We start from the raw sequence: 255,039 nt of genomic DNA on the forward strand, positions 1-255,039 counted from the left end.
TTTGTCCCCAGTGTCTGTGAACCCCACAGCTCTGATGCTTGGCCCCCTTGGTGGGGTCTCCGTGAAACTGTCATTTGATAGGCGAGAACACTGAAGTTCTGAGAAGAGATGGAGGCCACACAGCTGGGATGTGGCTGGGCCAGACTCTAAATCACCATCCTTCTGAGACAGAAACCCAGCCCTTGCTGCTCAACCGGCATTCTCTGACACATCTCGCTTTATTGTCTCATGGCTTCTTGGGACATTCCCATGGCTCAGCGCTCTGTATGCGTCTCTGACATGCATGTGTGGTTTAAAAATTCTCCTCATGGCTAGAATGGCCGTTTCCTGGGTTCCTGCTCCCAGGGGCCAGAGAGCAGCCAGAGTCACCTGGCTCCAGGCTCCAGGCTCCTAGGAGAGACAGGAAGGAATCTGGTTAGCTGCATATTCACATTCCAGGGCATAGGACACTAACTCCACTTTTCTCTGAGGATCTAGGCTTAAGGCAGGTTAATCTCTGAGCATATCTTCCTCTAATGACACTTGTGGCTTCTGCATAGCAGAGGGCCTACATGTCCCTGGGAAGGGTGAGGCAGGAGGATGTGGGCTGTGGCATCTGCTTATGAACTCTGTAACCTCTTCTTTCTGTGTCCAGAGCTATAATAAGCCTATGATTCACCAGGTGAACTTCTGCTCAGGCAGCTACTGTGCATTCCCCAACTGAGCCCTTGGTGCTCACCCACTGATCACTAGGCGGGAGGACCCTGTCTCACTTTACCTACCTCTCCAGACCCGTTCTAGCTGCATACTCTTCTTGGGGAGCCCTTAGAGGCTGGTACGGATAACCTGTTCATTTCTAAACCCAAGCCAAATCACATGTTGGGCCATTCGAGAAGGACAAGTGGAAGGTGGTACCTAGTTTGAGAAAGTGATGGAAGTCTCTTTCCGTGAACTCTTGGGGGACAAGACACTCTCATGGCAGTTTATTGTCAGCCATCCTATGGTACTTGATGCCAGTTTGACCTACCACACTGAACTATTTGAAATGCCAATGAAATTAGGACTCTCTAATGAAATGCTGGAGACTCCTACTGAGTCTTTACTACTGGTGGGTTCTGTTGTCTGGGTTGGAATGCTGGCCCCCTGGTAGGTCATTGTCCACTTATATTTGATGTAGGCCCTAGGATGCTGGGGTTACCATAGTTTCTACTATTTATAGGGAGCTTACTGTGTGCCTAGGTACAGAGCCAAACTCTGCTTCTGTTCATACCCCATCTCCCAAGAGCTCTTTACATTTGAATACCCCTGTTCTGTAATATTTCCAACTCTTAGCACTTGTCATTTTTACCCATTCTATCATCCACCGTGTAGTTAAATTCTGTTGTACTGTCATGTGGTGCTTCTTGCCTTTATAACGCCAGTGGGCCCTTTAGTAAGCTTCTCATATGTATTTGTTGAAATTGTCCATTAAAGAGTCTCCAAAGAGAGCTTGTTTTACTGGTAAAGGAATTAAGATGAGGGAGTCAGAATGGCTCTGTCCCACCTCCTCTGAGCCTGAAGGCAGCCCTGCCTGCCAGATCTCTCTGCAAAGCTGAAACCTCTGGCACTGTCCCTGTTATCAAGTAATTCTTTCAAAAATAGTGGCCTCCCCTGCATGCATCAGACTCTGCTAGAGTCTCAGGCAGAGTGACAACTCGTCATATAGTTGCTAGTTTGAGCACGACGCAAAGAAAAGAATCTTTCTGTGTTTGTTAGAAAATCTCCAGCCTAACTACTACTAGCTCCAGTTTACAGGAGCCTCCCAGGCCTTCCCAACCTGATTTCCCCCTCCTGCCGCCTTCCCTTTTGTGAGCGTTTCTTCCCCTTTTTGCTTGCAGCTAGTTCAGCTCTCCTGTAGGCTACAATGTGTCAGTTGTTATAAAATCCGGGAGGCGGAGTCTAGTGACGAGGGCGGTGGGGGAGAGCTCAGCCAGCCCTGCAGGGTGAGCAGTCCAGCCCTGGGTCCAGCAGAGCTAAAACGCTACAGCCGGGAAAACTTCCACCTCCCTCTCCTGGTTTTGATCCTCACCGTCCAGCAGACCCGAGGCGCCGATCGACCGGAGGGAGGATGAGAGATGACCGGTCCTTTGGCAACCTGACCATTTCCTTAGCAGAGCCTTCCAAAGCGAACCGGAGACTGGCCACACGACCCAGGAGGCGCCGCGCCTCTTGTGGATGTGTGTGTATGAGTGAGCAAGCGGGTGTGTGTGTGTGAGTGAGGGTGTGTGTGTGTATGCGTGTGTGTGTGCGCGCGTGTGTGTATGCGCGCGCTTGTGGTGTGGATGGGTGTGTGCACAGCACAATTGCGTGGAAGCGTGTCTGGGTGAGCGTGTGTGTGCACTCGTGAATGTGTTTGTGTGTGTGTGTGTGTACGTGTGTGTGTGTTTGTGTGTGCTCTTGGCTGCTATTATTATTATTTTGGAAGAAAAATCCTGGAAATCTGGGGCAGGTTATGGTACTCCCAGGGTGACTTCTTTTGCGAGAGGAGCTGACCAGAGCAAGCCACTAGAGCCATTTCCCTGCCAGCAGAGAGCATTTTCCTCCCAGAAGAAGGATTTCAACCCCGGGGCTTTGCAGCCAAGTAAAAGAGATTAGCCCTGAAACCTGTGAAATCGACCATTGCTGTGTGATTACCCAGGCTTGGGAGAGGACTTGGAGAGAGAAGGAGAAATAGATCAAACAGCCTGTCAGTTCTCTTTGCCACGTCGGAAGATGTCATCTCAAACTAAGTTCAAGAAAGACAAAGAGATCATTGCTGAATATGAAGCCCAAATAAAAGGTGAGCGGTGGGGCCGAGGGACTTTGCCTTCTCTCCGTCCCCTTGTCTCTCCCTCTGCTGTCTCTTCCTTCGCCTCCCTGCCTTCTTGAGAAGTTGCTATGCAGCAATAATCTTACTGTAAGGAGGAAGGACCGGGTGCTGGCTGCACAAGTCCAGACTGGCTCCCACTGCAGATAGTGCCTGGGCTGGGAGCGTGAATTACAGAAAGGGCAGAAATCTCTGCATTGCAGGTGTGTGAGGAAGGGACTTTAGGAGTGTCGCTGGTACTCCATCATCTTGGCAGTGATATGTCACTCTAGGGCCATTTTGACAGTCAAGGCCTCCTCCCCCTCACTCCCACTGTGAAAGCCCTTTGCTATTTATGTATATATTTTTTTATCTGCTCTCCCCATCCCTTCTTTTGGCTTTTGTAGGTGGTTGTTTTTGCCTCTGCTGCCTTCTCTGGGCTGAAATTCAAATGCATGAGTATGGGCTGCGGGGGGTGGGGGTGGGGTGTGGGGTGTGGGGTGTGTGTGTGGGGTGCATCGAATCCTTAAGTAGCCCTTCTTTGTCAGCATTTCTTGCCTGGTCTGAGTTGCCATGGATTAACTGTTATGGGACATATTGATCCAGACTAATGCAGGCATTTAAGCATAAAGAGAGAGTTCTGTGCCGAAAATGTATTATCTTCTAGCGTGCAGCCTGGTCTTTCTGTGCACCGGTGTTTCGGGTCATCAGCTTTGGTTAAAAGCCAACACCTCAGTGTATGATTTGGACTGGTAGGTGCTGTTTGGCTCCCGTGGTTCTGGGGAAAGTCTGCCTGCTAGGAGAGTGAGATGACCTTTGGGTGCTGGTTCCAGCTATGCTACCAAGCATAGAACCCACACTTCTTGCAGAAGCTGCTCCCTAAATTCTTGCTAGCTGAGAGGAAGAGAAGGGCCGCAGTTGCACAGCTAAAAGAAGGCAAGCAGCCTCTGCCCTGCCAGACGGTGGGCTTCCTGCACCTCGGGCTGTCTAAGCACAGCGTCAGCAGGGAGAGCTGAAGGCTCCCTGCCCTGCTTTTCCTTTGCGGAGCCTGTGGGGGAGAGAAGCAGCTGGGACTCTGAGCACCCATTTTCTTTCCAGTCCTTGGTTCTCCTTGCTGCGACACAGGGCGTGTTGTGGTCTCACATGGAGTGGGCACACTGCATCTTCAGTGGGTGTGGAGAGGCCTGGTTTGGAGGCTGTTGAGCAGGGTGCTGCTTTGAGGTTCTGGTGACCAGAGGATGCCACGCCTGTTTCTGTGCTGCCTGAGGGCTCCACACCGCAGGAAGTCAGTAGCCTCAGGCTGTCTGCCTGTCCTGTCTGTGCTGCTTTCAACCTTCTGATTTGGGGGGGAAGCTTTGGAGAACAAGCATGAGGTGGGGGTAGGGGCTTTGTGTTTTCCTTGTCTTTGGTTGTGGGCCCAGCCAGGATGTTAACCATCCCTGGGAAGATCCCAGGGATTAAAGAGAGATCTCTCCTATTCCCTGGGCCTCCTCCTTAGTTTTCAGTTCAATGTCAGAAACAGTGACTTAAATGTATCAGCCTTGCTGTCAATTGAGAAACAAGCCCTTTAGCTGTCAGAGACTGGGATTCATCCTGCCGGTCAGAACAAAAACCAATTTTCAATTTTGTATGTCTACTTTTTAGGGAGTGAATTTACACACACACACACACACACACACACACACACACACACACATTCTCAATATATATATTCTCAAAACACATACACACATCACATATGTGTTTGTATGTGTGTGTGTTGAGATTATCTTGACTACTTTTTAAAAAAAATGGATATTCCCATAAAAAATGTTATGACAGACAAGAGAATGGGATATTGGGACAGTGTGTGTGTCTTGGTAGGAAATCTGCTTATCTCCTTTTTAAAAGGCTTGCACCAGGCAGCCAACCTTTCCTTAGGACCCACAAAGCATCACTTGTTCCTTTCATCTCTCACCTTTAACGTAACGACTGACTAGCACATACAAGGCGGTGATGGCAAGGGATTTATTTCTTCAGGAAATTTGCCCAAAAGATCTGGTCTCTTCTAGCTTCTGGATGTCTTTACACTCTGGTTGAGTTTGTTTGTTTGTTTGTTTGTTTTCACTTGCAGTAGGCATCCATAAAGGAGATCACAGGACTGTTGCACCCGAGGCCCTTTGAAATCTTCTCCTCCCAAAGTGTTATTTGTTGGCCTGGCCTGGCATGTAGCTCAGTGGTAGAGCACTTGCCTGGCGTGCTCCAGGCCCTGGCTTCCATCCACAACCTTGCTTGTTAATTACTCTGGTAAGGATTGATGTATCCAGGCACCTCCTGTTTCTGGGACTCTGTTCTTGGCCCACATGGTGTACAAAAGGCTTACTATGAGCCCAGGTTCAGAGATAAGGAACTGAGGCCTGGCAGTGTTCAATGACTTACCCAAGGTCGCAAGGCCGGTATCTTCCCAGGCCTGGTGTCCCTGGTACATTGTCTGGCTGACACAGCCCCTTGAAGGATTGATGTCAGTAGCAGATGGCAGTGTTGTGCCGGGCACTGGTGGCCTCTTGATGGCGTCCCATTGTTCCTTTCTTACTTTCTTCCCTCGGCCTTTGTGGCTTGTCTCTGAGGAATGTTTGATCCATGAGCAAAAAATAATGCTTTGTGCCAGTTACCGTCTTCCTGGCGATTGGCCAGGTTGGTGCAAACAGTCTACTTCGTCAGACAAATCTCATAGAGGGAAACTTCTGATTTTTTGAAATGATGTTGAGTTTATCTGACTTAACAAAGGATGGATACTTTCGAATAGCATTTCCACTGTAGACATGTTTACATTCAAGCCTTCTGCCTCCTAGATACCTGCATCTGACTGTCTACCTGTGCTAATGTGCTCCAGGGATGGAAGCCTCAGCATCCTCTCGGCTCACAGACTATGTTTCGCTAGCTGTGGTTCATGGATTTTTTTTTTCTCTTAGACAATATCACCTAATGGTTCTATAGGTTTTTCTTTTTGGAGACTTCTTAGAATAGGATAGACACGTTTCTGTGACTGCCCATTCCTTGGGGGTTGGGAGCCTCCAGTTGTGCCCCTGACTGTACTTCACCTTAGTTGTGTTGGTAACACGAGCCACCACTGTTTGCTATCTTCATTGTTTCACTTGTGTATTTGGGAGCTGTATGTGTGAGTGTCTCACGGAGCCCTGGATAGCCTTGTACTGTCTTACCAAGGGTGATTTTGAACTCCTGACCCTCTTGCCTGCACCCACCTCCTGAGTACTGGGTTTACAGCAAATCCATGCTGGGGATTGAACTCAGGGCTTCCTGCATGGTGAGTGATCCACTCTACCAACCAGTGAAGCTACAGCCCAGTCCTTCCTTCACCTTAGCTCTGCCGCTTCCTGGATTGCAAATCCCAGTGTGTTTGTTGGGTGTTTGTAGGATAGAAGGGAGATGATTCGTGGCAGATGGTACACCTTACTGAAGGGGTAGTGACAGTTATGATAGACCTGAGGGCACACGTCCTGTCCGAATGCACAGTCATACCTGAGTGCAAGTATTTGTTGCTACTTCTAAGCTTGTCCACGTTTTCAATCTTCCCGCAGGTGCCAGAAACTTGCAAGGGAGCTTCACGTTTTTAAAGAGGTTTTCCAAAAGGATGCCCCAAAGATTTAACTCTTGATACTTTGTCAATATGGTGGAAGAAAAAATAACAGCTGTCCGCCTTTTATGCTGCCTATAGTACTTCTACCCGTATACCCCAGGTGTTACCTTAGCCCTTGGCTCTGCTCACTGCTTTTGCCACGCATGTCCGCTGTGCATCTCTGATCTCCCAGGCTAGGGGTCGGGATGGATTTGAGCTGGCTCATTCTCAGTTCCCTGACACGGGCTCCAAACAGACATCACTTCCTATCTTAGGTGCTCCTAAGTGTCCGTTTACAATCTGTTCAAGAACCTTGCTTGAGAGTGACATTACAGTCTCTAGCCAGAAACTGGCAGGCTGTCACCCGTTCCCATTTTGAAAATCGGAACATTTGCCAGTCTCCAGTTTCTTGGCATCCCCACTGTCCTCCACAGTTCCCTTGGAGATCACTGATAGCATTTGGGGATCTTATCTGCTGAGTTTTCTGAGCTCTAAGTGCTCTCGCTGCCAGACATAATGGTCACGTTCACTCACCGTGTTCCTGTTTCCATTTCAGCCCAACAGAGAATTGAAACAGGAGTGTGGTGATTGACTTTAGGAACATTCATATTTATCGCAGACCAACTTTTTAATAGTAAAAGTGAAAAAAACAAAAACAAAAAATGGGTGTTTTAGTTGAAGTTTTACTGCTGTGAATAGACACCATGACCATGGCAAGTCTTATAAAGGACAACATTGGGCTGGTGAGATGGCTCAGTGGGTAAGAGCACCCGACTGCTCTTCTGAAGGTCCAGAGTTCAAATCCCAGCAACCACATGGTGGCTCACAACCATCTGTAATGAGACCTGATGCCCTCTTCCGGTGTGTCTGAAGACAGCTACAGTGTACTTACTTATAATAATAAATACATCTTTAAAAAAAAAAAAGGACAACATTTAATTGGGGCTGGCTTACAGGTTCAGAGGTTCAGTCCATTATCATCAAGGCAAAAGCATGGCAGCATCCAGCCAGGCATGGTGCAGGCAGAGCTGAAAGTTTATCATCTTCATCTGAAGGCTGCTAGGAGAAGTTTGACTTCTAGACAACTAGGGTAACAGTCTCAAAGCCCACGCCCACAGTGACACACCTACTCCAACAAGGCTACACCAAATAGTGCCACTCCCTGGCCCAAGCATATACAAACCATCACAATGGGGGAAAGAAGAATTAGCATTCAGGTATGGAGAATAAGCATTCAGAAATATACATTACTCAGTTGTTCACATACTCATTCAACCAACATCAAGCATCGACCTTGTCCTCAAGCCTTGTGTGGCGTTTTGTGAGAGATAAAAAAGTATAGGATACATTATTTACCTTCTAAGATCTCCCTTAGAAAATGACAGTAACATAAAAAAAAAAGATTAAGAAAACCCACAATACAACTGTCAGAATGAGCTCAAGTCTTGCAGAGGGCTTCTTCCATGTGCCGTGGGATAACTGGAGAGCCTCCTTAGGTTCTCCAAGCATTTCAACAGGATAAAAGAAGGGAAGCATGCTGGATGGGGAGAACTGTCTGGAGTGGTGGGGGCTGTGGCCAACAGGGCAGCTTTAGAGGCACAAGTGCTGTCATTGCCTGGCTGGGATGTGAGCCCTGGGCGGGCAATTCTCCCACTGTTGGGAGGAAGGCTGAACTGAAACAAAATCTCTTGGTTGTTTAAATGATGGCCCAACTTTTAAAAATTCTACCCTCTCTAACCAAACACGTGGGTGAAATAGGGCCGAGGCAGCCCATTTGGCCACCAACTCACAACCCGTGGCCTTTACGTTGAAGTCTGTACAAATCCTGGGAGTGGAGCCTCAGCCACCTTCTTAAACTTTGACATTTTTTCTAAGGAAAGACCCGCGGCCTTACCACTATAGTAGAAGTCTCCTCTTCCCCCTGCCCAAATGCTCCACACACCTCCTCTACCACCAACTGTTCCCTGTCCATGCCTTTGCTCTCCTTCCAATGTCTCTCCAACCTGTTTGTTCAACCCCCATTTACCCTTCAAAGGCTGCCCGGATGGTTTTCCTCTTCACATGATGCTTGGCAGAACGAACAGTTCCTTCCCTCTGCCTCTCTACCCTAAACATTACTACTCTTCATCAAAATCTAGAGATCAGACCCTCATCCATGAACTCCCAAGGGCGAAAAAGCACAGAGCCATCTGTGTTTCTTCGGGCTGAGAGTGGTTGAAAAGTGTCACCTCCCTTAGCCTGGACTGCCGCAGCAAGACGCACTGGCTGCATGGCTTTTACCGCTTTCTCCCAGTTCAGGAGGCTAGGCTGGCAATTCCAAGATCAAGGTGCCAGCAAATTAAGTTTCTGGTGAGAGACTGCTTCCTGTCTTGTAGACAGCTCCATCCTATTGTCTGCTCATCTGGCTTTTCTTCAGAGCATGCTCACAGAGATGAAGCATGCAACATCTGGAACAACCCACAGACCTATACCTCATCTCTCAGTACCATTATATTGTGGGTGGGGTGGGCTCACATATGTGTTTTGGAGGATACAAACACTTGGTCAAGGATATCATACTTCCTGTTCTATCGAGAGGAGGTGCTTTACTGGGCAAAGAAATCCTCTTGGTTTGCTGCACTTCCTGCTTTGTCTCTGGTGTCTGTTAGCAGAGATTTGTTGGGGATGTGTTGGGAGCTAGTAGGTCTTGCCTAAGTCTTAATGGGGTGTGGCTTTCCTTCCAGCCGCCCCATCAGTAGATCTAAGGGTCCATATCGTCCATTTCTTGAGGGTTTTTTCTCTTCCATTAATTCCTTTAGTCATCCACTGGGTAGGTACTGTTACTGGCCATGCATTGGTCTATATAGCTTTAGTTCGTGGAGGAAGGCAATTGCATCTTCCTCTTGTTTTGTGACCCCTCTACCTCTGCAAGAGACCCACCAGTTCTCTAGTTGAAGAGGTGAAGTTTAGAGAAATAAAATCAATTGCATCAGACTCCTCAGGGAACCCTGGTAAAGCTAGGTTCAAAAAAGAATCCACTTTCCAATTTCCACTGGCAGGGGAAGATAAGATGCTAGTGGGGGCAACATGGCGTGTTGGGTGAAAGAAAATAGTTGTGTGTCCCAATAGGTCTTGAAAATTCTAAGATAAACCAGAGGAAATTGGCTTGTTTCCCCTCAGGGCTCCTGACACCCTTGGCAGTGTTGGGGTGAGCTTCTGAGTCGGGTGAGTCTCCCCAAACTTTGTCCACCCTGAAAGCCTCTTTCTCTAACTGGTTTGGGCGATTCTTCCTTGGTTCATGGTTTGAAACATGTCAGCCTGTACAACTCATGAATTATCCGAGTCTTCTTGTTGTCTGTTACCCCATTCCCAGTGTCCTCCAGTGCCTTTCCCAGGAGGCAGCTTGAAGAGGGGCTGAGGGGAACAAATGCATGCCAGGCTCTGCTAAGTAGTGTCAGCGCGGTGCTTTGTGGTCACTTGCACCATGTGAGCTTTGGCATTTTCAACTGCAGAGTGCTCAGCTACTGATTGAAATGGCAATGTGGAAGCAGCTGTGTCCTGATCAGCACGTGCTGCCTGTAGGCTGTGTGTGGGTGTGTTTGTGTGTGTGTGTGACAGTGCAGTGCGTATGATGGCAAGGGATGCTCCGGGTGCCTTGAATGGACTTTGTACTGCCCCTGGAATTCTGTGGTCTGTGCTCAGTGACAACGGTACAGATAAAAACTGGGGAGCCCATGACTCCCGCAGCTCTGAAAAAGTCAACCTTGGCCACAACTCAGAGGCCTAAGAAGTACCCTCTCTTTTCTTTCTTCTGTCCCTTGGTTTCTATGTCATGTCTCTGTTTTGCTGGATGGTGACAGAGATACATCTGGGCCAATTTGGGGCCTCTCTACTGATTTCTCTAGGATCATGGCCTAAGATCCAGAGCGATGTGGACCATAGGTTATAATGTACTGTCAGTCCGAGTTTGTCAACTACAGAGCTAGGATGTCATCTCACTTATTGAGTCTTATTGAAGCATGCTAGTAATCATTCTTTGTCCTTTGGATGCCTCTTTCCTCATTTCTTGTATGTAATATGTAGAGATGGAGGGGCATCATGTCATTCACATGCATATGGAGTCTGGGCAATTATCCTTGGTCCATCTTGGGTGTCCCTGTGAGCCTTGATCTCTGCTCTAACAAAGGTTCTGTTTCTTTTCAGCTCACATGAATCTGTTTGCTAACTACTACACCTTCCTTCCCTTGTGGTGGGTGGAACAGAGAACAAAATTTTTTCTTATAGATCCATGACTTCTACATTCACATTATTTTACCAACCCTCATCTCTGGCATAGGAAGTGTTTATCTGCATACTTGTACATGCATGTCTATATGCATGAGTGTAGATGGCATAAAAGGAGAGGGAAGGTAATAATATCCTCATGCTGAGAGCTCAGGCTGTCTTTTTAAAAGGTGTGTGTGTGTGTGTGTGTGTGTGTGTGTGTGTGTGTGTGTGTGAGTGAAGGTGCCTAAGGACTCCAGAAGAGGGCATCAGATCCCCTGCAGTTTGAGTTATAGGCAGTTGTGAGCCTCCTGATATTAGTGTTGGGAACTACTTGGCTCCTGTGCAAGAGTAATCGCTTTTAACCTCTTAGTCTTGAGGTCATCTACATTCACTTTTCTTGGAGTTTTATTTGTTTTATTTTAAGCAGGGACTCATGTATTCCAGGCCTTGTTGAACCCAGGGCCTTTTGTATGGTAGGCAAACACTGTACTAACTTAGCCACATCTCTGGCCAATCCACATCCTTTCTCTTCTTCCCAAGGTCTAAACATTTGAAAGACCAAAGACCAGAATTGACTCTTTCTCCATATTATCCCTGAGCCAATAGAAAATGCAATGTGCTCTGTATTGAAAAGGGACAGGAGTGTCCTTAGGAAATGTGTAGGAAACCTTACCTTTGACTATTTCTGCATGTGGAGACTTTCTTTCCTTCTTCTGTATGGCCACAGTATGACATTGATCAGCTCTTGGTGGGATCGATGTGACCTGGGTCTTTCTTGGTTGAGAGAATGTAGTTGTATAATGTGAACTCTGCAGTTTGAGTTATAGGCAGTTGGTCACTAAATAGCAGTGACCAACCTGCCCCAATTTGTGACAACCAAGCATCTCTCCAGATACTACCAAATGACTCCCAGGAGGCAGACTCATCCACATTGACAGCCATAATTCTAATTGGTCTCCCTCTATTCTTTTGTCCTCATGGTCTGTCCTCCAACCCCAGGGTATCTAGCAGATGTCCTTACAGTGAAGGCTGATATTCTCTGTTTAAAGTCCCTCAGGAGTGTCTGTTGGAGTCTCTCATCAAGAACCCTAGACTGGATTTACAAAGCCATGGTCTTCCCTTGCCTGTCTTCTCTCTCCAGTCTTTACTTCCTGGTCTGTTGATCTCTGCTGATTTGTTAGCATCTCCAATTTCCCCCCTTTCCAGAATGCTCTTCTTTTGAATAGACACTTGCTTGGCTCTTTGGTACTCAACTTAACTCTCTGGCTACCTGATACCTCCAAGAGCCATACAGTAGTCCTTCATCTGTCAACTGACCGGAGTTCTCTAGAACTCGGGCTACATGGTGATTTCCCTCCTGTGTTTATCTATTCTTTTCTCTAGAGCTAACAGTGCTGCCTGTAGTAGCTCACGCTTGTATTTCCAGCTTCAAAAGCCTGAGTCAGGGGGATGGCAAATTGGAGGCAAGACAAAACAAAAAATCAGAACGTCTGTGTCTCTTGTTTGAGTTTTTCTGGCATGCAGAGCTTCTCCTGGTGTCTAATGGGTGCCCACAGTAGGCAAACTAATTGGGTGCTCACAGTAGGCGAGCTTGTTTGAATGTGATGGACTTGGTGATTGCACAGATGTTGTCCCCAGAATAAAACAGATCCAGGCTTCCACCAGCATAGCTGAGAAAGGATGAAGGGTCTGGAGATGGGACTCTTGCATCCATGGTGGTTACTGCTGGGAATGCTGGAGGAACCGGATTCAGTCTATTAGTTGACTTCCTAATACGTGTGGGATGGAAAGAGGGAAAGTGTTCCTCGAGCCCCTCTTCCCCACTCATAGTTCTCTAGGAAGACGGTTATAAAAATGGACTAAGCAGCGATATATACTGTGCTAAGAGTGTTGGGGCCTTGTACTGTGGAAATTCAGGTAAGAAGTTGAGTTGTTGCCTTGGAGACCTGGAGAACTTATTATAGGAGCAAGACGTTTCTGGGTAGGTTTTTTGAAGGGTCATAGAAACTTCTCTGGATAGTGGAAAGCATTTCATAAAAAGAATAAAATGGACTCAAGGCTTAGAGGTCACCAAGGGGCCTGGTACTTGGGAAATACTGACGCGTTTGACATGTGGAAACGGAAATCTATGCCGGAGAGACAGACGCCCGTTTCAACCAGCAGGTCCCATGAGTCTTTGACCATGGACAGGGTGCGATGAAAGATGGGCTCAACTCGTTTTCCTCAGCGTGGAAACACGTATCTGTGTTGTAACGTTTGTCAGAATTTTCTTAGTATAAAATTTTTATTTGAAAATTATAAGTTACATGTATGTATGTATCTATGTATGAATGAATGAATGAATGAATGAAAGTATGTATATGGACTAGGGGCATGTGTGCACCATGTGTGCAAGTGGAGGTCAGAGGACGAGTGTGAGTCCATTCTCTCCTTCCATTGTATGGGTTCTTGGTGGCAAGCACCTTTACCTGCTGAGGTGTGTCTCGGACCCTGACTGCTCCTACTTAAAATGGCTGGTTTATCATATCATCATACGGGCAGAAGACATTTTATTGACCTGTTTGTCAGTGGACACCGGAGTTGTTCTGTGTTTTGGATACTATAAATAATGCTGATACAAACAAACTGACCACAAAAGTCACAATTTTTTAAAGTAAGTCCATTTTTTGACTATGCATGTTTTACACATTCATTGTTTCAAAAGCTTTGGAAATAAAAATATAGAAAGAAGGAGAAAAGTCTAGAAGCCACTCTTGAGGTAACTGCTGCAAGCACTCAGTGTACTTCTTTCCAGACCCCACATGCCTGTCCTCTATGAAATCTGTTTTATATCTGTATGTAGCCAAAAGAGAGATCACAGCTCAGGGATACAGGCCTAGGGCTTAAAACAGAGCAGGACTTAACAGTGCCCAGTCGCCCAGGGCCTTGTGTGTTCGAAGAGACTGTAGAAGGGATGCTGAAACCCGTTCTGTTGTGGTGCATGGCTTGTCTCGACATTTTCTGAATCAGCTCTTTGCAGATTTAAAAAAAATGTATATAACTGAGCGTTCTCATTAAGAACTGCTTCCACCTATAGGGTTGCAGACCCCTTTAGCTCCTTGGGTACTTTCTCTACCTTCTCCATTGGGGGCCCTGTGATTCATCCAATAGCTGACTGTGAGCATCCACTTCTGTGTTTGCTAGGCCCCGGCATAGTCTCACAAGAGACAGCTATATCAGAGTCCTTTCAGCAAAATCTTGCTGGTGTATGCAATGGTGTCAGCATTTGGAGGCTGATTATGGGATGGATCCCCGGGAATGGCAGTCTCTAGATGGTCCATCCTTTCATCTCAGCTCCAAACTTTGTCTCTGTAACTCCTTCCACGGGTGTTTTGTTCCCAATTCTAAGAAGGGGCAAAGTGTCCATACTTTAACCAGTACCCCTGGAGCTTGTGTCTCTAGCTGCATGTGTATCAGAAGATGACCTAGTCAGCCATCATTGAGAAGAGAGGCCCCTTGGTCTTGCAAACTTTATATGCCTCAGTACGGGGGGAATGCCAGGCCCAAGAAGTGGGAGTGGGTGGGTAGGGGAGTCGGGGGTGAGAGGGTCTGGGGGACTTTTGGGATAGCATTTGAAATGTAAACGAAGAAAATACCTAATTTAAAAATTATAAAAAACCAAACCAACCAACCAAACAAACAAACAAGAACTGCTTCCAAACCCACAACCATTCCCGACCCTTTCACTTTGAAGGTCCTCCTTCCTAGTTCCTGTTCCTCTCATCTCCCTCCTGGTCCCCAGTAGACAGCTCCTTGTAGGTAAATTTGTGTGGGCATTTCCTTGATTAATGGTTGATGTGGTTGGTGGTCTTGGGAGACAAAAGAAAGCAAGCTGGCAAGACAGTGAGCAGCCCTCCTCCACGGCATGCCTCTGCCTTAGTCTCTGGCTTCAGGTTCCTGTCTTTAGTTCCTACTAGGATGCGCCTTCAGGATGGAGTCTAAGCTATAAACTGAAATAAACCCTTTCTTTCACAAGTTGCTTTTGGTCATGATGCTTATCTAGGACTGAGTTTGTAATGATGAGTGGCAAGAGAAAGCATTAAGAGGTTGCAGCCTAGTACCCTCTTCCTTCCCACTGTTGATGGCAGCATTTTCAGTCTATGGTTTATTGCAAACCAGTTCATTTTCCAGCCATCTGTCTAATTCAAAAAGCCTAGATTTTTTTTCCAGGTGATCAGATTCTCACATGGATATGAGCATAGCAGGATACAATAGCTCCTAAGGTGGAAAACTCCCTCTATTACATAGAGTGCCTTCAAAGGAATGAGAGAGAGAGAGAGACAGACACACAGAGAGAGACAGACACAGAGAGAGAGAGACAGAGACAGAGACAGAGAGACAGAGAGAGAGACAGAGAGAGAGAGAGAACTTTAGTTTCTCTTGTGGACAGGTAAGTGTAGGTGTCATTTCTAGGAATGAGTTTGTAATGATGAGTGGCACTTAGCTGGATGACATGGCTGCTCTTGAACCCTTGTGTCATCGGGACATTTTCAGGCAGGAGTTAGTGTTATAGCTTGAATGTGTCAAGTACCCCCAACAGCCCATGTCAACAAGCTTGCTTGCTCCCTACTTGGAGATGCTGTTTTGAAGACTGTGGAGCCTTGCAGAAGGTCAGGTCCAATTGGTGGAAGCAGTTGCTAGGGGCAGACCTTTGAAGGTTAGGTCTGCCTCTGGTACAGGCTACTCTGTCTGCTTCCTGTCTACCATGAGAATAACTGCCACCCACACTCTTGCTGGCCTGTCTTCCTGGCTACGATGGTCTGAAATCTCTCAGTCAAAACGAACCCTCTTTCTATCAGGGTTAGGTGTTTTGGTCAGAGGTGCAGCCATTAATACTGTTGGCCAATTGCATTGTCTTTGCTTTGATGAGTGGCTTTTTAAAAAACTGTTTGTTTGTTTGTTTGTTTGTTTGTTTGTTTAATGCAAGTACATGGTCACTCTCTTCAGATACATCAGAAGAGAGCATTGGATCCCATTACAGAGGGTTGTGAGCCACCAAGTGATTGCTGGGAATTGAACGCAGGACCTCTGGAAGAGCAATTGAACTTGGCTTCTTTAGACAGGATGTTTCAGCTTTTTTATGATGTGTTTACTTGGGGGAAACTGAGGCAGGAAACAGTCCTGGACCCCAAGTATCTGATAAAGGGTTGCTAGTTTGCCCTCACCATCCTTGAACTCTCACGTGGCCTTTGTTCCTTACCGTGCTCTGGGGCTCTGCCCTTGCCTGGCCCCTAGTTCAGGCCTTACGCTGAGCATCTCTGTGTCTTTGGCTCCTACTTGGCACACTATCACCACTCAAACTCAAACTCAAACTCAAACTACACTCACACTCAAACTCTGCTTCAGAAGTGGCGGAGGCCTGAGTACTGCCTGCCAGAGACACAGAATTGTGTTACTGGGGTTAGTGTGAGAGAAATGCTGAGACTGTGGTGGCCCACCTCAGTTGATTTAGTTTAACAAGTATTTATTGAGTGCCTGCTGTGTTTGCTGTGTTTGTAGACTTTATCATTCTATGGGGAATACACCTTGTAACTTGTAATTACTAAAGTGCTGAATGTTATATAAGGGGCTGTGCAGAATACAGGGAGAACCCATAACAGACAGATCTAAATGGTTGGAAGTGCTCCTGGCGATTTTCTGATATTGATCTGTAAGGCTGGATCAGACTGGCCAAGCTTATATATCATAGCCATTATTTCCAGAGCTCTTTAGGACCCAGACAGAATCATCCTTCCATTTAAACAGGGTCAGACATCACCCAAATATTTAAGGGATCAGCAGGTATAATAAGTGCTGCTAAGGGGAAAAACACAACTGCAGGTGTGAATGATCGGAAGAGTTCCTGGAAGAGGACGATGGACTAGATGTTCTCAGGACAGTGAACACAGTCACACAATAGGTGTTTCTAGGGCGAAATTAAAGTGTGGATTAACCAGAGAGATAAAAAGCACCGAGGCTGTGTATAGAATCAGGTGAAAGTCACACTAGATGCATGAGGGATTTGAAAGGGGAAGGGGGGGTGTTAACAATGCAGGCACAGTGCACTGTACAGATGTGAATCATAGCTCGTGCATGGCCAGTCAGACCGAGGATAAGCTCATGGCAGAGGAAAGGCATTAGGTTTTCTTTGCTCTGCTCTTTTTGTTCCTTTTGAGAAAGGGTCACACTACCTCACAGTGTGTGTGTGTGTTAAAATGGCACGTCAGAATTGCTAGCACAATCCTTGGCACACAATGGCATTTGAAAAAAAAACGTGAAAATATTAACTAAACCAAGTGGGAGGCCATCATTTACCACCCGGGGCTGTGAACCTGAGCTTCCAGAGAAGCTGTTGTAAAGGAGATTAAAAATGATCACAGGTTCCCCAGCAGGACTGCTGGGGAAGAGAGTTCTAAGCGGTGGGCAGCATACTGTTTGCTTTGCCTTCTCCTGCAAAGTCTCTGGAACAACTGGGAGGCGCATGTGACAAATTCAGGTCTGAATTCTTGCCCCACAGGAGCATCCTGGAACCTCGGGTGGTGGGTCACAGAAACTTGCTTCTCATACTTCCCAGGTTGCTTAGTCCGGAACAGAATAGCCGCACTCTGCAAACCGAGTTGGGGTGGTCACGCCCATTTGTCTGTCTTCACACTGGCAGGTGGGGGCTTTTACTATGGTGCCTTTTCGGGAGCCTGGGCGCCACTGGGAACCAAACCTGCAGCCTCGGCCTTGGTTTGAGCCTTGCAGCCCTTGGCCATGCAGCCACAAATCTCCTTCCGAAGCTTGGGGTGGTGATAGCGGCAAATTGGTGGACCCTGTGATTGAGATTCTTTGGTATCTGGGGCTGAGCCTCCTTAGGCTTCCCTGGGGCCCTGATGGCCTCTTGGCATTCAGTGCCTTCACGTTGTTTGCTAGCATGTTCTTCAGGCCCTTCTCGTGTTTCTGGGCAAAATTCATGTTCCTTGGGAACTTGGGTCCTCCACCTTAACAGTTCATAACTGTTGTATAGAGGTTTCTTGGTGCCATTTTAGGGACTAGTTGTGTGCAGTGTGGTTCTTGCACTTGACCAAGTCTGCATGGTAACCTTTAGCTCCTAAAGTGCCTGGGGCGGAAAGGCGCCTCCCACCCCTTGCTGGGACTGGAACTCAGAGCTTCACAGATCCGGCTCTACCACTGAGCTACACCCTCAGCCCTGTGTGCTTTTTGAAAATAGGAATTTAATAATTAAATAGACTATTAAGTTATGAGGAAGGAAAAACACCTGTAGCATGTATATTACTAATAATTCTTTTAAAAATAAAAAATATGTCTGTCTAGTTGGGTGTGTATGTAAAGGACCTGATGACTCTTTCTGATTGATAGGAGGCTTACCCTGGTGATGCCATGGGGGGAGCCGGACATGATATCAGTGACAGGACATAGTAGGAAAGGGGACTTGAAAAGAAACCTTCATAATCTTCAATTTTGATGGACTTCCAAAAGGGCATATTATTTTTTAAAACAGAAGCTTCACAGAATAAGGACTTTAATATCTATTTGTAACCTATTACTTATTTATTATGAACCACAGGGGATTAAACCTAGGAGTGAGTGCATGCTAAATGTGGGCTTTAACATCGAGTTCTTCTCCCAGCATCAAGACATCGAGTGAAAAAAACTGCCCAAAAGAAAGCTCAACCTTCATGTGAACTGTGAAGGGAAAGAAAGGACGCTCTGCCAGAGTTATTATCATCTTACTGAGTGCTTCATTATATACTGTAAAAACGAAGGCAGAGATTAATCATATTTCTCTGTTATTTCCCCACATAGCGAGACTATTCCCTCCCTTCCACACACTTTTTCAGAATTCTATAAGATAGGTATAGGAATGGAAAGCCCACACCAGATCTTTTAACTCTGGATTAAGACAGGGACTATGTAAGTGCTGTGGGCCAGAGCCAGGGACTAGCAGTCTATTCCTGGTCTGTGACGAGCCACATCTCCGTTCTCCATCGGGCACCACTGGCTGTGAACAAAGGCCTGTCTGCCCTACATCGTAGTTGTTGTGAGGCTCAGATGATGTGGTTGTGAGAAGTGAATTCTACCAGAGTACACGATGCTCATTATTTCTGTTTTTTTTTGGTCTGGTTCCTCCCCGGGACACGTTGCTGCTACAGTGGCCTTGTTTATGTGTCTGTCTCCCTGTGAGCTCACTGAACACAGGAGCCTGGCTTTATTCATTCTTGAATCCTTGTATCTAGAGCTGCCAAACAGGAGGCATTCAAAATAAGGTCTGGACTAGCTATCAAAGGTAAATAAAACTCTAAAGGAAGCACAAAGAATTCTGTGCAATCCTATGAAATGTTAAGATTGTTTTCTAGAAAACATAACCTTGTATTTCTTTAAAAGGATTTAAAAGATCAGTCTGAGTCCTCAGCAGAAATGACATTGCAGGGACTGAAGAAGGAACTTCAGGATGGAAAATGTAATTGGCCAGTTTTGTTAGGAGATAGTGACACTCTCCCTCTCTAACCAATCATATGCCTGTGCAGTTTCCAGGAAGGAGAGAGCAGATGAGAAGAGCTCCTGAAAGGCAGATCCTGGTCCCTCTGGAGAGAGATCTCCCAAGAGACAGGAATGCCCCCCCTCCCCACACTACCCAGTTTCAATCTTTGTCTGTCAGAGGGCTGGACAAAGCCTTCCCAGGGCTCCTCAGACAAAAGCCTTCCTCAGCCTTTCACTCCAGACTTTGGTAGTAAAAACATGTCTCCCACAAGTGGGACAAATTCCATTTGCCTGACAAAGTTGGAAGCCTTGTCTGTGGCCTAGTGAGGGGCTCTATTGTCTTCAAGACCCTGGTGATTGTCGTCCTGAAGGGCAATTGGGCCACTAGAGCAAATTCAGTGGAGTCCCTGGGGTAGGTCTGCTGTTAGTAGGAAAGAGGCTCAAGCTCCGTTTTGAAATACTCATCCTCATTCTTGTGACGCCACAAACCTGCAGTTTTTCTTATCTCTCCCTTACCAGTTGCTTACGCCCCATTAGACAGGTTCACAATTGCTTAGACACATGCTGATTATTATCTTTTTAGTTTTTTGAGACAGGGTTTCTCTGTGTAGCCTGGCTATCCTGGACCTCTCTCTCTGTAGATCAGGCGAGTCTTAAACCCGAGGTATGCACCACCACTGTCTGGCAGTGCAGATTCTTGGATGCATTATACTTTACCTAAGTGAAGCCTCTAGTAGCCTGCCAAAGAGCTTTTGTTGCTTGGGATTTTAATTGGATGCTTGGGTAAGGATGTGAGCATGCCTATCTAGTGTGAGTGGCAAGATGCCAACGAAGGCAGGCTTGGCACTGAGGCTCAGTGTCTTGATAAACTCATGATAAGTTAAAAAATATGTTAAGTTAAACCAACCAACATTGCAGCCATGACCCGCCTACTTTAAATGTGTTCTGAACACCTACGGCGGCCTACAGTTGGTCAAAATTATCTAGCACAAAGCCTGTGTTGTAACAGAATGCTTAGTGCCTCATAGAATTTACTGAATGCTGGTATGTAGAAGACTCTGCACTGCAGAATGTTGGTTTCCTCTAGTGATCACAGGGAGCCATGACTTTGCTGCCAGTGTCAAGCATTGAAAAACAGTATTGCCATACGACACATCACTAGCCTTGGGAAAGATCAAAATTCAAAATTACATGTAGGGCTTCCTGCTGAGTGTCAGTTGTATTCATACCATGGTAACAAATCATCCCAGTCTGGGACACGATTGCTGATAGTGACATGAAGACAGTTGGTTATGGGCCAGATCTGCTAGTTTCTAACTATGTGGCTTGGGGAGTCTTGCTACCCCTTGGATCCTCCATATCCCCATCTCTTAGATGAAGACAATAATCTGTCTAGATGAAATGATGTAATGCATAAAATCTCTAGCGCAGTGCTCTGCACACAGTAAGGACTTAAACGATGTGACCTGTTTTTTATTAATAATCACAAAAAAATGCAGGCTCTGCAGTCTAAGAGATCTGGACTCAAGTTCCAGTTCTACCATTTATTAATTATGGGAAAGTTTGTCCTCTCTGGTGTTAAGTTTCTTGCTTTGAAGAGGTACAGAGATGCAGATACACGGGGATATCGATGTAGAACAACAGGCCAGAACAGACATATGGTAGATGCTCAATACCACCATATCCTGTGGTACCCAAACCAGAAGAAAGGATGGGGAGAGGGACCCCAGTGAGCTGCTCTTCACATGGAGAACTCGTTTGGCTGTAGGTAGGGTGGAAACCCAACCCCCAACCCCTAACTCCAAACAAGGCTGAATCATGGCTCTATTATTCTAGGGTAACTAGTCCGCAGTCCCACTGTAGAGCTGGAGCACCAGATCTTTTCCTGTAGCAACCAGCCTAGACTTCTGCTCCTCTTTCTAAAACCCTACCAGGCCAATCAGCTGCAGAGAGAAGGACGGAAGGTCTGAACCATCCAGATATAACTTCTGACCCCTTGTAAGCACATGCTCCAGGATTTAGGTTCATAAAGCTATCTTGCAAACCAGCTGTTGCATAGATCTAATCTTTCCTTCCAATGGGTAGATTTTTTTCCTTCCTTCCCTCCCTCCCTCCTTCCCACCCTTTCTCCCTCCTTCTCTTCCCCTCCCCTCCCCTCCCCTCCCCTCCCCTCCCCTCCCCTCCCCTCCCCTCCCCTCCCCTCCCCTCCCCTCCCCTCCCCTCCCCTCCCCTCCCCTCCCCTCCCCTCCCCTCCCCTCCCCTCCCCTCCCCTCCCCTCCCCTCCCCTTCCTTCCTTCCTTCCTTCCTTCCTTCCTTCCTTCCTTCCTTCCTTCCTTCTGGCAGAGTCTTAATATGTAAACCAGGAAGGCTTGTCATGATCTCCCAGCTTCTGCTTCTGTCTCCTGAGTGCTGTATTTACAGACGTGTGCCACCCATATCTAACTCAGTGAATAGCTTTCTGTGACTTTCATTATGACCTTAATCTGGGGAGGAGCGAATAGATTTGGCCTTGAGGTCACTGGAGTTCAGCACCCTCTGCCCCCTCTGCTCCAACCTCACTGATCTTTTACTGTCCTGAACATTTCACAGCTTAGTCTAGAACCAGCTCAGGCTGAGCCCTCAGGAAGAAATAGACAGAGAACCAGTTGAGGTCTGGTCTGCATCTCTAGCCTGTAGGGCACCTGCCTTGAAGCCAGCAGATGGATCATGTAGCCCTTAAAGATAAAACAGTGCCTCTTGGACGTCTCTGTCTCTCTTCATGGTCTTAAAATTGTGTATGACCCACTGGCATAATGGTTCTCAACTTGTAGGTCAAGGTTCCTTTGGGGGTCGAACAACCCATTCACAGAGGTCACCTGGGACCATCAGAAAACAGAGGTATTTATGTTACAATTCATAACAGTAGCAAAATTACAGTTAGGAAGTAGCAACAAAATAATTTTATGGTTGTAGGTCAGCATAATATGGGAGCCGTATTAAAGGGTCACAGCACCAGGGAGGTTGAGAACCACTGTGCTAGGAGAAAAAAAAAAAAGAACAGATACCATCCCCACCCCACTCCTGCCTCAGACTTACACCAAGCACTGGGCAAGAGATGGTCTGTGGGCCAATGACTTGTTGTTGTTGAAGAACAGAGGTGTCAACTTCATATACATGTTGCACGTTCCTGACCCTTTCAGATTGGTGACCAGCTACCACCAGTTCACGGGATGCTGTCATTGACCAGGGGCCTTTCAGTCCCTTGTATTAGTTATGGTTTCATTGCTTTGACAGAAGCAGTTTAAGGAGGAGCTGACTTTGACTCATGGTTATGAGTTCATCGTGGTGAGCCTGGGGCTGCCCATGGTCAAGACACCCATTGAGAGCTCAGTGCCAGGGATCAGCTCTAGTCCTCTGTCTCACCAGTGTAGGGTCCCAGCAATAGACAGGTGCTGACCACAGTTAGCGTGGGTCTTCCCTCCTCAGTTAAGTCCTTTGGAAATGCCCACATATACTCTTCGGTGTGTTTCCATGGTTACCCCCATTGAGTCTTGCTGCCAATCAAGATTAGCCATCTCAGTGCGCACAATCCCTTCTACCGCACCTGCTGCTTCATCCATTTGCTCAAGCTGCCTAATTTCTCTAGGCTTCTGGATTTCTTATTCTGCATCCGCCTAAGGTGTTCTATTTTATTTTCTATCTCAAACAGGGCTCTCCAGGTTGGCTTGCATGACGAGCATAGCATGCCATTGCAGCACACACTTCGATGTCTTTTGTAAGGAAATGCCTCTAAGTTGCTGTCATCTGGAAATTTCACAATGGAAATGCCGTCATTATTGTCACATGTAAAAAACAAAGTGTTAGTCAACAACAGACCACATATGTAACCCTGTCCCATGCAATACCAACTGGAGTGTACACTCTGATGTTTGTACAGTGAGATTGTCCAGTGGGTGTTCATTTCTCCACATGTCTCCTCCTCACCAATAGCACGCCATTGGATTTATCTTTGAGGATGAGTTTGAAGCTGGAGTCAAGGGCAGTATAGTGTTGGTCAAGGACTGTTAGCCAATGATTTATCATTGAGGAGGTTTGGGGATGTGCCTGAAGCTGCTGGAGGCCACTGAGGACCTAAGGATATGGTGGATGTGTCCTTAATCATAATATAGTTTTATTTGTGTGTGTGGGTGGGGTGGGGGGAGGCGCTTGAGTTTGAGGTAGATATCTTTAATTACTTGGGTGCTCTCTACCTAATTTTTTAGACATAGTCTCTCACTGAATCTAGAGCTCGCCGTTTTGGTTAGATGCCTATCCAGTAAGCCCTGGAGCGCCTCCTGTTTTTGCTTCCCCTCCAGGAAGATTACAGCTCTATGTTGCCATGCTTAGCTTACAGAGGTGCTGAGAAGTGAACTCATGCTTTCACGACAAGCACTATATTGACTGAGCTATCTTTCCAGCTCCTGTGATATGTCTATGATAATTAAAATTCCTTCAGCGTAAGGTGACAATTGCTTATCATTGAACTAGAAACAGAACAATTCGGCACAGCCTGGTCCAAGAACTCTGCAATGGACTCTCAAATCAGAGAGACCTAAGACTGAATCCCAGATCCGCCAACTAGTTCTTTCTTGACCTTAGTCAAGTCCATTTTCTCTCTCTGCCTCAGTGTCTCCCCCCTTTCCATGGTTACCTCAGTGGACTTTTGTGAGGATTAGATAATACGGTCCAGGTTTAGTTCTTATCTAGTGTCTGCAGCACAGGTCACACTAGCTGAGAATACTCTGTTATTGTTCATACCCAGATTTTCAGGGCTTGATCGGATCCAAGAATAAAATTTAGAACAGTTACAGCAGCCGTGGCAGATTGCAGGCAAGTTAGACTCACCAGCATATTTTCTTTGGCTTTGTAGCACTTACAGAAACTGATTCATTTCCAACCTTTAAAAACCAAGAGGGATTCTTTAAAAAGAGAGAGAGAGAGAAAAAAAAAAGAAGCGCAGACTTTTGGCATTTCACACAAAGCAGGAATATCATTCTTCGAGGGAAGAATAGTGGCCGTCCCCTTCCCAGGCACTGGAAAGTGTCCACTGACCTGTCTCACTCCTTGCTGTCTGCTTAGCTCTTTGGGATATCTGAGGTCTTTGATCTTGGAGGAATGGATCAACCTGGAGTCAACACTCCATAAATATGATCTCCTGCAGAGGGCTTGGGAGAAGTAGAGGGAAGGTTGTGTTTACTGGCAGGGGTCCACCGTACCATCTGTGTTATCAATTAGAAATATCACAAATGCAGAGCCCTCGTCCTCAAGAATCTGCAGGGTGGTGACAGGGGCTTGGTCCTCTTAAAATGTGCTCCGCTTATACCTGTGAGCAAGAGGGCCTCCTCATTGCAGCATGTAGGTGGGCTGAAATTTAATAAGGAAAAAGTGGAAAAGTCTTTCCCTGTGTCTGAAAAATCCCTCTGGTCCAGTGCAAGCCATAGAGCGTGGAGCGATGGGCTCAGCGACAGTCCTTGTGCAAAAGACTTAAGGTTCGACTTGACTGTGACTTTCAGTATGAGTCACGAGGAGCAGCTGCCAGCAAACCCAATCTGATCTGGGGCTGTGTTTATAGAAGTCTTGTGTCTGCAAGATCTTTCTAACAGTTAGAGCTGTTTTGAAGAGACAGGCAGGCGGCCTCAGGAAGCCTTGATCTCTCCTGGGTAGGAGGTGTTTGAGACTCAGTGAGATGCCCCTGCCCAAGATTGTCACAGTGGGGGACTGAGGCTTCAGAGGGGTATTTGTTCTAGGTGACATGGAAGGTTGCTGTCAAACCTGAGCAGCTCAGCAGAGGCAAGCCCTTCCTATAGCAAGCCTGTGAGTCTTGCTCTCAGTGGGAGAAGAAGCAGGATGAGTTGAAGAGGCTGACTGGAAGCAGCTCTGTGTGGTCAAAATGGGAACACAAACGACTGTTTCTCACCAAGTAATTTAGACAATGGCAGTCACTGTCCTCTCTCCACCCCTACCTGACTTCTGGATGCTTGTCAGTCTTCCCGGAGATGCAGAGGACAGGAGCTGTTTTATACATTACTGGTAATTTTTACAAACCGGACTCCTAGGCGAGCTTTGAGTCAGACAGCACGTGGGCCAAGTGCAGACTCAGATGTTTTATTTGGCCTAGGCTGTGTCTTTTAAAAATGCGAATTTGATGCCAACATGTAAAACTGAGAAGATTTCACATAAAATCTGGCCTTCCGGCACCTTTGTAAAGAGTCAGGGGTCTGGCAGCACTGGCCTGGCACTGCTGCGTGGCAGCTTCAGCCAGGGTTGGGTGCCACATGACTTGAGCTCTCGTTTGGCTGTCGTTCTCTACCCACTTATGTGACCTGTTGTACCTGTTGGACTCTACATGGTAGCCACTGTACGGCATCAGGTTTGGGGAGTGTGCGACCCATTTAGGGAGCCATCCTTAACTGTAGTGGCTTGTCTGCTCAATGGTGTGGGCAGCAGGGAGTTCATTGGGGAGGGGTGCCTGTCTAGCTGCTCCTGAATCAACCCAGTGGCTTCTATACAACCAATTCCTAGTGATTTCATCTCAGGATAATAATCCCATGTATTCTTGGAGTGGCTCCAAAGCACTCAGTATTTATTCCTAGATTGACCCAACTCTTCATTCTTAGGACTTCTGTGCAGTGGGGCTGGTCTGGAGATGTGCAGAACTGGCATCCTCTTTGGCAACAAATCCCTCTAGCCATTTGTACATAGATGGTAGTCTTCCATTTAGCAGGGCTGGCAGACTGTCCTTGCTCTGAGAGTCTGTAGCTAGTAGGGGCTAGGATACTGGGACTAGAGAGCCTTGGTGTAGTTGCTCTCAAGCAGATACTGGGCTGGCAGGGGTGGGGAGTGGGGGTGTGTGTGTAGCTTCTGCTTAGAGGTCCCAGATTTCACACAAAGTACTGTGATAATGAGATGTATATATTTGGCCTTTTGTCTCTTTCCTGGCTTACAACTTCTAAAATCCTTGGAATTTTCAAAGGATTTTTTTGTATGCTAATGAGTGGTCTGATGTCTGGGCCTTTTGGTAGGTCTAGGCTGGCTGCTGGCTCAGAAAGGAGTCTTGCATAGACATCTTAACCCAGGCCAGGTTAGAGGGTTAAGACTTTTAGTTCCATCCTTTTTAAACCTTCTAGAGAGAAAGAGGAGTGGAATTGTTCACCATTGGCCAGCGATATAATCAGCAATGCCTACATCATGAGGTGTATAAGACACCTCTCCCCACGTCTGGTGTCTCAAGTGCGACATGAGAATGAGAAGAACTGAGATAGGGTGTTTCTGCTCAAGTGCCACCCCCTCTAAGAGCCATCCAGTCTGGCTTCGGAGCTTGTCTTAAAGCTGCCGGGATCTGGGAGTGGCTAAGGAAGAGTTGGCTTGAGTTGGGAAAGTTTGGAATTTGGTGGCAGCCATCACAGGAACTTAATCCAGAGCAGGAGTCCAGCAGGGGTGAGGCCTACCTCAGTCTTGTTAGTCAGCCTTTCTGCTCCATGATGGAATGGAATGGACTTCTGTCTCTGTCTATATCTTGAATTTTCAGACCGAAATTGTTCAACTTAGGATTTTGAAGTTCTTGGGGCACCTTCTAACACTGCCTGGTATAGCCAGTTCTTGCTGGGTTCTCAGGCTTGTCATTAAAGAAGTGGTCTGATTGTTTCAAATATAGACATAGGTCAACTTGTCTGACTGTCCACAGGGTAGCTGTCTGGTAGCCATTTTGGATTTTGTGTGTGTGAATCATTATTTGAGTCTGATTTCTCATTTTGCTTTTCTTGACCTTTAAAAAGTTTATTTATTTATTTTATGGGCAGTTTGCACACCACATGCATGCACCACCCTTAGAAGCCAGAAGAGGGCATTGGATCCTCTGGAACCAGAGCACCAGATGGTTGTGAGTCGCCATGTGGGCGCTGGGGACTCAGTCCTGGTCCTCTACAAGGGCAGCCAGTGCTTTTAACCACTGAGCCATCCCTCCAGTCCCAGCCTAACCTTTGTGTTAGGAGTGGAGCATCAGAGGGTCCTTCTTCCATGGGCATGAAGATTTTGTGAACTGCAGCAGTTGTCAGGAGTAACCAGGCACCCATAAGCACTTGGCATGTGGAAGATATTGGGGTCTTAGGGGAGGGATGGTACAAATGAGCAGGTACCACCACCCAGCCTGCTTGGATAGATCTTACTTAGTTGACTGGGTTGTGGTAGAGTGGATTGTGATCTCCTCTGTGTCTACCTTCCTCCTGCTTCTCTCTGCCCCAGTTCCCACAGGTCTCCAGATTTATTAGAAGAACTAGCTGAGGGCAGTCTGGAGTGATAAGCCCTTTCACTTGTAAATTACATCCTAACACTAACATCCTGCTTCTTAAGAGTTCTGACCTTTTCTCTCTGACCAGCTCAGTCTTCCCTAGGCATGTCCATGGGTCTCAGTCAGAAAGTAGAGACATCTTGCGTCTAAGTGAATGTTCTATGAATTGGGTTGGGTGATACTTGGTGACAACACCCACATCTTTGCTGCAGATATTATGTGGAAGGGCTAAAGATATGAAGTTGACCGTGAGAGCACCGAGAGGGGTCTGTTGTGGGGTGGTTGAGGAAGCTGTCAGAAGCACCTGGCCCCTTCGGAGCGGCATAGCTTATGAAATGATTTTGCACGAGGAAACTTCTGGAGCCCATTTCATTCCTGGGCAGCCTGAGGGGATAGTCAAACCTGGGGAAGACATCCCAGTCTGCCATTCAGGTGTTCCATAAAGGCACACTGATATGTTTTTTCATGGAAAGGGATGAAATCACAGCACAGACTGCCTGCAAGCTAACCCTCCATCATGCACTTTTCTATGAAGGCCAAGGGGCATGTCACAACCAGCAGGTTCTTGGAGACAGGCAGATGACTCCTTGAAGCCTGTGTCTGTTTTCAGCGGCTGCTGGTGAATGGAGATGGTCTGTCTTTGAGGCAGGCAATGCAGCTGCCACATGGCCTGTGGACCGCACAGCACATCCCTCTCTGTGTGCTTGACTTCTCAGCAGCATCTCAGGGTTATTTTGGTCTTGGGCTGACAGATGAGGACCTCCTTAGACTTTGGGTCACTGGCCCTTTAAGAGGTCACTGAGTCAAGGGCTCTCTGGATCAGATGAGTGTAGGTAACACTCTAGTGAGTTTCCTCTTGAGAGATTCCTTTTATTTATCTCTTAATGGTGCTGGCAAGTCCTAGAGGATAGGAAGCTCGGGCCAGTAGAGTAGCTCAGGCCAGTGGAGTAGCTCGTAAGCAAAGTTGCTTGCTTATGTCTTGGCTTTGACACCTAGGACCCACATGGAGGGAGAACAGAGTTGTCCTCAAGCCTGCCTGTCTGCACACACACACACACACACACACACACACACACACACTATGTAAATGTATAATATATATGTAAAATATTAAAATGAAATCTACTTAATTGATTGTTTTCTGAACTTGCTAACTTATATACTCGTTTTGTCCTTATTGTATGCCTGTTAGTATCCTCTAGACACACAGGCTTCTGAAAAGTGCCAGACAGTAAATATTTGAGGTTGTGTGGACCATATAGTCCTACGAAATCGTCCATAGCCAGTAGAGAAAATGAGTGAATGATGCTGTGTACTGTAAAACTTTATTTATAAAACAAGCTGGGGACCAAAGCTGACTTGTGAGCTGGGTTTGCCATCCCCACAGCCATTCTAGAACAAACATTCTGCAGAACACTGCTGCGGTTCGAAATGGCAGAGGCCTAGATGGGGACTCCATGCTCTGCCCTCACATCCGTTGGTCTGGGTGGCAGTGTCTTTACTGGATGAATGTGTCAGAGGTTGAGTGCCTCGTTCAGGGTATGTGACTACCTAATGCTGTCACAGAGATGTCTTTGGGCTCATGACTATGAATCATATTTCTTTTTCATTATTTGTAGCTCCTTTGGAGCAGAAGATGGGGGTGGGGTGAGAGTTAGCTGCCCACAGTGCTTGCTGCACAACGTCCTGATATGTGCATAGGTGCATGAAGGTGTTGTATGGAAGCTGGCATCTGGGTGACTGGTATTTGTGTTATTAAGCGTGAAGGTGCTTAGTGGAAGAAAGCAGCCAGAAGACTCCCTGGAGCTTTTGGAATCTCGGCCTGTGGCGATGAATCAGGAATATAGTCACCGAGTGTCCGGGAGTTCACAGAACACCTAGTGTGTGCCTTTGCTTTAGACAGAAGTTAGACTATCTGCAGCAGAATTAGCAGGAGCTGTTGGCAGTGCAAGGAGAATTTACTCCATGGCTGTGTGCTGCCCTGCGAAATGCAGGGAATAAAATGCACATGGCCCCAGGACAGCCTAGCACCAGGAACTGGGGTGCTAGGAATTCCTGTTTTGCTCCTAGTAACAGGACCATGCTTGTCCTCGTTGTTTTCATCTCTCCTCACATCTGCTTCATTCTTCTTTCTTAGGAAAACATCTGGCTTTATATTTAAATCCCACAAATGGTAGACAGTGTTTGCCCACTGCCGCTAAGACCTCCGCTTCGACCTCTCTTTCCTGCGCCCTAACTTTCCCTCTCCTCTAGTGAAGGGAATCTCATTGGCTCAGCTTAGGTAAACCCTGATCCCATTGCTATACCACTGATCTGTATTAATGACAGAAGTACATCAGCCAGACTCCTACCCTGCTGGTGGGACAGGCAGTTTAGAGGAAGCCCCACAGAGTAGATGCAAAGTCAAGTGGAATTCTTCTATTGCTTCCATGTTTACAGACTAATGGGAAATAAAGCAAACACTTAGGAGTAAGGACATTGGTGGGCGTTCTAGATTGCTTCATCAGACAGCAGAGACGATGGTAATGGAGGTGAGGAACTAATTTCTGAAGACACTGAGTGTACTCAAGAGGTTGTGTTGAGGAACATCATTTAAAAACACTTTTATGTTTTTTTTATTGGATATTTCCTTTATTTACATTTCAAATGTTATCCCCTTTGCCGGTTTCCCCCCTCGCGGAAACACCCTATCCCATTCCCCCCACCCCCCACGCTTCTATGACGGTGTTCCCCCACTCACCCACCCACTCCCACCTCCCTGCCCTTGATTCCCCTACACTGGGACATCTATCGAGCCTTCATAGGACCAAGGACCTCTCCTCCCTTTGATGCCTGAAACTTTTATGTTTTTAATTTCACCTTTGGGTTACCCATGATAATCATGAGGTGTGGTGTCTCAGAACATGCATGTAGTGTGTTGCAGTTCACCAGGATACCTGGCCACTCTAGGTGTACCTGTCACTTTAACTATCATTCCTGTGTGATGAGAACATTCAACATGTGGTCAAGTAGAGGCTTTAGAACAACTGCTGATGTTTAGTCCTCCTGCTGTGTAGACGAACACAAAGACATGTCGCTTTTATCTAACTGTGACTTTACCAATCTCCCTTTATCCTCTATTTAGTCTCCCTCTCCAGCCTCTGGTAACTATGTTTTCTTTCTCGGAGAATGATATTCTCAAATTCCACAAAAGAATGAGAACATGCCATATTCGTCTTTCTTTGCCTAGCATATTTCACTCAGCACAATACCCACCAGATCTGTCCATCTTGTTGTAAACGACAGGCCTGCAGTATTTTTTTTATTGTGATATGGTTTTCTAATGCGAATATGAACCACCCAATTTTCCTTATTTCCTTGTCTCTTGATGGCAATTAGAGGATTTATCTTCACTGGTGTGAATGGTTCTGGTATGTCTTTAGCACTAGGAGTTCGCGTCTTTTTGATGTTGTTGCTAAACTTCTTTCCCTGGGAGAGACTTAAGCAGTGTCTACCCCTCTTCCTAAGGCGCAAGTAAACCAAAGCTCACCTGAGGGAATGAACGAATTCATTAGGCCTTGTTACAGAGCAGTGAGTGATGAGTTAGAGTCAGGGACACAGGTGACCTTGAAGTAGCTACACTGGAAGATCTGCATCCCACAGGCATGATGGCTTCCCCAGGGCTGCATAGATGGAGCCCCATTACCTCGTCCTTCCATATCTATATCCTCTGGCTCTTGCCCAAAGATCATGTGCAATTAGGGCAGAATTGCACACAAGTGCTTGAGAGGTGTGTTTAGATACTTACCTGAGGGCTCCCTGAGTCTCTATACCCCCTCCTTCTATGAGGGACAGCAAACAGCCAATACGCCCAATATGGTGATCTTTTGACAGAAGACCCAGCAGAGCTACCAAAAATGGTGGAAGTGTGGGTCTTAGGATAGTCCTGTACTACTGATGTGCGCCCAAGGAAGGCTTTCTGCAGCAAGTATCCATTCCAAAGGCTCCGGGAAACAGAGTTTTGACGAGGGAGACTGGAAGGGTAAATCTCTAATTGTACCTATAAGCAGACTCTAGACAGAAGGCTTAAATTGGAAGGGCCATTGGCCAGAGCTAGGCATTGTTAACTAACTCTAGAAGGCAATGAGAAATGCACTCAGGAAAAGCAGGCACCATGGCAAGAGGCCCACTCTACAGTGATCATGTTAACAGGGTCTTCTAGACAGAGTGACTGCTACATGCAAGACAAAGTCCAGTCTGGCAGCTGCATTGCCTGGCCATGGGGCTGGGGAATTTCAGGGACAAGACTCAGACACTGGGGACAAAAGGACATGCATTGCCATCAGAGTGGTGCTAGGTGGAGTTTGAAGGCATGGGACCACAGAGTAAGATAGAACACCTGGAAATGAGCAGTGGACTGGGGTGGGGGTGGGGGTGGGGGCAGCAGCAGGTTGACAAGGAACTGTGACCACTGTCTTTCCCCTTTCTTCCAGCCAACTTCTCTTGAGAACCTTCCTGTTGTCTTCTCAGTGGCTTAGGACTCCAGCCCAGCTAAATGATTAGCTGATCGTCTCAAGAGTCTGTGACGGATGTGGCTTGAGATTTGGTACCAATTTAGTGACCTTTGCCTTGGCACAGATGCCTGGAATGCCTTGACACACAAGGACAGCGCTTGGGATTTTAGGATACAGACACTAAGCCCAGTGTCAAGGGTAGTATCTGTGTCCGTGTGGAGTCAGCTCTTGTTTGGGGATGTAGTGATCAAGTTAGATGCCTGCTGACCGTGGTGAGGGAGGTGAGCCCTGCCCACGATGCATTTAAAACAGCAGCTGTTGGGGCATGGCCTCACAATCTGGGCAGCACCTTCAATGGTGAAAGAACAGTCAATATAGGCTCCTTTGAGGATGGTTAGCTTCTGGGGGTTGGGAGGGGCATCTTTGATGTCTGTAGCTTCTCATAGAGACAGACAAAAAGGGTGAAGGTCCTGGAGCTGTGGGGTTAGTTCACTCACCCCAACCCCATCTGTGAATGCAAACAACAATCCCTACCACAGTAACCCACTGGCTGGCCCCTGGAGTCAGGACATCTCCTGCAGAGGCCATGGAGGAGTGCTGCCTACAGTCCAGTAGGCACAGTACACTACACTACACTACACTACACTACACTACAGCAGGCTGGCTTGCTTCCCATGGCTTGCTCAGCCTACCTTCTTATAGAACCCAGGATTACCAGCCCAGAGATGGCATCACCCACAATGAGCAGAGCCCTCTCTCACCAATCACTAACTAAGAAAATGGCCTACAGTTTTGTCTACAGCCAGATCTTATGGAGGCATTTTCTCATTTGAGGTTCCTTCCTCTCTGATGACCCTAGCTTGTGTCAAATTGACATAAAACCAGCCAGTACATGTTCCCATGAGCCCATGGGAGCCATTTCACATTCAAACCATTAGTGTGGCCTCTTCCACCTAGTTCATTTCTAGGTTGGTTGTGACCAGTCTAACTCTCTGGACTGTAGGCTGTTACTGAGCAGTGTTTTCTAGAAATCGTCTTTTAGAGAAGGGAACCATTCTGGGCTCTTGGGTACACTGATAAACCTCTTACAGGACTGACATCCCTCATAACATCTGAAGTCCAAGCTATGCTCTGAGCTACTCTAAATCCCATGGAAACCAATGAAATGGGCAATGCAGTGGAACCCAGGCCCTAGGAACAAGCTGAGAAGCCACACTAGCTTGGCCTCCTGCCCCAAAGGTGAGAGCCACATAGTGTTCTCTCACAGATGTGAGGGTGTATCCTGCCACCACTGGGCCAACTCCCCTCTCCTCTTCTCCCAGGGGCATTGACACAGTGGCTGGCTTGATTCATGGGAAAGAACTTCAGGTGCGGGTGAGGAGCACTCGCCACCGTTGTCATTTCTTCTCCCATCCCAGTCTGGTCTCTGTGACCCTCTTGCCTATTTGGCTTCAAGTTGGGAAGTTGGTAGGAGGAGGGGGCATGGGTGGCTCTAGCACAGTGAAGTCTCTTTCTGTCATGGTGAGGTTGCTAATTTAGAATTCTTCCTTTTGCATTCATTAGCATGTATAACTGTCCTTCCTTAAACATATGAGGTATTACCCTTCAGTGCTCTTCAAGGTTAGCTGCCCTTTGAAGATCTCCTATGTCAGTCACCTTTCCATGTGACAAGACAGTCAATGTAAAGGTAGAAAAGGTGAAGAAAGCTGCAAACCCAGGGTTGGCCTTGGGGTTAGGTCACGGGCATTTGGGCGGTTCTAAGTCACCCAGCAGGTCTGTTGTGCTGCAGACCAGATCAGTGCGCCCAGGCCTCTCAGAGAAGTTTCTTTGTGCAGGGGATAGTGGTTAATACAGAAACTCACAGATGGTCCAAGAAGAGAGAATTAAATGTCTGTGGGATGCTCAGCCACATATGTGACATCTGTGTCACACTCCCTCCCCAAGGCTCAGAGGCCATAAAGGAAGAGGGACTGGGAAGAGTGTAAAAGCCAGAGGGTCTGGGGTACAAGATCAAAATCAGTGGTTCTCAGGCTGTGGGGTTACATATGAGATATCCTGCATAGCAGACATTCACATTATAATTCATAACAGCAGCAAAAATCACAGCTAAGAAGTAGCAATGGAAATAATTTATGGTTGGGGGTCACCACACCATGAGGAACTGTAGCGAAGTGTTGCAGTGTTAGGAAGGTTGAGAACCGCAGCTCTAAAGAGTTTCATCTGGACATGACAGGGCGTATGCACTCACAGCAGCTGTGGCTGCCTGTAAGGACCTGCACAGGTCAAGCTAGTCAACATTCTTGAATGGAGCAGGAAGGAGTTCATGAGCCCCACCTCGAACTGAGGAGCAATGGATAGTTGACAGTTTCTGGGGGATAGAGAATTGGATTTTTTTAAGGGTACGGATCTTGGCAGGCTGACCCTGCTCCAGTGGCTGGTCCCCACCCCACACCCAGGAATATATATATATATATATATATATATATATATATATATATATACACACACACACACATATATACACACACACATATATTACACATATATACATATACATACATATATGCATATATATACATATATACACACATATAATACATATACACACATACATATATACCTACATATATATATGAGCAGCACAAAAGTATGGACTTGACGGGTTATTGAATAGTAGTTAAAATAATGAAAAATAAAAATACTTATGGAAGGTGGGAAGGCAGGGCAGACGTGAGAGTTAGGGGGAGGTGTTGAGGGTGATGAATATGATAAAAAGACACTGTATGAAAATTTTAAAAAAAATCAATAAATATATAAAAAAGGAGAAAAGGATTATTTTGGTTCACAGGCTTGGGTTGGTTTGTGTTCCTGGCTTTTTTGACCTGTGAGAAAGTAGCAGATCATGGCAAGGACATGTAATAGACCAAGCTGTTCCCCTCAAGGCAGGGCTAAATGCCCCATGATCTCCTGGCTTCCTGGGCCTCTTAAAGGCAGCATGGCCTCCCAATTGCATGAAGCTGGGCAACAAGCCTTTAACACACGGGACTCTGAGGACACTCCAGGTCCACACTGTGGTACCCCATCTCCCGTTTTAGAGAAACTGAAATTTTATTGAACAGTAAAACCTGGCTTGAAACCCACAGTCTTGTTCCCAGTGAGAGAATGCTATCCCAGGCCATGAGAATGCTATCTGCCTCCTGCAAAGGCCTCCAAGAAGCACTCTTGGGGCCAGTGAGATGGTTCAGTGGAGACAGGTGTTTGCCACCAAACCCGATGACCAGAGTTCAATCCTTGGGACCCACATGGTGAAAGAAAACCAGTTTCGGCACATTGTCCTCTGGCTGCCACACACATGCATGTCACTCATACACAAATAAATAAAGATGTTAGTTGTTAAAAAAAAAGCAACAAACTTGAATTTTGACGTGATTCTGAGGTATACCACAGGGCCATGGTAACTTTTGTTATATCAGATTTCTTTCAGTTTGATTTATTTTGGGGCAGCAATGTCTTCATTTGGTCCTAGATCTGGGATATTGTTTTAAGAAATCTGGATTTTTCATTTGGGAGAATTGTATAACAATTGCCAGCCTTATCAAAATCTTTATAGTGGTAAAATACACAGAACATAAAATTTACCATCTTCACCCTTTTCCATGTTTTATGTCGGTATTAAATACATGCATAACATTGGCCAGCCACGATCACCATCTCCACGGCTGTTAGAGCTCCCAACATTGAAACCCTACCCCCATCAAAGTGTAGTTCTTTGCCTTCCCCACTGCCCAGATCTCTGTGAGTCTGATGATTCCAGACACAGCTCAGGAGTAGAATCACTGGGGGATCTGGTCTCTTGTAACTGGTGGGTCTCACTTGGTAGCTCTTCAAGATTCATCTCTCTGGTAGTGTGTGTTGAAATCCCTTCCTCGACAAGGCTGAATACTATTCCATTGCGTGGAAATACCACACTTCAAGTGTTCATTTGTGTGTCAGTAAGTGCTCGAGTCACTCTCCCAGGTAGGCTCTTGTGAACAACCATGTGGCTTTGATGAGTGTCTGGCTTCTCTGTACCTTCATTTAGTTATCCATCAGACCAGAAAGCATGCTTTTCCCAGGATGGCTGCTAGAATTGTTGTGGAGTGTCAGACCTCCATTGGATTCTGCTTGTTAGCGTCATATACCCGGAATGCACTCAGATACTGCCCATCAGGCATCTGCTCCAAATGTTCTCAGCTTTGCCAGCCTGTGGCATGGGAAGCAGGTGGGAGAGGATTCTGAGAAGCCATAGAGAAATGAGGAGGGAGTTGGCCCTGATTGCATAGAGACTCTGGGGCAGTGTGAGCCTTCACTTTGGGCGAATGGAGATATTTAGTATCCTTGCTTCTCTCTGGTCATTGTTACAGCTTCACACATACCCCATCCAGTCTTGTTCTCTTGGGGCTTGGGCTGGCCCAGCAGAAGCTCTCTGGTTCTGTGGTTGGAGGCAGTAAGTAGATATGGCAAGGAAAAGAAAAGGTAGCTGAGAACAGATGCTTCTAAAACAGTGGTTCTCAACACATGGATTGAGACCTCCTCTGAGGTCACATATTAGCTATCCAGTGTGATGGCTTGTATATGCTTGGGCTAGGAAGTGGCACTATTTGGAGGCGTGGCCTTGTTGGAGTAGGTGTGGCACTGTGGGCGTGGATTCAATACCCTAGTCCTAGCTGCCTGGAAGTAAGTCTTCTTTTAGAGGCTTGCAGATGATGTTGTAGATCTCTCAGCTTTTCCTGCATCATGTCTGCCTGGATGCTGCTATGTTCCTGCCTTGCTGATAATGGACTGAACCTTGGAAATTAATGTTCCAAGCACCAATTAAATGTTGTTCTTATAAGAGTTGCCTTGGTCATGATGTCTGTTCACAGCAGTAAAAACCTAACTAAGACATTCAACTTATCAGATATTTATATTATGATTCATAACCATAGCAAAATTACAGTTATAGAGTAGTGATGAAATAATTTTATGGTTGGGGATCACCGCATCACAAGGAACTGTATTAAAGGGTCCCAGCATTAGGAAGGTTGAGAACTGCTGCTCTAAAACATACTTATTAGTTGGTGTTCAGGCCACCTGAGTAAGGGTGTTGGGCAATGTTCTCTGGGTAGACCGAACAAGTAGACACACATTCTAGGAAGGATTCACTTGGGGAATGTGAAAGTAGAGGCAGAAAAATCCCAGGCTAGGCTGTGTGCAAGTTGGAGAAGTTGCCAGTAAGACTCAATGCAAGCCTGAAGGACCCAAAAGCAGAGAAACCTTTGTGAGGTAATTCTCAGTCCAAGACCTGAGATCCCAGGAGAATGCTGCCCAGCCAAGCAGCTCTGACACTTGCTTTGCACGCAAGTCTGGGTTTTCTGTCTCAGGACCCAGAGTTTTTTCCTTCGGTTGACTGCTAACATCTGACCATGTTTCTTCTTCATCCAGCAAAACCCCCCTAATACTGAGAAACAGCAGTGTCTTACAGAATTGTGTTCATTTCCAAAGCAAAAGGAAACTTGCAACTTTGAGACCAGCTTGGTAGTTACCAAACCCATAAATAAGTCCCTCTGCTGGGCATGCAGAGATAGTATCTCTATTTCATCGGCGCTTGTGGAATCTCCTTATTCCAGAGAAGGCCAGAGAACTCAGGGCAGAGGCTGAAGAGACTTAGAAATGGACTGTGTCTCCTGCCACAAGGGGCAGAAAAAAAGCTGTGGCGAATGAGAGATCATTGTAGGAAACTTGCCACATACTGTAAGAGGATTGGATTTCTCATCATTCACTCCGCAAGTTATTGACACACACATGCACATGTGTGCACACGTACACACACACACACACACACACACACACACACACACACACACAAAAAAAAAAAACACGACATGTTTAAAACTGTTCCCTTAGTCCTGGTTCAAAGAAAATGAGAATCTAATATTTCTGAAGGGATGAACTGGAGATCTGGGTGGTTGGAAGGCAGACTCACTCCCTTTCTAGTTCTAATACGTTATATATGTTTTCAGTGCTATCCTGTGTGCCTATTTTGCATCTAAACCAACAATCAAAATAAAGAGACCTGGAGTAAAGGGGCAGGTTGGCATTTCCAGCTCCAGCTTCCCTATTAGATTTCATCTTTTCCAATCCTAACCCAGGAGGAGGGAGGCAGCCTCTCTTCTTTGGTCTCAGGGAAATCTAAGCTACTGTGCCTTTAAACCCTGGATCCACCCACCTTCTCCATGGTCTTCTTGTGACCCATGAGGCCCAGAGAAAGGAACAGATTTTTCCTAAGTCAGTGACAAACAGGGGGGTTGGATGAAGGTCTTACTGTGCGTGTGTGTATGTGTGTGTGTGTGTGTGTGACCAGATTACGGATAGACAGCCGTTGAGATTTTGAATAGAGAGGCGACATGATCAGATTCCGGCTTTGGGAGGATTCCGTCTAGGATGTAGATACAGGTTGTTGGTAGGTGAGTGGGTGAAGACAGACCAGTCAGCAGTTGTTGAAGGGGACAGAAGAGCAGAGAGGCAATGTTCTCAGTGTATCTGGGTGTGGAACCTATAGAAGGGTTTTTGTTTGAGAAACACAGTGTCCTGAGGTGAAGGACGATGGTCCTCATTTTCCTTCTGCCCCCTTGATTTTTCTCTTGGGGTATGTGTGGGGAGCTTATAAAGTGAGCAGAGGTGGACTCTATGTTTCCTTTCAGAGGCATAGAAATTGGGGCTTTTGGATTTTAGTCATCCATTGGCAAGTGTCTGTTGACTGTGAGGATCTCTCTCCAGGGCTTTGGGTTTTTATTTCTGGCCAACCTTTCCTGTAGACAAACTGAGCCAGAAGCCTGACAAGGAGAGTGGGCCTTTCCAATGACCTCAAAGTGAAGCTGTGGCATAACACAGGACTGGTGTTGGCTGTGCAGGCTATCCTTTATGCAAGGGCACCAGGTTGGAAAGTGAGTCTCCAATCCCCCATAGATGCATCTTGGCCTGGGATGCAGTTGCATGACCACAGACAGTGAGTGTCTTTCTATTGCCCTCAAGGTCCCTTTGAGCGAACACCCACCCTGGAATTTCTGCCTTGTAGACTGGTTCTCTAGGATGCTCTTGCCTTCACCTTTCCTCTTCCAGCCCATCAACATTTATTTTAGAAGATGTTTATCAGGTGTCTGCTATTCACTAGACACTGGGATCATGTCAGTAAAAGGCAAAAATCAAACAAAACAAAATCCAAACCATATTTCTTGCCCTTATGGACTTATAGACAAATGGAGATCGCTCTATCTCTCTTTAGTACCGATGGTGATCTTCCAGGGAGGGTAATCTGGGCTGATCTCAGCCCCTGTTTCCTGAGATGAGGTGGTGCCATCTTATGCTGGAGCATCTCTTGGGATTGGGCACAATGGCCACTACTTGTACTTCCTTGTCTAGACCTTAAGGGGAATGAGACCACTGTGGCTTTATAGATCATTGTAGCCTGCCTGGAAGAAGAAAAGCAATGCATTGTAAAGGAGCAGGATTTGTCTTTGTGACTCAGGAGTCTTTATAAAAATATCACATAGAGTATATCTCCTCTCCTGCAAGTCTGTTTATACTTCAATAAGAAGTTAGAACTACAACAACAGAACAAACAAGCAAAAAAAACCCATAGCTTAAATTTGCAGATCTTCCAGAGTCTGAGCTCAGAGAAATCCAGAGAAATGGCTTGCCCATATCCATCAGGACTTCTTGATATCCTGTATCTTGGCTGGGAATAATCAGATTATTTTATCAGTCTTGAAGACTCTGCAAGCTGTTGCTTTGTAAACCGTAGTATCCCAAGATGGTATGTACAGGTTCTAAGGCAGTGGTTCTCAACCTGTGGATCGTGACCCCTTTGGAGGGATGTTGAATGACCCTTTCATGAGGGTTGCTTAAGACCATCCGAAATACAGATAATGATATTATGATTCATAACAGTAGCAAAATTACAGTTATGAAGTAACAACAAAAATCATTATATGGTTGGGTTACCACAACATGAGGATATTAAAGGGTTGTGGCATTATGAAGGTTGAGGACAACTGCCCTAAGGGCTTGCTCATTCTCCTTAGCTGCAAGGTGACTGGGAAGCAGAATTAGTCATACTTTTCCTGGGGATCTTGGGATGAGCGAAAGACAGAGCTGGGTGGTTGGGTGGTTTGCAGACTTTTTTTTCCAGGCTGTGGTGGAGTCTGAAGAATTAGGGATTCCATACAGCTTGTGACCAGATGTGCTATCTTTAGCTGAGACCAGGCACTATTAGAGCAGTCAGCTTTCAGCAACCCCTTTTTATTTAGCTATTTACTGCAGTGTGTGTCTCTCTATGTGTGTGTGTGTATCTGTGTGTGTCTCTGTGTGTATCTGTGTGTGTTCAAATTTAGCCCTGTGTACATGCTAAGAATAATGCAATAGCTCTGAGCTGCACTTCCAGCACCTGGGTGTTCATTTTTAGATCATACACCTAATACTCTTCTCACAACGTTTTATTGACGAAATGCTCCAACATACAGCTTATAAATCAGCTGAGCCTGATGGATCAGGTGCGCAATCCCAGCTATCCGTGAGGCCATGTTTGGGCTGGAGAGTAAGTTCAAGGCCAGTCTTGGTAGCCCTTTCTCAAATTTAAACAAACAAACAAAAAGGCAAAAAGAAGGCAGGGTCATAGCTCAGCTGTAGAATGCTTGCCTGGCACACCTGGGACTCTAGGTTTCAATTCCCAGCATGCAAAACACAACAACAAACATAAAATAAGGACTAGTCCAAGACCATAAAGAGGGTAAAATGGAGGTGAGTCGTGCGGGCACATGCTAGTGATCCCAGTGCGAAGGAAGTGAGACAAGTGGGTTGTAGGTTTGACCTCAGTTTTAGAAAGCAAAGATGGGGGAGAGGAGGCTATGAAGGAAGACAGGAAGAGAGGAGTCCATCACTGGCTCAGCATTAAGAATGCTTGTTGCTTTATCAGAGGACCCACGTTCAGTTCCCAACACCAGCCTTGGGTGGCCTACAATTGTCTATAACTCCAGCTCTAGGGGATCTCATGCCCTGTTCTGGCTCCAGAGGCACTGAGTGCACTCATGAATATGGACACACGTAAACATAAATAACAAAGAAACGAGCCTTTAAAAATAGAACAGAATGATAAAATAAATGAAGGCAGGAAGTGATCAGTTGGCCCATGCCCTATCCCCTTAGAGGGCATCAGTGCCACCACTGTCCAGTAGACTCTTCCGGAATTGTTCTCTAAGTGTGTACCAATGTATCTTGCCATCGCTTTAAAAAGACTTAACAATTTGTCTGGAATTCTTAGCACATGGAAATTTATTGAGCTCCCTCCCTGTTTTATTTTCAAAAACAGGTTAATTGAGGTTTTACAAACCATGCCCCATAAAATGCACTTGTTTTAAGTCTATAGCCCTTTGACTTTCTAGCTTTGTTTTGTTTGAGACAGGGTCTCTCACTGTAGCTCAGGCTGTCTTCAGATTCCTAGTGATCCCCCTGCTTTAGCCCCCTGGGATTATAGGTGTGAGCAGTTGACTGATGCTTTTGGTAAAATTCCAGAACTGTGCAGCTAACACCATAGTGTAAGAATATTGGATGTTCCCTAAAATATCCCTTGAGCTCATCTGCAGTCACCTCGAGTTACCTCTTTCTAGTCAGTCAGGAATCTCTTTGCTGCCTCCGTAGACTGACTCCGTGTGGGCCTCACACATAGAGAAATGTCAACATATCTGTTCTTTTCTGTGTAGTTTTTTTCCCTGAGCATAATGTTTTTGAAGTCCACTCAAGGTTAACCTGTGTTACAGCACATGTAAGTTTTTCACTGGTGAATAACATTCCAATTTAGGGTCTACCTAATTTTATTTGTTATCTGTGTACTTGTGTGGGGACATCTGGAGTGTTTCCAGCCTGGGTCTGTTAGAGTGATTCTACTACAAGGAGTTGCTTACTTATCTCTAGGTGGACATATATTTCAGCATCCAAGAGTGCTATATACATTGTGTTATTTTGGACAAATTTGTTTGCATCTATTGGATAGTGGTTTTGAAGGCTTTTATAGATCAACAGATAGAAAGCTTTGAAATTCCAGTAGCTGCTACCCCTGGCACAACTCTGACTGTCCACAGACTTGTCCAGTGTGGCGCTGGGAAGAAGGTTCAAAGCTTCTCAGCCTCGTAGGTGACAGTCTTGGTGGCACCTGCACCCCTTTCATCCTCTGGCAGGCACTGTGCCTTCATTTTCCATGGGGCTTGTTTAGCCTTTGTTTTGCTTTTGAAAGAAAAGATGTGTTCTGAGAAGTTGGTTCTAACCATAGAGGACCCACTGTAAGATTCCAACTTTAGTCTACAGCATATCCACCCCCAAGCCTGTTCACCATAGTTACGCCGTGCAGATATTCTGCTGGACATCTTTAAAGTCCTCAGTTCCATCAGGAAAAGAACCCTGGTCATATCTTACAGTATCACTTAGCAATGTGCAGTATCCCCAGGGGAGCTGAGAAGGTGAAAGAATGATGAGGAAAAAGCTGAGGAATGCCATATGGCTCCAGCCAACACGCATCTGGGTGACAGGGACACCTTTGCCAACTTTTTTTTTCTTTCCCCTTTTAGTTGCTTTGGTGTCACATAAACACAGTGGAATTAGAGAATGGTATCTGTGTATTTGTTGCCTCCCTGCTCCTTGCTGGTAACAGCACTGACAGTCAACACAAACTGAAGGCATTCTGTGTGCTATTTGAAGGCACACTGTGTGCTGTTTGTTCAGCTAATCCTCAAGGTGGCTGTGGGCAAGGTACACTTACTTTCTCACAGAACAGATATAAGTACCTTGCTGTAAGCTTTACAGTAAACATTGAGCTGAAACTGGGTCAGATTTGCCCAACAGCACACCTGTTTTCCCATCATCCTCCTCGCCAAAAAGCATTGGGTGAACTGCCAATATTCTCCAACATCAGGGCTTAGGAGAAGGTCCAATATCCTCAGGAAGGTTCTTCAGTGAGAAGGTTGGCTTGAGCCTGACTGGCAGATCTCTGATTTCTAGTCTTAGCTCCGCCTCCTCTCTCTGTGAGATTGTAGCATAGTTGTCTGTGGTCACAGGAGAAGAGACAAGTCCTTTAGACACTTTTGGGTTTTCTGTTTGTCTTATGGCAGGAATTAGTTGTCTGTAGGCAATAGGAGTTTGTCCCTGGCCTGTGGAGAGAGGACTTAGTAGCAGAAGAACGGAGGTGTGTGTGTGTGCATCAAGCCCAGCCACAAAGCCTAGTGGTTTCTAGGTGAGCATTGCTTTGCCTGGGTGCAGTCTGGCCACAGGTTGTGCTGTGGGTGTGGATGTTAAGCTGAGAAGCAGTGGTGATGTGGAGGGCCTAGGAAGACCATGGTCAAGTCCACAGGAATCTCCGAGAGCTGAGAAAGGAGAGCAGTTCATTTGGGAACTGCCCTGGAAGCCAAGTGTACTGTGTGCGTTTATAGGAGGGGTGAGAAATGAATCAGATATGGAAACTGTGCTATGTGTTAAGAAGACGGGGTCCATTCAGAAGCTGCTGCACTGAAGGCAGAGATGACAGGGACAAGACAAAGAAAGGGATGGGGTAGGGCAGAGGGAGCCCAAGGTGCTATTGCTGAGACTTCGAAGTGAAGTTCTGTCATGACTTTATTGGTTGGGCTCTTTCTGTCTGTGCTTCTTGTAACAGATGTGGGCAAGTGTGATGGTGCACACATGTAATCTCAGCCATTGGGGGGTCTGTTGCTCTAACAAAATACCTGAGATGGCTGATTTATACAAATAAAATGTTTCTTTGGGCTCAAGCTGTGGTTACCTTGGGCTTGAGGCCTGACAGTATATTATGTCTAAAATGCATGGTAGAGTAAAACTGCCCATTTCCTAGGAGAGGAGAGATAGATAGTTAGATAGATAGACAGACAGATAGATAGATAATCTTATCTGTTGACCTGATAAGACCTAGGCTTGCCTTGGAGACAGGCCTCTGGACATGTATGTGGGAGATCATCTTGATTAGGTTAACAGAGGGAAGACAACCTACCCACTGTGAGTGGAACCATTCCCTGCGCTTAGACTCCAGACTCTAGAAAAAGAAAGTGAGCGGAGGACCCGCACTCCCCTCTCTCTGCTTCTTGACTGCTCAGTGACTAGCCGCCTCTACATCCTGCTGCTGTGACTTCCCCACCATGGTGGACTGTAACCTGGAATGGCCACAAGTAGCCCTTTCTCCTTGGGGTGTTTTATCATAACAACATGAAGAGTTACTCAGACAGAGAGGACGCTTCCCTAATCTCTTTCTAGGGCATGCCCCTCTTGGTCCTGTTCCACTCAGCCTGATTGCTTAAAGACTTCATTGCCTCTGGTTTCTCATTCCCAGGGACCAAGCCAGAGCCCATGAGTGATGTTCAAGATCTAAACTCTAATATTCCTTCAAGGCTGAAGATTTTCCTTGGGTCTTGGGACACTGCTGTCTGCCCACTGAGGAAAATGTCCTCGTAGATGAAAACAGAAGAATGAATGCATTCCTTCTCCCCAGCCTGGACCAACTGTGCAGTGCCACCCCAGAACCTGGCATCCCTTGGGAGCCTCACTGGGACTGTTCCATAGTCAGTCTGGGCACATGTAAACATTTATCTGTGTATAGACACACACAGGGGGACCTGTAGAAATGGAGGTCCTGCATTTGCCACAACACAAAAGGACCCAGGAACATCATGTTGAGTGAAATGAGATAGATACAGAAAGAAAAATATAAAAAAATAAAAGTATATGAAATAAAAGAATAAAAAATACAGAGAAAGAGCCTACAAATCACTTGTGAAATTCTTTAAAAGCCAGCGGTGCAAAAGTAGAGACTGAGACACCGGTGACCAGGAAGTGGGTAGGCGTGGTCATCGGGCAGAGAACAGAAAATAACAGACGTGAAGGGCAGACAAGGCTGAGGTTTGCTCTAAAACCGGGGCATGGTAATTAGCAGGAGGGTGCCCAATAAGGAGCTCCTCACCAAAAAGGAATTCTATTAAGAATTTTGGTTAAATGAATAAATTTTAGCTGCTCTTATCACAAAAAAACAAATATTCAAGTGACAGGGATGTTAATTTGTCTCATGATAGTAGCCTCCGAGCGGTGGTGGCGCACACCTTTAATCCCAGCACTCAGGAGGCAGAGGCAGGCGGATTTCTGAGTTCGAGGCCAGCCTGGTCTACAAAGTGAGTTCCAGGACAACCAGGGCTACACAGAGAAACCCTGTCTCGAAAACAAAACAAAACAAAACAAAACAAAACAAAACAAAACAAAACAAAACAAGCTGCACTTCACAGAAGCAGCAGCTCAATGCGAAGCGCTGCAAACTCCTGCCTAGAACCAAGCCCAGCGCCACAGAAAAGGACCCAGGCAGACGCCACTTGGTGAATGAGAGGAAGTCCTAGTTGGTATCCCTGGGCTTAGGAGGAAGTCAGCATTTGAGCCAAAGTTATATGAAACAGTAACAAACATGAAAAATGAGGGGTTTAGATTATTGGAAGGGAACTCGGAGTTGGCTCGGTCAGAGTCCTCTGTCTCCCAGTCTCTGGGTCTGAGATTTTATCTGGTAAAACATGTCTGATGGTAGCTAATGCAGATAGATGCCTTGAGGACAGATTACCAGCTTGTCCTGGTCTACCTGGAACTTACCCAGTTCCTGTACCCAAAGTCTCCCATTCCAGAGCCCCACTCAGTCCCTAGAGAACAGGCCCAGGGTTCCCTGTGCAAGGGTTAGCTACAGCACTCACTGGATCCTTCATCCCATCCATTCACTCAGCAAATATAGTTGAGGACTGACTGTGCTCCCAGTGCCAGCCTAGGGTCTAGGACTGTAGTAACCAACACAGATTCCCTGCTTTTTAAAAATTATTATTTAGTTTTTTTAATTGGATATTTTCTTTATTTACATTTCAAATGTTATCCCCTTTCCCAGTTTCCCTCCCTCCCAGAAACCCCCTATCACATCCTCCCTCCCCCTGCTTCTATGAGGGTGCTCCACCCACCCACCTACTCTCACGTCCCTGCCCTCGATTCCCTTACACTGGGATATCCATTGAGCCTTCATAGGATCAAGGACTTCTTCTCCCATTGATGCATGACAAGGCCATCCTCTGCTACATATGCAGCTGGAGCCATGTGTACTCTTTGGTTGGTGGTTTAGTCCCTGGGAGTTTTGGGGGGCTCTGGTTGGTTGATATTGTTGTTCTTCCTGTGGGGTTGCAAACCCCTTCAGCTCCTTCAGTCCTTTCTCTAACTCCATGCTCAGTGCAATGGTTGGCTGCGAACATTCACCTCTGTATTTGTAAGGCCCTGGCAGGGCCTCTCAGGAGACAGCCATATAAGGATCCTTTCAGCATGTTGGAAAGATTCCCTGTTTCTTGAAGATAACTTTTAGCAGGGGGAGGAAGAGGGTCATGAAGTCGGGAAGCAAGGCATCCTGTATTGTCAAGCAATGGTAGGTGTTGTGGTGTGAGTTTGTAATCCCATTGTTGGGGGGTGGGGCGGGGGGCAGAGGCAGGTGGATCTCTGAGGTTCACTGGCCAAGTAGCCTAGCCTAGTATCAGCAAGCTCCAGGTCAGTGGGAGATTCTGTCTCAAAAAGCAAGGTGGACTGTCTGAAGTATGACACTGGAGGCTGACCTCTGGCTTACACACACACACACACACACACACACAGAGTGAGGAACACTTGTATACACACAGTGAGGAATGTAAAATGTTTTATTAATAATTCTTTATACTTATTACAGATGTAGGTAATAACGGTTTGAATATTCAGGGTAAAGAAAACATAGCATTAGCACGAGTCTCACCTTTTCTTTGTGACTACTGGAGCATCTGAACTGAAATGACATGTAGGGCTTTGTGTATTGATTGGATTGTCAGGAGAGCTCCATGCACATTTTTGGATGAGATTCAGCCACACTCCGGATGTTCCTTCCCCACTCTGGGGTCTGAAAGGAGAGTCTTTTCCAGCTGTTCAGTCCCACACGTCGTTTGCACTGCTAAGTCCCTACATCCTACATGGGGATCAATATTTATGGCTGATGGAAGCTTAAACAAGTCACAAATAGGCCGGGCAAGGCTCCGTCTGAAGCTTGTACCGCACGGCTCTTGGCTGCTTGCACAAAGGGAGGTTCCCAGCATCCCCACTCTGCTGGGATTTGTGAGTTAGCTTCCCGGGGACAAAAGATTTCTTCATTTCAAAGCCTCACTCCTATGGCTGCTGAGGCTGGGGGCGGGGAGGACCAGCCTTTCCCAGCTTTAGGTCTCTGTGTATCACTAATTGTATTATCACAGTTTCTTTAGGGGAATAAAAAAAATCACGCATTCGATTAGCACTTAAAAAAAAAAAGAACCTTAGCGAGGTTAAATCTGCTTGGTACCGCATTTGGGTGTAGAATTGTCTCCTATCCCCCCACCCCCATGGGGCAGAAGAGAGAAGATTTTGTATTTTGAAGCTGGAAAAGGGCTTTTGTGTGTCCCCCCCCCCCGCCCTGTTTTATCTCTGACTGATAGGGTATTCAGGGAGTGGAGACAGCCAGTGTTCAACACAGAAACAGAGATAAGTTCAGAGCCGAAGACACCAGATGACCAAACACATCTAGTTAAAACCCAGGCATGATGGGAGGCGTGCGTTTATAAATTGGGGGAAAGGAGAGCTCCCCTCCCCCAGTGCTGTGGAGGCTGCCTATTAATGCTCAACTCAGTGCCCTGCCTGTGAAAGCCCCAGGATTTTGTGCCTCTGGCTTTTTCATTACACTTTCTGCCTCTTCCAGATTTGTTGAATATCACAGAACCCTGTTGACTGGAATTTTGACTCATGAAGTCTTCGGACTTAAGGTTTAAGTGCCTTTCAACTTCCAGTTCTCCTATTTATTTCCTGCACCACTCACGCATCTTGATCTGCAAATGAGGCAGTCACAAAAACAGGAGAGGGCCAGGTGGTAGTGGGGACAAACTTTGTCTCATCCTCTTCTCTGGTGGTTTGGTGGGAGGTGGGGGAAGGGAAGGAAACCCTGTGTATATCTGGCTGCATCCGAATATGCTCTTTGCATCTTTATCTGCAGGAAGGAGTACAAGGTTGCCATGAAAATCAAAGAGTCTTGAGCTGTGGAACCATTTGTAAAGGGCTGTCTATTCCAGGGTTCTCTAACTTCATTACTTAATAAACCCTTTAAAAAATACACACACACACACACACACACACACACACACACACACACACGTCTCTCTGTGTGATGTGTATGCATGTTTGTGTATGTGGGTACATATGCTCATATGTGTGTCCTGGCAGCTCACAGCAACCAAGGCTGACATCAAGACATTTCCTCAGTCCCCCTCCACCATGCTTACTGAGGTCTCTCAATTGAACCCAGAGCTTATCGATATGAGTAGTCGAGTTAGCCAGCTTGCTCTCTGGATCCATCGTTTCTGTCTTGAGTGCCAGAATAACATGCCTCCCTATCCACCAGGCATGTACATGGGTGCTGAGGGTGTGCATTCCAGTCCTCGTGCCTGTGAGTCAAGGACTTTGTCTGCCTGCTGAGCCTTCTCTCCAGACCCTTCAGATATTTTTGAAGTACCAGCATGTGTCAGGCTTTGAGCTTGGCACAGAGGGACACCAAGTGAGCAGCCACATTCCCTCCTGAAGCTCCATGGCAAAAATCAGGCTGTTAAAATGTAGCGAGCAAGAGCTATGGCGAGGTATGGGCTGGCACTGCAGGAATGCAAAATGAAGTTTATCTGTTCTAGGTTTCGGGCTGCTGAGGGCTCCTGGGAGGCAGTCACGGCTAGGCTGGAGTGCAAGGTTTTAGTAAATGGTAAATGAGTAATATAATTTAAGTTGCTGTGAGCTGCCAGGATAAGCATTCCAGCACACAGTGATCAATTTATAGCTAAGAAACTGGTTCACACAGGTTAAGTAAATGTTCTAGCATGTATGTGGCACAATTAGTATTACAATCCAGTTCAGTGCTTAGACTAACATTCCCGAGCCTGGGAGTATAGGTGGTTATTTTGGTTATAGGGGGAGACATGGGTAAAAAGAACTTGGGCTCTGGAACCCTCCAATTTAATGAAGACATTATCTTTGTTGCACCGAGTTCTCTGGGAACCAGCCTGTGAGTTGGAGACTTCTGGAAAAGTCCACTGCAGATGTCTCTCATAATGAAAATCTGCACAAGAAAGAAGGAGGCAAGACTGGACAAGGGAAGAGGCTGGACTCTGATAGTTCCCTGGAAGCCTCACTGAATTCTCAGGACAGCTGAGACGGGTATGGCTGTCAGAGTTGATCTGCATCAATAGATGTGGCTCAGCTCTGTACCTTCCAGTCAACATGTCTCCAGAAAGGTGCCCTTTCTGCCCAGGACAGCAATACTCTGGAGAAAGGCTCAGCTGAGAGCCATCGAGTATTCTCCACCATGGAAGCATAATACTCCTGTCCTGAGTTGGGATGAGCTCTCACCAGAAAAATCAGCAAAGGCCAGGTTGTGAGGGGCCACGTGCATGGGCTGTAGGCTCCATGGTGATCTGGGCCCAGTGTTACCTTGAGATGTTCTTAGAAATGATGTTTCCAGGGGTTAGGGACAGCTGGGTTAGAATGCAGGGTGAGGCATATGGGTGAGGTACAAGGAGACTAGAGTTTGGGGTACTGGGGAGAGCCTCGCTCCAGAAGAGAGGTCATTATTAGGGCCTGATCCTGCTAGAGCAGGGCAGACTAGAGAAACATTATCCTGGGACTACCCCACGGGCTTTTTGGGCTCCCCAGAATTGGGGGTCTTGGAGGGAGATAAATGCTTGGCACCAGAAATTCTGGTGTCTGTACTGGCTGATGCCTTCATAGGGGACTGAGCCTTCAAGGGGCTCCGCTGTGGGGACAGGGAAGGCTGAGACTAGCAATAAGGTGGGAGCCGCCACCAGTCTCTTGTCAAGAAAGTTTGCAGGGTTCTCATCTAAACCGCCTCAGGGGTGAACTGATTTGGCTGCAGTGGCTAACCATGGCTGTTTCCATGGATACATTTCAAGCCTCCGTCTGGCCATCTTGAAAAGCATCAAAAGCATTGAGCCTCATCCATGCATAATCTTTTGTCAGAGTCCCACAAATAGCTTTTGTTGTGCCTGTTCCGCCCACCCTTCCCACCCATCCTCCAAAACCAAAGACAGTGGCTTTGGTGGCACAAACACCAGGGAAGGAAGCCAGCTGCTTTTTCTGGAAGTTGGAAGATCTGAGTTTGAAACCCTGCTCTGTCATTTGTAGAAGGCAAGTAGCAATCTCTAGGACATAGACTTGGGAAGATAAAAGGACAGATTCCTTTGGAAATAGCCTATTTCATTGTCTGGTCCATGGGAAATTCAAGACGTGACTTTGTCAGGTGGGCCACTTAAGGAGTCACTTTGCCCCAACATCACCCCTCATTGTCATTTTGTCTCCTAGAGTGTCACATGAACTTGATATGGAATAAGGGCTTGCTTCATAGAAAACATCATGTTCTGTGATGGCATCTCTGTGAGATGTCTCCTGACCATGGCCTTGGCAGCTCCCAACCTTGGAAGGAGTCAGAGAGCTTAGAAAGCAAATGGAATTGTTCTCTTTCTGTTTCTGCTCAAGGCCAGGCCTTTTCTGGGAGCTTACAGAGATACCCGGGGTGGGGAAGTCTTTGCCTCTGGAGTCTGTTCCAGCAGATGGCTCTGCTGTAGCTCTGCTTAGGAGGTTAATGAACAGCAGATGTATTAGTGGGCAAGCTTTCATTTTCTCCTACAACTGCTTCATTTGGTTGAACATCTGTCTTAGCTTCGAGGTTTTACTGTCACCTGAGCATCAACATGGGCTCCATCATCTGTAGGTTCAGAGGAGCCCACACCACCCTTTGTGTGCTCAGAATCTTGGGGGTCTGTCAGCGTGTAGGGGTGGTCTGTGAGGGGTAGAGTCAGTGGTTGAAAGAGGGCAAGAGTGGGGCACAGTTGGCTTCTGTCAGTGTCCTTCCTGCTGCTCTGATGTTATCGAGCCTTCCTGTTAGAAATTTTGTTTTCAGACATCAAAAATGGTGTGTGCCAGATTAGGGAATCTATCCATCTGGACAAGCATTGGCTGTCTATCAAGGGAAGAGGATGGGGGTCTTGGAACTTGGCTTATAGGGGGCACCACCAGGCTCACATTGGACCTACTTCATGGCCTGCTCTGTATTTTGCCAAATCACCTATATAGCCAGTGAGCTCAGGCTACAGGCTTGGCCTGGGCTGCATTAGGGAAGTACCACACCATTACTGGTATTGACGGGTTTCAAACTTCAGCATGTGTGACGTTGACCCTAGTATGCTGTTGTTTGCTGGACCTACATGATATTCAGCTAGTTCAGAGTTGAATCTTGGGGCCCGCAGAAGATCTGTAATAGGTGCCAATCATTCATGGACTGAACAGAAGGATCCTTGACAATGTCCTCTCATGTAACATAACGTATATAGGGTCTTTATAAAGTCTGTTCAAATAAGGCAAATCTCCTTTCTGTGATGTAGCTTATTTATCTTAAAAAAACCCACCACGATGTTTATATTTAAAGGGCACACAGATTTTTCTTCCCACAGCTAATGACCATAGCTGTGTGGGATGTAATTTCACTTCTTCCTGACAGTTGATCTCCCACCCCTGAGCACACACACCACATGTGTAACCTTTCTAATGTCAGATTGCTTTTAAGTTGCTTTTCAAAATTATTACTAGCCAATCAACAGCATGATATTGTACCGTATGATTCATAAAGCTGCCTTGAAAACTCTGCTTGTTTCCTGAGGACATTTAGCATGGTACTGTTTTTTTTTTTTTTTTTTTTTTTTTTTTTTTTTTTTTTGTCTTTAGCTTTCTGTTTAATAGCTGTGGTGATGTCGAGGTTTCAGTGGTCAGGAACAACTGTTTGGAATTCCTTTAGGACAGGGTCCAGTGGACCAGGAAACAACAAGTATGTGTTTTCATAATCCATAAGGAACTTCCTGCCCTCTGTGCTGTGAGCTGGAGAATACTGTTGCTTCTCCTTAAGGTCTCACAAGTCAGTAAGACACAAAGCCAAGATTTGAACCCTAAGCTCTCAAAAGCGATAATTAATGCCTGAAAATCTAAAACCGGTTCTTTGTCAAGCAGGGTAATTATATTGAATGATAACACACTATACATTTCAGAAACACTAGATGAAAAGATTTAGATGCTCTCACCACAAAGAAATGACAAATGTTTGAGACAGACAAGCTTATCCTAAAGTGAATGTTACATTGTACCTAGGTATCAAGATATCACGTGGTTGCCCATAAACATATACTGCTTAAAAAATGTATTCTCAAGGAAACTACATTTTTAATGTATGGAAAAATCAGTGCCACCTAGGACCAAGGAGTCACCCGATCAGGTGACAGGTCAGCCAGTGTCTGAGGAAGGGGCTGCAAGGTGACAGATCCCAGAGTTAGGTAACTCTAGAGACACTGCTGAGAAGCTGGGGTCCCACACTAGTACTGCAGGTGAGAAAGAACACACAATAAATTCCATAACTGCAGATGGTGTCTAGGCCAGATCCATGCAGTAAGTGGTTACTGCCAAATGGCAGTCGTGTTGACCTACTAAGGCTCGTCCCCGCATAGCTGTCCAGCTGCTATGGGCCAGCACGTGCGAGGGACTCATTTACTGTGTGCAATGGCAGGTAAAGGCACAGATGCAGGGCCAGCATCCCGAGCAGCAGCCACAGCCGAGCTGTGCCACATAGGCATAGGCGTATGACCTCTAGGAAAACCTTTCCTGAGTTCCCAGTGCCATCCCAGCTGACAGCATTTACATGGTGAAGGCCACGTAGGGCACTGAGGTCTCGCTGTGAGGCAAAGGCATATCACAACCACACTTCCAAGTTCTGATGAGTTCAGGGGTGACTGGTAGCCCCAGCTCGTTGGCTATGACCATGAACACAGTGAAACAATGCTTGAGTTTATTCACAGTTGCAAACTGATGCCACTCCCTGTGCACTGTGTCCTTTCTATGGCATATAATTTAGCTGTCATAGGCCTTAGCCATGCTGGCCATTGGTTCCCCAGACAAGTGGTTGACACGGATGGCTCCTGGGACTGGGTATCTACCTGGCTGGTTAGAATAGCCACCACTGTGTCACTGAAGAATGGAGAAGGATCTAAAGCTGTGTGGGTCCTGTGCTTGGGACCATGGGGTCTGGAGAGTGATAGGCCATAGTTGAAGAGTTTGCTATCCCTAAGCTCCCGCTGCACTACCTCAAAGGTACACGCAGTCCCAGAACAGCTCCTTTCCTCACTGGGCATTGACTGAAGTTATCTGACAGCCTGACACATGCCAGGACTGGAAATTGTGGGTGTTATGTTCACTAATATATGCATATTCTATGTGTCCCTTAAAAAAAGCAAAGAGAAACAGAGTGTACTCAGTGATGCCCAGCTGAGGAGACTAGTCACATGTTGGATGGTTGCAGCCATTTGGGGGACTATGGTAAAGCCATTAGAAGTGAGGCTTGTGAAGGTGATGTGGCAGTTCGGAGGAGAACGGTTATAATCATGACACAAAACAAAGAAAGAAAGAAACACGGGCCATTGAAAATCGTTTGATTGACAGTGGAGGAATGAAATGTCATGACATTTAAAAAACCCAGTCAGTTGTCTGGAACCTTAGTGTTATTGACAAACAAGACAAAATTGTATCTGCCTCCAGCCTTGCCGGGCTGCATTTGCGCTGATGAGTGAGTGAGGGGCTGCTGAAGTGGTAGCCACTCTGGCTCGGCTCCTTTAAGCTGAGTGTGAGTGGCTGAGTCATGGGAGTGTGGTCTGATGCAGATGATTAAGCCCGTAGCAAATGCAGAATTAAGCAGCCCTGATAACAGGGCCCTTGAGCATCCTTCTTGGAGATTAAACCTTTCAGGCTTTTAGCAGATGAGAGGTGCTGGGGACGGGAGATAGCTGGCTTAGGAAGGGAAGGGGAGGGGCAGATATTGGATGGGGACAGCAAGGAAACTGTATCAGATTCCAGTTAAGGTTCTTTGCTGAAATTGACTGTTGCCTGGAGAAGAACCAGAAAATGTCCCATTATGAATGAAGAGGACAGCGCACCTGCCTGCTTCCTGCCTCTTTTGTTTACCTTTCTACAGGCTGGGTTTTTATTTGTTTTTGTTTTGTTTTGTTTTTGTTTTTGAGACAGGGTTTCTCTGTGTAGCCCTGGCTGTCCTGGAACTCACTCTGTAGACCAGGCTGGCCTCGAACTCATAAATCTGCCTGCCTCTGCCTCCCAAGATTAAAGGCATGTGCCACCACTGCCTGACCAGGCTGGGTTTTTAAATGTGTTAGCTCTGGTCTGTTTCTCTGGCCCCATGCGTGAGTGTTTATCCTTGCTTGGTGACATATACATGTTCTTCAGAACAAAAAGAAAAGCCCCAGCCTTTTGCTTTGTGGCCTTTGCTTGTATGGGTGGATTCTGTCTGTACACAGTTTGCACTTTCTCGGGCTAGAGACAACATTGGGATAGACTGATCTTCCCTGGAGCTCACCATTAGCCACATTGAATCCAGCTACATGACATGCCTGGCTCAGTACAGAGTGAGAAACTGCACAGCTCCCTGTTCACAAGCGGAGTTCTAAGACAGAACTGGGGGCTTGGTGGCTGCCCACGTGTCACATGCCCTGGAAACGGGTCCTGCGGTTCCTTAGGGGAATCTTGTGTAAAGAGAGGGAGAGAGCTACTCTCTGCTTCTTACTTCCATCCTCCTTTATGCTGTGTGTAGGGATCAGAAGAACAGACCACAGATGAAAAGGAAGATCACTAAACATTGATTGACAGATACAGTGAAGGCCATGAAGACTTTTACAGTAGCTTAACTATTGAAAGCACCAGTGCATGGTGAACAGTGATGATGAGAGGTAGTGCCATGCAAAGTTTTGCTCCTGGAGCAAGTGCAGTGATGAGTCTAATGCTCACAGGCCTGAAAGACGGAGTGGGGTTGGTCCCCAGCTTCTGTAGAGCAATGGACAACTCCACAGAAAGCAGTGATGAGACCAGGGTCTCCAGGGCAGGGAGTTTCATGTCTGCAATGCTCTCTAATTCTCCACTGAAGAGTCAGATTCTCTCTCTGTTGGCTGATTTCACAGGCTAGTTTTAGAACGGGCTCACATTCATATCCTATGCATACAAGCTCCCTCTTAGAGCTCACCTGAAGGGTTCCGCATAAGTAAGGAAGCCCCTTTCAGCTTTTAAACCACTCTGTGGTTTAATTCTAAAAAGCAATAGTAATTCCTTCTCTTTATACATTATGTATGTACAGTGTGTGTGTGTGTGTGTGTGTGTGGCCTAGCCCGAGAATCAAACTATTGCTATACACAGTATTTGGTGATTATGGAAATATTGAAACTACTGGGAACTGTTGTCTCTATTTGAAAGTGGGTATACAGAGGCCTTGAGAGTCTAAGAAGGATGTCTGGGATCCCATAGCCACCTAGCATCCAAGCCACTCTCCTGGTTTATAATCTCAGCATGATGATAAGGTCCAAGGTGCTCTCACGAGTTCTAAACCGATTCTGCTGTAGACCCTTGCTTGGAAAACAGGCCACTCCTTTGACAAGACCCGTGCAATAGCTAGAGGCTGATGCTGGCATCAAAATGCCAACTCCCCTTTCCTTCCTGGCACTGATAAGTGATGTTAACAGGATGATGAGTTCAGGAGTGACAGATTTCTGCAGGATTTGTGGCCTCTCCAGGACAGCACTCTCTGACATCTGAATCCTCCCTTTCTGGAGAGTGTCTCTGAGGTTGATGGAAAAGGAAAGGCAGCCTTTTCCAAACACAGTGAAAAAGGAGCCTGGTGGGGTCTCTGCTGTGTGTCTTTCAGAGAGGGCAAGCAGCATCTTGGAGAGGAACACTGTTTCTCCTCCTCCCTTAAGGAGGAAGCAAGGCAAGAGTGGAAAAGTATGGCCAGGAATGGCAGGACCCGAGTTCTAATCTCATTTCTGTAATTGGTACATGGCCTTCCGTGGCTCTCTCTTCCTCTGGGCTGTGTGTCCATCTTATGACTGAGAGTTTAGTGCTAGCTTTCAAAACTAAAGCTTTCTGTGTCTTTCCTTTGAACTTTCACGAGTCTGTACCACTGCGTTCTCTCCTGACTGCTAGTCTTTAAATGGACGCCCCTCGACCTATCATTTTAGAAGACTATATAGACTTTATGCTGTAGTTTAAGGCCTCTGGAAAAGTGCCAAAGAAAGGATTGTTCCTGATGTATATTTTCTGCAAGTAGAAAATTTAAAACCAGCCAATCAACCAGCCAACCAGCCAACCAGCCAACCAGCCAGTCAGATAACCAGCCAACCAGATAACCAGCCAACCAGCCAACCAGCCAGTCAGATAACCAGCCAACCAAAAAGAGTAAAACCAAAGGCAGCACAGTTAGAAAATAAATCATATCAACCCCCTCTCTACCTCAAAAACTCACATCTATCATTGCTCTAGAAAATCTAGAAAGGACCTTTGAGCCCCAGGGCGTTGGATATAGATGATGCTTCAGCTACAAATGACCTTGTCAATGAAACAAAACAACAACAACAACAAAAAACATGTCTTTTTTTTTTTTTAAACCAACCTTTTTTTGTTTGTTTGTTTCTCTGTGTAGCCCTGGCTGACCTGGAACTCACTCTGTAGACCAGGCTGGCCTCGAACTCAGAAATCCGCCTGCCTCTGCCTCCCGAGGGCTGGGATTAAAGGCGTGCCCCACCACCGCCCAGCTTTTTTCTTCTTTTTAAGGAGCTGGTCATGGTAGTAGTTACAGCATTTGGGAGAAGAAGGCAGGGGAAGCAAAAGTTCAAGTCCAACTTTGGCTACATACTGAGTTCCTGACTAGCCCAGGTTACTTGACACCTTGTGAAAAACAAAACAAAAAAACAAAACAAAACCAGGGCAGAAGAAATGACTATGGGTCCTTGCTGCTTTTAAAGAAGACCAGGGTTTAGTTCCCAAGCATCTACATGGTAGTTCACAGTCATCTTGTTCCAGGTGATCCAGAGTTCTCTTCCAGCCTTTATGGGCACCAGACATATACAGTGTACACATTCATTCACATAGGCAAAACAACTACACACACAAAGTAAATCTAAAACAAAAACAAAATCTCAAACAATAAATAAGAACGTCTTTTTGAGAAGGTGTCTTATTATGTAGCCCAGGCTGGCCAGAGTGTTTTTATGTATCCCAGGCTGTCTTGGACCTCTACTTGCTAAGTGCTAGTATTTGAAGGTATATATATATCATCTTCCCCAGGGTGCCACACATCTTGATAGACCATCATCTACTTTTCTTGTCTCAGTGTAGAGGGAAGTCCTCTCTTCTGACTTTGGTGATACCCTCATGGTTAGTTCATGGCCCCTGTCTTGTTTCTAGGAGGTCCTGTCTTGTATGGTAGATGGATCCATCATGTGCACCGTTGTTGGTTTGACTTGGATTAATCTGCTTCCATCCTCCTGGATTATCCTCTTGTTTTCTTTTCCAGTCCTAAGCCCACTCAGTCTTGAGAGACCGCCCCCTTGAGAAGCATCCCATCATCCATACAAAGCCACAGTGGTCTTTTCTGCCGTCTCTCTGAAAATCATTCTGCCCAAGTATTTCAGGATGGGGTTCTTAAAGGTAGAGCCTGATATGGGTCCTCAGTACGTGTCTTCTATTGAAGAGCATCCTTGCAGAAGATCCTGGAGGACTGAGATGTAGATGTAGTTCTCAGGTCATCCAGCCAAGCAATGACCAAGTCCAGACCAGAATCCCGGGCTAAGGGGTTTTATTCCATTATCTTGGTTTTTTTTTTTTCCCATGGAAATTCATTAAAACAAAAAGAATGGGGTACCTCAAAACAGAATGTGAACAAAATGGCACATGGTGGTTGTAGAGGGAAGTGTTGCACCTCTGTCCAAATCCCTCTTTCCAGGCTGTGAACCCACACTTCAAGAGTGGGGATCATAGAACTTCTCTAGAGTTCCCCAGCTGTGCTTGGCTCAGACTATGTGTTCTTAAGCGTTCAGCATGAGTGAGGGATACCTGCACAGAGGATGCCTCCCTGTGGGACCTGTAGACCTTGAAGCTCAGAGGTCTCGTCTCAGATCTCCAGCTTTAGTGAGCTAACAGTAAAAGTGGACAGTATTTACTGAGCCCATGGTGCTTTAGCCTTCAGCTCCTTAGATCCATGCATCTATTCAAGGAGCAGGCTTTGCTCCATGTACAGATGAGAAATCTGAGACTCAGAAATACATAGTGGTTTGCCTGGCCCTGCAGCTACATTGCCTGTTTGGATCCCAGGCCTTGTCTCCATTTTTGAGCCTCTGTTTTCAACCATCTACCCTACTGTCCTTAGAAAAAGACACGCTGGGCGTGGTGGTGCACACCTTTAATCCCAGCACTTGGGAGGCAGAGGCAGGTGGATTTTGAGTTCGAGGCCAGCCTGGTCTACAAAGTGAGTTCCAGGACAGCCAGGGCTACACAGAGAAACCCTGTCTCCAAAAACCTAAAAAAAAAAAAAAAAAAAAAAAAGGCACAGAGGCTCTTTTCTCATTAAGGTTTACACTTGAGATCCAGAGGCTGGTGGGTCCCACTCTGCCTTTTTCCTTCTTGACCTTTGGGAAGACTAGGGTGTCATTTCCTTTGTAGCTTTGCCATTGTAGAGTAAGCAAAGAAAAGAGGAAGGCCTGGAGAACCAAAGCTATGCATTTAGTGTGTTGTTTGTGGTGCAGATGGGATGGGACAGAGACACAAACAAGGCCAGAAATGAATAGTCCCTAGGGTTGCCCCTTACAGACCTCAGCGCTGCTTGTGGGGACTGTTGGAGCCATCCAGCAATGGCAGGAACATGGGACTCATCTTTGGGCTTGCTGACAAGTTGGAGCAACTTAATCCAGAAAGTGTGGCACTCTGTGACGTCTTGAGGGACCACAGCTCACATTGAGTCCCTGCTGGGCATTCAGAGGGTGCCACTAAGTCCTAGGTAAGTGGACAGTTTCTACACAGACTAGAGAGTCCTTCTTTGCCACTATTTAGTGTAGATACTTCAAGATCCCTGGGATCACAGTGACCCCTGCCTGGTGCCACACCCAGGTCCCCATCTTGATGTCTGAATCTGCTTATATGTCTGTAGTTTCTTTCACCTTTATCACTGCACCCAGCCACATCCTCACTCCTCCACCCCACCCCCTCTCCCATTTCACAAAGCTACTAATGTCTTTCTTGTGAGTCTGCCAGCAAGGAAATCAAGGTCAGGGAGACTGGCCAAGTGCTCCTTTTCTGAGAGGCTTTTAAGGGAAAGCGAATGATGTTGGTGACCACCAAGGGCAGAGGACTGGAGAGATGGCTTCCAGGAGAGAAAAAAAGAATGAAGTACCCTGCTGGGCTATGGGGTGCAGAATGAATACAGTGAAAGACATCAGGCTGGACTTGGGAGGTAGGACACCCCACCCCCACCTCCCCAGCCTCAGCTTCACTTCAGGACTTGGTCCACTATCCATCAGTTGTCTTGGCCAGAAATCTGTGAGTCATCCTGGCTTGGTGTCACTCCTCACAGAGTGACTGGTCATTTCCTGGTAGCATGTTTTGCTATTTCTTGAGCTCGGCTCTCTTCTGTAGCTCCTGCCTGTATGAAGGCAGCTCTCACCTGGACTGACTCTTCAATCTCCTTGTCTTGTACTCCCTGCTCCCTGCTTTACTCCTCCCCTTCCCATTCACTCATTTCTACTGTAGCCTGAAGAATCTTCCAAAACTGTGCATTTGACTTGGACACGACAGCCCTGGGCTAGGCCCCTTCAGTTCATTCATTCACCTACTAACTGTAGAGTGAATTCATCTAGTTCCATGCTGACTAACTGTAGGGCAAATTCAGACTCATTAACCTTTTAGGCAAAGCATCTCTCCCGCTGTCTCTGACTGATCCTCCAGAGTGGGGACCTCTAAGATTCCTCCTTGTGTTTGATGATTATCTAGGACCCACAGAGCTCAGAAAAGGCTGTTCTAGTGTTGTGGTTTATTGCAGGAGAAAGAGAAGTATTGAAGTCAGACAAGGACAACAGCCAGACATCGCTCGAAGTCTTAGAGTGATGAAGTTTTGAATGTTTCCTGTGTGTGGTCCCACACATGGTGTGACCCAGCAACAATATGGGATGTCCCCTGAAATGTGTTTCAGCTTTAGAAACACCCATTCGCCTCAGCATCCACGGTTTCTCTTTTGAGATAGATAGCCCCAGAGGTGTGTGCGACTCATGTCACTGACCTCAGCTTCCTCATCATGGCATAGGTCCAGGAACCCAGGCAAACAAAAAGCTGGCCTTTCCCATGAAGCACAGAGTTAGCACAAACTGGCTGGTATGACCCACACCCAGGTGATGGAGACACTCAGGCAGGCTGAGTCTTCCAAGGGCTCAGAAGTGCCTCCCAGGTTCAGGTTCAGGTTCAGGTACAGGTCCAGATCCATTTCCTTCTTTGGAATGTGCCGAGTTTGAGGGCCCCACCCCCTCAGGCCTGTGGGTTGACTCCTCCTTCCATGCTTGCCAACCAGTAGTCTCTCAGACATCTGGCTCTCTAGCTATATCATTTAGCTTATATTCTAACAGACTTCTTTCACCTTACCCTGGTAGTCTAGAGAAGAATTTTCATTCATCCCTAGGTCCCCAGGGAAGCAACGCCCAGTTGTGAAGCCTTTCCTGACCCTTGCAGGCATATTTCTTCACTTCCTGTGTGCTCAAAGCTCTCTGTCAACGCCCCTTGCCTCAGCAGGTCATTTTGTGTTCTGTGAGTAGGTTGCGGTAGAATACATCATGGACTTGTTCAATTCGGGGAACGTGTGGTCTGTTAGAAAAGTTTGTTTTTGTACTTATAAAAGTAGTGTCTGCTCATGGTGGAGGAATGTGGACAGCACATTCAATCAACTTCAAGCTATTTCCCCAGTGCTAATCATTATAGTTGCGGTGACTATGGGGTGTGGTCCTGCCTCTGCCTCCATGTCCTGCCTGATGGCACCTAAATCTCTCTGAGGCTGGGAACCAGGGCAGCTACACACCTGTGTCACTTCTGTCTGCCAGGGATATGTGGAGGAGGCTGGGGCATGAAGACCAGAATGTGGCAGAAGTAATAAACCCACCGTATCTCCCCAAATATGCTGAGTCTTGGGCTAGATCTTGAAGGAATTTAGAATTTTGTTCAAGGACTAAACAACAGCGTTCTAGACTAAGGTTGTAGAGTAGAAGGATGGCTAGTGGAATTTGAAGTGGTGTGTTCCCCTGTCCCCAAGACCCTAACTTCCAAATGTGACATGTTTCAGGACTTCCCTTTGGTTCCAGATTGGGGCTAGCCTTGCTGAACCTCTAGTCTCAAGTTCTGTTTTGGTCTTGAGGCATCTTTGAGATTCTTGGTCATTTTGGCTCTGGATATGTGAGAAACTCTAATTGAGGTTCCAAATAGCAGGCTGATTAAAGCCGAATGGAACAAACCAAAACACGGGGAAATGTGTGCTAACGCAGATGTCAAGTGACCCCAGGTGGCTTTGGTTTGTGCCAACCCGAGGCCTATAAATACACGGATGGGCTCCCATCTCTCTCCTGAAGCAGCAAGCCCTGGGGCCAGGAGCCAGCCTGTGATATTCCATAATGTCCTAGTTGTCCTTCTAGGGCATCACTTGAGCAAATGTGACCTGTGGAGACCAACTTGTCTCAGCTGACATCATAGTGAAGCCTGCACCCACTTCCTGCCCAATGATCTGTTTGATTTCCCAGTCTGTCCTCCCCTCAGTGCTACTTCCTGTTACAGGTGACCAGGACATTTTATTCCTTATTCTGCAGCCTTCAGTGGTGTTGAGGAAATCACCAAGCCCCATAGGGCATTTTGTTCAATATGACTTTGTATTGGCAAAATTTCCAGATTCTTTTATTAGTTTAGGATGCTTCCAAATCTAGTTCTGTTATCTATCTATCTATCTATCTATCTATCTATCTATCTATCTATCTATCTATCTATCTATCTATCTATCTGGAGTGAGGGTGGTGTGGTGTTTCAAGACAGGGTTTCTCTGTGTAGCCCTGACTGCCCAGGAACTTGCTCTGTAGACCTGGCCTCTGTCTCCCAGAGATCCACCTTCCTCTGTCTCCTGAATGCTGGGACTAAAGGTGTGCACTTTAGTGACATGTAAACATTTAGAAATGGCTATGGGGATTATGATTGTTCTGTTGGACCTAGCTCCTGTCTTGAACTCTAGACTGCAGAAGTGTGTGGGGGTGCTGGGGGAACTGGATATGAACCCTAGGTTTTCCAGAAATGTATCTGGGATAAGTCAGCTTCTCTCCTTTCACCTTGCTTGGTCAGAGTAAACTGATAGTGTGGATAGATCAGAGATGGATAGGTCTGAGAGAGATGGGCAGCTGATGGAGTGGGTAGATCTGAGATGAGGAGCAGTGAAGGAGGTTACCTATCTAGAGCTTGTCACTCATGCCCTACTGACCCAGATACACTTCTCTCCAGGAAGACACTGAAAGTTGAAACAAACTCGGTATGGTGATATATGCTTGTAATCCCAGCACTCAGGAGGTACAGGCAGGAGGAGCAGAAGTTCAAGACCAGCCTCTAGTACAGAGAGTTTGAGACATGGTCTCCTGTAATCTGGGCCAGCCTCAACATACCAACATACCTGGCTCTCCTCCACTTCTTCCTCCTCTTTCTCTTCCTCCTCTTCGTCTAAGCTTTTATTTTTAGTTTAAATTTTGCCTCTAGCAGATATATAACGAATCAATCATATCAGTCTTTGTTGATAGCTCAGTTGCTACCTAACAATCCCCAACATGGCAGCTATTGCTATAAATCAAGATTGACAGATGAAACCAAATCTGTGTCCTGTCATGTATTAATATATGCAAAATATATGCTATAACAAGTCAATATGAAAATCTTGATAAATAAACAACAAAAAGTTTATTGCAAACTCATTTTTTAAGTGGTGGTGGGGACTGGGAGAGGGGGGGAATTAGTTCCATATTTTAGCGACCTAGGCTTCTTCCAGTTTGTGGCTGGAGTGTACTTCAAAGCTGGAGGAATTTCCATTCAGCTGTGGATGGAAAAGAGAGAGAATAACATCTTCCTATGTGTGCTAGGCCTAGAAGGGACACTCTCTACTGTGTTAAGTGTCATTAGTCAGGACTCAGGCACTTGACCACATCTGGCTTTAAAGAAGGCGGTTTAAGAAGATGCAAACAGCGGCGGGCTCTAGCAATTTCTGTTACTCACACTGACATAGCAGGAGACTCCCCTGGAGGGTTGAGGTATTGAGAAGACTTTCAAGAGGCTTCAGAAAGTCATGGAAGAGGTATAGGGTTTGATCAGGCCAGATGGAGAGAAGGGAGGTACTCCAGACAAAGGAGGATCAGGTAGGTCTGTTCTAGTCTGTTTTCTGTTGCCATGACAAAAAATGTTACCAGGCTGGGTACCTACACGCACAAAAGGGTATCTCAAGGTCACAGCTCTATAGGATCAGTTTGGCTTTGGTGATATCTTCATGGTGAATGGCACCACAGTGACAGGAGTGGGTATGGGAGGCGGGGTCACATTACCACACAGAACACCAGAGTAAAGAAATAGGTCTTTTCTCTCCTCTCCTCTCCTCTCCTCTCCTCTCCTCTCCTCTCCTCTCCTCTCCTCTCCTCTCCTCTCCTCTCCTCTCCTCTCCTCTCCTCTCCTCTCCTCTCCTCTCCTCTCCTCTCCCCTCCTCTCCTCTCCCCTCCCCTCCCCTCCCCTCCCCTCCCCTCCCCTCCCCTCCCCTCCCCTCCCCTCCCCTCCCCTCCCCTCCCCTCCCCTCCCCTCCCCTCCCCTCCCCTCCCCTCCCCTCCCCTCCCCCCCTCTCCCCTCCCCCCCTCTCCCCTCCTCTCCTCTCCCCTCCTCTCCTCTCCTCTCCTCTCCTCCCCTCCCCTCCCCTCCCCTCCCCTCCCCTCCCCTCCCCCTCCTTAGACCCTACCTCCCAAAGCTCCCAAATCTCTGGCACAGTGAGGGCAAGCTTTGAAACACTTGAACCTTTTGTGATATAAGAGATGAGACACAGGCTCAAACCTCCAAGGTCCAAGAAGAGAAACTCGACAAGATTGGCAGACCTAAGGTTGATAGGGAAAAATCCTGGGCAAGTGGGACAAACTTATAGTGGGTCCTTTAATGTGACAATATTTTCTTTAAGTGGCACACATCTAGACAAGTAGTAGCTGTGTTGCTGTGACAGAATACCCGAGAAAAGCAAGGAAGGAAGGGAAGGAGACGGGGAGGGAGGGTACGATTATTCCCGCACCAGTGCCAGGGTGCAGACCATCACGGTCGGTTGGAAAGCACGGCATCAGGACTGAAAGGCATATTGCCTCTACAGTCCCGAATCAGAGAGATGAATGCAGGTGTTCAGCCCGTTTCCTCCTTTTTATTCATTCTGGGAACCCAACCCAATGGATGGTGGCTCATCTTCACAGACACACCCACAATGTGTTTCCATGGTGACTCTAAATCCTGTCAAGTTGACAGAGCCGATTAACCATCACAACCTCGTAGCAGCCACTTGAATCTCTGTCAGCGTCTGGCTTCCCTTCTCCTGGCATACTTCGGAGGTGCAGAGAGAATCCCCCAGTGAGAAGATGGAGGCCCAGGATAAGAAAGTTCTAGCTTTGAGGCCATTTTTGCATCTTTCTCTATTTGCCTTTATTATCATGCACTAATGATTCACAGAGAGCCTTGCCCTTTGTGGGCTCCCAGTGTGGGCTCGCATTAATTTACATTGCTTTTGAAAAGCAATCAAGGAGGAATTAAGTGATCATCCATCAAAGGGAGGAAAATGTGCTGTGCTGTAACTGGCCCTGGTAGGCTACCCAGGAACCAGGGGAAGATGCCTGAGCTCCTGCAGCCCCTGCAGCCTCAGTCATCTCGGCTTTTGTCCACACTGGAGTGCAGGAAAAGGTAGAGAGGGAGGGACAGAGGATGCTGGGCTGAGCCAGGCTCTTTCTCTGAGTTTCCTCCTTTGGTTAAGGACAAGGTAGCTCAGACTATCTTTTATACCCCTCCCTCTGGGCCTTCCACTCTGCCAGGCTTTCTGAAGACGCATGATTGTATATCATCACAAATGGAGACAGACAATTACCTGCTCATAATCCAGACAGTTCCCCTGTGCAGGCTTCCCTGGGATGTTATTAGGACCAGAAAAGTGAATTAACATTTTTATTTCTCTGCTCTGCTACAGTTGTTTAGTGCTGTTAATCCAAGCTGTGTGTGCTTTGTCATTATTGTTGAGGTATAACACACACGTAGGAAACTGTATACATTCGCAGGCTGATGCTTGCTGTCTTTTGTTTTGTTTTTGAAAACGCCTCGTGAATCCTGGTTGGTTATGTTCCGAGCATGACCTTGAATTCCTATTCTGCTTCCACCTCCCCTGTTACCTGGATCACAGGTGTGTGCCGTGACACTCAGCTCATGTTTGTTGTAAGCAGTTATGCTCATGTATAGGATACCTTCTTTCCTTTCTCTACCTCCTTCTGATGTGGGATGGCTACAGGAAGAAACTCAGGCCAGAGTTCCAGCTCTGTTGCCTCTGTGGCTTCTGGAAGTGGGTTGGGTGCTGGGTGAGTGTGAGGTTTGGCTGTGGATCTGAGTTCTGTTTCTGTATTTGATGGCCTTTGAGATACGAAGGTGCTCCGAGGAGGCGTTGATCATATAGGACACATCTTATAGGAAGTCGCCTGAGGAGCACATAACTAGGAGACAAGAGGAAGCTCAAGAGAGGGCCTAATAGATCAAAGTGACTGCAGCGAAGAAAGCGACAGGGAATATACTCCATCAACAAAGAGGAAGGGCAGCAGTTTAGTATATGCAGGCCAAGAGGGTTGAGGGCAGGGACTGAGAGATGGTGGTTTCAAAAGAGATGCTGGAGGTGCTGCGGAGAGGGAGGAGGAGCAGGTGGGGAGAGCCACTGTGTTAGTGATGAGGAGGGTGGTAGAGGCTGCCCTGGCTCCAAAGAATGACGGGAGGGTGACACACAGAGAGGATGAACACCAGGCACTTAGCACAGGGTTTGGTGCCTGTGTTAGTGTGGTTCCCCCTTAATTACTGTTCATCTACCCTCAATTATGGAAACTAACGGTGATTAAATCCTCCCCTAACCCTTTCCTCAGCTAACCTGCCCACCTCCCTGATCAGGAAGATGGCTGTGAGAACTGTTGCCAAAGGAAAAATAAGATATGGGGAGAATGTAGTGTTTGTTGGCTATGGGAAAGGCTAATTGACCTTGCCCTGGGGTTGTCCAGATATCAAGCCGCTCCTCTGTAGAACACACTGCCCCCAGTGTTTTTATTCAAATGGAGCTTATTGATTGGGCTGACCCAAATTGAGTAGATTTCAATAACTGCAAATAAAACATCGATCCAGGCCACCCAAGGGTGCGCAGTGATTATTCTCTGGGCCAGATGGGCATATGTGGGTTTGAGTTTGACTTGCTTTGTTCTTTCGTCTCCCTTTTTGGTGAGCTTGTATCTGTAAAATGGGGGGAGTAATCTTGGTTGGTGACTTATATGAGGCCTAAGTGTGGTTTTATATCTCAGGTACTTAGTGTTGTTGCCAAAATTCCTACCCTGGGAGAGATGTAATGGCATCTACCCCCTTCTCCTAAGGTCCTACCAGAAAACCAAAGTACAGTTCCACCACAGGTGGCTCCGAGGAGCCAGTGAGTTTATTAGGTTCACTTACAGAGAAGAAGATGAACAGAAGGTTATGTCAGGAGCGTAGCTGACCCCAGAGCAGCTGCATAGGTGATGGCTTCCACATTGTCACACAGATGCAACCTTCCCCAGCCTATATCCTCTAGCACCTTCCCAAGGCTACGTGAAAGTAGCACAAAGTTGCAGGCAGCTCATTGGAAAAAGCAGTTGGGATAGCGGGTGAGGGTCCAGTGGCCCTCCCCAGCCCTCCTCCTCTGAGGGAATGCCAACAGTCCACAGGGCAGATGCTGATGGACTCTAACCCATAGGCACAGATGACCTCATGAAAATGGTACCAGTTTAGCTTGGAGGATAGCTCCGCCCAAGAGGTACATTTAGCATAAGGTGGTGTTTGGAATATGGCCAGCAAGTACTTATGGAGAGTCCCCAGTGCTGTTACAGCAGGAATGGCACAGCGTCTCTGCTGTAGGCATTGCTGACTTCGCAAAGAAGACACATTCTTCTTGCAGTTGGCCCTCCCCTAGACACACGTGTGTTTTTGCACTTACAGATTCAACTACCTTCATTCAAAAATATTTGGAAACGAAACAAAACAAAACAAAACAAAACAAAACAAAACCAACTGTCCATGCTGGACAAAGACAGACTGATTTCCTTTTCAGCATCTCCTAAACAGAACACTACAGTGACTGTTGGCTTCCTACTTACATGTATTTGATGTAAATAATCTAGAGAAGACTGGAAGTCGGTAGTAGGGTTAAGTATATAGTTTTTATGAAAATATGTATCATTTCCTATTAGGAACTTGCATAATCATGGATTTTGTGTTCTTTCCATCTTCCCCCTCCTCTCCCTCCTTTTCCTCTGTCTATACATGTGTGTGTGTGTGTCTGTGTGTGTGTGTGTGTGTGTGTGTGTGTAGTATGGTAAAGGTAAAAGAGGAGGACTTAGGGCACTGAGACCACAGGTGAGGAAAGAAGACAGACTCTCTGGGAGAGGTAGGCAAGGCTCCCTTGGAGGAACCTTTTAAACTAGGCTTTGCAGGCAAGAAGAATGGAGCAAGGATGGGAAACTCCAAGTCCAGAGGCCATGGTTTTGAGAGTTTGGTATTCTCTGAGGTAGAGGACATACTGGGTCAAGTGGGAACTGGTGATGATCTGTACCTGGCCCAGAGTTTGAAAAGGGCAATGAGGTTGGGGATGCTCAACTGACTGTTTTGACAGTCGGTGGAGACTAGGGGTACCGGTCAACAAGGCACAGTACCATCTGCTTACTGCCTTCCCCTCTATCCAGTCCTTCTGGGGAGCCTTTTGGAAGAGATCAAACTTAAAACCCAGGCTCTTTTCCCCCTCCCAGAAGGTGTGTGTATCAGAAGACAACTTTGGGAGTTGGTTCTTTCCTTCTACCATGAGTATCCCAGGGACTGAACTCAGGTCATTGAGTTTGGTTGTGCCTTGCCCACTGAGCTGTCTTGCCAGCCCATATTCAGGCTCTTTGCAGCCTGTTTCTTTGCTTCTTTTTAAGCTTGCTTATTTACTTATTTTATTTGTATCTATGTTTTGTCTACACATATGTCTGTATATCATGTCAATGCCTGGTGCCTTCAGAGGCCAGAAAAGGGTATCAGATCCCTTGAGATTGGAGTTACAGATGGTTGTGAGCTGCCACATGGATTCTGGGAATTGGGCTTGGGTCCTCTGCAAGAGCAGCCAGTGCTCTAAGCTGCTGAGGCATCTCTCCAGGCCCCATTTCTATTATTTACTCTTATCTCATGCATCAAAAACTTCTCAACTCTTGCCCTTCAAAGTCCTTATAGGTGGGGACCCACTGATGCACCAGCCTCTCCTGCAGTCGGATGACTCCTTCCTCTGAGCACTCTGTCCTCCATTCTCTCTTTCCTTTTCTGGAGCACCAGAGTGTCTAATGACTCTATGGCTGGAAAAGGCATAGACCAAGGAGATGGGGGACGAAGCTCAACTTGATGGAAACGCTGTATGGGTCTCAAGGATGCTCAACCTGAGAGGAGCTGGATGCAGGCAAGTGAGGGGTCAGCAGTGCTGGTGAAGGCACCTATATCTAGCAGGTGGACAGAATGCAGCACAGGGGAGGTGGGGCCAGGGATTCCCAGGGGGGAGAGACCACTCTGGGGAGGAGGAACAAGAACAAGGGACACAAGGGTGATGGCAACTTACATGTGCAGCCAGCAGACCGGGACTTCAGGACAAGCAAGGCCCTGACTGTTTGCTGTGGAAGATGCTGGTGGGGCTGGGACTCATTTAGACCTCTTGCTTATGGGCAGGTTTTGGAGGTGGGGAAGAGGCTCCTGGGAAGAGGGGTGGCATCATGAGGAGCTGGGCTGGTTGGATCACCTCTTCTAACCTTTCCTATTAAGCTGTAAGCGATCTCTTAATCATCGACTGGATCTTAGCTTCCACATAATGCCTTTTACACAGAGACTCTGCCCGTCTCCCATTCCAGACCATAACTGCTCTCAGGGTAGGCTCTGTGGCAGTGTATCTGATGACAATGATGACATTCCTGAGAGCAGCAAGCACCTGCTAAACACAGTCACCTTAAGCCTCACACTGAACCCGAACTCTGCCTTTTCCAGTTGTAAGAAACAGAGGATCTCAAAACGTAAAACCTGAGGCAGAAGGACCTACAGCCAGCATCCACTGTCGCTCAGATATGTATCAAGGCAGATGCAAAGCCCATTTATATCGTTCTGATGTCTTGAGACAGAATCTCTTGTAGCCTAGGCAGGCCTTGTGCTACCAAACTTCCTCCCTCTATTTCCCAAGTGCTAGGGTTGAAGACACACATCACCTGCTACAAGTCTGCCTCTTTTAGCCCTGTGCTTTTGCTGTGAAACAAAATCGTTTTAAACTCTGGAACTCATATTAAAGGCCTTGACTGAGAGAGAGGAGGTGCACTGCCAGGCATCTCCTCACCGTGGCTGCTGGCACCACCTTGTTCCATCCCTCTGCAGATGGATGAATTGATGCCTCGAGTTTGGGAGGAGGCAGGAGATTCAGGCAGAATGGTGCAGAGCGGTGGAGGGGTTAGGGACCCTGGTGAAGTTCTTTTTCTTCCTTCAGCCTCTATGGAGCGGAGCCTCCTGAGAGCAGATGGAAATGTCTGCAGAGAGTGTTTTTTCAGACTGCCCCAGAAAGCATTCTGCCTGGCAACAAAGAGCCTTTCAGGAGCTTGCAAGCTGAGAACCGAGAGGAGCTGGAGTGGTTACTGCATCTGGTTGCACAAAAGAGGCAAAGCCATAGAGGATTGAGTTTCAGCTCTGGGCACAGCTGGAGGGGCTGTGGGGGCTGTGCTGGGGGGGGTGGGTGGGAGTTAGGGCTGATGCTGATGAGGAGGTCTTTAGGCAAATGTTAGGCAGTGTGCATCTGTGATAGCAAATTTGTGTTTTAACATGATGGCATAAGCATGTGGGTGTGGAAGGACATGCTCAACTGGTTCCCTGGGGGAGGTGTGTGCTTAAATTAAGAATAGTTTAAGATTGAAAAAGCATTACGTGCTGGCTATAAATGTTCAGATATTTCAGAGGCGTTGAAATTGAAAGGCCCTGTTACCTGTCACAGGTACTCTGTTAGCATCTTAGAATGTGCTCTCTCAGGCTTGGGTTTGTGCACATTTGTATATAATATTTTACATGTAGTGGCTCTTTCTATGGAAATATACTAATCCCATTTCTGGTACTATAACAGATGCCCTGGATGGTTAATTTATAGAGAGAAAAGGTTTATTTATTACAACTCACAGTTTCTGAGGTTTTAACACCTGGTGAGTTGACCTCATTGCTTTCCAGTCTGTGGTAAGAAGGCACATCATGACAGGAGCTCTCAGTAGAGACCAGTCACCCCCACACCCAGAAAGCAAAAGAGAGACAGAGGAAGGTTCTACAGTCCCATAGTCCTGTTCCTATGTGTCTGAAATGACTTGAGGACCTCCTGAAGGTCCCACCACTTCCTGGTAGTGTCACCCTGGGGATCAAACCATAAACACACAGCTCATGGGGGATGGTTAAAATCCAATGAGAGCAGGTGAGCTGTTGCAGAAGGCTCCTGCTGCAGTGTGGCATCCAGACTGCTTGGCTTAAGACCAACAGAAATGCCTTGCCTCTCTTTTTTGCAGACTGGAAGTCTGGAAGCAGGCACCTGCAGATGTCCTTGCTGACAGCTCTGGGAGAGAATCCTTCCTTGCTTCTTCCGGCTTTGGGCACGTGCCAGCAATCCTTAGAGTTGCTGGCTTGCAGCTGCCTCCTTCCAGTTCATGGCCACCTTCTCCCTGTGACATCATGTTATCCTTCTGTGGTGCCCGAGAGTATCCACCATATTGGGTCACAATCTGCCCTGGTGGCCTCCTTTTATTTTGGTCACCTCTGTAAGACATTGTGATTAATGGCCACATTCAGAGACCGTGGGGATCAGAACTGCAGTCTATTTTGGGGGAGGATGACTCAGTGCACCCTAAAACAATCTTAAACTATGAAGATCATGTTGGATCACTTCCTGGGGTCATGAAATAGGCATATGAGGTCTTGAAAGTGGAGAACTTTCTCTGGATAGAAGCAAAGAAGGGAACTAGTTGGGTGTGGAGGTCCACACTTGTATCAGGACTCAGGAGGCTGAGGCAGGAGGATTTTGAGTTGGGGGCCAACGTAGACTTTATAATAGGGCCACCTTAATAAACCAAACCAAACCAGACCAGACAGACCAGACCAGACCAGACCAGACCAGACCAGACCAGACCAGACCAGACCAGACTAGACCAAACCAAACCAACTGAGAGAAGGAGAAGGAGGAAGAGAGTCTTCTAGAATCTTCCAAGAAGAGTTTCATTCTGACAGCTTGATTTCAGCCTTGTATGACCTTACTGAAAACCCAGATCCATCCATCTGGACTAATGTCCTATGGAGCTGTGAGACAATACATTTGGATTCTATTAAGTTTTGCTGGCAACTTCATTCCAGAAGGAACAGAAAATGAACATAGTTACTTTCCCCTTTAGTTGGCCTTTCTATCCCTTAAGACAAGGAATGATCAACAGTAGGAACTTCTTAGAGCCTCATGTCTATTGTCCTTAGTCTTTGAATAATGTCACTCACCCCAAAACAGCTGACACTTTCTGCTACAGAACCCATTAGAGAGTGTACTTGGGACACTGAGAAAAGCCCTTCTACCCAGGGAAACTGGATGTTGTCAGGTACCCCTTGATGCCTGTTCTGTCTGATGCAGCTCAGGACCTGAAAAGGGTAGGAAGAGATCCTTGGTGCTTTCTCAGACAGGGACATTTCTCTGGGAGCTGCATGGACTAAGGACAGTCAGAGAGTAGCCTGGACCCAGGAACCCAGCAAGGCTCTGAAGAACTGATTGGACTTCGGGAAGCTTGCTGGCTTTGGGTTTCTGGTGTGATTGCAGGGTATGTTTTTTTGCCCACCTTTTCTGACTCTACTCCCTTTGTGATCCTTGTTCATACTAAGTGGGTCAGATGTGATGTTTGTATACCCCACAGTGTCTGGGCCTGTCCTGACACCCTTCATCTAGGTCCTTTCTGGTGATGAGGGTATATGGTATAGCTGCCAGCTTATCTCATCCTTAACTTTCATTAACTCTTGTGGGGAGCCTGTGTTTTGAAAGACAGAGTTATGCTATTAAAGGTTTCCTAGTAGGTGTCACTTGTATGTGGGTATCCCTTCCTCTCTCTTTTTCCCTATGGACTGACCACTTGTCTTCTTCAAGATACCCTCTCCTGTGATTATCAAGGTCAGTAGAGAAGACCTCATTGCCATTGTCTCTCTCTGTCTATCTCCATCTCCCTCTGTCTCTCTCTTTCAGATTTTATTTAGTTCAGGTTGACTTCAAATTCACTCTGCACCTTGATCTTCCTGCTTCTACCTCACAGGTTCTGGGATTATAGGATATACCACCACACTTAATTTATGAGGTTCTAGGGAACCAATTCTGTGCTTCATGGATGCTAGACAGCACTCTACCAACTCAGCTACACCCCCAGCACCCTCACACATGTCCTGAAGCGTTGTTCTCCTTGTCTTTCTGACTTGTCAAACATCACTTTACTGTACCAAGGAATGGGACAGACACTCGGAAATGTTGGCCCAGTAGCCCTCACCGTTGGGCAGCATGGCTTGTAGAGAGATCTGAAGTATTTATTGGCCTTGTGTCCCTGGACTGGACTTACTAATCACTTATGAGTTGTGTGTCCCTGGGCCCTTCACTTCACCAGTGTGTCTTCCTAGCCTTGTCTTACGAGGACATGGTGGCACTGCGGAGTGTGCTGTGACCTGCCTACAGGGGTGGTGTTAGCCACTGTTCTCTCATTGGACATCTTCCCTGGCCTATGAGACACACATCAGGGTCAAAGGCCCATTGTACATGTGGAAAAGTGAAGATACCAGGAGTATAGGAACTCAATGTCTAGCTTCTTTGTAGACTTGTTTTGGTTGTTTTATGCTGCGGCCATCAGAAGCCCATTGGTGCCAACCTTAGGTGGCATCTTTAACAACAGCATCAATAATGAACAGGGAGCCTTTTAGTGCCTTTGATTGCTCTCACTTCCCAGATGTTGAACTAGAGACTTGGCTGGGATGAATAACTTCCCCCAGGCCACTTCTCTAGGGCTCAAACTGAGGTATGTCTGACGCCAGAGTGTTGACAGGAGCAGTCACCTCTGTGCTACTTGCTTGTGTTATTAGGCAGTCTGGCCTTCCTACCTAAGATAGGCAGAAAAGCATACAGCTGTGGGGAAGTCAAGGAATCTAGCAGTGGTTAGGCTTCGGCCTCCTTCAAGAGGTGTGGCTAGGTAGCTGAGACCTTAGTAATAGGAAGAGGTGACTTCCTTGTTAAGTGAGATAGAAGAACTTGGGTTCAAACCAGGCAGGGACTTGCTCAGCCCAGTAAAGTTAGGGAATTATTTTGGGGCCAATGAGAAGATGTGAAATGTTTGCAGAGTTCATTTGAGTTCTGAGATCAGTTTAACCGATTGTGGAGAGTGGATTTTAGGGGCCCATGTTAAACCTTGGGCAATGGACTGTTAGTCAATGGATTGCTTAGATAAGTGAAAGGCTATAAGAAAGAGAAAGGTCGAGGCTGGAGTGAGCAAGGACCTGATCTGAGGGGAGAGAGGCAGAGACTGACAAGAGTCCTGAGAGGGGATGGGCAGTGCCCTGGGGACTGAAACTGCAGCAAAGGAGCTGAAGTTGGTTCAAACAGCCATTTCAGCTGTGGCCTGAGGGTTTGCCAGGCTGTTCTTGTCCCAGCCACAAAGAAGCTCGTCTCTGGGGTCATCTCTAGATCTATCCCAGGAACAAACATCATACCCCACTTGTTTCTCTCTCTGGGTCTTTGAGGTTAGAAAAAGAAGAGGCAAAATCCTGCTTCATCCTGAGGTCTGTGGGGAAGGAGGGCAACAGAACAGAGAGACAGCAAAGGAGCTGGCAGCTGATGGGCTTTTGTCAAGCCTGGCCCGAGACTCAAGAGGCCCCAGTGCTATGCATCCATGTAGCCATACATTTCACTATCCATTTATTTAAAACTTGAGATGTATCCATAAGAACCACTGGCTTCAGAAATGCAATGCAGAAGTGCTGGAAAGAGGCACGTTTTGGCTTGTGTGATTGACAGGGGAGAGCTCTGATTATGGGCCGTCTGGATCTGATGTTGTCAAGGGAGGGAGGGTTCCTTCCAGGTTTGCAGACTACTGTTACAGGCAGGCTTCATCCTTGGAGCTCTTGGGATGACTTATAGCTGCCCCAGGTTTGATGTCTACTGACCGCCATACATGGGAGAGCTCAGGCTAGGCGTTGAATCCATGTTCAAAGTTGAAAATGTGTAATTTAATGCCTCCTTCTCATAGAATTACTGCTTATGTTAATAACCACATGTATTTACAATATTTATTCAGGGCTTTATATCCTGGGTACCTGTGTTTTCTGTCATCGTAACAAGTCCCCATGATAAAGCAACTTAGAAGGAGGGAAGATTTCAGTCAACAAGTGTTTGATTGTTTTGCTTTGGGCTCCAGCGGTCCTGGCACTGACGACATCCATTGATCCTGCTCTGCCACAGGCCCAGCTCAGAGTAGGGTTGCATTTCTCTTATGGCCGGCTTAGGGCCACATGATCTCTTCTGCAGTTAAACGTAGTGTTAGCTCCCCAGCGACAAGGTGTAAGTATGGGATGGAAGTAAGAAAAGGGACATGGATATTTGTCAAATAAAAACTACAGATGATCTCAGTGTCCAAGTTCATGGTCTGACAGTCCATGGAAGAAGCCAGTGACACCTACACTGGGACCCTGACAATGGGATCTTTGAATCTAAGCCAGGGTCATGGAACTCTTAAGAATACAATGGAAGGCTCTTCCTAGAAATACACACACATTAGACACCTAAGCATGGCCTCTAAGGTCCCAGACTGCCACGGCCTCATGGTTACTTGAATTTACTCTGCTGCTTCCTCCTTAAACCCCTGGGAGGACCTCAAACTTTATGTTCCCTCTGACCTATTTAATGCCTTCCATTTGTGTGTTCTCAGGGCTCTTTGAACCTTTCCCCAAACCTATTTCAACTGCAAGTTTAAATTTTAATATATGCATAATCTAGTATATATTTTATGAATCATGAGAGGAGAGTGGCTGAAAGGCTCCAAATAAATGGTGATGATAAAGAAATGGACATGTCAATCACTGATGTCAATCACCTGATTTGACCATTCCACGTTGTCTCAATGTATTAAATCATCACACCCCCCCTCATAAATACATACAACTTCTGTGTATTATCAAAAATGTTAAAAATGTTTAGGAAGTTGAGGATGCTCTTTCCCCTGACATGTTCATTACACACTGACTACATAGATTATTATACTATATCTCATGAATTTATATAAAAAGCTATGAGTTTAAATATTATTTTTTATATGACTGTTGGGTTGGTGTCATTATCTCCTACTTAGTGGAGATGCCATAAAGTGAAGGCTTGGTTTGCCTTTGGTATGCATAGCACTCGCAGAGTGTCTGGAAGTCAGACCACTGCCTAAGGAGAGAGGGACATATATGCTCTTGGTTTCCCTGGATTTTCGTGGCATGGCTCTCTGGAGTCAGTCTCAGCATATGGACTGGAGTATAGCTTAATGGTACTGCCCTTGCATAGCACTTGACAGCCCTGGGGCTTGATCTCCAGCATGTAAAGAAAAGATTAGAATAGAGACTTTAGAAAGAGCACGTAGGGTGGTTAATCTCCACTGTTGACCTGGCAGGATTTTGAACTGCCATACTTCTGTGTCTATCTCTGCTTCTTGATTGTGGATACCATGTGACCAGCTATCCTTCCCTGGCATGAATACACCCTCAAACTTTGAGCCCAAGTAAACTGTTTTGTCATAGCGATGAGAAAGTAACTACCACAACAAAGTGTTAGTAGACAACTCATAAAGCAGGACTAGGAAACAAGAACCTTCCAGACATAGGCCAAGAGCCACCAACTCATACCGATGTGTCCTCAGAGAAGACTCATAGGGGACTGGTTGTGGGTGAGAATCCATGTTCAAAGTTGAAAATGTGTAATTTAATGCCTCCTTCTCATAGAATTACTGCTTATGTTAATAACCACATGTATTTACAATATTTATTCAGGGCTTTATATCCTGGGTACCTGTGTTTTCTGTCATCGTAACAAGTCCCCATGATAAAGCAACTTAGAAGGAGGGAAGATTTCAGTCAACAAGTGTTTGATTGTTTTGCTTTGGGCTGTGGCAGCAGAGAGCAGAGGGCATGAGGGGGTGGAGTCTCTCACTGCCCCAGGAAGCAGTCAGAAAGAATAAGGAAAGTTCCTTAATCCACATTTGGGGGCATATCGCTAATGACTTAAGGCATCCCTCTAGGAGTCCCCACCTTATAAATATGCGACCACCTTCTAAGAATGCCAAGCAAGGGTCCCAGCTTTTAACACATTGATTCTTGGGTAGTGTTCCAGTTTTAAACTAAAGTCACTTCTTATTGTCCTGGGTCATTCCATAATAACCTTGTACAACAAACACCAGGTGAAGAGAGATAATCCCTGGAGGGTTATGAATGTTCATCTATTGTGTAGGCAGCAGTAGGTCTGGTACGTGTCCAGACTCTTTAATCACTGAAAATGTGACTCATTCTAACTTGGGACCAGCTGGCCTCTGTTTAACTTATCTGTGTCTCTCGCCAAACGTAGAGGGCATCTTAAGGGTCACACCTAGTTTGGGACTTACTGGCAAAATGCTGGTTTATACTGACCAGGACTGGCATCAGAAGAATGTAGGCCCGGCATAGTCCCAATTCCACAAATATTTCCTGAGCACCTCCTGTACCAGGCATGGCACTTGGAGTGCCGCAGTCATGGGCACGAAGCCACATCTCACTGTCCAGCCTGGACTGCCCCACCCATCCATTTCACAGGTTCTTCTCAAGATCATCCAGCTGTGTATTCGCTCTGGGAGTGCTGCTCCGTGTCCCTTTCAGAAGTTAGTTCACCATGAAACACAGACTCATTTTGTAAATGTTTATGAGGGACTTTTGGTGGCCTCTGGCCCTGGGCTATGAATTGAGGATAGAAAAGCAAAGAACAACTATGACCTCTTTTTCTGCTGTTCCTGTCACCTGATTAGGGAGACAGGACAATGCGTGTGAAGCCATAATAAAACAAAACAGAAGGAGGACCGTGGTGTGCCCTCATTAGAGAGATAAACCATTGTGCTATGGAGGCCAGAGAGGGGACTGATTTTCTCTTTCTTTAACTAGCAAAATTGATTTTGGTTTGTTTTTTAAGCTTGTGCCTAAATGTTGCAAGAGCATCTCATCTGGATAAGGGGCCAGCCATTTGCCAGCCTCCTGGATGTCTGGCTGACAGGGTAAGGGATAGTTGAGTGTTCCTAAGCACCCCAGGGAATTATGGGGTTCTGTGGGGTTGGGGGGCTGACTCAGAGGGCACCCTTGGCCTGTAGCAGCCAGTTAGACAATGACCAAATGCCCTCATCCCTTCATACCACCCACTCTGCCCATAGGACTCCTTCCTTAGGTCTTGGGCTTACAGGGGAGTCTTGGGGACTGCCCTAGTGTCCTCTTCTTTCAAGTGGGATCATGATCACTCTTCCTAAGGCAGGTGGGAGGGTCAAATGAGATGCAGGGGCCTTCGCGGATATCCTGACTGTTCTCCTTTTGCCTGGGACCCGGTGGAGTTCTTCTGGAGCAGTAGAAGATGATGGCCTCCTTGGACTCCATGTTGTCCTGGCACACACAAGCAAATTCAGGCCAGGAGGGCTTCTTTCTTGGTTACTGATACTTTCTGTGGCTCTTGTTCCCAGGCCTTTGCTGGCTTACTCAGTGGCATGCTCAGCACGATGGCTAACATCAGTGATCAACTTGATTAGATCTGGAATCAACTAAGATGGTCCTCCCAGCATTCCTAGGGGGATTATCTTAATTGGGTTAATTGAGTTGGGAAGACCCACCAATGGTAGGTGGCTGGTATCATTTCCTAGGTTGGAATCCTTGACTGTATAAAGAGGAAAAAGTAAGTTGAGCACATGGCTCTCTGTCTCTGTTGTCTCTCTCTCCTTAACTGTGGATGTAAAGTGACCACCTGCTGCTGTGACTTCTCCACCATGATAGATTGTACTGCACACTGGGGGCCTTTCTCTCTTGAGTTGCTTTTGTCAAAGTATTTCATAACAGCAACAGAAAAAGTAGCTAAGACATACAACATGAAGATGTTTGCTGCAAAATCAAGTGATGGGTAACCCTGTCTGCAACCTCCCCTCACGACTTCCTACTTTCTTTACCTTGTTTCCTCTCCCCCCCACCTTGAAATTCTTACTTCCTTATTTAATCATTTGATAAACACTAGCCTCATTTAAAAACAATCTTAACTGTGGTTCACCGCACACAATGTAAAGTTATATCCAAGCTTCTCTTATGTGCACGGGGCATCCCGCTCACCTGTGCTGCGGTGTTAGCATCACCACTTCCCATCTCCAGGAACGTTTCATCTTGCAAACTGAGCAGAGGTTTGTGCCCTCACAAACCTCTAATTCCGCTTCCCTCCTCTGCCAGCCTTTAGCAGTCCTGTTAGAGTCTCTCCCTGTTTTTGTGAATTGGACTCATTTATGACCCTCACAAAGGTATAATTAGTCAGCGTTTTGTGACTGGCTTTCTTTAACTAGCAAAATGTCCTCAGTGTTCACCCATGGTGTGGTATGGGTCAGGACTTCCTCTCCTTCCAGGGCTGAATAGTGTTCGGCTCTACTGGGTAGATGACATTTTGTTTTTCCATTCATCCAGAGCTTGAGATTGGTATCTATTCTGTGAAGGCAAAGAACAGGTAGGTTCCAGTCGGAAGGATTGAGAGAAGAGGCATGGTGGGGAGGGGTCAGGCAGGAGCCAAGGAGCCAGGTACAAGGAGTCACGTGCTCCAAGCTACTGTGAGTTGGAGGGACTGAGTGAAGCTGGGTCCGTCCACAGGCGGCCATTTTGTTGTGAACTCCTGCAGGGATCCTCTTGCTATTGGCATCCCAGGGTCTGCTTTTGCCCCATCTGCCCTTTGCCTTGGCTTCTGTTTCTGTCAGTGCACTGAGCTGCCAGAGTATGGGAGCTGTTGCATTTTCATTTCTCCTCACCCTCGCATAAGTGTCCTTCACACTGAAGCTGACACCTGCTAAAGGGGGTCAGCTTTTTCATTGGCAGTGCCAAGGCCATTAAAATGAAGAACAGGGAGTCTCTGGCATCTGGGGACTGCCAGGTCAGTGCACAGAACCAGCACAAGCACTTTCACTTGGTCACAGAACCACACCCTCTGTGTGATACCAGCAGTGCACAGTCACACGTGACCTGAGTGTGCCATGCTGACTGCTTGGTTGGCTGAAGCGTCCTTGTTCCACAGGAGCGTGGAAAGCACTCCTGGCTCAGAGGTGGGCTACATGTGCCCAAGCCTCCAGCATTAACCCTCCCACCCACACTCCAGCAGAGCTGACTGGTCTTTCAGCTCAGCACTCTGGAGGTTGTGGTTGGGAGCCACGCTCTGCCACCCCTCTGGTTGGCCTTGACAACTTCCAAGCCGCCTCTATTCACTCTTCCCTCTGGTCTCTCTGCTCATGGAGTCACCATGCCATCTTAAGTCTATTCTGCATTGGACTCAAACTCTGCAAGGAACCCTTCCTGGGGTTCTTCCAGAGTGTTGCCAGTCCTGGGGGAAGCCCTTCTACTCTGCATGTGTAACGCCCACTCCCAGCCGCTATGTGAGTGGGAAGTCTGAGTTATCTGCAGGTTTTCTACCAAGTGTCAAGAAAGGATCTTATTAGGGTCAGAGATCAGAAGGTCTTGAAGTTATGGGACTAACACTGTATAGTTACAACCCAGATCTTGACTGGAAACAGATGAGCTAGTCAGAGAGGTAGAGAGGTGGATGTGAGCTGGAGATACAGGTCTGGAGAATCAAGGGAAGATGTCTGCTGTGGGCTGTTGCACTGTAAGCCACCTAAAGATTTTTTTCAAGTCCTCTGACCAGTAGCTGTGAATATGACCTTATTTGGATATAGCATCTTACACAGGCAAAGGATAATGATCTCATTAGAGTGTGCTCTGCTGCAAGTTCTGAGACGGGAAAGTTGAGTCAGAGTGACCAACAGGTCTACGGGAAGACCTTGGAGTCAGGGATGAAGGCGGCACTGCAAAGGTCAGGAAATGTTCTCAGTGCTGATAAGCCCACAGGGATCCAGGAGAAAGGTCTCGAACAGGCTTTCCCTCACATACCTGGAAGGAGTCAACCCTGCCCCTGTCATCATCTCAGACATGCAGCTCCCAGAATGAAGACTCTACATCTCTGGTACTGAGGTCACATGGCCCACAGTGGCTTGGTGGGGCGGTAGAGGAAGTGAGTATAGCATTGGGGCACCCGGCCTTCGGATTGTGGGTCAACACACTTTGGCCACTATGTCTCTATATGGTATGTTGAGTTGTGACATAGGGACTGTTTTAAAGCATCTAAGCATGTATTCTGATGTTGTTGTTGATGGTGGTGGTGATGATAGCCCTTTTAGAAGAGAAATAGAGTTTTATTAAGTGTCTGACAAAAGCGTTTCTCTAGCCTTCCAGGTCAGTAATGAGAACCTTAGCCATGTCATATATGCTATTAGAAGGTGTTTCATTTCACACTCTCAAAAACCTTCCTTCATTACCCTGTGCAATGTGAGGGGAGCCCTGTCAAGTATTCACTGCACATGGTCCCATTGCAGAGAGGCCAGAACTTCAGCTCCTATCTAGATGCTCTGAAATTGCATGATGTGGTGGTGGTAGGTCTACAGGCTTGTATTACTCAGCCTTATGTCCTGACCATAAGCTCACAGATGGCCTTTAACTTGGAGCAGATCCAATGATATAATAGTTACTGAATCTTTGTCTGGAGGCTGAAGAGAGACATTCCCTTGATCCTTTTGTGGGAGTAAGGGGATATCTGTTTGTCAGGACCTATCTGTTAGAATGTCCCACCATATCCTGCTGTAGGACTTTGGGATTAATGACACAGGAAGTAGGAGCTGGCTGCTCAGGGGTGAGATTGGCATCTTCAGGCTTGTGAGCTGTCTCCTCCTGAGGGATAGAACAGAACTGGCTCTCAGGATAACAGTGTATTGTCCAGAGGCCTTCACAATGCCCCTTGGAGCTGCAAAAACCTCATTCCTTTCTAGCAAATGAAAGGCCGAGGGAGACAGACACCTGAGTGGGATAGTCCAAGGCCTGGTTTGAGGCTGTTCAGTGTGTAACTTGGGCTAGTCCCTCCACCTCCCCGAGGCTCAGGCCCTCCACCTATGAAAATGATGTTATAAGAGCATCTGCTTGGCTGCACAGAGTTTGGAGAAAGGACACAACAGGGGCATTTTGTAATGGTCCCTCTCTATGCTATAACAACGATAAAAACAGGGACTGTCCATGTGATTTTGGGGAGAGGGGTCCTATGAGGAAAGCCATGACACCTTCTCCCTGAATGAAGACCCAGGATCCGGCTCTTTGGGATATCCTCCAGAGGTGTCCAGCCCTGTGCTCACCTCTGTTGGTTGTGTCAGGGTATGACACTTTCTCTTGTTCTTTCTGTCCTCTCAGAATACGCTCTTCATTTCATATCAACAGCTTCTTTGCCCTCAGTGCCTCCTATCTTTTCCTACCATAGCTGCCCAGGCTCTTCACACAAATGTTCTTGTGGCACAAAGAAAATCCACTTTAAGAGAAAATCCACAGGCACCAAACAGAAAGATCATATTGTGGAGTCTGAAGCCCGTGAGTTTATTGAGTTGCCTGAGCATTTGCAGGCTTGGAAGCTTTCCGTGTGTCCAAAACATTGGGTTTGTAGATATAAAGGCTGTGGGCCAATGGGGACCCACATTCTGCTGAAGGCCACTGACACCTCCCGCCTTCAGCCTACTATCTAAATGGCACCAATCCAAATTTCAATGTGTTCTTTCATCAGGTCCTTTCTGTCGGTTATATCTTCTTCACAAATGTCAAACAGAGCTAGGATGATTTTAAAGTCCAGACCCCACACAGCCATGGTGCACCATCTCCCATCGTAGAGAAATCTTAGTCCAGCCTCTTCTTGTAGCTGAGGCTCAGGAAGGGATGGTGACTGCTCTAAATGGTTGCATGAAACCCAAGTGTCCTAAGGCTCCTACCCCCCTGATCTTGTCTTGCAAGGAGTACTGCACCATTGCAAAGAGCTGCCCACTTAATACCAGAGGCATCTCTAATTGAGAGCCACTCCAGCAGGCATGTGGAAGTCAGGGGACCACTTTGTAGAGACAGTTCTTTGTTTCTGCCTCCTTGTGGGTACCAGGAGTTGGAACTCAGCTCACCATGTGTGTGTTGTCAGCATCCCCGGCCATGGTGCTGTCTCACCTCCCTGTGTTGAGTTTGAGTGAAGTGTAAGGACTCATGAGTTTGGACCCCAGAGGGAGTTACTTGTTCATGTATTGTACAGAGCAGCTCAGCAGGAATGTATAATCGGCAGTTAGAACTGCAAAACTACCCTCTTGTTGGAGGAATAAGCAATGGCACGTGGCACCTCCTTATACATGTTGTCCATGTACCCTTGCATGTCTTCCCTAGCCCACTTCCTCTTGCTATCCAATTCCCATCTATCTTCCAAGCACAGTTTCCTGGGGCTGGGGAGGTGACTCAGTGGTTAAGAGTACTGGCCACTCTTACAGAGGATCCAGGTTCGATTCTTAGCACCCACGTGGTGGCTCACAGCTATAATGTTCTAGATTTCACATCCTTTTCTATCTTCTAAAACTTCTGCATACATACATACATTCAGAGAAGACACTTATACACACTGTGATGGTTTGTATATGCTTGGCCCAGGGAGTGGCACTGTTGGAAGGTATGGCCTTGTTGGAGTAGGTGTGTCATTGTAGGTGTAGGCTTTAAGACCGTCATCCTAGCTGCCTGGAAGTTAGCTTTATGCTAGCAGCTTTCAGATGAAGATGTAGAACTCTCAGCTCCTCCTGCACCGTGCCTGCCTGGATGCAGCTATGTTCCTGCCTTGATGATAATGGACTGAATCTCTGAACCTGCCAGCCCTGATTAAATGTTGTCCTTATGAGTTGTCTTGCTTGTTGTGTCTCTTCACAGCAATAAAACCCTAACTAAGACACACACATACAATAAAAATAAATCTTACAAATAAGTTTTAAAAAAAAAGCAGTTTCTTTGAGGCATGCCCTGTCACATCTGCCTACAACTTTGGTCATAAGCATATGTAATATTACAACATGTCCTTCCAACTAGACTGCAGATTCCCCGAGGGCAGGAGTTGTGTCTTATGTGGGACGCTAGAATAGTTGTGTTAGTGCCTCCCTTAGGACACCTTCAGTCTGGACTGGACTGTGGAGTACAGTGTACCTGCCTGTCACTTCTAGCACAGAAGTCAATGACTTACCTGAGCTACTCAGTCCTTTCTTATGAAGCAGGCTCTGCATCAGATGGCTTTGCTCCAGTGGGGGTTAATGCTACTGCACTGTGTATCTCTATCACAGGCTGGCCTAATCGGTGTTGTGTGGGTTAGGTGTGAAGCGAATTTGTGACATATCCTAGTTTCCATTCACACTGGACTTTCGGGAGCTCACCCTGTCACAAGCTGGGGAACACCTGCACTGGCCTCGGTGCTAGTCACTTCCTATGATGTATTTAATTTCATCCTCCGTGACATTCAAAGATGCTTACTGTCATTGTCCTCAGTTTCTAGCTGGGCATGGAACTCACAGAAAGGCATAGATTTGCCTGGGCTTGTGTAACAGGAGGTAGAGACTGGATTGAAGCCCTGTATGGAAGTCCGGCTGTGACTGCACAGGGTGCACGAAGTGGGAAGGGCCAGCTGAGGCTGAACTTGTCACCTTGCTGTAGAACTGTGAACATACATTCTTTTTTTCTGCCTCATACACAGTCAGGGAGAGTTGATGCCAGGGTGCCTGCTCCGAACCATGCAACACAGCAGAATAGAAATGTGCATATTTGTATCACCAGTGTCTAGCACAGGGCAGGAATCCCCAAACATGAATGAATAGAGGATGATAAGCCAATAGCCACCCTCCTTTTCTTCCTCCAGTCTTTAGGCATGTGGGCAGCGGTAACTGGTCACTTCACAAGTCACTTGGTATAAGAAGCACTTCTTATAGCTGGTGGCCTTGTAGCAGGTACGTGGAAACAAAGAAGCAGCTGAAAACCCAGAACCATCTCTGATCTCTTTGTATGACATTCTAAGAGTTACTTGGTATCTGTTATATCCAGCGATTCCTCCCCTGTCACCTCCAGACCTTGGGAAGCTGTCGGAGGAGTGTTCAGAGGCTTGGCTGGCCCGGAACAAGAAGTTCATTTTGTAATCAGCTTTGAGAACTGTGCCTCCTGGGTCATGTGCTCACACTAGCTCAGGTTCTGTGTGAGCTCTGGGTTCTCCAACTGGGTTCCTCCCATCAAAGCCAGAGTTGGGGTGAGTGGCTGCTGGCCAGCCACAGTCACTGTCTTCTCCTTACTCAGAGCAGCTGGGTGATAGTCGATTTTGGGGTACAGGCAACAATGGGGCTTTGAGGTGAAATGACTGAGTCTGTGTGGTTCTGAGCAAAGCGCTGGAGAGGTCTGGTCCCAGTTCTCACTGGTTCTCTGAGGAGGGAGGAGTGCATTTTGGTGTCCACTTTTGACTTTCTGTTGCAACCTCAGATGGGTCTCTTTACCCCTCTGGGCTTCTGTTCAGTTCCCCCTCACCCCCCACACAGAAGGGAAAGAATGTCGCTGACTATCTAGGCCTAGATGTTTGTGAAGAAAGCATACTCACTGCCCACGCTGTAACTGTCATGATTTGTCATTAGGATGTTCTTGGTCATCCCTGGAGGCATTTTGCTCTATGCTGCATCTGCTGAGCATGCCTGGGGGCGTCGGGGGTGGGGTATGAAGGGAGGAGAAGGGAGGAACAAGGCAGGAGGTGGGGGCAGGGGGCCCAGGCAGGCAGGCCGAGGGCTGGAAGATGGCTGAGCTGTGCTCCTATTGGCAAGTGGAAGGAGGTTTGCAGCTGTCTCCTCTTTCCCTGAGCAACATCCTTCATGTCTGAGGGTGTGTTTCTCAAAATCAGCACTTTCCAAGGACACGGACAACCCATAGCTAAGGACTTGGCAGAGGATATGGGTCCAGCTTCCCACTCCTTCTGGGCTGGTCTTGGCAGGCTGCCAGCTGCACCCCCCCTCCCTTGCACACTCACTCCATCTAGGACACACTGCCTGTGATGCCCAAGTCAAGTCTAGCTAGAGAATGCCCATTGTTTGGAGAACAGCAGAGGGGGTTTGCTTGAATGTATTTCAGGATATCTGGTAGCTATCATGGAGACCGTGAGGGGCGGGAATCCAGATCTTAGAACTAAGGAGCAAGGATCCGAGATGGAAGTTGGAGAACCCATCCAGCAAACATGACTGAGCACTGTGTGTTAGATTCCTGGATTATAGGAGACAGACATTATGCTCATGGCTGGACAGTGGGGAGGGCCAGCTGAGTACCACAGTCATCATGAAAGGCTGTAACTTTAACTCTGAGAACAGAGACTGACACTGTCACAGATAAGGGAGGTATTGCATGGTAGACTTGGGTTCACACAGTAGCAACAAGACTAACTCATTGACTTGTGTATTCAACAAGCATTTGTGGATTGGGGTAATCTGGACTAGGTTAAAGCAGTGTCCTTTCTCATAAGGTTTTCTCTCTAATTGGGCTTTCTTCTTGTCAATCAGATACTCACAAATACGTCATGTGTAATTTACAATCAGATGCAAGGTTTTGAAAGGGTGGCATCTGACCCACACTGAGGGTTTGGAGAATGACAAATTGGAATCTGTGAAGACAAACAGGAACCAGCCTAGTGGTTACAAGTCAGGGACTCAGGAAGTAGAGGCAGGTGGATTGTGAGTTCAAGATCAGCCAGAGCTTCATAGTGATTTTCCAGGTCATCCAGGACTGCATAGTGAGTCTCTTTCTCAAACAGCAGAAGAGAAGGAGGAGGAGTAGAAGGAAGAAGGAGGGAGAAGAGGGAAGGCATCAGAGAGATTTTGGGGCAGCTTGATGTGGAATTGAGGTGGTGGTGTCAGGACTTATTAGCATTAGTGCTGACACAGGATACTGGATAAAAACAACCTAAGGGATGAGGGGTGTATTTTGACTTTAGTTTCCTGGTGAGAAAGACATGGCGGTGAGCAGTGAGGGGACATTAGGGAGCACGAGGCAGGAAGTTATATCATCATAAGGGCAATCTAGGAGGCGGAGAGACGTTTAGCCAAACCCGAGCCAAATCACAACCCATAGGCCCGTCTTGTAGCCATCCACTTCTTCCAGCTGGACCCAACTCCTTAAGGGTTTCCCAGCCTCCCACAACAATGCCATCAGATGGAAGCCAAGTGTTCAAACACATGAGCCTGGGAGAACATTTCATGTTCAATCCATAGAAAAATTTAGTCAGAGCAAGTATATATAGAGGTTTAATGGCTCTGTTAAAGATTTGGGCCTTTATCTTAAGAGCCAGGGCAAGAGGGCTGGAGAGATGGCTCAGTGGGTAAGAAGTACTTGTCTCCAAGGCTAATGACTTTAGTTCCATCTCCTGGGCCCACTTCGTGGAAGGAGACTCCCGCAAGTTCTCCTTTGTCTTCACATGTGAGCCATGGCATTCGCCTCCAAACCAACGAACCAACCAAATGAATAAATGTGATTAAAAAAAGAAAGAGCCAGCCATAGATGGGCTTATGGAAGAGAAGCCATGTGATCAGGACTCTGGGAAGGGCAATGTCTAAGAGGCAAACAGAAGACAGAAGGGGGTCAGAAAGGGCACAGGCTGTGGGGACCAGAAAGATGGAGTGACTCACTGGGTGGCCTTTGTAGCTCACAGGGATGCTGAGGGAGGGAGTGTGTGAGGAGTAGAGATGGGTTGGAGAAGGGCTCACTCCCCCTGGTGTCCATGGAGCTGGGCAGGGCTCTGCGGCTGCCTGTTCTAATGGCTATCATGGTGGGTTCCCACAATGGCCTGGAAGTGTCTCCTACAGTCCCATGTATCACACACAGGCTTATAGAGCTATTGGGAGATGTTGGAGCCTTCAGACGTGGGGCTTGATGGGAAGTCTTCAGGTCACTGGGGGAATGCTCATGAATAGCAGATTGGTATCTGGACCCTTCTGTCCTTGCGTTTGCTTCTTGATTACAATATGTTGAACAAATTTCCTTTACCACCACATGCTCCTATCATGATGTCTTGCCACCTCTAAAGCCCTGAACTAGAGCCAAGTGACCATGCACTGAAACTGTGAGCCCAAATAACCTTCCTTTTATTAAGTTGACTCTCTCTGATATTTTATTATAGTAATGGAAAACTGACTGACAACAGTGTCTTACCAAGCATGGGTATTTTCTCAAAGTCAGATAGTGTGACCTTCTCTTCCCAAGAGGAGGCCCTTCTGTCCCTCTGAACATAGTGCTAAGTACTGCCAGAGGACTCGGGGACTCAGAATCCTCCCCACCCAAGGTTTGGGCTTCCATAATACAAATGCCAGCTTGTCTGTGAATTTCCAGTGGGAAATAATAGGTGTTGCTGGCTCAAGAACCAGTGAGTTTGTGAAACTTCACTTGCCTGGAGGCCAGGCCAGCACGGGCACAGAGACAGGGAAAGGGAGAGTTTCTGTAAGGATGCCACGTGTAAAGTGCGTAGCCAGCACCTGGAATAGCAGGTGTGCATTCAGTGGGAATCGTGGCTGTGCAAATTCCTCATACATCAGATGGGGCTGGACCCTGCCTCTGTTTTCCTGACTGCAGAAACAAGCTTTTTCTGTGTGTAGGGGTGAGGGTCAAGTAGTGTGACAGCCTGGAAGTTGAGGGTCCAAGCTTAGCTGCAACAGCAGTTGCTGGGTGACCAGTTGTCCCTAATGTATGTGGTCGATTACAGTGACTAAATGTACAAGGTCCTTTAAAAGGCCTGCTAGGTTTCAAACCCTGTTGGGTTATTTACTAACCATGTGGCCTGTGATGGTAAAACAGAAATACTCGCAGCTTCTGGGAAAGTTGGAGACATCACTTGGAAGGCGCCATGATGGTACATTGTAAAGTGCCTTGAATAATGGGTGTGTGTGTGGGGAGGTGGTCAGTGGAAACATAACTGTCAACCCCAACTTCCTCATATGCAAAGACGTGAGCTGAGTCTATCCTTGTGGTGATAGCGACAAAGATTTCCACGGTGAGAGTCAGTGTCTCCGACTGGTGTTTCTCACTGGTGCTATTCTAGGGTCTTTGACTCACCCAGTCCTCAGTGCACAGGCCTCTGTTAAACCACCTGTGGCAGGCAGGGCCACCAAGGGGCGACTACTGTATAGGTCAGGCCAGGCTGATGGCCAGGATCATTACGTCTGAAAGGTCTTCAGGGTCTACATCCCTGTTCCTATGGGCCCACCTGACCTCCCCACTCTTCCTCTGATAATGGCAGCCACCCAGCTGAGCCTGGCAGCTGAGTGGCCTAAATTTAGCCCTCTGGCTTTAGTGGTGAGCCACAGGAAAAGACCAAGGGGAAAACCAACGGGCTCTACATTTTCAAAATACCTACCCTGCAGACCATAAGTGCAGCAAATGTTAGGCCAGCAGAGGGGCCTACGCCCTCTGCTTGTTTTTGAGGGAGGCCTGGCAAACAATCTTATTTCCTTCTCCTTCATCTTCCCCGGTTGAGCTGCCCTGGAGAATGGCCAGTCGGAAGTGGTCTCTCCCCTGGGAGAGGGTGCTGGGAGGTGGGAGTACCTCCGTGACCGCTGATTGGTTTGGCTGGGTCTGCCCTGGGTTTGGCTCACACAGTTGGGCCCCTGGCATGAGAGCTCTGGCCAGCTTGTCTCAACAGGGTGTCTGCTTTAGGGAGCCTGGTCAGATGGAGGCTTGGGGCAGATGATGCCCACAGAGCTGTCTGTGTTACTGAACCCTTGAGCAGCCTTATCTATATAGATGCACTTAATCTTAACCACCTAAGGAGAGAAGGAAGTCTCCATCTTCCTTTTATGTGGAAAATGAAGCCCAGGCAGGATGGGCCCCATTTCCAAAATCACACAGTGGCTCATAAAATATGTATCTGGGGGGTGAAACTCAGCCTGCTCGTGTAGCTTGTCCACCCACCACTGCGGGGACTGCGTGTTATAATAGTGTTCAGACATTTTTACACACACCTTTCATCTGAAGCCTCAGTATATTAGGAGGTAGAAACTCTGATTGATCTCACTGTATAGCTTTAGAACTAAGGCTCATAGGGCCTTTCTCCTCACCCAGGGTCTTGACAGGACCTTGTGGAATGATGAGGACAGCCATATTGATTTTGGGGCTGTGGGGCTCCTGCTCCTTTGCTGTGTCCAAAGCCAGTGCGCCACATGTGTGACCTGCTGTTAGCTGTTTTCAGGCCACCTACCCGGCCTGGAAGCATTGTCCTCACTGGTTTATCCTGGGTGCTTTATCACAATGGCTTGCAAGTGAAAGGGAGGGCACAGGGGTTTCTCCAGATTTAAAATTGTGTCAGCAGCCTCCACAGACAGACATGGGTCCCAGGTTCCCAAACACTGGGCCCAAATTGGTCCATAAGACCTTCAGCAATGAAGAGTCTTTGCAGTCATCCTGGTGAAAATTAAAGGACATTTTAATATTCCATTTCCCCCTTTTGCACCATCTTAGCATATTTAATGGGTTTCGTTGTAGGGATAAATATCTGTTTGTTTACTGTGCATGCTGGATGTGTATGTGTGAGTGCAGGCGTGCATGTGTTATGGTGTGCATATGGAGGTTGGAAGACAGTTTTCAGGAGTCCATTTTCTCTTCCACCCCGCAGAGTGCGAGTCGCTCTTACTGTTTCTGCTGTGCTGTGTAGTGCAGGCTAGCTAGCCTGAGAGCTTCAGGGAGATGCTCCTGCCTTCCCATGCTGTATAGTGCAGGCTAGCTAGCCTGAGAGCTTCAGGGAGATGCTCCTGCCTTCCCATGCTGTGTAGTGCAGGCTAGCTAGCCTGAGAGCTTCAGGGAGATGCTCCTGTCTTCCCATGCTGTGTAGTGCAGGCTAGCTAGCCTGAGAGCTTCAGGGAGATGCTCCTGTCTTCCCATGCTGTGTAGTGCAGGCTAGCTAGCCTGAGAGCTTCAGGGAGATGCTCCTGTCTTCCCATGCTGTGTAGTGCAGGCTAGCTAGCCTGAGATGCTCTGCCTTCTTTTTTCTCTTCGGTGCATGAGTGCCGTGGTTTCAGATGTGTGCCAGACTGTTTCTTCTAGGTTCTAGGAATCATGTTCTGATCATTAGGCTTCTGTGGTAAGTTCACATCTATCTATCTATCTATCTATCTATCTATCTATCTATCTATCTATCTATCTATCTATCTATAATCAATCTACCATATCTATCTATCTATCTATCTATCTATCTATCTATCTATCTATCTATCTATCTAATCTAATCTATCATCAATCTATCATATCTAATCATCTATCAACAATCTATCATGTCTATCTAATCATCTATCATCTATTTAATGTATGTTATATATATATATATATACACACATATAGAGTTAAAATATATAATCATTAAATTTGACATCTCAGTCATTCTAAGTGTTTTATGTCTTAGTAGCATTGAATATGTGCCCACGATGATACAGCCGTCACTATTACCATCCCTGCCCAGAATTTTTACATCTTCCCAAACAGAAACCCTGTCTCCATTGAACCCACTGACTTCCCTTTGTCTTCTCTTCCCAGCTTTGGCAAGCACATTGCACTTTTTTTTCTGTCTGTGAACCTGAGCACTTCAAGGACTTCATCTGAGTGTCCTTTCTTGCTGGATGATTTTTCCTAGGGGTTATCCACATGCCCTCTGGTGTTAGAATGTCCTTCCTTGCTGTCTCAGGTGATATTCTGTGTGTCTGGGTGGACCCAGGGCTGCTCCTAGACAAAGTACTGAGGATAAAGAAGTGAACAGCACAGACTCCCGCCCATGTGGTTCTTCTCAGCGAGTGCTAGAGGAGCAGATTTACCCTCTCTCTGGTGATACTGACACTTATTAAGATAGATTCTTCCAGGTTTACACATTGTAAAGTCAACTAGCCAGTATTCTATTCTTGTTCATTAATTACTATTTAATAAGCATTTGTGTGTGTGTGTGTGTAAATGCCTTGAGAACATTCTCTTCTGGGTCAAATTTTCACTCTCTAATTTGGTGCTGTGTCCAGCTATAATTCTGTTATTCTATCATCCTTCAGCGGTTTTTGGTGTGTGACTGTGTGCATGGATATGCATGATCACATGTGAGTGGACACACATGTGCCACGACATGTATGCATATGTCAGAATAGCTTCAGGTGTTGGTGCTTGCTTCCTGCTCTGTTTGAGGCAGGGCATCTCTTTTGTTGTTCCCTGCTGTGATTGCCAGGCTGGTCTGGTCAGCCCACAGGCTTCTGGCCATTCTCCTGTCTCTGCCTCCCAGCTTGCTGTAGGAGCGCTGGGATTATGGATGCATGGTACCACTCCCTGCTACTTTTAACATGCACTCCAGGCATTCAAAGTCTGCTTTCCATACATGTGCAGCATGCGCTTTACCCACGGGCCCATCTCTTCGGCCCTCGTCTACATTTTCAAATAGGGGATTCTATCCAGTGTGACTTTAATGTGAAGTAACCTAGTATTTTCTCTGTTCACTCTTGACTTACACCACTGTTTCACAGAGGAAACAGTTCTTTATTGTTGCAAGGTTCTAACAACACATAGTAGGTCAAAACCATGAACACTATGCCACACATCTCTGGCCAGGACTCAAGAACGGCTTCTCTGAGTGTTTCTGGCTCAGGTCTCTCAGCTTATGTTTCTGACCTGGCTGGGCTGCAATCAGCTGAGAGTAGTTGGGAAGACACGATTTGGGCTAACCTGTTGTCAAGGGGTATTCAGCATTAACTACCTGGGTAAAATTTCAGACCTTAGCTAGGCTGTAGTAGTGCATACCTTTAATCCCAGTACTTGGGAGGCAGAGGCAGGTGGATTTCTGAGTTCGAGGCCAGCCTGGTCTACAGAGTGAGTTCCAGGACAGCCAGGGCTACACAGAGAAACCCTGTTTTGGAAAACCAAAAAGGAAGGAAAAAAAGAAAAGAAAAATCCATCTATCTATCAAGCAATAAACCCAGACCTTGCCTGCCAAAAAGACACAATGATTGAAGCCAGTCTAGATTTTACCTCCTCAGCTAACATGTGGAGGAGCTCAAACTTCTCTACAGATGTAGTTCAAGTTAGTGACCTGATCTCTTGCTTTGCTGCTTCGTGCTTGTGGGACCGTAGGCAGATGACATGGAATAATTCCCTGTCTGGGACATGGGGATAATTAATACCCACCTCCTGGGCTTTTGAGGTGATCGTTTCAATCACACATGTGAATCTAATTGTTCAAACAGCCAAGTGCTATGGGACCCCCAGGGAATGTGTCTGCAAGACAGACTTTACCCAGCAAGAGCTGAAAGATGTCAACAGCCAGAGGATGCCTCTTTACACCACGACCTTTGTAAGTCACACTGACAGGAGAGCTGGATAAATGACAGGCTTCTCTGTCCTGTATGGCTTTTGAGTAAAACCTCAGGGAAAACCTGCTTAGTTTGGCTACAGTCCCTCCCCACCCCCAACTCTTTATAAAGGGCCCGGTGTCATCTATGAAAGCATTGTACAGAGCTTTCAGAGGCTGGGATAGATGTGAGTGCCTGAGGAAACTGCGGGTTAGCCACGTGGTTCCATCCCAGCCAGGAATGGGCTTTGTTCTTGCCGCTTTCACTAGAGCCTTGAGTTGCCCTTGGGAGCCCAGCCTCACTGCTACCACAACAGATAATGCCCAACAGGGTTGCGTCTTACACACACATATGCTTAATTAAGTGTGTGTGTGTGAGTGTGAAGTATGTATGAGTGAGCGAGTTTGAGTGTGTATCTATGAGAGTATGTGTGAGTGTGAGTGTGTGTATGCATGTATGTACATGTGCACATTATTTGAATCAAATAGAGGACCCGGCTCTTGCTAGGGACACACAAGCCACATCCCCAGCCCTGACAGTCATTGGTTGGACTTATATAGAGACAGAGTAAAGAGTAGGTGCAAGTAACACTAGTTATTATTCATTGGCTAGCAAGAAACAGCCTGTGAGTCTGAGTTTCCCCTTAAAGAACCTTCCCTCAAGTGGAAAAAAATATATTCACTTCCCTGGGTAACTTCCTTTGTTACATGCTCAGTGCCCCCACCCTACCCCTGCCTGAGGTAGTTTATGCTTTATCTGTGTGGTTCTCACCTATATGTGCATCAGAGGTGTATAGGTTGTCCTTAATCCCTTGGCCTGGGTTTCATTGGCTTCTTAGGATTCTCTTATTTTAATTTTACTGTCTGTTAATGTGATTTAGAGAGCTCAGCCTTGCAGAGTCTACCAACTGGGGGAGCCCTGGGTTAGACTCGGCCATTATTGGTGCTATACCTTAGGCAAGCTTCTGTTGCCTTCTGTGAAATGAGGAGGATAACCAGTACCTGCCTCATAAGCCTGTTTTGAGGCTCAGAGCTGCTATTCTGTGCAACAAGTTTAGATAGTTCTAAAGTTCAAAGCATGGTGACACTCAAGAAACACCACTTACATTGTTCAAGTGGCAGTTATGAAATTTAATGCCACAACCAAAATTTATTCCCTATCCCAAAACATCTGAAAAGTTCAAATATGCCCATGGATCCTGTCTTAGTCCATTTTCTGTTGCTCAATACACTACCTGAAGCTTGACAATTTATAAGGAAATAAGCCTATTTGTACTCATAGTTTTGAAGACTGAGAAGCCTATGGGCATGATGCCACTTCTGCCTCACGCTGCTTTAGTTCATGGGACACCATGGAGGACCACACAGGCACTGCCACTCAGAGGACAAGGGACACAGGAAATCTTGCTTTAGAACAACCTGCTCTAACTGGTAACTAACCCAGTCTCAAGAGACCAAGAACTCCCTTGTTAGAAAGGCATGGATCCATTTATAAGGGGTCACTTCCATGGTCCCATCACATGATGCTTGCACACTGATGAATTAGGGTGCCTGTGCTTAAAGTTTTGAAGGATACACCCAAACTTAGCAGATCATGTTTGAGTTTAAAAAAAAAAACAAAGTAGGATGTTAATATGTTTATCTACTTGGAAATGAAGGGGGCAGGGGCACCTCTGAGGGCCAGGTCTGTCTTTGCTCACTTGCATATATTGTTTGAAATATTCTCAGAGGCATTTCCCCCGGTGCTTTGACTTTCCAGAAATAACACAAATCCCTTGCAAAATATGTTCTCTGATCTTACCCCCTGATCAGGGCAAGTGTTCTTCACTCCAAGCTGCAGACTCAGTGCTTTGATGATTAGACCAAAGTTAAACCTGTTTGCAATGCATCATGCCGAGGAAACAGGTCTCAGAGTACCCCGTGAGAGGCAGAACACAACAGCCAGGCTTATTGTTTGGAATATGATTGAAGTGGGAATCTCAACTTTCTGTTGACTGATCTTTAAGGCTTTGGCAAATTCAAGTGTGTCCTTGTGGATAGTCCTTGGCCAAGCCACTCAGCAAACCTCCTACTCATCAGAGCCATCCAGCTCAAAACAACTTGTGAAGGAAGCTATTACTAAGGAGAATGACGGACTAGCCAGAATGATCAACAATAGGCAGACGGAGTCACCTTAGGCTAAAAGAAACAAGCAAAAGAAAATTATAACCTCAAAAGTGAGCATGCCGAAAATCCCGAAAGAGCTAAAGGAAAGAATAGCATCTATTAAAAAGTTACGAAGTGATGAAATAGAGAATAAGTAAAGATGAAATGAGAACATAGGATGCAAAAAGAACCAATTAGAAACCAGCAAGTGTAGAATGTCATTTTGGGTTCATTAATAAAACCTCAGTATTGACTTAATCTGACATAACTGAAGAAAAAAGTAGTGAATTGGAAGTCAGTTCTGAGGGACACAACCCAGAGGGACAGCATAGAAGAGTAAAAGAACAGTTAGGAGACATGGAGAGTCTCAGCAAGGCTCAGAGGTCTTCAGTGGGGATGGCGAGGGAATGCATCAGAAGCAGGATTTGATAAGATACCAAAGACTAATTTTCTCATAATTGAGGAAAACAGTCCTGGAATTGAAAAAGCACCATGCATGATATATAACAATGAATCCTCGTAGGCAGAGGTGTGATGGTGCATGCCTTTAATCCTTGTGCTGGAGAGTCTGAGGCGTTGGATCTGTATGAGTCCCAGGCCAGCTTGGTCTACATAGTGAGACCTTATTTTTAAAAATCCACATATCAGCATGTCATAGTGGCTCTTCAGAACCTCAAAAACACAGCTCTTAGTAGCTGCAGAGAGGGTAGACAGATTTTCTCCAAAGAAAGATAACTAGACCGTCAGTAACAGCCACTGCCAGAGATCTCAGAGGAGAACCTTGGAAGCTGGTGCAGAGGGAGCTCAGGTGTCAGCCCGGGCATCCATGCTCAGTTCTGCTGGCACACAGCAGCAGGGATGGAGGAAAAGCATGTTCAGTTATACGAAAGGAAGATGTTTACTATGCACTGACACTCACCGAGAGAAACTCTACAGGAAGGCTGTGGTTGGCTGTGGGTTTTGAGTGTGTCCTCATGGGTCATCACGAGGAAGCTTGGTCCCCAGAGTTGGGATAGAGGGGGTCCTTTCAGAGAAAGGCCTAGTAGAAGAGGCTATCGTCAAAAAAGGACCAGAGTTGGTGCCTAAGGAGCGAGTTGGGCCTGAATCCCTCTCTTCCTATCTTGTGTGGTTTCTTCCTCTTGGACAAAGCCATCACCAGCACTGTGGTGCAGCCCAGCTTTCCTCTCTGGTGTCTGAACACAGGAGGCTCCCTGATCTTGTACTGCCTCTTAGTAGATGCTTGGTCTCGAGTGCTTTGTTAAGCAACAGAGCAAGGACTTATAACAAAATACCTAGTTACAGAATATTAAGTCCAAAAGGATGGACTTCAAGTGAAACTAACCAAGGGCTGGTGATGTTACTTAGCAGGCGGGAAGCTCTGGGTTCTTTCCATAGTCTGCACAAACCCTTGTCTATAATCCCAGCAGGAGGACTGCAAGTCTAAGGCTATCCTCAGGAGCATCGTGAGTTCAGGGGCAGCCTGAATTACATGAGACCGTTCTTAAAAAAACCAAACCAAACCAAACCAAACCAAACCAAACCAAACCAAACCAAACCAAACCAAACCAAACCAAACCAACTAACCAACCAACCAACCAACCAACCAATCAATCAATTTATAAAAATCAGTCAATCAATCATCAAACCTTGATTCTAGATACTGGTGAAATAAACTTACATGACTACTGGCTCTCTAAAAGAAGAAAGACAGAAAAACCAAACCAAACCAAACCAAACAGAAAGGTTCTAGAAAGAGGCAGTGTCCTTTCCATCTGATTTTTGCCATGCAGGAAGGAAACCCGGTGTTTCCAGATCTCTGTTTTTTCAAGTCAACTCATAAAAGCCAGAACTTTTATGTGAAATGTCCTGACTTTTGAGAACTTGTGACAAAAATATTTAACACATCAAGGTCTTCAGTACGTTGTAAAGGTTAAATAAAAGGCCAGTCCACTGTTTGTCCTGCAGAAAGCGAACCTTAGTTTTGCCTCAGCTCTTCAGCGTCTGTCCCATGAGCAGGAAACTTCAGAGAGGAGGTGGTGTTTATGCCGTGAAGGCATTTAAGCAGACCTGTAGGTAGGAACAGCCCAGGGGCCTCTTGGGAGGATAACATGTCTGATGGGAGTGAGATTGACTGGGGCTGCAGATATTTGAATATTGTCATTTTCTCATGCCCTTTCTCCTTAAGAGCTGTGTTCCAGATAAACCCTGCCTTAGTGTCTGTCTCTGAGACTGAAGGCAGGTTGATGGATCTGAATTACACAGAATGTAATTTATTGAGAGACTTACTGGAGGAAGGGTGGAGAATGGTCCAGCATGGCAGCAAGGCCAGTTGGCTCTCGGTAATTTGGGGTGGAGGGGGGGGGGGGACAAAGGAGACTTAATGCAAATTGGGAAGTGCCTGGTGTTTCTAACACATTCTTTACAGGAGGGGGTCTAGCTGGAAGGCTCCACACATCAGTCTGGCTGTAGTTGGCCAAGAAATTGCAGGAAAACCCAGCACTCATAGCCTTTAGGACTCAAGATGGCCTCAGTCATGTCAAACTGAATACTCATAAGCTGGAAGCTGGGCCCTTCTGAGTTGTGCAGTTTGGCTTCTTTGTCTTTGCTCTTTTCTCTGGGGCGAGGGGTGGGGAAGGAATGAACACCGTCTGGTGACAAAGGTGAGGATGCCAGTGAGAAAGGGGAGGAGGAGCTGGCCGGGGACACTCAGGAGATCCTGTGGGCCGCTTCCCAAGGCACAATGTCCTGTGTTCAGTCCTTTAATTGGAAACAGTGCTGTCCACAGTGTGGTGACAGTGTGGTAATTCACAGGAATTTCTCAAAAGCTCAAGCCTCTGGCTCTGAAGTTTTCTAACCAGCGGGGCGGCTGTGCTCAAAACGGGTTCAGTTTCTTTGACATCACAGCGGATGGGATGTGGGTAGTTCAGGGAAGCTGGAGGGTAAATAAAGTGCCTCGGGTTGTCGCCCTGCTCTTGCTATAGGCTTCCCCAGGGGCAGGAGCTGCCTCTTGGGACCTGCCTCGTGGGAAAGTTAGAGTCCAAAGTCAGCATGTCAGCCCCAGTCTCAGAAACGGCCTTCAAAACTTGTCGCTCCTGATTTAGTGTGGGCAAAGCTGCGTAGTATCATGGACTGTGTATACATCCCCACAGTGCCTGCAGTGTTCTTTCATGTATCCATTTGTTTGTTTTTAATCACGTGTATATTTTGATCGCATATAATCTAAACGTCACATTTATGTTGCAACTTCATTTTATGATCTTGAGCATTTTTTTAAAAAAGGTCATTTTTTGAAGCACAAAAGTAAAATAAAATGACATTAGGAATTGATTGGCACCCATCAATCCAGGGTCATTGAATCTCTGTCATCGTCACAAGAGGCAAGGTGGATTTTGGTAAGGACACAGGTTTTGTGTTGGCTAGGTTCAGTTTTCATTTTGACCTTGCTCGTGTGTGACCAGGTGACTCTGACTAAGTGGACTTTTTTTTTTTTGCAGGGATTGGGGGAGGATGATAGCATCTGCCTTACGGAGGGGCTGTGAGGATAAAAGAATAATACCTTGTATATAAAATTTGCTCAGTAAATGTTACAAATTATTACTGGTTTTGTTACTATTGGACAAGCACGGGAGCAGGCATCCTTGGGGCTATAAAAGAAGGCTTCAAGGTCGAGGATAGAGCTTATCCTATCCCTGGGACTGAACTAGAAGGTTAGGAAGGGAAGCTCTAACCTTCATGTCTCAGGGCCAGTGCACATTTGTCTCTGTTTCTTTCTGCCCATTTTTCTGGCCTCCATCTCTGCACAGGCTCTTTCCACCTGCGTTTTTGGTTTGTGGCCACCAGCCCAGGCCTTCAGTGCCCATCACAACTGACAGAAACACATGTTTTAATGGAGATGTCAGGGAGGGAGAAAGCAGGCTGTGAATATTACATCTCTAATTTGAATTGTAACCCACCACCTATCTATTCCAGGCCTAGTGACTGGAGGCCTAGGGACTGTAATGTACTGTACCAGGATGGCAGGGGGATACACATAACCTCCCTTTTCCAGGGGTTGCCAGTTTCTGTACTGTAAAACAAGGATGTATTAAGTGCTTATGATGTGCTAGAGAATCAAACAGGTGATAAACCCTGCCCTCGGGAACTGTTCTCCATAGGACACCATCAAGCAGGAGAGTTATCCTCAGAACCTGGCCTCTCATGGCCTCTTCTCTCTTTGTGGCTTCTATAATATCCTTCCTCTTGCATTCATCCAGTCCTTCCCTCTGCAGTCTCTGGCCCTGCCCTGAGGTCTCCTGTCTCTCAAGAACAGCAATTCCCTTCCTTATCTCTGCTCTGCCTTTAGCAGCCTTCTGGTTGTCTCCTGGACAGTCCTGCCATGTCTGACAGCATCCTGTCCTTCCTCCAGCATCTCCCTCCCAGTTTCCTGTTACCGTGAGCTTCACAGCCGTCCTCATAGGCACCGAGCCTTGGGGTGCTTGGCTCTGTTTTCCCATCCTGCCAGCTGTCCACTTGTGTGAATCTGTTTCTGTCTGCTCACATCTGTCTGCTTCTCAGTCCTGGCATGGTTCCTCCTGGCTTTAGTTTCGCCTTTCCAACCTATCTTATTAGTCAGCCAGATTAATATTCCTGAAATGCACCCTGGTGCTCTCCTCTTCTTCAATCGTATCTTCTGGGCAGAATGCACCCTCCTCCCGGCATCTCACAACTTCTCTGATCTGGCTCCACCTTTACTCTCTAGCTGTGTTTCCATAGTTTCCGAATTCTTTTAATTAAAAAGAATATGATTATGGGTATTTTGTTTGCATGTATGTTTGTGCACCACTAATGTGTCTGGGACCCTTGGAAGACAGAAGTGGACTTCCCTGGATCTTCCCTGGACTGGAGTTTCAGAAGGTTGTGGTCTGCCACATGGGTACCAGAGAGTGAACGAGGATCCACTGCAAGAATAGCCAGTGTTCCTAACCACTGAGCTAAGTCGCTCAGCTCAGCTTTCCATATCCCTGATGGCTGCGCTAACAGATTCAGAATGAGTCGTGACTTCCAGGCTTCATGCCTTTGGGTGTCTATCCACCATCACATCCCATTTTCCTTCTTCCATTCTCCCCAGGACTTGGCTCATCTTTCTGATTGGCTCAGCCAGGCATGGCCCATTTTGCCTTACATCCTCTCTACTGCTTACCATTTGTTAGCTACTCTGTAGAGAACCTATAGGGGGGCTTGGAGTTCACCCCCCGGTAAATACAAAAGCTAGGCAAAGCTAGAACCTCCCTGTTCTCAACTGGCTTCGAGGTAACACCCCCAGTATCTGCTTCAAACAAGTGCCACCCGTGCTCTGCCTGCACCAAGCATCTGGACTTGCCTTGGCTCCTTGGAAGTGGGAGGCCCAGTCATCTTTAAGTCCTTTCTTCATAGCATACAATTGAAGGCCTGCAAAACTATGGCCAGATAGAGACTGCTTTGGAGCCAGATGTATGACTGGCTGGATAAGTGGATGATGAATGCCAGTGTAGTTTCCCTTGAGAGTCTCTTTGTCCCCACTTTCTCCATGAAGGTGAAATACAGCTTTTCCTTCTCCATGACTGGCTGCTTTAGAACAGTGTTGAGGATTCCAGCACTCCTTCATTTCCTATTTCAGGACCCTATGAGAAATGTGCAGATCTGCAGTGCCCCTAAGTCTGGACCACTGACATGAGTTGAAGTGTACACTTCACAAGGCTGCCCATGTCAGAGCTCAGTATCTGCCAGGGACTGCTTCTCAGACCCACTACCCCTTGCTGTGGATGCTCAAGCCATGCTATATCAAGCATGAGGTAGGATGTACAGACAACATAGGTTCATCTTCTAATATAGTGTAGGTCATCTCTAGGTAACATGCACTACCCAACACAATACAGTAATTGTGTCAATAGCAGCTGCATTATGGGAAATGATAATAATGGATACATTCAGTATAGATGCAGCTAGCACTGGCCTATGTGCATCTTTGGTCTGCAGTTAGCTGAATTCAGGCATGTGGGACCTGTATATAGAAAGGGCTACTGTGAACATTTCAGTGGTACCTGGGATGCCAGTCTGTGTCTTTTGCTGGAGTATTATCTCCATCACCTTCCTGCAAGTATCACTTCTCTTTGCCTGGCCAGGTCCTCTTGGGACTTTGGACTTCGGATTAGCTGTCATGGCTTTCAGGAACCTCTCCTGACCTCATTTGATTAGGCTTCCCTTCCCAGAGCCACGGTGACACTGTGCTTGCTCTGTCCCCAGGTTTTCTCTCCCTGTGTGGGAATTGTACTATCTCCCCAATGCCTGCACCATGCTGGTAGACACAGGGTAGACACCTAATACACACACACATTCAAAGAACGCATGAGGTGTGGGTGGTGCAGGAACAGGTGGCTGGTGGGCGAAGCAGGTGCTAAGTGGTATGTATGGGTCAGCACCTGTCACAGAACTGTCTTTGACAGCTGCAGAGCCCCAGTGGCATTCAGTCTCAGGTGCTTCTTGCTTGTTCTTCTGGCATTCTTTGGGAGCTGGCTAGGCAGCTCTGTTGATCTGGATTGGGCTGGCTTGCATGCTGAGCTCGGCTCCTTTTGCTAAGGTGAGCAGAGCAATGTAGCTCCACAGCTTATGCTGAGAAAGCCTCTAGTGATGATGGCTCGGGTCCAAGGATGTGTGGACACCTGGCTTCCGGCAGGACCAGGTGGCCATAGGCACACCACACTCTATTAAGCAAAGGCCAGCTCCTATCCAAGAGCAGGGGGTGGATCTCACATGGCAAACCTTGGGGTACAAGGAGGGACTGAAGGAATAAGCCTTTCTTGGAAGCACCCCTTCACTCAAAGCATTGATCGGAAGGCCTGGGCTGAAGCTCACAACTCCCGGAACCTTGTGAAATTACAGCTGTCTCCTGTGTGTCATTCACTTTATCATTTCATGAAGTGGATTCTGTTTACCCTTTCTCCAGCATCCTCTCAAACTGGGGAATGGTTACACACTGTAAAGGGTTATGACAGGAATAGCTAGCTAGATTGTTCTCCTGAAGTCACTTGACCAACAGTACTGGCAGGGATGTGGGCAATAGAGAGAGGGTGTGTGGTAAAGACATGGCCACTGGCCTGGCATCCCAGGCTCCCAACAGCTTAGGTTCCCTGGTACCGGAAGCTCTTTGGGCTCTCATAAATAACGGGCATAATGAGTTTCAAAAAGCACCACACATCATGTGATTGTAGGCTATGATCACGAATGGCTACCACCTTGGCCAGAGTGGCTATTTGACAAGTCTTGTTGCACCAGATGTCCCTTCCTTTCTCCAGATGGTAAGTCTGGGGACAAAGTGGCCTGAAAAGATAATCCTGTGGTCCAAGAAAAGGATAGGGAAGATACCCGGAGTGTTCTGCTTCTGAATAAACCCTGGAGGGCGGGGGGTCTACCTGCATAACTGCTGTGACTGTACCCCATGTTCTTCCAGGCTCATCTACCCAGTGGATGGAAATGCGCTTGATCATCTTTCAGGAGTAGTTTCTCCTTCCAGGGATGCTGGCGAGACAGGCATTACTTCCCTCCTGAAAGTTTATGGTCCTTGGTGATTAGCAATGACTTCTCTGCAGTGGAAACAGGGCATTCAGTTGGGCACTGGGGTTAAGCTGGACCCACAAGCCTTTCTCCCACTGGTCTTGGAGGATAATAACTAATAATGCTGCAGACCAGCCCTGGCTCTGGAGAACGCCTGGGAATGGGAGGCAGGGCTTGAGGCCATTCCCCCCAGACACAGGGAAGGCAGGTTTTGGTCCGTTTGTTTGTTTGTTTTGTTTTTGAAAGATCCGTTGGGATGGGAGGCAGAACCCTAGTGTAGTGGGTTATGGGTTCTCAGGGTCTGGGCCACTGTTCAGTGCAGAGGCCTCTGGATGGACCCATGTCATCTGAGGCTGCATTCCTTTCTCCACAAACCATCACAGATCTCCAGAGGCTGGCCCTTGGATGGCCTCGTGGAAACACCTGGGCCCAAATGTGGCCAGTTCCCACAGCGCCAGAGGAAGCGCCTGAATGCTTCTTACTGAGAGCACATTATTATTTTTCTCTTCTCTCTTGCATGAATCATTTTGCCTGGAATCTTCCCAGTGAGGGTTCAACTGGCTAATTGACACTGTCCCTGAAATCGGGGAATCTGCCTCACCCACCAAAGTAGCTGAGACTTAAAGGAATAGGGACGTGTTGTTCTGGGCTCACCCAGTACCGAGCTCACAGTATGAGTATAGCATTTTAGAATTTCAGAGCCCAGTGGCCTTGGGGAAGTCATGATAGAACTTCCCACTGAGTGTAGCCATACGCTCCGTAGGGTTTGTGGTCAGCTTTTAAGATGTGATGTGTATGAACTTTCCAGAAGATGGGCCTGGGAGTGGACTGGCCATTAGCCTTTATGACTCTCCACCCTAGTTCCTGATGGCTACCCTGACCCCACCGTCTTTCTCTTGACTTCTCTGGAAGAGGAAGTCAGACAGACAGTAGGGTCCAGCTTCTAGAAAGGTGGTTTTGTTGTTGTGTTTGACTGAGTTTTACTGGGGTCCCTCCAATTCTCAGTGTAAACCAGGCGGGTCTCAAACTCACAGAGATCTGCTTGCCTCTGCCTCTGGAGTCCTGGGATTAAAGGTGTGTGCCTCCACATCTGGCCTGGGTGTTTTACTTAAATTAAACTGATTAATTAATTGTGTATATTTATATCTGATTAGCGATTGTGTGGGTGGAGAGCAAATGTGAGGGTATGTATGTCCTTTCTAAGCTATCTCTGAACTTAAGCTTTGTCTTGCAAATGGAAGTTTAATTTCCCGTGTGGTGGGGAAACTTATAACAACATAATCGGGGCTGGCAAAGACTTGATACTTTATAAGTAGCCTGTGGGTATAAAGGCCTCCTAGGGAATTGAGGTGCCTTTTCCTCAGCCAGGGAGTGAGTGTGGGGGTGCAGAAGAACTATTCCCTCCCCGTTTCCCTCTCCCTTCCTTTCAGCCCTCCCATCCTCTTCCCTCCATATACAGAGTCTCTCTAGGTAGCACAGGTTGGCTTAGAACTTGTGATCCTTCTGCCTTCTTAGTGCCGGGATGGCAGTCATGTACCATCACAGCCAGGCTAGTATGACCCAAACTGGATCACCTTTCTTCATATCAGATGCTTGTCTAGGCACTGGGTACCCTTCTTCTGGGAGAAAGGTAGGCTCAGAGCCCTATAACGATCAGGGTTTCACTCTGTGCCCCCTTGACCTTTCCAACAGACTACAGCAAGTAGTGGGTGTCACCGGCTTTTGTGCCTTAGCTATATCCCTTGCTAACTATATATTCCCTACCCTGAAGTCTTTTTAGACTCCAAAGTCTTCAGTGGCATATCATCCATTCATTCCCCAATGAATGCCAGCCCCCAGCAGTATCTTCATTCAGAAGGGCAAATGTAAGACAATCAGACAGAACAGAACAGGCAGTACAGAGGAAGTTAGGATCTGTTGTCACTGTGTTCTTGCTAGAGCAGACTGTACTGGGCAACCCCCACTGGTGCTGGGGAGAAACGAGGAGAGGCCAGGGAAGAGGGAGGGGAGGCCCGGGAGGTGGGAGCTAATGGTCACATATTCAGTGCTGGTGGCAGGCTTCGTAGCTGGAGGTGATTCTGGTAAGCTGCTGAGCATCTAACCCGATTGAGGCCAAAATGCAGCACGGAGGTATGTGGAGGCACTGTCCATTTGGCTAACATACAGTAGGTTTTTAATGGCAGGATGGACTTCTCCACTTTCTATGGAATCTAAGGCCCACAGCTTGGGGGCCAGAAAAGCAACCCCTTGGCCCACTGACCTAGAACAGTAAAGCCATCTGCCTGAAGTCTTAGGAAGAGTTGCCATCCAAGCAGGAAGCACGGAGACCTTTGCACCCTGAGGCCAAGTGGCAGGGCTAACACTCGGGAGGGTTTTTTTCCACTTCAGTTTAAGACCTAAGAGCTGAAATATGAGCTCGGCAAGGAATTCCGTATGCGTGTAGAGGACAAATGGATTTATGTTGGGGTGTTGAGTGTGTACCCCGAGTGCCACTGGGAATGACTGGGTTCCAGCCTGAGACTTCTAATTCACTAGAGCATTGGAGAAATGTCTGGAGGAGAGGAGCCACACACATTTCTTCCTTGATTGATCTTGGGTGACAGTTACAGTTACTGAGCAGGCAAACATACTTTGTACTCTTTGAAGGCGCCATGCTTTTGGTTTGTTTAGAGACGAGGTCTCGGGTGGCTTGTACTGGCCTCACATTTGTTATGTAGTTGAGGTTGAGTATGATGTTGAACTCCTGATCCCCTGCCAGGCTCCCAAAGCCCTGGGATTACAGGTATGCACTGCCACACCCCCAGATGGAGGGGCTTCTAATAAAGAAATAACACCGCTAAAATGACTCACTGGGAGAGATAAACAAAGTTGACCCCTCCTTCAGTGGTCCCAACAACAAACAAGGTCGGCTTCCACCAGCGTTTACTCTGGGGATGTGGTAGGCTTCCTACAGAGCAATGGGTGAAGGCTAATGGGAAGGCACATGGGTGGCCTTGAAACAGTCTCACTGGAAGGTTTGCACCCAGCCTGGATGGCTCCCCGATGGCTGTGTAGATGGAGACCCTTTCCCTAGTCCTCCTCAGCCTAAATACTCTACCTCAGCGGTTCTCACCCTTCCTAGGGTTGTGACCCTTGAATGCATTTCCTCATGTTGTTGACCTCTGAGCATAAAAGGATTTTGTTGTTACTCCATAACTATAATTGTGCTACTTTTATGAACCATAATGTAAATATCTGATATGCAGGATATCTGATTTGTGACCCCCCTTTTGGGGGTGACTTCTCAAAAGGGGTTGCCACCCATAGATTGAGAACCGCTGCTCTAGCCTCTCCCAGAGGCCATATGCAACTAGGGCAAAATTGCTTATAACTGGTTGAGAGGAATGGCTGGATACTCAGGAGAGGGTCTCACAACCCCACCCTCTCCCCCACAAGAGACCATCAATGGTCAACAAACCCATTGGGATGATCTTTTGCAAGTGTGCCCAGCTAAACCCGGGAAATGGTGACACTGGTTTAAACTCTAATCCTGCACAACAATAATAAACATACCAAAAGGATTAAACCCATGTGTATATCTTTTGCTATTTAGGGAACTCTTTCTTTCTTTCTTTTTTTGAGACAGGGTTTTTCTGTGTAGCCCTGGCTGTCCTGGAACTCACTCTGTAGACCAGGCTGGGCTCGAACTCAGAAATCTGCCTGCCTCTGCCTCCCAAGTGCTGGGATTAAAGGTGTATGCCACCATGCCCTAGGGAACTCTTTCTTATATATGTAGGTACATATGTATATGTGTATATCCCATGCTCATATACATAGAAAACACAGTTTAAAACTTTATCACAGATCTTAGGTAGGTGTCATTAAGCCCAGTTTACAAGTGAGAGTGGTATCTTGCAGTACGGTGGGAACAAACAGAACTCTTTTTTTTTTTTTTTTGGTTTGGTTTTTTTCCGAGACAGAGTTTCTCTGTATAGCCCTGGCTGTCCTGGAACTCACTTTGTAGACCAGGCCTTGAACTCAGAAATCTGCCTGCCTCTGCCTCCCAAGTGCTGGGATTAAAGGCGTGCGCCACCACACCCGGTTTATGGGTTGAGTATGAGTGGGTCTGCTGTCAGATATATTTTGAATGTTCCCCTAAAGGTCCATGTGTTAAAATCATGGTCGGTCACTAGCCTGCAGCACTGTTGGAAAGTGGTAGAACCTTTACGGAGCAGGGCTTATGAAAGGAAAGTGTGTGTCCGACAATGGTATCAGGCCGCTGGACATTCCTGGTTCTCTTTTTCCTTCTTGATGCCATGTAGTTTGGAGAAGTTTCCTGTCTGGCACATCCCCTGCCACCACTGTATGCTTCCTTGCCCCTGATGACCCAAAGCTGCAGGCCAAGTGGTCATATACTGAGACCTTTTAATCCAGTGCTGGAGTAAACCTTTCCTCTTTTTAAATTGATTTGCCTCGGATATTTGTTACAATAACAGAAAGCCATGCAAGAGCAAGCCTTACCCGACTGTGGTACCCATGGATATTCCGGCCTCAGCGCTGAGGCTTTTAACCCATCAGCAAGCTGCTAGGCAGCTCGAATGGTTTGATGATGTTTTCCCAAGGCTTATCCTCAACGTTGCTCAGTTGGACTTTGAGGACGTGCTTAGCTGGAGCTCTTTTATTACGTCTTCACTCCGTCTAATCCCAGGGACAGAGAGAGTCCCCCGAAGGGTTTATTTTGAGGGTTCACTGATGGGCAGTAAGATTTGGTAATGGTGGGTGAGTGAGCTTGATTTATGGGAACTGTAGGTGATAATAATCAGGCACCACGTGCTCACCTCAGAAATCTAACCTGCATTCCTGTTGTGGAATGAATTTGGGGTTCCCTTTGAGGATCACCGCAGACTTTTACAGTGCTAAAAAGAAAACACAACATACACACTACACACCCCCACACACAGACGCACAGACATAAAAACACAGACAGAGAGACAGTGGGACACACACACACACACAGTGTGGGGAGAGAGAGAAAGAGAGAGAGAGAAAGACAGAGAGAGAGAGACAGAGAGAGAGTGAGAGAGACAGAGAGACAGAGAGAGACAGAGAGACAGAGAGACAGAGAGAGACAGAGAGAGACAGAGAGACAGAGAGAAGAAACCAGATCTTTTTTGTTTCTCCTTCTTTCCTTTCTGAAAACCAATCGGGAAGAAAGTGCGAAAGTGCACAGATGCCAGAACGAGAGAATGAGGTCATGGCTCATAATTCATGTGGCCTCCAGGAACATAAATCATGCAGCCTGCTGTAACCATTCCATGGGAAGTCTCTGGGAACAGTGGCCACAATATCCATAAAGTATTTGAGCTCCAGCATGAGCCTGGATAGCCTTCCAAGTGGCATCCTCATCAGAAGGTCAAGGAAAGGTATCCTTCGTCCTGTTACTGCCAGGTGAATGCACACGGGCTGGAGGCAGTGGGGAGCCACTCTGCTTCGGCTTCCTAGCCTTGTACGTGAAGGCCCCTGCACATTAAGCACATTTGAACTTGTGCTGTCAGATTGTGTTCTCTCACACTATTTTACCCCTAGAGGAGGCAACCACCCTACAGTGCTCAGCCATGCCTTTCCCAGGGCCCATTGATAGTTTGCAAAAGTTGATACGTCTCCTTATGTTAGAGGCATAATGTCTGTTGGGAAGAAGCTTTGGAAATTATAAACAAAACAAAACAAAACAAAAGCAAACAAACAAAGCAGAAAATGGAACATGAGTTTGCATGCTTCCTCCCTCAACCCAAATCTGACTAGGTGCCCATTTTTGTAAATAAAGTTCTATTGAAACAACTATGTACATTCATGTTTTTAGTTGTCTGTGGCTACTGTTGTCCTGTCTACTCCACTCTCCTCTTAGACTGTGTGCTGACTATTTACAGAGGTTCTCAGAATGGTGCAATGTCTATTGTATTTGTTTCCAAGGCTGCTGTGGCTACTTAAAACACACGTTTATTTTCTTTTGGATCTGGAAGCCAGGAATTCAAAATCTAATGCACTAGTGCAAATCTGAGTGTCAGCAGAGCTTGCTCCTATTAGAAGCTCAGGATGAGACTCTCTTCCTTGTCTCTTCTCGCTGGCGACTGGCATCCCTTGGTTTAAAGCCTCACCAGGAGTCTGTTTCATGGCTGCATTGCCTTCTCTTCTGTGCCCAAACTCCTTCTTCCTCTGTCCAGTAAAGACTGTACCACATGTATACCCAGGCCTTTGTGCTGCCTTAAGTGAGAGCGTGTGTTTGCCTTCCCTGTTGTGAACTAATGGTGCAGCCAATCACTGTTAACCCGGGTGACGGACAGGTATCCAGGGTGGCATTTTGTAGGATGATCTTAGGCGGCCCACAGGGACACAGCAGCCTCAGTGGCTCCCACAAAGGGACAGTTCTTCCCTTTTCAGCTTTCCCTCTACCTCTCTGATTACCTAACATAGTCTCTGCTTGCTTCCAGCATGTCTTCAACACTTCTCATCCCTGCCAACCCTCTTCTATCAAAAAAGAAAGCAGGTCTCGGGCTATAGAATCCTAGAGAACTCACTAGCCTTATATCGGCTGCATTTATTTTTATAGCCACCCCCTTTTCTACCAGTGGAAATACTAGAGAGCATCCCATAGAAATGAAAACGAGCTGGAGATGCAACTCAGAGGTAGAATATTCCCCCCAGCATCTGCGAACTCCTAGGTTCCATTCCTAGTACTGAAAAATAAGTTGAAAAAGCAACGATTTCAAGCCCGGCATGGTGGCGCACGCCTTTAATCCCAGCACTGGGGAGGCAGAGGCAGACGGATTTCTGAGTTTGAGGCCAGCCTGGTCTACAAAGTGAGTTCCAGGACAGCCAGGGCTATACAGAAAAACCCTGTCTTAAAAAGCCAAAAAACAAAACAAAACAAAACAACAAAACAAAACAAAACAAAACAAACAAAAAAAAAAGAGCCACAATTTAAAAATGTGAATTAAACCAGGTGTAGTGATGCACACCTTTCACCCCAGGAGACAGGCAAGCGAAGCTCTGTGAGTTCAAGGCCTGCCTGATTTACACAGTGAGTTCTAGGACAGCCAGAGCTATACAGTGAGAGACTCTGTCTCGAAACCCCCTCCTACAAATGAAACCAACCAACCAACCCATGAATTAAGTACGTATAGGGCAAGTCTTTCTTAGAGAGATCACCTGATGACAGCTGTGAGGTCTGTGACCGATCAGAAGCCTCCAGGCTGGCCGTCCCCTCTCTGCTTCCCACACAAAGTGAGGCATCCTGAATCCCAGGCCACAGCTGGATGCTCTCAGCGTTAACGACATCTCATTTTTTTCTCATTTCAATGCATCTGATCCTTTAGGGACCACTGGGCATCAGAGTCCTGAATATTAATCTCCTGTTGAGATTGATCACAGCCACTTTAACTCAGGGACTTGGGCAGGAGGAAGCCTGGCTTCTCCCTGCTTGTCCTTTGCCTTTCATTGAATATCTGGAAGTCAGGGAAATCTGATAGGGACTGGCTATTATTTGGACACAGCACAGGTGTTAGGGGAAACATTCTCTCCCACCTCATCAGATTTTGATGGCGTCTCTTTTGCTGACTGTTCCTTGCTTGCAGGAACTGCAGAACTGGATCTCCCTGCTTTGATGGATGTAGGGAGTGGGGATCTCTTATTCCTTATCTCCACAGATTTATATGAAATGCTAATTCTTGAGTGTGGGGGACTATGAGGGCCATATCACTTTCTTTTACATGGGGACGATCTTTATCATCAGTACAAAATAACCGTTATTATTTTATAATGCTAGCCCACAGAGCATGCCTCCTTTTGGGGTGGAGGTGAGGAGTGGAGCAGTAGTGTGGACTGTATTACTCAGTGCCTTCCCAGCTTATGTGTACCCCACTCCTCAGAAAGCTGCAAGTAGATGGGATTTGTTTCAACAAAGCCTCTGTAGTTTGTAGGCCTACATCATCTACTTCTCTAAAGGAATGGTGGAGGTAAGACTAGACTGATGGGTAGCATGTCTGACAGGTATTTGGGAAGCCTCTCTGGCACACGATATAAGACAGGTAGCCCAAAGATTCAAGTGTTAGGTGAAGCTAGGCAAGCTACCTCATGCCTATGCCTCTTTCTCCTCCGCGAAACGGAAAGCTGTCTCCCAAGGCTGTAGCATAGATTCATGGAAAACACTGAACTCCACAAATGCCTGCTTTTAATTCCCTCCAGTTTGCAAATGGGAAAACCACAGGCCAGAGATGAACTGGCTTGCTCGAGGTCACAGGACTTGACAGTGTCCAGGCCAAGCTCTGACTGAGTGCAGCCAAGTTTAACGTCAGACTCAGCTTTGGCTACGGTAGCACCCAGTGTCTCATTTATTCCAGATAGAGAAACAGCTTCATCTTGGAGCTGATTTCCTTCGAAGATTTGGGAGTCTGGCTAAACCCTTGCAGTACCTGGCAGAGCCTGTAAATTCCTTGCTCTTTTTCGGACCTCAGTTTTTTCACCAATGAAATGGTGCAATAACTATCTCTTCTTCCATGGTCAGAGTGGCAGTGCTGTTAACCTACCTGGCTTGGTAAAGACTAATGAAGGAAGATAGAGATCCTTGTTCAGAGGAAGGAGGGAGAGGAGATGATACAAAGTGCTAGGAGCCAGCTAGCCCGGACAGGGACAGAGATTCTGAAGGGACCAGCTCACAGAGAGGGTACTTTCCTGGTCTCTTGGGCTGCTCCCTGCTGCTCAAAGACAAAGCAGATGCATCTGGGCCTGGGCCTAGGTTGCCAGGGTAACTGCCTCAGCAGCTGCCTGGGACCTTGCAGCTGAGTCCCTTGATTGCCAGGGAGGCCACAGAGCTGGAGGGAATGGTCAGGGGGCTGCCAAAGGAAAGCTGCATCTCTGTGTAAGGGAGGCTGGAGAAAGGGTAGTCGTGGGATCATAGAACCCTCCAGTGGGGCTGTGGACAACTGACATGGAAGGGGACCCTGGGGAATTGCTTTGTGACCAGAGCCTTTGGTGCTCATTGTACATATGATGTTTCCTTCACTGCATCCCTACTATGTGCCAGGTCCTTTATGAAATGCTTTATGCACGTATCAACTCTCACCATTGACAGGCAGGTTTAGAAGCCAGCCAGGCTGGCTGTCCCCAGAGCCTCTGAGCATCTCCCCTTTTTACTATGTCAGGACACAGTCCCCTCCTAAGTGTCTGGCATGTTATTCTTAGTTTATTACTGGCAGCAACTCTGCGGGACAGGTAGAGTTACCTGTCCTCTACAGTGACTGGACACCCAAGATTTATAGTGTACCCCTGGTAAGGATAAGTAATTTTCAGTGACATTGGCTAGATGAATTGGCTGGCCACACCATTTCCTCTGGGGTTGGTAGGAGAGGACGAGGGACCTTGTCAGGATGCCTGGCTGTGGGCTGGGCAGTGAGGGTCTTCGTTAGCCTGTTTTTCCAGGAGTTTTCAGAACCCACTATCTGCTCCTGTCAGAGCACATGTGCACACATGGGAGCCATGGGAGCCAGTATGTCCTGCCCTTTCTGGGCTTCTGTTTCTATTCAGGGAAGTGGGTGTAATGAGTAAATTCTATTGAATCTTAAATGAGTGCTCTCCTAGTGATGAAATAGTCTACACTGTGCTTGCCGCAAGGCACACGTGAGTCTGAGAGCTCGGGAGACATGCGTGTGCTGGAGGAATGGACTGAATTTTAACAAAATTTAGGGCTAGGGGATGAGCCACCAGGTAAAGTGCTTGCTGTGCAAACATGAGGCTCAGGCAGCTTGCTAGAAGGGATGTAAAAGCCAGCAAGCTGCCTACCACTTCACTGCGCAGGAGGTGGAGAAGGGGCATCCCTGGAGGAAGTTAGCTGAGCATACTGGCTGAAATGGGGTGCTCTGGGTGCAGTGAGGCATCCTGACTCAATAAATAAGGTAAACCACAGTCCAGGAATACATCACACTTGGGTTTTCACATGTACCTCATATGTGTGTGAACATGTACACAGACATCATACATACATATGTGCAAAAACAACATAAAATTTAAATAGCCACCCATAGCTAGTCCCGACTGAGTTGGATGGTGTGGTGCTAACAGATGCCTAGCAGGGATCCAGGAGACTTCTCTGAGGTGTTTTTTTTTTTTTTTTCCAACAATACAGGGCTGTATGATCTCCATTTCACAAAGGAAACCTGTTCCAGCTCGAAGCTGACTAAGTGAACAGGTGATCCCCAAAGCCTGCTTTGCTGTCCCTCAAAGCCCAGGACCTCAAGAGGGCCTGTCCTCGAAGTCGGAATGCATTGTGATGGACAGGCCCAGGCATACCTCAGTGACAGCGGAGTGTAGGGTGGAGACAGGAAGCGCGGCATGGTCTCTGGAAGGGAAAGCAGTAAGGACTCCCCTGGGGGACACACCCTGATCCTATCTGTCCCTTAATCCCTGTGAGTTCTGGTTCTGGCCAAATCTCTTCTCCCAAGTCTTAGCTGATTCATCCACAGAACAGGGTGATAATACAAGCAGCCATTATCATGACGACCAGGAGAGATGCACACGGAGGTGAGACCCCCACCAGCTTGCCATCCTGACTAGCTCTGGGGAACTGAGATCGGGTACAGGGCATACAATCTTGCTGTTTGGGATGTTCAAACCATGAGAGGCCTTTTGGTGCCAGGGGTTTCAGGATGACCTCTTCATTCTCAAGACTAGGGGAGATCAGTTGGGAGCTGGGAGGTGCATTTAAAACTGCCTTTTTAGCTGGTATTCTGGTACCTGTTCATGACTCAAGGGATATCTGCAGGCTCGGGGCTGAGGCCTGCAGGCAAGCTGGCAGGCTTCCCCCTGCTAGACCTGTTCACCAGAGCTCAGCTTAGCATCAAGTTCTGGGTAGGGCTACTGTTTTCTTCTTTTTTCTTATGGAAAATGTCAACCAATAACAAGAGTGAGTAAGTAAAGCTAGCACTATCACACGCCCACCCTCCCCCACATCAGCCACAACAGCGAAGCTTCTAGCATTAACTCAGTCAGGGTCAGCTCTGCTTGACTTAAAACTTCCATCCTCTGTCACCCAGCTCAGGGTTAGGATGAAGCAAATCTAAGCAGCTGTGTGTGTGTGTGTGTGTGTGTGTGTGTGTGTGTGTGTGTGTGTGTGGTGTAAGTACCTTGCAGGTTACTTCTCTCCTGTCACCACGTGGGTTCCAAGGATTGATCTCAGGCTGTCAGGCTTGGTGGCAAGCCCCTATGCCTGCTGAGCCCTCTTCTCTCATCAGCCTGGCTCAGTAGTTTTGTACTAGGGTTTATGGGACTGAGCATGGATCCAGCTGGAGACGACCAGGTTAAACATTCATAAATTTGCCTTTTCTTTTTCTACGGAATGATACAGTCCTTTGGGGCGTTAGAGGTGGCTCAGTGGTTCAGAGCACTTGCTGCTCTTGCAGAGGACCGGGGTTCTGCTGCCAGCACCGTATGGGGGCTCACAACCACCTGTAGCTCTAGTTCCCAGGCGTCCATTGCTTTCTTCTGACCTCTGTGGGCAGGCAGCAGGCATGCACACGGTACACATATATAAATGCAGGCAAAACACTCATACAGATGAAAGAAATTAACTCAAAAATGTGAGAAAAGTGAGATTCCTGTTTTTTTTCCTCCTTATAAACCTAAAAAATTCTCCAAAAAAAATGATCTTTTTTTTTTTCTTTTTCTGCTTTTTGGGTGTTTTCGTTTTGTTTTGTTTTGTTTTGAGGCAGAGTTTCATTGTGTAGCCCTGATTGGTTGAAACTTGCTACATAGGTCAATCTGGCTTTAAACTCATAGAGGTAAGCCTGCCTTTGTATGCTTAGTGCTAGGATTAGAGGTGTGCACCATCACGAATTGCTTTTTTTTTTTTTTTGAAAAGATATTTTACCCAGATGAATTGAAGATGTGTGTTTATTCAGACACTTTCCTTCAGAGGTTTGTGACGGCTCTCTCATAGTTGCCCACACTAGGAAGCCCTCAACGAGGCCTTCAGTCGATAAGCAAATAAATGAAACCTGTACATTGGAATCCTATTCTATGGTAAAAGAACTGAACTGTCAAGTTAGAAAATGATATGGGAACATTGTAAATGTGTTGCAGAGAGGTGGAGCTGTTCAGGAGGGCTGCCTGCTGAAAGGGTCCAGCTCTAGACGGGTGGGGGGGGTGGGGGAGGAGGAGGCAGGAAAACTTACAGGGGGCGCTGAGAGGACAGGATGGGCACAGGAAGACGGGCAGAAAGGGTGATGACTAGGCAAACAAACCACAGGGGACTCTGAGGGCCACGAAACTGTGCTGCGTGGAGCGATAATGGTGACCCTGTCAATTACAGCCTTGTCTGAACCTTCAGAAGACAGAACACCAAGAGAGAACCTCAAAGTAAAATATGGGCTCAAAGCGAGAGTATATCTGGACTAGTTCTTCTGTGGTAACAAGTATAGTGGGCCAGTATAAATATCATCGAGAAGAGAAACGGTGCAGGGGCTGGGGGGTGGGAGGGAAGGGCGCTCTCTGTGCCTTCTGTTCAGGCTTTGGGCAAACCTGAATTTACTCCAGTGTTGTTTATTCATTAAGAAAAACTAGAATTCCTAATCCCGTGGATCTTCTTCTGCTTAGGAGGCTGTGGCTATGACATGGTGCGTGGGCCTGGTTATTGCTGTGGGTGGCAGCTTTGGTGAGACTCTGGCCTGGAGCGTGAGCTGGAACATGACTAGGTAGGGAGGCTGTGGATTCTTAGGCTCCGAATGCCAGAGACATAGGGTCTTTACCCTGTAAGCAGTGGGGGCTACTGAGAAGTGTATCAGGAGGGTCCGGAGATGAATGCTTCCTGGGCTGTAGGATTAGTCTCGCCTCTTCTCTGAGCTCCACATCCTTGAGTGTAGAGCCAGAAGGCAGCACTGAGTGGTCAGGGGCATTGTCTCCAGCCTAGCGGGTCTGAGGTCAAAGCCGGTCCCAACTTCCCAAGCCCTCCCTCCCTCTCCCTGCCTCACCCCCTTTGTTTTTCTGTCTCACTGTACCATGCTTTGGTTGGATACCTTCCCTCAGCGGGTGTGGGGGGGACATCTACTGCACAAGGCTGTGCCTGGGGAGCCGCTCCATTTGAATTAATTGGATTTTTTTTCCCTCTTTGAAATCTTCAAGAAGAAAAGCTCCTAGCAGCCCTGTGAAGGGGACACAGAACTCAGGAGACTGGGAACCAACTCCCCCGGGGGGGGGGGTCCTGAGCAGGGACAGGCTGCAGGGGGGAATGGAAGGGTGGTCTCTGATTACTACTAGACACCTTGACTTCCAGTTAGCCAGACTCAGAAGGTTCCCTGTGTGCCGCGATTTGGAGGCTCCAGCTGGCTGTGTGCATTGGGGGAGGTGTCTCTGCCCCTTCCAGACTGTCTCCTGTCATTACAGGATGATTTATGAGCTTTTCCGCTAAAACATGAGAACACTGGCAAGCCGACTCTGCCCTGCAGCCGTTCTAATAAGGGGCATCGTGTTATGCAGAGGACGCTGGGAAGGAAGATGGAGGACTTAGAAGCGGGTTGCCCTTTGTTTTGTTTTAACATGAAAAACACCGAGCTCTTAGTGGATTCCAGTCTATTGTGGTGTGTGGTGTCCAAAGCTGTATTGTCACTTTCTGAGGGATGTGAGTTTGATTCCTAGCTTGGCTTTGCTTTTAGGACCATAGCCTGATAGTGTCCTCTGAGCCACCACTCCCTCACTTACAGGGGTGAAGCTGGGGATACCAGCAGTTATTCTCCTTCTAGGGATGCTCTGTGGCTGACACGAGAGAAGCACCTGCAGACCATGAGCCCATGAAACGATAGCATCATCGAGATGATTCTAACAGGGGAGGGTCTGGATGATGGTAGGGGAATATGCAAAAGAGATTGTCCTGGCGATGTGTGTAATGACATTTCATCCATTTACACACACAGGCCTATGCACATGCCTGTGCGGCTGATGACAGTTCATAGAGTATAATGTGACCTTCACCAAGCCTCTGAGCTTACTTTACATGAAGCCTCTGTGCATCCTCTGTAGAAACTGATGGTGTGCAAGAGTATGTGTGTACATGTGTGTACAGTCTATGTGTATGTGTGTAAAACCTGATAGTGAGAGCCACACCAAGTGTGCATGGTGAGCATATACACGTGTATATGTGTATGTATATGTGGGGCATGTGAATATATGTGTACATGTGGTATGTGTATGCATGTGGTATATGTGTGTACATGTATTTATGTATGTGTACCACGTGTATGCATGTGGTATGAGCATGTATGTAAATGTGACATGTGTGTGTGTATGTGTGTGTGTGCATGCATGGCATGTGTAGCCATGTGACTTTTGCCTAAATGTATCTGGGATGTGAGGTTGGTAAAGAGTGTGTGGTTATCTAACCGCCATGTGACATGTTGCATATGTGGCATGCACTGTGGTCCTGTGTGTGAACTTTGTGTTCTTCTGTGTTTATATGTGTGCCTGTGTGTCACATGAGATCCTCATGTTCAGAGGCTTTGTGGGCTGCTGGATAGGTTCTGCTCTCCTGAGGGACCTGTTTTGTGCTGAGAGCCCACACTCAGAGCTTGGATTTCATTTGTAGGGGCCTCCGATAGGGCTTGCAAGAATGGTAACAACCGTCATCCAAAACCAGTTCTGGCAGTCTGTGAATCCAGGAGTCCCATGGTGCACTGGGGATGGTGGTGGAGCCAGTGGGTCCTCCAGGCCTCGCTGGAAGGAGACCCTCCTGCCAGGGCTACAGAGCAGCAGTGTGGGCCTTCTGCTGTCTACCCTCAGGATGAACCCAAAAGGCTCTGCTGTTCTACAGTTTGAGTTGACATATAAAGTGTTTCTGTCTAAGTGGAAGTAGTTAACAGAGGATGTATTTCTGCCATGTTTAAAAAATTAACATTTTAGAATAACATTACACCATTCTCTTCAAAGCAGAGCAAACCAAAGCTCAGTAACATTGCAATTAAAAAAGTTGTCTTTCCATGAACGCTTACGTCATCTAGAAGAATGCACAGAGGGGGTGCAGCTCCATTCATCGGACCCATGTACTGCTCGGATCAGGGTGTGTGGGCATGCTCAGACCCCAGAAGACAACCTTGAGTTCCTCTGGGTCCGCATCCCTCCAAAGATGACGACTTCTCTCTCTAACGCTGTAGACCACCTTTCCTGGTCTCATTTTTCTCGACTGATTCAGTAAACACAAGGTCCTTGCCTTTCACGACGATGCTGTATGCAGCCCTACTTTCTCACCGTGTAGCATTCCTCTCAACAATCTCACTTGAGAACACCACTTCTATTCTTATTGGACTTTTGGAGTTACTTCTAATGCTTCATTATTGACACTGACATTTTGGGGTATTTATCACGGAGTGGAATTGCCAGGACATAGGGAGACTTCTACAGTATGTCAGTAGTCTCAATTGTCCATTGGAGAGAACCTAAAACTCTTCATATCATTTTATCTTTCTGAATCCACAATTCCCTTCAATTTCCTTCACAGAATTTTTTCTTAATATTGTTTTATACTGAAAACTTATAAATTGATTATATTTCCTTTTAACCTATATATAAATTGAAATAGACATTTAGACTTTTGAAGTTATATTTTATTTATTTACTTACTATCTATTTATTTGAATTGTAGAGGGGTTGTAGTCCTTTGAATCTAGGAACTCTCTGTCTCTGTCTCTGTCTCTGTCTCTCTCTCTCTCCAACCTTCCTCTGTGTAGCCCTAGTTGTCCTGGAACTTGCTTTGTAGACCAGGCTGGACTTGAACTCACAGAGATCCATCTGCCTCTGCCTTCCAAATACTGGGATTAAAGGCATGAGCCACCAGGCCTGGTTCAAGGAAGGATTTCTTTCTTTTTTTTTTCTTCTTTTTTTATTAGATATTTTCTTTATATACATTTCAAATGCTATCCCGAAATTTCCCTATACCCTCCCTCTGCCCTGCTCCCCTACCCACCCACTCCCACTTCTTGGCCCTGGCATTCCCCTGTACAGGGACATAAAAAGTTTGCAATACCAATGGGCCTCTCTTCCCAATGATGGCCGACTGGGCCATCTTCTGCTACATATGCAGCTAGAGATATGAGCTCTGGGGGTACTGGTTAGTTCATATTGTTGTTCCTCCTATAGGGTTGCAGACCCCTTTAGCTCCTTGGGTACTTTCTCTAGCTTCTCCATTGGGGGCCCTGTGTTCCATCTTATAGATGACTGTGAGCATCCACTTCTGTATTTGCCAGGCACTGGCATGGCCTCATACGAGACAGCTATACCAGGGTCCCTTCATTCTAACATCAGTATTTGAAATTGTTCTTTTTGGGACACCCAGACATTTTGGCCATTTTGGGTACTTCCATCATAGTCTCTGAATGAATGCATCCTTAATTTTTCTTCAGGAAATAGAGAACAGGACCATTGAAAGGAGTGAGGTGGGAAAGGTGTGGCATTGTCTGGCAGAACTGGGGAGCGTATGGGGTGGACATAAGGTGCTCATGTGGACTCTCTCACACTTTGGTCTGCAGATCCCTTGAGAAGTCTTGTTGTATTCCCAGGTGGGTCTGTGCCAGTTTGCAGATACCCCTTTGATGGTGATGATGATGATGATGATGATGATGGGAAGGGGATGTTGAGCCATTCAAGGATGAGCTTGAGTGAAATGCAAAATTTGTGGAGTGTGGAAGGGGAATCCTGAACATCAGATCCATGCTAAAGATCTTTCTTTCTTTCTTTAGCTGGATGTAACCCATAGGCAGAGGGGAGCCTGGGGTATTTTTGAGAAGTACAAGTTGGGTGTCTTGCAGAGCTGGATCTGTTGAGGACCCAGGAAGGGGTTGTTGCACCTGAATGGTGGCAGTGATAATATTAGGACTTGACAAAACAATGGGCCATGACCTGTAGGATATCAGGTCACATTAAGATTGTCAGGGGTTGTAAGGACTCCAGTGAGATTTTTTTTTCCAGCTTGACTCCCAGCTTTTGAATGGTCCTCTGGGTGCCCAGACCCAGTGGGATCCATCAACACTTCCCCAAGTGTGGATGAGGCTCTTTCAGTGCTCCGTGAGATGTTTATACATGGAGCTTAGGGTGATAGAAAGCAGATCAGACATGACCCTGAGGACTGCTGGAACTCCAGATGCATTCTGATGCCCTCTGGGTCCTGCCTGCACTAGATGAGAAAAATCCAAACCCCTCTCCCTGAGCCACTTCCTTTTGGTTGACAAAGAACAAGTCTCTTGGGCGAGGCCTCTGGCCTTTTGGCAACCCCTAGTTGTAATATGTACATAGGATTTAAAAACTGTTGTTTTCATAGAACGTATTTCTGATATCCCAGGCTGTAAGGACCTCTCTCCCATTTCTGGAGCTTACTATATAGTGTTTTTGTCTAAGCAAACCGATTACACTGAGGAAAGTTAGTCAGTCCTCCAGTCATGTGGAGTAACAATGTAGCCAGTGGCCTGAGCAGTAGTCAGAAACATCAGCACGTCTTGGGGTGATTGGAATCTGGGAAACAGTAGGTTAGACTGTCTAGCAGAAAGTCCATGCCAAATCTCAGCATAGCAAAACTGGGGCTCTGGCTGGGCTCTGGGGAGGGTATGGGTCCACTGCTGTCTCCCACCATTTCCTGATGTTCGGTGCCTTGCCTCCCACAGAGATCCGCACGCAGCTGGTGGAGCAGTTCAAATGCCTGGAGCAGCAGTCCGAGTCGAGGCTGCAGCTGCTGCAAGACTTGCAGGAGTTCTTCCGCAGGAAAGCTGAGATCGAGCTGGAGTATTCCCGCAGCCTGGAGAAGCTGGCTGAGCGCTTCTCCTCCAAGATTCGCAGCTCCCGGGAGCACCAGTTCAAGTGAGAAGTTGGCTGCGGGTCCTGGGATGGAAAGGCAGAGCTGGGCAGGAGGGTTGTTGGGAGACGCAATTGGCGAAGGAGGTCAAAACTGGAGGAGGAAGTCAGGACTGGACCTTGACCTGCAAGGTTCTGCTAAGTCCCGCCAGGGTGCTGCAGCTTTCTCTTGACTCCAGGAGCTAGATGTTCTTCTGTATCAAGTAAAGGTAGAGATGGCTTCCATGCCGAAGGATGTTGTAGACCCGAGATGAGTGACTTGGGGCTGCATTTGTTTATGCCCAGCCGAGACTCAGCACCTCCTTTCAGCACATCCTGGCTTTATCTAGTTGGATTTTACTTGGGTACCAGCTCGCCCACCATGTCCTTAGAATGTCTTCTCATGGACTGGGTCCACAGACATCCCTCTTCCTTGCTGTGCTGGAGGACCTCAGTACTTAAACACTTTCCTACCTTATTATTTAAAACACAGAGTCCCCCCTACCCTAACTGGTCACACCCTGAGCTCTGGGTCCCAAGGCTTTCTTTCTGACCTGGCAGGTTTGAAGACCTCTCCTTATTCTCTGAGTTGTTGCTGGAGCTGTCCACCGGGGGTGTACACAGTGGGTCTCATCACTTGCCTTCACTTCCTCTTGATTTGGAAGCAGCTCCCCTCACATCCTAAGTGTGAGCATTGGGGAGAGGGAAGAGGGCAGGCCTCGGGGACACAGGGATCCCTTATTCCCTCACCTTGTCTATAATGAGCCCTACTAGCTCCTCAAGGGTTCATTAACTCAGCCACCAGATGGATGGGAGCCTCAGCTGGCAATCAGGCCAAGTGGGCTGTTCGCCACAGTATGAAAGTCTAATTAGGGGGTCACCCAGGCCAGTGCAGCTGGGGTAGACCCTCTACATGATGCTAATGTGATGGTCCAGCCCTGATGGCCTTTGGAAGTTGAGTTTTCTGGACAGGCTGACACACCTTGGACCCTGGGGTACAGCTTCTATTCATGGGGTCTGTACCATGTTCTGATCCTTCAGCCTGGATGTCCCGAGAAATCAGGCTGTCGCAGAGATTCTTCACTTAAGGGTGCCCAAGTTGCTAGGTTACCTCTCAAGGCTGAAGGAGAGTCCTGGGGCTTGTTTGACTGTCATTTGCAGGAAGACTAGCTGAGGGAAGAGATTGGATATTGTGAACGGGACTGAGGAAAGAGACGGGAGGAGGGAAAGGGAAAAAAAGGGAGGATGGAAGAGTGGAATTATTAATTCTTGGTCTGCGCAGTTCACCTGTAGCACAACAGGTTAGGGACAGACCTGGGACAGGACCTCATGTCCTCCAGCACTAGGTCAGGGGTTACCTTTTGTGCTATGGTCCACTTCTTCCTACGACCCAGGCTTTCCCCAATCTCCCTGGGCTTTGGGGATGTTTACAGCTGTGGAAGGTGCTACATTTAGGGCCAGACTTAGCCGGGGTGAGTTCCATGTGGCACTCGATTTAAAGAAAGGCCTAAGGGCTGTCGTGGTGGCCTAACAGGCTAAGGGGCTTGCTGCCAAGCCTGACAACTTGACTTTGATTCCCAGAGCCCATATGGTAGAAGGAGAGAGCTAACCTCTCACAAGTCGTTCTCTGACCTTCACAGAGCCTGATGCTGGCTCTCAGGTCTCCGCTGGGGATGGTTGAACATTTGTAGAGCAGGAGTGGTTCCAGATTGCCGTCCTTCTCTGACCTGAGATGGGAGGGATGTGTAATGGGAACAACGCAGAGCTAGTATGCTGGGCCGAGGCCTTAGTCTATCCCTTGTGGATGTGCACTGGGTTTCAAAGACTGAAATGACAGAGAGGGTGACTGGTGAATGAGGTTTCTACTACCTAGTGGAAGGTTTGACCCATGGTTGGTACAAATGTTGACTGAATAAATGTCCAGTGGTAGTTAGAGTTGCCATAGAGGGAAGACTGCCTCAGACTCATGAAATCATTTGGTGTTGCACTGCTGTGAAGACAATGTGAACTTGACTTCTATCTGGAGAATGGGGACCACCAAAGGGATAGTGTATAAGGCGTGGCCACATAGAGGCTTATCCAAAATGCAGAGTCTGAAGGCTCACCCAACCTCTGCATCAGTAGCACTGGAGCTCTGGGGGTTCTAGTGACCAACCACTTTGATGGTTTTCTAGATGACAAATAGTTCTCAGTCTTCTCATAGGCTGTGCTGGCCTTCCTTGTCACCAGCATACAAGTCACAGTCTTGTCCTTTCTGGAGCAGGCCTGGAGGAGCCTGTCTTCTCCTTCTGATGGCCTGGAGCCAGGATCATTTCCTGAAGAGGAAGATGCTATGGAGGGCAGCATATAGGGCCTGATCCTGCTTCTCAGGTAGATGAGTGGTCTGGCCCAAACAAGTTGGCTAGGTCTGGAGAGAGAATTTCTGTGACCAATTCTGTATTGGGGAATCACTGACTATTCTGGAACTCACTATGTAGACAAGGCTGGCCTTGAACTCAGAGATTCACATACTTCTGACTCTTGGGGGCTGGTAGTAAAGGTGTATACCACCATACACCTCAGTGTGCCAGCACAGTGTGGAAGACTGAGAGAGAGGTTTGTGCTAAGTAAGCCTGTTGTCTTCCATCTGGAAGCTCTCTGGCTATAGACTTGCCCCTCCCCAAGATAAGTAGTTACACTTTACAAACTAGCTCTCCCCAGCATCCCAGTTGCAAAGCTCTGCTGTGCACAAACTCCAGAGTGTAATGACATTCTTCTCAAATAGTGCTCTGTCCTTGGGGCCCCTTTTAGTCCTAGTCCTTTGGTTTGGGGTAGTTCTTGCCTTTCGGGGGAGAGGGGGATATGCCTCATGACAGACCTCTGTCCAGGGTTAAGTGATGCTGCAGACCATAAAGAAAAGCAGCAGGGAATTCTGTTCAAACACACTAGAAATATTTGGGGGAAAAGCCAGAGTTTGGGGCGAGCTGGGCAGTGCTTGGCTAGATACCGCATAGTAGCCTATGGAGATCCTCAGTGCCAGAAGAGTTGGGAGTGTCTTCCAGCTTCACAAAGCAGTTGAGAGAGAGAGGGTCCCAGAGAACAACTGGCTTCATTTCCAAGAAAGTGCTTTTTATTGGGGAAAAAGTGCCATGGTTTTCACAGCTGCATTGTGTCTCTAAAATGATAGAATAGTTGAGATTTAGCCTTCCGGGTTATTGCTGGACAGAGAAACATTTTTTTGCAACATGTAATTTGAGACTGGTGTGTAGAGGATCCAGGGTGAAGAGGTCTGGGCAGAAGGGATGAGGAAGCCCTCAGGTTGGGCTTGTGTCTCTATTGATCGTTATGACTACTTGATATCACAGCAATAGCTGTTCCAGGTTCCCTCACGCCTACCATACCTTGTGTTAAGTGCTCTCCCAGGTAAATAGCAGCCATCTTATGCCATCTACATGGCAGATGTTGTGACATGCAGGACAGATAATTCTATATTTTCCTAGTTGACACTAATAAGGTTTCGAGAAATTAGTTTGCCTAGGACACAGCTATAGTTTCAGGTAGTTCAGGCAGGATTCGAATCCTGGTTTACCTGACTCCCGATGCAACAGCGCCTCTGGCTGGGCTGCCATATGGCAGATCCGTCTCTCAGCTCTCTGCCTGGGTTAGTGCTTGCTGGAGTCCCTATCTAACCAGACCTGTGTGGGCATCAGATCAGCGTCTGTGAAAGGCTCTGTGAAAAGCCTCTGGTCTGGCTTGGCTAGTTGTGGGTCTCACAGAGCTCAGGTCAGGTTTGTTAGGAGCCATACAGTTTATAGATTTGGTCTGCCACCTTCATCCCGCTAGGTCCTTGAAAGCAAGGAGGCCATTTCTTATCTCTCTGTCTCTTTGTGGTTATCTCTACCTCTGTGCCTCGCTGTTTCTTCTCTGTCATATACAATGCAAAATGGAAGGCTCACTGGCTCTCCCTGAACCATAACTTAAATTCTCTTCAGCCTTGTGAAGAAAGCCTCCTTGATGCTCCTGCACTAGTAACACCTCTCTAATCTTCCAGCAAACCTCAGGCTTCAGCTCGGGCCTAAGGATACATAATGCTGTTTGTTTCCCTTATAACCACCTTTCTCGGTTACCTTCTATTTATGGCAAGCATTTACAGAAAGACAACCATGACTAGGGAAAGTTCCTTATAAAATATCTTCAGAAAAAGACGGCAGTCTGGGGAGACGACTCTGTGGATAAGAACATTCACTGTTCCAGCATGAAGACCTGAGCTCAAATTCACAAAACCCACATAGAGACCAGGTGCGGTTGCACATGCCTATAACAGAGCTTCAGAGAGGGCGGAGGCAGGAGGATCACTGAGACTGTTTGCCAACCTAGATCAAGGTTCAGTGAGAGACCTTGTCTCAGGGGAATAAAGTGTAGAGAGAAAGAGTAGGGGTCCTGCTGTTCTGCACATACACACACATGCAAGCACACACACACTCAAGCATACCCATACCCCCCCCAACACCACACACTTAAGCACACACACTTAAGCACACACATGCATGCACGTGCATGCATACACATACTTAAAACGAAAGGCAGACACTGAGCCTGGGTCTGGGGATGCTGTAATCCTGATGTCAGCACCAACTCACGCCAGGGTCCGTTTCTCATTCCCTATAGAAGGTTAGTGTCTTCCCTCACCTTTACCTCCCACCACCAGCTTCTGTCAGCTCCAGTGGCTATCACATTTACTTCATATTGTTCTTGTCCACCTCCCATCATCTCAGACATCTCTCTTACTTCCCTGCACCTCTATCTTCACTGTGTCACCCCCTTCCATTCTCCACCCTTCATCGTCTCCACTGTTCCTACTTTCAACCACCATCTTCTTTTCTGTACACCATCTTCCACCTTCTCTTGGCCCATCCATCCCCTCATCGCCTGTATCTCCTGCCATCTGTTTTCCAGCACATTCCACAACTTTGCATTACGTCTAGTTTCTGGCTTCCACCTTCCATCCTCCACCCCCATTATCTTCTTCTTCTTCTTCTCTAACATCCACTTTCCCTTGTTCATCATCCACTGCCTTCCACCTTCTGTATCCTCCACTCTCCACCTTTCATCACCACCTCATTCTTTTCTCTTCCATGGCAGGTTTCTTGAGGCTCTTTGTGATGGCTACAGCTCCTTCTCCTCTTCTTAGCTTTCCTTATGGTTCTCCTGGCTCCCACACACATTCCCTGGAATCACCAGAGATCATAATCATCAAACTATTTACCAGGTCGTGAGTTTGTGTGTGTGTGTGTGTGTGTGTGTGTGTGTGTGTGTGTGTGTATGTGCATATATTTCATCTATGTGCCAATAGCACTTTTTCTGAATTAAGGATGATGGGTAGCTTTAACGAGTGATATTTATATAGGAGTTTAGTTCTGTCTCCATCCACTTAGGTAGGTAGAATAGGCAGGTGGACTTTAAGGATGATATAGGACCTTATACTTTGCAAATTCATCCATCAGCCTTTAGCTCACGCATCTGAGAATTCTGGTGGGACATGGGAAGTCAGGGCATGTGTCATAGTCTCCAAAGGACAGAGAAGGGGCTTGAAGGGCAGACACCGTGGGGTTCTCAGGACCCACAGTTGAAGGGTGAAAAAGCTGGCCAGAGAGCCTTCAGTAGGTCCTTCTTTTGCTTGGTTCTGTATATACCACATGTCATGTCCATTTTCTTGCTAGTTAAACCAAGGCACAGAGGTCCTTATGGGAGGAGAGTGAGGCTGCCCAGGTGTTTCCTAATGGGACAGGGGTTTTCATTTCAGGACTTGACTGAAGATGGGAATCAGGTGCCTGAAGAGGGTCTCAGGTGCGGGGGTTTATGCTCTCCAGATCCTAAGATCCCAGGACACTGGGTTTAGATCCACATGCCTCCTGGGTTCTGCAGGCTTGGATCTGGGTTTTGTTTGCTAAGCGGAATTTTCCAGCCCCCAGCCGGGAAGCTGGCAGAGCTAGCTTGCTGCTAATTTCATTTTCCTAACTCACCAGCTTGGCAAGGCTTGGCCTCTCCAGCTTCAGTCTCTTGGAACCTCATTCCCACCTTTCTTAGCCAAAGAAAGCTAGCAAGCTGTGACTCACCAGAAATGCTCACTGCTAGTTTCTAGCCATAAAGAAGAAAATATATACATCTGCGGTAGTTCTGCCCTTATGTCCTAGCTCAGCAGCTTCTGCCTGCCGGGGAGAGGCTTCGAGGCAAGATGAGAAAAGCAAAAGAGTTAGTGTGCCGGAGATGAGGGAAGGCTGGCTCACTTCGTTTTAATGTCTTCTAAAATGGGGACTGCAGCAGGGAACAGTAGCAGAGTGAGCTAGAGATCAGCCCTGGGTGCCATTTTGAAAAAAGAACGTGTGGTCCCAGGAAAAGGAGAGCGGACGCACAGGTTCCTGGTACTCCACCCTCATCTGTCACCTGCACTCTGCATATTGATTTCTGCAGTCCCCATAATGCGGATGGTACATGGGATGAGGTAGCAGGCACCCCAGGACCCAGCTGCCCTGCAGATCCTACAGCCTCACTATCCACCACTTTCACCACTACGTATCTTGCTTCCTCTACTTCGCTTATCTTTACTGAGTCCCTTAAATGTATGTGCCCAACTCCTTGCCCCCCAGGAAGGCCACTCTTCTAGTACTTTCCCTTTGCCACCTCTAATTCTTCTTAGAAGCCTACCTTACCTCTGTCCTCATAGACACTTGGAGTGAACCTCAAAGTCAGGTCTCAAGACCCCTGCTCTGAGCCCCTATGGCACGTCATGCCCCTTCATTCTAGCACTTTCTGACCATCTAGTTCTACACTCACCCGGGACATGTCCAGTGACTGTCTTTCCTCAGCACACTGTCAACTGTGTGGAGAACACACACGCTCAAGGCTCTCTTGAGCCTGGCCCTACAGATTGCCCATCATAAAGGCGTTGCGCAGACGAGCCACTGAATAACAACCAGAAAGCTCTTTTCTTGTGTTTAGTGACATGGTTTGAATAGCTAGGCCACAAGCATAGGCGACCTTTACATGGCTACATCCATAGGAGGTAGGCATAGGAGAGGACTCCTCCCAGGGCCAGGTGTCTTTTTGTTTCCCCTTGGTGACTCTTATTGGTGGCCCACTGAGGTGGTGGTGAGGGTCTGGTATCCTTCTACAGCATGACTAGCTCCAACTCTAATCCTGGCTGTGGACAGCTCACCTGGTGTAGTCATTGCTTTTGGTTGCTGTGATTAAACCATGATTAAAAGAGACTTAGGGAAGAAAAGGTTCATTTTGTTGGCTTAGGGTTCCAGAGGGGAGTCCATAATGACTGAGGAGCCATGGCAGCAGACAACCATAGCAGGAAGCTGGCAGGTCATGTCTTCAATCACAAACACCAAGCGAAGAGTGAGAGCTGGAAGTGGGGTGGGACTACACCCCCAAAGCCTGTGCCCAGTGATGCTTCCTCACTAGCTAGGATGCACCTCCCCAGACAGCACTTAACCAGGGACCAAGGGTCCAGATAGAGGAACCTACCGAGGACATTTCTCATTCAAGCCACTGTGCCCAGCATTGAGTTGGCCTGAGCGGGGCCCCACATATTTGTGTAGCTAAAGGACAGGGAAGAGATGGGAAGGCAGAGCTAGCTGTTTCCCATGCTTGGTGAAACTTCAGAGTGGGCATGCTGCTTAGAAGGCAGATAGCTTCACTCCCCCTGCCTGTCCCTTCCTTGTTCCTTGTCATGGGAGTGGGGAGAGTTGCCTCATTGACTGCAGCCTTGTCAGACTCTGGGGGAGGGGGCTGTCTCCCTTCCCAGCCAAAACTCTAACCCTTTCTTCATTCCCCAAAGGCTCTTTCTAGTTCCCAGGGTGCCTAGCCAGAAAACGGGTGTCATGCTGGATTCTTCCTCCTCTGCTCCCACCCTAAACCTGTCCAGTTTGCCTCCTAAGTTCAGTCAATACCCAGGCCCTGAATCCCTCAACTTCTCCTTGGCTCTGGATGTCACTCCCTGTCCTCTCAGGGTCCCACTATGGACAGTTCATACCTTTACTTTTTTTTTTTTAACATTAGATCCTTCTATGGCTCCCTGATGACTTCAGGATGAAGCTTAGACTCTCTAATGATGCTTAAAGGTCTTTTGCTGTTGGTCTCTGCCTTATTCACCAGATTCACCAGGCACGATTTGTCACCCTGGGTCTCACACCAGAGCATCATGTAGGATCCCTCAGCTGCCTGTCAGCTAACCAGCATGCCCTTCTCTTCTTTTGGCTGGCCCTTTGGTCTTATTTCTCTACCCAGAAGGCTCTGCCTTGGGAATGTCCGCTCTAGCCTTTGATCCCCCGTCTAGAAAGTGCTTTCTGAAAGAAGAGAGCAATGAGCAATGACTTCTGGATCTGGTATGGGGAGGCTCTGCAGCCTCTTTCCCATGCATACATTAATGAGGCTGCAGCAGCATCTCCTGTCTATGGTGTATTTTTCTTACTGAGTGGAAGGCTCAGACAGAGGCTCACGAGAGAATTTGAGTTTTTACACACACAGCGCCTGGATGAGCTGGTACATGTGAACATGTGCAAATGCATGCACTCACATGTGAACACATATAAATGCATGGACCCACAAGTTAGCTGCTCCTGCTGCTGCATCTCACCTCCTCTTCCTGCCCCTCCCCCTCCTCCCTCCTACACTCTTCCACAACCCGATCTTGGGCTGTGCAACCTCCTGGCCCCACAGGTTCTGTTCTTTCTGCCTGTCTTCTGCCATTTCGTTCTGGCCAGGCAACCTAATTAAAGGCCATCATTAAAGTCAATCTTGCACTTCCGAGTTCTTTCATAATCACTCGCCTTTTTGCTTTCCTCTGAAACGTCCATAATTTTTACACATTTAATTCCCCAGATGCTGTTCAGTTCTTGCATCCCAGATTGAGCTAAGCCCCTGAAGCAATTTCAGTAACAGCTCAATTATGGCATCTCTCCTTTAATCCTTTCATTTCTATCACCACCCAGGAAGCAGTAGGAAGCGAGATGGGATGTCTTCTCTGCCCAAACCTGCTTCCTTCTCTGCAGTGCTCCATAGTCTGTGTCATTGGCTTCCTCCCAGTTGCCTGAAAGCCAAATCTCAGAGCCACCATTCTCTCTTACTCCCACTCCCGTTTCCAGTAGCTCTTCAGGATGAAACAGTCCCTGCTGAGGAGTGTTTGTTTGGACCTCAGTGCTCCCAGTGCCACCACCCAGCATTCACCTTCTCCCTCTACTGGACTAGGATTCCTTCATGAGTGGTGCTCCTGTCTGTTTATGTCCATACTTACCCACCTGCTCATCCATCTATCCACTCATCATCTGTATCTTCTATCCTTCCACTTACTTATCCATCCACTCACCCACCCCTCCATCCATGTATCTACTCCCTCCAGCCACCTACCTACATATCTACCCCACTCATCCGTCTATCCATCCATCTAACCATTATGTCCCTACACACCATCCAATTTTCTCTCAGTGATTTTTTTTCCCAAAACACACATTGGTTATACTTATAAATAACCTCTGTGACTTCCTATGTCCTGGAACAGGAATTCTCAACTCTGACTACAGAGTAAAATGGAGAACATTTTAGAACACCAACATCAAGCTGCATCCTAGAGCACTGAATTCGCTTTGCCCTGGTACTTTCATACGTTCCTGAGGCTATTCTAGTGTGTAACATGGGCTCAAACCTCTGTGTCCTGGGTGGCAGGGCTCCAACTGCTTTGACCTGACACTCCACATCTGCTGCAATCAGGCCTCTAGCTTGTCTTTCCAGCCTTACTGTCAATGATCCTCTAGTAGCATTCTCAGAATTTGGGGCTTCCTGAGAGAATTTATTATTCTCTCTAATTGTCTGTCTGTCTGTCTGCCTGCCTGTTTTTTTTCTGTTTCTGTCTCTCTCTCTTGCTCTCTTTCTCTCTTTCTCTCTCTGTGTCTCTGTCTCTCTCTGTCTCTCTGTCTCTCTCTCTCTGTCTCTGTCTCTCTCTGTCTCTCTGTCTCTCTGTCTCTCTGTCTGTCTCTCTCTCTCTCTCTCTCTCTCTCTCTCTCTCTCTCTCTCTCTCTCTCACACACACACACACACACACACTTCTGATTGGAAACTCCATACTTGACCTTCAATGACCCAGTATAAGCGAGAACTTTTCTCAAGGGTCATCTTCTGCAGCATGTGTTCTGTGGTAACCAGTACCTTGCTGGGCCCTGAGCGCAGTGAGTACAATGGAAACATTGCCTGTGCTCTGAGAGCTCTCAGAAAGGTGAGGGGTGGGACATGGAACTAAAGGCAGCATGGATCAGGCAGCCTCCTGGAACTATAAGACATTCCAGGAGATAATTTATGAAGAGAAGAGTTATCTCTTGACTAACAGTCTTGTAGTATTCAGTTTGTAATTAGGCTTTCAGGTCTCCTGTGTGTGTGTGTGTGTGTGTGTGTGTGTGTGTGTGTGTGTGTGTGTAGGGCACAGCATATCATGGTGTGAATTCATGGCACAGCAGAGCTGATAGCCCCATGCCTGGGAAGTGTAGAAGAGGAAGAACTGGGGTCTCATGAGACTGTGCTTTCAGTAAATTAAAGGCCCTCCACCTCTTATAGATGATCCCATCTTCTGACAGCACCACTTTGGGAACCAAGTGTTTAATGCATGGCCCCATGGGAGACACTTAGGTCCAAACTTTAACATAGAACTTCTCAAACATGCGTCCGAGTCCCCAGGAGGGCTTGTGAAGCAGCGGTGCCAGGCCAAACCCCAGGGTTTCTGACTAAAGCTCCTGACAGTTTGTACTTCCACCAAGCTGCAGCGCAACGCCAGGATTGCGGGCCAGAGAGGACACTTGAAATCTGCCATGCTCAGCCATGGTCAGGGGACTGCTCTCTGAGGAGGAAATGTCATTTGAGTTCTACTTAACAGGAAGTAGAGGAGGCAGTCAGGGAAGAAGGAGGTGCAAAGTATGGTCCAGGTAGCGAGAAGGGCACGTGTGCGTGTCCCAGCAGGAAGAACCTGGCATGCAAGCAGAAGAGACTGGCGTACAAGCGCATAGGAGGAGCGTTCCTGGGCTTTTTGCAACTCCAGCAGGGTGGAGTTACTCTGGAGACTGCTCTGGGTGTGTCTGCATCACTAACCTACACAGCCCCCCCCATCAATTCTTCTTTCTTTCCTTCCTTAGATCTATCTATCTATCTATCATCTATCTATCTATCTATCTATCTATCTATCTATCTATCTATCTATCTATTGTCTCAGCCTCTTGACAAGGAGCCCCTGGTCTGTTGATAAACACAGCTCACCCAGGAGCCGCTGTGGAGTTAATACGCTGGGATCCTAGCTGGCACTGTATTTTAACAGATTTTTCCAGTGACCAGCAAAGGACAAATCTTTAGTATTCTATCTTCTTCATGTTTCCTCAGATAGTCAAGTATCCTCCCTGACAATGTGTCTTTCCCATTATTCCTAGGTCAAGCTAGAGTTGCTGCTCTGACCACTGCCTCTATCTCTTCTTCCAAATGTTTGCTGCATAGATTTTCAGCCCGTTTGGTGATAGAAGGGAAAAAAAAATAACCCTGAAGTTAAATGGTTTTCTTGCCTTCTAAACTTCCAGGAGCTGGGGAGCTGGTGAGGGAGGAACCCCCTGGGGCAGTTCTTTACAACACCTCTGGGGGGCGCCCTGGTGAGGAGGTGCAGTCACCGTGGGAGTTGCCTACCTCAGTAGCTTTGGCCACAGTGACTGCAGGGGCAGAACAAGGCAGGGTTAGGGGCCTTTGGAGCTAGCAGAGGGCCTTAGCCTTTCCACACTAGAAAGCACAGCAAGAAAAAGATTCAGGCTTGGAGAACACGAACTCCCCACCTAGGGTTAAGATGATGTCATTGACTGCAGTTGAGTTTAGCCTTTTGCCTTTCTCCTTACAGAAGAGTGTATGTGCCTTCTCAGCCCTGCAGAGGAATCTGAGAAGGTTGAGACAGAGGGATTCTCTGTTCTTTCATTAGCTCGGGAAGAGGCTACTCCATAGCCAAAGCTTCTCAGACTCCAGCTCACACTAGAGTGCCCGGGAGGCCTTCTTAAAACCCAGATCACCAGGCCCAAGGCTGGAGAATGAACTTCTGATCTGTTTCCAGGGGATCACAGTGTGACACCCCATTTTAGCATAATGTCCAGCCAGAGTCAGTCTGAGCATCCATCAGCCACTATAGGACAAAAGCTTATTTGTCCCATAGGTACCCGTGTCTTCCTTTGCTCCTCTTACCACGCCCAGAGCCCAAGCCCTTAGGGCCAACTCACACAAGGTTGTCATTGTCACACTGGTTTCTAGGAGGTCAGGAGCTCTTTAGGGAAGGACAAAAGTGTCAAGAGCCCAGGGGACTCTCAGGGTTAGTGTAGACAGGTTAGAGGAGAGAAAATGTCTTTTTGTGTTTTCCACTGCACAGACCTAGAGACCATAAAATAGTCAGAGATATTCTTCCCAGGGTGCATGGCAGATGCCATCTTCAGAGAAAGTATAGGTAGCTCAGGGCATAGACAGAGTCAGAGACCCAAGGCCAGCACGCTCTATAACCGTGGAATATCACCTTCGTTCTCTGGCCTGTTTCCGTAGTTCTATTCTGTAGGTGTAATAAGATTGACTTTGACGGTGACTATGAGACTCAAGAGTGAGTGACCAGGTGAACTGATGTGAAGCCAACCTGAGCTGTCTTGGTTCCCACAGGAAGGATCAATACCTCCTCTCGCCTGTGAACTGTTGGTATCTAGTACTGCATCAGACTCGGCGGGAGAGCCGAGACCATGCCACCCTCAACGACATCTTCATGAACAATGTCATCGTCCGCCTCTCCCAGATCAGTGAAGATGTCATCAGACTCTTCAAAAAGGTGAGCTGCCCTATCTGCCCTGGGTCTCTTTCCCAGACCAGCCATGATAGTAGTCTACTGTCATGGTGAGATGTAGTTTGGGCATTAAGGGACCAGGAAGGCTTGTGTTGAATAATACAGAGGGCAAGGGCTACACTGTGCTGTCCTGGCTCAGATGTGACCTCTGCATTTGCCTTTGAAAGACTGTGTGTACTCAGCCACCTTAGCACCTGTAGCCACAGGAGTAAAAACCTTTAGGTGCCTAGGTGTGCAGTATACATGTATTATGGGCAATCTGGGAAAATGGAGGTAGATGTGAGCCCCAAAATGGAAACGAGCAGAAATGTTATCAGTCAATCACTTAGAGATTTTAAGAGATTATGTATACCTATACAAATTCTTTTCCTTGCATGTTTATAATTTGTGTACTTTCTAGAATGCATACACATTTCCCCCTGTGTAAGATCATACCACATATTTGATATTGCTGCCTACTTATATCACCTACCAGACTTATATAATGTTCTCTGTCAAAAATTTTCCCACGCTGAAAACGTTCACTTGTGTTTTGAAAGATTGCATAGCACTTTGTTATACTGACTTACCCAGGCCTACGCACCTGATCTCTTCCCGTTGAACATTTTGGTTAATGCCATTATTCTGCTGTTACAAAAAGCCCCACTGTGAGCTTTTTCCCATATCCCTAGTCACTTAGGATCGGTTTCCACAATGAGAATGATAGGAATGCTGATTTACATTTTTGAAGACTTTGGTGGAACACCGCATTGGTAAAAGAAAGGTTTTACCCAGGGAACTATGCAGGAGCCAAAGGTAAAGAGAATGGTCCCTTTTTATGTCCCCTGAAGCCTTTGTCCGGAGCTTCTGACACAATGTCTGGCACAATGGAGGCTCTGTAAATGTGTGAAGAACTGGATTTTCTGTAAAATGGGTGTGTCATGTTGCCTTGTCCTCTCAGTCTGTTGAGTGAGGCTGAAATCAGGTGCTCCTTGGGGCCCATGTGAAGTTCAAACATGCTCTCCTGTGTGGAAGGACCTCAGTAGGAAGGTAGATTCCTTAACATTTAAGAAAGAAAACAAACTTGGTAGCATCCTTTAAAAACCCTGCGTGTCCTGTGTATCTTCAGCTTGTAACTTAAGCCTGTGCCCTGATTTCCAACTTGTGTTGGCTGTCTCAGCTGGTGTTAGATGGAATAAGTCGCTTTCCTGTGACCTATGCATTCTTAAGCTTATGACTTAAGTTGCCTGTGCTTCAGTTTCTCACTTGTAAAATGGCTTGGAAACACCCTGGAGGGGTTTGGCAGTACAGGCTGCTCTGGCCTTGCTCAGAGCTGACTGTGAGCCCAGGCCAGCAGCGATTGTAACACATTGTAGCTCAGTTCGTCTTCCCAGGTACCAATTTAGTGATCTGGTGGCCCAGCATTGCTGGACACACGGGGGGACAAGCTGCTGACTTGCGGGACAATCGCCTCTCTAAGGTCTGAGCTTGGATCGTCCGTCTTGAGGATGATACCCACAGAACTGTAGCCGCTGGCTCGTGTCCTCCCAACGCACAATATGCTACTCACCTCCTCTTGATGCTGTGTTTAGGAAATGTGGTCTGAATTTAATATTTGCATAAGCAAACATAATTAGAAAGGTAAATACAGTGTCAAGAAAAAAAAATCCCACAGTGCTTCACAGAGGCCAGCTGAAAAGCTTTAGCTGTCTGCTGCTTTGGAGTCCTAATCCCGGTCTGGTTCCTGCCTGCTGCTGCTGCTGTCAGAGCCTTTTCCTAGGTGTGGATGACTTAGAGAGAAAGGGTCGTCAAGGCCTTTAGGAAATGAAGGCTCTTTTTTCCTGAGCTGAGCCGGGGGACAAGTGAGATAGATCTTTGCAGTTCTCATTTAGTCTGACAGCAGCCTGACTTGTGATGGAGGTTAACAGGGTGGAAAATAATGAAAAATGTCCACAGCTGAGCTCCTGGCTGCCTTGTTACCAGGCCAGTCCTGTAGAACAAAGGAAGTAACCTGGCCCCTGTGGGCTGGGAGAGTGTCAGGGACAAGTGTGCCTGGCTGATTTAGTCCACCAAGGCCCCATTGTTTTGACCACATTATATATAACTTAGAACTAAGCCCTGTGCTCCTTATAAAGGAAGAGTTCCTGCACTTACCTCAACCACTTCTGGACTAAGTTTTGGACAAATGGTGGGAAGCTGCATTCCATTTTATGTAGGTGGGCCAAAGTCTTGAGCCATTTCAAGGAAAGGCCAAATGTGGCTTTAACCCCTTATCATTAATGTGACAGAACTTTAGTCTGTCTCTGCACTGTCTCACTGACAACTCTAGTCAGTTTCTTTAAGTCTCAGTTTTCTCATCTGGAAAGTGGGTCTGGTACAATGACTACAGAGGGGACCACTTGAAAGAGCCGAGGCAGGTCAAATGCCAACATAAGATATGATGCTGAGACCCCACTCAAGAATGGAAGCCTGTTAGTGGTTCCTAATATGGTGGCATGCGACCACTCGGGGGCCCTAGTGCTTGGTGGGGGTTTCCTGACCACCCACCCAGTCTTACTGTGGCAGTGGAGCCGCAGGAGATCAGGAGTGGTTCCCGTGGACCTGAAATTGTTGTCCTATCTGCTGTCTTCACATAGAACAGTTCACTGTTTAACTTGAGTCTCATTCTCCCATCATTCTCTGCACTTCCTTTCATAGAGAGTCTGGGAGTTTTGTTGTTGGTTGTTCATTCATGTTGTTTTTATTTGGTTATTTTTAAACTTTTTGTTTTATGTACACAAGTGTTTAGCCTACATGTGTATATGTGTACCATGTGCACGCAGTGCCTGCGGAGGCAGAGGAGGGAATTAGATTCTTTGGAACGGGTTTAACAGACAGTTGTGAGCAATCATGTGGGTGCTGGGAACTGAACCTGTATCCTCTGCAAGAGATGAAAGTGCTCTTAAGCACTGAGCCATACTCCCTAGCCTTGGGGACTCCTGCCTAAGAAATGGCAGCACTGCAAATTCCAGAAACCCATGTCACCTTCTGGTGCAGATCTGTCATCTAGCAGCTCCGGAGGCTGAGCCATCATGAGTTCAAGTTCAAGGCCAGCTCCTGCCACAGAGTGAATACAAGGCTAACCCAGTCAACTTAGTGAGACCCTGTCTCAAAAACCGAAAGGAGTATACGTGGCTTGTCAGACTAAACATGTTCCAAAGAGATACTTGTGTCTGTCGATTATCAGACCAATGAAACAATGAACCCCACAGAGACAGGGATTTCTCCAGGAATCTCATGTTAGCAGAAGGGAAAGGTGTGTGTGTGTGTGTGTGTGTGTGTGTGTGTGTGTGTGTGTGTGCACGTGCGCGTGCATGAGTGCGCGTCTGGCTCTCTGCACATTTGTCTTCTTGAAAGAGATTTCATCACAATTTCATAACAACTTGAATCCCAGACAAAGATGGGTCAGTGGTGTGACTACACCTTAACTAGGACAGCATAGCCTCCGCTCTCTGTTTAAATTTCCATCTCACTTCAGGGACCCCAGGGTTCTTCTGGATCTCTTTGTCCCTCTTCTCAAAGTGGCCAGCATTGAATAAATCTCCTCTTTCTGCTTCCCACTTTTTTTGTTTGTTTGTTTTTCGAGACAGGGTTTCTCTATGTAGCCCTGGCTGTCCTGGAACTCACTCTGTAGACCAGGCTGACCTCAAACTCAGAAATCTGCCTGCCTCTGCCTCCCAAGTGCTGGGATTAAAGGCATGCGCCACCACTGCCCGGCTTCTGCTTTCCACTGTTAATTTGGATCTTTTTATTGCTTTGTTGAGGGCAGGTTGCTGGGCCTGACAGCACAGATTGTGACTCCCACACCACTCCTACCTCAGTTCAGTATCAGAAGGGCTTGGGAGGTGGCCCAGAGACTGAACTCTTGACTAGCATACATAATTAGCACTGTGCTCAGTCCCCAGCACCGGGGAAAGTCATTTAGAAGTTCATGGTGGTGGGCTGGCTTTACGGGCAGGGATCTGGCTCAGTCAAAGCCAAGTGGGACTGGAGGAGATCCTAGAGGCAATCTGAAATGATCAGGACCATGGCTGTGGACAATAGAAACACGATTCACCCTGCTTCAAGGGAAAAAAAAAGGGTTTTCAGCATTTCCAGGGTGACCTTGGCTTCAGGCGTGGGGGCCTTTTGGAACACAAAGATTATTATCAGAAAATAGTCTCTTTGATTCTACTATGTGGCTCTGGTATCTGTTTCCCATTTTTCCAGAAGATTGACACTTTTTTGTTGTTGTTAGTTTGTCCCATTCTCATGACCAGGTGGCTCCCAGCAGCTCCAGGCTTATATCTTGTCTATTTTAAGTCCCTTTATCTAGCATTAGATCTTCTAAGGGCTGATTGGCCCAGCACAGTCATGTGATGATCCGTGACCTCCTGTCTGTGGTCAAGAAGCTACCTTCCTTGACTAAGTGTAGGTAGATGCCCTCTGGAGCAAGAGGTGCTCAGTTCTGCTGATCTACAGAGCTAAGGATAGGTGAGGGTGGCTCCTCAAGAAAAGCTCCAGTGTCCTTATGAGTAACAAGAGACAATAGATGACCACTGGCCTCTCTATTCCAGTCCTTCTATCATACTTAACTAGATGTCCCTCAACAAAGGATGCATCTTACCTCTCAGGATTGCTCAGTCTATCTGGGGACAGCTGTGATCAATAGACAGTCCTTTGATGCAGAAACTCAATATTACAAGTTTTGTTCTGGCGGCACCCTTGAGGGCTACAAATATCCAATAAATGCAGAAACCTGTTCATTGCTTGGGGACAGAAATCAAAAGAATCCATCCAGGTCTTTGCTTCTTGGAGACAAATATTTCTGTTCACTATAATCTTCTCTATTGTTTGCTTGTGGTCTCCCCTGAGGCTTCTCACTATGGGCTGTGTTGAGTTCCTCTGACCTGTAGTAGTTCATGGGGAGAAGCATTCAGGAGAAAGCACTGACCAGCCTGGAGTGGAGCGGGCTGTCTCAACACTTCAACTCACTGATCATGTCTCACCTCAAACCTCTAGATTTTTTTGCATCAATTTCTTTGACTCTGGCCTGTATTCTGTACCTCTTCACCTCTCCCCCCCCCCACACACACACATTTGTTCCCTTTAAACTTCATCTAATTAGATTCTGGCCAAATGACTTAAGGGACTTTTCAGACAGTGAGAAGGTAGCTTTTTCAGAAGGCATAAACTCCTCCTCTGTTGGAAAGGCTCATATCATAACTTTTTCATGTCGTCTTTGCCTGTGTTACCTTCTTGGGTGATTTGAATGAGATGTCTCCTATAAGTCTTGAGCCCCAGTCCCCAGTTGGCTGCTGTTTGGAAAGGATTAGGAAGCGTGGCCTTACTGAAGGAGGTGTGTGACTGGGTCCAGGCTTGGAGGTTTCAAAAGGCTCCTCCTCTCTGTCTCCTGCTGTGGTTCAAGAAGTGATTTCTCAGCTGTTTCTGCCTCTATGCCTTCACTCCACCATCGCACACTCCAATCTGCTGGAACCATAAGCCCAGTTAAATACTTGTTTATTCCATAAAGTTGTTTGGTCATGGTGGTTTATCACAACAATAGAAAAGTAGCCTATATACCTTCTCATGACAACTGATTGGCTCTGTGTTTGAGTCTTTTCCTTTAGGACGTAGAAAGTGGGGCTCATTTGAGAATGAGTTAAACATGAGGGCGACTGGCAGGGGTGGGGGAGGGAGGTTGGTGTTGAAGGGTAAATGTGAGTCTCCCAATTGGGAAAGGGAGTTGGAATCTCGGAAGCAAAGCAAGAGCTCAGTAGACAGGATAGATCATGGCGGAGGTCAGAGATAACATCAGGACTGAGGTTACAAACAGCAGTCGAAGCCAAATTCAGCTCTTAAGCATCATCTGTTTGGCTCGCAGTACATTAAGACAGTGGTACTCAACCTTTGTAATGCTGCGACCCTTTAATATAGTTCCTCATGTTGTGCTGACCCTCCAATCATACAATTATTTTTGTTGCTACTTCATAACTTCTACTGTTATGCTACTTCATAATTGCTACTGTTATGAATCATAATGTGTACATCTGTGTTTTATGGTGGTCTCCCCAAATGGCTCTCAACTCACAGGTTAGAAACCACTGCATTTTAAAACTTGGAGATTTCAAGCTGGGTAGGTTGGCAGGCACACACATATAATCTTAGCACTTGGGAGATGGAGGCAAGAAAATCAGGAGTTCAAGGCCAGCCTCAGCTATACACAGTGAGCTTTAGACAAGCCAGGGCTACTTTAGACAAGCCAGGGCTACAGTCTCACAAAGTCCAAACCCAAATCAAACAAAACAGTGTTTTTCACTGCCCAACCTCCCTAATGTTGTCCAATATGTTGTGTTGACTTCTTTATCATCCTGGCTGTTCCTGCCTTTGAGTTTGAGGTCTTACCCTTAAACATAGCCTGCCAGTGAGTGTCCTAGTCTAGCCTGTGTTAGAGTCCCCTGAAGGTGTGCTAGGTGCACATTGCTGGGCTCCACCATCACAGTTGTGAATTTAGTAGGTCTGGGGATCTGCGTTTCTAACCAGTTCTCAGCCAAATGTGGAAACGCGCCAGGGAAGGACTTCCAGTGCAGCCTCCTTGTTAAACAGAAACTGAGGCCCATGTCTGCTAAGGGCATATTCTTCTCCCAAACTTCGGTATTTGACCCAGCTCTGAGTCTACCCCTTCATGGTACAGCAGTTGGGAGGGTCACTGTGTGTCACACTCTTTCCTTCTACCCCTGTCTGTTGCTGAGACTAGGTATTGAAGCCCATCCCATCCGCAGCCTCAATCTGTTTTCTTCAGTTTCCTTAACAATAGCCGTCCATTATTCTGCACTCCGATGCCTGTAGAATTTAATTACGTGCCCTGGCCGTGATGTGAATTTGATTGTTGGAAGCTGCAGCATTCTGGAAGAAGCACTAATGAGGAGAGACTCTTAGCAGAGCCGAGAGGGCGTTTGGGGGGGCCAGTGTTTGAAAGCAGCCATTCACTGTGTGGCAACAAGGACTTGCTCTTGAGTGAGTTTTCTCGTCCCCGCCTCGAAGATGTCCATCGAATTTCATAAATAAATCAAGGCTTTTGTGTCCGATAATTGCTTTGCTTTGTAACAGAGATCAAAAGCAGCCATGGCCTTGGATTCAAAGCCAAGTTTATTTTTCATTTTTTTCTCCCTTGCAGGAGAGAGTGAGGGTTTGCAAGCTGGAGGGTCCAGCAGTGAGGTCTGCATTGGGGCGGGGAGAACAAAGAGATGAGAGACCTCAGCCTGCCTCCTCTGTCTCCTAGGGAGACAGCCTGTGAGGCAGGCCTCAGCAGGCTTTTCCAATCGTTCAGTACTCATAGGCTAGTGCTATTATGACAGCAGATAAGGAATTGTAGCAAAGAAAGGATTAATGATTGCTTAGTCTATACAAGACCCTAAGCGGTCTATGTGCTCTGAATTCTTTACATCCGATAGGAACATAGTGTCATCACCCCATTTTACAGAATAGGAAATTCAACAAGGTGGAAGCTTCAGTTTTATATCCAACTCAGAGACAGGTGATGAACAAGACCGGAAATAGTCCAAACACAATGGCCTCTCTTGGGGGCTCCCAGAGTAGTATAGAAGTTGCAGTAGATACAAAGAAATGGGTTCGTTTGGATGCAGGGGTGAGGGGTGGTCAGCCCGACCCAAGTTCTCTCAGAGGGAGGTTCAAGAAGGTAGGAGATTGGGGATTCAGTGCTGCAGTAAACCTGGTTAACATTCATCACCGCTTGGCTTCTGCAGGAAGCTGGCTCTCAGACAGAGGCACAGAGCAGAATAGGTCGGGTCCTCACCTGGAGAAAGGTATTGGGAGCAGGGCGTTCAGGGACAAAGAGTGTGGCAGTCATAGGGAAGCTGAGACCCCTGCCTTGTGCTTAGAGGTTGGCCCTTCCGCCCTTCTACTGACTATTCATTGCTTGGTGCTTGTCTCTAGAAGTGTGGGCTGGGAGGCAGGGGTGCCTGCTTAGGCAGATGGCTCCTTCAGCCAAGGGTAGCATTTCCTAGGAGGAAGTTCTCAGTCCTGAAGGGGAGCTTGAGCGTTACATGCCTTAGCAAATCCACGGAGCTTTGGGAAAACGAGAGAAGCAGAGATCAGAGGGAGAGGCAGAGCAGTACCACAGCTGAGCCCCGTCTCGGTCTCTTTCAGCCACGTGGGCGAAGCTTGATGCCTTCCACTCTGCTTTCTCATTTTCAAAGTGGAGCTAATGGACATCTCCTTCCCATGGCCGGTCCAAGGTTAAGAGACGAGAAGAAATGCCCACCTAGTACACAGGGAGCAGTCAACGCATGCTAGTGATTCCTAGGATTGGTTGTTGGCCTTTGAGAAGGAATGACGTGAGGGAAGATTGGGGACAGGATGCTAGGAAGGTTTTCTTCAGGGGGCACAGGTTAAAAAAAAATCCTAGGAAGAAACTCACCAGGCTTTGTCTTCTTTTTTATTTTTTATAACCTCATCTTCCTTCCTTCCTCCCTCCCTCCCTCCCTTCCTCCCTTCCTCCCTTCCTCCCTTCCTCCCTTCCTCCCTTCCTCCCTCCCTCCCTCCCTCCCTTCCTTTATCTTATGACTTTGACTAGGACCTCTAGCCTGTACAACATAGAGGAAAGAGGTACCCTTGACTTCTAACTTCTTACCATTTAAGAAAAAAAATGAAGAAATTGGGACCACTAAAGACCCCCACAGCCCGATGAAGACGGTTCACCAGCCCCGCTAGCAAATCCTGCTTCCTGCTTCATGGCTGCTCATAAGATTAATATGCCCATGTTAAGAATGTTCCTGTGTGCCAAGCTGATTCAGTTAGGAAGTGTCATTAAGATGCATATGTGAGGAGAGAGGAGTGAGTGCAGATTAATGTCCTTGAAGCACAAATTAGCCACATCCCGGGAGTGTTGGTAATGGTCTGTCATTGCCGTTCAGATATACATATTTCATAGTTCCCATTGTAATTCCTTCATTTCTCATAATAATCAAATTCATGGGTTTCTTCCTCTTGTTTAAAATATTTTTGTTTTGCTTTTGAGGCAGGGTCTCATCTCAGCATGTATCCTTGGCTGGCCTGGAGCTTGCAACACAGAGTGGGTCAGCCTTGAACTCACAGAAATCTGCTTGCCTCTGCCTCCCAAGGCTGGGATTAAAGGTATAAACTACCATGCCTAGTCATTTCAAATATTTTTTATAGCTTTTTATTATTTTAGATTTCTAACTTTGTTGTGGTTTAGGCTGGCAATATCTAGATCTATATCATCTAGATATAGATCCAACAACAAACCCTACAAAAACAAACAAATTAATAGATTGATAGACAAAATACATTTGAGATAAGGAGAAGATATTTGGTCTTCACAGAATTAATAAAATTTTAATACCCAGAAAATAAAATCAACTTTTACAAATCCATAAGGAAGGAGTAAGAATCAGCCCAATAGGAACATGGGTAAGAGATACAACTGCCCAATAGGAACATGGGTAAGAGATACAACTGCCCAATAGGAACATGGGTAAGAGATACAACTGCCCAATAGGAATATGGGTAAGAGATACAACTGCCCAATAGGAACATGGGTAAGAGATACAACTGCCCAATAGGAACATGGGTAAGAGATACAACTGCCCAATAGGAACATGGGTAAGAGATACAACTGCCCAATAGGAACATGGGTAAGAGATACAACTGCCCAATAGGAACATGGGTAAGAGATACAACTGCCCAACAGGAACATGGGTAAGAGATACGACTGCCCAATAGGAACATGGGTAAGAGATACAACTGCTCAGGTCACAAACAGTGTAACCGCAGTACTAACAATTGAGAAAGGTTACTCATACTGATAATCAGAAGATGCTTGGAACACAACTTGATGCCGGGTGGATTGACAAAGTCCCTGGAGGAGACCAGTTTATAGCACATCAGGGATTGCCATAAGAATACAAATTGTCCAGTATCCTTGGAGGAAGTAAATCGTCTAGTATTAATAGAAGAAGAATTACAGACGACAACCTAGCAATTCCACTTTTAAGAATAACCTGAAGATGTCCTAAGCCATTTGCACACATACTCCTTTGTATGGAGATTTGCTTTTTAATAAACAGTTTAATATTTGGCACACAGTTGTAGGCAACAGTTTGTTGCTTCAGGGAAATCAAGGCAGAAACCCCTAGCCACATTACAGTAAAGAGCAGAGAGAAGATGGGGGATCCCTGCTGCCAGCCTATTTATCCTGGTTTGACTTCTTTTGCTCTTACATAGTTCAGGTCCCTCCTAGGGAATGTGCTGCCCACAGGGGGCTGGAGTAATGAAAGATTAAGACAATGCCCCGCAGACTTGTCCACTGTTCACCCAGATGTAGATAATTTTTTGAAGCACCTGCTCTGTGGGCTGGAGAGATTCTAAGATTAAGAGTACTGGCTGCTTTTGCAGAGCACCTGGGTTTGGTTCTCAGCACCCACGTGGTAGCTCATAACCCTTTCTAACTCCAGCTCCAGGAGATCTGACACCCATTGAGCGAATGGTTAATTACATAGCTATGGCAGTCACATTCTAGAACAGTACTAATAATCACGATCAAGGTTCTACATCTGTTAGCATCAATCTGTGTAAAATTTGCAAATGTGATGGTGAGTCAGAGGAGGAGGGTTGGGGAGGTGCAGGTCTATGGTCTGAGTACTCGAGAGGACTGAACAGGAGGAATTGTAAGTTTGAGGCCACCATGAGTTAGAGAAAGCCAGTCTCAACAGTCTCTCCCTCAAATGCAGATCAGCATTTTAGTAAGATGTAGGCCCCCTCCCACCCCGTGAAAAATGTATATTGCTCATGGTTTTTTAGGTCCCTGTCTAGAATGAATGAATCTAGGTGGCTATGGGCCTGTGAGAACACACACCAGCTATAGAACAGTCATTGGGGAATGAGCAGGGAGGAAGGATGCAAGAACAGTTGTCTAACATTTCACTTTCTAAAATAGTTTCAAAGGAAAAAAAAGTGGCTCCAAATCTTAATAATTATTAAACTTAAGCAATGTGTTCTTTGCGTTTTTCTGTTTTAAAAATTGGAGAGTTTAAAGTGAGGGTGAAAGTCAGTTGAGGCAAGCTGGGTCAGAAAGGCGCCTCAGTGTCAGACAGAGAGGTTGGGCTGTGTTTTCTACACACCGAAGACCCACTGAACATTCTTGACTGAGCTTCATTCATTCAAGGAGACTGTCAATCTCGCCAGTGCAGTGCTCAGAGGCATGATGAAAGGTGACTAATTTTACACATGCATTTGCTATCTTTGAAAGCAGAAATGCTGAACCAAGGTGGGGAAGCTACACGCCGTTACACACATTTTCTTTTCTCTCTTTTTCTTTTATTAGATATTTTCTTTACTTACATTCCCCTTTCCTAGTTTCCCCTCCGAAAACCCCTATCCCCCTCCCCCTTTCCCTGCTCCCCAACCTACCCACTCCCACTTCCTGGCCCTGGCATTCCCGTATACTGGGGCATAGAACCTTCACAGGACCAAGGGCCTCTCCTCCCATTGATGATCGACTAGGCCATTCTCTGCTACGTATGCAGCTAGAGCCATGAGTCCCACCATGTGTTTTCTTTGGTTGGTGCTTTAGTCCCAGGAAGCTCTGGGGGTACTGGTTAGTTCATATTGTTGTTCCTTCTATGGGGCCGCAAACCCCTTCAGTTCCTTGGGTACTTTCTCTCGTTCCTTCATTGGGGACCCTGTGCTCTGTCCAATGGATGGTAATGAGCATCCACTTCTGTATTTGCCAGGCACTGACAGAGCCTCTCAGGAGACAGCTATATCAGGCTCCTGTCAGCAAGCTCTTGTTGTCATCCACAATACTGTCTGGGTTTGATGGTACACACATTTTCTTAAATGCACAGTAGTGATAGAGTATTCTCAGGGGTGGATTAGGGAAGGTGGTATGAAAATGGAAAGGAAAGGGAGGAAGGATGAGTAGATGGGAGGTTGAATGAGTAGCTGAATAAATGAGTGGATGTGTAGGTGAGCAGAAGGACCGATGAATGGGTAATTGGGAGACTGGAAGTGTAGGTGGGTAGGTAGATGGATGTCTAGGTCAGTGGGTACATAGATGGATAGGCGAGTGAATGAGTAGATGTGTAGATAAGTGGGAAGATGGATGGATGGATGGATGGATGGATGGATGGATGGATGGATAGGTGTATAGGTGAATGGATGAATGAATGGATGGACAGATGGGCAGACAAATGGACTGGTGGATTAATGGATGCATAGGTGGCTGGGTGGGTAGATGGATGGATGGATGGGTGGATGGACAGATGGATGGTGGATGGGTGGGTGGATGAATGGATGGATAGATGGGTGGGTGAATAGGTTGATGGATGGGTGAATGGACAGATAGATAGATAGGTGGATGGGTGAAACGTGGTGAATAGATGGGACACACATGAGTACAGGCATTTTTGAAATGCCAATACAATTCTCATTCTCACCACCACCACCACCCAAACAATGCAAACAAAGTAGAAGATCGTGCTGTAAAGTGATGGGGAGTTAGAGAAATGCCTTTGGTCAGTGACTTAGTGGTAGCAAATGATTGACAGTGTTTTCAGTGGGGCATATAAGCCCAAGAGCATCCATAGACATGAAACTATAGTGGAGAGGGAGACAACACCAAACTCAGAACTGAGGAGCTGAAGGTCTTCATAAGAAACTGGTCGTGCATACTCCAAGACAGGAGGCTTCCACTCTTGGTTATTAGTTTCTTATCTGTAAGACATTGTAGCAGAAAAAAAAAACAAAGAAAAGCAAGTAAATGGAAAATTGTCAGCCACCATCAGGACATAGCCAAGAAAAATTCTGGTAAGTTTAATGCCCACAGACATACAGCCCAGCATTGTTCTTACAGCACCTCTGCTTGCAGGAAAGCCAGGGGTTGTGTAAGGAATCTAGTCACCAATGGTGATGGATTCTAAAAGATGGTATGGAGGACTGAATGTTATCTAGTATTTACGGTGATCTGAAGCACAGTCTTGTGAATATCAGAATGCTTTCTAGAACAAGGCATAGGGACATCCGGATACGAGGGTTATTTTTAAGTATTTCCAAACACTGCCGCCACCACCACCACCACCACCACCACCACCACCACCACCACCACCACCACTACCACCACCACCACCACCACAACAACAACAACAAAGACCAGAAAAGAAAAAAAGAAGGGTTTTCTCACAGAGGCAATAGAATGGAAAGTCTGAGAACAGCACACTTACTGTCCTAGTAACAGTGGGACAATGATGTCCCTTTATTGGGTGTCTGCATCATGATCTTCAAAGTGGGGATGCCTCCCCCAAATGTCTCACACAGGCATCTGAGAAAGCAGTTAGCGTGGTGCTCAGCATGTGGCCCAGAAACAGTAGCTAATGCTGTCATTATCTACAATGATATGTACCATTCATAGTAATAGCAGCAAACACTGTTACAAATGATGATAGCAGGCATCTGCTTAATGTGGTTACTAGTAGTGGTAGCAGTACCAGAGATCCGGAAACTTCCATCCTGACTATCTCAGTCACTGTTACATAGTTACTTTCTCATTGCTGTGACCAAATCCCCAGCAAGAAGCCACTTGGAGAAGAGGGGTTTACTTTAGCTTACAGTTTGAGATGGAATACATTCTGTCATAGTGGGGAAGGCATGGCGTCAGGAGTTACTCACACTGCACCAGACTTAGGAAGAAGAGAGAGGGCAGCAAGCAGGGCTAGTTTATAATACCTCAAGACCCTCTCCGAATGACCCACTTCCTCCTGCAAGGTCCTACCTCCTTGGGCTTCACAACCTTCCCTGAGAGTGTCAGCAGCTGGGGAGCAAGCTCCACTCCACAAGCCTATGGGACCTTTGCACGTTCAAAGCACATCTGTGAGGAATCCTGGGGTGCCCTCGGGCCAGTTATTTTAGTGGCTCTGAAAAGGAAACTTTCTGAGTCAAAACTGTCCCCAGGAGATACTGAGAGCCACTGCTGAGTTAGAACAGGAGGAGAACGTGGGGTGCCCATGAGGCCAGGTTTGCTGCTTAAGCAGGAATAGTTCCGTTTGCATCTGCAGCAGCAGGAGACACGTGTAAGTTTTGAGGAAAGAAGCAGCCAAAGAGGATGGCCCAGAACAGGGAGAAGTAACCTAGTAGAGATAGAATATTATCTAAGGCCAGGGTGGAAGGTGGGCAGGCTGAGGAAGGTGTTCTGAGGGAAGGGGATGAGGCAGCACCGTATAGAGCCTTGCTATTGGTGACTTAAGACCCATCTAGGAGGAGCTAGCTGTTTATTGGTTGGAGCCAATGAGTTCAGGGTGCATCGACTTTGCAGGAGGAACAGATAGGTCCACACCCCCTGGGACACACCTTTAAGGCTTTGCTCTGGACATAAGGAAAAACACAGCTGTGCTGGACATTGGTCAGTGCTCACATGCGCCAGGCATCTGAATATGGAGCCCCCATGAGTCTTAAGGTTGTGTTTGATGGGCAAACAAGTCAGAGCACGGAAGACAACAAAAGGATGTGTCGGGACCTAGGACTAAAAGGGAGGCGGGGTTTGCTATTTCATTTTTTTTTTTGTTTACTTTCATTTTTTGTTTACATATTTGTTTTCTTTCATTTATTTGGAGCTTCAGTATTAGCAGGACTCTAGAATGGCCCTGGATTGTGACCCAGCATGAGAGCATCTATTCAAACAAAGGTGAGGGAGAGAGAAAGGCCTAGTGGTAGCAATTGGTGACACGGAGGGAAGGGCCCCAGAGATGACTGACAGACTCGAGAGGTTAGTCCTGACCAAGAGTGTTCTAAAGAGCTATTTAGAATGGAAGATGAAGGGAGGAGCCTTGTTAATTAAATCAACATTTAAAAAGTTTTTACATTGTTTGATTGATTGACCACTCTGTGTGTGTGCACACGCACGCATGCGCACGCACACATGTGGAGACCAGAAGACAGCTAGCAGGAGTTGGCTCCTTAGTCCCGCATGTGGATTCCAGATGATGAGTCTAGTTGTTAGGTTTCATAGCAAGTGCCTTTACCTTCTGAGCCATCCTCTGAGCTCCCAGCCCAACATTTTAAGACAGTATTAATTTTTATTTGTGTTTTAAAAAATTTTTATTCTTGAAAGATTTTCATATGAATAGTGTTTATTGCTTCTATCCATCCGATACTACCTCTAACTCTGCTTATTACACTACCACCCATATTCTTCCCAACTTCATGTTTCTTAAATAAACTGTTATTAATAACCCACTGAACCCAATTAATGCTGCTCATACACATATTGGGATGCAGCCATCCAGTGGAGTATGGACAACCTACCAATGGTTCTCAAAGGAGTGTGGCTCCCCTCCTTTCCTCAGCAGCTATCATTGGCTAATAGAGCTCCTTATGGAAGGGTGGGGCCTCAGTGCCTCCTCCCTCAGCCATGCTGGAACCCTGGCTGACTTAATCTTGTGATGGTCTTATGCTGGCGACAGCTTCTGTTAGCTGATGAGTACAGAAAACATGTCATATCCAGAAGTCTGCATGCGCAGCTTTCTTCCCCATTCTTTCTGCCCTTCCTTCTATGAAGTCTCCTGAGGCTTGGATGGTGGGAGGCTGGTAGAGGTGACTCGTTCATAGGAGAGCACTCCGAGTTTCTTACACTTGGTGCTTTGACCAGCTATACGTCTCTGTGCACACACACGCATGCGCACACATGTGGAGACCAGAAGACAGCTAGCAGGAGTTGGGAGCAGCACAAATCGGTGGGTATAAAAACAGATATTTAGAAGGCAGCTAGACAGCATGATCATTTAGCAAAGTAAGAATTGTAGGCATTCCTTAGGGTCTGGAGTCTCCTCTCTCATGGGCACAAAAATCCCTGCTATGGAGCTGGTCTCACGTTCAGTCAGAGGACAGATGTTTTACCCCAGTAACCACCATACCCCTGTAACCACCATAGCCCTATTGTATCGGTGAATACAGATTCCCAGCAGCTCAGTATGATGGCATGCAGTGTCCAGTGCTGAGTAAGACCACTGATTTTCCCCCCAGTAGCCTACATAGCACCTTCGGTTACTATGTAACCTAGCAGCAGGGAGAGAGTTTTCTGCTCAGTTTGAGGTTGATTTCTCTATGTCTGGCTTCTAAAGTGAACGATGTCTTCATCAGTATGATCTTACCACTTAGTTATGGCGGACAACCAGGAGCAATAGCAATAGCATGTGTGGCTTGGGAGGCCTTTGGGGTCTTCTTGACTAATAACTTGTGGAGAAGTAGCCCATGCGTGGCACTGGAATGTTCATTTTTATAACCCATTTATTCTGGAAGCAGCAGCATCCACCCATGCAGGGTCCTTGTGTTCAAACTCCTTTAAACAAATGGAGGGCTTTGGTGGTGGTGGGGAGGCCATATATCTTTAATTTTGGCTAACTCCTAGGCTCTCCTCTCCTCAGTCTCTCTCTCCACAGTCAAACCTTTTCCTCAGGCATTTCTCCTGTCTCCCTTCATGACGTCTATATCCTCTCATCTAAACTAATTGAATTTTTCCTTGTGTTATAAGATTGTAGTTTTCCATACAGTTTTTCATGCACCCTTCATTTTGGTTAAGCCTTTGGCCGATGCCCCGTTTTTTCATGCCTCATCCACCTCCACACTTGGACCTACCCTTGGACCTCCTAATGCTCTTGCTCCTTCCCTTCAGTTAACTGGTATTTCACCATTTCCTCTTCCATGAAGCATCCATTCACGTCCAGGAGCCTGTTTCTAAAGTCCTGGCTTTCACATGCACTACTGAAGGTGAAACACATACAACAAAAGATTCGAAGCTAGGATCTGCGTATGAAAGAGAGCCTGTGATTGTTGTCTTTGGGGTCTAGGCGAGACCTCCCTCGACATCATTAGACGGTGCTATTTTTAGATACTGTCCTAGTGTTGTGTTGCTATAACTGGGTGACACAGAGTAAGTCACTTATGAAGAGTTCAAGTTTCCTCTGATCACAGTTCTGAAGGCTGGAAGGCCAAGGATGAAGTTGGCCGTAACTAACAAAGGCCTTCTTGCTGGTAGGGATGCTGCAGAAGCCCAAGGTTGTGCAAAGATCACGTGGGAAGACAGAGTAGGTGGTGCAACCTGCGATCTCGCTTGGACAAAGCCCCCAATCCTGTATGTCGGGCAATCCTCCTAACCTTAACTAATCCTAAAATGCCTTCCCTATTATTACCACATGGGTTTGAGGGTTAGGTTTCAGCAGAGTTTGGGAGTGGGATGAACACTCCAAAGGTAGGAGATGTAGAAATGACATTAGTGTTAGAAACGGCCCAACACAGAGTTAGCTTGATGGGAATATGGACAGACTCCTTAAGAATTAACCTTTTAAAATCTAGCTCATAACCCCCTAAGATCTGTATTAAAGCAGGCCTTTTGTTGTTATTGCTGGGGGGGAGTTATTTTGGGGTGTGGTACTGGAGAGACCGAACACAGGTCTACCTCTGAGCTGCATCTCAGTTTTGCAGTATTAAGAGTTTCCCCTGAAAAGCATAACCAGCCCTGCATTAAAGCTAAAGCAAATCACCCATGGCATTGATTTCATTCAGGAACTGTGGCATTACAAGAGAAACTTTGCCATTTCATCTCACGCTGATGCAAATTAATGTTTTGTTTTGATGAAGAAGGACAAAATGGCCACCTATTATTTTTTACTTTAAGCGGCATCTATGCGAGCATCCTTGGGCATTTATAGAGCCCCTTTTGTATGCAAATCTTTATGGTCAACCTTTTACAAGAAATTCCCCCAAGGAAAAAAGCTTCTTGCTTCAGCCTGGGTCACAATTCTTCCCCTGATCCAATCCTTGAGACAAACTTCCAGGTTACTGTGTCACAGCCACAGTTTGGTGGATCAGCCAGGTCTAGGGCCAGCCTCACCTGCATCTCATGTTCTCTTAGAAGGAGGAATAGAGAAGCAAGCAATGACCATTGAAGCTGATGCATCTCTAGTTGGGCAATTGAAACAAAGGGGAGCAGACATTCTTTGGTGGGGATGGGAAAAGGTTGGGGGGAAGGCCTGGGAAGCAATACCTGAGCAGATGGGGAGGCAGTACATCAGAGACACAGGCAGTGTCCTGTGGGATTGGCCTCCTTCCCGCCTGCCTGTGGCCTGGACCCTGTCCATTGCGGCTTTGAAGTGGCTGTTTCTCTTCGGCGTGTCTGTATGCTGCGCTGAGCCCAGAAAAAACAGACCAGGCTTTTGAGCCAGACCAACCAAAAGCTGACTGCAGGCTCTGTCACTCTCTAGTTCATCTTGGGCAAGGTGCTCAGTCCTTTGAATCTCTAGCTCTACCCAGGTGTCAAAAGAGAGTGATAGCAGAGGCCACTTTAAAGGTTTAAATTAGTGCATTGAGCAAATGGAAGATGTTTCATGAGCGGGGTTTTGCTGGTCAGCTTTTTCTACAGTGCTTGGTAGAGACAGCTCTGTACTAAATATTGCATGCATGTGTGAGTGGATCCAAAGCTAGGGACGAACTGGAAGAGATGTCATTGGCCCAAGCACCAGCTCAGAGTGCCATGAATCCATGTGGGTCTTGGTGCTGGGGTCTGCTGAGTTGTCACAAGGCTGTGTTTCAGCAACCATGTTCTTCAGAAGCTCCCACCTTTTGGGACTGTCACACAATGTGTACAGAATTCAGGGCTGAGAACTGCATGGTTGAGTTATAGAAAAAAAAAATCCAAACCGAAATCTCATAATGTTCTGAGTAACTTTCCATTTCTGACCTGAGTTGGATTCATGGTCATCCTGGTGTGTATGGAGCCCACAGCTGTAAGGCGGATGCGCCTGAGAGGAATGGATGCTGGATGAAAGGCCCATTTCCACGTCAGGTGTCCTGGCCCAGCAGATGCCATCCTTATGAGCACCCAGAGGTGCAGATGGCTACTCCTCTCTAAAATGACTCCTGGTTTCGGAGTCATAAACGGAGATCCTTCTGTGAGGCCCTGGGCCCTGTGGCCAGCTGGAAAGCATGAGACTTCCATAGTTGACACAGGGTTTGGACTACTGGGCCATCTAGTCTTCCTAGAGTAGCTGAAAAGTGGGGCCTATAAGGGAAATATCTTGTTAAATTCTGGGAAAGTGCTCAGACTTTCTAGAATCACCAAGTGGCCAAACAAGAGTATTCTTGCAGGTCAGAGTGACTGCAGCCTGGAGGCCTTGCCTAACACAGTACTTTGCTGAGGAATAGTTTAAGCCCTCCATGACATTAAACAATATCTAGAAATGACTGTGATGGTTACAACTTCAGGCCAAAGGTAGAGATTACTACTAAGAAGAGGCAGGTAGGCTACCCAATACCCTGCCGTCCATTCATAGGATGGTGCCCTAGAAAAGAGTTAGTTGTCTTTAAGGGAGTTTAACTGGGGTTAGCTGTTGAGACAAAGGAGGCTGGGGACACCTGCTTTACAGTGGCTGGCCCTTGTGACTAGCTAGCCTCAGTTTGTCGTTAGTTTGTCAGAAAGGCAAGGCTGTGGGGATGGTTGGATCTTCTTTGGCCCAACCTTGTTTGTGAAGGAAGTGACTTCCATCCAGTGTCCTTTGCAGGCATGAAAATAATGCAAAAAATGTGGAGCGCCACGGTCAGTTGTTACTGGGTCCCCAAGGTCTGGGTGTGGTGGCCTGCTGAAGATTGTCTTGGTTTTGGCCTCCTCTCCCTGGTGGAATGTTTGGTTTGGGTTCCTTACTCAGTAGTATTTGGAACTGTAATTGGGAATACTTCCCTTCCTTAACCAACTCCATCCGTTAAAAAAAAAATAGAGAAAAACAAAAACAAAAACAAAAAAAGCTTTGAAGGCTGTTGGCCAGGCATCAACTCTGTGGCTGTTCAGGGAGATGCCCAGGAGTTAATGAGCTACGACTCAGCAGGTCCCATATGGTGGTTTACAGTTCTCTTGAGGAAACACAAGAACATGCCTCCAGTCCCACCAGTTCAGGCTCTGTGTACAAGTTCCTGTTTCTGAGGCGTGGCCCTGAGCATCCTATTCTCCTACTGAAAAACCTTCAATGTCTCCCAGTTCTACTCTGAATGAAGTCAGAGCCCCGTCAGCCTCCATGATATGACCCCGGCCTAGGCAAAAAGTGGTAGCTTTAGAACCCCATGTCTATAGTGAGGATGTCTTATTCTAGGAACTGGGGATGGAAGATGAATTTGTGTTCACTAGGATGCTCTGGCTACAAGTAGCAGGAGAATACAGGTTAACATGTCTTAAGCAACTAAGCCACAGAAGTAGATGGAGACTAGAGGCTAGTTCTAAGTTTTGGATTTATCAGTACTTAGATAGTAATGAAAGGAACCGGGTTCCTTTTACTCTGTCCTCCTAAAGCAACATACTCTTTCTATCTCTAGATGACTGCTGGTACCAATTTGGGCTATTTAGAGTTTTGCTCACAGTTGGTAGAAGGGCTCAAACCTTCACCTACATCACACAAGTCCTGCTTTTCTATCTCATTAAGTCAGCCCAGGACTGTATCTGCACAAAGAACAATCCATGGTTTAGAGTTAAGATGGGATGAAGTTCCCTGGAAGAACTGAGCTGGACGGACAAATGCAGACCAATGCGTGCTTCTATTAGGACATAGGGAAAGCTGGATTATAGGGAGTGAGCCCCCAGTTCCTGCTACAAACTGTAAAGGATTGGGCCATTTGAAAGGCAGCTATGAATTGAGGAGAAGAGATAATCAAATGTCTATAGAGTGTCAAGTTTCATCTTGACAGCCCAGGAAACCGTCACCCCATACTTTAAATCAAGGTGCTTTGATTTTTGGTAATTTGAGTTTGAAGGGACAACCAGACCATTTCTATGGGCTAACATGTGTTCTTCCATATTCCAGAGCAAAGAGATTGGCCTGCAGATGCATGAGGAGCTGCTGAAGGTCACCAACGAGCTCTACACGGTAAGTTCTACCCAGGACCATTGCTACTTGGTTGGGTCTCTTGTCTTTAGCTTGAGAGAGGCAGGGCAGAATCTGGCATGACAGTCATCATGAAAGTTTTTAATGGCTCATAACTTCAACTCCCTAACATTATGTTTGGGATGGGTCCTGGGCATGGTTAGTGAGTTCCAGTGTGTGAGAGAGTAATGTGATCTTCCAGACACAGGATGAGTTACTCATGAGCACAAAGGTCCTCCTTCAGTGAAGGCGAGGAACACCGGTGCGGAGTCTCCAGAGGGCAGGGATATGGACTTGGGTGCCAGGTGCCATAGGCTCCAGGCAGAGTGCTCTTCGGTGATTGTAGTCTTAGAAGGTTACACAGAGGTTGTTTAGATCCCTTTGTCCTTGTCCCTGCTCTGAGAATACCCTGAAGTGACATGGTGAGCATGCCTTACTGTTTCCAATGGAGAACATCACAGTTTAGGCCGTAGCTGACCTGGCTGCCTGCTTTGAAGCCAAAACCTAACTACACTAGAGATAGGCACTAGAACAGGATGGTTGTGGAATGGAGAGACTGCAGGGCAAGAACTGACTTTGGCTTCTGGGTAAGGACTGTGGAGAGTCTTGTAGATGGCCTTAGGGTACAGTGTTGGATAGGTCCTTCAGGTGAAATACCAGGTAGAATTGTTATGTTTGATGTACATAGAGGTTTTTTATAAAAGTCCTAATTTAACATGTAAATACATGTAGGCTGTGTGAAGGCTGTTCTCTTGTTATTACTGATTGCCTCCCAAGTGCTAGTATTGAAGGCTAAATTTACCACCACTGCCCAGCTCATATTGGATATTTCTAATAGTCAACTAGACATGACTTAGAGTCTTATGGGAAGAAAGTCTTTTTTTTTCTTTCTTTTTTTTAAAAACTTTTAATATTTTTATTACATATTTTCCTCAATTACATTTCCAATGCTATCCCAAAAGTCCCCCATAGGTGTTATTTAAATCAGGTTGGCCTATCAGCATATCTGGGGTGGATTGTTTTAGATATAAGAAGATAGTACATGGCAAGGGGGGGCACCATTTCATGGGCTGGAGCCTTAACTGTCTAAAAAAGAAGAAAGCTAGCCAAGTATAAGTGCAAGCAAGCAGTTAATAGGGGGGTATTCATCTCTCTGCTCTTAACTGTGGCAATCTACCAAGTTCCTGCCTTGATTTTGCCTCAATAATGGACTGTGACCTGAAAGTGTAAGCCCAGCAAACCCTTTCCACCCTCATGATGCTTTTTGTAGGACCTTTGACCGCAGCAACAGCAATGAAATTACAGAAATGCCTGAGCTTAAACCTACATCAAAAGAACTCCTTAATGTGCTCCAACTTTGCTCAAAACTAAAAATAAAGCTGGACCTAGTGAGGCAGAACTGTGGTCCCATCTAGTTAGGAAGCTCAGGACGGAGGGCTACAAGTGTGAGGCCTGCCCAGGCTACAGAGTATGAGCAAAGCCTGGACAACAGAGTGAGAGCTTGTCCTATAAAATATATATTATATCATATTACATTATATATGTCCTATAACATATAAAATATAATAATAAAGGTAAAGATAGGCTTGTGAGTATAGTTCAGTCATAAAACTCTTGCCCATCTTTCTCAAATGCCCTAGGTTTACCCTAGTAGTATAGAGAAAAGAGGTGAAGAGAAGGCAGACACTCTGAAGTCAGAATCTGGGTCAAATCTAATTTTTAACTGAAAAGAACAGTGAAATCCTCTCACAGTCTCTGTAGGAATTGGTTCCCAAAAGCCTCATGGATCTGAGGACTGCGGATGCTCAGGTCTCCTGTATAAAGTGTTGCCGTGTCACACATTCTCCCAGGTACTTTGAACCAGCCCCAGATTGCTTCCTACAGCAGATACGGCAGCAGTGCTACACAGACAGCTGCTTCTCTGGGTTATTTAGTGATGAGAAAATGAAAATATGTTCATGCTTAGTGTAGAGAAAACTTTCTTTTCCAATAGTCTCAGTCTTCAGTTGGTTGACTCCACAGATGTGGTGATCACGGTTAAAGAGGGCCATTTGCACTGAGGAGTCACACATGTTAAGCACGGTTAGTATGATAGGCTATATAGCGTGCTAGAGAGTCTGTGTATCAGTGATCATGACTGTTATTACTATGTCACCCTCAATGGGTGTGAAATAGGATGTTGTCTGTACTCCAAGGAGTGGGGTGAGTGATGAGTGTGTAAAGGTAGTGAATGAATGGGACTGTCTAGCTTAGAATTCTGTAGGTGACTTCCCTGCCCTGGTCATTACCCGAGCTAGGTCTTTCCTATGCTCCGTGAGTCCCTCTGTGTATAGATCACATTTCCCACAATAGTTCTGCACCACACCTCCAGGCCCAGGACCTCGCTGCTCCTGCTTAGGTCTCTAACCTTCCCTCCACCCTCCTGCTGGGCACCACATTTTGCCTGTCCTGATTTGCTTCAGGTTGCTGTGATAAAACAACCTGGCCAAAAGCAACTTGGGGAGAAGGGGATCTTTTTGGCTTACTTCCAGGTCTCAATCCATCATCGAGGGAAGTCAGGGCAGAAACTCAGGGTAGGAGCTTGAAGTGGAAACCATAGAGAACCACTGTTAACTGCCTTGCTCTCCAGATTGTTTGCTTGCTCATACTCAGCTTGCTTTCTTATACAGCCCAGACCCACCTGCCTAGGGATGATGCTGCCCACAGTGGGCTGGGCCCTCCTACATCAATCACCAATGAAGATCTTTTCTCTGACCAAGTCGAGGTTCCCTCTTCCCAGGTGACTGTAGGTTATGTTCAGCTGACAAAAAAAAAGTCACCAGGAAAACTGTTTATACTCACCCCCTCTTTTGGTATATATGTAGGAGAAGGGCCCTCAGTTCCAACAATAAATACACCATGATTGCTAACTGTAGCCTTGTACATCCATAGGTCCTGCATCCTATGAGTCTGAAATACCCCCTGAAGGCTCATATGCTAAAAGCTTGATCTGATAACACAGCTTTATTTGATGATTTTATTAGGGGGTACAGATGGAGTGGCCTGATTTCAGGAAGTAGGTCACTGAGGACATGTCCTTGAAAAGTGTCTCGTCCCTACCCCCTTTCTGTCTGTCTCTCTGCTTCCTGGTTGCTACGAGGTGAGTCACTTTGCTTCGACCTACATTCTTGACCCATGATGCTCGGTCTCACCACAAACTCACAGCAGGGGAATGGATTGGAATCTCTGAAGTTTAATATCAAATGTATGTAGAGTTCTTGTTACTTCTTAAGCACCCATGACAAGGTAGAATGCCCACTTCTACAGTGTACCATTGTGTTAGGTCCTATGAGGACTCTCAAGATGATGAAGGAGGAGGGGCATGTGTAGGTTCTTTATTATATCACTGCACCATTTTAGATAAGGGACTTGAACATACATAGATGTTTTTGGTATCTGGACACATTTATGAGGAGATATCCTGAAGCAATTACCATAGATACTGTGGGATGATCACAGCTATTTAGAAATGCAGTTTAATCCCCAAATTCAGGGCTTCCCACGGTGGCATCAAAGAACCTTGGTTGTCTGAAAACTCGAAACATTTTAGAGATGGGCTCTGTCAGCATCTTGCCCATCCTCGATGCTCCCATGGTGCGGGCTGAAGCAAAGACATGAGGAAGTGGTGTGTGGCCAGTGAGGAGTGTTAGACCTGAGCATACAGACAGGCTGGCGACAACATGAAGCAGAGCTTGAGGCTTGCTCAACTGCTTCTTAACAAATTGCCTCCAAATTCAGTGGCTTCGAAGCCACCATGTTATTTGCTTGTGAGTCTGTAGGTTAGCAATTTGAGCTGGTTCAACGGCAACCAGTCTTGTGGTGGCAATTTTCTGGATGATTAAGAAAAAGAAACCCAAAGTTAGTGGACCCTAGTACAGAAACTTCTGCTAGTAACCACTTTTGCTAATACCCCAAAGCAAGTTACAGTCAAGCCCTGGATCCCAAGATAGAAAAATAAACTCCCGCTTTTCCTGTATTCACAAAGTTAAAGCCATGCCTAGGCAATGTCTGGGTGGCCGTCACAGCCACCCAGCTTCTTGGGGCATTGGGGACCTCTTGGACTTCACCGCTAGAAGCTTCTATGTAACGTCCCAGTTATACACATCTTCCCAGCTCCCTTGTTGCCCAGTCCTAGCCTCAGGGTGTAGTAACTAAGGAATGAATGAGAGAGGAAGGGGCTGTGCAGTCAACCCTATTCTTTTCCTTCTCCATGTTCTGTGGAAGAAGTGGTCTGCTTAGAGGCCCTGAAGAAGGTCATGATGATGGTGATCTGTTCTATTGTCTGTTAACCCCGCCCCTTTCCAGCCTCCATCAGCTGTTTACAGTATAGTCTTTGATCACATATTGACTTGAAGTAAAGAAGCACACAGAGTAAGATTGTGGGCCAGGGTGGAATCCTTCCAAAGAAACAGAGACAAAGCAAATGACAAACTTCAGCTAAAATCACATTTAGGTTTTCATTGTATTTCTGGGTCATGAGATACAACTGTTGTTTTGGTAACTGATTGGTGCCCTGGTAGGCCACTTCAGCCCCTTGATTGTGTTCAGTAGCTCTGCTCTGGCTGCTGCTGCCTTGCAAGCCCTGGCAGCAGGAAGAGCGCTGTTCCTTTATTGAAAGCAGAATGACAAAAGCTTCAGGTGTCCACACCAAGCAGGAGCTAGTGACCAACAGACACAAAAACCGGAGTAATGACTATGCCATACCTTGTGCAAAGTCCAACTTGATTTGATTGTGTGCCAAGCTCAGGGGTATGAAATCCACTCTGGGCCTCCAGGAAAATATTTGTAATGATGCCTCCCTCCCAGTGGCCCTGCTCAAAGATGGGGGAATGGAGAGGGCTTCCCACTGGTAGCTCTGTATTTGACTTCTAGTCCCAGCTCTACCAGGCTCTTTGTATAGCTTTTTATTTTTACGTGTGTGTGTGTGTGTGTTATGTGATGGTACATGCATATGTGCATGCACATACATGTGCACACATGTAGAGGCCAGAAAGCAACCTCAGGTGTCATTCCTTTGACACCGTCCACTTCTTTGATACAGCATCTCTCACCAGCCTGGAGCTCACCAAGGATGCTAGGCTGGCAGGCCAAAGAGCCCCCTGTGACTTCTAGATGACATTTAAATACAACTCTTATGGTTTCTCTATGCCACTGGGCCCCCTAAATCATTTAATGCTTTCCTTTAATTTGTTCAAATCCATCCCCTTCTCCTTTTCTTTTAATTGTCTCTGTCCTGATTAATTCGTGGAAATGCAGCCTGTGTGCTGGCAAAAGCACAGGCTTTAGAGGCCCTGTTAGGAGAGCCCCTGATTCCTCTTCCCAGGAACACATGAGTATTTCCAGCTCCTCATCTGGAGATGGATGAGGAGCTCAGTGGCTATGGAGGCTATCCCAGTGCCTGCTAAGCACTGGTGTCCTGCCCCTACACTCCCTCCATTGCTAGCATCTTATTACTGGGGTCTCCTTCCAGAGCTATTTTTTTCCAATCAGTGCATATGTCCAACATGATTCACACACCCAGTTCCCAGGAGAGGGAGCCACTGTCCCTGCACACTGCCTCTTGCCATGGTCATTGTTTTTTCTTCCCCCACACATGGTACTGGCCGCAGGCTTGGCAATGGTCTGAATGCTCCGGAGGTACTGGGATTCAGTTTTGTTCTCCCCGTGATCTTTGAAAGGAGGAGGCATCATTACCACTGTATTCTGGTGGCTCTAAGGGACAGAGGGTCAGGTAGCCAGTCCAGGGTCACCCAACTGGGGAGTGGATGAGCCTGTGCCAGAGTTCCTAGGCTTAAGAGCCCAACCTGGAACTTCTAAAGGAAATATATTAACTGGTTACATAAATATATGTCAACTACAGCTGTCCCTGAGTAATTACAGGGCATTGGTTCCAGGACCCCTACAGATGCCAAGACCTGAGAACATTTAGTTCCTTTTATAAAACAGCATAGTATTTGCACAGAATCTACGCACACCCTCCTGCAACCTTCAAATCCTCTTGCTTATTATGTATTATGCCCAATGTAGGTAGACACTAGACAGACAGTTGTTATATTCTATTCTTTCGGGGATAGCAACAAGGAAAACATCTGTCCATGCTGAGTAGGGGCATGAACAGTTTCTGTCTTTGATCTGCAGTGGGCTGATCATGAGGAAGTGGAAGCCTAGGTACAGAGGGCTGACTGGACTTTCAGAGATAGACTTTGGAAGGAGGTCATATAGTTTATGTGAGCAGCAAAATTCAACCTGATGTACAAGAAGCACTCTGCAACTGCCCTGGAACTCAGCCTCACTCAGTCATTGGGTGGCTGCAGCCAGAGACCAGCATTAAAGATGCATCAGTGTTAGTCTGTCGCTTTCCCATGTATACCCAAAGGGTCCTAAGAACATTGAACAGATTCATAGCACACTAGGAATATTGGGAATCATGTTGCTTACATAAATAATTCTTCTACCAGGTGTAGGGAAGACCCTACACAGTCAACTAGCCTGGATTCTTGGTCACCCAATTCAGTGCAATGAAAGACTAGAGTTTGGACATCTGGTGGGTGTTTGTGTGTTTGTTTGCATTTCTGCCTTCATGCCACTCTGCCAATGAGGGAACATGTGATGTATGAGGTAGCTCTGTCAGGTCACCACCTGCCAGCTGAGGTCTGGGTGTTCTTTCACCTGGATGGCCTCCTCACCTCACGGCTCTGGCTACAGCCCGGGATGCTCGCTCAGTCACGGACGTGCAGGCTGCTGCTTATTTGTGTGTAGCTGATGAGATGTGATCAGACACTGAAGAGAACTCCTCCGTGGGGGTCTGACACAGTGTGAGGGAACTCGAGAAGTGAGCCAGCCTGATGAAATCGTTGAGCATCCTAAAGTCGACGGAGATGAGATGGCCTTTGACAGAGCACGAGGGGGAGAGGACACAGAGAGGAGAAATGCTGGGGAGGCAGCTACTGGCCTGTGGGAGGGGCCTGCGGCTCTGCCAGTCAGCATTGTTCAGGAATCACTGCCCTAAGCTTGGTGAGTTGGGATCAGGACTGATATGGGGAGCTGGGGAGCTGGGGTGGAAAGGAACCTGCCTTTGGGGACTCATTATTGGCAAAGGACAGGAATCTAGTGCAGACAGACTGTTTCGTTGTTTTGTGGCACTGTAACTGAGTGTCTGAGACTAGATGATCTGTTAAAAAAAAACAAAAAACTAGTGCTATTTGGTGTGAGGGTCTGAGATCTTCGAGGTCCCTGAGCATGGCATTGGCACCTGGTGAGTGCTTTCACACTGTGCCATCTGTGACAGAAAAGCAGAGGCCAAGGAAGGTCCACTACAAGTAACAAGAGGAATTGAATCTGTTGGTAAAAATTTATACTTGCAATAACGAACCCATTCTGGCAATAGTCACCTCTCAACACGATTGCATTGGGGACTAATGTTCAGATGCATTAGTCTGGGGGAGCCACTCATACCACAGTACCAACATAACATCGGTGGCTCAGGTGTATCTGGGTCTGGGGACTTGCCTATCATTTCAGGGTCTGTCTCACCAATACAGTGTGTACTTTGAGGGCAGAGGCTTTTGTCATCTGTCTTATGATCTTTTGAGGACATCAGGTGTAATCCTGGCACAAAGCTGCTTGATTAATATTTAATTACAGTGAAGTGTGGTTCTTCTACCCCTTCCAATGTACTCACTATCTCTGAGGCAGGAGAACTTTGCCTCACTTCTTCCTTCCTCTGTTCTTTCTTCTTCTCCTTCCTTATTTTCTTTCTCCCTTTCTTTCATCCATCTGTCTATCCATCCATCCATACTCTACCAATTCATTGTGCATCCATCCATCCATCCATCCATCCATCCATCCATCCATCATCTAGCTCCTTGTGGTTTTTTTTCTTCTGTGTGAGCTTCTCCTATCAATTTTGCCTCATCTTGACCTCCTGATACCGCAGTGCCACTCTCTTGTCACTATTTTAAATAAGGTCCCCAGGGTAGCATCTAATTGGTCGGGTTTAGATCATTAGCCACTATCCTTATGACCAGATTGAAATGATGTTTACCATTTGGCTGGGCCTGGGTCTCATGGCCACTGCCAGGATTGGAGGTCATGTCAATTTCCCATGAACTCCATGGACTGAAAATAATGGAGGGGAATTTGGGGGGTTTCCTCAAATAAAATCAGGAAGCTGTTCCTGGAGGAGGACTAGATGATCCCAGGCAGAGAAAAACAACAGATGTTCACTGGGGGGACAGCCGGGAGAGGAGGGGGAGGACCAGGCAATGGCACTGAGCAGTCACCTGATATTTTTCTATGCATCAGCTATTCCTCAGCCCTGTTCAGCTCCTCCTTCTCCTGGGCTAGTAGTTCTTTGTCTAAAATAGCCCATGCACACCCTCATGCACCATTCACACAGATAACAGGAACTCTTTCTTCAAAGCTTGGTTTAGTTACCACTTCCCAGGAAGCTTTCCTGTAGTGTCCAAACTCCCCACCTCACAGCTCTTACTATACCCTGTGATAGAATCCAGTATTGTCATTTATATCCCCATCACAGTGTACATTCTATTAGATTCTATATGTCTTGTAATCTGTAGTATTTTCTGGTGTATAGCCTAATATAGTGTGGGGTACATAAGAACATAAGAAGTATTTAATGACTAAGGGTAAAACTTCTTCTTATCTCCAAATGCCATCAGATCAAAGACAGAGGAAAATGGTATCTTCACCATTTTCCCTTTCTCTCTCTCTCTCTCTCTCCCTCTCTCTTTCATCTCTTTCCCTTCTACCTCTCACCCATGCATCCTCCCATTCACCTTTCCACCTATGCATCCATTCAACCATATTCATCTAATCCACCCATTTACATGTTTCTGAATGCATACAGATATACAGTGACTCCTGACGGCAGTCTGCCTGTATTCTAGCAAAGGAAAAGAGGCAAGATCCTGGTCTCGGGACTTTGCATGCCAGTAGGAACAAGACAGTCTATAGACACAAAAATAAGCGAATGAAAATAGCGATCAAGTTTTAAAGAAATCATAAGTCACTTCAGTGGGTTGTCTCAGTCAGGGTTTCTATTCCTGCACAAACATCATGACCAAGAAGCAAGTTGGGGAGGAAAGGGTTTATTCAGCTTACACTTCCACATTGCTGTTCATCACCAAGGAAGTCAGGACTGGAACTCAAGCAGGTCAGGAAGTAGGAGCTGATGCAGAGACCATGGAGGGATGTTCTTTACTGGCTTGCTTTTCCTGGCTTGCTCAGCCTGCTCTCTTATAGAACCCAAGACTACCAGCCCAGAGATGGTCCCACCCACAAGGGGTCTTTCCCCCTTGATCACTAATTGAGAAAATGCCTTACAGTTGGATCTCATGGAGGCATTTCCTCACCTGAAACCTCTTTCTCTGTGATAACTCCAGCCGTGTCAAGTTGACACAAAACTAGCCAGTACATGGGTGATCAAATAAATTGTAGGACTTCCCTTTTTTCCTAGATGTCTTTTTAATGGCTTGGTCCAGGAGTTCAGGCACACTCAAATGCTTCAGAATGCACAGAAACCTGTGCCTGGAATTGGCCCTTCTTGGGAATCAAAGTATACCTAGACTGTATCTTTTAGAGGATGTTTCCTAGCAACTGATCCTCTTGATGCCCATGTCTCCTTATGGATGCTGTTGACTTCCAGGTTGTCTGTTATCTTTTGCACTTGAATGAGAATCTGAAGGATCTTCACCACTTCCCTTCCAGGATCTGGGCATCTGGAAAGCTGTGACAGGCACATGAATACCAAGAAAGGCAGCAGAATTACTAGAAAAGGCCAGGCCTTAGGGGTCAACAGACCCAGCCTCTGGTCTCTGTTTTGTTTTGTTTTGTTTTCCCTTTTCATTTCTGATTTTATTAATTTGGATACTGTCTCTGTGCCCTCTGGTTAGTCTAGCTAAGGGTTTATCTATCTTGTTGATTTTCTCAAAGAACCAGCTCCTGGTTTTGCTGATTCTTTGTATAGTTATTTTTGTTTCTATTTGGTTGATTTCAGCCCTGAGCTTGATTATTTCCTGCCATCTACTCCTCTTGGGTCTATTTGCTTCTTTTTGTTCTATTGCTTTCAGGTGTGCTGTCAAACTGCTAGTGTAAGCTCTCTTCACTTTCTTTTTGGAGGCACTCAGAGCTATGAGGATTCCTCTTACTATTGCTTTCATTGTGTCCCATAAGTTTTGGTATGATGTGTCTTCATTTTCACTAAATTCTAAAAAACCTTTCTTCCTTTCTTTCTTCCTTTCTTTCTTCCTTTCTTCCTTCCTTCCTTCCTTCCTTTCTTTCTTTCTTTCTTTCTTTCTTTCTTTCTTTCTTTCTTTCTTTCTTTCCTAAGTTATCATTGAGTAGAGCATTGTTCAGCTTCCATGTGTATCTCTGATTTCCATTGTTTTTGTTGGTATTTAAGACCAGCCTTATTTTGTGGTGATCTGATAGGGTGCATGGGATTATTTCAGTCTTCTTGTATCTGTTGAGGCCTGTTTTGTGACCAATTATATGGTCGAGTTTGGAAGGTACCATGAGGTGCTGAAAAGAAGGTATTCTTTTGATTTAGGATGAAATGTTGTATAGATCTCTGTTAGATCCATTTGGTTCATAACTTCTGTTAGTTTCACTCTGTCTCTGTTTAGTTTCTGTTTCCATGATCAGTCCATTGCTGAGAGTGGGGTGTTGAAATCTCCCACTATTATTGTGTGGAGTGTGATATGTGCTTTGAGCTTTGGTAAAGTTTCTTTTATGATGTGGGTACCCTTGCATTTGGAACATAGATGTTCAGAATTGAGAGTTCATCTTGGTAGATTTTTCCTTTGACCAGTATGAAGTGTCCTTCCTTATCTTTTTTGATAACTTTTGGTTGAAAGTTGATTTTATTTGATATTAGAATGGCTACTCCTGCTTGTTTCTTGGGGCCATTTGCTTGAAAAATTGTTTTCCAACCTTTTCTCTGAGATAATGTCTGTCTTTGTCATTGAGGTGTGTTTCCTGTATGCAGCAAAATGCTGGGTCCTGCTTACGTATCCAGTCTGTTAGGCAATGTCTTTTTTTGAGGGGAATTAAGTCCATTGATGTTAAGAGATATTAAGGAAAAGTGATTGTTATTTACTGTTATTTTTGTTGTTAGAGGTGGAATTATGTTTGTGTGGCTATCTTCTTTTGGATTTGTTGAAAGATTATTTGCTTGTTTTTGTCTAGGGTGTAGTTTCTCTCCTTGTGTTGGTATTTTCCATCTATTATCCTTTGTAGGGCTGGATTTATGGAAAGATATTGTGTAAATTTAGTTTGTCATGGAATATCTTGGTTTCTTTGTCTTGGTAATTGAGAGTTTTCCTGGGTATAGTAGCCTGGGCTGGCATTTGTGTTCTCTTAGGTTGTATATGACATCTGCCCAGGATCTTCTGGCTTTCATAGTCTCTGGTGAGAAGTCTGGTGTAATTCTGATAGGTCTGCCTTTTTATGTTTCTTGACCTTTTTCCCTTACTGCTTTTAATATTCTTTCTTTGTTTAGTACATTTGGTGTTTTGATTATTATGTGGTGGGAGAAATTTCTTTTCTGGTCCAGTCTATTTGGAGTTCTGTAGGCTTCTTGTATGTTCATGGGCATCTCTTTCTTTAGGCTAGGAAAGTTTTCTTCTATAATCCTGTTGAAGATATTTACTGGCCCTTTAAGTTTGGAATCTTTGCTCTCTTCTATACCTATTATCTTTAGGTTTCATCTTCTCAGTGAGTCCTAGATTTCCTGAATGTTTTCAGTTAGGAGATTTTTTTGCCTTTTGCAAAAAAGGACATATGCCCCACCCTAGTGTATAGCTTCTGAAGGCCAGTCACTATACACATCTGTTTATAAAGTACCTATACCTCCCCCGTCCAAACATCACTAGGGGAGCATGAAGACACCCATCCTCTCCATAGACACCAAGGATGTTACAGGATAGTTGGGACTCCAAGTTCTTCTGAAGTCCTGTGGACTTTAGGATCCTGTCATCCCTTTGTATAGTGGAGAAAGCATAATAAGAGGGACCTACAACCCTGTGCTCATTAGACTCAGACAGTGGGGTCAGACATCTTGGCTTTGAACCTTCACTCCAGCAGTGCTAGTGTTTTGACCTCAAGGAAGATGACTGAAGTGTTTTTAGGTCCTCCCTATAAATCAGAGATCACAGGTGCCTTTTCATGGTTTTTGTTTTTTTGTTTGGTTTGGTTTGGTTTGGTTTTTTGTTTGTTTGTTATTGATGAGAAATACTGTGGTGGATGTGGGTGCTTAGATCAAGGTTCATCATGTAGGAGGTGCTCAGTAAGCCTTATGTGACATTGCTGTTTAAACTGATGTCCCACTGTCTCCAAGAGTGTGCTAAGAATGGCTTGAAATGCTCCTTCAATGGATGCAGATAATATAAAGATGCTTGTAAACTTTGAAGTACCAGGCAAGCTTAAATACAACTTTACATGTCCTGAACTGGAACATCAAGTAGACTCTTGTAGGCTATTGAACTAAATTCTTACCCTACTGAAGTCTGTGTTTCAGGTCCAGTTGGTTCTGGGTATCTGTCTGTTTTGCACCTGTGGAAATATTCAGAAAGAAAAGTCTACACTGAGCATGAACAGACTTTCTTCTTACAATTATTCTCAGTAACTGTAGTATCTACTTACATAACATTTGCATTCCATTAAATATTGTACGTGACCTAGAGATGACTTAAAGCCTACAGAAGGACACACTTAGGCTTTGTGCAGTTGTAGTACTGTTTATATAAGAGACTTGAACATTTGCAGATTTTGGCATCCATGAGGCAGACTGAGAACCAGCCCTTCATGAATACCAAAGGATAACTGTAATTAAATAAAGGCAACAATTGAGGGTTCTGGCATAAATCAACTCATTTCTGAGAGGCCTCTAAATACACTCTTCAGTGGCAGCTGTCTGCCATGTCACCATGTGCAATTGGGTTCCCTGTTATCTTTGGGACCAGCCATCAATGGGATCATAGACAGTTGAGCCCCAGGTTCTTGAGTTTTATTCTTCATGCATGGGAGTTTTAGAACAGCCCAGGAAGGATCCTGGGAAGTTTGGCTTGTAGGGCATAGGAGGAGCATTGTGTGACTCAAGGGTGTGTGTGTGTGAAAAATTGAGGTAATGGCAGGGGGTGGGTGGGGTGGGAGGAAGAAACTGAGGCAGAGGAAAACATGGGAAGCGGAACACCCATCTGGGATGTTGCCCTGGTGCAGTTAGACAGATGCACATGTGGATGACTGAGCAGAAGATCTAGCATGGTGTTTCTCAACCTTTCCAGTACTGTGACTGTTAATACAGTTCCTCGTGTTGTGGTGGCCCCCCCACCATCAAATTATTTTCATTGATACTTCATAACTGTAATTTTGCCACTGTTATGAATTATTATGCAAATATATGATATGCAATAGGTGGTCCCTGTGAAAAGATCTTTCATACCCAAAGGGTTTGACACCCACGGGTTGAGAAGCATTGAGATCTAGACACACGTAGAAATGCTTCTCCCACCCCAATGAATTACCCAGTGAGGATGATAAGTTGATGCTGAGATAAACAGACCTGGAAAGCTGAAGTAGAAAAGTTGATGTAGCAACTTTCTTCACTGAACCCAGGAAGGGTGTGTGTGTATGTGTGTGTGTGTGTGTGTGTGTGTGTGTGTAGATACAAGCAGCAGAAGCTGAATGCCTCTGAGCAGAGAGGGATTGTGGAGCATCGGAAGGGACAACTGCAGTAGGTGCTACCAACTCTTGATTATCTTCAACTCTTGCTGTGAACCACAGCCTAAAGACCCTAGGAACAACAGGACCTTGTCGCTCACCTGGAAGGCTGCACTCATTCCTTCTGGCCACTAGATGTCAAACGCGTACCACTGACAATATTTTCTGGGCTGTGGGCTTTACAAAGAGTGTCCTGGAACTGGCATACTGGAGTGGATGAGATCAGTGAGAAGTGGGTTCTCAAAGCCCTGGGGGAAACTACTAAAGTGAGCCCTGTCGGGTGGGCTGCAGAGGAGTCTCCATCAAGATCTGAGAGGAAGCGCTGGCTACGTGTCTCATTCATAGGGTGCTTTGTAAGCTTGGAAAGGTTTCAGGATGAAACTTCAGGCTCAGAATTCCCCCTGTTATAATCATATCCTGTTTTGTAATAGAAGCTGAGTAGCAGAGTGCAATTTGCTTTGTTGGAATTCTTTGTATAGCTAAGGTTGAATGTATTCCAGGGACCACAGAGTATCTGTTAGGTTATGTAACAGGGCCGTGTGCAAAGCCCGTTTTAGGGCTTTTCCATTGACTTCAGGGTGGAGATAAGGAAGAAGGATACACGGATCACATCTGGCAGGACTAGAGAGGATGGCCATCAAGAACCTGGCTTACCATATCACTTGTAGGTTGTTGTGGCTCTTCTTAATTTTTTGTTTATTAGCTCATGCTTGACACTTAGTAGGGCCTCAGTGATGTGATGATGATAATGAAGATGAGGGTGATGATGATGTCAGTCACGATAAAACTGGTACAGCTGAGGAGCATCTTCATTTCCAGCCCTAAGGGACTCTGTGCAGAAGTAAAGAGGCTAAGGTGAATGTGTGATGGGAAAGCAAGGGTTCTGTGGCCCTTGGGGTGGAGCCAGGGACCACAGAATGTACCGTGCTGAGCCATAATGGCCTATTGGTTTCTTGTACGCATTGTCCTCAGGTCATGAAAACCTACCACATGTACCATGCAGAGAGCATCAGTGCAGAAAGCAAGCTGAAGGAGGCTGAGAAGCAGGAGGAGAAACAGTTTAACAAGTCAGGAGAGCTGAGCATGAACCTGCTCCGGCACGAGGACAGACCCCAGCGCCGCAGCTCCGTGAAGAAGATTGAGAAGATGAAGGAGAAGGTGAGTGAGAGGAATGGGGCCAAGCACGGAGAGGAGAGCGGTGCTCTCAGCCCCTCCTCCTTCTCATGAAGGATGAAGGAGCCTGGCCTGGTTCCATTTGTGTGGCTGGGATAAAACATCCTGACAAAAAGCAACTTAATGGAGAAAGAGTTACTTTAACTCACACTTACAGTCTGTGACAGCAGGGACATCCAGGGAGCAGGCCCTGAAAATGGTTACTCATATTACATCCACAATCAAGGGCAGAGAGGATGGAACACATGTGCTCACATGATTGCTTGCTTATGCTAAGCTAGCTCGATTCACTTAACAAAGTTCAGGACCCAGCCAGTGAGGTGGTGTCACCACATTCAGGGTGGGTCTTCCCATTTCACGTCACTCAGTTAAGACAGTCTCCTCTAGACGTGTCCAGAATCCAACCCAATGTAGACAGTTCCTCATTGACACTCTTTTCCTGGCAATTCTGGGTTGTCAGGTTAACATTTAAAGTCGTCACAAGTCTGTTGTGAAGTTGCCATTGCCGTGTCAAAGACCATAGTTTCAGAATCACTGTGTATGGGTACTGCAAGGCTTTTTGTAGGCATGGTGGAGAGAGCTCAGGATTTGGAGCCTGGAGTTTATTCATTTGTTTACTTGTGTACATTATATGCAAGTGTGTGCACAATTGTATGCAGATGTGGTCCTCCCGTTTTGTGGCTATGTAGAGGCCAGAGGGTGACATCAAATACCTTCCTCTATTGCACTCTGCCTTCCTGTTTGAGACAGGGTCTGTCTATGAACCTGTAGTTCATTGGCTAGACTGGCTGTCCATCAAGCCCCCAGGAGTCTCCTGTCTCTGCCCCTCCGCCAGCCCTGGGGTTATAGACCTACATTCAGTTTTCACATGGATGTCAGGGATCCAAACAGGTCTTTATGCACACACAGCCACCACTTCACCCACTGAGCCCTCTCTGCAGCCTCTGAGCTGGGGTTTTAAATGCTACATTAACACTGATCCCTGAGTTTCAGTTGTTTGGCTCTGATAAATTGATAATGGCTGCCCAGGATGCTCTATTGAGGATTCTGAAGCTATATCAAGGCTTAGCTGAAAAGGTGCTGAGATCGGTTAATGATGTCTGCTATGGCCAGGGAGTTTTGAAGGGCAGGACCCATCTGTGACTTCTAACTCTCCTTTCTTCTTCAAAAGCTATGATCTTCTTGCTGAATCTCTATATCCATCTATTCCCCAGCACCAGAAAACATTTGCAGAGTTCTTCTATATGCCAGCCACTGTGTCTGATGTTTATCTGCTCTTCCATGGGCCTAATTCTATGATTATAGGATCTTTTAGAAATTACAGACTGGATGGGAACAAAACCCAATAGAACCTGGGTAAACAGGGAAGCATATAAAAGTGCGTGTGTGTGTGTGTGTGTGTGTGTGTGTGTGTGTGTGTGTGCATGTCCTGGTATAATTTTTGAAATTGAGGAAAACCCAAAATCCAGACAAAGATGTAATACCAAAATGGGCAATAAAGTTGAATAGACATTTCTTTTTTTAATATTTTATGTCTATGGGTGTTTTGTCAACATGTATATATACACCCACTTGTATACCTGGTGCCCTCAGAGACTAGAAGAGGATTCATATCCCCTGGAACTGCAGTTATAAGCAGTTGTGAACCACCATGTGGGTGCTGGGAATCAAACCTGAGTCCTCTAGAAGGACAGCCACTGATCTTACCTCTTGAGCCATCTCTTTGACGTCTGAATAGACAATCCTTAGGATCCTGTCTAGGTGGTCTGTAAATGCAGAGCGGTCTGCGTGGCATCATTAAGGATGAAGGAAATGTAAACAAAAACCATATCTCAATAGTGCTTCACAAGCCACCAGAAGGACCACAATAACAAAGGCTGGCAGGAAGAAGCAGGGATACAGATGTGGAAATCAGGGAACCTTGCACCAGTGTCAGGGGCAGGATGTGTATGTGGGTGGTTCTGTCACTGTGGAAAGCCATCTGGTTGCTCTTCAGTGGACCAGGCTACCACGTGTCTCAGTAGCACCTCTCCTGGGTGTCTGCCCCTGGGGCATGAAAACATATTTGTATAAAAATTTGTATGTGAATGTTCACAGTAGCACTGTTCATCGTACCCAAAAGATGAAAACTACTTGAATGGAACTCAATCATGAAAAGGAATGAAGTCCTGATACAAGCCACAATGTGGATGGACCCCAAAGAAGTGAAAGAAGCCAGACACAAAAGGCCACATGCTCTACAAAATAACTTATGTAAAATGTCCGGAATAGACACCCCGAGAGACACAGGAAGTAGATTGGTGGTAGTCTGAGGAATCGGAGGAGAATGAGAGTGTGGCTGTTCACTGGGGCAAGGTTTCTCTCCAGAGGAAGTGCCTGGGTGGAAAGATACTGGCTAAGATTGTAGAGGCTCATTCCTGGTGTAGTCATATGCTAATTAGCAACTTGGCTCCTGGACAAGCCACTTTTCTTCTTGAGTTCTCATTTCCTTGCCTATAAATAGATGAGTTCAGCTAAGATGCCATGACTGTCCTTTTCAATTCTAAAATGAACTCAGTCCAGGAAAGTGGTCCCAAGGTCACAGTGAGTCCCTAGATAGGGTCAAGAGTATCCAGACTGTGTGGATGGGTGTCTAGCTGTTACTGGATGTGAGCTCCAGCAGACATATGCTGAATGATCCCTGAGTAAGAGGATCTAGGAGCAAGTCAGAGGAGATGCCGGAGGACAATTTCAAGGTTGGCCGTGGAACTGGTATACTCCAAAGCTAAATCTCACAAGGAATGAGGAATGGAAAGGAGCAGCTAGCATGTTTTCTTTAAAGAGACCCTGCACCAAGACGCCTCAGTCTGAAAGGGCAGTTATCCATTGTGCCTTCTCTTGTTCCTCCCTTCTGGGCTGGCTAAGCATAAAAGCGGCTTTGCCAAGATTCTCTACCCTGTTCGTCCTTTCATTCAGACCCAGACTCTCTCATTCTTTTCTGCTTTTTCTCCTCCTCCCTTTCCCCCTCTTCTTAAAAGTGATCCAAGACTTGCTTAGTCAGTCTGGTTTGGGTGCCTCAGATCCATGACCCACAAGCAAGACAGGTCACGTCACTGACTTTGTGGAATTCGCTTTCTTGTGTGGATGCTAACCATCAACAAATAAACCAAGAGCTTCTGACAGGACAGAGCAGGGGAGCAGAACAGAGATGGGAGAGATGCATAGCAGACAGGGCCAACATCAGGAGCTTGGTAAGGTCCTGAGTGACATCAGGAACAGCTTGCTTAGAGGCTTGGGTGTGTGACTCCAAAACATCTGAAGGACTCAAAGCAGAAATGCACTTGGTCTCTGAGGATGGACAAAATGGTTGCGTGAGAAACGGCAGATATACAGAGAAGGGGCTGGAATGGTGATCTGGAGTGCTAGCCAGAAGCCGAGTCTTTGGAAGCCCATGGAGGGTACTGAGGGTGGAGTGTCTTACCTACACCCCACTGGTAGAGACCACCTGGAGGTCTGACAAGTGATCAAGTATATTGCTGAGTTCAGGATCCAACAGCACAGCCTTGGTACAGAAACATCCCATAAGTAGGAGGTGGGACTCATTTCCAGATGGTTCACATAGAAATCATCAATCATTTATGACCCTGATAGGCTGGGCTCTGATGGCTATGTCTTCTCCCTACAGAGGCAGGCCAAGTATTCTGAGAACAAGCTCAAGTGCACGAAGGCCCGGAATGATTACCTGCTGAATCTGGCAGCCACCAATGCAGCTATCAGCAAATACTACATCCATGATGTCTCTGATCTCATCGATGTGAGCAACCTGGGTGGCCTGGGGCTGGGTGAGGGTTTCACGCAGGCTGCAACATCTTATCAGCTAGAGCAAGTCTGGGAGTAGGTGGGAACCTATCTAGGCTGGTGCTTCTCACAAGCTGGGGGGAGATGGAGCTGGCCATGGTCCTTAACTGACAAGTGGGTTGGCCAAGCTTTTGTAACCCTGCTAGAGAGGATAAGGGCTGGAAGTGTTTGGGGTTGGGGTATGAGCTAATTCATGCTTACACTTTCTGTAGATGGAAGTGAACTCTGGTGGACTCCCCATAGCTTGATTAGTTAGATACACAATACCAACCTCCAAAGTCCTCCCTTCTGTACCAGGGCCTCTGCTAGGTGTGAGAGCACAGGGCAAAAGTGTATACAGTTTGCACTCTTAGAGGCTGCTGGTATGGAAGAGAAGGAGGCCATTAATTCAGAACCCTTGTTGAGTCCAGCCACCATGGGAAAGCCATTGGGAAGTTCTCCTGGGAAGAATGAGTTTGAACACTGAAGGGCAGAACACTGACAGTGGGTAGCTGGCTGTGCAGGGCACCCTGGAGAGCATCAGGCTTAAAGAAGGATATTGTGAGTAGCAGTGATGGGAGATAATGTCTTAGAGCCAGGACTGTTTCTCTGTCTCCCCTTCCATGATAAATGGAGAATCCATTTTTGTAGGTGTGCAGTAGTAGGTTTGGTAGTGGCCGCTGGATTCTTTCCCTCTAACCCTATGTATTCTATTCTGGAAGCCAGGGCATGGGGTTTGGGGGCAGCAATCTGCTCAGCCTTCCAATGGCCTAAGGCTAGCCCCCTCCTCTTCCCTAGCTCTCAGCTTTTAGCTTTTAGCCTTTATGCCTTTTTACTTGCCAAATGATTATTGAGCACCTACTGTGGACTAGGGCTTAAAGCTCAGCAGTGGGGGGCAAGAGCCAGCAAGCCCCTTGGAGCATACCTGCCTAAAGCACATTACTAGACAATTCCAAAGCCAAGTGGCAAGGGTCACAGTGAGGGAAGCAGAGGGCATGTAGATGTCTGACCAAAACCCAGTATGGAGAACATTGAGGAAAACTCCCAGAACGAAATGGGCTATAAGTTTAATGGCAAATGGAGAACATTCCAGGCAGAGAGCATGCTTGGAGGTAAGACTGTGTTGAGAGCCCGGGGAGATGAAGGAGGCTCTGTTGGTACCCACATTTCATCTCTGAGCTCCCGCTGAGGGGTTTGATATGGCTTGTTCAGTGCGCTGCAATGGAAGGTGATCATAGGTCCCCACACCGGCTCTCACCTGTACGCATCTGTCCTCTGCCTCTCCCCAAGTGCTGTGATTTGGGCTTTCACGCCAGCCTGGCCCGCACCTTTCGGACCTACCTCTCAGCAGAATATAACCTGGAGACCTCTCGCCATGAGGGCCTGGACGTCATAGAGAATGCAGTGGACAACCTGGACTCCCGGAGTGACAAGCACACAGTCATGGATATGTGCAGCCAGGTCTTTTGCCCTCCACTCAAGTTTGAGTTCCAGCCCCACATGGGGGATGAGGTAGGCTTCCTGCCAGAATCTTGCATAATGAGTCCAGTTTCCATTACCATATGAAAGTACCTGAACCTGAATACGTAGTGGTTCTCAACCGGTGGGTCATGACCCCTTAAGGGTTCACCAATTCTCTCACAGAGGACCCCTAAGACCATCCTACCTATCAGATATTTGCATTAGAAGTCCTAACAGGAGCAAATTACAGTTGTGAATTAGCAATGAAGATAATTTTATGGTGGGTGGGGTCACTGTGACATGAGGAACTGTATTAAAGTTGTACCATCCAGAAGGTTGAGAACTACTGAGCTAGAGGCCTCTTCAGTTTAGATACAGGAAAGCTAGGAGTTCTAAAAGCATGGTGCCGGTATCTGCTTGTCAACTTGTGAAGACTGTCCTGCTGTAAAATGACATGGATATCATTCTGCAAGACAGAACAAACATGTAGCTCAGGTCGGTCTTTCTTCTGCTTCTGATAAAGCCACTACTGCTGCTGCGGCAGCCATACCCTCAGCGCCTCGTCGAAACCTAGACACTTCCTGGCAGCCCACTTCCGAATACTATTTTCACAGGACTTTGAGAATGAGTTTCCCATGCCTCAAATTTGGGAGAAGGGCGTGTTAACATCCTAGCTACTACTTCTGTTCTTTCCCATGCTCCTAGTGCATTGTGGGAGGAGAAAAAGCCTGAGCACATAGGCCGTTATTTACCTCAGTGGCCTAGGGTCATCTCTTAACTCATGAGCTTCTTCAGATGATCTCCTTGTCTTGTTTGCTAACGTCCCCTACCTACAGAATTGTAGGACCTTGGCTTTCCTTAGACCCCCCTCCTAGGTGTGTTTAGGAAACTTCAAGGATGCTCTAGTCTTCCTAGAAATAGTCTCCTGTATCCTTGGACCTTAGATGGCCTCATCTGACACCCCTTCCAATACTGTGAGCCTCTGACGCACCAGACAATTGACTTTCCTTCCATGCTTGTGCTGTCCAGACCCCAACTGAGGTCTGGAGAGGAAAACAAAGTCACAGGTAGTAACAGCTTTGGAAGGGAAGACCCTGAAAGAATAGTGCAGCCACTCTTTGTTTCTGTGGGTGACTACTTCCAGGGCACTGGTGGTATCTGAATTCAAGGGTACTGAAGCTCCTCACATAAGAACACTATACAAAGAACTTGTGCATATCCTCCTGTATACTTGAAATCGCCTCTGCATTACTTAGCATTCCTAACACTATGCAAATGTTGTGCACAGTTGTGTTGTATTGTTTAGGGGGCAATAAGAAAATGCCTGCCTACATTCAGTCCAGAGATTTTTACCCCCCTCCTATATATACTTTCTGGCCTTGGTTGGCTGAATTTGTGGACATGCCGTTTGTAGACAAGACAGACCAACAATGTGATTGTCACAGTTGTCTCTGGTGCATCTTTACTCATTCCTGATAGTGACAGGAGCACTTGTCAACTGCTTCTGGTTCACTGTGCTCACTACTGTCTGTTCAAGCAGTTACTTTCATTCCACAACTCCCTGCCTTGCAACTGATTAGTCTGGCTTGCTAAGATTATGTCAAAGGTCTCTTCAAGCCCACAGTGACTATGCAAATATGACTAAAGAACCACGCTGGCGACAGCAGGAGGGTAGATGCTAGAGTAAGAGGACCCTAGCTCCCATCTGGTACTGCCTTTGCTGTGTCCAACACGGGTGACCCAGGGCAGACTACTTGGCCTTGCTGGACCCGTGTCCTGGGCTCTGGATGGAATGTTAATGATAGCCCCCACCCTGGTTCCACGGATCTGCAATGACAGAGTTCCTTTCTGCAGGTTTGCCAGGTCAGTGCACAGCAGCCTGTCCAGACGGAGCTGCTCATGCGGTACCACCAGCTGCAGTCCAGGCTGGCCACTCTCAAGATTGAGAACGAAGAGGTGAGTGAGCTGCTGCCCTGCGTCTAGTTTCTTTGCGCTTGTGCAGTGGAGTCTCATGCCCTGGGCTATGTAGAAAATGATGGCTCATTGGTGGGAGACTATATAACCACACAGCCCACCTGCACTAAGAATATTTAGTGCCCTAAAGGATGCTTACAAGACCTCAAGTGGAAGGGAAACAAGAGAAAGCCGGACTCTATGTTTAGAACGATTGCAGATTTGCAGGCTTAGAATGCTTGGGAAAATGTTTTCAAATGTGAGCCTTGGCTCCATCTCAGCCGTAGAGTGACTGGTGCTTACTACTGAGTTGATGCTTTTCTGCTTCACTCTCTGCTATAAGTTTTGGTTCTCATCATCAGGAGTCAGAGTTAATATTTAAAATCACACAATGAAATAGGTAGTCCAGGCCACCCTAAATGTATTGTGGATTTTCAAACCCCAGGGAGTGGGTCAGCCTCACCAGTCCAGGGTTCCTCCCATATTGCTGAGTGGCATGGTATCACACTGTGCTGGCCCATTCGGACATAGACTGAAGAAGCCAGGCAGGCAGTGTCAGAGGAAAGATGTCAGCCAACCCTGGGGCCCTGAAGAAAGGACCCCAGGATGTGGGCAGTGCCATTCAAGGTGGTGTGCAGTCAAGGTGGAAGGTGAGGAGGCCACTGTCTTCAAATGTCATGAAGGCTATCCTGGACAATAGGGACAGTTGTGCTTGGAATCGCTATAGAGGGCAGAGCTAGGACAGAGCTGAGCTGACACAAATCGAAGCAGGCCTGGGGAAGGTCACAGGAAGACAAACCAACATGTTTTTTAAACCTGGCAAGACAGATACAGCAGGCAGACAGAATGCGTCCTTTCTTTCTGCTTATCTTCTGTCTCCCCACCACCACCATAAAGGATGTTTAATGGTTTACATGTATAATGCCATTAATGAGATTTAAATGGAAATCAGGGCCACAGGGAGGAGACGGAGGCACACAGCCCTCTCTGTGAGCTGTGGGTGGACTTGGATATGCTTGTCCTTGAATCAGTTTCCTGTCTGTCTATGTTGGAAAAAAATCTTTGATTTTGATGTATTCACTCATTTGTCCATTCAACAAGTATTTATTTATGTGGTATTTATTCACATAATACATGCTAGACATTATTCTAGATAGAGAGTAAATTAGGGGAACATGGCCTCATAGGTCTTCCTCTTTCTGATGAGAAAACTAATTAAAATAGGAAGACCAATGAGTGACTGCATGTGGAGAAACATTGAACCATGAGTGCTATGGTATGAAGACATCAGGAGCCTGACACCATTAGGAGGTGACATTTCAGCTGAGAAAAATAAGAGAGACACTAAGTGTCAATGATCTTATAATAAATAGAGTCAGATTGTTTTGCCAGTGACCCCTTTGGACTGACCTACCTCTGGGATATGGAGTCTGCCACTGAGACCCCCTTCATCCCAGGGCTTCTGTGAGACTGAGGTCCTCAAACCCTGCTCCTGTCATCTCTGTGGTGTGTGGTTCCACTGTGCCTTAGGATGGAAACAAGTGTTCCAACTAAATCCTGTGGCAGTGAACTAACTTCCCCAAGGTTCTGTCTCCCAGAAGATCACACCCACTATTAGATGACCTCTTCCTCCATGAATGAGGGAAAACATGAGAGAATTTCTGTTGATTTCCATGTTCAAGTGGCATCCCTCTAGCTCCCAGGAGAAGTCTCGTTTAGGTTCCTCTAACCAGACCAGAGAAAGAAGCCTAGAAACTTGACTCCATCATCCTCATGACATTCCTCAGCAGAAGCAATCCATTAAATGACCTTAGATTGGGCAATCTGGTTTCTTAGCCTGCCAGTTACTTGGTCTTGGACCAATGACCAATTCACATCACTGTTTATGTCAATATAAGAAGATCAGCCATCTTGTCCTGTGTACCTTCTAGAGATGTTAAGTAAAAGAACAAAGAGATTCTCAGGAAAAGGACTTAGTGGTGTCAGAGGCATGATGAAATAAAGTGTATTTGTGGATATACTGTTTTTCCCTAGGTTCGGAAAACCCTGGATGCCACCATGCAGACCTTACAGGACATGCTGACTGTGGAAGACTTCGATGTCTCTGATGCCTTCCAACACAGCCGATCTACAGAGTCCATAAAGTCAGCTGCTTCTGAGACCTACATGAGCAAAATCAACATCGCCAAAAGGAGAGCCAACCAGCAGGAAACAGAAATGTTTTATTTTACAGTAAGTAGCATCCAGTACCCAGAGGCCACTGTCTGTTGACACCCTGCCTGTGGCTTTGGAAGAAGTCTGAATGAGAGAGATCCAGCAAAATACTATGACATAAGTCTCCCAACGTGCTTTTCAACATTAGGTTGCCTGGATTGGTTTTCTGAAGTGTAGAGTGACTCACCCGTGGGTGGTATTGGCATTCATCCTGAGTGATGGTCACTGATGCTTTTGGAAGGAACCAAAGAGAGAGTTTTAGTCATTTGGGTTAGATCAGCGGTTTGCAACGTTCCTAATGCTATGATCTTTTAATACCCCATGCTGTGGTGACCTCCAACCACACATATATTTTATTGCTGCTTCATAACTATAATTTTGCTAATTACAAATCATATTATAAATAACTGATATACATGATATCTAACATGTGACGACCCCTCCCCAAAGGGGTCAAGACCCACGGGTTGAGAACCTCTGGGTTAGAGGAACCTGGTGAAGGAGTCAGATAACCACCCAGAGTTCTTTGCACTCATTATTTTCCTAAATTGGTGACTAGACATTGAAAACTAGGACCTCAGCATTGCGAGCTAGTTATTCAGGAGTTGCTAGTCTCTCTCCTATAAAATCCCAGGTTCCAGACCTTCAATTTTACCAGGGGACAGGAGGAAGAGGGAGGATAATTGGGGCTTTAGTTCAAGTTAGGCTTATTGAACATGGAGGCTGGGGCTGTAAGGGACTTATTTTCCATGTGGTACACATCCACATATAGGTCATGGGGACTCTGCTCAAATGCCCAAGGTGACAAGCTTTCTTTCATCCAAACAGCCCTGCTGCTTGAGTGTGCCTGGTACTGGATACAAAGCTTTTCTTTGTTATCATCAGGAAATCTGCCACCCCAGGATCCCTGGGCATTGGTCTCCATGCTGTTTTCTTTGGTGACCAGCATGAAGCTGATGCTATCTAACAGTCTTGGCTGCAGAAAGCTGGGGTTTCCATTCTCCAGGTTGTAGACCCTGAATTTCCCGCTCTCCCTTATAAGCTTTGGTTCTGAGCATCAGCATCCTAGTGGCTCCTGAATACATTCTCTAAAGTCAAATACAATATCTAAAGTCAAAGTCGTCAAGGACATATGCTGCCATGCCCTATACTTGCTTTGATTTGTTTTTAAGCTCAGATGGCATCAGCTAACTCTCTCTCCATATGCAGCCAGGCCTCCCTCCTCTTAAAGGTCTTGTAGGTAACAACTTAGGTAGGTCCTCCCTGAGCTATCCTCTTGATGGACTCCTGTCACAGGTACCAGTTGTCAGAATCTTAATCCAACTGCTCAACACCTATGCTCTTCTCAGATCTTGTATGGTGTGCAGATTCAGGGAACACGGTCTCCAATATCTTAAAGATTGCTAAAAGGAAAATGTAACGGCTATGCCAGGCTATCGACAGGCTGAAAAACCAAGTCACTTGAGACATATAGCTAGACTGATGTTGACTGAATTATCCTCATAGAATCTGCCACAAATTAATCCAGTTCTAGCCTCTGACTCTATATTGTGGTTAGCCTTTATAAGACCCTGCTGCAGTCCCGTAGCTGGCACATACCTCATTCCTTCCATCGGTATTCTTTGACCTTGTCAAGAAAGAAAACAAAGCTAGTGTCTTAGTCAGGGTTTCTATTCCTGCACAAACATCATGACCAAGAAGCACTTGGGGAGGAAAGGGTTTATTTAGCTTACTCTTCCACACTGCTGTTGATCACCAAAGGAAGTCAGGACTGGAACTCAAACAGGTCAGAAAGCAGGAGCTGATGCAGAAGCCATGGAGGGTGTACTGGCTATTTTTGTGTCAACTTGACACAGCTGGAGTTATCACAGAGAAAGGAGCTTCAGTTGAGGAAATGCCTCCATGAGATCCAACTGTTAAGGCATTTTCTCAATTAGTGATCAAGGGGGAAAAGGCCCCTTGTTGGTGGAACCATCTCTGGGCTGGTAGTCTTGGGTTCTATAAGAGAGTAGGCTGAGCAAGCCAGAGGAAGCAAGCCAGTAAAGAACATCCCTCCATGGCCTCTGCATCAGCTTCTGCTTTCTGACCTGCTTGAGTTCCAGTCCTGACTTCCTTTGGTGATAAACAGCAGTATGGAAGTGTAAGCCGAATAAACCCTTTCCTCCCCAACTTGCTTCTTGGTCATGATGTTTGTGCAGGAATAGAAACCCTGACTAAGACAGAGGGGATGTTCTTTACTGGCTTGCTTCCCCTGGCTTGCTCAGCCTGCTCTCTTATAGAACCCAAGACTGCCAGCCCAGAAATGGTCCCACCCACAAGGGGCCTTTCCCCCTTGATCACTAATTGAGAAAATACCCCACAGCTGGATCTCATAGAGGCACTTCACCAACTCAAGCTCCTTTCTCTGTGATAACCCCAGCCTGTGTCAAGTTGACACACAAAACCAGCCAGTACAGCTAGTCTTCATGACCTCTGGCAACTACCGCTTCTATTAGAGGCCTACGGGGGAGCAGGAAGTACAAATTGGGATAACTAGAATGCCACCTCTGCAGTAGTACAAAATCTGGGTAACAGAAGAAGGGGCCGAACCTTGTATATAAAGGAATCTTGTGTCTTTGACCAAGGAAAGACATTATATTTTTCTTTATGCTTATGTATATTAATATGTATGCATACTGATATGTGTGTGTATACATGTATGCACATGTGTATGGAGGCTGATAGACAACTCAGGTACCATCCACCTTATATGTGTGCACCTCACCTCTGGTTTTTATGAATTCTTAGACATGTGATAAAATCAGAGGTACTGTTCGAAGCCTACATGGCCAACCTGTAAGTCAATCCTTAGCGAAGGTGTGAATTACCCAGGGCCAGGGCACTTGCTTGAAATTCAAGTGCTTCGTGTAGTATCCTCCTCAGCAGGGCTCTGAAATGTGGAAGTTTGAAGGCCCTGTGATTCCTCCCCCGTGAGAAATGAAAGGTTAGAATTGAGGTATCAGAAAGCAGAAATTTTCATGTTGACCTGGTGAGGAGGCTGCTGGTCCTCTGCCCCACATTTGTTGATTCACCCTAAGTCTACTCTCAGCTTACCTCCAGGAGATAATGATGGGGAGAGGGGAGGGCATCTGGAAATAGACAGGCCTCTACTCCAGGCTGCACAGCGAGGAGCCCAACTCTGTGCTTCTGATTCCTTAGAACAAATATGATCATGCTTTCTCTACCAGCCCTCCAAGGTCATGGAGAGGTGCTATTCTGTGTATGTCTGTGTGCATGTGTATGTGTGCATGTGTGTATGTGTGTGTGGCACTCAGTGGAATCACATGGCAGTGACTTTTAATGAACAAAAGGCCAGATCCTTAGAGTTGAGTAGGTCTCTGGAGAAAGAGAGAAGGCATGATAGCCTCCCACTCATCTGAGAAATCCCCCAGGGTGAATGGCAATGTGGCAGGGATATTAGACTTCCCCATTTTTTTTAGAGCAGGCTGATTCTGGCTGGCTTCTCTCTGCCATGGTTGGGAAAGTAGGTTTCTGTGTGAGACATTAGCTGATGTATCAGCCTCTCACCTCTGTCTCTGTGACTTGATCCTCAGAGCCTTTGCAAATGCCATCAGCAAATGCAACAGGCCAGACATTCTGCCTTTTTCATATTCTGACTTCCATGTCTTCTTACACTGTTGTGACTGCAGTCCTGGACCTCAAGCTAGAGATTCTGCTTTCATTATTTTTCAGACAAGATCTTAGCACAGGCTGGCCTCATATGTAGCTGAGGATAGCTTTGATTCTCTTTGCACTTAGGGTGCTGGGATCATAGGCAAGTGCCACTATTCCCAGTTTCCGTGTAGCTAAGCTGGGCAAACACTCTACCACCTCAGCGCCATCATTCCTGCTTCACATTCACCACCAGCATCCATCCTGTCTGACCTGCTGGCATTGCGCTTACTCTGTGGTTCAGTGACTGGGCAGTCTTCTGGTGCTGTTGGATAGGGGGTGGAGCAAGAGAAGCTGATACCTATATGGAGATGTGGTTGAGGCCCAGGCAAGTGATGTGTGTGTGTGTGTGTGTGTGAGAGAGAGAGAGAGAGAGAGAGAGAGAGAGAGAGAGAGAGAGAGAGATCAGCTGTGTTGCTCTTCTGGATGGCTCTCCATCCCTTGTCACTGTTCCATAACACACCAAATTTGACAAGGACAGTGACCTAGGAGGTAACCAGAACTCTTCCTGGTCCCCCTCTCAACATTCTGTGATGCTTGGGGCAAAGCATTTTGTGTACACTCATCCTTAGCTCATCCGACCAGAAAACTATTCCCCCCAGTATAGTGATGGGAGAAGTCCCATTAGAAGGTTTCCATTGGCCTGCACAGGCCTTCCTCATGTGGAAGAAAGGCTCATCTTTGGCTCTGCACTGATAGCCCTTGGCCTCAGCTGCAGGGCCTCTGCTCTCTTCCTTGTTGCTCTGATACTGGATGCATAGTGGAGCTTTGGTGACCAGAGGAGCCTTTCACCTTGTGCTGCCCACAGTCTTCACTGTAGAATTGGCCACCACCACTGCCATGGTCTCCTGCCTCTTGTGTACACAACCCAACTTACAAGACCTGAGGGTCCCTAAGAATTAGCCACTTGGAAGAGCTTCAAGCAGGTGCAGAGGCCTACCTGTCCCCATGTCAGGTCCCTGGGTGGCCTGATCTCTCTTTGGTTTCCCTGTCAGGAAGATGACATGAAGACCCTGTCATCACTTGGCAATGTGACCTTAACCTTCCTTATGTCCATGTGTCTTACAGAAATTTAAAGAATATGTGAATGGCAGTAACCTCATCACCAAGCTGCAAGCCAAGCATGACTTACTCAAGCAGACCCTGGGTGAAGGTGAGTTGATGCTGGAGAGCCCAAGAGGGACTACTATATGGCCTGGAGTAGCTGATCCACCTCAGCTCAAGACATCCAGCATCGGACAGGGATAGACCTGATGCTGGACTCTTGTGCCTTCACTAGACAGGTTGGAAAAACTGCCTTGGTACAGGGGCTGGGATGAGTCCTGTGTGGCTGTAAGAAAGGGCAAGGCCAAGGGGTGGATGGGTCCCCATAAATAGGAGGTGAGACTCTAAGGACATAGGGACCAGTGTTTCTCAGCACATGTCAGGAAAGTGTTGGAGAGCCTCACCAAGGTTCTAGATCCAGAGAAGAAAAATAAATACATGGTATGGTTTAGTCCTTAAGAGACCAGAAAATTAGGTCTGAAGCAACCGAGCTTCCAATGGTATCGGAGTATTCTTAGCTATTCCAAAAGCACAGGGAGGTCCTGGGTCTGTTTCTTTGACCCCATCCAAAATCCTACTCTCCCTTAGTGTGCTCCAGCTAGGTTGGGAAATCTTAAAACTTCAATCTTAGTCCTGCTGTCTTCAAGTCTCTGTGTAGAAACATCACCCAGCATAGGGTATAAAATATTTCTATTAACCTCAAGGATGTCCATGCATCCCTTTTTAGTCAGTCTCTCCGTTCTCTGCCAATAGCAATCTCTGATCTGATTCTCTTTTCTCTCTCTCTCTCTCTCTCTCTCTCTCTCTCTCTCTCTCTCTCTCTCTCACACACACACACACACACACACCTCACTCCCCAGTCCCTTAACCTCACTCTACCTTCTCTTTGTTTTTCTAGGTTCTGACTATATAGACCAGCATGATTTTAACTTTATAATCCTCCTGCCTCAGGCTTGCAAAGTGCTAGCATTTCAAGTGTGGAGGAGTTAGCTGCAGTGAGCTTTCCCTTCATCTGTTAAGTTCCTCCCCTCCTGACCTCTAAGGATTGGACCCATGTTGAGAAGGTCAAGTCAGTATGTCTTGGTGACTACTAGTGTTTTGAAATTAAGATTTCCTGGGCTTAGAAATCCAAGCACTTTTTAAAAAAAAATCCAAGGTCCCAGTTGGATCCTTGGTCTGTGGGATAGAGAGGTTTCTGGTCCCTGCTCCCCTCCGAGTGCTAACCCATTTCTATCCTTGTCTGCTTGGCCTTCATGTGATCATAATGCTTGGCTGGCATGGCTCCTAGTCCATTTGGTCTTCCAGGTTTTATCAACTATGTCTCACACTGAGATTGTCCTGGGGTCCACTTAAATCCAACCAACAAATCCGGGTCAATGCAGATGACAAAAATGTATTGTAATCAAGCAGCTACTGATTGATCAGGGCAACAGAACAGACTCAGGAGCTGAACTACAACCCTGAAGAAACATTGGACAGCATATTTAAAGTATGACACCATGAAGCAAGGGAGTAGTAGAGTGGGCTGTAGTATCATCTAATCATATTTTGACATAAGGTGTTGAGCAAGGGAGTGTCCATCAATCAGGATAGGAGTTGGTTCCTAGGCCTGGGAACATAAACTTAGTTTGACCCTGGCAGCAAGATGGAGAAGTTGTCCTTGAGATGTCTGGACTCAGACAGCTGTTCCCTTACGAGTTGTCCCTGACATGTCTGGACTCAGACAACTGTTTCTTTATAATAGAAGCTGTTCTGCTATTGGGAAGTCCCCAGCTCCCCTGAACCTGGGACCTTGAATTTACTTTCTCCCTATGATTAAATGAGTCTAAAAATGAAATGACAGTATTTAGAAAAAGTTTCTTGTGCATGTTACCAATGAGATGTGACCTCTGAAGTCTCCTTTCCGAGTTTTGAGCTGGTTGGCAAGAATAACTCTGAGAAAATGATGCTTCTGAATGGAGGAACAGCTAAGAACCACCTAGAAGCCCCATCGTGTGATTTTTAGCGTCACCTACAGAAAAGCCCAATGTGCTTCTTTTGACATTAGGGACAGATCTTAGGAGACTGGTCATTTCTACGAAAGTTTTCTTTGTCTAAATGAATATTTTATTTAGAATGGGTTTGAATTTACATAAAAATTGAAAAAATGGTATCATTCTCATAGGGTCAACCCTCAGTTCCCCTTTATTAACATCTTATATTAGTATGGTATGTCACAATTAGTGCTATTAAGAAATTTTTTTTTGAGACAGGATCTTATATATCCCAGACTGGCCTCAAACTTGATATATAACCTTGAATTCAAGGATAGCCATGCATTTGTAATCCTTCTGCCTCTGGCTCCCCAGAGCTCTCCAAGCCTGTGCTGCCACCATGTCTTTCTTTGATATACTATTATAAAGTTAATAAAGCACTGAATAACTGAAAAAGAAAAAGACAAACTAAGTTTACACCAAGATGCTGTTCATATTGCATAGCTACGATCTAATAACGGCATGCTGTGGGTTCTTAGGGCACTGAGTAAGGCAACCAGAATTTGAGCTGAGCAGACAGACAGAGCTCAGACCCTTATCAAATCCACTCTTATAAATTATATTATTTTTGAGACAGGATCTCACTATGAAGCTTTGTCTGGCCTGGTACTTGCTCTGTAGACCAGGCTAGACTTAAACTCACAGAAATCCACCTGCCTCTACCTCCCCAGTGCTGGCATTAAAGATGTGTACCACTGTGCCAGGCCTATTCTTCTAAAATGTAATCTCCAAGTCACCTCAGCTCCACCTGAGCAATTTGGATTGATACCTAAGTGCAGGCAGGGTTAGGGTGTGGTTAGGCCTCATCACTGGTCTACACCTGCCATCAGAGCTATTTCATGTTGCTAGAGATGAAATGAAAACATTAAAAAAAAGAGAGAGGGGCTGGAGAGATGTCTCAGAGGTTATGAGCACTGGCTGCCCTCCCAGAGGTCCTGAGTCCGATTCCCAGCACCCACATGGTGGCTCTCAACCATCTGTAATGGAATCTGATGCCCTCTTCTGGTGTGTGTCTGAAGACAGCTATAGTGTACTTATATATATGAAATGAACAAATAAATCTTTAAAAAAAATGAGAAATATGGTCCTCAGAAATATTCAAAAGTATTCACGCTGGGTTTATTGTTGTTATTTCAGGGATGTTTGTTTGTTTGTTTTGTGATGTCATATGCCTCCATTTCTCCAAAGCACCCCTTTGACAGTGTGACTCAAGGAACCTGCCAGTTAGAAGAAAATGTCCTTCCAGGTCATTTTAATTTACAAGCAAATTTTTGTTCCCCTAAGACAGGGTTTCTCTGTGTAGCCCTGACTGTCCTGGAACTCAATCTGTAGACCAAGCTGGCCTTGAACTCATAGAGATCCCCCTGCCTCTGCTTCCCAAGTCCTGGGATTAAAGGTGAGTGCCACAATGCCTGCCTGGCCAACTAGTGAATGTTTCAAAGGCGGCTAAGTGCTCATCAGGCTGGCATTGCTGTTCTTGAGAGCACACACTCACAGTCCACACTGTCTTGTGTGGTAGTGTCATGTTATTGCCCGGAGAATTTGGTTTGTTGTTGTCTCTGAATCTTTTACCTGTGACCTCCCTATCAGTCTGGGCGTGGGTCTTCTGTAAGTTCCTACCTGTGTTTCTACCTGGGATGCTAGCACATTTCTACTTTGCTGAAGGTCTTAAGTGTTAGTAGTTTATGGTCTGTAACAGAGATGGAACATAGCTTAGTCAGACCCAAGCCTAACAGCCTATCATAAAACTAAGCAGTCCCCTGGACTCAGGTACCAACTATATTTTATACTATGTTTCTAAAACCCCAAATGATCTCTGATTGTAAAGACAATGCTTTAAAAAGAAACTTGGCTGATATTTGTTAGAAATGACAATTCATATCTCTAAATAGGTTGCCAGTGGGTTTCCAGAGAGCAAGGATGCAGACAGAAAGCTGAAGGGTCCCAGAGGAGGGTCCACCTTGACTGTTTTAGGTCATTCAAGGCCATGACCTAAACCTTTGCTTCCTACCTTCTTGCTTCACACAGCTGTCTCTCATATATCCAGAAGCACAGACTGACAGGGCTATGCCACGACACACGGACAGATGGGGTTCCATCCTCACAGGGCACAGCTAACTACCTCAGTCAACCAGCTGCATACAAGCATTATGTAATGATGAGGAGATCCTCTGAGAAATAGGTTAGGCAATTCTATCACCATATTAATATCACAAGCAGTTCTGACACAAACCCAAGGCTGACTATTCCCACAGGGCATATGATGCACGTGTGAGATCACATTAAGAAATTAATGCAAACACAAGAGAAAATGACATAATCAAGAATGACTGAAACACAAGCTGAGGATGCTTTCGGTATAACACACCATGCTGTGTTACAGCAAACTCATGGTTTTAGGAGAAGAAAAGATGTTTTCTAAAGTAGCATAAACAGTAGATATCACTTATCAGTACCAAGTGTTACATGTACGAAGTTCAGTGTGCTCTAATTTTATAAGGACAGTGTAGTAGGTGTGTTTACACCATTGTGACCACCAGTGTGGGAATGTGCTATACCATCATGGCCTCATGAGGTCATCTCTAGACGTGTATTGCAGCTTCACTCTGATCCTAGAAGTTCATAGTCACAATCTACCTTGTACCCGAGAAGGTTCCAGCTGTGTGAAAAGATGGGCAAGAGGGGTCAGGACAGAGGAAATAGTGTGTGACAGTGTGAGGAGGCCATAGCAAGCCCACGGAAGAGTGGGTCATTTGGAAACCAAAAGAAGGGGCAGGAATTGCTTTACAGATGACTCTGTGCTAAGGGTAGCAGTTGGATGCAGCCCTGAGGAAAAGGGTATGTGTTATGGCTGGCCATCCTTCCCCAGAACAATCTCAGGCCATCATGAAGCCTTTTCATGGGATGCTGTGGGTTCTCCCAAGTCTCTGCATGATGATTTAACCGGAGTCTCATGAGTCTATGCAGCAGACCCCCAGACACACGAGTAGATTAAACAGAATACATTTGCCTGCTCTACCTGACTTCTCCCCTGCCCTGGCTGGATCTTTGGCTTCAGATCAAACTCCTGCAGTCCACCCTGTCACCTGCCAGGCCTTTGGTCAGGGGCTGAGGAACAATATATGTCTGTATGTTCCATGTTCTATTCTCAGATCTCAGGTTACCATTTTCCCCCTTCATTTCTTTCTTTCTAGCCCCACAGTGCCTTGCATTCCTTAGGGGAGAATGCTTCTGTTCTTTCTTAAAAACAAACAAGGAAACAAAACCTTAGGGGCTGGGGATTTAGCTCAGCTGGAGAGTACTTGCCTACCATGCATAAAACCCTGGGTTCTAGCCCCAGAGTGGCATGAAAACCTAGCCAATGGCAGGTGGAGGCAGCAGGATCCAAAGTTCAAAGTCATCCTACTTTGCATAATGAGTTTGAGGTGAGACACTCCCCCAACAACAACAACAACAACAATAAAACAAGCAACACAAAACAAACGCTCATATGAACATTAGTCAGATTCTAGTCTAGAGCTGTAACTCCAAGGTGAAGGCCGTGGGCCACATTGGCTGCCAAACACTTGTGATAAGCGAATATAGAAAGAAGAGGAACAGAGGAGCTCTAAGGAGACCCTAGTCTACTCCAGGTGGAGGAAACTCTACTCTGCATCCTGCTTTTCAGCGGGGATGCAAAAGGCTAGCGAGAGGCAGCTCTGCAAATGTCATGGGCAAGACAAACCCAGCAAACAAAGACCAACATGGAGCCCTAGAAGAGAAATCTATGACAGAGCATCATGCTGGAGGACGAAGGAGTCCTCCAGTTGTACATGTAACAGTTTGCAGAGTCCCCTGGAACCTTGACTAGCTAATGAATACAGAGACAGGGGACCCTAGAAAGCGAGAGGAAGATGAAACTTGCTCTGGCTAAAACTCTTTCTTTCACTGCTGAATTGGGAATATATTGTATTGAAGTAGGAGGTGCACTTCAAAAGCAAGAGATGGTAGGAACCTGGGCCAAGATGGTGGTGTTGAAATAGAGCGAAATGGGCCATTGAGGTTAAGAAGGAAAGAGAGCTTTGAAGAGCCTTTCTCTGACTTCCAACCGAAGTGGCTAAGTGATGTCCACTTACCAAAATGTTGAAGACTTGGGCAGGAGTAATTTGAGGACAGGGGAAGAACATTTTGGGGAACAAAGAATGAAGTTCTTGGAAGGCAGTGTTGTGTGACTCATCCCATATAGGGAAACCACAGCAGAACAAAGTACAGCTAGGACCAAAGTCCAACTTGGGGAAATGATGAATTTTATTAGGGTTTCTTACAGGAATATGGGTGAAAGGTTACTTATAAGAACAGAAATGGCTCAAAGACAACTGTATCACCAATGCCAATGCCAGCTCCAGTGACAGCTCACAAAGCTGGGAACCTAGAGTGTACTGCACAGCCAGCAGGCAGCTCAATGGGTTGGAGTGTCTTTTCCAAGTGATTGAGTTGATCTAAACCTCTTCCAGGCAGCCCTGCCAATTTCTGCCTCTTCCAGGCTGGTCTTTTCTCAATCAAGTCTTCTTTGCAGCTTGGTTTCCAATCTAAGAGGGATTGTTTTTGTTTTTTTGTTTTTTTGTTTGTTTTTTTGTTTGTTTGTTTGTTTGCTTGCTTGCTTTGTTTGCTCTGGCAAGGAGGGCCCTAGTGAATCTGTTTAGTTTCAGGGTCTTCCTGAAGCTATTTGGAACTGTTCATCTTCCTGCCTAAAGAGCGTCCTTGTGGGGTGGAATGTTTCAAGCTGGGAGGAAACTGTTACACAACAGGTGGTTATTGACAAGTAGGCAAGGAAACTGTGGTCTGGTCACACAGCGGAATATTACTCAGCCATAAAAATAAATGACCTCAGAAGCAGGGGGATTTCTGAGTTCGAGGCCAACCTGGTCTACAAAGTGAGTTCCAGGACAGCCAGGACTATACAGAAAAACCCTGTCTCGAAAAACCAAAAATAAATAAATAAATGAATAAATAAATAAATAAAATGACCTACCGAATCATGCTGTATGGATAAACCTCAGACAAATTACGGTAAGCTAAAGAAGACAGCTTCAGGAGAGAAACCACAAGGAGAGTGATTCTCTTTCTAGGAAATGCCTATCAAACCTGCAGAGACAGGAAGAGTAGCAGTTGCCTAGGACATGGGGGCAGGATTAAAGAATGACTGAAGATGCATACATGGGATCTGTCTATGGTGGTTTTAAGGGAAAGAAAGTTCTCAGCTTAAAACAATGACCAAAGCCAAGGAAATATCAACATGCAATTTTGTTTTCTTTCCCCAGGGGAGAGAGCAGAGTGCGGCACGACCAGGTGAGAGCTGGGGAATCTGTTGTGTCCTTTGTAATGGCTGCCTGAAGACTGAGGGGATGAGGTGGGAGGGTGGGAGGGTGGGATGGTGAAGGTATAGGGTGAAGACAGCCTGCTGGGAGCCAGGGACACTGGGTAGTCCTCACCTTTGGGGCCACCGGGGTGATGGGAGAGGAGACAGTGGCTCCTGAGGCTGCATTGCTTGTTCTGGCTTTAGACTGGCAAAACCATGCACGCTCCTGCAGGCTGGCCACAGGGAACTTTCATAGCTGCTGAGGGGTAGTGGAAGAGAGTTGATTCCAGGGTGGCTAAAGGTGCTAGCAGAGGCTTTAGGCTGCAGAGCTGCTGTTTTCTTCTTTTGGATGTTACATGGCCACTGCCCACACTGCTTGATAGGCGCTCCAGGTCCAGGCTGGGTCCTCAGTTGCTAAGGCTTTGAGGTTGGCTGATGCTGTGCCCAGATGACCACGCGCATGCTGCTTACACACGGACGCATACCCAGATTACCTCCCACCCTAACCCCTGTACTGCCCATCATACTTTGGCTTGAAGTTTAGTGGGAACTTGGATGCACTGACTAGGCCAGTAAGATAGGGAACCCAGGCTTCCTCCTGGCTCCTTCTGCATCTCCCTTTGTGCTTTCCCTGAGCACACCAGAGCCAGTGACCACTTCCACTCAGCAGTCTTCAGCCTTTCACAGGCATTAGATGCCTAAGCAGCCAGTGCTGCCCTGGTGTCTGGATTTTCAACAGGAATCTAGCATTTGGCCCAGAGATCTTCCCTCTATCGTGTGTGGCAGTTGGTAGCTACTTTTTTTTTTTTCAAAACCTTGTTTTGAGATGGGGCAGGGGTCTCAGTGACCCAGTGACACTCTACTTCCAAACCAGTCCTTTCCAATGGCTCAGAATCCTGAAAAGCTGTCCTACTTGGCAACAGCAAAGATGACCCTTGAACTCTTCCCTGCTCCTGGGGGAAGCAAGTGGGCGTGGCAAAGGCTTGGGAAGCTGTGGGATTTAAATATGTTGGATCTGGAGATTTAGAGTTTTCCAGGAATCCAGATGTTCATCTGGGCCCAGGCAGTTTGGAAACAAAGAGATAATTCACAGGCAAGGACCCTCCCACGTGTAGAACAGCAGTTGCTCAGGTCACATTTGAAAAACCCAAATTTGTTACTCTTTTTATTTTTTTCTGGTAAGAGAGTATTGCTATAAAACTCAGAGAACTTTATATCAAAGTGGGATGAATTGGGCCGTGTCCCCCTGCCTCCTAATCTGTAAGATGCAGGCAGGACATTGCTCCAGCAGACTATGGGGTCGGGGTGGAGAAGAGCCATAATATATCCCTTGGCCAGGTCTTAGGCTCCTCCAGCCCCAAGAAAGCCCAGGAAATAGATAGATAGATAGATAGATAGATAGATAGATAGATAGATAGATAGATATTTAGACAGAGAGACAGACAGATTTTGTTTTAATAATATAAACCTGGAGGTAGTGCATACCTTTAATCCCAGCACTCGGGAGGCAGAGGCAGGCAGATATCTGAATTCGAGGCCAGCATAATCTACAAAGAGAGTTCTAGAAAAGTCAGGGATAAACAGAAAAACCCTGTCTCAAAAAAAACAAAAAAACAAAAACAAAAAAAAACAAACAAACAAAAAACCCAAACCCCTATATATACATATTTTTTAAACTGTCTGAAATACTGTCTTCTACAATTGCTTTGGCCTAGGGCTTGGGAAATCGAAGTTTGGATGACTAGACCTCCCACTTAGGCATCCTGTCCCAAATTTCAGACCTAGCCAGATATTTTCTGGCTCATTATTGAGCTTGTGGACCTCACTGTCAACCTGAAAGTGGTTTTAAAATGAGTCCCAGAGGCCCCGGATGATCTGTCTCTGCACCTTGGCTGTGTCGACAGTAGATTCTCACAGTCAGAGTCATCTGGGACCATTGTCAGAGCAGGTTCCCTCAGCCAACTTGCTCTTGCTCTTGCCCTTGTCTAGTTGGCCTCTTTCTCACACTTAAAGCCAGATTTGTGAACGGCCTCAATTCACCATAGCCCCGCTGTTCTCAAAGCTGTTCAGCAGTTCCTATAGGCAGACCAGATGTTCTAATAGACTTTGAAGAATTGATAAAAACAGCAAAGTGAGATGCAAACACCAGTTCTTGATCATTATGATTTGAAAGGAGATCAGCCTCCTTAAGCAGGTTGACAAGAGGCCTGAGTCCTTGTGTGAAGGGAGACGTCACGACCTATCAGATGCAGCTCAGTTTATATCCGACTTCAGTCAGCTTCCAAGAATCCACAAGCCCTTGAACATCAGTGTTGACACCATTTTGGATACTGACACCCACATCTGTTGGGTTGTTTCGGGGCATTCTTAATCTCTCACTTTTTGTCGCAGACTAATTCTGAGCCACGCCTGTGTTGCCAGCATATGCTAATTTTCATCCCAGCTGAAAGGCAGAGAGGGGCCATTGCCATTGTCTCTGGTATCCTTCTCTCCTCTCTGTGGCTTGCTCCTGTTTTCCCTTCTCTCTCTCTTTCCTTTTTTGTTTTGTTTTGTTTTTGCTCTGCAACTGAGCAGCAGAAGAGATGGAAGGCTTAGGCTGCCCCACTTTCCTTGGCTGAGCTGCCCCCCTGCTCCCCACTTTGTGCCCCACCCAGCATTCCAGTAAGTTGATACAGATTTGGTGTCATTCAAAGTTGGGATAGCTACGTTTCCTTGTCAGAGATTCCAGCCACTCCCCAGTGCACCATGGGGTGGGGAAAGAGGCCTCCATTTTCTTTTATACTCTGGACTTGGCAGGAAAAAACTGGGGAAGCATATCCTGCTCCTAGAGCTTTCGACTCTGCCTTTTCAGTGCCTGTGCCAAGATCCCCATTCTTGCCGGCCGCGAGAGATGGATAGACAGTTAGCAAGATCCCTCTCTCTACTTCATACCTGTGATGGAGCTTCCAGTAGGAAGAACTGCACTCCACTCCACTCCCGGCTCTTGATAGATCCCATCTGCGTAGCCACTGGCAAATTTCTTAATTTCCTGTGGGCTCCTTGGCCTCCCAGACTTGTGAGGGGGGTTAATCATGCAATGTGGGAGAAGTGTCTCCAGAGCCCACAGTACTAGGAAAACAAAAATGGTGGCATTGCCATCCTCCTTATTCTTCATCCCTAAATTTGGATCCTGTGGCTTTGTGTCATATTTTTTTTTTCTTCTTGGCTTTTACATTTGAAAATTCAAAAGCAGAGAGCCACTATATGAGATTCCCCCTCCCTGTTTTCACACGTTCTCAAAAAAGATGTAGTATTTTTTACAAAAAGGAAATGACATGGACTTAGCTAACCAAATTCCCATCCATCCGAGACGGGCTGGAGATAATCCTGCCAGCTGTTTCTCTTCAGAGTTTGGGTTGTGCTGTTGTTTTGGTGCCCTTGATTGGATGGCATGCTGTTTGGATTTTGCCCGTTTGCCCATGCATGTCCTGGAGCTAGCAGCCTTTGCTCAACACTTAGAAACATTCTGGAGGACTTGGCTAGAGTGTCCTGTATGTCTGGGCTGCTGAAGGGCATGGGCACAGGAAGCCCAAGGGAGAGAGGCAGGGCAAGCCTCCTTCATGTTGGTTGGTTCCACAGCCCATATAATTCTTGCCTGTGTGGGCTGAGGATATACCTTAGTTGGTAGAATGCTTGCTTAGCATGCACGAGGCCATGAGTTCAGTTGCTAACACCACATTAAACCCAGTGCAAAGGTGCATGCCTATAATTCAAGCACTGAAAGGATGGAGGCAGGAGGATCAGGAGTATGACGTCATACTCGGCTACATAGCAAGCTTGAGGCCACCCTGGACTTTATGAGATCCTGTCTCAGAAACAAACAGAAGATTTTTGCCAACACACAGAAGTCAATCAAGACTTGGAGAAGGGGCAAGTCTTTGCTTCTCATATATGCCCGTTATCTGCCTGGCTGAATATACATACACTCATTGTTCCCATAGCTTGAGCCAAACCATTTGAAAGTAAGCTGCCTCGTTTGGGAAGGGTGCTTCCTCCAAACTTTCTAGAATCCTTTTCCCTGAAGGTCCCCAGTGTTGAGTCGGGCCAGTTTGTGTAAGGAAATGAGCAAATAAGCCAGTCCAGGCCCATGCATGGCGAGCAATTGTGGACACGGGTCTGGTGTCTGTGGCCATTTCATTGCTCCTGGTGGACTGTGGTATCAGGACTCCCCTCCCTGTGGCTGACAGCAGAATCCAGGGAATGGAGATCCGAAAGCAAAGCAAGACACTTTCAACCTGATTCCTGCCATGGACTGCAGACACGTCTGCAGCTAGAAATGGCACGATGTCCTGGCACTATGCCCATGACTTGAAACGTAAAAGACAAACAAATTAACAAACAAACAAAAAAAAACTTACTTCCTCAGAGGGGAAATGGGTAGAGGTGGGTCTGACTCGCTGCTCTTTTTCTCTGAGCCTTAGTTTCTGTAGAATAGAGCCACGTGTAATAGGAAGACACTGGGTTAAGTGTGGTAATGGGTTTGACAGAGCTCTGATCCAAAATGTACTTGACCGATGAGTGGGATAACATCCCAGGCCACCTACGGATCCTAAAGAAGGAGCAGCTTGCATCCCGACATCTATCTGTCTGGCTCTCAGATCCATGCAACAAAGATGAGTCATATGCCTTTGAAATGCCAAGAGGCATCAGGAAGAGAGTGCCCTTGGTACACTGGGAGTTGGGCCTTGGTGATAGGTTTCAGCCGATATTATGACAAATTAACCGTCTCGATGCTGCTTGAAAGTCTCTTGCTTTCTTGGCTACAGATGACACCTTTCTCCCCTCCTCCCCTCCATCTGGTCTGCAGGATGCCAGCCTCTGGTTGGCATTGCAGGGGCTTCTTCGATTCACCCCATACCCCCTAAAGTAGAATGCATTTGTGTTTTGTGAGAGTTGCTCCTGCTTGGCATTGTAGGTAAACTAAGACCTAAACCGTCCAGAGGCCTTCAGATGGAACATGGGGAACGAATGTGTTGGGGGCCAGGGGCTCCCTCTGCATTTTGTGTTCTCTTCCAGTTGTGGGTTTGAAGAGCGTCTCTCCCAGCGGTACGTTTATGTTGGTTGCCTTCTTGATTTCTTTTGTTCCGTTTTCCCCTAGGCCCCCCTGTCTTCCCCCTAAACCACAGAAAATGAGGAGACCTAGGCCTCTTTCAGTGTATAGCCATAAACTCTTTAACGGCAGTATGGAAGCGTTCATTAAGGTACTTGCTGGGGAGCCGTGGAGTCCGCGAATGAGTCCAAAGTAATGGCAGCCTCTCCTTCCCCTGTCCCTTCCAGCTAACAGCCCTGCCAATCCCTTCGCCAGGCCCCATGCAGCTTCTCATTGCAGTTCATTCTTAGGTTCTGTGAGGCTTAGTTTCATCAGAGCATTCTGCTTCTGACTAGCGGACCCTAAGTGGGCAGTCATCTCTCTCAGCCATATGGGGAGGGGTCTGATCAGTCATGCACCAAAGAGATGGAGTCTCAGCTCAGTGGTCCCAGCCAGCTGGCCTCATTGCTCCACGAGCTGCAGTCCTAACACCTGAAGGGCAATGGAGGAGACACCACTATTCAGCTTCATCCCCTTCTTCCTGAACTAGGACTAATCAAAAACAGCACAAAGCTAGCCCCTGTGGGTTTCCAGACAAGGCAACTACAGTTTGTTAGCTAAATAGCTACCAGCACAGGAAGCCATGCAATTTTTCATAAGAAAAGGTCATTCCACTTAATTTGGCTTCTTTGTGGTTGGTTTGAAAGATGGGAATAGAGTTGAGGTAACCCTTGTAAATGCCAGGCTAACCCTCGATCCAGAGCTTAGGGAAGTTAAAAATGTCTCAGCTAACTGAGTTGACTTTTCCTGTTTTCGTTTATCAATCAGTATCAAGCCATCCAGGATCAAACTACTCGAGGCAGAGATGGTGTTGAGATGTGTCCTTAGGGGAAAGAGGAGGGGAGGTCTTAGACAGTTTTCTGAAAGCCTACCTGTAGCTGGTCTTTGCTACTTTGTGGATTCTTCTTTTTCTACCATTTATCTCCCTAACACTAGATGGGAGAGAAATAGGGATAGAGAGGGGGAGAGACATTAGGAAAGCCTGTGAATCTAATTTCTTTCCTTTTGTTTCTTTGACCACAACTACTAACAAGTCACAACCAACCCCCTTGAACAACCACTAACCAGCAGCCCTGCTTGTAGGGGCTCTAGCATGTATTTACCCTCTGAAGATTCCAAACATCACACGATCACAGAAACTCTCCACAGCTGACAAAAAACACGCCTCTGCCAGAACGGGAGCCAGGTCATAGTCAAGCACTGTGGACAGTCCAAAGCTTCCCCGTATCCCCACACCTGGGATTAAAACGAAAACACATTCTTACCAATATTTCTGGGATTTTAAAGAAACCCAAATTCCAAAATTGTCACTACACCCACCAGCGGCCAATGAGAACAGTTTCTGCAGAAAAGAGGACTGTGTCAGTCAGGGGAAGGGCAGAGTCTCATGAGCATCACTCGTGATTTTGGAGTTACAGAGGCTGCCCCATGCACCGGGCCGGGCAGTGGTGGTGCACACCTTTAATCCCAGCACTTGGGAGGCAGAGACAGGCGGATTTCTGAGTTCAAGGCCAGCCTGGTCTACAAAGTGAGTTCCAGGAGAGCCAGGGCTATACAGAGAAACCCTGTCTCGGGGAAAAAAAGAAAAAAAAAAAAAAAGAAAAGAAAAGAAAAAACAGAACAGAAGAGCTAGAGAAAGAGGGCTTTCCCCTGGACAAGGAGAGTGCAAAATACCTCAGAGTGCTTCAAATGAGAACCCCCTCAGGGACTGTGTGGCCCACAGGGAGCCACCCAGAGGGTCGTGGCAGGTGGGGGTGTGTCTAAAGAGCACTTTGCTTCCTCACTGCCCCTCTGTCCCTCCTGTGCCTCCTTCTCCCTCACCTCTGCTTCTTCATCGGTGGTGTCAGACTTCCTCTTAGAATGGATTCCCTGCTCCACCAGAATTAAAACCTCCATGGAGCTGAGGTGATGATGTGGTAATTATAAGGCATGTCCTGCAAGCCTAAGCACATGAGTTCAATCCCTACAACCTATGTTAAAAAGCTAGGGATGGCGGCACACACTTGGAATCCTGGCTCTAGGGAATCAGTGGCTCCCTGGCCAGCCAGCTTAGCTTAATCAGAGAGCTCAAAATCCAGGTGGCTAGTGCCTGAAGAATGGCATGTGAAGTTGACCTTTGGCCTCCACAAGTATGCACACATGCCCGTGCGTGCTCACACACACACACACACACACACACACACACACACACACACACAAACGAACACTCTCCTACTACCATCCCCAGACACATACAGACGCTCCCTTTGAAACTTAGCTTTGTGACACCACTGGAGGTATGAAGTGGTAAGAGGAAGTATGGTATAGTGACCCTGGTCAGTTGGCTCTGAGAAAAATGTCCAAAGAGGAACCACTCATCTCTGTTGGAGTGCATGTCAGAGTTCTTAGAAGAAGAAGTCATTTGGCTTGGGAAGAGAAGTGGGTTTGTGGAACACAATAGCACGACTCTATGCTCCCTCTGCTCTTAGGCTACCTCCAATCAGTGAAGTCTAACAACTTCAGCAATGGACCAACTCTGAGCAGAGTCACCAGAGCCCCATATGGCATAGGTTTACTCTGAAGGATCCAGAGAGTCCAGAGAGGCAGAGTCTATAGTCACTCTTCCAACTGCCAAGAGGAGAATTTCAGTTTTTATTCAGCTCCTCATCCTGTCTGAACACATAGCAGACTGAGTCCTCAGCTTTGACAATCCAGGCCTTGGAAAAGATTTGTGGTTGAATAATCCCACTGTGTTGCTGTGATTATGACGAGAGAAGCTCCAAGTTAATTATAGAGATTTTTGGAGTTGGACTTATGGGCTTCCTGGAGTCTTCCTGACTCCAAACCAAAAAAACAAAAACCAAAAAACGTTGTGTTTCTCTCCTCTCAGACTGAAGGAGACTCCATTTATTTATTATAAGTCCATGGTTAGGCCCAGAAGGTCTACCTGTGGGGTTGGTGGAGAGTCTCCACCTTATTTCTATGAAATAAGACTAAATCTACTCTGTGAGTTTAGGGTAAGCATAGAATGGGCTGATACATGTATGTTTCTAGAATCTTCTGGCACTGTGTAAGCCTGTTCTTTTTTTTTTTCTTGCCTGTTCTTAATTAGATTAATTTTAGGACACCATCCTGAGACTCCCTTTGGACCAGGCTGATGCTGAGTTCTAGAAGTCATGTGGGTTTAGCTGACATCATTGCAACTCAGATCCCAACTATTGAGATGCCACGACTGGACATATGGTGCCCCAGGAAGGTTCATATCTCTTAGTTAGCTTGTCCTTTTCACTGAGCTTGGGTTAGACTCTCTGCCTACCTCCCACCTAGACCCCAAGTCACTGCACACATGACCAGAAAAATCAGGCAAGATCTCTCAGTGTGGGAACAAAGGCTTCAGTCCACCATCAAGGTCACAAAGGTGTTCCAACTGACTTTCTCCCATCTTCACCCTTCCAAGCTTCTGTGCTCCCAGAGGGTCTCAGTACCAGGGCAACAGTAAGTGGTTGGGAGGGGAAACAGAGCCATGCTTCCAGTCAGAGAAGATCATCAAGGTATTGGATGTGTTTGGAGTCTGGAATCTGGTGCGATCTCCTGGATCCCATCTAAGGAGAGTTTGTGAGATAGAATATCTAACCAACAATGATGCTTCCAGAGATGAATGCTAGGAACCAGTTTATGATAGACATGAAGGATCCCTTCTATAGGCAGATGGGGTAACCTTGTATGTGGTCAGCAGACTCTTGTCATTGGTGACTCCCTCATGTTGAGAAACTGGGCATGGATCCAGGGATGGGGTAGACACATATCTCCTACAGATTGACAAGGAATGAAAGAGGCCCTTCCATCACTGGCATCTGAGAAAGAGGCTAGGCAGCCTATTGAAAGGCTGGGTGGGGACTGCTCCAGAACTCTTAGGAGGTCTGAAGGATGAGGGCCCTTCCCCTGGGCAGGCTGGCGGGCAAATGCCCCAGGACCATTGCTGGCTGCCATTGCGTTTTGGCATTCACGGACTCTGAAGGATCTGCATACTCTAACTGATCTTACTCCTGCATAATCTTTTCTTTTTCTTCTGCTTTGCTGCCTGTTTCTCTTTTTTGTTGTTGTTGTTATCAGAGGAAGAAGAAATGCTCGAACCAGGAACCAGGTATTTACTAGATAGGCCCTCAAGCCCCATGCAACTAGTAGATCCAATGCCATCTAGAGCAGGACCCTAGATGTTTGATGGGCCCATCTCCTATCCTCTCCCCAGATGCAGCATCAGCAGGTGGGGGGTGTGGCAGAGCCAAGAGCCCACCAACTTACTAGCCTTCTAGGGAGGCTACTCATGATGTGATCTGAAGTAACAAGAAGGTCACCCTTTCGGGGTTTTAGGACCCTGAAAGAAAATTAACTCTTGCCCAACCACTAGGGACTATAGACTAATCTAGAAAGGTGTAATTGAATATCCTTTTGTGTCCTGGGTACAACTCTTTAAATTGCATCCAATTCATCTCTTTTGACTTGGCATCTTCTAGAATGTCTCCATATACTATGCTTACTGATAAGCAAAATATGTACCTGGATATTTAAGTTGAGACATCATAAGATTCACTTTCCCTTCTTAGAGCCCCACAGGGCTTGTAAGAGCCAGCCCTGCTTCATCCAAAGTGTGTCCTCAGTTCTGACACTAGATACCACAGTAATAGGGAAAGGCATTGATCCTGCCTCTTGGTCCCCAAGCCCTGGGAAAAGATGCTGACTTGGGCAAAGTGGAGTTGGGAGGAGGAGTCAGGTCATGCTTCAAGGTCAGACTCCAGGTACCTCCACACACTGGCTTCCGTCTCTCCTGTCCCCAGTGTGCCTGTCAAGCTGAGCCCAGTTCCTTGCCAGCTGGGTAAGAAGAGAGCATTTCTTTGAATGTATCCTAGCTATGCCTTCTTCCGCACTTAACTGAAGGCCGTATGGTAACTATCCCTGGAGACTAGAGTTAGCAATTCCTTGCTTGTTTTCCTACTAATCACGTGGTACTAATCTGTTGGCTTGACTTGATCACCATGTTTGCAACGTCTTTTGCCAGTGGTTTGGTGGCATGCCTGACAAAACTCACATGTGTTTTTTTTTCCCTTAAGGATTCAGGACAAGCTATACCACTTGTAGTTGAGAGCTGTATTCGATTCATCAATTTGTATGGTAAGCACCATCTCAGTTCAGTGGGTTCAGTTCATTGTGGAGCAGGTGCCAGGCTGTTCTGCAAGAAAAAATGATATTCTCAGTCATCTTGGAAGACTCTTGGAAGTCCATGCTCTGCTTTTGGGGGAATAAAAATTCTCCAGGGAATGGCTGTTACTCCAAACACTGTCTTTGGAGTCTCTCTCTGTATCTCTGCCTCTGTCTCTGTCTCTGTCTCTGTCTCTCTCTGTGTCTCTCTGTCTCTGTGTGTGTGTCCAGTGTGTGTATATGTATGTGTGTCCAGGGTGAGGGAAGGAAGATTGTGTGAGGGCTTCAGGGTTTCAGGTCACTGGGCACAGCTCTGGCGTGGACAGAAGTCCGATTCCAGCTCCGTCCTTACTCGGAGTCAATCAGGTTGAGAGTCTACAGCTCCAAGAAGGGAATGGTGTCAGGAATGGGTTAACCATGACGTCACCAGGAGGGCAACTTGTGTTTAACTTACTCACTCACCTCCATTTTGGCTGTGGGGAACTCAGCAGTGATGAAGGCAAGCACCATGGCAAACCTGCAGAGTTTCCATCCTCAGAAGAACAAGGAAATCAACAGCAGGAAAAGAACTTTTAGTCATCCTTTAGCACCTCTAGAGATTACATAGAGGATCACTGCCGACCCCCAGATCCATAGACTCTGAGGTCCCTTGTGTAAAATGCTGTGGCTTTTACACATAACCCATGCAATCTTCCCATAAATATCCATCCATCTAGAGACAGATAGCATTGGACCCTGTGTAGATGCTAGATAAATAATCATACTGTTTTGGGACTAATACAAAATAATCTATACATGTTTAATACAGAGGCAACATTTTTCCTGAATATTTCCAAGCCACCTTTAGTTGAGTCACTGAATATGGGTAGCTCATGGGTAGTAGACTGTAAAAATAATTTTTTTCATAGTGACACTGCCATGAAACTAATTCAGAGGAAGGTAGATAGTGACATTTGGGGGCAGGCTGCTTGACTAAAGTGAGCAAAAGACCCCTGAGGAAGGTAGCCATGCAGCTGGGATGGCGAGGATGGGGGCTAGCTGATGTGAGAGAGAGGGCAGTATTCCACGTGGGTGAAGGATAATCCAGAAGAATGGCAGAAAAGACTTGGCTGGTAGAAATCAACAAAACCACACTCATGGTTATATGTGCCTGTCTCAGCATCAGGGAGATGGAGGCAGAAGGATCACCAAGAGCTGGAGGCTGGCCTGGGCTACAGAATAAGGTCAGGATCAGCCCTGGCACAATGTGTCATAGCTTAACTATCCAGGTGCATACCTTCAGTATGCACGACACATGAATAAGTTCTAACAGTTGCTAGTGTCAACTGCTGGCCATCTAGTGGCTAGCCTGCATGGTAAAGTCAGACAAAACCCCCAACAACCAAAGAGTTGAACTGCATTTATTGAGCATGTAAAATGTTCACTCCAAATGTCCACTAAACTCTGACTTTTCAGGGTAAACAATAAATTGTAACATGAATAACTGTTATATCCAAAAGAAGTGTGAGGCAGGGGAAGATGCCCAGTGTCTACCCTAATTTTCTCTTGAGAGAGGCAGGCCCTCTGATTCCTGCAATTGTATAAGTTTCTGTTAGGTCCCAATTGCTACCAGGTGCCAGAGACCCCACTTTGCTATTGTCTCATAGAAATTATATATATGAAAGTGTGGTTCCCCTTTAGTAATGAGTTCAAGCTCTTTCTTTTTTCTTTCTTGGGAAGGGATCTTAGTCTTGAACTCTGCAAAATCCTCTTGCCTCAATTTCAGCCTTGCAAATGCTGGGATTATAGTAGGAACAATTCTGCCAGCTAACTAGTTTATTGTATTTATTTATTTTTTTGATGCTGGGGACCTAACCCAGGGCCTAGTGTCCGTAAGACCAAGCACTCTATCATTAACTATGCCTCCAACTCTCTGACTCCCTGACTCCCCAATCCCAAGCCAGGATGTACTCTGAAGTTTACATTTTCTTAAGGGAAGAAGTTACCTACGTGGGAAGAAAGGAATAGTGTTGATAGTGTTTTCCTTCAAGCCCAGGAGCAAATTCAAAGACTCATGATTCTGTATGTGTCTGAGCATTTGTGCCAGCTGTAGGTCATTGTCAAGGCCAGTTTGTCACCAGGAACAACTGTTCTAAAAGATAGAAGGGGAAAGAGAGAAGCATGGAAGAGAATCTCCAACATTTCCAGTAGCTAGGTGAACTCAAGGCCTCGTGTTATTTGCGCTTACCGTTGGCTTGTATCGTTATTTCTTTCTTAGGACTCCAGCAGCAGGGGATCTTCAGAGTTCCAGGGTCTCAGGTTGAAGTCAATGACATCAAGAATTCCTTTGAGAGAGGTGAGTGCAGACTGACTATCTCAAGCTTGTGGGCAGGAGAAGCCAAAGTTAACATAGGTCTCAAAGCCAGTAGTGCACAGAGGCACTGGGTCTGCAGCCGCTTTCTGGAGATGTCTGCTCACTCTCTTACTAACTCTTCATTCCGTGACATCCTGATGGTAGTTGGAAATCAGCCATGTTGGGAGTGTTTACCCCACAGAAATGAGCAAACCTCAAGATCTTTCTATCAGATCTTAGACTTTCCCACTCTTCTCCCTTTATCTTTCACCACAGACTAAATGTTCCTAATCCCGACTCAAACCCAGACATTTGAGCATTTGGAAGTTCCACACTTACCTCCATGTGACACACACAGCCAAGCTGCAGCTACACAACTGACACCTGGCCAAGTCACCCTCAGCTTGTGCGTGCAACTCGGATGGTCTTTTAAGTAGATACTTGATCTCACCTCCAAGGCAACAGAATTCTAAAATCCCAAAGTTCCTGGCTCCACCCACTTTAGTGTTTAAGGTTTTTATGTTTTGTTATTTATTTAGAGATAGTGTCTTGGGTAGCCTTAAAATCTTCCTAATACTCCTGCCTCTGCTTCCCAACTGCTGAGGTTACAGGTGTGAGCTATTATGCCTGACTTTCCACAAACTGGGTATGTTTACATACTTGTGTGGGTATACATGTATGTACATGTGCACATGTGAGTGTGTGCATAGTGTGCACGTATGTGTGTATATATGCATGCATGTATGTATGTATGAATGTATGTGCAAAGCTCCTATGCTTGCAGTGGCCCCAGAAGCTTTGTAAGCATAGGAGGACCCGGCAAAGGAAGAATCAACTGTGTCATACGAAGTTCACTTCTCAATGTCTGCCTTTGCCACGCGGTACTTAGCTTCCTGCCATAGTAGAACTATGAACTGGAAATCCAGGAAAAAGCATTCGGATAGTGTGATCCCTGGTTGTAGAGCCAAGCCCAGCGCTGTCCATCTCACATTCTCAGTCCAGGGACAAGAAGAAGACATGGGGTGCAGGCAGCCCAAACTGAATTCCCACTTTCAGTTTCACGCCATTTTGGAAAGACACGCCATGCATCCCAGCTCTCTGATTTAGTGCCTTATTCTCTGGGAGGCTCTGATGCTAACTAAGGTCTGAGGACTCTGATCCCAGAACCAGGTCCCAGCAGCACATCCCATCCCCCTGGGCAGTGAAACACACACCCTCTTTCCTTTCTCAGTAGCTCAACTGCTTCAAACACACTGGATAGCCTTGAACTCATTGTAATCCTCCTGCTTCAGCTTCCCCAGTGCCAGGATTACAAGCCTAGGCTACCAGCTTTGGCTAGAAGGCATTTTCTTATCTTTTTCTTTTTATGTGAGCCTTCTTGGTTTAGGAGTGTATGGCTTAATGTCATTGGCTGAGCTCTGAGCAAAAGTGTGTTAGACTTCCACTCATCCAGTTCCCACATTTGTTATCATCCTTGGAGGAGTGAAGTCAGTCTCTGCCTCCTGTACCCTCAGTTCTACCATAGGGCATGTCTGGCTTCAGGGTGAAGGAAGCATTCTGCAGCCTGTACAGTACAGATCTTTTGCACCCCAGTCAATCTGGGGTAGCACTGAGTATTGGAAACAAATCTGGCTGGCTATGGTGCCCAGTGGCCTCCTAGGGGACAAGGGAGCGTCAGCTCTGGAGAACATTCCGGGATGAAAGACATTTAACACCAGCGCAGCTGTTTTCAGAAACTGCCAGTCATTTCTTCACTCGGCAAACATGCAGCAAACCTTAAACAGTACGGGATCATGGACCAGGCCTAGAAATATAATCTGAGCAGAACTGTCTCTACCAATGGGGAGGCCAGGTTAGTAAGCAGATAGTATGCCTGAGCCAGAATGGAGTTCACTGGTTATTATGGGAGCCCCTTAGCCTTCATGGATGAAGGAAAGAGGAGGAGAAGAGGCAGGGAAGGATTTCCAGGGTGGAAGCACCTAAGTTAAGGCTTGGTGCACAGGGCCAAGGAAGGCAAAAGGAAACGAAGGCATCCAGGCTAAGGGAACAACGTGTGCAAAGGCTGAGAAGCCAGTGTCGTTCCTCACTGCCCCAACCTCTCCTCATCACTTACAGAATAGGCCAGGATCTGCAACTCACCCCCTCTGATGCTGTGGTACCCTTGACTTTCCTTGCTGTAAATGAATAGAATGTCGTTCTAGAACTTTTGCTGTTTCATCCCATGGGCTCCACCCATCCCTTCACATAGAGCTGCCTGGGTCCTGCCCTTGACTCCCTGGGTCCTTGAAGAAGACCAGCACCCTGGCAGGACTTCCCCTGACCTTTTCCTCCATTGTCTCCCTCTGTTGGTAAGCCTATGGCAATGGGCAACACCGCCCTTGCCCCAGATCTCAGCTAAGGCCAGCATTTCCGGTCACCTGCTTGGATGGAAATGAAAAGCCTTCTCTGCTCTTGGGTCCTCATGTAGCAGGGGAATCTCCTGACCCTGTATCCCAGCCACAGAAAAAGAAAGAGAGAAACAGAAACAAACAAACAGATCTCTATTTTCCTCTTCCACATTTTCAGTTAGGCCTTCTCCTTGTCTCATCAGTCCAAAATGATTCTCCCTCTCCCAGCAGCCTTGTTTGGGAAGGCACACTGCACGGGAGTCCAGTCCTCTTCCAGGAGTCAGTGGGACTCAGCTTTCCATCAGGCATACCTGGAACAACAGCTCTCATTCCCCTTTCTAAATAAACCAGTTGTCTACATTCTCCTCCACTTTGATTTGGTGTCCCTGAGCCCAGAGAGACTGGTCTTGCAGAAGGCCAAAGGCCTGGACTATTGGCAGGGAATGTCATGGTGATTTCATTCAAGGTGACAGGCATAAGATGATGTTGGTGATGGTGATGATGGTGATTGCTCTATGTATTTGTGTGTGTGCATATCTATGTCTATGTAGGTACACACACATAAATGGGTATACAGAAAGTTAACATGTTAATCAAGCAATTGTTTTTAAAAGTGTTTTTTCTTCCTTAGGGGAGAAACATTCTCACCTTCTTGGTGGGGGCATCTGAGAGGTTAACCTAGGGATCATGAGTGTCTGGGCTGCCTCATACAGCTGTTCAGGCTGGACATTTGCCCGGCTCAGAAGGCAGGTGGGGGTTGTACTCTGGCTCATGCTCTGTAAGCTGCAAGCACTGGTACAGAACGGGAGAAGACTTTTTCTGATTGGCACTAAAACACATTGGGACTAGAAGAGACTGCCGGTACCACATGCCTGCTTCCAATGAAGGCAGAGGGAAGAGATCCAGGTTGGGTACTCGGATGTGTTCATTGCTTGGCAGACACACACAGGTGTTCCAGCTGTTAGCGCAAACTTCCCTCAACACCTCTAGGAAGGTGTTAGATTACTCTCTGCTTCCTTTCACCTCCCCTGGGAAAATTCTCAGTAATAGACCAGCTTAGCAGCCCCCAGTTAAACAGCAGAGAGCCACTCCTCCAAAATGCCGAATTGCCCCATCCAAACGATGAAAACCTCAGAAGACTGGCAATACGCCATGGGCAGAGCTGGGGAAGACAGACTTCTCCAGGACTACAAAGTGGTGTGGCCTCAATGAGAGGGCTTTGACTACAGGTGAGAAACCACACCTATGGTGACCCGGCGTGCCCCCTTCCAGGAACAGAGCTGAGACCTGCCTCTGCAAATACAAATGCGCACATGCAGGCTATCCACTGTGGCAGTGTTTATCACAGCAAAAGACTGAAAGACGTCAAATGTGGAGCTGCTGATATATGGCTCAGTGGATAAATGCATTTGTCTAAGCCTAATGACCCAATTCCTGGGATCCATAAGATAGAGAGAATTGACTTCTACAAGTTGACCTCTGACCTCCATATGTATGCCTTGTCATTTGCATATAACTAACTAAATAGGTATAACTAGTAATTAAATGTAGTGATTTCCAGGATTTTCTGCTAAAGTAAAGAAGCAAGTTTATGCAGGAGTGGATGGCATTTTGTGTAAGGGTCCGTGAAGAACATACAGAGTTGCTCCCATCTTTAGGGGCCTGGCTCAGGAGCCACCCTAGAACCTAGAAAACCAGCAGTGCTCAAGTACATTTCTGAATGTAGCATGTTTATAGGCCCCACATGGCAGGCACATCCAGCCATCATCTGTAGGTCACACACACTGCTTAATGCGATGGAAACACCATGTACATGGTGGTTTAACTGTTGTTTAGCATAGAGAGGCCAAGAAAACAAGTCTCCATGGATTCAGTGTGTACAGTTTCTTCTTTACTGTGGTGTGTGTATATGTGGTGAGTATGTGTGTTCATATGTGTGCATGTGTGTGTGTGTGTGTGCAGATGCACATGGAGACCGGAAGTCAGTTAACATTGAGTGCCTTTGTTCTTTACCTTATGTGTTTGAGACTGGGCCTTTTACTGAATCTGGAGCATGCTGATTGGCTAGACCGCTGGCCTATGAGCTGTAAGGATCCTCCTGGCTGCCCTCCCAGAGTGCTGGATCGCACACACTACCACATCTGTGTTGTCGTGTGGATGCTAGGGACAAACTCAGGAGCTCGTGCTGTGCCGTAAGCCGCTCACTGACACACCTCCCAGCCCGGAGAGGCAATCTCCTTTTAAAAAATATTTTCGTCATATTTGTTGAATCCCAGATGTGCAGCTTGTGAATGCAGAGAGCTGACTATAGATGCGTTTGCTCATCTGCTGTAGTAGAAACACAGCAGACGAGTCAGACTAAAGAAAATGGTGGTGTTTGAGGTGTGGAGGGAAAGGGTAAAGATGGGCCTTCTCTCTGCGAGCCTTTAAATCTGGTTTAGGGAGCTGAGCAGAGGAGGGCCTGGGTTCAGATGTCCAGCATTCATGTAGAAGCCAGGCATAGCAGTAGGTTTGTGTAACCACGGTACTGGGGAGCCCAGACAAGTGGCTATCTGGAGCTCGCTGGCCAAGCTAACAGAATCAATGAGTTCCTAGGGTTACAAGGCAAGACCCATCCCTGGAGACTGACCCCATGTGGTGAGCCATGCTTACCACAGGGACTAGTGGGCAGACTTACAGTGCTAGGATTCTGGTCTCACTTCACAAGTCTCATGTTTGTAGCAAAAAAGGGAATACCTCTATGGTGTTTAAAGGGAAAAAGATCTATCACCTTAACTCAGTGCTCTGCGTACCTAGTAGCAGGCATTAGGTGCCTCTGTATCCTGGTCCAAAATAAAAAAACTCGAGTCAAGTCATGAGGAAAATGAAAGGCACAGTATGAGGCAATTCTGCAAGACAGCGAGACCTACATCATCAAACACAAACTCAGCACTCAAAAAACAATAGAGTGTATTTTATACTTATAAAACCCAAGAGGCAGCCATTGAGCTGGGCATGCTGGCACATGCCTTTGATCTCAGCATTTGGAAGCAGAAGCAGAAGATTGTCCCAAGTTCCAGGCCATCCAGGGATACATGGAGACTGTGTCTCAGACAAACAAACAAGAGGAACAACTGCGAACCAACAAATGAACTGTGGGAACTCAGGATAGTGCTTATATTTTTAAAACAAAAATCCATGACAGACATACTGGGATAGTTGGCGGAGTTTGAATGTGGGCTGTGTGTAGTTTGGTGTTATTTTTGGAAGGATTGTTCTCTTTCTTAGGTTAGATAAAGTTATCGTTGTTAGCCGAGAGTGTCCTGATTCTTAAGAGAAATGTGTGATAGTGTCAAAAATTCTCAAAATTTTGAGCCATGGTATATATAATAAATAGAGAACTTGGGAGAGGGCTAAGTAATGGGTGAAGAACATTCATAATTGGATACTTATCCCTTCTGAGTATTTTCTAATAGGAAATTAAAAACATGCAGAGACTGAGAGTCCCAGGTTTTCAGGCTTGTGCCATCCTCTTCCTCCTTTCTGTCTGGCCAGGTCTCTTCCTCTTTCAGTTGAGGAAGGAGAATATCTTCCAGTATTGGAGAGAAATTCTCTTTCCTCACCAGCCTAAAACATTGTCTCCACACAGGTGAAGACCCCCTCGTGGATGACCAAAATGAGCGAGATATCAATTCAGTTGCTGGTGTTTTAAAACTGTATTTCCGAGGACTGGAAAACCCACTCTTTCCTAAGGAAAGGTTTCAAGATTTGATATCTACTATTAGTAAGTATTTTACAGGTGGGGTGGCCCATTGCTTCATGGATCTTTATAGAAGTCGAAGTGCTGGCTCTTTATCCTGCCAGGCACAGGAGAGGAATACTATGGACAAAGTATGGTTCTTAGAGAGCTTAAAGTCCCAGATCTCTAGGTAGCACAATGGGTTAATGGACATGGTACACTCCCTAGGTACAGCAGGAGCTAAGAGGAGAAGCCCAGAGAAACCTGGAGTCACAGAGTAGGCCTGGGGGAGGGACATGAGCAAGACTGCCCAAGAGGAGGGGATTCGGGGAAGCCTGGAAGGGTTGGGGACAGTGGCCCAGTTGAATCAGCAGGACAGAGCATGGTGCAGTCAAATGTAGCAAAAGGAGTAGATTTGAATGTCTTTGAAGGACCCTACAGCTTTGTACCTTGAGGGGTAGGGATCCATGGAAGGTCTAAGGAATCAGGTCAGCAAACAAGGGGAATGATGACAGTAAACTGACTGGGCGATTATCTCTACACTGCTGGTCATAAGGTACTTGACTGATGAAAGAGATGCTGGCTGTCAGGATATGTCCCAGATGTAGGACAGTAGGAGATGGTACAGATGTGGGCTCACATTGTCCTGCCTTCAGCATGTCTTAGAACATATCCTCGCTGTTACATATTTGCATGTCACCTTCTAATTAAAACAAAGGATTTTCCTTTTCTCTCATATTAGTGATTTAAGTACCCTCTTTATAAAAAAAAAAAAACCTGCCTTTAAGATGTCACTAATAGCCATCAGAGGGTAGCTGGCATGGGTGACTGACAGGAGGGTCTAGAGGATGTATAGAGGAATATAAGAAACTGACCGTGAGCTGTCTTGGGTGAGACTTCTTTCAGCCAGGTCTTGAAGGTGAGCTAGAGGGACCACCCTGTTGAAATTGAAGGCAGGCAACATCAATTCACATGCTCTACACAGTCAGGGCATGTGGGTGATGGATGCCAATATAGACTTCCACTTACTCTTCAACCCCACACAATGCCTACTCAAGAAGCAAGAACCCCAGCTTTGGTAGTAGGACCTCATCGAGACCCATTGTTCTAGGTAGTCTTCAGACTCTATGGAAGAACAGTGGCCAGGAGATGAGGCATGCAAGAGTGTCAGTAGCCCTGTCTGTCGTGCTGGCTACTGAGGAGAAAAGGGGTCTTTTGGAGGTTGGAGTTCTGTGAGGAAAATGTCACTGACAACGTGTGGCTTGTCCACCCTACACACAACTCCATAGGTGTTCTGTCTTGCTGTGCCATCACACCAGCATTTGACCCTATGGTTCACCTGAGAACAGATCCCTGATCTAGATCCTGGGCAGGCGCTAAGCTTTCTGCTCAATAGGTCACTCAAGAAGAGCCCGTGCTTGCACTGTTCTTTTCTGAGTGACTGCAGCATTCCCAGGCCTATGCTATGGCTGGTGCCTCTCACATTTTACTAAACCACTGTCCCTGTCTGTGACATCAGGACTCCAAGGCTTCCAGTGACTGAAATACAAACCATCTGAGTCCATAAAACAGTTTCAGATCCTCTACCAGAAATCTAGGCAATTGATTTTGGGCTTCGCATGGCCACTCTGGGGTTTCTGTGACTCTTCTGACCGTCGGATAGGTTTCTCATTTCTGGCAGAACCCCTGCTCTTCCAGATTTTTCTGCTACCCAAGTCCCAGGCACCTCTCTATAGGATTCCCCACAAGTCCTCAAGACCAGTTCAAAGAGGTTCTAAGTAGGCTAGCCCCCAACCTGTCTTGTTCTGATTGGCTCTAGCCAGGATCTCATATGAATCCCAACTGAGAGAAGAGCCTTCCTGACTGATCCCTATAGCGGATGGGGGAGGTGGAGCCTAGAGACATCTACTGCCTTGCTCTCCAAGGGTGTTGGTCACCTTGAACCCTCTGTGCCTTACAGAACTGGAGAACCCAGCTGACAGGGTGCACCCAATCCAGCAGATCCTCATCACCCTGCCCCGCGTGGTCATTGTGGTCATGAGATACCTCTTCGCTTTCCTCAATCAGTGAGTACCTGGCCTGGGGAGCCCTCTGCCCCTGGCCTCCTCTGGGCCAAGGCTCTTATGAATGCTATTTTATACATCAGAATATAGAAACTTCTGCATTTTGGGTTGTGTCCCCACTTGCCTCTCCCCCCGCCCAAAAAGAAAGAAACTCTGGGGGAGGCTTTGCCTTTTGGGTGAACAGTGAGTATCTGTTCTCTCCTAGCCTTTCCCAGTACAGTGATGAGAACATGATGGATCCCTACAACTTGGCCATCTGCTTCGGGCCCACCCTCATGCACATCCCCGATGGGCAGGACCCTGTCTCCTGCCAGGCGCATGTCAATGAAGTCATCAAAACGATCATCATCCACCATGAAGCCATCTTCCCCAGCCCGAGGGAGCTAGAGGGACCCGTATACGAAAAATGCATGGCTGGAGGGGAAGAGTACTGGTAAGGCATCCTTCCCCTTCATATTCCCCTTAGCATCACCCTATTGTTAAAAACAGTCAGAAGCCTTCCCGTTTTCTCATGACCCTGGGGGACACGCACTATAGCTAGTTTTCCTTGTAAGTTTTACAGCAGTCCCATGTGAGAGACAACTACATCAGTTAAAATTGCGTAAGTTACAAGGAGGAAGAACATGCCTTCAGATAGCCTAAGCCAATATGCACCTGTAGTTTACCTCACTAAAACATGTAGGGCTATATCTTCAGGTATGGCTGGATTCCGAGGCTCAGCAGTTGTCAGCAGGACCTGGCCCTGCAGTCTCCATCCCTTGGCTTCCCTTAGAGGCTGTCAGAGGGCAGCTCCAGCTTTGTCACCCACTCTCTGGGCAACTCCAACACCAAGAGAGCCTTCCCTTTCTCAGTTGTTCCTGTGGAGACTTCCCAAGAGTTACTTCAGGGCTCTATCTGGGTCCGAGGGGCTCTTATAATGTGGTAGCTGGCCAGGCAACCCTTTCTTCTCAGGAAGCAGAGGAGTGGGTGTCCCCACACCAACCTCCAGCCACTGACCCCTCCCACCCAGGGGTTCTTTCTCCCAGAGTCTCATGTCTTTGCATGTCCCACCTCAGGTCACTAGTCATTAGTCAGGTAGCTAGCTCTCTTAGCTTCTATGATGCTCTGTATAAGGAAGACTAATTAGGCACCTTTTCAGACCCAGGTCTGGCTTCCTTCTTCAAGCTAACCCTGAAAGAGTGAAGGTGGCTATGTGTTTAATTGTAATGAGTGACTATGTAGACAGCACCAATCTACCAGATATGTCAGGAAACGAGAGCAAAGAAAGGTTTTCACACTGAAAAATGATTGAGGGGCTTGGGGTATAGCCCAGTGATGGGGCATATACTTACTGCATAGGGGGTCCTTAATTGTATCCTCAGCATGAAAAAACAAAAAAAGATTAATGTTGGGGCTGGAGCGATGGCTCAGCAGTTGAGAGTGTACGTTGCTCTTACAGAAAGCCCGAGATCAATTCTCAACACACAAGTCATGGCTGTCTGTACTCCAGCCCCAGGCGACCTGATGCCTTCTGCCCTCCACGGGTACCTGCATTTATACACATATTGTCCCCACCCTCCACATACAAATAATTTTTAAAATAAAATAAATGTTTTTAAGGAAATAGGTTCTTTTACCCCTGATTTAAACATCCCACAATGTGTGCATACATTAAATGATCATATGACATCTCACAACTACATATAATTCTTATGATTTTTGTACAGTTAAATTTTAATTAAAAAGGAAAATTCAGTGGGGGAGGAGGAGTGCAGAGAAGAGAAAATTAAGCATGCTGCTTGAGACCAGCCGAATGTTCCTGCTGTCACAGGTCAACACAGCCTGTATGCTTAAGTCTTTCTGCCAGGTGCCTGTGGTGAACGTAGTCATTTCAGTTTGCTTTTTTTTTGCAAAAGAGTCTCATTATTTAGCACATGCTGGTCTTGAACTTGTGATCCTCCTGCCTCAGTAAGCGCTGGGATCATAGACTTGATCTGCCATGCCCAGTGGAGATTTGGGCTTTGATTAAAGTCCTCCTGGATGTTTGGATGACCTCCATCCTCTATGCTTATGCAGGCTTCAAAGTTGAACATTCCCCCACAAATAGACATGAAGGGCTACGAGGGTGGCTGGTCTCAGTGGCGTCTGCTTGCAGCTCTCTATCCTCAGACTGTACGAGACTCTTGTGCATCTAGAAAGCACAGTTCCTACATGAAGAGAAGCTAAACACACAAATTACACAGCTTGTTAGTACACAGTACACACGTACCACTTTTACACTTCTCTTCATTTCCAGTGAGGCTGGAGAATTAGTAATTACATGGTCATTTGGAAGGCATTTTCCAAACCAAAACGGGAGGTGAGGCTGAAGGTCTCAGTACAGTAAGCAAGACTCATTCACTGAGCAGTGTCTCCCCCTCCACCATCCAGAATCCTCTGGGGCCTGGATCTCCTGGTGGCAGGGATGGTACCTGAGTAGGATCAGCTCCAGTGGAAGGAATGTTGAGAGACTTCTGTTCCAGAAAGGGGACCCTGAGCCAATTACCATGAAAAGTTTCTCAAGGAGGTTAGAAAAGAGCCAAGCCAGCAGCTTAAACTGGAGCCAACTCACAGAGGACCGGGCCAAGAAAGTCCTAGGCCTGGAGCCCTCGGTAGAATGAAAAGTGGCTTTGTTTGTTGACATAGAGTATGTGAGAGGAGGGTGGAGAGGTTTCAGGCTCCACAGGTCAGCTAAAGGCTGACGTCCTTGATTTGGCTCTAATACACACATATACATGTGCACGCAAATACACACATACACTCTTTCACATGCACATATGCACTTGCACGTGTGCGCGCGCACACACACACACACACACACACACACACACACACACACACACGCACGCACTGATGTACACACTAGGGAAAGGCCTGGCTTCCAGAAGCTTGCGGTCTACCATTGCCATCTGGATCTCACTGAACACATAAACTACTTTGACCCACGTCTGCTATTGAACTAGAGCTCTTGAGTCTGAGTCACCTATAATAAACTGAAATCTATGTGGCTCACGGTTCTGAGAACTAAGAGGCATAGCACCTGTGTCAAGGGCCTCATGACAGATTGTCCTATGGTGGAAGGCAGAAAGGAAGAAAGTGTGAGAACAAGCAAGATAGCTCAGAGGGGTCAGTTGGCTCTCATGATAACTAAACCACTCCTTGATTGACACCAACCAGTTTCTGTTAAAATAGTCCTTGTGGCCTCATCACCTCTGCTTAGGTTATACCTCCAAACATGGTGACATTGGGGATGGCATTTCCAATACATGTGGGTGGTCACATACTCAAGCCTATGACAACCTAGTCAGTTCCATAGCTAGGGTGCACTAAGGGAGTATTCAAGAAAGCCCCCACCTCAGCAGGTCCTCTTCCTGTGTTTGCTTACAGTGACAGCCCACACAGTGAGCCGGGGACCATTGATGAAGTTGACCATGACAATGGCACGGAGCCTCACACCAGTGACGAAGGTGAGTAGCACAGAAGGTCTAGGCCAAAAACCTCACAGGGCCCTGAGCCAGCCACAGGTCCAACCTCACAGCCCCTCACCTCTCCAAGCAGCACAGCATGCCCTTCAGCATGGAGGGAGACCTAGGAAAGCCTCCATACCTGCCTCAGGTCCCAGCACAGGCCCACATAGATCCTGGTGGGCGCTATGCATTTACTACATACCATTCCTGGCCCGTGTCGTCCTCTGTGTGTCCTGCTTGGGTCCTAAGGGTCTGCTCTGCACCAGGCCTTTGCTGGGATCTAGGATGTGGTGACGAATGAGGTGAGTCCTTAAGGTGTTGTGTCTCTCAGAAGACATCAACGGACCGGAAGCAGCTTCTTAAGGACAGACTGACAATGTGAGATTAAAGGGTCATCTCCAATGCAGGGACACCTGTGAATTACCTCAATAGTGAGGCCCGTGGAGAGAAACAAAAGTGTGTGTGGAGAGAGAGAGAGAGGGAAAGGGGCCCATCCACCTGATTCCTCTACTCCTGCCAGATGAGGGACAGAATCATGCTGGTTTCCATGGAAACCGGACCACACAGAAGCGCAATCTGAGTGAAGTGGGCTCAGGCCTCCTTACCCACTAGATAGTGTGCGCAGAGGCTAGGTCAGAACTTCACAGGGGCTTCTCATGCTTACACAAGTCAGCCACAGGGCCAGTTCCCAGTGCCCCTTGGCTCTCCAAGCAGCACGGCTGCCCTTCAGTACCTGAGAGTGGTACTTAGGAATTTCTACAACCTCATGCTGCACAAGCATGGAAAAACAGCAGGGTGATATTCTGTCTAGAGATCTGTTGCCCATTTCAAATTCATCTTTTCAGTATTGAGTTGGAACAGCTCTTTACATATTCTAAATATAAGTTCCTTACCTCAAATCTGATTTCTGAATGTTTTCTTCCATTATGAGACTTGATTTTTGCTTTACAAATGGTGTCCTTTGAAGCACAAAAGGGTTTTAATTTTGATGAAGTCCAGTTCATCCATCTTTTATTTTGTTGCTCATAGTTTTAACTATATTCCAGAAGACCCTTGTCTTGCCTTCTTTCTTGCAAGGTATCTTAATTACTTTAAATTACTGTAATAAGATACCATGACCAAGGTAATTTATAGAAGAAAGAGTTTATTTGGGGCTTACAGTGTCAGAAGGTTAGAGTCCAAAGCCACCCCCCTCAAGTGACACACCTTCTCCAACAAGGCCATACCAGATCTTTCCCAAACATTTCCACTAACTAGGAACTAAATATTCAAACAGACAAGCCCATAGAGGCGGTTCTCATCCAAACCACCACACAGAGAAACCAGCCAGTATTTTACCACAAGAGAGAATATTCATTGTCAGGCTAATTGTTTTCTTTTTTGATGAGTGTCTGTGTGTGAATGCATTTTCATGCATAGTTGTACTTGTGTCTGGCACACACATGAAAACATGAAGAGGGTTGTTGCATGTCTTCTGTAATCACTATTTCTCTGAGGCAGAATCCGTAAACCTGGGCTAACATATTTTCCCTTGGACTGGAAGCCAGTAAGCCTCAGTGACACTTCTGTCTCCATCCCTCCCGGAGCTGAGGTCACAGGTGTGTGCCAGATGCCTGGCTTGTCTCCTGGATATGGGGATCTGAGCTTCGGACCTCATGCTTGTGCAGCAAAGGCTCTCAGTAGCTGAGCTATCTTTCCCAGCCGGCAGGAAGGTTTTCAGAGGTGCCTCTGTCAAGTCAAGAAAGCTGCCTTCTGTTCCCGCTTTGTGGGATGTTTTGTTGGGAGAAGGTGTTAGGTTTTGCCAAATGCTTTTCTTTATCCATTGCAATGATTATGTCATCCATGCTTTATATTTATGGGTAAGATGGGATACATTCTTTGTCTTTTTAGATGCTAAACAATTTTACATTCCTGGGATAAATTCTCTTCAGGCATGGAGCATGACCCCTTTAACAAACCCCTGCAACCGGTTAGCTAATATTTTGTAGAGAAATTTCTCATCCATATTCATTGTGCTGTCAGCCTGCCGTTTCCTGGTGATGTAGTCCAGGTTTTGTGTTAGATAATACTTGCCTCATGAAATGCATTGCCAAGTGTCCCCCCAACCCCTTGGGCTTTTTGGAAGACTCTGTGAATAATTACTATTGTTTAAATGTTCGGTATAGTTCAACAATGAAGCCAAATGGGGCTGGGCACTTCTCTCTCGTGCTTTGATGGGTGGTGCATTCTCCTGGAGACTCATTCGGGTTTCCTGTTTCTTTTCATAAGATGTATCCTTGGCATGTGTGCATGTCCATGTCTGATGAGCAGGCACACGCGTGACATGACATGCATGAAGTCGAATGACATCCTTCTCCTTTGTTTTGTTGAGACAGGGTTTCTCTTGTTTCTGTTGCTGCATGCGATAGACTAGCTGGCCTGGGAGCTTCTAGAAGATTCTCTTGTTTTCCACCCCATCTCACCATGGCAGGAGTGCAGGAACACAGATGTGCACCACTGTGTGCAGCTTTTTCCCCCCTATGTGGTCTAATGAATGAGGAGAGAACTGAGGTCATCTTACCAGCTTGATATTCTGTTTTTTTTAAAATATTTGTTTACTGGGGGGGTTGGGAGGGGTTGCCTTTGTCGGGACTTGTACTTGTGAGGTTGGAGGACAACGTGAAGATTTGGTTTTTCCCTTCCACCACGTAAGACTCAGCCATCAAACTCACATTTTGGGTTTGGCAACAAGCCACCTTTCTTGTTGAGCCATATCATTGGCCCCAGATATCCTAATTCTCAAGACCATTTTAGTAGTCTGCATTTTTTAAAGAAATATGCTCATTTTATTCCACTTTCTAGTGTGTTGATAGACAGTTGTTGGTAATGTTTCTTTAGGATACCTCTTTTCCCTTCAGAGTAATGACATTAACATTCCTCTTTCATTTCTGATCTTACATATGGCTAGTGTGATTTTTTTCATTCTTAGTTTCTTAGTTTATTTAGCTAAAGATTTGTTAATTTCATTGATCATTTTCAAAACAGCAGCTTGGACTTCGCCTAGCTCCCTAGTCTCTGTCTCATTTAATTCTACTCTAGTCGGATTCCATCTTTTTCTGCTTGTTTCTGCTTAGTTTATACTTCTAATGTCTTGTAAAAAAAATTTTTTTTAGATCTTAAATTTAATTTTAACATTTTGCCTGCATGTATGCCTATGTACCTCGTGCATGCAGTGCCCTTGGAGGCCAGAAGAGGGTGCTAGACCCTATGGAACTGGAGCTGACATGTAGGTGCTAGGAATCAAACCCAGGTCCTCTGGAGGAGCAGCCTGCTTTTAACCACCCAGCCATCTCTCCATCCCCCCAGTTCCAGTTTTTTAAGGTGAAGGTTATTGATTTAGGATTTCTCTTAGCACAGCCATTTGCAGCTCTAAATTTCACCTAGGCAGGGTGTTAGCTGCATCCATGAGCTTGAATGTACTCTGCCCTAATTTTCACTCACCATGTGGAAGTCTAAGAGTCCTTGAAAGGCTGATTGTGAGGCTCAGTGACAGAGTTCCTTCCTAGTGTGTGGGAGGCTCTAGGCTCCATCCCCAGCATGACAAAGGACAAAAGAAAGAGAGGAGGAGAAGAGAGTCACAGAAAGTATCGTGGGTGAACAGAGATGGGACTCTAGTGCTGCGTGCAGGCAGGGTGGGGTCTTATGTGTAAAGTGGACCAGGGAGAAAGAGAGCCCATGGGAAAGTGAAGATAGAGTATATGCTGGTGTGCAGAAGAAACAGAAGTCTCTTCTCTCTCTCTCTCTCTCTCTCTCTCTCTCTCTCTCTCTCTCTCTCACACACACACACACACACACACACACAGGATACAGGGTCTCATGTAGCTCAGACTAGCCTTAAATTCCTATTATCCTACCTCCACCTCCCAAATGCTTGGATTATAGGTGTGCATTACCACACCTGGCCAAACTGGCTTCAGTAATTATGCAACAGAAAACAAGGATCTGGCCTGCCAGCTCCCTATGGACATTTTAGATGTTTGTTTATTTACTTTTTTTAAAAAATAAGTTATCATTATGTAACCCAGACTGGTCACAAACTCACAGTCTTCCTGCCCTGGGCTCCAGAATGCTGAGGTTGCAGGTCTGTGCCACCAAGCCTGGTACTCAGTGGACATTCTGAGAAATTGCATGGCTTGCCTAAGATCAAGGAGTCTGAGCCTGGTGCGCAGGGGTCCTGAGCCCCAGCCCATGCGTTCATCAAGCCTGCCGCCCATGATTCCTCACTGAAGCCAAGGCTGCATGAGTCACCGGCCACTCCTAAGACTTCACAGATGCTCTTTCTCTTGATTTTCTTCTAGAAGTGGAGCAGATTGAGGCCATCGCCAAGTTTGACTATGTGGGGCGGTCCCCTCGTGAACTATCCTTCAAAAAAGGGGCCTCACTACTCCTGTATCACCGTGCCTCAGAGGACTGGTGGGAGGGCCGCCACAACGGTGTAGATGGACTCATCCCTCATCAGTACATAGTTGTACAGGACATGTGAGTGATAACTGGGGCCTTCTGTGAAGAATGAGGGAATAGATTAGTGATGTCTGGAACAGGCAGTGGAAGAGGAATAGATGTACAGGACATGTGTGTGAGAACTGGGGCCTTCTGTGAAAAATGAGGGAATAGATTAGTGATGTCTGGAATGGGCAGTGGAAGGGGAATAGATGTACAGGATATGTGAGTGAGAACTGGGGCCTTCTGTGAAGAATGAGGGAATAGATTAGTGATGTCTGGAATGGGCAGTAGAAAGGGAATACTGGGAATTTGTTCTTCCAGATTCAATATGTTTGATAATCTCTAAGAATTTTTTCTTAACTTCCTTTAAGTGGAAATCCACAGAAGAAATATGCATGTTGCTCATCCTTCCAATGATACAGAGATAGTATTAGGTCTGGGGTCACCATCCAAATCCATGAGCCACATCTAGGTTACCACCATGGTCATTAGCATCCCATAATCTTCTCGCATCCCTCCCCTATCCTGAGCTTTTTCTGTAGCCGGTGATCAGCTCGCCAACCCTAAAGGCACTTAGTCCTTTACTCCAGATGTGACCTTCAAAGGGGGTGGAGAAAAAGAAATGTTCCTGGTCTCCTTTAACCAGATGTCATTTTTAATGATTTAAGGAGTTAAAAAGCCACACATCCTAAGAATCCACCACTGCCAAGAAAGTTCAAGAAATCAACACTTTGTTTGGGATTCTCTCATTCCTTTCCAGCGTGGACAGGCTTAGCAGAGCTGGCCTGTCCTGGTAGCAGCTACAGAGCTAAGCTCCACAGGATGAGAATCCTAAGCCTATATTGTGATGCAGGAGAGAAGGTTCTCAGCTTGTGCAAAGGCCAAGGCCAAGCGAATGGGAAAGGGGATGCTGTAATAGTGGGCCAACTGGCAGCCCTGGAGTCCACAGACCTCTGACAGCAAGGGCAAGTCACTGGAAGGAGAAGGCTATAGAGGGAAACTGGCAGAGCACCCCTAAAAGCATGGGCCACCTCACAAGAATCCTGCACCGCAGATAGGGAGATAAGGGACTGAAGTGGCCCTTCCTTCCTTGCTTGGTTCTGAACTACCTTGCATGGAGCCATAGGAAACTCAGCATACAGCACCCTATGCTGGGAGGCTTAGCACTCAGTACCCCACACCCAGCTTGCAGACTCCAACCCCCATTTCTTCAACCTGTCTCCATCATTGAAAGGGTCTAAAAGAACAAGCTAGAAAAAGGTAAAGAAACAGAGATATAGGAGTAGAATACAAGGGAGCCACCTGCTAGCAAGCCTGGCTATGCAAGCATTGTGGTGGGTGTGTGTGGAGGGAAGGTGTTCACCCTGGGCTGCTGGAATAGCCATAGGTGTGTGCAGACAGCTGTGAAGGAGTTCTGGGCATCCCGGTCCTTCCTCAAGAGCATGGGAACCACCTCCAACTCATGTCTCTCTCCTCCCCAGGGACGATGCCTTCTCCGATAGCCTGAGCCAAAAGGCTGACAGCGAGGCCAGCAGTGGGCCACTGCTGGATGACAAGGCCTCCTCCAAGAATGACCTCCAGTCCCCCACAGAGCACATCTCTGATTACGGCTTTGGGGGGGTGATGGGCCGGTAGGAAACATGGGTTCATTTTTTTGTCTCACTAGTACCCATTTGCTTGTTTGTGTCTGAATTGGGAGAAGCAAGAGGGCAGGAAGGGGAGGAGAAGGCTGTTACAGCACCTTGATCCTACAAGCCACGACCCTGGGAATGGCTGGGTGGGCTGGCTGGAAGGACCCAAAGATTCTTGGTGTGAGCCACCCAGCTTTGAGGGGGAGGGAAGGGGCATTGAAGAAGGTGGAGGAAGACATATGCTGGGCTCATAGAACTTTTTTATTTTAAATTAATAATCATAGGCCAGCCTGACCACATAGTAAGACTGTCTTGAAAATTTAATATGATAGTACTGAGGGGGGGGGGAGAGACACAGAGAGAGACAGAGAGAGACAGAGCAATAAGACTGTCTTGAAAATTTAATATAATAGTAGTAAGAGAGGCAGACGTGTGTGTGTGTGTGTGTGTGTGTGCGCACACACACACACACACACACAGAGAGAGAGAGAGAGAGAGAGAGAGAGAGAGAGAGAGAGAGAAGTTGGCGAGTGCTTTTCTTCCTTTCTCCAGCAGCTCCCGGATCCTTCCAGCTTTCTGCTGGAGGTGATTTGTTATACAACATTTTTAAAGATCTAAAGCTCCCACAGTCCCCCATCCCTGAAATACACCACTTAAACAGAGAGCTCACACCTCCTTTTGTGCCAGTGAAAGTTGATACCCGACTCCGCCCACCTGTTTAGTGGGAGCAGATTTGCCAGTTTCTTCACAGAGGCTGGGCTGCATCACATGACCCTTCTACCAGCAAGCCGCTGTGCAAGTCCTCCTGGGAACAGGAACAAGAGAGAAAGCTAACAGCCTGTCACTCTGCCTCACCCCCAACCCCCGGTTCTCTTGGAATGTCAAGTCTGTGTGTCCCCCCAACCCCCACCCCTGCTGCAGAAGGGTCATGTAATCAACCCAGTCTTTCCAGAGATTGGAAGCCACCTGTGTCAGCATACAATGGGAGCATACTCAAGAGTTTATTTTAGTTGAGGCCCTGATGGCTCTTTTAGAGCTAAGTCTATTCAGTTTGGCTTTGGACACTGCAGGATAATAGAGTCCACAGAGAAGTCAAAGACTGGGGTCCACCAATGATAATGGCATGGTCCCCTGCTCCTAGGAGGACCATACCATCTCCTGTCTCTCTCCCCTCTTCCCTCGCTCATCTTTCTTCTTTTCTTTCTCAAAAGCCTCTTCCTCCCCAACACCTATGCTTTGGTCCTATTGGGGCACCTCCAGGCTTGCTTAGCTTTGCTGGGGGCAGAGGGTTTGAATTGCCACCAGTCTCATGGAACTTGGTCCATTCCCAGCATCCCATTCTTCCCTTCCCTCATCCCCATCCAGCCTTTCCTCCCCTCATGAAGACCTCTGTATCTTGGGGGACTTCCATAGGACAGAGCCATCTTTAAGTTATTTTTAAACCCACTCAGATATGGGCAGGTGAGAGATGATAGTTCATCGATGTAGCTGATTCACCGGATGGACTTGGGAGAAAATACAGGAAAGCTGTGGCAGACATGGGTCAAAGGCTTGTGCCCTCCCCCCCCAACATTTCCATAAGCAGCTCATACCCTTTTATACCAGTAGAGCACTGGAGGTGGACAAGGTACCCATAGACCAGAAGCATAGTTTAAAATGACGTATTCACTCTTCAACAACTTGATTTCCATTGGTGGGTGACAACGGTGAACAGGTGTTTTGTTCCTAGAGGTCCCCTCCTGTGCTTACTGTGGCCTTTTGGTACAGTCAAGACTCAGTGTTTCAAACCAGCTAGAATCTGAAAGGCTTCAAACTATATATGACCAGAGCTGGCCACAGCATTTCCAGTTTGAAATCTTTCTGCCCCGATCTGACCTTAGAATCTACTGACCTTAGGGTCTGCAGTATTGCCATGGCCAGCCTGGCTCCCACTCTCCACATTCCTCCCTGGGTCAGGTTACTCCTCCCCTTTAGGGGAGGTGTCACAGGTCTGAGCCCGCCTTTTATTGCTAAAGTGTCCATTCTGGCTGAATGAGGCTTCACTGTGCTAGCTCCTCTAGATTCCTGTGTAGCTGTAGCTTGGGGGTTGGCTGGTACATTCTGAGACTGGCGAGGGTTGACTTCTGCCCCATACTTCCTGCCCCTGGCTCCTTTGCAGAGTGCGACTACGGTCCGACGGAGCAGCCATCCCCAGGCGCCGAAGTGGGGGCGACACACACAGCCCACCCCGGGGCTTGGGTCCCAGCATAGACACGCCACCCCGAGCTGCTGCCTGCCCCAGCAGCCCCCACAAAATCCCCCTCAGCCGGGGACGGATCGAGAGCCCTGAGAAGAGAAGGATGGCGACCTTCGGGAGCGCTGGCAGCATCAACTACCCTGACAAGAAGGCGCTGACAGAAGGGCTCTCCATGAGGTCGACTTGCGGCTCCACGCGACACAGCAGCCTAGGGGACCACAAGTCCCTGGAGGCTGAGGCCCTGGCAGAAGTAAGGGCCCCACAGAAGACACTTAGGCCAGTGAGACACCCAGTGGGACAGAGGGTGGGAAGTGCTGAGTGGGGACCACAGGGGCCTTGGTGGGACTTGAGACTGAGTCAGACAAGACATTGAGTTGGCTTCCTTTCCATGCCACTAGCTATGGCCCTTGGAAAGACTGGAAGACTCCCCAGTGTTCAGGCTGGAGAGAGGGTAGCTGGGTTATGGGACTGGGGCAATGGTAGCCCTCTCCCTGAGATGCTATGATTAAGTCCGTGTATCCATGCATGTATCTATCCATGTATACATGCATGCATCCGTCCTTTGTTCATGACTCTATTGATTTAGTGATGAATCTTGACTGGGCATCTGTTGGGTGACATCCATCACCTTCGATGAAGTACAGTGGAGACCTGATGTACTTTGGCCCTGCCCATGTGAACTTAGAGTTAAAGAGAACTGCCAACACGAAATGGCAGCTAGGCTGGGTGTCTTTAGTAAGTGGGGGGAGGGGTTACATCATATTTTGAGAGTCTACAGTTTAGAAGTAATGCACTGGGAGGAGATGGACAGGACTGAATAGTAGAAGCAGAATGGAAGACTAGCTCAGGCTCTTCCAGAGTACTTCCTGTTCGTTTTTGTTTGTTTTTTGTGTTTGTTTTTGTTTTTTGTTTGATTTTTTTCCCCCCACTGGCCAGATGAACAGCACCATGCATTGTTTACCAGTTCACGTCACTGGTCATGTCTAGTTTGGACATTGCATTCCCAGATGTCTCCATTGTTATTGCCCTAGCTGTAATTTGGGGCAGCGGTCCATTACATGCCTCTCTTGATGCTGTCTCTCACTTAAGAGATAACAGGGCCCAAGAGACCCTGCAGGCTGGGGGGAAATCTCTTGTGCTGATGGCCTTTGAGTACCATTCAGAAGGGGTTGAGGTAAGCCTGTGAGCTTCTGAGCGAGTCCTTACAAGAGTTCAGGGAAGATCCTCAGAGAATCCCCTGACTGGAAGCAATGCACCACCAGCTAGAACTCCACACGTGGCCTCTACCTCATGTACTGATGCCTACCTCCAGAGAGTACTTGGGGTCAGCTGGCTTGAGGTCCCTTACATGGACACTCAAATGTAGTCTGGGGCACCGTGTCTAGCACATCGCAGACTGCTATGAGATACCTGTGGGGTATTCTGCAGTTAGCATCATTTATGCGGTGGTACTCTAAGTAGAAATGTATATTGACAAGACATTTTAGAGCTTTGCAATAGTTTGTTGAGCACTGTGGATCTCCAGCAAGAACAGAGTGTATTCCATTGCCAGACTTTAGTTTTATTTGGGGAGCACTTCGTCAGCCTAGTCTAAGAAATACACTCAGCTATCCTATGCACGCCCACTCTAACTGGATAGTGCTTTTCACCAGTGGAAGTGAAACTGAAGCTCACGGGAAACTGTGGAAACAGTCAAGAAGACGCTGGCCAGCTACTTGTTCAACTTTATTTCTGAGTCAAAGGGGAGGTGGTATGGAGAACCTCAAATAGTAGATGGATTCACCCTAGATTCTCTGGTCTCCAAATGCCCTGAACAATGTAGAATTGAAGTTCTGGTAATGAGGCTGCTATGGAAATGTGCAACACTGTCATCTGAAGTGGGGAGGAAGTGACAAATGAGGACCTTCCCCACGGTGTCCCTCAGTCCCCAGTGCCTCTCTGCAGCTTCACCTGGCAGACTTACGCATTCCTCATCAGACTAATGCAAGGCTGCAGCCTAAACCCTTCAGCCCACCTTTCGCTGAGCTTTCTGTCTTTCCCGTTTACACTCTACCGGGGATGGGGAGATGAGAAAATTGCATCTTAGTTATTGACACTTTTATCTTTCAGCTCCCATTACATTAGAGCAAACAAAGGGGATTGTGGGGACAATAGGAGACTAAGTCCCAGAACAGTGGTGGAGGCTGGGGTGACCCTGTACAATACATAGGGAGAAGAGCCCTGCCTGCGGAGTCACTTACAACTGAGCCTCTGAATAAAGAAACTCCCAAAGATTCCTTCTTAAAATTGCCAGCATGGCATGCAAAGAGTTAATCATAAAGGGGAGGCATAAAACTGGTTTTAGTCACTAGCAGGATATAGAGAGCAAATGGGATAGACTTGCACAGTGAGGTGAGCAAGAGGCTGGCTGGGGAAACTTTGGAGTCTGGCAGGAAGGAGGATGCCTGCAGATCCAAGGAGAGCATGAAGAACGCTGGTGGGTAGAGGCCTCTTCAGTATCTCCAGGCTCCAGCCCCATCTGTCTCCCCAGAGCCATGCATTTCTTCCAGGGCTGGCCTCAGACTGCTTAAGAACAAGTATCCCTTAGCAGCCAGCATGGCTCAGATTGCACATGGCACCTGCAAGTGGTTTTAAGACAGGTCCCTTGTGCTCTCCGTGGGTTCTGGGTCAGATCAGCTTGGATACGGAAGCAGCCCCATTAAAAGCCCCACGAACAAGGACATGAACTCTGAGGAGTTGGATGACCACTGTCTGGCAATTGGCAGAGCTTCCTCCTATCCATCCTCTCACTGCATCTTCCCAGTGAGTGTGGGCTTCCAACAGATGGGTGGGCTGCAGTTCCGAGTGGCTGGTGTCTGCCCAGTTTGCTCAGCTTCTAGTCAGTGCTGCCTTCAGCCCTAGCCCTGCCCTGGATTGGTAGACAAAGAGCTCACTCAGGTGTGCCACAGCTCTGACTCCTGAGGTACTCTCTTTTTAATGAGGCTGCCATCTACATTTTCCCACACGAGCCTTTTAGATCATAATACTGGGAGGAAAGCGGTCTTCCTGTCATTCTAGGATGCACGGTATATGTTCTGTAGAGAGTCATTTCCCTTTGGGCAATGATTTTTTTTTTAACTTTTAAAACTGGTATACAGTTATATAATTCTGTAGGGTGGAGTATGAATTCTCTCGATATCCATATGTGTTAAAATGTAAGACTTTATTTTTTTTTCCATTTGATTTCATGTGTGGGTGTTTTGCCTGCATGGATGTCTGTAGACCACATGTGCACAGTGCCCACAGAGGCAGGTGAGGTACAGCACGTTGTAAGCTACTGTGTGGGTGCTGGGAATTGAACCTGGGATCTTTGGGAAAGTAGCCTCTTTCCTTAACCACTAAGCCATCTTTCTACCTCTAAGATGAAGGACTTTTAGTAAAACAAAAGAACAACAATAACACAATGGCTAGGGCAGAGACCCGGGAGCCAGACTGCCTGGGTTCTGACTTGCATTGTCTTGTTATTTAGCTGTGTGACCCTGGGCAAGGGACTTGACTAGACTGAGCTTCAGTTTCCTTATGCGTGTAATAGTTGTCTCTACCTTATCGATAAATTATTCAAAACTTTGGATAAGTGTTCAGCATTAGGTATCATTGAAGTGGGGACTGTTATTACTGTTTCTGAGTGCTTGCTATGTGCCAGGTGCCATGCAAGGTCCCGATCATTTTATATATCCATCAACCCTCTGAGGAAAGGATTATAATTGTCTGCAGTTTGCCAGTGAGAATTCTCAGGCTCAGAGAGGTCAATGCAGCCCCATAACAAGGCGGTAGTAGAGTCAGTTTTTTGACTGAATGTTGTCTGCCTGCCATAACTTGATCTGCCTTTATGAAGGTGACTTCCTATTCAGGGCAGGCACAGGGAATGCTCACGCTGGTTCCCTGAGTTGGTTGCAAGACGCCCTTGGGGTCTGATCTCCCTCTGGGCCATAGGGCTTCCAGAAAACATCCTCTGGAAAGTCTTGAACTGGCTAGCAGTTCTGAAGACACTGTGTTGACCAGAGCCCTCTCTGCCCCCTAGGACATCGAGAAGACCATGAGCACCGCTCTGCATGAGTTGCGGGAACTTGAGAGACAGAACACTGTCAAGCAGGCACCAGATGTGGTGCTGGACACCCTGGAGCCCCTGAAGAATCCACCAGGCCCCATCAGCTCAGAGCCCGCCAGCCCCCTGCATACCATTGTCATCCGAGACCCTGATGCTGCTATGCGCCGAAGCAGCAGCTCATCGACAGAGATGATGACCACCTTCAAGCCAGCCCTGTCAGCTCGCCTGGCTGGTGCCCAGCTGCGTCCGCCCCCCATGCGTCCGGTCAGACCTGTGGTCCAGCACCGATCCAGCAGCAGCAGCAGCTCAGGTGTGGGCAGCCCGGCAGTGACACCTACGGAGAAGATGTTTCCTAATAGCTCCTCGGACAAGTCTGGCACCATGTGACCTGCAGGACTGGTGACACTGCCATGGCCCACTGCAGCACACCAAGGCCTAGGGTGGCCTCAGTGGCTTCCACTAGCTTCCCAGGGATCTCCTGGCCTTGGAGGGCAGATCCTGGAAGGTCAGCCTGGGAGGGTGTATGTCTGTGGAGAGCAGAGGCCCAGGCGTTAGCTGCAACTCCCGCTCAGCCATGTGAATGCCACAGACCTCTTGTGGGCAAACAGACATGCCAAGGAATGCTGGAGCAAGATCAGTCCCAAGGACAGTGGTTCCTAAGATTGAGGCAGATGCTTACCAGCTTCTCATATTGTCACTGGAAAATTATTCTCTCGATATTCTCTACATACGTATATATGTGTGTGTATATAAATACACGCATATATACGCATATGTGTACGTATGTGTCTGTAGGTGTGTGTATATATATATATTTATGCATCTATATACATATACTAGAGAGCTGGACATACACACATGCTAACTGTATATAGACGCTCCTTTTTTTTTTCTTTTTATGAAACTTAGATTTACCTCAGACCCATGCCACCAAACATCTCCCACTCTTACTTGGTGGGATTTGCAGGGACTTCTCTGGGAGAACTTAGAGGCCCCACAGTAACTGCGAACGAAGCAATATACCACTAACCTGCAGAGACACAAAACCAGAAACAGTCTCCAGCTGTCTCCAGAAGTCGTGGCCTTCCAGAACAGTCTGCCCCTCAAGGAAGGGTGGGGCAGGCAGTACCCCCAAGCAGGCTGCCCCTAAAGGTGGGGAACCCTTCATAGAAAACCCTTCACCCACCCCCCTAGAGACCCTGCCCTGTCATCGGAGGCCAAAGGTCAACTGTACCCCCAGAAGGCACAGGGGAAGTTGGTGTGAAGACCCTTGAGTTTGTATGCTGACTCAGGATGGTGAGATGCTGTGGTTGGGGGTGTGGGGGAGAACAGGAGGAAACAAACCAAACCCAAAACAGTAGTATGGAGTAGTTCAAACCCTACCCGTGCTGTAGGGACAGATCTGTGCTGACTGTACAAGTTTTACTTCTCTCATCTTCAAAATATTTCATGGTTTTTTTCCTCCTCGTTCTACTGATTACGCTTTGTCAGATTTGGAACTAAATGGGCAAGGAGGCATTCGGTCACATCATATCTGTTTGAGAGCAGTCCACACTCTGCTCCCCGCTGGAGCCTCCAGTGCCCAGCCATCCCTTGGCCTCCATCCTAGGAGGACTGGGCTAGGAAGCACCGTAGGCTGGGATGCTATGAAAATGGCAGTGCTCCTCACCCTCCTTCCCCTCCTCTTCTTCCGTTCCTTCTAAAGCAGTTAATGTAGACAAACATGGTGGTAGAAACAAGGTACGTGATTCTGCAGTGTCACAACAGCCTTCTGCATGGCTCTTGTTTGATTCTGTTTTACCTACTTTTTTTTGTTGTCTCCATTTTCCAGATATTTCCAGAATTGTTGGATAATGCGCCACAGGCAAATCTAATCCTAGTGGGACCATTTCTACTCTCCTTCTGCATGCCAAACCAACCAAGGATCTTTTCCTCCTCCTCCTCCTCTTCTCTCTCTCTCTCTCTCTCACACACACACACACACACACACACTGAAAACACACACACACTGAACACACACACACACACACACACACACACATACACACACTGGCTGGTTCTCTGCCTACCTCCAAGTTTTACAATCCATAATCTGGAATCTGTGTCACAGCCCCCACAGGAGCCCTGTGACCCATAGCTACACCACTCCTGTCACCTACAGATGCTTTGAAGTGCCATCCTTGGCATTTCTTCCCTTTGGGTTTACTTCCACCATTTCTTGGGTCCTCCATTTAAAGGAATCTTGACCACTTCCCTAGGGAGGGACCTAGTGAGTCACTGGTCCTTGAGTGTGGGGAGGATCACCCATTCTGCCTTGCCTGTAGGATCAGCACTTGAGTACACTGTGGAATAAAGAATGGGCTCCAAATGAGAATGCCAGGAAGATGCCCGAGCCATCAAGCCTCCCTTCCCTCTCAACTCCTGCTGTGATGGGCCCTCTGTTTTTGAGCACATAAAGATATCTCCATTTTATAGTTGAAGACAGTAAGGCCTGGGGGCGGGAGGACTGGGACCTGCACAAGATATGCCAGATGGCCTAGTGGGCTGCATCAGGCTCAGGAAGCCCTCATTTCCAGGAATCTGCTATCTCTGCTATGCATCCGGGAGATAAGACTTCTCTTTTGTATCCCAGGGCTATTTCCAGATTTTTAAGTCCACTCACCTCCCAGGCAAAAATGCAATATTCTCTGCCTGGATACCAGATAGAAGCAAAATTGAGTTTACAAATCTAGTACCTGACGCACCTATTGCCAGTTACGCTGTGTAGATTTGTCTCTGGGTTGACTTATTTCATTTTCCTTACTGCCTCTCCCCAAATGTCCCAAGAGCAGAGCCTCAGCTGTTTTCCTTAAGCATCTATCTTTCCCCCATTGGCAAGTGGCTGATGAATTCACATTTAGGGAAGCACACACACAGATGGCAGATGAGTCCCCAGCTCTTCCAACCCCCAATCTGAGCTTTGATGCAGAACAAATGGAAAAGCACTGTCCACCCCCATCCCCAACACACTTCTTCATCTGGTCCCCTTGCATGTCTCAGCCACCCCCAGGTCCCAACTCAGTCCCAACTCAGTCCCATCGGTGTCTATCTAGTGTGAGCATCTCCCTTCTGACTCCTGCCTGTTTTTAGTCCACTATATATTGCTGTATTTGTTAAATGCTGGAAAGTAACTGTTAAAATGTGAAACTGTAATTTTTTAAAATGAAGGCTACAATTACATTATAGCCATTGCCACTCACCAAATCTTTGCACTTAGTAGATAGATCGATGTAAAAACAAATACCAGAAACCTAATTGTACAGTGATTGGGGTGGGGGGTGTAGTAACATAGTTAGTAGTCCTCAATATAGCCAAGCGTACAAGGGGAAGTGGTGTCTACCAATGTTCATCACCATTATTGAGAGCTGTACTGATCAGTTAGTTTATAACGGGCATTTTAAAATTTTTTATTTTGGCTTCATGGAATGATTTCCTAACCTCCAACTTACCCCGAGGTCAAGCCTTTTGTCTTTATGTATAACTCGTGTTCAGTCTGTTTTAGGAATGAACCAGCAAGATGTTCATTTAATTAAAACTGACCAAAGACAATTAATTCCTGGTCTAGTTTCCTGGGCACCGTGTGGCCCAGTTGCCACTAAAGACCTTTCTCCGATCAATTTGAGAACAAGCCGAGCTTCCAACCCGACTCACCCTCCCTGTCCTCCTTCTCTTTGTCCTCGTCGAGCTGCTCTGAGCTATGGGATCCTGTGAACAACTGTCGTTTTCCTTCTCTTCAGTGCTAACTTCTCACCTTGAAGCGCCTTTTGAACCCCCCGGACAGAGCACACAACTGGAGGGAATTGTGGACGTGGGAATTAAGATGAGGGAGTCTTTTCTCTGAAGTCACTAAACTGGGGATCAGGAGGGAAACGGATTCCTAAGGAATGGAAAGGTTTATATCCAATGAAGAAATCAAATCGGAGTGGGAAGAGACACAGGGAAATGGAGCCATCCGTTGGCTACTGGCTGGAACCAGCAGTTCAGAGATCTGCCTTATAAACACTTTAGACTGGTGTGTGGTACGCAAGGGGAGCTGGTGGGAGAGAAGCCTGTCCAGATGTTCCCTTCCTTGGCATCTCCTAGAGTGCCTTGTTGGGTGCATCCCTTTCTTATTCAGGAGGCATGGATGCAGAGGATATATCGTGACTTGGTACTTGGTCATCATTGGGTGGCCAGCGCACATACATTTGGAACGAGTGCTGAAAAACTCTCCAAGGACTAACACAACAGCCCTCCCTCTCAGCCTTTCTGTTTCTAACTTTTCCTCTTCCAGATGGTTCCACACTAGAGCAAACGCCTCATTCTTCTGAAAAACCCAGAAAGAGGTGGAGTGGGGTGTCATTTCTAGCTGCGGTAGTGGGTCCTGTCGTACTGGGAGGGAAAGGCGTGACAGGGGAGGAGAAGGCAGAAAGGGGTGAACCAAGGCATTGCTTAGCTGATTTTCTGCTGTGCAGAGCTAAGGCTGACAGTTCGTGTCCACTTCCCTGGGGTTCTCTGGGGTCTCTTCTCCACTGAGATGAATGCCAAGTGGAGAATTCCACATACTCCAAGCTACCCATGGGAACGGCCAGAAGGGACTTCACTGTCAGTCCGAGACCTCCTGACCTCTTAAAGCTGATCTGCCAGCATACTGTTGTCCCATCCTTTGGGACTGGCCAAATGGCTATTGCAGTCCTTTGCTGACAACTCCTTTCTGTGCAAACTGTCCCAGGCAAATCACAAAGCTGTTCCTTAAAGTGGAACCGCCAGATTGCACTTTCCTTCCGTGATGGAAGTGGGTCGAGGCTAGCTCTGCTGCCCAGGCCCTCGTTCCAGGCAGTGTGACTGTTTACATGGTTTGGCAATAGGTTTGCTTCTGATTGCTTCAGAGTGGCTGGTCTGTTTTGTTTGCTTTGCTTTCTTTCTTCCCCCAAATTATGACAGGAAAAACAAACTGAAACCACCCTAGGAAATTGCTGGTTGCCTGTCCCCATGTGATGCTAACTGTTGCCCTCTTCTGGGTATCATTTCTCTACCTTATGACCAAAATGCCCGTCCTATAGAGTGTCTGATTGGATCCTCTGTTGCGTATTCTGATGGTGCCTGCTGGTTTGATGTGGAGCTATCCTGTGAAATAAAACAGCTTAACTTTTTCTCAAACATATTCTGTGGTTGTTTACAAGCATAACGACACACCCGGGGGAGTGGCCTTCTTCTCCTTCAGTCCACTCTGTCTGTACACCTCTTCCATCAGACTCCCTGAAAACACTCCAGTGTTGCAGGATATCTGATCCCTTTGTGAACACTGAGGTTGTGTTCTTTACTGAAGAGTGAACAACTCTGTTTCCAGTTGTGGTGCGGCTCAGCACTTACCACCCACCTTTAATCCTATCTTTTTATGTGCCTGGAATACAGACACACATACAGGACTTAGTACACACCTTTAATCCCAAACAATGAAAGTTAGTTTGTAGGAGGAGGCACTTGTTTGAAAGTGATGTCTAATTGAGTGACAAAGTGATGAATTAGAGAAAGTTTTGACACCTTTGGATATGCCCAACTCTCAGGAGAAGAGAGGAAACAGACGCCAGTTAAAGGAGCAGTGGTTTGCACAACGAAGGTTAGCCGCAGAAGTGGAGGATTGAGGATTTGAACCACTTGTTTGCCAAGTCGTGCACTTTTCATGTGCCTCACGCCTACTTTCACTGTATCCTCACGGCCTCAAGGCTGGGTCAGGTGTCCTTATCTACAAAGTGTCTTTCAGCCACCTGCTGCAGACTTCAGGGCCTGAAGTGCCCTCTGGTGGATCTTCATGTAAGTCTCTGTGCATGGGTCTTTTCCACAACCCCAGTGACTACCACAACCCACTGTGTGGTGACTTCTGCTAAGCCAGGCTCTTCGGCTATGGAACCTTCTAGAAGTCCACATTCTAATACACATTCTGCAATCCATTTACCTGTCATAGCAACCATGCTCATCTTGGAACCCCAAATTAGAAGCCTGTCATCCAACAAGTATCTTTTTATGTGCCTGGCCCCAAGTTAGCTGCTGGGGACACAGGTGGATGAGTCCCAGTTTCTATCCTCCAGCTCTGAAACCGCTCACAGCCTGATTGTATAAAACGATCACCAACCAGTCAGTTCCAACTTAACAGATAACAGAACTGCACCTCTAACTCTGAGGCACAACATTTGCACCAAGGGCAAACTTCAGCTATTCAACTGCTTGACTGGCAAGGACGCACAATGTATGGCTGAAATGTTTGCGTCAGACTCAAATCTGTTTAATAAACTGGTTTGTGAATGGCAAAACTCTCCAACCCATGCAGCCCCAAGCAAGAGAATGTGTTAGCCTCCCTATTAGATACCCCAGACTGGGACTATCTTCAAGTTTGGATTGAGGCAAGGATGAGATAAGCATTGTCTTGGGCTATTCTCAAGTCATTTCTTTGAGCTATTTCTCACCACAACCTGTCTCATACAATGGATACTGGATGATGCTAAAAGTTTGCACTACCAAACGTCTTGAGACGGACTGATCGTCCATCCTTAAAATTGAGCCAGAGGCCAACCCTAAAGTAGCTCGAGTTGGGCAGACAGCTATAAGTAGGAATAGGAATACCTAATGACCCTTAGTTACAACGGTACTGTCATCCCTCTTCAGACTGTATCAACGAAGAATAGCTTCCCATAAGAGATTAGGAGAGGGGATGTGCATACCCTGGGGGCCTGTGAGTAATAAGAAACAGTGATGGCTTTCTGTTCCACTCAAAGCGAGGGTAGCGCTTACACAGCAGTCACTAACTGACTCAGTCAAATGCTCAGTCAAATACACTAAACTTTCCCACCTACCAGTGATGACATCCATCAAGTGGGTGTTGTGTGCTGAGTGCTTCACATGCCCTGGATCCATACTGGTACCCACCATGGTAAATTCTGTCCCTCTACTTTACAGTCGAGGGGACTGGCGCTCTCTACTAGGATTCCTCAGTATCATTTCTGCTGCCCCGCTTGCTGCAGGACACAGTTCCCAGGATTCTGTGATCACCGTGTGCCTGATCATTGGGAGGTCTGGTTACTCTGATAGCCACGTAAGGAGTTAAGTCTGTCCCAGCTTCTTCTCGGGGGAATATATCTATCATTGATTGATTTCCATTAAATGCTGATATTGAGAACAATTCTAATTAACTCTCTACATTTGTGCCGTGTTGGCCTTTACTACTGTAGGAACACTTTCTGTTCTCTCATTTTTTTTTTCTACTCTGGCTCTCCACCAAGCATATAGGTTTGCATTAGGTAGGATAGTGAATATATGAGACAGGAAGCTAAAGGCAAGGAGAGGATTCAGACCCAAGTCTCAAGTCCAGGTGGAGGATGTATCCTAGCACAACTACTTTTCTTATATAACCCAGGACCACCTGCCCAGGGGTGGCTCCTCCCCCAGTGGGCTGGGTCCTCCTAAATCAATCCTTAATCAAGAAAATACCTTATAGACTCGCCTACAGGCTGCCTCCGTTGACTTCCCTCTTCCCAGGTAACTCTAGCTTATGTTGACAAAAGTTGACAAAAACAAACCAACAAACAAAACCAAACCTGTACTGGCTGGTTTTGTGTCAACTTGACACAAGCTGGAATTATCACAGAGAAAGGAGCTTCAGTTGGGGAAGTGCCTCCATGAGATCCAGCTGTGGGGCATTTTCTCAATTAGTGACGGGGGGAGGGTGGTGCCATCCCTGGGCTGGTAGTCTTGGGTTCTATAAGAAAGTAGGCTGAGCATGCCAGGGGAAGCAAGCCAGTAAAGAACATCCCTCCATGGCCTCTGCCTCAGTTCCTGCTTCCTGATCTGCTTGAGTTCCAGTTCTGATTTCTTTTAGTGATGAACAGCAATGTGGAAGTGTAAGCTGAACAAACCCTTTCCTCCCCAACTTGTTTCTTGGTCATGATATTTGTGCAGGAATAAAAACCCTGACTAAGACAAAACCTAACTGGAACCAGGAGAAGAGAGGCCTCTGGCTCTCCTAACACTTGTCCCCCTCAGCCCTCAGCCCTCTCTCACATGTACACCAAACATAGCCACTGCACTCTTCTACAGCCCCTGCATGCAGATTGATGAGATTCTGTCAAGAATATATATGCAAAGGTTCTGAATGTAAATCTCAGCCTTGATGGACATCAGTGAATGACCTTGACACGGGGCACATAACGTAATACAGCCTGCCTTTGTTAGGAATCTGTGGCTAAGAAGCGGCTGTGTGGGTCTCACAAAGCCATTTGAAAGGACAACCTGTAACACACACAGTCTATCCAAATGCTACTGTGTGGCCCTGGTGACTGTCACCTGCCTCACCTCTGTGCTCTGTGGAAAGGAAGAACAAGCTGCAGGACTTCTAATGATTGGCTGCTTCACACTTATTTCAAAGAAAAAACTTTAGTCGAAATTCCACCACTTCGGGGCTGGAGAGATGGCTCAGTGGGTAAGTGCACTGACTGCTCTTCCAGAGGTCCTGAGTTCAATTCCCAGCAACCACATGGTGGCTGACAACCATCTGGAATGGGATCTGATGTCCTCTTCTGGTGTGTCTGAAGACAGCTACAGTGTACTCACATACATAAAATAAATGGATAAGTCTTTTTTTTAAAAAAAGAAATAAAAGAAATTCCACCATTTCCACTGGTCACTAACTGGAGTTAAGTCTCCTGCCCAGGCCAGCCTCAGCTTCCTTCCCTCTAAGACAAGAGACTAGACAGGCTGATTATTACTGCTTCCTGCTCTGAGTTCCCACTTGAGGTATGGGCAGAGGCTGCAGAATCCCAGAGGGAATGTCAATCATCCCTGCTCTGCCCAGCATGCTTTTTAAAGGGCATAGCCGGATACCCCAGTGACTTTGGAGAATGCTTTCAGTATCAGCCTTATCTCCTTACCCCAATGGACTGAGCCATAGATGGCCACTGACCCAAAGGGAAGTATGGTGGATAGGATAGTAACTCTGGCCCTTAGTGAGTTGAGCCAATAGATGGCCTTTTAAAGGAAGTTTTAGCAGAAGTTGCAAAACCCTGGGAAGTTAGCAGGAAGAACAAAAGATAAAAGACCACAATGACAGGGTCAGGGGTGGGGAGGTGGGATTTATGGACAACAAGAGACTGAAGTCATGAGGGGTGAGATGTGGCCCAGGAATAGCACAGCCCACATAAATCATTAATCAAGAAAATGCACCACAGGCTTGCCCAATCTGGTGGGGGACTTTTCTCAATTGAAGGTCTCTCTTTCCTGGCTCTTCGTGAGTTGAGCCAATAGAAGGCTTTTTAAAGGAAGTGTTAGCAGAAGTTACAAAATAAGGGTTGTAGGAAGGCCATGGTGGAGACCAGCACCTCTGAAAGCAAAGTCATGTGGATCTGGTATGAAAACAAATGACGTGTACCCACCCCACTGCCCTGAAATCCTTGGCGAGACCTCACCCTCCTCTTCTTGATATAACTTGAATAGGCATCTGTATCTTGTGATTAAAAGGACAAAGAAGGGACCAGAACAATGGCTCAGCAGCTAAAGGCCCTGACTACCTGAGTTGGATTTCCCAGGACCCACATGGCCAAAAGAGAAAATCATGACCCTCCAGAGTTGTCCTTTGATCTCTAGGCACATGTGGTAGCACACCAAGCCATACCCCTGTATATAAATAAATAAAATGAGAAAGGAAAGGGGGAAAGGAATGGTTGTAGTTGACGGTTTGAGCCTTACTGTGTTCTTTTCACAGCCCAAAGCTAACTAAGTAGTCCTTTCATCTAGCCTGCAAGGCAGCAGGTACCACTATTTCTCTGACTCGGTCAATGAATAAGCAGCCTGGAGAGGTTGGAAGGCCTCTATAAAGAGCTCAGGGTTGGGGACAGATTCAGACAGTATCACTCTGGAGCTGGTCTTGGCCTTTCTCCCTCAGAGCTGAGAACCAAACAAGATCATGTGGCCAGAACTTAGCAGAGGATACAACTCTTCTTGGACCAAAGATACAGGTGCTTGATGGTTCTATGCCAACGTGACACAAACTAGAGTCATTAAGGAAGAGGGACCATCAAGTGAGAAAATGCCCCACTAGATAGATTAGCCTGTGGTGCATTTTCTTGATTAATGATTGATGTGGGCTGTGCTATTCCTGGACTGATGGCCCTGGGCGTTGTAATAAAGAAGGCTGAGCAAGTCATAGGAGAAAGCCAGTCAGCAGTATGCCTCCATGGCTTCTGTATCAGTTTCTGCTTCTAGGTTCCTGCCTTGAGTTCCTGCCCTGACTTCCCTCAGGGATTGAGTGTGACCAGGGAGTGTAAGATGAAATAAACTATTTCTTCCCCGAGTTTGCTTTTGGTCACAGCATTTATCATAGCAATAGAAACTCTAATTCAATCAGCCTGTCTCTCCAACCTCTCTCCGGATCTCCCAGCCACTTTCCACGTAAGTCTTTGTCCCTCTTAGCTCAATGCGGCCTCTGCTCTGGCACAGTCTTTGGCCTGGGACACTCTTTCTCAGGGTCTCTGCCCTCAGCTTCTAGTCACTGCCTCAGAGAGCCTCGTCTGCCTACTTTGCCAAGGGAGGCCCTTTCCCCAGTCACCAGCCGGCGACAGGCTCTATTCTTTTTGTTAGTTACCATAAGAAGTGATTTTGTTGTAGCTGGGCGGTGGTGGCACACACCTTTAATCCCAGCACTTGGGAGGCAGGTGGATTTCTGAGTTCAAGGCCAGCCTTGTCTACAAAGTGAGTCCCAGGACAGCCAGGGCTACACAGAGAAACCCTGTCTTGGGAAGAAAAAAAAAAAAAAAAAAAAGATTTATTGTATTGTTTCTTCCTCCAACCTAGAAGGTAAGTCTGGGGATTTGTCTATTTTTTCCACACTGTCTCCAGGCAGAAGTCTGGTGCCCAGCACAGAGGAGAAGTTCCATAAATGTTAAGTATCTGCCCACACTGAAGGACCAAGTGCTGTTTCTGAATGGAATGACTATGGTTGCCAATACCAAGCACAGGTTTCTGGACTGGTTCTGAGAGCCCACTGTATGTGAAGTTAGTTTTCTTGTTACTGTCAAATGCCTATTAAGGGTTTCTCCTGGCTCCCAGTTGAAGGGTGCTCCCAGTCAGGGAGTCGGCAGTGATGAATACTAGTACAACCCAACTCTATAGGATGGTGCTGCCTCACACTAAGGGACTGTACACTCTGTCACAGGTACACCCGGAGGCTCAGCTTCTATGTGATTCCAGCTGTTGTCATGATGACCACATTAATCATTGCATTTGCCAGGTATGCTGTGAGTCCTGGGACACAGTCATGAGCAAATTGGATCCAGATGCCTGTGCACTGGACCTGTGCGCTGACCTCAAAACGAAGATCACAGGTGTGGGAGAAGGGACAGGGATTAACATCAGCTCAAAGCTGAGTGAGGTGACCACTTTGAGAAGAGGAATTCTCAGCTGGGTCAGACCACAATATCAAAGAAATGGGCCTGGATTTGGAGGGACACATAGGAAGTACATGTTGAAAGAACCTGGTGTGTGGGGTGTGTGTGTGTGTGTGTGTGTGTGTGTGTGGAGAATGGAAAAATCCAAAGAGGTTGGAACAGACAGAGAAAGATGTAAGAGACTAGGGAGGAGTAGAAGTGCTCAGGGCTTTCAAGTCAGGGTGAGGATTTTGAAATTATTCTGAGACTGAGAAGCCCTTGGAAGGTATAGTAGGAGTATTGATCCTCTTTGTTGCTGTTAAAGAGTTATTGGTAGGGGCTGAAGAGATGGCTCAGCAGTTAAAGGCACTTGTTGCTCTTGCAGATGACCTGGGTTTGGTTTTCAACACCCACCTGATGGTTCCCAACTCTAGTTCCAGGGAATCTCATACCCTCTTTTCACCTCTGTGGGCACCAGGCATGCAGGTAGCATACATATAAACATGCAGACAAGACACACACACACACTAAAAAACAAAAACAAAAAAACAACAACTAAAAGTAAAAATACTATTGCTAAGGTTGGGTGTGTTGGAAGGATCTCAAGTTCAGGGCAAGCCTGGTCTATAAGCTAGTCTTTGGCGATGGAAGGTGTGTCACTGGGGATTTAGGTGTAGCATGAGCTTTCGATAGCATCCTGGGTCCCGAATTACAAAGGATCTGCTGCTTCTCAACTGCAGTGTGGAGAAGGGAGGAGCCAGGAGCGCTGGCTCACACCTGAAATCTGAGCACTTGAGAGGCTGAGGGAGGACGAGGATTCCCTCCAACTCAAGGCCAGCCTGGGCTACATAGTGTGCTCTTCTTCTGCCTAAGTTATGAAGAGAGACTCTGTCTTACAAAACTAACCCAACCCATAACCGACAAGAAAAACATAGCACCCCCCGCCCCCGACACACACACACACACACACACAGAAAACCCCCCGCCCCCGACACACACAGACACACACACAGAAAACCCCCCGCCCCCGACACACACACACACACACACACACACAGAAAACCCCCCGCCCCCGACACACACACACACACACACACAGAAAACCCCCCGCCCCCGACACACACACAGAAAACCCCCCGCCCCCGACACACACACACACACACACACAGAAACCCCCCCGCCCCCGACACACACACACACAGAAAACCCCCCGCCCCCGACACACACTCACAGAAAACCCCCCGCCCCCGACACACACACACAGAAAACCCCCCGCCCCCGACACACACACAGAAAACCCCCCGCCCCCGACACACACACAGAAAACCCCCCGCCCCCGACACACACACAGAAAACCCCCCGCCCCCGACACACACACAGAAAACCCCCGCCCCCGACACACACAGACACACACACAGAAAACCCCTCGCCCCCGACACACACACAGAAAACCCCCCGCCCCCGACACACACACAGAAAACCCCCCGCCCCCGACACACACACAGAAAACCCCCCGCCCCCGACACACACACAGAAAACCCCCCGCCCCCGACACACACACAGAAAACCCAGAGGAAAATTATTTTCCAGTCTCTTAGTTTTGCTTCTTCTGATGGCTGTAGATATATCTCATCCTTCAGGGAACTGAGTCACACTCTTTACTGTGGGTCCTTTGGCTCACACATGTGGCAAAGCTGCAGACCTTCCATCCCAGGCCACTTTAGATGGCTGTCCTGTACGAAACAAGATTTTCTTATCTTGTAAATCCTATCTAGACTAATGTTCACAGGTCTTTCACCCCCTGGCAATAGCTTGGTTCTTGCTGCCTCAAAGCTGTTGAGAAATGCATTAAGTAGGACTTGGTTCAAAGTGACAGAAATCCAGCAAGGCCTAGTTTAAGCAAAAAGGATGCACTTGGTGCATCTTCTGAGGCAGAAATGGGTTGAGGAAAAGGAGATGAGGGAGGACCAAGATGCCAGCAAGTTTAGGCTGTTCACCTTTCCTGTCTCCTCCTTCATCTGGCCCATTCACCCAGCCTGCTCCTTCCCAAGTGTTGGCAAAGACGGCCCAAAGGAATCCTAGCCTTACACCTTAGCACTTAGCCACCTTAGCAGGAAAACGCCTACCTCTTTCTCAGTTCTTGACCACAAATCCCAGGATTGTCTCTGATTGGTCAATCATGATCACATGTTTCTGTGGACCAATCATTAAGTAGCGGATGGGTCAGACAGCTGCTCATTTGGTCAGATTACTACCATTCTTGAGCTAGAGGTTCCAGTCTGTTTTCGTTGACCAAATCAATATAACTAGGAATTTTTTTCAAGAAAGATGGGTTTCGTTCTTAGAACTGTGATGTCAGGCAAACCCCAGGATGTGTGCTGATAGCCTCACCTTCAGGAGCCTTTAGAAACACATTCTAAAAGTGGAGTAGTCACCCTAATGGATCTCCAAGGGTCTCGGTCCTAGTTTCTCTTGTTCCTGGGAAGCCACTAGAAAAGTCTTTGAAATAATATCAGAAATTTTATTCTTTGAAATTTTAATGCACACAGTGTATTTTGATCATATCCATACCCTCAATCCTCCCCTTGGCTCTTTCCAGATTCTTTCCCCCCTTAACTACCTACTTTCATGGACCACCCCTTTTAAAAATAACCCACCAGGTCCAATTTGTGTTGTACTCTTGGGTGGGGCCATTCTCTAGAGCATGGTTGACTTACGGGGGCTACACCCATAAGTAAGGCCAACTCTTTCTCCTCACAAAGCTGTCAACTGCCCATGGCTTCTCAGTCAGGAGGGAGCCTTCCCTGCTTGTCGTAGTTTGTCTTCATTCCATTACCATCGTGGTGGGAAGCATGGCAGCATCCAGGCCGTCATGGCACTGGAGGAGACTTTCGGCCTTTCACCCATGTTTAATGCCAACAGACAGATCTAGCATTCAGCAGCAACAAACTTCATTCTCTTGGGCAGGTTCCACTCCCTGTTAGCAGCTTCCCTTGGCAATTATCCCATGGCTCTGACATCTCTAACATATTGAGGTATCCGAGGCAACTTCAACTTTACAGCTTCTCGTTCCAGTGTCTTGGATCCACATTTGATCTTCTGGGCTTCTCCAAAGGGTTGTGTCACTTCTCCAGCTCTGCCCTCTGTAGCACTCTGGTTGACTCTACTCCACTGCTGCTGCTGTTCTTGGTGATCATCCCATGGAAGTGGCACCTCCAATTCACTGTGGTATTCTACTACAACTAGGTGTTGTATGCTGGCCTGTGGCCTACTTGAACCGGGTACACTTGGGAGGCAGGCTGGAAGACACACAGAGCATATTACACCTCTAAGATCAGTAAAAAAACAAATGAAGCGGCTACACGAGTCTTATAAATTTAGACCAATCAAAGAATTTTAATTTTTCTAGCTATAATTATAAGATAAAAACACACTTTGTCATTTGCTAAACACATTAATCACAATTGCAGAGAACCCGCCCCTCCCCCAGGCAAAAAACCATCTATCAGCTTTTTTGCCCCAAAACTAAGAGGCTGCAGACTCCCTTTCTCAAGAAACTGTTTTTCCAGCAGGAGCCCTCCTGCTGTGCCTGATCCTGGCTAAAGCGTGTGCCCACTCTCTTGCTAAACCAGCAGATAAAGTTTTACCATTCTTTATTTTCCAACATGAAACACAGAACATTCAGTCATTCAGACAACAAAACAAAACACACATGAATCGACCGTAAATGGACCGGTGCACCAGACATTAGACAACACAAAGAGGCTGTAGAGCCAGAGAGAATAAAGCAGGGTGTTTCCCGAATTCTCTGTCTCTGGGAGAGTTACAAAATCCATTTTCCTCTATATATTTTACTCCATCATTTTAAGCCCTATTCCTCTAGCCTGATGCAGTTCTCACTGCGGACAACTGCCTGTTTTATCATTTTAAACCCTATTCCTCTCACCTGAAACAGCTTTTAAAAGCTGCGGACAACCACCTGATTCACAGTTTCTAGTCCCACACATATTTCGCTGTCAAATCCTAAGTGGAAAAAGTGCTGGGTTAGCACTGTTCCAAACTTAGCCCATATCCTTCTGCACCTCCAGCAACACTTTTTTAAAAAATGAAGTTTAAAGTCAGTGCTAGCATAAATACCTGTTGCTCACCATGCCCAATACGATCTCTGATTCTTTCCTTCCCTTGGAGCTCCATACAAGACAGCAATTCCCTCAGTGTTTTCCCGATGTTCTCAAGGTCCCTGGCTCAGACGCCAATCTGTTGTATACCGACCTGTGGCCTACTTGAACCGGGTACACCTGGGAGGCAGGCTGGGGCTGAAAGATCCCGTGAGAGACCAAACTGTGGGAAACTAGGTCCCACAGTTACTCTCACCCCAAAGAGCAGGCTGACCCTTTGAAGGGAATTATGTCACCCCCTCCTTCATTGCCTCCACCTGACACTTGAGACTGCCAGCTTCACTCCCTCCTTCACTTGACACCTAGAACTGCTTAGATTAAGGCAGTTTCACCTCCTCCTCCATGTCTCCATTTGGTGCCTGGGACTGTTTATAGCACTCCAAGATAAACTGCAGAATGTTTGAAGGCCACCTGAGACAGTTTTAGGGCTGACATTCCAAGATAAGTTGTAAGACGCCTGTAGTCAGCATCTGCCCCAGAGGTCCATCCCTTTCTCTGTGTTTTATACCCCCTCAACCCCTCGCCAATTTTCTCTCACTGTGTGCTTATAACCTGGCTCTTTGCCTTCATTGAACAGACTTTGACAACTCTTTGCTTGGTCTTGCTTCCCTTTCCCCTCTCATTTCTCTTTCAGGCCGTGGTCCTTCTCGACCCACAGAATATCTAAGTCCTGCTGGACGGGAAAGAAAGAGACATAGATGGCGAGAGATTAATGGAGACCAAGACATGATTCTGTTCAAGTCCTGCCAGTTTACTAAGAGGTTGTGCTTATAAAAGGGGAAGGCCCATCCCCCGCCAGTCCATTCTTGGTGTCTGGAGCCAGACTGTAGGCGACATGCAGAATAGGATATTCCTCCGGAATATCTCAGGGTTTTCTCAGCAGGTAGCAGTGTCTTAGAGAGGGCAGTGGCAGGTGACAGAACAAAAGAGCCATCTAGGTAGGAAGGCTCCACCCTAGGTAATCTCCTTCTCAGTGGCAGCAAGGTCAAAGTCTGGATCAGCCTGCTTCAGGGCTGAGGGAGGCTACAATTCCTCCCTGATTATATAATAAAAATAGTCGGACTGAGGCATAAAATTTATTCATGCTCCACGGTCCTGCCTGGGAGTTACGGTGGCTGGTGGCCATGCCTGCCTTAGGATCTCAGATTTTCCTGAGCCATTCTTAGCCGTCAAGGAGCTATACATGCAGCTTGTTTGTGTTATTATGCACAAACATGGCTCTGTGATGTATTATTAATAAACCACGGCCTCTTGGCATGCACCTCTGTCTTAGATTGATATGGCTCCGAAATCTGGTTGCCCGTAATTGACTAACTGGCCCTCATAGCACACCTTATTCCCAATTCAGACCAAAGCCACAATATGTACTTAGAATGTTTCTTGATGAAGATTAATAACTGCCACCTGCGCTGTTGGAGGCAAGGCTTTATATCTGCTGCAGTCAGGCTGAAGGGCATTGCTGGCCTGCTTAAGAAACAAAGGCGGGGCAGTGAAAAGCAACAGTATAAAAGCTTCTTTGTGGAAGCCCAGGTACTTTATTCAGTTGCAAATTAGCAACAATCAAGCTCAGGCTCTGGCCTCCAGGTGTGGGGGAGCTGGCTTTGAGAATTAGCAGAAAGGCCAGAGATTCTCTGGAAGTGGAGGCTGTGCTCCAAATTAACTTTGCTAGGTAATTAAGATTTTTAGCTGTCTTCAACAGAAATCTCTAATATTGGAATTATTACTAGACAAGTCCAAGATTGAGTTAGAATAACTGGTCACATTGAAGGAAAGAGAAGAATCATTATAACTCTTTCTTCTAAGTCAGATTACACAGTCTCTGATGTTCTTTTTACCATAAGGTTCAAAAGCTTGAAGCAAGGCAGCTTCGCTTCTCCAAACTGGAAAAATGGCAAGCAAGGATGGGTCGAAAACATGTACCCAATTCAGCTTCCTTGTCACTACAGTCAGGGCACTGAGCAAACTCACCTGTCAGCTTGTCACACGAATTAGCCATCATGCTTTTGCAGCGTTCTGTGGAGAGAACCTATGCTTTTTCCTTTCCTAACAAGGTAGCTGTTCAGGATCAAGCCATATGCCAATAAGTAGATCCTTTTAAGATATTATAAGGCATTTATTAAGTTCTTTGGCATCCACATTTCAAAATTCTAAAATAAAAGTATGATTTAAATAATGTGCATGCGAATGCACTAAATAATATGCACGGGGATATAATTTCCCCTTTCTTTATCTTTTAAGAAGCTAAAGTTTGAAAGTTCCACAATACCTTGTCCTTGAGAATTAATAATTTGTTGACAAAACATCTCAAATACTTGACTGTTATAGTCAGTATTAATGTAACATGGGCAGTGACTAATTGCACTTTCAATTGTTTCTTTTAAAGAGCGGTTGTAACTAGAAAGCTTGAAAAGTTATTATTAGTCACATGTGTATAGTTTATTCAGAAATAAGAGCATGTATTTGCAGCAATTTATTAAGTGTAAGTCCTCAAGAATCAACACTATTATGTGGAAACAAGTAGTAACAGAGGACACTAAGAGCAAAAAAAATTTTTTTACAATTTGACATGCACATTTTCCAAGAATACCAAAATATTATCTTAAACCATAACTGTTTTGAATATATAAAGAACGAGATTATATAGCCAATCCATCTTATATGTAGGACCTATAGACTGCCTGAGATATAAATCCAGCATAGCATTGCTTTAAGATGTCTGGTCCAGACAATCCAGAACAATTTATTAAATGTCCAAAAACAGCCTTCTTAAAAGGACAGCATTTTTTCTTATGAGTTGTATAAGCATAAGCAATTGCAAATTTGGGAATTAATAGCATCCGAGGGACATCGAACAATCTTAAGCAATTGTGAGCTCTGAGATATAATATTGACTATTGATATACAAATTGAGGTTTGATTGTTCAGCATTTTAAAACACCATCCACAGTACACAACTTAATTATCTGTGCTGAAACAGGAGGAAACTCCAAAGAATAAACGTGTGATCTAATTCACATCTACTTATTTCCCATAGAGGGGTTGTTTTTAAACACAGTAACTGGGATGTGAAAGACCCACAACGTGAGGACTCCCTCACGTTCTGACTCAGGAGAGGCGACACCCCAAAATCACCCACAAGAAATGATCTTGCTGCAACTGCAAGAGGATTTTTATTCGAGAGCGTTCTCGGGCCCATGGTCATACACCACGCAGGGGTAGAGGACCATGGCACCCCGAGTAGCTGAGTAAGGGGGTATTTAAAGGAAGAAACCACAATTCATGGAGGTGGGGAGGGCGTTGTTGGAAAATACCAAAAATACCAGTTAAGAGTCACAAGGAAGTATAAAGTCACAAGTGTCAGGTTATCTCTCAAGGCAGTTTCTAAGAGCCCCTAACAATCTAAGAGCCCCTAAAGGTAGCACATTTGCATTGCAGGTTCCAGTAATGGTCAGGGTGCCATTCTTTGAATTGAACCCAGGAAGCGGGTAGGTGGAGGAATGTCGCTATCTGTTTTATGACCAGTACCTGGAGCACTAAGCCACAAAGGCTACACTCCCAAGCCTGGGCCCAAAAGCCTTGAATTTTGTTTTTACTTTGCTATACTTTTTTAATACTTCTTCAGATGCATGCATGCATGAATTTATAGAAGATACAGAAGCAAGCATAAAAACAATTTTTAACTTATTTTTAGGATAATGATAATCAATTTTATTTAAAATGATGGTATGCAATAGATCAATTATTAATATTCTGTAATAACCAATTTAATTGCTGTTTTGTACAAGGAACAGAGAAACTTTGTCAGGTTCTTAAGACACAGTTTTTGTTATAGTTATCCCAAACTATAGGAATTTATCTTATAATTCTTATAAGATAAATTATTAGCACCACAGAGGCCTTAATAGGTGTTAAAACTTTACTTTGAGGTGAAGAAGGATGCTTTTACAACAAAGTTTTCTCTTGACAAGGAACTGCTGTGAGCACATAACTAAAATAAGCAGGTAATATTTAATTATTCATTGATTATAATTGATAACAATTATAATGAAAGAGGAAAAATTACTGAACACCTGAACTTTTCCTGAACTCTCTTACCCCTCCCATCCGGAGACTGTTCCCGGAGCACTCCTGAACTTTTTACCCCAAGGTACCCCCTCCCAATTGGAAACTGCTCCGGGAACATTTTTTAGATAAGGGGTCTCCTGGAAAAAACCTAGTCCAACCCCTCCCAACTAAAGACTATGCCAAGAACATTTTTGAGATAGGGGCCTCCTGGTACTACCCCAGAATGTTCCAATAGATCGAGTACATTGCCAAAATATAGGACACGACCCCTTGGTGACGTAAAACTTGTACTTTTCCCCTTGGCTGTTTCCTATAAAAGCCTGTGAAAAGTTTGGGCTAGTTGCCGAATCTCCTCTGCACCTTGCTGGCTGCATGAGTTTCGACCCCAGATATCTGGTATATGTGCTTTTTTTATGTGCTTTCTTGTCGTTGCTGTATTAAATCTTACTCTCTATACATCTTAAGTTCGGTCTCAGTGTCTTCTTGGGTGCGCGGCTGACCCGAGGCTTGAGTGAGTGTCTCCCTTTGGGAGTTTTTGAGTCTTTCAATAAAAGCTTTTTTATTATCTGCAAAGCCTTATGTTCTTTGCCAGTTAATTTGCATCTCACTTAATAGCACCAAACAAAAGCTTAAGTTCTCCTGTGGTGAATTTAAGGTAAGGTCTTAGCCAATTAACATCTCCTGGAAGCTTTTGAAAATAAAATTTTGAAGCAAATCAATTTCTCTTTCTTAGATTTTTCTGTACCACAATAGTATGATATAACTAAAACCCTAAGTAGTAAAAGAATATTGCCTCTGAATCTATTCTGGAGCAACAGCTACTCTCCAGAACTTAAAAGCTCCTTGTGTGAGAGCAAGGATTTAAAGTAAACTTCCCTTTAGAGGCATTAGCTAATAAAATACTTTTCACTTAGAAAACAATATACACTGAAAGTTTCAAACTCTTAGCTTCTTATATTGAGGCAGAGGCGCTAAGAATTTTTCTTATATAATGTAAAGCTATGTTAGCCATACCTACAGGCAAAATTTTCCAGTGATCACCAGCTCACTAGAAGCAAAACTCTTTACAATTATCAGAATGCAAAGGAAAAAACAAACTCTTAAATCTATAATAACTTTACATGAAGTAGGCATGTCAAATCGCAATGTCCTGATAAATTCTACAGCCTGATTGACCCTTTTTTATAAACTTAGAATTTAAATTTTATTAGAACAACATCTGGGGAGATCTGTAACTGTTCTTTCAGCTAAAAGAAAATTCCCCTGGAGGCAAGTATCCAGAGCTTCCTTAGGCATCGTTTGCAAGACAAAAGAAAGTCACACAAACCATGCAGAAGCTGCTCTGAACTTAGTTCCTCTTGCTGTGAGGACAGATTTCAGAACTTTTAAGTTTCTTTGCAATATTAGATTATAACTACAACTTTGGGAATGCAAAACCCAATTTCAAAACAATTTTTCACCTTAGAATAAATGTAAGAGGCATTACTATCATGTTACAAAGTTTGGCTGCCAATTTATACCTATGAATGCATGACAGTACAAGCTTTAATGCTTCATTAAAGAGACATTGCTTTAAATCTTATCTTAATTATACTTTCTAGGATAAGAATCACATTAAATATTATCTCAACTAGAAGTATCCCTAAGAGGCCTCATTTTTTGGCCTGCATTATGCCATGTGTTTGAAAGACTACACACCTGAGTTCCCAATTTAAAGCTAAGTTTCTAGTAACAAGTGTTACACCTTTTTGATCATACCCAATAACTTATAACGCTACTATGAAGACACGTAGAGCATATTACACCTCTCAGACCAGTAAAAAAACAAATGAAGCGGCTACACGAGTCTTATAAATTTAGACCAATCAAAGAATTTAAATTTTTCTAGCTATAATTATAAGATAAAAACACACTTTGTCATTTGCTAAACCCATTAATCACAATTACAGAGAACCCTCCAGGTAAAAAACCATCTATCAGCTTTTTTTGCCCCCAAACTGAGAGGCTGCAGACTCCCTTTCTCAAAAGACAGTTTTTTTTCCAGCAGGAGCCCTCCTGCTGTGCCTGATCCTGGCTAAAGTGTGTGCCCACTCTCTTGCTAAACCAGCAGATAAAGTTTTAGCCATCTTTATTTTCCAACATGAAACACAGAACATTCAGTCATTCAGACAACGAAACAAAACACACATGAATCGACTTGTAAATGGACCGGTGCACCAGACATTAGACAAAACAAAGAGGGCAGAGAACGTCTGCTGTAGAACCAGGGAGAACAAAGCAGGGCACCCCCGAATTCTCTCTGTCTCTGGTAGAGTTTCAAAATCACTTTTCCTCTATATATTTTACTCCATTATTTTAAGCCCTATTCCTCTAGCCTGATGCAGTTCTCCTCCGGAATATCTCAGGGGCTTCTTGGCAGGTAGCAGTGTCTTGGAGAGAGCAGTGGCAGGTGACAGAACAAAAGAGCCATCTAGGTCAGAAGGCTCCACCCTAGGTAATCTTCTCAGTGGCAGCAAGGCCAAAGTTTGGATCAGCCTGCTTCAGGGCTGAGGGAGGCTACAATTAGGCTTCACCCATAACTTCTTAAAGGCTCTCTTCATGGTGCCAATTCTCCTCCTTTGCATGACCCCTTAAGTCCTGGGCTGTCACCTGCAACTGAGGCTGCACCTTCACCAATGACCTTCCCTGGTCTCTCACAGTGCCAAGGCTCAGCTGCTCTCCATGACCCCTTCATACCTTCAAAACCAGTACCACCTGGGTGATTCTTACACATTACCAAGTCCAACTGCAGCATGAGGTACAACCGTGGCTATCTCTGGAACACAGCTTCTTTGTGTTCTCAGAAGACACTTGCAAGAATATTTCATTTCGCCGGGAGGTGGTGGCGCACGCCTTTAATCCCAGTACTCGGGAGGCAGAGGCAGGCGGATTTCTGAGTTCGAGGCCAGCCTGGTCTACAAAGTGAGTTCCAGGACAGCCAGGGCTATACAGAGAAACCCTGTCTCGAAAAACCAAAAAAAAAAAAAAAAAAAAAAAAAAAAGAATATTTCATTTCAATTATGCTGGTCTCTTCTTAATCACCACTAATTTCTTAGCTCCAGCTAACCAGCATCAATTATGCCAGTAGACCCTTCTATTCTTAACTCTAAAGCCAGAGCCACATGGCTAAAGTTGCTGAATTCTGCTGCTTGCTGGGGCTAGAACATGGCCCCCTTGTTCTATTACATTACCACTAGCTTTCTGTTTCTAACTTCTTCAATGCCTAAGCTTGCTGTGCCTGATCAAAACTCTCTTCATGAGAGTAAACCAGAGGACACAGTCTATGCTGGGCTTTTCTGAGACTTCCTTTGTCAATGCAATTGACTGAAATCTCTTTACCTTAGCCTCAGGCAGACTTTTCAGACAAGGGCAGAAAGCAGCAACATTCTTCACCAAAACGTCATAAGAAAGATCTCCAGAGTTCAAATCACCCTCAGCACCAATGTCTTCCATATTCCTACTGGGATGGCCCATCAAGTCCTACTTAAAGCATTCTGTGGCTTTCCAAATTCAAAGTCTCCAAATCCACAACCCTCCAAACAAAACCATGGTCAGGCCCATCACAGCAACACCCCAGTCCCAGGGATTAACTTCCGTCTTAGTTTGAGTTTCCATTGCTGTGAAGACACACCACACCCAGGGCAACTCTTATAAAGTTCAACATTTAATTGGCCCCGGCTTACAGGTCCAGAAGTTCGGACCATTATCACCATGGCAGGAAGCACAGCAACATCCAGGCAGGCATGGCACTGGAGAAGCTGAGAGTTCTACTTCTTGTTTTGAAGGCAAAAAGGAGAAGATTGACTTCAGACAGCTAGGAGGAGGGTCTCATTGCCCACCTCCATGGTGATTACACTTCCTGCAACAAAGACCACATGTACTCCAACAAGGTCATAATAGCCAAATACATTCAAACCACCACGCCAACTCCAGGCTGGGGTGTTCACTGGCTTCATCTTGTGCAGCCAACCACAGCTGCTGTGCATTCCTAAGTGCAACAGGCCATCCTCTCCAGAAGGCTATTTTGCTTCAATCTTCCTTGATCTCTGGCTCTTATATTTTTCCTAGCTCCTCTTCGGGGACCATTTCAGAAGAGGAAACATTTCTAACTTCCCAGGATCTCCGTGTCTAAAGCAGATATAGTGATAGTGCCTACCTTAGGGGCTTGCCAGAAACCTCAGGAGGACAGGAGTGAGGCAGGGGCATAGTCCTCCTCCTCTCCCTTTCCCCTCTTCTTTCATTCTTTCTTGGCAAGGTATCACTATGTAGCTGTAGCTAGCCTTGAACTCCCAGAGATCTGCCTACCTTGCCCTCCTGATGGCTGAGGTTAAGGGTGGACTACACCTTGATTCAATTCTTTTTCCTGAACATACTCAGAGTTCATTAAAGTCATTTAAATGACCAGACAAAATATGAATTATGGGTTAATGGGGTTCTTGACCAGCTCAGTCTCAGTTTGTATGGTACTTTGTTGCCCCCATGTGGCCATTTGTAAGATGGCAGCCAGCAAACGTCCTAATATTGATAGAAATTTTCAAATTTTTAAAATAATGCAGGTAGTAGTTTAGTTAATTTGTTATATCTATTACTCAGATTTTAAAATCATGTGTGTTGTCTATGCTAACTTTTCACTTGAATTTAAAATATCTCTGCAATACTAAAAGTTCCTTTAATGCAAATGCTCAGACCAGCTCATTTTACAGATGAGAAAATTGAGGTGTGGAGAGATTCAAATCTGGACACTTTGACAAGGCTAGGAACTCCTATGCACTCCTCCATTCTACACTGAGACATTGGACTTTAATGTATTCGCTTTCCACAATAGGAAATTCACTTTCTTTCATACTCCCTTGTCTATGTCATCTCTCCTCCAACCCCAGGGCGTCAGCTCTTCAAGATCAGGGACCATATCTGATTTGTCATCTTGTGTACACAGCTCCTGGAAAGGGTGTCAGAAGGCTGGAAACATTTAGTAAAATGAATGGAGGGACTGGGTCTTGTGGGGCCGTATAGCTTGGAGCATCAGCACTTGGCAGGTAAAAGCAAGGTCTTTCATAGCCAGACCTTGTCTTAAAAACCACAGGGCTGGGGCCTCGGATGATAGCTTGGTGTGTTTAAAAGCATTTCCTGCTGTTCCAGAGGACCTGTGGTTGAATCACAAGCATCTACATGGTAATTCACAGCCATAGCTAGATCCATGGATTCAGCACTTTTCTTTTTTTTCTTCTCTTTCTTTTTTCTCTTTCCCTCCCTCCCTCCCTCCCTCCCTCCCTCCCTCCCTCCCTCCCTCCCTCCCTCCCTCCCTCCCTCCTTCCCTCCCTCCCTTCCTTTTCCTTCTTTCTTTCCTCTGAAAATACCAGGCATGCATGTGGTGCACAGACAGACACGTAGGCAAAACACTCAAACATAAAATAGCTGAACCTTAAAAGGAATAAGGGAAGCTGAGAGAGTAGAGAAGCTGAGGATGTAGCTCTATGGTAGAATGCTTGCTTAGTTCACTCCAGAGCCTGGGTTTGACCCCCAGTACTGCAAATAGACAGACAGACAAATAACAATAAAACCAAAAATAGAAGAAAGGAGGGAAGAAGGGAGAGATAAGGAAGGCAGGAAGGAAGGAGGGCAAAACCCCAAACTCTTTAAGAAAGTGAATTAGAATGAGAGGGATGGAGGGGAGAGATGAAGGTGGGATGCAAAGAGGCCTTTGGCAGGAGCTCAGGACCATGAGACATCCAGGGTGAGCTGAGGACAGGCCCCCACTTGGCTGGGAAGACATTGCCCTGATTAGGGTTGTCATATTTGGCAAATAAAGGCACTGAATGACCAGGTTAAACCATTAATTTCAGATAATCAGGGAATATTTTTTAAAATATAAGTATGTTATATGTAATGTTTGTGACACACTATACTTCTAAATTATTTGCTGTATATCTGAAATTCAAGTTTACTGGGCATCTGTTTTTCATGGAGTCAACCTATCCTGGCTCTTCACTTGGGGCTAAGTGTTGTGGGAGATCCTCTGACTCTTGTCCACTTTTTAAATACAGAACATTTTGGTTTTGCTCCTGAATAAAGAGGCACAAGCTCGTTATTGATCTAAAAGAAGGGCACGTTTCTCAGAGACAGATGGCAGCTTGTCAGGAGACATGAGAATGGCTCTTGAGGCTTAAGGGAGGGAAAAGGGGAGGCATATTGCCCTGAGCCCATGGTGGTCTTTCTAGAACCTGCTTGTTCCCTGGAACTTTCCTCCCTAGGTCCAGAGGTGACATGGCTCCTTGGGTGCTGCTAAAGAGGACAGGAGGAAAACATTTAGCTCAGGAGGAAAAGATGACCTGGGAATGTGAGCTCACTGGTGACTTGCCCATTCATTCCATTTCACTGAGTGGCTGGTGGCAAGAGTTCAGAGATGAATGGCATTGGGGTGTGACCTGGAGGCTCTGCAGAGAAGAGAGTGCCTTTCCACCCCCACCTCTTTTCTCTCTTTCCTCACTTCCCTTCCTCCTTCCCCCTCTCTTCCTTTCCTCTCCCTCTCTCTGTTCCTCCCCCATTCTTCCCTCTTTTCTCACACATTTCTCTTTCACTCCACAGTCATTTGTTAACCTAATTGCCCAGTATCCAAAGAGGACCCTAAAGGAATAACTATGGCAAACTTGCTTTTTTGTTATTGCCGATTCCTTGCACGGCAACCTCCACCTCCGATGTTCCCAGAACTATCCAACAGCACCCAACTCAACCTAGAGTTCACTTGAGTACTCTCCCCAGATGGGTTGGTACAAATCCACCTTGCACCTAATCTGCCATTTACCTTCTGGCTGCTGACTTGCTAGATTCAGTGTCTGAATCCTTTTGCTGTTCTGACACTTGGTTCTGTATCTGCATGCAGAAAGAACTGTCTTGACCAGACAGACTCTTATGAGACTATTCTGTGGTAGTTGATATGCTCAAAAGCCCAACATCCTGAGTTCAAGCCCTGCTTCTACTTAGCTGCAGAATGCCCTGCACCAATTACCCATTTTTCTTTCCTTTGAATAATGAGTAAACCAAGTAAGTGCATGATGCAAAAACAAAACAAAACACCCAAAGCCACAGGAGTGCTTTGAATACAGGTGGTCTAATATGTGTTAGCTATTACTGTAATAAGTAAACATCACCTAAATGTTGTTTGTGTTAGTGTTGCACAGTTCATCTGTGACTGTAGGCTAGGAAAAATTAATTGGCTCAGATTACAGGGGTTATTTTATGATAAAAACTTAAAAAGAATGAATTCCTAACCTGTTGGGTTTTAGTCTTCACACCTGTAAAGTGTCTGTAACAGTCACATCTCTCCCCCCACTTCCCAGGAGAGCTCACATGCCTGGTCCATTGTAAGTCTTCAAAACATATGTGTTGAATCAGTGAATGTGTGGGTCACTGGGGTATCAGTGATACCGCAAGCTTTGGGATTCTGTCTTGCGTGTCATCTGGACCAACTTGTGGCCCCTGAGACCGAGTACAGCGGAGGCCCACAGAAGGCAGAAGATGAGTGCTGAACTGAGTAGCCAGGCTGGCTGTGTGCTGGTCAGCGTTCCACATCCAGATAATGGAGCTCTGGTTAAATGAGCCTAAAAGAAACCTTTCTGGAGACAGGTCCGGGAGATAAGGTGTCACCTGGGAGATGGAAGAAGATGAGGAGCCTCTCAAGTAGATGGAGTAATTTGATAAAAAAAAGAATGTGGGTTCCTGTTAAACTGATTTAATAACGCTCTTTGCTAACACTGGTCCTTTTATACATGGGGGCTATCTGAGAACTAAGTGCCAATATTAGCCGTGGTTACCTTTGAAGAACAGAGGCTCTATGTGGCTCTCGTGGATGCTTACAGAAAGAGGAGTTGAGACAGAAGTG

The 255,039-nt window shown here is 46.6% G+C and overlaps 1 protein-coding gene across 3 annotated transcripts; it reads left to right on the forward strand.

Annotated features, from left to right (window-relative positions):
- Positions 1–1,943: 1,943 nt before the first annotated feature.
- Srgap3 (SLIT-ROBO Rho GTPase activating protein 3) lies at positions 1,944–232,638 on the forward strand. 3 transcript variants are annotated; one of them, XM_085840189.1, is made up of 23 exons: positions 1,944–2,797; positions 120,231–120,423; positions 133,093–133,255; positions 154,144–154,206; positions 168,955–169,140; positions 172,820–172,948; positions 174,262–174,483; positions 176,287–176,388; positions 178,420–178,617; positions 183,379–183,463; positions 190,688–190,715; positions 193,300–193,386; positions 199,946–199,976; positions 200,941–201,001; positions 203,286–203,363; positions 209,376–209,510; positions 211,426–211,531; positions 211,734–211,961; positions 214,934–215,013; positions 219,351–219,531; positions 220,977–221,126; positions 223,285–223,612; positions 227,423–232,638. In XM_085840189.1, the coding sequence occupies exons 1-23, from the start codon at positions 2,731–2,733 to the stop codon at positions 227,834–227,836; spliced, it is 3,315 nt and encodes a 1,104-aa protein (XP_085696315.1). In that variant the 5' UTR covers positions 1,944–2,730; the 3' UTR covers positions 227,837–232,638. The 3 variants fall into 3 exon arrangements, with proteins under 3 accessions (XP_085696315.1, XP_021020804.1, XP_029334366.1); XM_021165145.3 differs by lacking the exons at positions 193,300–193,386; positions 199,946–199,976 and adding an exon at positions 195,863–195,965; XM_029478506.2 differs by lacking the exon at positions 193,300–193,386.
- Positions 232,639–255,039: the final 22,401 nt, after the last annotated feature.

This window comes from Mus caroli, unplaced genomic scaffold (genome assembly GCF_978045245.1).
Source record: "Mus caroli unplaced genomic scaffold, Mus_caroli_1 scaffold_7, whole genome shotgun sequence".
In the NCBI taxonomy this organism is placed as follows: domain Eukaryota; kingdom Metazoa; phylum Chordata; class Mammalia; order Rodentia; family Muridae; genus Mus; species Mus caroli.

Bases quoted from the DNA above. Each gene is read 5' to 3' on its own strand.
- Srgap3 (XM_085840189.1), top strand. From the start codon at position 2,731: ATGTCATCTCAAACTAAGTTCAAGAAAGACAAAGAGATCATTGCTGAA. The intron at 133,256-154,143 runs GTGAGCTGCCCT...TCCATATTCCAG, and splicing joins TCATCAGACTCTTCAAAAAG to AGCAAAGAGATTGGCCTGCA. The intron at 209,511-211,425 runs GTAAGTATTTTA...TGTGCCTTACAG, and splicing joins AGATTTGATATCTACTATTA to AACTGGAGAACCCAGCTGAC.